The following is a 288,358-nucleotide window of genomic DNA, read 5'->3' as shown; positions in this document are numbered from 1 at the left end:
CATGTACCTCTCCTTTGAATGCTGAAAAAATACTTAAAGAATTGGTTTGAAAGAGCACTGAATCATTTGTCTGTCTGAGGCATCTGCAGTTTCGGGAGGTATCACAGACAAGAGGTGGTGCAGGAGCTCAGGCATTAGGTGACTGTCAACAGGTATAGATAGATGGGGCTCAAGGGCAGTTGAGATTCAAGAGCCCAAGATACGTTTCATAAAGCTGAGTACCTAACTGCTGGCCCTGGGGCTCAGGAGTCTTTCCCAGGCTTAAAGGTACAGGCACTATTGCAGCACCATCTTCCTTGAGAGAAGCATTGGAGACTCGCAGAAGGAATCTCAAAGGTCATCCAGTATGTACACTCCTTCTGATACTTGATAAATGTGAGTTGTCACCTCACCCAGTTTGTCATAAGTTGAACAAATGACTGTATTTTGGAGTGGTATTAAATGACCGATGATCACTGGGGACATTTAGACAGGTCGGAGAATTAGAAAAGGCCTGAGTATGTTCAGCTTTTCTGCCCAAAACCCTCTCATGTCTCTACTATCAAAGAAAACAACCCAGTTTAGAGCTTTAGATTCTTCTCAAGCTTTTTAATACACAAGCTAAGCCCCACATCTGAAGAAAGCATAACCAAAAACCAAACCAGTTGCTATCAAGTCAATTTCTATCCGCAACCAATCATGGGGATGAGGCAGGACCAGGAAGCATTGCCCTCTGTAGCACGTGGGGTTGCCATGAGTTGGAGGGGACTTGATGGTAGCTAACAGCAACAACAGGAGTGTTAATGCTGAGAAAACCCTGATCTTGGAAAGACCTCAGTTTCCTCATCTGTAAAATGAGGGAGTCAGATACCTCACACCATGCACAAAAACTAACTCCAAGTGGATCAAAGACCTAAACATAAAGACTAAAACGATAAAGATCATGGAAGAAAAAATTGGGACAACCCTAGGAGCCCTAATACAAGGTATAAACAGAATACAAAACATTACCAAAAATGATGAAGAGAAACCCGATAACTGGGAGCTCCTAAAAATCAAACACCTATGCTCATCTAAAGACTTCACCAAAAGAGTAAAAAGACCACCTACAGATTGGGAAAGAATTTTCAGCTATGACATCTCCGACCAGCGCCTGATCTCTAAAATCTACATGATTCTGTCAAAACTCAACCACAAAAAGACAAACAACCCAATCAAGAAGTGGGCAAAGGATATGAACACACATTTCTCTAAAGAAGATATTCAGGCAGCCAACAGATACATGAGAAAATGCTCTCGATCATTAGCCATTAGAGAAATGCAAATTAAAACTACGATGAGATTCCATCTCACACCAGCAAGGCTGGCATTAATCCAAAAAACACAAAATAATAAATGTTGGAGAGGCTGCGGAGAGATTGGAACTCTCATACACTGCTGGTGGGAATGTAAAATGGTACAACCACTTTGGAAATCTATCTGGCGTTATCTTAAACAGTTAGAAATAGAACTACCATACAACCCAGAAATCCCACTCCTAGGAATATACCCTAGAGATACAAGAGCCTTCATACAAACAGATATATGCACACCCATGTTTATTGCAGCTCTGTTTACAATAGCAAAAAGTTGGAAGCAACCAAGGTGTCCATCAACGGATGAATGGGTAAATAAATTGTGGTATATTCACACAATGGAATACTACGCATCGATAAAGAACAGTGACGAATCTCTGAAACATTTCATAACATGGAGGAACCTGGAAGGCATTATGCTGAGCGAAATTAGTCAGAGGCAAAAGGACAAATATTGTATAAGACCACTATTATAAGATCTTGAGAAATAGTAAACCTGAGAAGAACACATACTTTTGTGGTTACGAGGGGGGGAGGGAGGGAGGGTGGGAGAGGGTTTTTTATTGATCAATCAGTAGATAAGAACTGCTTTAGGTGAAGGGAAAGACAACACTCAATACATGGAAGGTCAGCTCAATTGGACTGGACCAAAAGCAAAGAAGTTTCCGGGATAAAATGAATGCTTCAAAGGTCAGCGGAGCAAGCGCGGGGGTCTGGGGAGCATGGTTTGCGGGGACTTCTAAGTCAATTGGCAAAATAATTCTATTATGAAATCATTCTGCATCCCACTTTGAAATGTGGCGTCTGGGGTCTTAAATGCTAACAAGCAGCCATCTAAGATGCAGCAATTGGTCTCAACCCACCTGGAGCAAAGGAAAATGAAGAACACCAAGCCCACATGACAACTAAGAGCCCAAGAGACAGAAAGGGCCACATGAACCAGAGACCTACATCATCCTGAGACCAGAAGAACTAGTTGGTGCCCGGCCACAATCGATGACTGCCCTGACAGGGAGCTCAGCAGAGGACCCCTGAGGGAGCAGGAGATCAGTGGGATGCAGACCCCAAATTCTCATAACAAGACCAAACTTAATGGTCTGACTGAGACTGGAGGAATCCCGGCGGCCATGCTCCCCAGACCTTCAGTTGACACAGGACAGGAACCATCCCCGAAGACAACTCATCAGAAATGAAAGGGACTGGTCAGCGGGTGGGAGAGAGATGCTGATGAAGAGTGAGCTAATTATATCAGGTGGACACTTGAGATTGTGTTGGCAACTCTTGCCTGGAGGGGGGATGGGAGGATAGAGAGAGAGGGAAGCCGGCAAAATGGTCAAGAAAGGAGAGACTGAAAGGGCTGACTCAAGACGGGGAGAGTAAGTGGGAGTAGGGAGTGAGATGTATGTAAACTTATATGTGACAGACTGATTGGATTTGTAAACGTTCACTTGAAGCTTAATAAAAGTTATTATAAAAAAAAAAAAAAAAAATGAGGGAGTCAGGCCACATGACCCCAGAGGTTTGCTCCAGTTCTTACGGCCAGGGATGCTATTATTGGTGTCTTTTTGGTCCAAGAGTTGGATTGCTTTTCTCCATTTAAATTTTAATCACTTCTTTGGTCTAACCATGCCCTTGGATTTTTAATAATCTAATTGTTCTCTCAAAATCTTCAGGGTCTTTTATAATTCAATGCCATTAAACCAGGGAATAACATGACGTTTTCTAAAGAAACACTCAGTTTGTTGTAAATGCAAACCAGTCCCAAATTGCTTCAATGCATATGTAATATACACAGAACAATTTCACTTCTGCTCAGGCTTTCCATTCTTAGTGAATTTCCTGGGGCGGCATGGGGGAGGAGAGGAAGGAGAGTGGAGGGTCATCTCTACGTTGGCAATGGAAGGAAAAAATTAGCTACATCTGTAGCCACTGAAATTTTTACAGCTAGAATTTATTCATGCATGGTTTGGGTAATTAAAAAAAAACTTTAAAAAAGCACGCTATTCTCTGAACTTTTTCCAAAGACGTACTTTGAAAATTCCTCTCCTGTTTATTTTTTTTTCCCTAAATACATCTGGGTTTCACTGCAAGTTTCTGATTTGATTCATTGTTTGGCCCCTACCACAACTCACACTATTTTATGCATGTTTGTGGTGAGTGTATATATAACAAAAAATTTGCCATTTCAACATTTTTTACATGTACAATTCAGTGGCTTTAATTACTGCCAGCATGTTGTACAAACATCACCATTTTAAAAAAATACTTATAAGCACCAAAATCAGGGGCAACCTAACACATGTCAGTCCACTGAAGGTAGGGGCCAAGGTCGGGTCCCCAGCCCTTGGGCCAGGCACTCAGTGCTCTCTAGGCAGAGCTGGCCCAGTGGGTGTGGGACACATGGTCCCTTTAGCACTCCATTCCCAGGAGTGACATCCTGCTCTGGGCTACAGTTCTACCCACGAGGGGCACCTCAGACTGAGGGGTAGCATCTGAACTGTCTTCAGCCAGGCCTGGGATGGCCGCCTTCTAGGGTAATGTAATTAAGCTATTAAGCAATAATGATGGAAACTATGCTTGTTAGAGGATAATTGTCCACTCAGGATGGTTTTAGCGGCAAGGCCCACACAGAGAGCCTTAAGTCTCCCAGGAAGGAGATTAATTCATGATAAATACACTCGCTGGGGCCTTCCTGGCTTTAGAAATTAAAAAAAAAAAAAAAAGTCCTTATTATGGAGAAAGATACGATGGGGAGGGGAAAGAGGACTTTTGAACAATTTCAGATGGGATGCCTTCAGGCTAATGGGCTCTGCTGGACTGTTCCACCGCCAGTCAATGGCCCATTAATCTGACCACTTTTACAGTCAAAGCAGAAGATACTCCGAAGAAGGTTCTCCTACTATGAAAAATATCTAAGTGTGTGTTCAACCTGGAGAGGCTGGATGCAGGGTTGAGGGGGGCAGGGAATTAGCCTGCTCTAATTACATTCGTCAGTTTGAATGATTTCTCTTTTATTTGTACTTTCTTGAGAGTGCTCAGGGAAAAAAAAAAAAAACAGCCAAAGATCTTTCCCTCTGATTCAACAAGCTTACTGACTCTTCTGTGCAAATTGCGTATCAAAGCATGTGCTGTTAGCCTCCTAGGGTGTGTGTGATATGCGTGTGTGATTCCCCCTCATGGGCCTGCACTGGGGTACGTGATTCAGCTGGTTCACACTTCCAGGGAGATTTCTTAGGCAGGATGTGACTATCAAACAGAGACAAATACACAAAGCTTGTGGATCTTTTCTCCCACACAAAGCCTAAAATTCTCCACAGTGTCATAGCTCTACCATGGCTGCCAATATAACACTCTACTGTACAGAACACAGGTAGTTCAAGGAGCTTTAGGTATATAAAGCAAGGAATTGAGCTGGAACACCTCAGGGAAGATTCCTCCCATTTCTCTTTTCCCCTTTATATTGACACTACGTTGGGGCACCTGTGATGTGACGAACCAAAATTACTCCAGCTGGTGTTACCAGTACCAGAGTCGTGTCGACTCCAACTCATGGTACCCTCACCTGTGTCAGAGTAAAACTGTGGTCCATAGGATCTTCAATAACCTGATTTTTCAGAAGTAGATCACCAGGCCTTTCTTCCAAGGTGCCTCTGGGTGCACTTGAACCTCCAACCTTTTGGTTAAGAGTCAAGAATGGTAACCATTTGTACTACCCAGGGCCACAGGTGCAGTCCCTTCCAATTACCTCTAAATATCTCTTGGATCCATCCACTTCTTTCCACCTTCATAGCCATCACCTTGGACCAAGATATTGTAATTTCTCATCCAAGTTATTGCAATAGCCTTGAAACCTGCCCCTTATAATCTATCCTTCATGTTGCAGTCAGAGTAATCTTAAACATACATACCTGATCATGACTCCCATGCCCTTAACGGAAAACCAAACCAAACACACTGCCATTGACTTGATTCTTACTCATAGAGACCCTATAGGACAGAGTAGAACTGCCCCCACAGTGTTTCCAAGACTGCCACTCTTTCTCCCACAGAGCGGCTGGTGGGTTCAAACCACTGACCTTTTGGTTAGTAACCGGGTGCTTTAACAACTGTTCCACCAGGGCTCCTCCCTTTAACAGGATGGAAAGAAACCAGGAAGCTCAAAGAGACCTGAAGCTAAAAATTCATCAATTCTAGTGGAGGACGGAAGTCAATCAAAGCAGCTGGCGGGGGGGGGGGGGGGGGAGGGTAGGGAGCATTATGAAAATAAAACTTTAGCTTCTAAACAATCATGTGAAGCTTGTAGAAGTCTGTCAGCCTGAAGCTGTGAACGCTTGTATTTCAATGGGGTGGAACCCATTGCCATCGAGTCAATTCTGATAAAAAGTGACCATATAGAACAGAGTAGGACTGTCCCATATGGTTTCTAAGGCTATAATCTTGACAGAAGCAGACTGCCAAATCTTTCTCCCACATAGGACCTGATGGGTTCAAACTGCCAGGCCTTTTGGTTAGCAGCCAAGCTCTTAACCACTGTGCCACCAGGGCTCCTTTCAAGGGGCAGAGGAGAGTGGAAGCTTACTCCTTCCCAAACTGGAATCTTCCAGACAAGGCTATCCCAGTCCTTGGGTGTTTCCCCTTATCACTCATCAGGGCTTTTTCAACCAAAAGAAATAAACCAACAGGACAAGTATCAAACACTGGTCTTTAATCAGACTCTGGTTTCTGCTTTCGGGCTTGTCATAATATCTACAAGCTGCATAACTGCAAAAACTAAACCAAACTCATTGCCATTAAGTCAATTCTGACTCGTAGAGACCCTACAGGACAGACAGAGTAGAACTGCCCCATATGGTTCTGAAGAGTGCCTGGTGGAGCTGCTGACCATTTGGTTAGCAGCCATAGGGAGAGACCTCTGTTTCCATGGATTCTTAGAGGCAGGTTTACCCAGCCCCTTTTATGCTAATATTGAGTAGGGTTTCAAACTGATTGGTTCCAGTTTGAACCTCTGCTGAAAATTTGCATTTCTAACAAGTTTCCTGCTGAGAATTTGCGTTTCCACCCCAGATATACCAAATCAGAATCTACATTTTAACAAGATCCCCAGGTAATTCTTATGTATAACTTCCTGGGAACTGGTTAGAAAGACAAATTCTCAGCAGAGGTTTGAACAGGAATGAACCGGTTCGAAGCCCTGTGGCCCTAATATTCCCCAGTACATTTTCTCCTTTTCAAAATGGGTGACTGAGAGCTTGACAGAGCTAACGCCATGATGAACCTATAAGTTCTGCTCCTTCCTCTGGCTGCCTCCTCCTTTGCATACCTTTCTTAATGACTTTGTTGTGATCTGAAGCAAATAACTTTATTCTTTGTTTTGATCTGATGCTAATAATTTTGTTTTGTTGGACCACTTGTGACTTACGATCCCCCACAGGGAAATCAGAGCCCAGATGTCTGACATGTATATCTTTAGCCTGATAAGGACATGTATCTCTTTAGTCTGATAAAAGTCTCTTGTCATTATCTTGTAATGAATAACTCCTCCTGCCATGCCATCAGTGGGCTGCAAAGACACTTCTAACCTTCATAAAAATCATATATAAGCTCTAATGTAAAAGAAAGCCATTTGGGACTCCATAGTCTGCATTACTGTTGGATCTCTGGTGGTGGGCAACTCCTAAATAAACTCTTCTCACTCTTTCTAACTCAGAGTACGTTCAACTGTTCCAGGGCATGGACCCTAATTGGGCAAAAGCCCTGATATCAAGCTATACCAGTTTCAGGCATTTTGTTCGATAGAAGACATCATTTTTCAATTCCTATCAGCATGTAAATTCTATTTTGACTCTGTGGTCAACTGCTCCAAAGGTACAACTCAAAAATAATTAATGGAATTTTCATTCCAGTGTGACCCTTAAGACTGAGGGCTTGATAAGACCCTAAGCTGAAGACTGGGCTGGGGTCTCAGGAAAGATGCCCTTTTGTTCTTCCACTCCTATCCGAACCAGGAAAGACCAGGTCTTCCTAAGGTAACAGTCACTAAAACTCAAAGCACAGAGGCATGAATCAGAGGATGTCAGTATTGCCAGAAGTTCTTTAGAAATTATTAATGCTAACCCCTTTCTTTGACAAGTCAGGAAATCGGGACCTCTGTGGCAGAGACTGGAGGGTTCTGATGCAGATTCAACACAGGCTTTCAACATTAGCTCCTAACCTAGGAGGAGCAGAGGAACATGTTTTCTACCTGCTCTTACTTTTCCTTCTTTATTTTTATTTTTTCACCCTGTCCCAAAGTAAAATGCATACTCTGATAAAGTAAAAGTAAAGAGATTTAGTAAAGGTTCAAAATGATTTGAACTTGGGACCCTACCGATCTCCCAAAGTGCAAATTGAACACTCCAAGGTGGTAGGGTTACAAAGACATATTTATATGCTTAAAGCAGGGACTAACAATGCAAAACTTCTGATTGGTGCTCAGTGATGTAAGGTGGAGGGATAACTCAAAGCAAGGAATAGGAATTGGTTCCAAGTATATATGTGAGCTTGTTAGCTTGGTTATTTCACATAATTACAGAAGTTCATGACTGAAGCGAGGACTTACAGAGGGTCATAAAACAATCACGAGACATTCTTTTTTGAGAACGCTTTGCCAAGATAGCATCCTTAGCAAACACTCCTTAAGAGTTGCTTATGCACAGAGACTACATTAGTCTGAGACCAGAAGAACTAGATGGTGCCCGGCTACAACCGATGACTGTCCTGACAGGGAACACAACAGAGAATCCCTGAGGGAGCAGGAGAGCAGTGGGATACAGACCTCAAATTCTTGTAAAAAGACCAGACTTAATGGTCTGACTGAGATTAGAATGGCCCCTGAGGTTATGGTCCCCAGACGTTCTGTTAGCCCAAGACAGGAACCATTCCCAAAGCCAACAACTCTTCAGACAGGGATTAGACTGGACTATGGGATAGACAATGATACTGGTGAAGAATGAGCTTTTTGGATCAAGTAGACACATGAGACTATGTTGGCATCTCCTGTCTGAAGTTGGAATGAGAGGACAGAGGGGGTCAGAAGCTGGCTGAAAGGACATGAAAAGAATGGAGGGAAGGAGTGTGCTCTCTCATTAGGGGGAGAGCAATTAGGAGTATATAGAAAGGTATATATAAATTTTTGTATGAGAGGCCAACTTGATTGGTAAACTTTCACTTAAAGCACAATAAAAATTTAAAAAAGAGTTGCTTGTGCAGATTTCTGATAAGGGGCTTATATCAAGACCTTCCCTTTAGAAACATTGTTTCCACACCCTTAGCTTAACTACAGAGAAAAACATTTTCTCAGTTGCAAGATTAAGTCTGCTCAAGGTTAACAGTTGCTAGAAAGACAGCAGAAGCTTAAAATGAAGTCTGAACTCTGACCCAGGCCAGCAGTTTCACTTTAGTCAAACACCTTGATTTTGGAACTCTCATTTAACTATTTTCCTCTCCCTGATGCCATCACCCCTCAACTACCCAGAAGTCTCCACCATGGTGTCTCTTTTCTATCTACCATCTCTAAGTGCTTCCTTATACCTGAAATTTTTCCTTTCCTTTCATCTCCCATTCCTCTCTCTGCTATTGGTTGTTTACTCCGGATGATCTGCTGAATACAATGGACTCTCTCTCCCAGAAAAAATGCGTGTGCACACACAAGTTTGCATATAATTTTAGGGAGCCCATAGACCTAGAGGGTTCATGATTCCCCTATCCTAATTAAGGAACACTTACCTTTTCCCTTTCTCTCACTAAGCAATCATGGGGGAGCCAGAAAAAAAAAAAAAAACCCCACTGCCCTCAAGTGGATTCCGACTCATAGCGACCGCATAGGGTTTCTGAGGCTGTAAATCTCTATGGAAGCAGACTGCACTGTCTTTCTCCTGTGGAGCAGATGATAATTTCAAACCACCCACCATTCGGCTAGCAGTTGATTGTTTTAACTACTGCACTACCAGAGTGCCAATTCATGGAGGAAAGTGGTCATAGAATTTAAATTTGGCACTGAATGAGATTGCCCAACCTGGGTTGCCCAAAAGCAGAGGCTGAGACAAATGCTTACATGTGAGTTCTTTACTGGGAAGTGTGATCCCAGGGAGAAGGAGTGATGGATGGGGGTGGAGGGTGAGTGATGGGGGGAGGTGTGAAGTAAGGAAGGATTCTTGAAGGAGTTGACCAACATGAAGGGTGAGGCACTAACTTCCCTGAACTTCTCAATGTCATAAACCTGAGAACCGGAGGCATCTTGAAGAACCCCAGATTGAGGTGGTATCAATAAAAAAGCTTTAGGGTGGGTGTTGAGTGAGGGTAGTGGGTGTTCAGTGGTAGAATTCTCATCTTCCATGAAGGAGGCTGGGCTCAATTCACAATGGTCCTATCCCATTGTGCATGAGGTCACCATGACTGGGGTCTGACACTACGGCAGCTAACAAAAACAAGGTTGGGTGTTGAAACACACAAGTGTGTGTCTTAGGTGAGGAACAGCTCATTCTGCCTGCCTGAAGCTGATCTGAACTCAGGCATGGCTAAGAGGATCTGAAGTAGTGCTTAAGAGGAATCTGAGACAGGGATCTTAGAAACTGTCTATTTCCTCATTTATCTGATAAACCAACTCACACTTATCTGTCACGGACTGATAAAAATTCTGGTTGCCAAGAAGCTTCTTGAACTTAAAGGGTTTAAAGTTATACCCTGAAAAAAATTTTTAAATATTCAAAAATACAGAATTAGTTTAATATACTAGTGATTCTCAAAGTACGACCCCAACCAGCAGCATTAGCAGCACCTGGGAGCTTATTAGAAATGCAAATTCTTGGGCCCCCACCTCAAGCCTATTGAATCAGAAACAGCTGGGGTCCAGTCATCTATTTTAACAAGCCCTCCAGATGACTCAGGCTACAACATGAGAACCACTGTACTAAGGTATATAAAAAAAACTATACACACATATGTTTATTTCATAATATTTATTTCATAGACTACTGTGCAACAATTATAACTGGTGTTATAGATGAATATTTAATGACAGAGAAAGGTGTGCCCAGTACATATTGGAGTTTCTATAAATATTGGTTAAATGAATAATAATAGCTAACATTTATTTAGTGCTTGGAGTCTCTGGATGGGACAAGTCATTCACAAGCTCACTGGTAATCAAAAGGTTGACAGTTTGAGTTTACCCAAAGGTGCCTTGGAATAAAAGCCTGGTGATTTACTTCTAAAAAAATAAGCTTTTGAAAATCCCACAGAGTCACCATGAGTCAGATAGACTTCATGTCAACTGGTTTTATTTACTTAGTGCTTATTATATTCCAGGCTCTCTTTGAAAGCTTGACATATATTCATTTATTTATCCTCAAACCAACGTTCTGGGGTAGGAACTAATATTATCCCAACTTCCTATAGATGAGAAAACTGCACCAAGAGGCTAAGAGCCATGCTCAAAGTAGAATCAGGACTCTGAGTCAGAGTCCACGCTCTTAACCATTATGGATGGATGGACGGATGGACAGGTGGACGGATATTGATCTTCCTTGGCAACTTATTGTATAGTTTTCTCTGTAAAGCCACATTACACTGAGCATTTTGTGCCACAGATATTTTGTGAATACACAGAACTCTGCAATCACTAGGACTTAACTTCTAGCACAGAAGCAGCTCTTTGGAAATCAGTAGTTTCCTTCCATGTTAGGTGACCCTTGTTTCCCAGGTACCAGTTAGGAACTGATTTTGTTCTGGAGCTGTAAGAATTCCTGTGTAAGAGAAGCATTTTACTATCAGAGAACAATGGCTTTTTTACGGCATAACCATCCCATTAGATAAGCTTGAGGGGCAGATCAGCAGTTTCAGCTCTTGTTTTAATAATGGTAATATGTTAACGGCAGTATATTAATAAGGGCATGACTCAGTCTGGGGCAGCCTGTTCTGGTTCCTTCTATTCTTTCTCCCCCACCCCCTTCCCCCATTCCTCCCTTCCTTTCTTCCTTCCTTCTTAGTTCTTTCTGAAGATGATTCCTGGAAGAAAAAATGAATTAGAGTTCAGATAATGTGATTACTCTCAATACGAATGCCTTTTACTTTGGCAAAGTGCATTATACAGTACTTTGAAAGTACTACTTTCCTGTGTATTATCCCATTTGAGCCTAATAAAAATCCCATGAAAGAAAACAAAATATATCATTATTTTGCAGATTAGAAGACTGGAGTTGCCATTGTATACCTTCCACCCAAATTACACTGCTAATTTGTTTAGAGACAAAACTATTCTTTCTTTCAATTCATTCAACAAACATTCATTCATTCAACTGTTCATTCAACAGTTCCAGGCGCTGTTCTATGTGTGGGATAAGTAAAAGACAAAGATTTCTGAGGCTGAGGAGTTCACGCTCCAGCAGGGAAGACATGATAAAAGTGATAAATAAGGAAAACACATCATATGTTTGAAGATGATAAGTGACATGGAAAATGAAGCTCAGAGTAAGAGGGGCTGTGAGCATGTTACAGGGATAAATGGATAGTCAGGGAAGGCCTCATTGAGATGGTGAGTTTTGAGCAAAGGCTAGAAAGTGAATGAGGAGGGGAATGTAGCCATGTTCCTGTCTGGGGGAAGAGAGTTCCAGGCAGACAAAGCAGTTGTGATCAGAACCCTGATCTCCTGATACCTGGTCTAGAGACTTTGGCTTATGATCCTCACCTGTCAGAATCTGCAAAGGGGAGGGAAATTGGAACAGATGGACCTTGCACATAAAATCTACTACAAAGACTAATCCAGGCATCCTAGCTGTAATAAAGGAAACACACTCTATGGAAACACCTATGATTCAGTGTAAATGTTTAACAACCATCACTCCAGAAAGAAAACTTCAAAACCCTGTAATGTGCATCAGTTTCTGTGGTGTAAATACTTTTATTATGGCTGATGTCAAGCTTCAAAATGACATTTCTAAATATGGAGTTGGGGCCAGCCAACTGCTGATTCTCAGCTCATCTTAGGGAAAAGCCCCCAAATTACTCTCATTGTTCTGAAATTTCTCATCACTCTTCCTTTCCTTAACACTTCTTTATTCTGAAGTAGAGCTGTCTTTTCCCTACTTTCTCATCCCAGCACCAAAAGTCAAATCAAAAATATGGCTTTTCCTTCCTACTCTACAGGAAATTTTCTGGAGAAAGACCTGAGTAGAGGAAGAAAAATCCAGGGGAGAAAGAGCAGCAAAACAACCAAGGAACCAAGAGGCAAATCCTAAAGTGAGCGGAAAAAGAAAACTAGCCCCCAACACACAGTTCACCAGGGTGAAATACTAAGGAGTTAGAGGCCTAATGAGCTACAGACTTTCTCCCCCTAAAAACAATAAACATTGAAGAAAATGTACTTGAAAGCAAATGTGCTTTTTAATAGAAGAAATGGTGTGAATTTAACCAAAACACAAATTTTAGCACAGTTGTGCCTTCTGAGCTCGTTTGACCAAAAAAAAAAAAAAAAATTTTTTTTTTTGAAAGACGTAGGAGGTGAGATTAGGAAAGGCCTAAGCCTAAAACTAGGTTTACAGATCTGTCTTAACCATGGCTTTTCATTTTAACAAAGGCTATACTACATGAAGCCACCTGCTTCTCTTGGTTTCTTCAGCAAAAATAACCAGGACAAAGAATAAGATTAAAGGTCTAAATAAAACAGGCCAGAGGATTTTAAACAACTCCTACTCCCCTAACCCCCTGGCAAAGAAGTCTGGGTATGATTAACAAAGTGCCAGGTAGGGGAAGATCAGACATGCAGACCAGAGTGCTTTGCCATTTAACTCATGGGTGGGGTTGGGAAGACACTCTGGAATGCCCACATCCTTTAGGCTAAAAAAAAAAAAAATTTTTTTAGGCTAGACTGTCTCAATTCATTTAGTGGAATGATCCCTTTGAATCTCATTCATCTTTGTATCCAGTGGGCAACACTGAATTGAATCTATTTTGGAAGGCTATTGTGGGATATACCCATTAGAAGCATTTTTAAGTTGTCGTTTCTGGAATTCTTTTCCAATTTGGTTCAAACAACTAAATCTGTCCAACTCTCCAGATGCCATACATAAAACGTTCATTCCCTGTGCACTTGGTGGAGGAGAGAGATGAGGAAAACCCCTCAAATATTCTAGAAGTTTTCTTCCAAAAGTGCGCCAATTTTTTTTTCCCCCTGTGTGAAACATTGTCTACCTAACTACTTCACTGGGTTCCTGTAAAGACTGAGCTTTAAATAAAATCTAAAGCACTTTGAATCAACAAGGTTTCAATAAGTACAGTATTATTTGCTATGGGGTGGCTACGAGTCAGAACAACTTGATGGCAACCAACAGCAACAACATTATAATGGATATTCATTGTTTTGTTTTTTAAGAAATGCATTATTCACTGAACTCTGAAGATGATTTAAATGAAGGCAGCTGTTATTTTATAGACCATGCTTCCCTGGCCACAGTGACTGGTCTAGAGATGGCTCATGATCCAAGCAGGAACAATCATGGCAGCTCACTCCCTGAGCCATAATGGAAAGAGTTTACATTTTTGAGGCACCGTATTTCAGAAAGGTCTTTAAAAATAAAAGAAGTCTCAGGGGCACGGGATGTTCTATTTAGAACCAGCCAGATTTGAGTTCCAGTACATTTTATACATTTGTATAAGTACATATTATACATTTGTATAAGATACTTCTCGTAGACAACTTAAGTTCCTCTTGGCCTTACTTCTTATCCAGCTGCAGTGACCAGTTCCACGCAGGGTTCAAGGAGCTCATGAAGGTATGACTTGACAGCACCTCCTCTCCATAAGCTTCTCATCGATCACACTGGGGCTTCTCCGACCAGGAAGCATGGGCTCAGGCAGAAGCAACTCAGAAGTGCTGGGGAATTAATACCCCAAGGGGCACGACTATGAGGGAAAAAGCTAACGAGTAAATTCTTCCTCCTTTTTTTTCTCCAGGTGTATGGTTTTGAGAGGTATTTCCTAAGTCATCTCAGAGGGTCCTGTAGGATAGAGCACCCAGTCACCCCTAGCAATAGCCATTTCACAGCTCTGTGACCTTGGGCAAGTTAGTGAACTTCTCTGAGCCTGTGTTAACTCCTTCCAAAAAAAAAAAAAATGGGCATACTATTATTTACCTTGAAGGGCAACTTTAAGACACCTTGATGCATGGCTAAGTATCATGAATATCAGCTATAATCCTTTATAACTCATTTGCCACCAATTACCCAATACATTCTTTAATCCAATTCCTCCTTATAATCAATTGAAATCCCTAACAGTTCGTCTTTATTATACATAGTTACTTCAAATTCTTAATGATGATTATCATTCACACTTTGTCTTTCTCTTGGCTAAAAACAATTCCATTTTTGTCTTCCCTCAAAGCTCTCACTTCCCAACACTTGCATGATCATGTTGAGTGAAAATTCTGCAAATTCCTCACATTCTTCTAAGAATGTGAGACAATGTTTGGTGGGAGAACAGAAAAAGCTACAGACAGACTCAGGAATCCTGGGTTCCTGGCCCAATTTGCCAATGTCTGCCTCAGTGACATTGGGTAAGATCAACTACCTTTCAGTTTGATGTCCTTAAATGTAAAATGAGAGGGCCAGCTAGGCCATTTCCAAAGCCCCTTCTTTCTAGCTTATAATTTCTAAAGCTAAATGTTGTAAATTCATGAGGTAATCTCAGGTTGTTGTTTAAACCTTGATATGACCATTTCCCTGCTCATTCCCATCTTCCCCACTCACTCATCTCTAAACCTTAAGACCAAAAAACCAAACCTGCTGCCATCAAGTCAATTCCAACTCATAGCGACCCTACAGGACACCGTAGAACTGCCACATAGGGTTTCCAAGGAGCAGGTGGTGGATTCAAACTGCCCACCTATAGGTTAGCAGCCTTAATGCTTAACTACTGCGCCACCAGGTCTCCTAAGACGCCACGCCAAAACCATATCTAAAAGAATGCGTACAGTGATTACCATGAATTCTTGAAAAATGATATGGATGAAAACTGTTTGATAATATGAAAACATATATATCAAAACTTATACATAGTATGATCTCAGTTTTATAAAAAGAAAAGTACGTGAATGCATAGAAAAATGTTCCGTAGCTTATACACTAAAATGATAGCGATGGTGAGATTATGAATGACTTCTTTTAGGAGGATATTGGTTGATGTATTTTCTAAGTTTCCAATTATAAGTATGTATTGTTTTTGTAATAAAGTTTAAATTGGATTATGAGCTGAACCAGCTCTGCCCATAGCCCAGGCAGGCAGCCTCTGACATTGTGACTTGGGCCTCTTGCATCCCCAAACATCTCTGGGTAGCAGCTCCCATGTAGCCTTTGCCCACTCGGCCTCAAATTCCTACCACTCATCTCCTCAGTGTTGAGCAACAAACAAGGCAATGTCTCCAGGAGGTTCCTGTTAAATGCCCACGTGTACTCTTGGAGGAAAGCAGGAGTCCTGACAGCCTTGTCTGGCCCCCTCCCTTTGGCACATAGAAGCAGATGCACTTCTCAGATTCATTCATTCTCACCTTGGATGGCAGCTACAGGTGACTCTTCAATGGCCTGAAGATGCTGAGAGCAACTTGGGGGTCACGAACCAGAGAGGGTAGAGTTGTGTACCAATTACCCACTGCCATCGGATTGATTTCAACTCATAGCAACCCTACAGGACAGAGCAGAACTGCCCCATAGGGTTTCCAAGGAGCAGCTGGTGGATTCTAACTGCCAACCTTTTGTTTAGCAGCTGTAGCTCCTAACTACTGTGCCACCAGGGTTATAATTGATACCATGGTGATGAGTATGATCACAAAGGAAAAAATTATACCATACATCCCAGTTTGTCCAGGATTTACACCTGTTGCCCCAGCATAACTATGAATAAGCAACCTGTTTAATCTCATAAGTGTTCCAGTTTGGACAATAAACCATATAATCTCCCTACCAGTGACCAAACTCTGGAGACTATCTGACAAAGAACGAGGAGACAGGAAAGGGACATCAAAAGCAGTGGCATCACTAGGTGGGTACAGAGAGTGTAGACTGCACTAGGTGAAACTATCAGAAGGGATGTGACCGAAATGATTGTCTACACAGTTATTGTGCAATGTTTCAGCAGAAATTTATTATTTTTTATAAAAATATCCCTGCAGCTATAACCACAACATAAAAATTTCATAAACCCAGCTGTCTTAGTAATCTAGTGCTGCTATAACAGAAATGCCACAAGTGGATGGCTTTAACAAAGAGAAGTTTATTTTCTCACAGTCTAGTAAGTTACAAGTCCAAATTCAGGGCATTGGCTCCAGGGGAAGGCTTTTTCTCTCTGTCGGCTCCAGAGGAAGGTCCTTGTCCTCAAGAGATTGCCCCAGGACACAATCCAATTCTGTAGGTTGAGTCCTGCCTCACTAACACAACTGCCAACCATCCTCCCTCACCAACATTGTAGAGGCAGGATTTACAACATATAGGAAAATGTCTCAACACCTGGAATCATGGCCCAGCTCTATTGACACACACATTTTTGGGGGGACATAATTCAATCTATGACACCAGCTTACACGTATCAGTATATCTACAAGGCTAAAATTCTATGCTAATGTACTTTTTGAACCTTCTAATGTGCTCTGGAAACCCTAGTGGCTTAGTTGTTAAGAGCTATGGCTGCTAACCAAAAGGTCAGCAATTCGAATCCACCAGGCACTCCTTAGAAACCGTATAGGGCAGTTCCACTTTGTCCTAGTAGGGTGGCTATGAGTTGGAATCAACTCAACGGCAAAGGGTTTGGATTTTTTGGTTTAATGAGCTCCAGTCAGAGCTGTCATTATCACCCAGTTACAATGACACTTTGAATCATGTGGTTTCTTTTGCACCTGCTATAAGCACGTGCTGTTGTTTTTGTTGCTGCCAGTGTTTTTTATACTTGCTGATTTTGTCATATTTTCTGGTGCTTCTGCTACAATATTGTGGTAATTAAAATGGAGGGGAGTAACACCATGAGTTATCACACTGGGTGACACCAACCCTAGCGACACCACTGATCAAGAGGTGGGAGGACACCAGGGAGAGGCGCATCTTAAATAATGCAGGAAATACTCCCCTAATTAAATGTATAAATTCCATGCAGTCAAATAAAAAACCAAAAATTCTTATTGGAACTTGATCAATTAAACTAAAGCCATCTTAAATAAACATGAGACAAGCCATGAAAATTTTCTAATAGAAGCAAAAGGAACGAGAAATAACCTTATCATATTTTAAATAGATTATAAAGCTACAGTAATTAAAGAGTTTGGCAATCATGAATGGGTTGACAGAAACATCAGTGAAATAAAATAAAAAGTATAAAGATAGAACCAAACATATATGGGAGTTAGAGGAGGCATTTCTAATGGATGAAGTTAAAATGTAATAATCATTAAATGAAGTTGGGACAGCTGGCCAACCACCTGGAAGAAAAATAGGCTAGATTTCTATACATTACTCCAATTTCCGATGAATACAAATAAGACATTAAAAAAGAAACTATAAACACACTAGAAGAAAGAATGGATGCTTTTTTTCAAATAATCCTCAAGCTAGTGATGGGCGTAAGGAGTCCTTTATAATCATGACATAAAACCCCAAAACCTATTGAATAAAAAGTTGATAAATTTACCTCAAAAAAAAAAAATACTATTATGAGTTTGGCAGAAAGAACATTAATAAAGGCAAAAGGCACATAGCAACATGGAAAATATTTACAACATGTTTAATAGACTAAATCACAACCAAACCAATTGCCGCCAAGTCACTTTCAACTCACAGCAACCCTATGAGTTTTCCAAGGAACAGCTGGTGGATTCCAACTGCCAACTTTTTTGTTTGTTTTTTGGTTACCAGCCGTAGCGTTTAACCACCATGCCACAAGGGCTCCAGTAATAGACTAAGGGTTATTTTTCTATTCCTTGAGCTCTTATGAATCAATCAATAAAAAATCACCAACCTATTTTTTAAGTGAATGAAAGATATGAAAAGAGAAAGAAAAATTACTACTAGACATAAGAAGATGATTAACTTCATTCACAAATTTAATCACTTCCACCCCATATTGGCAAAAATTTTTTAATTTGATAATGTCTAGTGTTATATTGCAACTTGATGCTTGGATTTTTTTTTTTCTTCCGTTCTTTCAGCTTAAGATATGCTGTGCGTTTTCTTTCCTTTTGGTTTTCTATCTCTAGGTCTTTGCATAGTTCATTATAATACTTTGTCTTCTTGAGCTGCCCTTTGAAATCTTCTGTTCAGCTCTTTGACTTCATTATTCCTTCCTTTTGCTTTAGCTGCTCTATGTTCAAGAGCAAGTTTCAGAGTCTCTTCTGACATCCATTTTGATCTTTTCTTTCTTTCCTGTCTTTTAAATGACCTCTTATTTTCTTCATTTATCATGTCCTTGATATCATTGCACAGCTTGTCTGGTCTTTGGTCTTTAGCGTTCAATGTGTCAAATCTATTCTTGAGGTGGTCTCTAAATTCAGGTGAGATACACTCAGGGTCTTACTTTGGCTCTCGTGGACTTATTTTAATTTTCTTCAAGTTCATCTTGAACTTGCACTTGAGCAATTGATGATCTGTTCCACAGTTGGCCCTAGGCCTTGGTCTGACTGATAATATTGAGATTTCCATTGTCTCTTTCCACGGATGTAGTCAATTTGATTTCTGTGTTTTCTATCTGGTGAGGTCCATGTGTATAGTCACTGTTTATGTTGTTGAAAAAAGGTATTTGCAGTGAAGAAGCCACAGGTCTTGAAAAGTTCTATCATGCGATCTCCAGTGTCATTTCTATCACCAAGGCCTTATTTTCCAACTATAAATCCTTCTTTGTTTCCAACTTTCTCATTCCAATCAGCAGTAATTATCAATGCATCTTGATAGCATGTTTGATCAATTTGAGACTGCAGAAGTTGGTAAAAATCTTCCATTTCTTCATCCATATTGGCCAAATTGGTTGGTGGGTAAATTTGCATAATAGTCATATTAACTGCCCTCATTGTAGGCATATGGATATTATCCTGTCACTGACAGTGTTATATTTCAGAATAGATCTTCAGATGTTCTTTTTGACAATAAATGCAATGCCATTCTTCAACAAGTTGTCAAATCTGTTCTTGAGATGGTCTCTAAATTCAGGTGAGATACACTCAAGGTCTTACTTTGGCTCATTTGTCATTCCCAACATAGTAGACCGTATGATTGTCTGATTCAAAATGGCCAATACCAGTCCATTTCAGCTCACTAATGCCTAGGATATCGATCTTTATGTGTTCCATTTCATTTTTCTAGATTCATACTTTAAGGACTAAGATGTGCCTGACCCAAGCCATGGTGTTTTCAATCTCCTCATAGGTATGTGAAAGCTGGACAGTGAACAAGGAAGATCGAAGAAGAATTGATGCCTTTGAATTATGGTGTTGTTGAAGAACATTGAATATATCATGGACTGCCAGATGAACAAGCAAATCTGTCTTAGAAGAAGAACAGCCAGAATGCTCATTACAGGCAAGGATGGTGAGACTTCATCTCACATGCTTTGGGCATATTATCAGGAGGAACTAGTCCCTAGAGAAAGATATACTGCTTAGTAAAGTAGGAGGTCAGTAAAAAAGAGGAAGATCCTCAATGAGATGGATTGACACAGTGGTTGCAACAGTGGGCTCAAGCATAATAATGATTGTGAGGATGGTGCAGGACCAGGCAATGTTTCATTCCATTGTATATAGGGTCACTATGAATCAGAACTGACTCGATGGCACCTAACAACAACAGTGTTATAGATGTTATGGAAAATAGACACACTCCATTCTCATAAGCTGGGTTAGAATGTAATTGTTTTGGTAGTCAAATTGACAATATCTGTCAAAGTTAAGACTAAACATACACTTTAACACACTTTTAGGAATTTATATATAAACATGCATAAATATTCAGACATTTCTAACAGAATATTAAAATGAAAATTTTGGCAGAGAAAACAAAATTCAATTAGATACTGTCTTCCAAAATGGGATACTAAACAAGACATGACAGTTTTCAAAGTTAAATGGCTGATAACCAGTCAAATGACTCATAAGTCCCCCATGCACATTGAAAGTTTAAAACTGAACCAACTAAACAAAAAAGCCTGCTGCCGTCAAGTCAATTCCAACTCAGAGCTACATTATAGGTCAGAGTAAAGCTCCCCATAGGGTTTCCAAGGAGTGGCTGGTGTACCTGAACTGCAGACCTTTTGGTTAGCATTCAAACAGTTAACCACTGTACCATCAGGGCCCTGAAAGGAATAAAAGAAGTTTAAAATTGGAAGATTCATTTGAAGGGTTTCGGGAAAGAGCCTTTGTTATACAGAATCTCGTCTTCCACTAAGGGCTGAGATGGACAGCACTTGCTTCTCACTTCAAGCCTAGCAACCACTCAGAGGACTCAAAACATATCCTCTGCAGCTGGGGGATACAATGGACTGGTTTCTGGCACCCTTCACCTACTTATGCAAAACTTAAAGTCAACCATCCCATTTAAGGTAAGAATCCATTGAGAAAACTTTCCTACACAACTACAGAGGAAACTCACATCAGCCCCTTGTATTAATCAGTCTAGTCTTTCATTCATAAATGAAAGGACCTTCAAAGATGCTAGATCTTTTAGGAAAATCAGCAATGTGAAATGGTAGGACACAGATAAACAAAAACAACTGAATCCCGAAAGAAACAGAAGATTCAAGGAGTAGAATTTTTTTTTTTTAAATCTAAATTGGTATTCTCTGAGAGATTCAAGAATATTGGATTTATAAAATAACAGTTATGAAAGAAGAACATCAGAAAAAAAGAAACTACATAAAAATTTAAAATATGACTATCAAAATGGAATTATGTAACTGAGGGTTGGAATAGTAACATAGGTATGGACAAGCCTGAACATCAAAAACAGATCACTACTAGGCAGATGTTGAACTTCCTGGACTGTTTTTTTCTGTCTTTTCAACTTTCTTCTCAAACTTCCTATTTGTCTTTTGTTTTGATGTTCTGTGAAATTTCCTTGGCTTTATATCACATTTCACAGTAGGAATTCAAAAAAGAGATAACAGAAATTGGCATGAGGAAGTAAAAAGGTAGACAAACATTATATAAAAATTTTCTGAGCTAAAGACCTAGGTCTTTAGAGTGTCTTAGTTTCCTAGTGCTGCTGTAACACAAATACCACGAGCAGGTGGCCTTAAAGAACAGAAATTTATGTTCTCACAGTTCTGGAGGCTAAAAGTCCAAATCAGGGTTTTGGATGAGTAGATTGTCCCAGGTGTTCCTTGGTTCCTTAGCTTGTAGATAGATAGCCCTCATGTGACATCTGTCTTCCCCCTGTGTGTGCATAGCTCTGTGTCAATTTTCAGAGGGTGAATTTTCAGCTGGTAAGGTACTAATTTTTTTTTTTTTTAAGGTACTACAGGGACTTCTTTGCCACTTAGTGAGCCATGGCTGTACCCTCTCCAACAAGATCTGGATCTCAGTGCTGATAATGGGAGGCGGCAGGGGGCAAGGCAGCTCTTCCTGGGATGCTCTGTCTCACCTCTAGGGGTTGTAGCTGCTCCTTATATCTACTATTTCTATATTCTTTAAAGCTCGTTTCTTCTTACTAGATAATCTCTCATCACTCCAATCGTAATAGTTAATAGTTCTTTACATTAAACTTTGCCTGTTCAAATTACTGTGTGGTTTCTTTCTCCTAATTGGACCCAGACTGATATACTAGACTTCTGAATCAGACAAGTATCAATGATGTGTGAGGGCAAAATAAAAGCATTTTCAGAAATTTAGCAATGCAGAAAATTCTTCTATATATCATTTCCAGTAATTATTTGACAACAGTCTTCAGAAAAACAAAGGAATGTAAGAAAGAATAGTACATGGGTTCTGAAAAAAAAAGCAACTAATACAAGAATCCAATGAAAAACAATTTTAGGATGACAACTTCTCAGTTGACTTAGCAAATTAAAACAAGAGTTCAGAGGTCTCTGTGAAGAAGGTCTTTGAGAAAAGGATGTTTTCATTTATGATTAAGAACCTCTAAGCTCTTAAAGACATGTTCCTTCAGTCAACAAGAAAAAAGAAAATCAGAAACTCGAAGAAAAACAAAAACAAAACCTGTACAAAAAGTCAATTAGGATACAATGCAAATTAAATTGTGAAAAAAAAATTTTTTGACCAATTATCACATTGTATGAAGAAATACTTCACTCAAATTTAAACATTCTCCTGTGTGTCACATAGGACAACATTTTGTTCTCTGAAGCTTCAGCCTCAAACCATGCTACTTGCTTCTAATGGAAATAATAGTCGCTTTTTTTATGAGTCAGAATCGACTCGATGGCAGTGGGTTTGGTTTTTTTTTTTTAATATTATAATTATGTGTTTTTTTTTTATTGCCTTTCAACATTTAGAATCTACCTACAGACAAAACAAAGCTTGACTGAATTACACATCAGAATATAAATGCAACTGGCAAATGCAAATTTTGACAATGTAAAAGTAATGTAATGACTGACAAAAGCTAGGAGGGAGCAAGGGTGATGGAAGTGGAGGAAAGCCTGGGTATTCTAAGTTCCTCATTTTACACAGTGGGAATTAATAAAAGCTGTTCAAAGTTGATGACTCAAGAAATGAATTATACCCCCCTTCCTACTGGCCCCTCTGTTGCTGCTGCAACTGTAGCATCCTTGGCTCAGGCTTGCCACAGCACTGGGCTAACACTGCCCCTCCCCTCCCACCACTTGACAGCTGCTGAACAGAGGGAAGTGAGTCTGTACCACTTCCCGTCCAACACCACTGCCTCTCTGTCGAAGGACTGTGAATGCTCCCACACTGCTGGACCAATACCAGCAGGCAGACAGTACCTGCTCAGCCTGCCCTCAGTCACCTTGTCAAACCAATGTACAGTGAAGTGGGCTCACCCTGCCTGCTGCTGACCTGTGTACCCGGACAAGGAGCTGAGAGCTATTGTACCCACAGATGAGCAAGTAGCAAAGCATGCCTGGCCCACTCACCCTGAAATATCAAAAGAAAACAAAGAAGCAGGACAAAGCAAACACACCATCAATAAATACAGAAAATAGTATCTTAATGTCTCAGAGACAGCAGACAATATCAAAACATATTAAAAACAAGAAGGAAACCATGGCCCCAGAAGTGGCCAAAATAAAAAGAATGAACTTCCAGTAGAAGAAAAGACAGTGGAACTACCCGATACGGAAATCAAAAGGCTAATAATTAGGGCTTTCCAGGAGATTAGGAAAGAGATCAAGGAAAACAAACAAAACCAAAGAAAAAATAGACAAAATCATGGAAAATACAATGAAAACAGCCAAAACCAAGACTAAAACGAACAAATCAATAGGAGAATTCAGGAAAAGAATATAAGAACAAAACTTCAAAATAAATAAACAATTGGAAATCAGATAAAAACAGTACCTAAAATCCAAAAGATAAACAACAAAATTTCAGAAATGGATAACTCAATAGAAGGTTTTAGGAGGCAATTTGAAACAAAGGAAGACAGAATCAGTGAGATTGAACACAAATCCATGGGCACCACTTTGAGGAAAAATCAGACAAAACAATGAAGAAGCATGAAAAAAAAAAAAAAAAAACCCTAAAAATTATGTGGGACACAATCAAGAGCAAAAATTTGCGAGCGATTGGAGTTCCACAACAGAGAGAGAAAATGGAAAACTCAGAAAATATTGTTGTAGGTTTGCTGTCAGAAAACTTCCCAAGTATCACGAAACAAGAAAAGGTGACCATCCAAGTAGCTCAATGAGCCCCAGAAAGGATAGACCCCAAAAGAAAGTCACCAAGACATATCATAATCGCACTTGTCGATACCAAAGACATAGAATCCTAAGAGCAGCTCGAGAAAATGAAAAGTCACTTACAAAGGGGAAACAAAAAGACTACGCTCTGATTACTTGGCAGAAACTTTGCAGGCAAAAAGGCAAAGTGATGACATATATAAAACCTTGAAAGAAAAAAACTGCCAACGAAGGATAATATATCCTGTAAAACTCTCAAATACAAAGGTGAAATTAGGACATTTCCAGATAAACAAAAATTAAGGGAACATTACAAGAAACATTAAAGGGAATCCTTCGGTTAGAAAATCAACAACATCAGACAACAACTGGACTCTAGCATGCAGGACAACATCAGCCAGATACCAACCTAGGTAAAGAGCTCTCAGTAATAAAACAAACCTAAAAGACTTACAACAGGGAAACAGGGATGTCAATCTGTAAATGAGGACAAAGCCAAAACAAAAAAGGAGAAATAAACAGTGTAGATATCGAACTTTCAAATGAAGAAGAAGTCAAGGAGATATCAAATAATAAAAGACTGGTTCAAATTTAGGAAAATAAGAGTAAATTTCAATGTAAACAAAAAGAAAGCTAACAAACCTTCTCATCAGAATAAAAAAGAAAAAAAAAACCATAATGACTCAGTAAACACAAAATCTATAAAAATGAAAGAAAAGAACAAACACCAGAAGAAAAACTAAATAACTGGGAGCTCCTAAAAATCAAACACCTATGCCCATCCAAAGACTTCACCCAAAGAGTAAAAAGATTACCTACAGACTGGGATAAACGTTTTAGCTATGACATTTCCGATCAGCATCTCATCTCTAAAATCTACGTGATACTGCAAAAACTCAACTACAAAAAGACAAATAACCCAATTAAAAAATGGGCAAAGCATATGAACAAGCACTTCACTAGAGAAGACATTCAGGTAGCTAAGAGATATATGAGGAAATGCTCACGATCATTAGCCATTAGAGAAATGCAAATCAAAACTACAACGAGATTCCATCTCACTCCAACAAGGCTGGCATTAAGCCAAAAAACACAAAATAATAAATGTTGGAGAGGTTGTGGAGAGACTGAAACACTCATACACTGCTGGTGGGAATGTCAAATGGTACAACCACTATGGAAATCAATTTGGCACTTCTTTGAAAAGCTAGAAATAGAACTACCATATGATCCAGCAATCCTACTCCTTGGAATATACCGTAGAGAAATAAGAGCCTTTACACGAACAGATATATGCACACCCATGTTCATTGCAGCACTGTTTACAATAGCAAAAAGATGGAAGCAACAAAGGTGCCCATCAATGGATAAATGGATAAATAAATTATGGTATATTCATACAGTGGAATGCTACTCATCGATAAAGAACAATGATGAATCTGTGAAACATTTCATAACATGGAGGAATCTGGAAGGCATTACGCTGAGTGAAGTTAATCAGTTGCAAAAGGACAAGTATTGTATGAGACCATTATTATAAGAACTCAAGAAATAGTTTAAACAGAGAAGAAAATATTCTTTGATGGTTACGAGAACGGAGAGGGAGGGAGGGAGAGGGGTATTCACTAATTATATAGTAGACAAAAGCTATTTTAGGTGAAGGGAAAGACAACACACAATACAGGAGAGGGTCAGCACAACTGGACTAAACCAAAAGCAAAGAAGTTTTCTGAATAAACTGAATGCTTCAAAGGTCAGCATAGCAGGGGGTTGTTTGGGGACCATGGCTTCAAGGGACATCTGGATCAACTGGCATAATAAAATCCATTAAGAAAACATTCTGCATCCCACTTTGGAAAGTAGTGTCTGGGGTCTTAAACACTAGCAAGTAGCCATCTAAGATGCATCGATTGATGTCAATCCACCTGGAGCAAAGGAAAATGAAGAACACCAAAGATACAAGGTAATTACGAGCCCAAGAGACAGAAAAGGCCACATAAAACAGAGACTACATCAGCCTGAGACCAGAAGAACTAGGTGGTACCCGGCTATGACCGATGACTGCCCTGACAGGGAACACAGCAGAAAACCCCTGAGGGAGTAGAAGAGCAGTGGGATGCAGACCTCAAATTCTTGTAAAAAAAAAAAAAAAAAAACTAGACTTAATGGTCTGACTGAGACTAGAAGGACCCCAGAGGTCATGGTGCCCAGACCTTGTGTTAGCCCAAGACAGGAACCATTCCCAAAACCAACTCTTCAGACAGGGATTGGACTGGACTATGGGATAGAAAATGATACTGGTGAGGAGTGAGCTTCTTGGATCAAGTAGATACATGAGACTATGTGGGCAGCTCCTATCTAGAGAGGTGATGAGAGGGCAGAGGGTTTCAGAAACTGGCCGAATGGATACAAAAATAGAGAGTGGAAAGAAGGAGTATGCTGTCTCATTAGGGGGAGAACAACTAGGAGTATATAGCAAGGTGTATATAAATTCTTGTATGAGAGACTGAATTGATTTGTAAATTTTCACTTAAAGCACAATAAAAAATTTTTTTAATTTATATATATATAAATAAAAGGAGGGAGGGGTCAGCTGTGCCAAAATACAATGTTGGTGGATTTTTTTAAATTAGAGAAACTCTTTGTTTACATTATTATTTCAATAAACCCAAAACTGGTATATTGAATATACCATGGACTGTCAAAAGAATGAGCAAATCTATCTTGGAAGAAGTACAACCAAAACGCTTCTTAGAAGCAAAGATAGTGAGACTACATCTCACATATTTTGGACATGTTATTAGGAGAGATCAGTCCCTGGAGAAGGACATTATGCTTGGTAAAGTAGAGGATCAGCAAAAAAGTGGAAGACCTCAATGAGATGGACTGACACAGTGGCTACAACAATGGGCTCGAGCATAACAATGATTGTGAGGATGGTGCAGGACCAAGCAATGTATCATTCTGTTGTACATACGGTCGCTATGAGTTGGAACTGACTGGATGGCACCTAACAACAACAATAATAAAAGGTGTAATAAAAGTAAAGGTGGCTCTTTCCACTCAAAAAAAAAAGAAAATCTACAAACGAAACTCAGCCCAAGAGAGTAAGCAGAACAATGAAAACGTCAGCACAACAACAACAAAAAAAAAAGCACAATAGTGCGACAGCAATAAATTCATACCTATCGATAACCATACTGAATGTAAACAGCTTAAATTCTCCTGTAAGGAGACAGAGAGTAGCTGAAAGGGTAAAAAAAAAAAAAAAAATGACCCATTGGCTTAGTCATCTAGCGCTGCCTAAACAGAAATACCACAAGTGGATGGCTTCAACAAAGAGAAATTTATTTTCTCACAGTCTAGTAGGCTAAAAGTCCAAATTCAGTGCACCAGCTCCAGGGGAAGGCTTTCTCTCTCTGTCAGCTCTGGAGGAAGGTCCTTGTCTTCAATCTCCCCCCGGCTGAGGAGCTTCTCTGGCACAGGGACCCCTGAGTCCAAAGGACTCACTCTGCTCCTGGTGCTGCTTTCTTCGTGGTATGAGGTCCCCCACTCTCTGCTTGTTTCCCTTTCCTTTTATCTCTTGAGAGATAAAAAGTGGTGCAGGCCACGCCCCAGGAAACTCCCTTTACCTCAGATTAGGGAGGTGACCTAAGTAAGGGTGGTGTTACAATCCCACTCTAATCCTCCCAAGATAAAATTACAATCACAAAATGGAGGACAACTGTACAATACTGGGAATCATGGCCTAACCAAGTTGATATACACATTTCGAAGGGGACATAATTCAATCCATGACACCCATTAATATGCAGTATATAGGAGACATACTTTGGTGCAAAGACACAAATATATTAAAAATCAAAGAATGGAAAAAATATATCAAACACATAGTAACCAAAAAAGGGCAAGAGTGGCAATATTAATCTCAGATACAATAGACCATAAGGCAAAATCAACCATGAAAGCTAAGAAGGACATTATATAATAATTAAAGGAACAATCCACCAAGAAGACATAACCTTAATAAATATCTATTCACCCAACAACAGGGCTCCAAAATACATTAAAGAAATTCTAACAAAGGAAAGAGACTTTCAATTTTCAATGTACACATTTCTATACTGTTTACAAATGGTTAATACAATCGGCTGCTAACAAAAAGGATGGAGGTTCAAGTCCACCCAGAGGTACCTTGAAAGAAAGGTTTGGTGATCTATTTCTGAAAAATCAAACATTGAAAACTCTATGGAGCACAGGTCTATTCTGACACACATGGAGTCACCAGGAGTCAGGATCAACTCAACAGCAACTGGTTATATTCTTTGCATTTTTCAGCATGAAATATGTATTATATGGAGTCCCTGGGTAGCACAAATGGTTATGCACTCTATTACTAACTGAAAGGTTGAGAGTGAGAACCCAACCAGAGGCACCTCAGAAGGCAGGCCGGGCAGTCTTCTTCTGAAGGGTCACAGTCTTGAAAACCCTATGGAGCAGTTCTACTCTGCACATATGGGGTCACCATGCGTCAGAATCAACTAGACAGGAACTAACAAAAACAACATATGTTTTTAAGTTTTTAATAAAATTTTTTGTTCTAGAAATAAATATTTGATGAATTCCCCCCCCTCCAAAAAAGATGGGATGCTTAATATGAAGAATTCTTAAACCATGATTGGAGAGTAGCTATAAGATATAAAGAATACTCTGAAGGGCACCCTAGGGCTGAGGGAGAGTACCAAGAAAGGAAAAAATTTTGAAGGGGGCTGAGGCTGAAGTTCAGACTACAATGGAGAAGGTAGAGATGGCAGAGAAGTTTGCCAGGTTGCCTAGGCCAGAGATGATCCACAGTACCGGCCAAGCAGAAAGCAACCCTTTAGAGAGCAGGCAAGGCAGGCTAGTTGGAGGGCACACAGAGGTAGTCAGAGTACCACTGAGAATGGCAGGCCTGAAGTCCATGTTGGGAGGGCCGTGGAAAGGGAGGTGGTCACCAAGCTGGGCCAGTGCTACAAGGTTGCCCAGCATGTACTGGGCCCATGGCTAGGACAAACCACCATCAGATATTCTCACATCCACACCACTCATCAACTGTGCAGCAACCAGGACCACTCAGAAGCCCCTTCTTCCTGCAGTGTCCCTCCAGCATTCTCTATTGAGAAAGCTTAACAGTGTGCTCATTGTAAAGGAGATATGAGTAAAGGAATTCTATCCATTATCACAGAGCAGATATTCAGGGGTGAGTTTGGAGCTGTGAGGCGATAAAATGATAACCATCGTAATGACCTTGACAGAAGCAAGTCAGATTGGAAAAGATGCAACAGTGGTGATTGGAGTGCTGATGCCTGCAAGCAGCCCTGCTCATCTTCCAGCTGAGGAGCCCGCCCATTAGTATGATTCGGAAGACCCTCTGTGTGAGGATTTTGAACTTCAAATCATAGATTTCCTACAATCGCAGGGCAGCCTGCAGAGCCAAACTGCTTCCCACCTCCTGGGCCTCTGGCAGTATTATTTCTATATATAAAACTCAATTGACAACTCAGTATGGCAATTGCAAGAAACTTGATCAGGAGCCTTGCTATGACGCTGCCTCTGATGCAGCCATAGCTGCGGGGTCACAATAGCTACCTCCTCCAATTCTCTCTCTGCAATCTGCTCACTTCAGGGATGTTTCTCTTAAGCTGTCCTAAAACACATACCATTGGGTTGTTTTCAAATGAATCTTCAGTTATTAGGTCTTTAATTACAATCTTTCCATATAGCTGATAGCCTGTAATTCCTCTGAGAAGCATCTGTTTATAGTCACAGATTTACCAACTGTGTCATTTCTTCCACCTACCCCCCTCACTCTTGAGTAGGGTGACTATGTAATTTATCGTCCAGACAGAACACTTAGGAGAGTGCAATGGGGAGCTAAAAATAATTAACAGGCATCGATCAATCAGCAACAAGCATTAACCGGGACTATCCGAGCAAACAAAACATATGGTCATTACACTCATAAATCTGTAGAACTTCTTCTATGAGGCTAGCTTGGGGTACAAAAAAGGAAATTACTTTTGAAAAAAAAAAACTTTTGAAGCTTGCCCAATTCTTCATTATTTGACTGGCAAACACACAGAGGACAGATATGAGTAAAAATCTGGGAAGACAAATACAGCCAAATTTAAACGGTTATTCAGATCATTATAATGTATACCTTCTCTTATCCCACATGTAGGCAAGGAGATTAACATTTGAATTCCTCTGCTTTTCCAATCAGTGTAAGAAACCCTCCCCTCTCCAGGCACAAGGCAGAAAAGCCTCTCACTGGGGTGTCATGATTATTACCATTCTCTGCTGTCCTTTAAATTTTTTAACTAGTTCCAGATCCATATAGAACAAACCAAGATGAATATTTTTATCAAATAAAATACAGTGGCAGCTGCTAATTTTTGGGTCAGGATGCTTCCAGTGTGCATGAATCAGAATTGAGTGAGCAAAATAAAATAGCAAGCAATTCCATCTGAATTTAGAAAGAATAATCCCTGAGACCTCAAAGTGTGGGTGAGTTCGAGGCTTGTCTCAGCTTCCTGACCCTAGGAGGTCTTGAGAATTTGCTCATCTTTAGCTCTCCCAAGTGCAGTGACTGTGCTTGCACTGTATGTCCCCAAAATCCATTCTGGCTGGAGTCTAGGCTGGCCCCCTACAGAGAAGCTTGTTACCTAAAGTCAATAGAGCAGACAGCTTATGCTAAGGAGGCCTGGGCCCACCTGGAAGTCCTTTTCACTCTTCAGAGTTATATATCTTTAGGGCCCCGGGGAAAGCTGTGGTCCATGGGTCCAGTTAGACACTCCCTGTTGTTTTGAGCTACCATTGGTTGAGTCAATCCCAGCTCATGAACAATGGAATGAAGCATTGCCCAGTTCTGCACCATCCTCATGAGCAGTTTCAAATCAGACCATTGTGACCTATAGGGTTTTTATTGGTTGATTTTCAGAAGTAGACTGCCAGGCCTTTCTTCCTAGTTCATCTTAGTCTGGAAGTTCTGCTGAAATCTGTTTAGCATCATAGCAACATGCAAGCCTTCACTGACAGACAGGTGGTGATTGCACACGAGATGTATTGGCCAGGTCTCTGGTAATGGAAGGCAAGAATGCTACCATTGAACCACCACTGCCCCCAGAAACTCCTTAGCTCTTCCTAAATTCCTTTCAATCTTATAATGACTCTATTGAGTCATAGGGGAAGGAAGTAGAGGAGTGTGGAATACCCTATCCTGTTTGTTTGTTTTGTTACTCCAAATCTCCAGATTTGGAATATTCACATCAAGGAAGTTATCAGCTATTGTCTGGATGACGCTTACTGCCGGCAAGCTTAAAACTTGTGGGGGTTTTTCAGAATGAATTCCTTATTCTACTACCTCTTCCTATTCTCTTTCTTGAATGGTAACACCAAAAATCACTTCGCTCCCAAGGGATCGTTTTGGTTGTGGATACTTGAAGGATCCTGTCTGCTGTCTGTGAAGCATACCCTATTGAGTGGCTATTAAATCACAAGGATCTGTCTAGGGAGATGCCTTACCACAAGCTAAAGGCTTTGTGCACCTCAAATACTCTATTACAGCTTGTAGAAAAGCCTACGATCTCTTCCATCAAGGAAACCATGACTCCACCAGGAAGTCATGGCAGTTGGTTGGCATTTGATAAAACAAACAATGACTTGCTCCCAGAGCAACCTTCTCCTAAATGGAAATCTAAGGAATGAAGCATTTAGAATTTAAAAGTGTTACAAGAGACATCCATGGACCACTAGTCCTCCGAGATGCTCTCACTGTCATATAAGCCAAAAGCCAAACCCGTTGTCATCGAGTCGATTCCGAATCACAGCAACCCTACAAGACAGAGTAGACCTGTCCCATAGGGTTTCCACAGAGCATCTGGTGGGTTCCAACTGCTGACCTTTTGGTTAGCAGATGAACACTTAACCACTGTGCCACCAGGGCTCCAAAAACAAACCCATAGCCATCAAGTTGATTCCTACTCATAGCAAGCCTATCACAACTATATATTAAATACTCTGAGAAAACCTATAACTAAATCTGTTTGTGCTTAACACAGAATTTCCCAAACTTATTGTACCACTGAATTCTAATGTTCATATCCCCTATTAACATCAAGGAAGACAGTTTCAGTAGTGTTTTAAGAAAAAAAAGAGGTATGAGAAGCATTTTCCTTGATGACTAGGAGTAGCACAATACCATCTTTGTGGGAATCAGAAATAGGTAACCTGCTAGAAGAATCCATTTTAAATATACATTCCTTCCTCGGGCTGACACAGTCCCACACCAGGGCAGACAGCCTTGCCAACGAATCTGACTGGATTTCAGCCTCCACTTGCACCTGCTTGGTCAAGCACCTTTGTGCAGTGTACAACCTTCACCACTGTGCATGGAGGCTCTGCTTGGCCCCATACCAACCCGTCACGCATTCCCTCGTTGTCCTTCCCATCACCAAAAACATGGAGACAAGGAGAGCCCATCCCATTGCAACCTTAACCTCTGTCAGGGTTGCAATGGTTTTATCAAAATGCCTTAAGACAAACATAAAGGAAAATCCAGGCTTGCTCTGGGACTGGTATGAATAATTTTTTGCGTCTGCTTCTCAATATCCAAGATAGATGACGTTTAGTTAACAGCTCTTCACAACACCACTCCTCCCATCAATCCTTCCCTTTTCTCAGGCATGCGTTCTTCACAGCAACTAAGAAGCTCATTCTCTTTGTGCCACACATTTCCAAGCCTCCATAGCACAGAATCACAGTAATAGCCCCAGACGGGGGTCTTTGCCTGGGCCCTGGGGTCTGCACACATCATCAGCAGTGTCTTTCTTAATGCGTGATATGTGCTGCTTGTGGGTGGCTACAAATCTTTCTCCAGCTGCTCACCCCTCTGCCACGGGTAACTCGGAAGTTCAGAAGGGCTGGCCCCATAAATCACAGGGAGGAAGAGGGCTAGAGGATAAGAAGGAGACCGTGTGGCATATGGAGTTTGTCCAAAACCACCCTGATGCCTGCTAGTTATAGGCGTGGAGCTCTCGCCTCTTAATTTGCCCTTCTCTTACAGTTAGTGTTTGTTCCAGGAGGTTTTCCTCTTACTAGAACATCTGGTACTAGAGTTTCACACCCTGGGGTTTCCTGGAAACACTCTCAGGGAGGAGTTTGAACCTCCACTATTGGAACGGGCCAGGGCCTGACTTCTTGTGAGCTGCAATCTCAGCCCACATTCACATTCTCTCCCTCGCTTCCTTTGCAAAACATGGTTGCAATCAGTCCCACTGTTTTCCAATGTGCGTCACTGGCACCAAGCCCAGAGTCGGCCACGCCGGCCTTGTCCCGCCAGGAACCAAGATAGCGCAGTCCTGACACAAAGCCCTCCCACCACGTCTCTGGGTATGTCCCATCCTGCGGCCATGCCCGGCTTGCAGGATGAGGTCAGAGTGTACAGAGCAGGGAAGTGGGGGCTGGGTATGCACCTGGCTCTCACCTTCTCTGCCCCACACCAGAGCCCTGTTTCACTGTTATCCGCAAGCCTTACCCAGAAGGCTAATGTGACAAGGTGAAAAGGCCCCTGTTGTTGTTGTTAGATGCCACCGAGTTGATTTCCAACTCACAGCAACTCCATGTGACAGAGTAGGCCCTGGTGGCACAGTGGTTAAGAGCTTGGCTGCTAACCAAGAAGTTGGCAGTTGGAATCCACCAGCCACTCCTTCGAAACCCTACGGGGCAGTTCTACTCTGTCCTATAGAGTCACTATAAGTCAGACTCGACAGCAATGGGTTTGGTTTTGGTTTTAATCTTTGCCAGACCAGATTCCACATCTTTCTCCCTGAGCCGCTGGGTGGGTTCAAACTGCCAACCTTTTGATTAGCAGCTAGGCACTTAACCATTCCATCACTAGGGCTCCTAAAAAGGCTCAAGGGTCCCTAATTCCTATGGGGGAGACACAGGACTGCTTTGAGCTTTGAAAGACACGTATCAAATGAAGAATGTTAATTGGGCAGCTCTGGAAAGGTCCCCATCTACCTCTGATTTTAATAAGGAGAACAGGCCATGAGCTCCTCCAAACTAGAGATTTTCTTTTTCTCATAACTCCCCTCTGCCCACACCCCACCCCAGAAAAGTAGGCAATGCAAGCTCCCCACCTTCCCAAACCGGCCTGCTGCTTTTAACCTGCCATCAAGACCCAGCTGACGCTCTAAAGCTCTGATCCACAGACGCCACCTGGGGTTTGAATGAAGGGCGTGAGATCATTCCCGTGGCTCCCTGAGACCAAACTCTCACCCCTTATTACTGTCAAGGCAAATGCCGTGTTGAGAAATAATATATTTCTCTGGGTGAATATGATTCCCCAGTAATATTTTGCCATCAAGTAGTGCTTCTTACTTTGTTTTTATACCACTGCGGGACCGTCCTCTCCCACCCTGGAGAAGATAAACCCCCAGCTGGACGAACACCTCTGTACCTACCAACAGGAGAGAGAGGAGAGGCTACAGACTTCAGGAAGTCCTCGGAAGCTCAGCCCTGCCGTGGTGCTGCCAAGGTCTCCAGGGTTGTTATAAGCTGCCCCCTCTGCCCTCCAGACCCTCTAGCTCTAACAGGAGGAAGACTCAGGTGTTTCTGAGTCTTAGTGTGGGTTTCCTTGCAAGCAGGCCCTGAGACAAGAATTTGTAGCTGTTATTTGCCCTCCAGCCGGCTTCAACTCATGGTGACCCTGTGTACAACAGGACAAAATGCTGCCTGGTCCCCCTTCGCCCTCATGATCAATGGCGTGCTCGAGTCCATTGCTGCCTTCCGGTCTAGGGGGCCTATCTTCCAGCACTATATAGAACAGTATTCTGTTATGGTCCCCAGAATTTTCACTGACTGATTTTTAGAAGTAAATCACCAGACCTTTCTTCCTAATCTGTCTTAGTCTGGATGCTTTGCTGAAACCTGCCTACAATGGGTACAAATGTCTATTTGAAGGTGACCAGAGCTCACAGTGACAGAGCTAGAAATTGAATGGGCATAAATGAGCGACTTACCACTGTGTACAACTGGAGTTCAGCTGCACGGGAGCACCTGAGAGACCATGTGGAACGCACCACAGAATTGGTCTCTACAGGGTGAGAAAGCTGGGGAGTTTACCCACTACTGTGGATTGAATTATGTCCCCCAAAATATATGTTATATATCCCAACTCCTTTGGGTTGTAATATAATATAATGTGGGAATGGGTGTTCTTTGTTATGTTAATAAGGCAGTATTACTGTAGAGTGTATCTTAAATCAATCTCTTTTGAGATATAAAAAGAGCAGCAAGCAGAGATGAGGGAAGACAGATGCCACACCACACAAAGGTCTCCAAGGAACGGAGAAATAGAAGCTATGACCTTCCCCCAGGCCCCTCACCAAGAGAAAGCCTTCTCCTAGAGCCAGCGCCCTTAATTCAGACTTCTAGCCTCCTAAACTGTGAGAAAATAAATTTCTGTTTGTTAAAGCCACCCACTTATAGTATTACTGTTACAGCAGCACTAGGTGACTGAGACTCCCACCATCTCCTGTCCCTTATGGCTGAAGGTTGTTCCTGGGCATTACCAGCACTTCCAGCCTGTCTCCGGGAAGTTCTGCCGAAGAATGTTCTCAGGCAGAGAGCCCCACGAAGCTGTCAGGCCTGTACAGGAACTGTCTGTGGCCTGAGAGGATGTGAGTGGATCCCCGACAACTCCTGCTACCTCAGGCTTTCCATGGGAAAAGCATTTTAGAACATTTTTCTTTCAGATTTTTCTTCACTTCCTAGAAATGTCTTTCAACAACACTTAAATAGATGTTGCTTACATAAATCAGTCTATTGTTTCTTTGAAACAAAGATTCATGGACATAAAACAAAGCCTTCCCCACCAGCGGCCTGAGTTTCAGCTCTCCCTGGAATCTTAATCCAGGGTGCAGAAAGCTTGGGGTAGAGACTGTGGCTGTTTAGGGAGGAGGTCAAATCTCCCAGTTTTCCATGGAGACAAAGCAGAAAAAGAGATAAAGTAGCCTGCTTTGCAATGCTTTGAAGTTCAGATTAAAAGCACTGCAGGGAGTCACACACCCTTTCCCTCTCCTCCCTCCTCCCTCCATATCACCTCCAAGTACTTTTGGAAAGTGAGCTTGGGAACTGGTGAGGTCAACTGGATCCTAATGAGAAAAAAATCTCTCAAGTGCCTCTCCTCACATCCATCTGGACACACTGTCCACAAGCCCTCGGCAGAAACAGGCTTGCTTTGAACAACAGAACCATATCAGGGAAAGTTTTCCTGGAATTCAGCCATGGAAAAATTCACCCTGCTACCATTTGATACCTTGGTCCACGGAGCTCCCCACCTCTCCTGACCACTCTGTAACCCGTATTAGGGTCTTTGAATAATATCCAGTTTCAACTAAATGCAGCATTGGTCTTTGCCAATGAAGAGGAATTTTCCACAGGCGTTGCTGCCTCTGTTACATTCTCAAAGTGACAGGTAATTCTGCATGGGAGGTTCCAAGAAAGAAAGAAAAGTCTCCTTATTCCTGGGCTATAGCTCAAGGGTCAACTCTAGATCAAAGGGATGGGAGCAGTTCAAGGGTTTTTCTGTAACCTATAGCTTTAGAAAGGAGGCCTGGTGATTCAGTGGTTAAACACTCAGCTGCTAACCAAAAGGTTGGTCGTTTGAACCCACCAGCCTCTCCTCGGGAGAAAGAGCTGACAATCTGCTTCCATAAAGATTCCAGACCAAATCAAACCAAACCCACTGCCGCTGAGTTGGTTCCAACTCATAGCAACCGTATAATACAGAGTAGAACTACCTGCTAGGGTTTCCAAGGAGTGGCTGGTGGATTTGAACTGCCAACCTTTTGGTTAGCGACTGAGCTCTTTAACCACTGCACCACTAGGAAACCCTAGGTGGCTGTTCTACTCTGTCCTATAGGATCATTATGATTTGGAATCAATTCAGTGGCAATAGGTTTGTTTTTGCTTGGAATCTTTATGGAAGCAGACTGCCACATCTTTCTCCCACAGAGAGGCTGATGGATTCAAACCACCAACCTTTCGGTTAGCAGCCTGACAGCAACTTTTTTTTTAATAGCTTTAAAATACAAATTACTCCTAATCAGCTCACTCAGATGATGGCAAGAGAGTGAACAACTAGGAAGCGAAGAGTTCTGCATTCTAGTCAGTTCTTTCAGAAATTTTGTGGCCTTGGATGAATCATTTGACTTACCTAGATCTACAAAATGAAGGGCTAGTCGGGGATGGAAAATAGGGTCAGTCCCTAGAACAGGAATGCCTAGAATAGACCCTCAGCGACTAAAACAGTGCCCTAGCCCCTAGAACAGTGCCTGGCATATAGTGTTGCTGCTGTTAGTTGCCACAGAGTTGGTTCCCAAATTATGGCAACCCCAGTGCACAACAGGGTAAGACCTTTTTGATCCACAGGGTTTTTACTGGCTGATTTTCTGAAGTAGTCTTTCTTCCTAGTTTATCCCATTCTGGAAGCTCTGCTGAAACCTGTTCAGCATCATGGCAACATGCAAGCCTCCACTGACAGACGGATGGTGATTGCACTTGAGGTGCATTGGCCGGGAATCAAACCTGGGTCTCCCACATGGAAAGTGAGAATTTTACCACTGAACCACCAATGCCCCCAATGGCATGCCATAGGCACCTGGTATTTGATGACTGAATGAATAAATAAACGAATATGGTAAAGATGTCACTGCTCCTGATGCCTGCGCCCATGGCAGGCATTGCTGATCAACTATAATTGTTTTTCATACTGAAACTGGATTCAGGACGAGAATTCTTTTCAGCATAACTCTCCAGACAGCCACAACTAATCTATCAGAGCACACATGTGAAAAGAAATTTATTTGCCAAACCCAGGCAAGCTCTAGGAATTTTTCACATTCAATTTTTGTAGTAAAGGAAATACTAAAAGGTAGACTATTTACCATCAGAGAAGATAAATATAAACATGACTGAGCACTTTTACCTATGTAAGAATCTGGATTTTTATCACCCTAACTCAGGCAAGAAATGCATTTTATCAGTGAAGACCCCCTAAGATCAGGCCTATTGGAGCCCTATAGGCAAATCCACATTTCTAGGTTCCTGTGGAAGCCATTTAATTTCCCACTCCCAAAGAGTTAGAAGAAAACCAGCTCAGAGGCACACCCCAGTCATTAGACACCTCTAGAAGGGGCCAGTGTCTGGGCACTGGTGCATCATCTGGGGGTCATGTTCTCCTACTGAGTTGACATAGGTGAAATCAGGTTAAAATGAATATCAAGACAGCAATGAAAGGAAAAAGAAGTCACAGAAAGGCAACAGAGCGAGATGGAGAGAGTAGATTTTCAGTACCGTTTTCTCAGATCCCCTGGCCAAGCTGCCTGGGAATACTTGGTAGTGCTAATCCCTGACCCTTTTGTGGGATCCTGAAGACTTTGTCTCAAGGCACAAATATTAAAACTCACCGATAGGTTTTTGGAACATCATTAAAAGAACCTAAGTGAGTGAATTTGCTGTTCTTCACACTTGAACACAGTGCTGCTGGCCATCTTGGGGAAAGCTGAAGATTTGCACTCTGCTGCATGGTGTTTATCAGGTAATCCACGGCCACGGCCAACTCTGCCACCATCTGTTGCCATCAGCACCATTTCCTGGCCTGGTTATACACCTGAAGTCTATGCTTTGTTAATTTTCTGCTTTTCTGTAAGATGAGAACAAATGAAGTGATTCACTTTCCCACTACATATGCAAACTATTGAGACACAGATGTCCCCCTTTAGTCAAAAAGTCCATTTTCAACAGTGTTCATCTACTGTTCATTGTTTCTTAAGGTCTGAACCTTGAAATAAATCTTCTAGAAATCTCTGGACATGACAAAAAATGGACACAGTTTACATTCTCAGCAATTGGCTTTGTTGTTATGTGCTGTCGAGTCGGCTTCCACTCATAGCAACTTTATACATAGGAGAACCAAATTTTCCTGGTCCTGCACCATCCTCACAACAGTAGGTATCTTTGAGCCCACTCTTGCAGCCACTGTGTCAATCCGTCTCATTGGGGGTCTCCCTCTTTTTCACGGAACCTCTATTTTACCAAGCATAACATCCTTCTCCAGGGATTGATCCCCCCTGATAACATGTCCAAAGTAAGTGACACAAAGTCTCACCATCCTCTCTTCTAAGGAGCATTCTGGCTGTACTTCTTCCAGGGAAGATTTGTTCATTCTTCTGGCAGTCCATGGTATATTCAATATTCTCCAACACCATAATTCAAATCCATCAATTCTTCTTTGGTCATCCTTTTTCATTGCCCAGCTTTTGCATGCATATGAGGTAATTGAAAATACCATGGCTTAGGTTAGGTGCCCCTTAGTCATCAAAGTAACATCTTCGCTTTTTAAGATTTTAAAGAGGTTTTTTGCAGATTTGCCCAATGCAATACATCATTTGATTTCTTGACTGCTGCTTCCATGGGATTGATTTTTGATCCAAGTAAGATGAAATCCTTCCTTATGGGTCCAGTTGTAAGGATTTGAAAAAAACAACAGCCTTTATTTGTCCCAATAATTGCCAGGAGACCTTAACTGCTACTCATGCTGGTTTCAATTAAATCCCCCCAGCAGTGAATTAGCAAATTAGTGAATTTAACAAGAGCCCAGGGATCTGAGAATCAGAGTTGTTGTGGAAGAAGGGTAGAGGGCCTCAGTTAATGGCTCCCCTACTGCTGAGAGACCACACCCTCGAGAACTTTTCTGCTGGGAAAACAGACCAAATGTAATTCTTGGTGCCCTATCAGCTTAGCATGGTATCATGCTTTTTTTTTTTTTTTTTTTTTGACTAATACAAAGTTTCTTCAGAAAAGGAAATACAGGAGACAAAATGCTAACTCGCACACCCTATTTAAGATCGTCTTAACAAAAGAAAACTATTTCTTAGCACCATTTTGACTACAAAGTTGTCCCTGTCTGTGGCAGAGAGAGCTTACTGTCCACTAAAGATTTTACTCCCTACATAGTAGAGTTATTCTTGGGAAGTGGCTGACCAGCTGGGGACTACTCATTGCTTTAACAATCAGAGAATTTATCATAAATGCAGAGGGTCATCAATTAATGCTCACTCAGTTCAAGAAATTGCTCCTTATTATGGATTGAATCATGTCCCCAAAAAGTCATGTTGAAGTCCTAGCCCCTGTACCTGAAATATGACCTTGTTTGGAAATACGAGTTTCCTTTTGTTATGTTAATTAAGCCATGCTAGAGTAGGGTAGGCCCTAAACCTAATCTCTTCTGAGTAGTGTCTTATAAAAACAGAATAGACACAGGCACACACACTGGGGAAGAGGCCATGCGACAATCCGTCTATAAGCCAAGGACTGCAAAGGAAGCAAGGAAAGCCCAGGGCTACCAACAAGGAAAGACCCTCCCCTAGAGCCGATGCCCTGATTTGGACTTCTAACTTCCAAAACTCTGAGACTATAAATTTCTGTTCTTTAAAGCCACCACCACTGGCAATTTTTTTTGTTACAGCAACGGTAGGAAACTAAGACATTCCTTTTGCAAAGGGGAACTTACATGACTAATTCCAAAGCCATGTGAGTGGAATGGATGTGGTTAAAAAGCAGCAGTGCCTTCCCTACTTACTTGCTCCTCCCTGATTTACTGGCTGGGTATTGATGGCAGAACATGTTGGAAGCCATGTGTTAAAGACAACAGAGGAGCTGTCAGCCTGGATCCCTGAATGACTACAGGAAGTAGAGCCATCCCACTTTCGGCCAACCAGGAACTCATGCATTGGACTGTCACGTGAGGAAGAAATATATATTTTGTTAAGATAGTCTTAACAAATATATAAATATAAAAAATATAAACTTATAAATATAAATCACTGGGGTTTGTTGTTACAGCAGCTACATTAACTAACCCACTGTCCTCGAATAGGAAAGTGTGAGACCAATCTTTACTCTCATGGTAAACACCAGCACACCTCCACCCCACCTTCCAACCAGCAAGCTGTAAACAGCCCCAGCACTCATGATTATCTTCCATGATCCCTTTGATCCATATTTGTTTTTGCTTTGGGAGTGTATTATCTCTATAACTGACCACCCAAATAAGCAGGGTCAGCCCACTGGAGGAGTGGGGGCATCATTAATTTGGGTTTGTATAGCCTCTGTTTATAAGACTGCCAACTTGCCAAACACCTTTGCCTTTCTCCTTAGCACACATTATATGAATTTAACCTTTTCAAGTATACCTACATTCAGTTCTCCAGGCTACGAGTAATAGTGTCTGATACTTTCTGAGTGGCCTGAATGTGTTATCTCAAACACAATTTCCCACATGGTCAAAAAATATATCTCCAAGGCAGACTTACTTTGGACTCTTAACCATCCCCTCTTCCACCCTCCACCCTAATTTCAAGATCATAATTTTGTGCTGAGTTCTTTGGAGGCAGAAGCCCCATTGGTGCATCATACTGTGCAAATCCATGCAAGGGAAGCCCTTCCTTACTAGGCAGTAGCACCAAGCTGCCTAGAAGCTCTGCTGAGCTGTGATAGTGTAAGAGTCCCATAAAGAAAGTGGTGTGCTGAAGTCCATTCATACATCTTCAGAGAGCTGATTGTGCACGCCTCTTCACAACTCTGCATTCAGTAATATCAAATATCAAGTTAATCAAAAAACCAAACCCATTGCTATCCAGTCAATTCTGACTCATAGTGACCCTGTAAGACAGAGTAGAACCACCCATGGGGTTTCCAAAGAGTAGCTGGTAGATTCAAACTGCTGACCTTTTGGTTGATAGCCAAGCTCTTTAACCACTGTGCCACTAGGGCTCTGATATCACATTGGGAGTTTGAAATTGGCCATGGTAAAAGTATTTACACCATGGAAATTGGCACACACCACAAATCAGGGCTTTTTTTGTTGCTGTTATTCCAGAGAACTGATTGTTAAAATATTTACCAGCACACCACTGTGTGAAGAAGAAGGCTGCGGAACTGCCCAGCAAACAGGAATCAGTGGAATGAGTTCTGCCTGGTTGCCTCTTTCCTTCTCAAAGGGGACATACCATAACACAAATCTCCAGGGCAGCGACAATGCCCTATTGGGTATACTCAATGACAGTTTTCAGGACCTTTGTTCTGAGTTTGATGAGGAAGGAAACCAAGAGACAGTGACCTTCCATGTTAAGCGATGGATGAACCACTAAACTGCTACAGACAAGCGAGCTTCAAGGGTTGGCTGCATCATTTTGGATGCCACAAAATGGATCCTACCTCAGTAATCATATTCTAGTGACTTGCTCTGCTATTCACCTGGGCACCTTGGCCAGGTCTTTTGAGGTAAGAGGAAGAAAGAAGAAGGCTAAATTCACTGATAGGACATCAAGTACTGCGCTAGGCATTTTACACAGGTAAATGCAGTCGACTCTTCACATGGTGCTCTTCATAGGTATTATTGTACCCATTTTTCAAATGAGAAAAATGAAGCTAAAGGAGGTCAGAAGAATCACTAGCCTAAGGTCATGTGGTAGTAAGAAGTCCATATATGGACATGGGTATGCCTGACTCCAATGTCCACACTATTTACATCACACCATATTGCCAGTAAGTTTTGCCTTTCTTACCTGTGGAACCATGATAAAAGAACCAGCTACCCCTGCCTCATGTGAAATTAATGACAAATCTTTAGTTTTTTTTAATAATGGCTTTATGGAGATATAATCCACATACCATAAAATTTACCCTTTAAGGGTATAATCCAGTGATTTTTAGTACATTCACAGAGTTGTGGAACTATCACCACTATCTAATTCCAGAAAATTTTCATCACCCTAAAAAGAAAACTCAAACCCATGAGCAGTCACTCCCCATTTCCCCACACCCTCCAGTCCCCAGCCCTAAAAAAAAAAAAAAAAAAAAAAATTTTTTTTTTTTTTTAGGGAACCACTAATTTTTGGCGTAGTGATTAAGAACTATGGCCGCTAACCAAAAGGTCAGCAGTTCAAATCTACCAGGTGCTCCTTGGATACATTATGGTCCAGTTCTATTCTGTCCTATGCGGTCACTATGAGTTGGAATCGACTCGACAACAATGGGTTTGGTTTTTATCTATGGCTTTACTTATCCTGGACATTTCATATAAGTAGAATCAGACATGTGTCCTTTTGTGTCTGGCTCCTTTCACTTACCATAATATTAACAAGTCTATTGTAAAGTTCATGAAGTTCTACAGATGAAATCCACTAAGTCTAAAGGAAACATAGTCAGTTTTTATTTAAATACCAGTAAGCAACAAAAGCCAATGAACATAAAGTATAGTATCAATGTGTTTTTTATTCAATTCTACAACATTTATTGGGTACCTATGATATGTCAGAAAATAAACAAAATCCCTGCTCTCACAGAGATTATGTTATAGTGAGGAAAAACAGAAAAAAACAAAATAAACAAATAAGCGACACAGTCTATTAAAACCAGTTGCCGTGGAGCTGACTCCAGCTTATGATGACCCCACATATAGCTGAGAAGGACCGTGCCCCACAGGGCTTTCAGCAGCTAATTTTTTGGAAGTAGACCATCAGGCCTTTCCTCTAAGGCACCTGTAGGTGGATCCTTTAAACCCCCAACCTTTCAGTTAGCAGCTGTCATGGATTGAATTGTGTCCCCCCAAAATATGTGTCAACTTGGCTAGGCCCAGTATTGTGTGATTGTCCACCATTACGTCATCTGAAGTGATTTTCCTATGTGTTGTAAATCCTACCTCTGAGTCGGAACTGACTGGCACCTAACAACAACAACAGCAACAATGATGTTAATGAGGTGGGATTAGTGGCAGTTATGTTAATGAGGGAGCCCTGGTGGCCCAGTGGTTAAGTGAAACGGCTGCTAACCAAAAGGTCAGCAGTTGGAATTCACCAGCCGCTCCTTGGAAACCCTAGGGGGCAGTTCTACTCTGTCCCCTAGGGTCCATACGGATCAGAATTGACTCTATGGCAACGGGTTTTGGGGGTTTTTTTTGGTATGTTACTGAGGCAGGACCCAATCTACAAGATTAGGTGGTGTCTTAAGCCAATCTCTTTTGAGACATAAAAGAAAGAAGCAAGCAGAGAGATGGGGAACCTTGTACCACCAAGAAAATAGTGCTAGAAGGAAAGTGAGTCCTTTGGATCTGGGATTCCTGCACAGAGAAACTCCTAGACCAAGGGAAGATTAATGACAGGGACCTTCCTCCAGAGCCAACAGAGAAAGAAGGCCTTTGCCTGAAGCTGGCACCCTGAATTTGGACTTCTAGCCTACTAGACTGTGAGAGAATAAACTTCTGTCTGTTAAAGCTTATAGTAGCACTAGATGACTAAGGCAGCAGCCAAGTGCAGTAACTGTTTGCATCACCCAGGGACTCCTACTTAGTATACTGGAAAATTCCATTTACTCGGGGAGAAGAAAATAGAGCAGATTTGAGGGATCGTAAGTTCTGGAGGAAGCCTTCTACATGGACTCCATAATATCTCTCTTTCTTGCAATCAACCTCTCTGTCTCTCTCTCTCTCACTACATGCCTGATTGTGGCCAGGATTCTAGCCTGCTAATGCTCTCTGTGTTTTCAGATGCTTGGTAGCAGGAGCCTCCCTAAATCCCTATGCCATCACCCACCTCTGAAGGTGAGTGGGCATCTTTCCTACCATGGGTAATAGACCAGCAGGCCTAAACTTTCTCTGTCACTCTGTGATAGGTGTCTCTTTCTCCAGACCAGGCTCCCTTCCTGTCTGAAATCCTGAACTGAGAAGAAGAGGGGGAAGACATTCTTCCTCCTCCCTTCCCAAATCTTATCTCTTCCACCTAGTGCTGTGTTGAAAATGTGATCACCCCCAGCCCAGGGCAGAAGTACCCTGCTCCATCCTGTGTGCCCCTGTCCCACCTCCACAGCCTCACCCACACTTAACACCCGTTAATCAAGGGTTTGCAGGATTTCTTGCCAAACATTTCAAGGCATAATATTTGGCTTGGTCTGAAGCTTCCTGGAGCCTGGTGAGCTTTCCCCTAACTTCCACGTCGTGCCATTACACAAACAAATTACCGTGTACTTCAGCTTTCCTGTTGCTGCTATTTCTAAAACACGAACACCTTCCCCCCTTTCTTTTAATCCAGAATTTATTCTTCTAACTAGAAACATTTCAACTTTTCCTCACAGGTAACCTCACTGTTTCAAACACCAACAAGCATTATTAGGCCATAAAAATTCATTCCTATCTCATAGAAATCCCAGTTTGCTTCCACCAAAGCTGTGTATATAACTTATCATGGTTTTTTAATAGCTTTTTCTTAATTATGAAAGTACTTACTACATGTCATGACAGAGAAAATAAAAAGCACAGATTAGAAAAGGTAAAATCACCCTCTTTGGTAGGTAGCCTCTAAGATGGTCCCCTGGTATTCATGCCCTTGTGTAGTTCCTCCCCTTGACAGTGAACTGGACCTGGTGACTCATTTCTAGTGAATAGAGAATGGCAAAAGTCATGGGATGCCTGTCACTTCTGAGATTAGAAAAGAGTTAACAGCAGGTCTGGGGCTGCTAGCCTTACTTAAAAAGGCCACCTTGCAAGGTTGGCTTTGACTGGCATCTAGGAACTTAGGTTTGGGGAGCATTCCTACTGCTCTGAGAACTGAAAAAAGGTCTCACTGTGCCTAAACTCTTTGTATCAAAAATATGGCATATGGTGAACACCTGTTTTCCTTCTAGAAGGGTAGAATTCAGAGTGACTATATGATCAGCACTCAATAAAAACCCTGGGCACTGAGTCTATAATAAGCTTCCCTGGGAGACCACAATTCACAGGTGTTGCTATAATTCATTGTTAGGGAATTAAGCGTGTCCTGTGTGACTCCATGGGAGAAGACTGTTGGAAGCTTGTATTCGGTTTCCTACAACTTCGCCTTATGCACCTTTTGCTTTTACTGATTTTGCTTTGAATCTCTTCACTGCAATAAATCATAGCTATGAATATGGTTATATGCTGAGTCCTGTGAATCCTCCTAGCAAATCATTGAACCTGGGAACTTCAACACATTAGGCTACAAAAAGACTGTAACTTTCATTTCTCCCTCCCTCTTCCGGTCTCTTTCTCTTTCTCTCTCTTAGCCCTCACTTTAAGGGAAGCAAACTGCCATGTTGGTAGTAGCCCTATGGAGAGACCCCCTTGGCAAAGAACTAATGTCTCCAGTCAATAACCAACAGTGGCCTGACCCTTGCTAGCAGCCACATAAGTGAGCTTAGAAGTAGATCCTCCCTGGGTTGTTAATTTTATGCATCAACTTGGCTAGGCTATGGTACCTAGTTGTTTGATCAAACACTAGTCTAGATGTTGCTATGAGATATTTACATGCAATTAGCATTTAAATCATTTGGCCTTAAGTAAAGCAAATTACCATCTATAATGTGGGTGGGCCTTATCCAATCAGTTGAAGGCCTTAAAAGCAAAACTGGGGATTTCCCAAGGGAGAATTCTGCCCCCACACTACAAATAGACATCCTGCCAAAATTCTTCTTCCTCCCCTGCTGCCTGACCTACCAATTTGGGAACTTTGGAATACAAGATTGCCAGAATTTCCGGCCTATTATCTGACCTACAGATTTGGACTTGCTCACCCTCAAAATTGCATGAGAGAATTCTTTTTATATTTTATATCTTACTGATTCTGTTTCTGCAAAAAGTCCTAAGACATTTCCCCAGTTGAGCCTTGAGGTGACCAAGGCCCAGTCACCACCTTGATTCTGCCCAAGGAACCTAACTAAATCTCATCCAGGTTCTTGACCCACAAAAACTGTGAGATAATAAATATTGATTGTTTTAAGTTGCTAAGTTTTGGGGTAATTTGTTACACAGCAATAAATAACTAATATACCCTCTGTCTAGAGGTAATTATTGTTTATATTTTAGGACATATCTTTTTAGGGATTTTCTATACCCATATGTGGTGTAGAATTAAGTGTTCTAGTTGAAACTGAATTCCAATTTTTTTTTAAACACTGTGGTAAAAAGCAAAAGTATAAGGTAGAGTTACAATATTTCCTTTTGTCACTGTGAGCAGGTTTTGCATTCCAGAATGTTGTTGTTGTTAGGCGCTATAGAGTGAACTTATAGCAACTCATAGTGACATGACGTATAACAGAATGAAATGTTGCTCAGTCCTGCACCACGCTCACATTCATGTCTACGTTTGAGCCCATCGTTGCGACCACTCTGTCAATCCAGTACGGTAGCTAGTATTTTTCTTCAGGTCAAATCATCCCTTTGTTCTGGGAAAGGGGCAGCGGAGCAGGAGGAAGGGTCTCTTTTGTGGCCTTTTGATCATGCAAACACAGCATAAAGATCTCATTGTGAAATGAGGAAGTCCCAGACACCAAGTTAAATCTCTAGCATAATTAGGTAAATGTTGTCGCCCTTGGTGCTTCCTTTCAGGGAATCTGTTTTCCCCTCTCTGGGGTCTCATTGGGACTGGTGGCAAGGATCCTGGTAGGGGAGATAGGCCTAACGACACTATTGTGAGGGAGTGATAAGCTAGTCCTTGCAAAATGGCAACGAGTTGGAAGATAGGGAGGGAAACAGCCAGCAGAGGACACAGTGGGTGAGACTGGCCCAAACGTAAGTTTTCTGGGAGCAAGCATGTCTATATCCAATGTTAAGTTTTGTTTTTTGGCTTTGCAATTCTCATGTATCATACACAAGCACTCAGGAAAGTTGTATTAAATATCACAGCTTAGTCTTACCTGTTTTTGGTGAGTTAAGGGGACTGATAGCTGTCCATGTTTGTGCAAAGTAACATGAGGAGAGAAGTATTAGCCTGGAGCTGGAGAAGTTGGTAGCTTCAAATGGGCAAGAGATCACTTGCAGGGGCAAAAAGTACCAGGTGATGAGAGACAGCCCAGATGGATGTGTGGGTTTTGTAGACATTCCTTAGGGATTCTCAGGGACATTGCAGGAGGAGAATCCTCTAGAAGAGAAGACTTGTTGCAGTCAAGCTAGATGGGTGTTAGAGCCTCAGGACATGAGCATTAAAGGCAGTGTATCCCCTCGTGGTTAGAAGAAACTGGAAAATCAGATTGCATACATTTATTTATTTTTTTATAACTAATTGCAGTCATGGGGAACACACCATGCAAGTCATGGGGAACACACCATGCAAGGCCTTAATTCACTTAGCAACATATTGTGTCATTAAAATTTGTGTCATTAAAAATTGTTCTACCATGTAATTTATAAACCCAGTGCCGTCGAGTTGATTCCGACTCATAGCGACCCTATAGGACAGAGTAATTTATAAAAAAAATTTTTTTTTTTTTAATTTATAGAGGTGCCTAAATAGTCCATCAAACGAGAAAACCTTAATTTATTTTACCAATTTCCTATTTTTGGATATGAACATCATTTTCAAATTTTCACCACTCTTATAAACAGTGCTGCAATGAACATCCTTACAGCTAAATCTCTGTCTAAAACCATAATGGCATCTTTAGAATGCAATACAGGAATGGAATTGTAGACCAAAGGACATGTACATTTTATGAGCGTTTGATGCATTTTGTCAAATTGCTTTCCAGAAAGTTATACAAATTCATACGTCTTCTAACAGGAACTGAAGGTGTACTTTGACCCACCACTTAGCCAAAACCAGGTAATTACCTTTTTTTCATCTTTACATGATACACATGCATGTTCTTATACTTGTATGAATACACTACGAGAGAGATATGGTTGATAATTAGTTTTTTGTCAGGTTCTTATGTGTAGCCCAAGTACAAGCAATGAATGTCATTCTAAACAGTCCTTAGAACTAACGAAGCAGGCAAGCAAGAAAGACATGTAACTGGAAACAGAAAGTCACACAGTGCCCATCTCAGTTGCTATTTCTGAGGTAGAGTATGAGCAGGTTATGTTGGCTACAAAAGCCCATTTAGCTTGCGTGCAACATTCACAACTCGTTGACACCCAGTAAAAAGAAGTTTTCTTTCGCCAAAAAGAGAAGGCTAAAAGTGGATGAGGCATATATAAGTTTTAGAAAACTAAGAAAAGGAATGAAAATGCTTACCTAGCCAGGTGAGGTGATTGCTGCTACCAGTAAGCAGAGAAACACTTGTTAAAACAGAGTTTTTGTGACAAAAGAAGCAGAACGGAAAATGCTCCATTTTAATATCCTCTTCCATGTCAGATTGTGTTCCGTGTGCTTTTGTCATGTTCAGTCTCTGTGAAAACTTACCTAATATGCAGCTTTGGGAGAAAAAGAGCATGGTCCCGGATAGGAAACAGTGTCAGAACTGGTAGATTCTATCATTTCCTCATTTACTGACGATCCCCATTCCTTGTAGAGGAAATGGAGACCATACTCAAATATAAAAGGTCACTAATTTGAGAATTAATTTGAGAAATTTTAAATAACAAGTCATATCTGTGAAAATGCATTGAATGAATGTTAACTGTCTTGTTGGAGCAGAGGAGAGGAGAGGAGGGGCGACCAAGAATGAGGGACTGTCACTGGCTGCACTCTCAGGAGCTTCCTACGTAGCAGCAGGGTCAGCACACACACAGCCAACACCACCACCACCTCAGAGTGAAGAAGTGTGAGAAACCACGCTGAGCAGGAGCAGAGAGGGAGTGATAGAATCACCAGAGGAATAAAGGCAGACTCAGGGAAGAGATGGCATTTGACCCCACCCTGGAGAGAAGCAAAAGGCTGCAGAAGGTGGAGAGTAGGCACGGAGAAGGGGCTCTGACAGACTGAGTAAACAGCCAGAGTCAAGCAACCGAGTGCATAAATGGAGGCACAAGCTATAGACCAGGCCACATAGAGGGAATAATGAGGGCTAGGTTGAAAAGAAGGTTGTTGTTGTCGTTAGTTGCCCATCGAGTTGATTCCAACTCTTAGCAGCCCACGTGTACAGAGTAGAACTGTTCCATAGGGTTTTCAAGGCTGTGACCTTTCAGAAGCAGATGGCCAGGCCTGTTTCCTGAGGTGCCTCTGGGTGGGTTCAAATGAGAAATGTGAGAAACTCTGAAGAATCAGGTGATCAATGTACATTTTTAACCACCATATTACAAGAGAAACACACTTTGAATAAAAAGGTCAAGCAATCCCCACCAATATCAGTTAGACAGTTCTAAGACAGTAGAAAAGAAAATCTGGTGGAATATATACCAAACTATAAAATAGTTACCACAGGGGGGAGGTGCTTTTGAGGCTTGCATGTTGCTATGATGCTGAACAGGTTTCAGTGGAATTTCCAGACTAAGACAGACCAAGAAAAAAAGGCCTAGCGATATATTTCCAAAAAGCAGCCAGTGAAAACCATATGGATCACAGCGCTCTGATCCACAACTGATAATGGGGATAGCTCAGGACAGCCAGTGTTTCCTTCTTTTGTGCGCAGCGACTCCACAAATCAGGGGCCGACTTGATGCAGCTAACAAGGAGAAGAAGGGGGAACTTTTACATTCTGCATCATATATTCTGAAATGTTTGGATTTTTTTACATCAAATATTTATTACTTTTAAGCAGAAAAAGGTAAAGACTAAAACGGGAACAAGATATAAACTAACAAGTACAGTACCTGACCTTCCTAAGATGATATACCACTCTGTGGATATATGGATTAAAAGAAATCTTGAAAAGATGCCAAAACGCTACAAGTGTTTGATTCAGAAATTTATAGGAATATTTACTTCCTTCTTTCTTTGTATTTTGTCCTTAATGTTTTGTTTTAATCTTTTAAATTGAATAAATATGATTTTATCCAAAAATAAGGTCATTGGCATTAAAGTCTAAGAAAAAACAACAACAAAAAAAAGAATAAAGGCCTCCTATTGTCTGGTGTCTTGGTTATCTAGTGCTGCCATAACAGAAATACTGCAAGTGGGTGGCTTTAACAAACAGATATTTATTTTCTAAGAGTTTAGGGTGCTAGAAGTCCAAATTCAGGGTGCCAGGTCCAGGGGAAGGCTTTCTCTCTGTCAGCTCTGGGGGAATGTCCTTGTCATCAATCTTCCCCTGGTCTAGGAGCTTCTCAGCTCAGGGACCCTGGGTCCAAAGGACACAATCCACTCCTGGCTCTTATTGCTTGGTGGTAATGAGGTCCCTCTCCTCTGTGCTCCAATCTCTTTTTTATAACTCAAAAGAGATTAACGCAAAACATAACCTAAAAAAAAAAAACACACACACACAACCTAATCCTGTAGATTGTGTCCTGCCTCATTAACATAACAGTCTCTAATCCTGCCTTATTAACATCATAGAGATTTGGATTTACAAAACATAGGATAAATACATCAGATCACAAAATGGAGGGCGACCACATAATACTAGGAATCATGGCTTAGCCAAGTTGACGCACATTTTTGGAGGAAACAATGCAATCCATAACATCTGGTTGTTCTTTTCTCCACCAAAGTAGACAGTCCCAAATGGACAATTACAAAGCAGAAGTTCACCTTTGATGCTCTTAATACCTTTCCACTGCTTAGAGCTCTTAAATCATTCCAAAAGGACCCAAGCAAGGCAAAAGGGCTATCCATGTAACACAAGCACATTCCAGATGTTATCTGTCACTCTAACAAAGTTCATCCTAAAATTGCATGACCTCGAACCATGCAGGACAGGAAAAAAAAAGTCTCTGTCTTTCATTCTCTCACTCACAATTCTACTCTGCTGCTTCTTTCCCTACACTATGCTGAATTATTTCACTCCTACTCCCCTAAAAAATGAGCTAATTTTGTACCAAAGACTATATTCTCTGCAGTGTTTAATTTTTTCCTGACTGGCAAATTGAGCACACACAGATGCGTAAATGTCTTTGTTTCTTCAATCACACTTAATTCTTCTTATTACACCTAATTTTCTTCCCAAAGAAAACTGTGCTTAACTAGAGGTGGTAGCCACATTTTAACCACTTTTTGGATTTGTTTTTATGGGAGATTGTACAAATCTTTCCCAAAGTACCCCGCCTCCCTAGGAGAAGCCCTCGCACACTAGACAGACAAGGTTAACACAGGTAGCGTTGGCAAGGCGAGGCAAAGCCCTTGGGTTAAGAGATCTTGCCCAAAAACAGAGGAGGGTGCCCTGTGGCACAGGCTCAGGATGAAGCTTATCTGGTCCTTGTTGTTGCTATAAATTGTTTGTTAAGTGTTACATGGGTAGACATCCTTCTAAGGTACATTTCTGGGGGAAGAATATGTGCATTTCAACATTTTGTGTCACCTCCTGTAATGCCTTGAGAAGGGAAAAACGTCACTTCTGCGATATTCTTGCCAAAATGAATAACCTGAATTTAATCATGAGGAAGCACCAGACAAAGCCAAACTGAGGGACATTCTACAAAACGACTAGCTAGTACTCTTCAAAGCCACCAGCCATCTGTCAGTTTGTCATACTGTGGTGGCCTGCATTTTGCTATGATGCTAGAAGCTACACCACTGATATTTCAAACACCAGCAGGGTCACCCATGGTGGACTGGTTCCAGTGAGCTTCTAGACTAAGACAGACTAGGGAGAAAGGCTTGACAATCTACTTCTGAAAATGAGCCAATGTAAACCCTATGAATCACGATAGAATGTTGTCCAATATAGCTCTGGAAGATGAATCCCCTAGGTTGGAAGGCATTCAAAATGCACAGTGGCCACAACAATGGACTCAACCATACCAGTGAACATGAAGATGGCACAGGACCAGGCCATAAGTCAGAGTCGGCTAAATGGAGACTAACAACAACACTTCTTCAAAAATGTCAAGGTTATAAAAGACAAAGGAAAATGGAAGAGCTGTCCCTGGTTAAAGGGGGTTGAGGAGATAAGATATAAACACAGTGTGAGATCCCGAATTGGATCCTGGACCAGAAAAATGACATTAGCAGAACATTTGGAGAAATTGAGTGAAGTCTGTTGACTAATTAATATCTACAACAGCATATCATTTAGTATCATATCAATGTTAATTTCCTGGTTTTGATCACTGTACTGTGGTTGCTATTTGGAGAAGCTCAGTGCATGAATATAAGGAATTCTTTGTACTACTCTTGAAACTTTTTCGTAACTCTGAAATTATTTCAAGATAAAAAGTTTTTAAAAATGATCAATAATATAAATGTCCATTACTTGAGAGATGACTGTTTTTTCCTCCTTTTCCATTCCGCTCTATCCTTCTTCAAGGTACCACCTCTGTCCCCTGGTTTGTCAAGGCTGCATGTGTTCTCCCAAGAAGGATCCCCATCATGGAACAATCCTCACCCTCTTGTTCTTCAGAAGGAATATATGCCAAATTCCATTCCTTCAGGAACTTGTCAGGCAGATTGGATTTAATCTGATAAACCAATCTGAGTTGGGGTATTATTAGCAGTTAGTAATTGCTCTGGACTGGTCATTTGAAGGAAACCCTGGTGGTGTAGTGGTTAAGTGCTACAGCCGCTCACCAAGAGGTCAGTAGTTTGAATCCACCAGGTGCTCCTTGGAAACTCTATGGGGCAGTTCTACTCTGTCCTACAGGGTCACTGTGAGTCGGAAACAACTTGGCGGCAGTGGGTGGTTTGGTTAGGTCATTTGAAATAGCTTTGCCTTTCAGGCAAAGATGACAGAGAAACTTGTGAGAATTTCACACATTTTGCAGAGCCAAAGGAGTGATATTTGAACAAGGGATAAGTGATATCCTGTTCAAACCACACAAAAGGCCACAAAAATCAGAATTTTGAAGTACAGCCTGAGGCAGAAGTGCTCACACTGGGTTATAAATCAGAAATACCTGGGAGATTTAAAAACTTCTGATTCCTGAGCTCCCCTCTAGGCCTACTGAATAGAAGCTCCTTGAGTGGGGCTCAGGGATCATCTGTCTTTATAAAATTCTCCTGGAGAACTAATGTGCTCAGCCTAAAGAGAAAAGGCTGCAATCTGCAGGAACAGGACAGCCCAAGAATTCCCCAGGACAGAACAGACTCCAAGACAGGAAGCAAAAAAAAAAAAAAAAACCATGAAAGACTGGCCACATGAAAGAGATTCCACGACCATGTTTAGAGGGCCACTATAGTATGACTCTAGAGCCCTGGTGGCACAGTGGTTAAGAGCTCAGAATGTTAACCAAAAGGCAGGCAGCTGCTCCTTGGAAACTCTACGGGGCAGTTCTGTTCTGTCCTATAGTGTCGCTATGAGTCAGAATCAACTCAATGGCAACAGGTTTGGTTTTTTCAGTAGTGTGACCCAGTCCTGTGGGAGTACAAGATGCCACTCACACTGAAACCTCATAAAAGTCTGGGGAGAGGGTTTCTGGGCCCATTTTATAGATGAAAAAACTAAGACTCTGGATTTGAGTAACTTGCTCAAAGTCTCTAAGTAAAGCTTCCAAGAATGGATGAAAAAGACAATCTTTGGGGGTCTTTTTCCTGCCCTCCAAGGGCTGTGGAAAACAATATAGGATGTGGGCTGCTCTCTTCTTTTCCAGGGACACTGCCCCACAATCTTTTCAAATCTTACTGGCACCAGTGACTCCAGTGGAACTTTTGTCTTTAGAACTCTCTAGACCAATGTGGGATCCAGTATTTATGCCCAGGTAAGCCTCTCTAAGAATTCCTCATCATGTTGAATTTTGGTGACAGCACAGGGTGAACTTATGGGATCTGCACCTCAACAAACCTCCAACTGGCCAGTCTCCTTCTTACGGTGTCCCCAGTCTTCGCACTAGGCGTCAAGGAAGGGAAAGTATCCCTTTTCCCCATGGTGAGAGACGAGCCCCTCACTACCCACATGGCCTGAGCACTAGAAAGACCCCTTTCCCTTGCCTGCCCTATCCCTTTTCCATATAGCCTGGTGGGAGGGCAGTGGGTGGTAGCAGGCCTGGTCCTGCTGCTTCTTGGTAAGCCTGGCACAGAGTGTGTGGCCCGAATCTTGGCAGCACATTGGTGGCTCTCTTCACTGTATGACAGGACTTGACAATTAGCTTCTTGTTTCAGATGTGGGCCTTGGCCACCACTCAAGACAACAGAACAAGTCCCACCATATTATAAATGAATGGATAAGTAAATGAATAAATGGACTTTGGCATCAGACAAACCTGGGCTCAAGTCCTGGCTCCTCCATTTACTCACTATGTAAGTCTCTTAACTTTTTAACTATAAATTGCGTTCCCTCTGTTTTCACTCCTAGAAAACCTAGAGCCAAATTTATGGCTATCTCTAACAATTCTACCAGTGTGGTGTGCATTTCTGGGAGGCTTATTACCCCTTCCTGCTTTTCCTTTACTTTAATCTGTCAATCAAGTTTTTATTGTTTTCTTTTTGGATTGTAAGCTCTCTTGTTAACTAAAATCCCTCAAAGAGCAGCAGGGAGCAAAATAATTAAACGTAGCTTCTCTGTGATTGTGTTTCCTCATCTAGAAAATGATAAGAATTTATACTTCAGGGTATCATAGGAAACCCTGGTAGTACAGTGGTTAAGTGCACAGCTGCTAACCAAAAGGTAGGCAGTTTGAATCCACCAGGTGCTCCATGGAAACCGTATGGGGCAGTTCTACTCTGTCCTATAGGGTCGCTATGAGTTGGAATTGACTTGACGGCAATGGGTTTAGTTTTTTTTTTTGGTATCATGGGAAGATAATTTAAGTCAGGCCTAAGGAACATGCCCAGCAGAGTGCCTGGAGCAGGGCAGGGGCTCCCCACCAACTGGGTCCTTCCCCATTTTCCTTGCCTCCTTCTCCACCAAGCCTAAGGACCTCAAGACCCAGATAGCATTTCACAGAGAAAGGTTTCTCGTTGATCACTTTTGTCCAGAATGGATCATTAGAGCATGGGCTTGTTGGACAAGATTGAGCAGGTGTTCTATATAAGACAGGCACGTAGTAGGGAAGGGGGGATTAATGCTTGCCCTGTAGACCCAGGTGAGCCCCCTGTGGGTGCATGCTTTCCCAGCCTCCCCATTTCATCATGCCATCATGCCACAAAGTCATAACAAGTCTCTCTTCCTCCTGTTTATTGGTGGAGGTCCCCACCCTGTTTTCAATACTAGTTCACATTTTTGGCATCAGCCTGTGAGTCAAAAAAGCCAAACTTGTTGCCTTCAAGTCAATTCCTATTCATGGCAACCCCAGATGCTTGAGAGTAGAACTGCTCTTCACAGGCCATGATCTTATGTAAGCAGATTGCCAGACCTTTCTTCAGGGGTGCCACTGGGTACTTTAGAACCACCAACCTTCTGGTTAGCAGCCAAGCACAAACCGTTTGCACAACGCAAGCACCTACACTAGCTAACACTTTTGGTCATCAGCCTATGGGTTGTTGTTAGTTGCCATTGAGTGGGTTCTGACTCATGGTAACCCCACATGTGCAAAGTAGAACTGCTCCATAGGATTTTCAAGGCTGTGACCTATCAGACGCAAATCACCAGGCTTGTCTTTCAAGGCATCTCTGGTGGGTTCAAACCACCAATCTTTTGGCTATAAGGCTCCAGTTCACAACGTAGAAGGTTCTAGAATTCTTGAAACTGGCCCTCATGTTCTTTCTGATAATGACATGAAGGGAGATGGTGGGGAAGAATTTCTGCTTGATTTTGCTTTTAGGCAAACTGGGGCAGTGCTGATAGGAGAGATGGGCAGAAGAGAGTGGAGAAGGTGAGGTGCCAGCTTTGGTGCAGTGCACACAGCATGATTTGGGAGTTGGAAGGTTCCTCTGAGTTCATCTTCTCATAAAATCTCACAAAGCTTTGGAATGAAAACACTCCTCTCTGTCCACAGCTCTGCACTAACAGGCATTACCCTAAAACATATTGGCCCAGACATCACCCGTGGTCATCCACAAGCCCCTTCCATCACACCCAGCCATGTCGGTCACCCTAGTTTCAGGAAAAGCCTGAATAAACAGATGAATCAAGCCCCATATTGATGGAAAAACTTTATAGGTTTTTGTTTCCAACTCATTAAGCTTGTTTTGGTGGGGAGGGTTGGGATAAATTTCCCTTTCATCCAGAATGCAGTTGAAATCTTTTCCTTTGTGGTATGATCCTCTGCCTTTTGCAATGCTAGAAACTAAGAGGGGGTGTCAGTGAGACAGGCAGCAAGAGACAGTCAAGGCCCCCAAAGATGCCATACAGTGAGCAGGAATTTTCCCATACGTCATCGAGGCCAGTCTGGGCTTTATGGTAGAAAAACAACCTACACTTTTAAAGAATTATCACTTAATCATGTCAGCATATCGGAGGCTTTATAAACATGTAAGGTCACTTCTGGGTGAGCCTAAACTATCTCTAGTGGAAAGTGAGCCAAAACTCGTGTTAACCCTGAGGACTGGTGGTACAGCAGAAAGCCTTATAGGAACACACTTGATGTAAATGACAGGAGAATTCTTAGGCAGCTCTTGGCTATAACATCAATGGGGGTCCTGGTAACATTATAAAACTTAAGACCAATCTCAAATGTCTTGTGGAGTCAGCAGAATCCCAGATGAGAATTATAGGCCATCATTCAAAGCCCAACTGGGCTGCAGTTTGTTATTGCCATTAGCCATGGGGAGCCTAACAGCTGAGGTTTTTTTAAAATCACATTCACCTAGGCCTTCTAGTTTGCACATAATTTTTTAGCACTTGACATTTACGAAACCAGTAGGCAGCTCACCATTCTCATGGGCTCCGCTTTCAAGTCTGGGAAACTTAAAAACCAGAAGAGCTAGCCACTTTCTGGGCTTATACTATAGCCTCTGAATCCTGGCTCTATGCTTGGAGTATGGGAATTTCTTGAGCCCTTGGAGAAATCTGAGAGCAATGAAAATAATCAAAGGGCAAGCATGAGAGTCAGGAGAGACATTCTGCAAGAGAGATGTTGACTCCTGATGATGGAGCAGAGACTGGCAATGTGTAAGTGCTAAAGAAATGAGGAAGAATGTCCTGTGTAAGGGCTGTGAGGCCCAAGCAGGTGACTGATGGAGCTAAAGAGCTCTTTAAGAAAGGGACAGGCAAACACTTCTCTGGAGTGGTTGAGGCTCAGATCACCTAGAGTCTGAAAACTGTGCATATCACCTTTTCAAGAGTCTCATAAGTCCATGGCTAAAATCAGTAGTAGAATTTCGCCTTCCATGTGGGAGACCCAAGTTTGATTCTGGCCAATGTACCTCAAACAAAGCCATCAACTGTCCATCAGTTGCAATGATGATGAACAGGTTTCAGTGGAGCTTCCAGACCAAGACAGACTAGGAGGAAAAGCCTGGCAATCTACTTCCAAAAAATCAGCCAATGAAAACCCTGTGGATCACAAGGGTTCAATCCACAGCCAATTATGGAGATGGCACAGGCCTGGGCAACATTTCGTTCAGTTATGCATGAGGTTGCCATTCGTCAGGGGCTGCTGACTCAGTGGCAGCTAACAACAACCACCACAATGATTTTAGCCTATGATTCTCTGCCCAAGAAAGGAAGTAAACAAAGAAAAACTTTTTTAAAAGTCCCCTCAAAGAGATGCTTCCCATGTCCAGTGGTTGGCAGATCAGATGAGAAAGCTACGGATGAAGAGGAAGCAATGAAAGCAACTGACCACACTCAAATTTGTCTGAGGGCAGAGCCACTGAGAAAAGGGGTACTCCTACAAATTTTCCAGGCTCCACAGTTCAGAAGAGGGACCTGGGCATATCCCATTGTCTTAGTTTCCTAGTGCTGCCGTAACAGAAATACCGTAAGTAGTGGCTTTAATAACTAGAAATTAATTTTCTCACAGTTCTGGCTGGAGTCTCAAAGTCTAAATCAGGGTTTCGGAGGTGCTGATTCCTTCTGTGGGCCTCTCTTCTGGTTTCTGGTGACTGCCAGCAATCCTTGGCGTTTCTTTGCTTGTAATGATCCTTGTGTGGCGTCTGTCTTCCCCCGTGTGTTTATCTGTGCCTATTTTGCTCTTTTTATAAGACACCACTTAGAAGCGATTAGGTTTAGGACCCACCCTACTCTAACATGACCTCATTAATATAACAAAAGAAAATCTCTATTTCTAAAATAGGGTCATATTTACAGGTACAAGGAGTAGGACTTCAACACATATTGGGGGAGGGGGTGGGGAAGGGGACACAATTCAATCCATAACATCCCTGAAGAGATTTCTGGCATGTCTGCCCTTGCTGGAAGAGCCTTGAGAAAACAGTTTCGCTGAGGCCCAAACCTATTCTTGGTGGGTCACTCAAGAAAGAAGTGGCCCTGGTGACGGTGGTCATCTAGGACAGCTTTGTTTGCAAAGACCTGTGTTTGCATCACATCACCAAAGAAAAAGAACAGGCACAAGGTGGAGCAAAGCTCAGTGGATTCAGATGAAGCTCCAACACTCTCCTCAAATTCATGATGTGGGGGCATAGCACTGCCTGAATTAGATCTCTTCTGACACAGCACACGACTTAATCAGAGCCAGCCTACTCCAAGCTCACCACATGTCTTCTGTTATTGGGTCAGACATGGTCCACAGGTAAAGCTCCTCCTTCTTCCTGCAAATTGCCAAGGCATGTTGGCCCAAGTCTGCCATGAGCACCCACAGGAAAGTACCAGAGAATAGCAATAGTGACTGAAAAAGTATTATGACAAATTAAAAATACTCCTATGCCAGTGTTCTTTATTGTTTTCCTATGATGCCTTATAATTTTTTTTTAAATGTTTTAGGTAGAAAATATCATTCTTTTCAGGAAGTGAGTGTTCCATTGAAATAAAAAGATGGAGTAAATAGATTGTTACTTTAAAAGAAGAATGTTATACAATAATATTTATAGTCTAAAAGGGATTTTAAATATTTATAATTTCTGATATATACATAGTCCCAAAATGTCTGAAATGAATAAACTGATTTTACTACTTGTTCTCCACGGCCAAGTCTGGAAAAAAAATAAGTTTAAATAATGAATATAAATGTTTGAAAAATCAATTTTATGACTCCACTAGACTAAATTTCGTAAATGATTAGAGTTACTTAACGATTCTCATGAGTGTGGAGTTTAGTAACTACACAGTGTTATTGCTTCTTAGATTTCTATCCGAGGGCTTTAACAGCATTAGAGAGTTGAGAAGCTGTGGTTTTCTAATGCTGTTAGAGCGAGGGAGTCAGTAGACACATAAATGGGTGGATTGTTACTGATAATGATAGTGATATTTTTAATTTTCTATATTCTTTATAAGTTTTTAGTTCTTGTCCTTTTCCAATAGCTGTTTTCTTTCCCTAACATTAAAAGAAAACAAGTTCTCTTTCAACTGCACTAAATGATAAATGTAAACAAGGAAGCCAAGCCGTTCAGGTTATCCAAGGTAAAATCAACAGCCACTTTACCTCATGTGGCAGACACTTGACTGCCTACTAGGCAGTCGTTCTTGTTTCTTGGCTTATTGAGTCTTAATATCATTCAGGCAGGTACCAGCTTAGAAACGGGAGTCTTCTACACCCAGGAAATGAGTTTTGATTGGTCTAAACCAGAGTGATAACCCTATAAATCTTGGATAGAGATTGGTTTGGAGGTGAGGATATAAACTTGTTCTGGCCAAAGAGACGTAAAGAATTCTCTTGGGAAGGTTCTGAGGAGGATTTTTCTCCTGGTAAGAGAAGGAGAGAAAAGAGAGAGAGAGGGAAAATATAAGAGAGGGAGGGAGGGAAAGAAAAAGGGAGAGGGACAGAAGAAGAAAGGGAGGGGGAGGGAGAGAGAGACAGAGAGAGCGGAGAGGGAATCCTCCCCCTTTCCTTCCTGCTTGGAGCCCTGTTGGGTAGAATGGAACCTTGGAGCTATGATGGCCATCTTGTGACCTTGATAAAAAGACCAAAAGAATCAAATGACCACCAACCCAGTATGTCATGCTGCTGAACAAACCCTGAAGCCGTGGCACACAATTCCTTGTTAAGCAGAAATTGTCTTTTGTTTTAGCCACTCTTGTGTTGACTGGTGATTTTCAGACTAATGCAGCCCCCCCGCTCCACCCTGACTTTCTGCTTTCCCATAGGCTTTGAAATGACATCCTCATGTCTTGCCTTCAGGTAGTGCCACCGTGTGCCCTACATAGACAAGAGAATCAGGGCTGGCAAAACTAGAAAGAATCCTCACTCCATGTCTGCAGCTGCATATAGTTGTTTTTAAAATATATTCTTCTTCAGCTACAATTTTATTGTTTTGCTATTTCTGTTCACTATTACACACATGTACACTATTATAGAAAGTTTAATCTCCTTTAATGCAGAATCAACAAAACCTGTCTGCTACAAAATGCCTTACACGTTCCTGCCGTGGGGAAGAGGAAGCAAGGTGGGTATTTTTAAGCGCTCCCTGCTTTTGAGTGTGAAGACATTTTCCTGCTGAGGGCTACTGACAGGACTACTTAGAAGGCCTTCCCACAGAGTTACTTCCTTATCGCTCTATCAACACCCTTCTGCAGGGAAGGTATCAGCTCTGGGTAAAAACTGCCAGCTTGATGCATCCCTAGGGTTTTGCTATTTAGTTATTTTATAACTGTGTTAGACTGGCACCTAACTTTCAGGTGAGTGTCAGCTTCTGTCTCCAACCCTCAGGAGGTCAAGTTTGCCTCAGGGACTCCTTGGAATCAGCCACAGTCCCAACCCTCAAGGAGTTTTATAATCTATCTAGGGAAAAACATCTACAATAAAGCCAGCATGTGCAATGTACCCTGTGTGGTGTAAACACACCATCTCATTTATACACCTACACCCATATAACTAAGCTCACTCTGTCTTGGGTCAAACACACAGCACAAGCGCCTGGGAAAAGGGTCTGTCTATGGAAAATAGCACCTATGGCAATTAGTTTTAAATTGCTGATTGATCTCTCACAACTGGCAATGGAAACTGTCATGGCCAGTGCTGGGAAGGTCACCAAATCCAGAATGATAAGCACAAGGCCTTCTGGCCACTTGGTAAATTTGTGTAATTCCAGAGCAAGACCAAGGGGTCTGATATCATCATGGTGTTCTCAGGTAGCTCCAGGGGAACAGCAAGGATTCATTCCAAGCAAAATGGATGACACGCGTCTAGGAAATGGAGGGTGCAGGGAGCGGTGCCTGGAGAGATTGTTGGAGCGGAGGAGGGAGGGGTTTTTCATGGGAGTCCCTCAGAGAAGTCCATGGGCATGGATAACAATAGGAAGAAGCTCCTGCTGGTTTGAAGACACCTATCCTCTAAAATTCTGAAGTGGGAGCATGGAGGTTCAGTGGGAAAATTCTCACCTTCAATAAGGGAGACCCCGGTTTAACTCCCTGCCAATGCACCTCATGTGCAGCCATCACCCATCTCTCGGTGGCTTGTGTTGCTATGAAGCTGAATAGGTTTCAGCAGAGCTTCCAGACTGACAGACTAGGAAGAAAGGCCTGGTGATCTACTTCACAAAATCAGCCAATGAAAACCCTGTGGATAACAATAGTCCGATTCTGTTGTACATGGGGTGCCCCATAAGTTGGGGACCCACTCAACGGCAACAAACAACAACAACAAAGTTTTGAAAAGCCATATTTCTGAGCAGTTCCCCCCGCCCCATGATATGTGAGGTCCAGGACACCTGTGCTCAAATCCATCAGGGTATTTGTTAAAAATGCAAATTCCTAGACCCCTCCCCTGAGCCACCAAATCAGAACTCAGAAGGCTGATCCTGGAATCGCCCCATTAATGAGGCATCTTGGTAAACCTCATGCAGGCTAAACGGAGAACCACTGCCCCAGACAAACATTTATTGGCCCAGACAAACATTTTTTCTTTCAATAAGCATTTATTATACATCTCTATGTGCTAGGCCCAGTGCTGGGAGATGAATAAGACAAGCTATCTTCATTACATGAGCAACGAGAGCGAGAATCATAAATACATCTATTTCTGGAATATCCTGTATTTCAAGGTCACCCAAGTAGCTAAGAAAAAGTATTCTACTAATCATGGCTTAATTGACAGAAGGAAGAACTGGGAACCTTGTGGAATTGGATTTGAACACTGAGAAGTCTGCAGAAGTAACTCTGGAGGGCTATTCTGAGCTTCATTAAAAGATGACCCCACTGCAAAGAATTTTGTCTTTTTCTCTCTCTCTCTTTCTCCCCTACAAAAGTGTGAAAAACAAGAAATATCAAAGAAATGCATTTGGGAAAATAAGACTGTTTTAAAAAGTTATTTGTAGAAATTGACCCCAAAAATAATAATAATAAAAGAAATTCCGACACTATGTCCACCCCTGTATTCTAAATCCCTACCCACTTTCCTTTTGACTTCTTCCACCAAAGCAATTGTGTGAGGTAAGACAGAGCCAGCCTCATTGTAAACAGTCTGGTGTCAGTCCCGGATAACATTCCAGCAAACAAGAAGCATTCAGGCAGGCACAAATGAATCCCATGAGGTAGCCTTCACAGTTGGGAACGAGTCTGGCTAATCTAGTAAAAAGAAATATCTAACCCAAAACATATGCATTTAGATATAACTCCATAAAGCCAAAGCTAATTAATCCTCCTGCTCATATAAAATGGCAAAGGAATTAACAGTATTACCATCTCTCAGAAAGTCTTTTAATTGCATTGCAATTCTTTCCAAACAGCAGGCATTGGCTCCACACCATACACCAACATAAGTTTGCCCTTCACACTACGCATTTGGCCCTCAGCCTCACAATGGTGCTTTGTTGGAGCCTGGGACACAGCCCCCCACAAATGGCTCTGAAACCAGCAAAGTAAGTACTGTTCACCTTTGTAAGAGACCAACCACTGCATACTGAAAGTCTCCAAAGCCCTTCCTAGTACCTTCTGACATTCGCTTCCCTGGGAAGTTATTTTTATTTGTTTGTCATGCTAGGAAATGAATTGATTTGGATTAAAATTGTGGGCTGTGAGCACTTTGCTTTCCATTTGGGAAAGGTCATTCAGTACATTCTTGATTCAGAATCAACTAGAGTTTCCTTTTGATTAGAAGGACGGAAAAGAAAAGCACAGGAAAGTAGGATTTCCCTTTGAGCATAAATTCTAGCACAAAATCCTGAGCACCTGGATGGTAAAGCTGGTGAGATGCTCAGTCCGCTGGCACTGAGGCTAGAGAGGGGCCCCAGGAAGCACCACCTCAACTCAGTCAAAGCCTTCAGGATCTTACTGGAATGTGAGTTCTGAAGGCATTCTCTTTCTAGTCTAACCTGACCAGCACACTAGGTTTTCCAACTTCCACAGCTGGGAGCTTCCTAGTGGTTCCCAACTCCCACATACAGGGTTGTTCTGCCAAAGGACTAGAAGCCAAACCTTTCTGGGAGGCCCCAGCTGCAGAAGCTCTGACTCATGATCACATCAGCTCTGTGAGTTGCCTCATTTGTTGATAGAATAAACAGTTATTGAGCACTTGCTGTATGTAAGGTAGTGCTATTCTAGGAGCTCTGGGAGATATGGATGAAGCAAACAAAGATTCTGTTCTCAGGGAACTTAGAGTTGAGGGAGGAGTGGAGGATAAGGACATATGAGTAAACGCATATCTCTAGGTTGGAGGTAAGAGCAGTACTAATGACACCCAAGATTTCCAAGTTGTTCATTATATTTGGAAGTATTGTCAACAGCATGACATTTCTGGGCTTCTTTCTGGAACATAGAGTTGGTTAAAAACCCCTCGAGGCTTTTGGATCCCAAGTTCTGCATTGATGATTCTGTTTGGAAATATACAGGGCTAAAGTTCATGAAACTTGAATATCCTGTTGCTCCTTTACTCCAGAACACCACCGTGGAATTTAACTGGAGGGAGAGATTAGACTAAATTCCACCGTCTTCCTCAAATCCGTCTCCCCTACTCTTATTCCCAGGTCCTGGATCCAGACTATTTCATATCATAAATTAAAAGAGGAAATCACATGAAAATGAAATGTTGTCAATGTAAATCAGTCAACGTGACTGTGTTCACAGTGTTCAATTTAGTCTATACGAGTGGTAACCCCTACAGCTCCGCAGTGCATAACCAGACACACATCCCTGAATATATCTACCTGATTCTCACACCATTGTTGGTCATTCTTTCCGTATATTAGGCCATACAGAGTTGGTGAAGCTTCCAATAGCTTGGAGAATCCTTGGTCTGAGGGAAGCAAGACAGAAGAAATAGCTCCAGGATCCACTTAAATGTCCAGACATGAGTTGCCCCATATGGCTGAAACAGAGGTGTCTTCAGGGGCTGGAGCTTCAGAACCAGGCCAGTTAAGATTTTCTCAGATTACCTTGAGTTAAATTATTTCAATTACTCCATTCTTTTGAAAATTCTCCCTTGATCTTCTTATCTAGCTCCCCTTTGTTTCTCACTACTTCATACCACACTCTTATTTTGTTTTCTGATAATGCTTATTATAACTTCTGCATACTGTGAGCATTCATTTGAGTTTTTTTTCTCTCTTCTAGATGGCATGGTGATGGCATGCACCATGTCTGTCTTGTTCACTGCTGTATTCTCAGCCCAGAACTGTTCCTGATATGTGGTAGGTACTCAAGTATTTTTCTAATAAATGAACGACTGACAGGAACAAAGGATGTATACTGTAAGGGTCTAGTTTCCCTTCATTAGACATGGGCTCAGCAGAAAGGGAAAATTATGAGCACAAATAGCCATATGATTATATAAATCTTCACATGTACCTGGAATTTTGTATCGAGAACTCTGCTTTAAACCTTTAATCCTCCATCATATAATTGAAGGATTAGACTGAATCACCTTTGAGATCCCTTTCAGCTCTTTTTCAGCCTGGCGTATGATGTGGCTGGGAGAGACTAGTCCATTTTCCTGCTCTGGACTCTTCTTTAAACCAGAATTAGGGCTAGTACTGCCATCAATAGGAGAGAGGGATGGCTTGTTTCTAAGATGACTGAAAACAGATCAACATGGGCATTACTTCTGAGAAGATTCTGTGTCTTGGTAGGACTAGCTGTGGCTTAGACACACACATTATCATCTCCTTATGTAATGCATGAAAAGCAGGATGTGGTCCAACCTAAGTCTGTGTCTTTGGAGATGTCTGACTACAAATGAGCTCAGAATAGATTGCCTAAGGCATTTCTCCCAGTAATTGCCCTTGGGCATGTCATTGTTCATAGACCACAGATGACACAAAGAACTTTTACCTCCACCTGTCCCCTGAACATACTACCTCTCTCCGTTCATATAGTGGATATTTCCGCTTTGAGCCCCTCAGAATGCATTTCCCTTACCTCTGGGAAAAGAATTTTAATTTTTACTCAGGTACCCACCTCTACCATGTGCTTTTGGAAAAACAACTCCCACCCAGTTCCATAGGTAGACCTTAACTGGCTGATACTAGAGACCCCTTGAATGCCCTGAGAGTGGCGGGAGTCACTCCTGGTTATGTCACCCTGCAGTGCCAGTGAGAAGAGGCAGGTGTCTTTCCTGGTGAGTTACTCTAGCTCCAGTCCTGACAGCTAGATGACTGTGCGGAGATTCAAAGCAAATGTCCAGACTTCTGTCCTGGGAACCAGGAAATACACCTTGGATGGTCAGTTTGGTAGGAAGTCCGGGATCTGGTCTCAAAGTCAGTGAGTGGGATCAGGCAACAGCTATTCTTTGAAAGGAACCAACCAAATAAAACTCTCACAAAATCTGAAAGAATCAGCCAAAAGGTAATGAAACTAGAATACAAAAGGAAGGCAATGAACCGTTCCTGGCCATACGCCATCTCCACAACTCTATTAGCTGCCCCAGCTTTATACTCCCATTGCCTTCACTTTTCCTGTCACAGAGTTTATCGTGGTTTATTGTAAATGCAAATCTTTTCTTTCATCCCTTCAGTTCCTAAGGATTGTGAAACCATGACAGACGCTTCTCTTTCCCTCTTCCTTCACAAGTAATCCATTAGTAAATCCTGATGGCTTTATTTTAAATATCTATCTCAAATACAACCATTTCTCACTAACTTACCACTACCATCCTACTGCAACCCACCATCATTTCTTGCCTGAATTAATGTAATATTCTCTTAAATAGTGTTTCTGAATTCACTCCTAACACTCTTTATTCTCCGTAAAGCAGCTGAGTAATTATTTTAAAACTTAGGTCAGATCCTGTTACTTCTCTTCTCAAAGTCCTCAAATGAGTGTTTAACTCTGAAAATAAAATCTGAAGTCCTCACTATAGTTTAATAAGACTATTTGTCCCAACCTCACTCTCCTCTTCATTCTTTCTCCTTCAGTCTTACTGGCCATTTTGCTTTGAGCCTAGAATGGTCTTCCCCCAACTGTTTACAGGGTTTGCTCCCTCACTTTATTCAGATCTTTGTTCAAATGCTACCTCCTCTGAGAGGAGACCCTTGCTCAGTTTGTCTAAAAGAGGTAATTTCATGCCTTTCTGTCCTCTTACTAGCTTCATTTTTCTTCAAAGTGCTTATCATATTTTTGTTCATTATCTGTCTTCTACCATTAGAATGTATGTCCCATGAGGACAGGGACCAATGTCAAACTCTGCCTTTTCCCAATAATAGTTGAAGTGTCAAAGAGAAAGATGGTCTGGGTCCACAGGGCCAGTAAAAGATGAGTTCTGCTCCTACCTTTGCCTTCTCAAATTTGGCCAAGTCATTGAACCTCTTATGTTTTTTCCTCTCTGAAAAAAAAAAAAAAAAAAAAAAATTTTTTTTTTTTAAAGCACATGTGATAAAATCTATTTTTCAAAGTGAAAAGATAGCTAGATAAAGCTCTATCTTCCTGGCTTCATTATTGAAAGTCTGGCATGGCATCTATTATTATATCATCCATCCGAAAGAGCTAATGAATTATGAAAATATGCTTTGAAGCTAAGAATAGTTTTATTTTGACCCTTTACTTATATATATGTACTACAAACTGACAGACACGTGGTGCAGATATATATATATATATTCACCCTTTGTATGTTTTCTCCTGTGAAATACCTGTCCATGCCTTTTGCCCATTCTTTTAAATTTTTTATCTGTCTCTTTGATATTGATATATAGTTCTCTATTTGCAATGTCTTTTTTATGGTTTTCAGTTTTGAAGGATTTTTTTAATGTAAAATCCTAGTTCAGTAATTAGTTATATCCAACTACATAAATAATAACAATAATAATTTTTTTTTTTTACATGCTCATTATAAAATCAGTAAATGGCAGTGCTAGGATGAGGGAGATCTTTCAGTTTTGGGAGGTGGGTAGGGGATTGCTTAAGATTTTTCCCAGCGTGGACGTCCAAATCACTGCAGGAATCAAACTTTCTTGCCCACCAACTATATGTGGGCTTCCTTTTCTGTTCCGATGTCGTGCCATTGTCTTCCGGATCCTATTGTTTCTATTGAGAAGTCAGCTTTAAGTCTTATTGTTGTTCCTTTAGAGGTAATGTATCTTTTCCTATGACTACTTGCCATAGGATGAATTGCTTTTGTGTGGTCTTTCTCACTATGGTCCTGGTTGGATGGGACTGTGCAAATAAGTAATTGTGCCCACCAAGGGGATTGGTCATTTTTGCCACCCCACCATGCTTAAAGTGGAGCCAATTCCAGAGCAAAGAGAGGATCTCACCATCACCAAGGAAGAATGACCAAGAGTGGGCCACATCCCTTGGACCCAGAATCTCTATGCTGAGAAGTTCCTGCATCCAGAAGTCTGAGAGAGAGCTGTAACCCTGAAGATGGTGAGAAGTGGTGGAAGAGACATGGCAGCAGGAGAGACCAGCAGAAGATGGCACAGTGGGCTTCCCAGCCCATGGAATAAGAAAGTTAAGTGCCTTTGGGCAGGAGACTTGCTGTAGGAATACAGTGCCCCCAGCACCTGGTTGGCCCATGGAGCTAGAGCTGAGCATCTTTGGGCCAAAGCTAACTGGTGAAGAGGGGTGTCACTTGGCACTTATCAGCAGAGCTAAAAGAGCTTTGTAATACTTGCCCAAGCAGGGCAGAGGCTCGAGGAGGTGGAGAGGCCAGAGAGAGGCATGCCTGCGAGCACAGCTGAGAAGAGGATGTCCTGATGGAATAACTAACTGTATCCTGAGTGTTCCTGAACCTGAATTGTATCCCTAATAAACCCCATAATCATGAGTATGGTCTGTGAGTTCTGGGTGGCCATTGTAATTAATTATCGAACCCAGCAGAGAAGTAGAGAGTGCCAGGGGAAGGACAATTGGTGTCAGAATTGGTAAAGATGGCGAAGAGAGGAGGCATGTCTGACCTCCATCTCATAGGAATCAGCCTTGGGCTGTTGATCTTGATTCTCCTCCCTTGTGAAGTTAGAGGAGGTCAGGTGCCACCACCATGCTGCTTTTACACTACTTTTCAGATTTTTCTCTTTGTCTTTGGTTTTCAGCAGTTTTATTACAATGTTTCTAGGCATAGTTTTCATTGTATTTATCTTGCTTAGGGTTCACAGTGAATTTTTGTATCTGTGGCTTGATGCCTTCGTCATTTTTGGAAGATTTTTAACCACTCTCTCTACAAATATTCTTTTGCCCCATTCCCTCTCCTTGTCTTATTGAACTCAAATTACACATTATGCCTATTTACCATGTCCCACATGTCTCTTATACTCTTTTCTCTATTTTCCATTCTTTTTTCTCCATGCATTCAGTAGTCAATATTTAGTACTATTGACCTATTGTCTAGCTCTCTAATCCTCTCTTTAGCTGTGTCTTATTTGCTGTTAAATTCACTACTCAGTTCTTAGTTTCAGTTGTAGTATTTCTTTTATTTCCAGAATTTCCGTTTGATGCTTTTTTTTAATAGAGCCTTATTCTTAGTGAAAGTCTCTGTTTTTTAAAGCTATTTCCTTGAACAATTAATCACAGTTACCATGTAATAGTCATATGTGATAATTCCCATGTCATTTTCACTTCTAGGTCTGTTTTTCTATAGTCAGTGTTTTTTCTCTTGGTATGATTGATTTTTTTTTATTGAATGCCAAATATTGTTCATGAAAAGTTATAGAGGATCTGGATTATATTCCTCCCAAGAAGATACACCCTATTTTCTGCCAGGAAATATACAGGCACATCAGCTCGATTCAATCAGGATCTAATCTTGCTCAAAATTTTTTTCAGTGTTTGTAGTCTTGATTTATTTCTGGTTCACCCCACTCCGAGGGTGTACTCTCCCAAGGACCCCAACTGAGAGTTTAGGATGTTTACTAGGGTTTGTCTTTGATGGGCGCTGAATTCAAATTTTTGTCTCCACAGCACTGTCTAAGAGTTCTTTCTGTTTTCAGCAGGTTTCTGGTTGCCTTTTTAGCCTCTTATCTTACAGATCTTAATCAGTGAGTGCCTCAAGAAGAAAACCAGTATAGTTTCAGGTCCATTTCTCTTCAGAATCTCAGATGCTTAACTCCTGGTTGCCTCACAAATATAAACTCCAAATTTTTGTCTCTCCAGCTTCATGGGATTGCCTCAGTTGTCTTCTCTGCCTCTGAGAAGCCAACCTTCTGCCCATATTCTCAGCATCCTGCCCCATGCCTAAACTCACAAAATGTCCAAGAAAGAAGTAGCATGCAAAAATGAGCTTATTTCAGTGATCCTTTCTTCCTACCAGAGCCCTGGTGGCTCAGTGGTTAAGAGCTCAGCTGCTAACCAAAAGTCAGCAGTTCAAACCTACCAGCTGCTCCTTGGAAACCCTATGGGGCAGTTCTACACTGTTCTATAGGGCCGCTATGAGTCAGAGTCAACTCGATGCCAACAGGTTTGGTTTTTTTTTTTTTTTTTTTGGTTTTTTCCTTCCTACTAGAATGTGGCTCTTCAAATTGTAGCAGGCTTGGCAGCTCTCTCATGCTTTCAATTTTTTTTTTCTTTTTTAGTGTTTTATCCATGTTTTCTAGGTGTTCCTGGCAGAGGAAATGATCTCCTACAAGTGATAGTTTACCTTATAACCAGAAACCACACCATTTCGTATTAGTTAAACTCCATTATTACCATTTGCCGGGGTGGGGATGGGGATTGCTTCTACCACACGTGCATGGAACTATCAATTTAAAAAACAAAAATTTAGGACACAACATTTTCAGAAAAACAATCATTTTTTTCCAATAAAATAATTTCTTGAGGAACATGGGCTGACTGGATATAAAATAACTGTCTCTGAAAATGCCTTTCATGTAGACCCCAGGTAAATTCTTCACTGGTGGCAATGGCTTTTCTTTCAATGAAAAGTTCTTCTGAAAGGTTACTTTTTTTCATATTTTCTCCTTCAGGAGGAAAATTTTAAAAATTTCACTTAGTCTACACATGTGGTAGGGGCATATTGGAGGATTGCTATGCAAGAAACAAGTTATAATCTGAGAAAATTGCATCAGAACAACTCATATCTATGGAACAAGTCCTCTGCACCAAAACCTCTATTGAAAATCACATCTTTTTTCCTCCAAAGAATTTATGTGGGGTTGATTTTACTGTTCTTATTTTTAGTTAATAGCTTCATTTTTGTTTTTCTCAAAAGACAGCATCCAGTCTCTAACGTTGGGAGAAATATCTCCACTTTCACATAAGCACTCTGCCATTTGTATTTTTTTGCTTTTGAAATTTCTTGATCCTTTTTAAAACATATCAAGGTGCAATGCCTCTTAAAGCTGGGAACAGCATAGCCATCCAACCTCATGAACCTCCTTTCTAGGCTTCTGAACTTGAAGATGTTAAGTAAGAATGAGAGATAAGGACTGTCATCAGCACAGGATAAAGGAGCAGGCTTCTATGCCCACAGGAAGAGGAACACAGGGACCTTTTTACCTCATTCTCACAACTCATTTTCTCCCTGTGACTTTGCCTAAGCTTCCTTCACATGCTCTACTAGAGGAACTGGACCCTCGCGATATAGACAGAAGCTACTGTACAGTAGTATAAGCTTTTTCATTTACTAATAAAGTAATTGTATTGGCCTATTAATACTCATTGAGCCACAGGGCACCAAAGAGAGAAAACCAACCTCCCAGATAGGAATCCTGACTGGATATCTGTTAAATAGTGTGGAAGCTGTGAAATGATGTGCATTCTGGTACCCTAAGGACTACCCCCATCTCATCCAGGGATAGTCTACTGTGGCACTGCCTGCTCCCATTCCCTTCAAGGCTAAAACTCTAATGATTAAACAGAAAATACCCATTCCCAACTTACTCCCCTTTCAACAAGCACTTAGAAACAATGCTTTAGAGCTGAGGAGCCCTAAAGTGATCAATTAGCCCAAAAAAGGCTGAGTGACTTGCCCAAGGCCACCCAGTAGGTTAGGGGCAGAGTCTAGGCTAGAAGCAGTCAAGCTTTCTGGTGAAGCATTCTTTCCTGTGAACCATGTAATCACTCACTTATTCAAAAACAGATGCAGGAGCCAGAGAAATCCATTTACTCCACAAAGTTTATTAAGCGCCCACTGTGTTTCAGGGAGTCCTGTGTGGTGCAAATGGTTAACGTGCTCAGCTGCTAACCAAAAGGTTGGAAGTTTGAGTCCACCCAGATCCACCTTAAAAGAAAGGCCTGGTGAACTACTTCCAAAAAAATCAGCCATTGAAAACCCTAGAACCCTGGGAATATGGCCCCGGGCACCCTTTTAACTCAGTAATGAAGTCACTCCTGAGGTTCACTCTTCAGTCAAAGATTAGACAGGCACATAAAACAAAACAAGACTAAATGGGCACACCAGCCCAGGGGCAAGGAGAAGAAGGCAGGAGGGCACAGAAAAGCTAGTAATGGGGAACATAAGGTTGAGAAGGCAAAAGTATTGACATGTCATGAGGTTGGCAACCAATGTCATAAAACAATGTGTATACTAATTGTTTAATGAGAAGCTAGTTTGCTCTGTAAACCTTCATCTAAAGTACAGTTAAAAAAAATTCTAAAACAAAACAGAAATGAAGAAAACCCTAGAGAACACAGTTCTATTCTGATACACATGGAGTTACCATGAGTTGGAATCGACCTAGCAACCACTTGTTTTTTGTTTATTTTTTTATTTTTACTGTGTATCAGGCTCTGCTAGAGGCTGGGAATACAGTGGAGAACACAAATGGAGCTACATTACAAATAAATAACCTATTGAACAACAGAATTGCAGATGGCTATAAGTGCTATGAAGGAAATAAAACAGAATAACGTAATAAGAAAAGAAGGAATGGGGCCTTACTATTTAGTGATCAGGGAAACTCTCCATAGGGAGGTGGCATTTGATCTGAGATGTGAGTGACAAGAAAGAGCCAGCCACGAAAATAACTGGGAGTCAAAGTGTTCCAGGCAGAAGATACCAAGTGCAAAGGCCTAAAGCAGGAAAGAAGGCCAGCACCAGGGGAGAAGAATGCATGAGGTGGGAGGGGCAGGAGATTATCAGGCAGGTAAGCAGAAGTCAATAATGTCAAGTCTCGTAGGCTACTGAAAGGAATTTTCATGTTACTCTAGGTAAGAGATAGAGGGACTCATTCTCTCTACCTGCTCCCTGTTCCCAATAGCATATACGTGTGGTCGTGGCCTGAATTTATTCCTCAGTGTTCATTAATTAAAAGATAACTCCAATGTAGTAGAACATTGTCACCAGGTAATAGCTTCCAACCATGATAGAAATGCATTTTTTCCAATCCAAATCAATTGATCCTCGTGGCAACACTCAAGGGCACTGTGATTAATGCAGATTTAGTCAGTTTATCTGATGGACATTGGTGCGGAGCTGTGACAGTGCCCTGTGGACCCCGACATGCTGACTGATATACACAATAGAACTATTGTGTGGCTGAAGCCAAATGAGGGCTGGGCCAGTTCATCCCAAAGGCACTCAACTGTTATCAGTAAGCTGCCTCCTGACTGGCTCAAGTCACAGCGGCTGTTTATTAATTTTGCCAATGAATAAAATTTATTCACATTCCTTAGATCCAATTGGTTGGCCCAGATCCCATATCGCATAACTAATACCACATGGCTTTGGAATATTTCTGAACTGACATGTGGCAGACAGAGAGATTCTAAATGAGTTCATCACCACTGGGGCTCTGACAAAAAAAAAAAAAAAGATCAAATTAATGCAGAACAATGAGTCGGTTAAACAACAGCCAGCTGCTGTCTTCGTGCCCCAGCACACTGTCATCCATCCCTACAAATTGTGTCCACTCGGTTATGACAAAGAGGTTCTGAAATACCCCACTGTGTGTAAGAACAGAAAATCTAACTCCAGCACCTTGGCCACCTTCCATTTTGGCTGATTATATCCTGTGTGTCAAGAATTTGCTCTGCCTTAGGGCTTCAGGAATACAACCAGATAGTGTCTCAATCGATGTCTTACCCCGGAAGAATCTTTACTCATAGTAGTATTAATGAGAGAAGTTTTGTGACACAACCACAGACACACGCACAACCAGAGCCCAATATGTTTTTCTCATATACTTGACAATTTTATACCTACCATTAGAAAGGTATGAGCATATTAAATAAAACAATACTCAACTGGGAGAAGGAAATGTGTAATTCGGTTCACTGTTGGGCATTCATGGCAGAGGTTTAATGGTTTTTTGCATCACAAGGGAGCTAGCTCATTATGAGTGAAGTTTTGCCTGGAGTGCAGCACAAATTGGGGACTGGTCCCATTTCCTGGGCTTTGGGGAGAGGGTGGGGAAACAGGGGCTGTAATGCTGTAGAAACCATCATGCAGCTGGAGCCAAAACCAAATTGAGGAGCTAGAGGTGGCCCAGCCAGCTGCTGTTTTAAAGTCCTGAGTGGCTCGTTAAAGAAAACTGAAAAAATACACACAAGCATATATTATTAGTTGCCATCGAGTCAGCTCAAACTCATGGTGACCTTATGTACAACAGAATGAAACATGGTCCAGTCCTGTGCGGTCTTCATAATCATTGGTATGTTTGAGCCTGTTGTGATGGTTATTATATACATACCCACATATATGGAAACCCCGGTGGTATAGTGGTTAAGAGTTCGGCTGCTAACCAAAAGGTTGGCAGTTCAAATCCACCAAGCGCTCCTTAGAAACCCTGTGGGGGCAGTTCTACTCTATCCTATAGGGTCACTACAAGTCAGAATTGACTCAACGGCAACAGGTTTGGTTTTGGTTTTACATATATACATGTATTTTTTTTTATGTATATATATATACGTGTATGTTTGTATTCAACATGTGACAGCCCCTCCCCAGTACCCCCACACCCCTGTATCCAACAAGTTGACCTTTTGTGTCCTCTCCTGGGTCTTTTTTCCCCTCCAAGAAGAGTTTTGACAAAGCCAAATTTCCTTAGGTTGTGTGAGCTTGGAAATATTGATTTTATCACCAACACAACTATGATAGCTTTGACATGGGTTCTGATTTGGAGTTCAGAAAATATGGCACACACATAGCCCTGGAAGCTCATTTTAGTTGAATTTTATTGGCAAAGAAAGGTTGACAAGGAGTTGACAAGTTGTATGATTCACATTCTCCTCCTTAGTGCCCCAACCCTGCCCCACAAGAAATGACCTAGGTTATTACAGTCAAGGGCTTTATTTGTAGGATCCTGACACCCCAGCCAGGTAATATTTAAAATACCTAAGCCTTCTTTATCACCATAACGATTTCTCATCCTATTTGTGTAATAACAAGATAAAATACTGCAATGCTTTAATCATATGCCTGAAAAGGTGTTTAAAAAAAAACAAAATAACCCAGTGCCATCAAGTCAATTCTGACTCATAGTGACCCTATAGGACAGAGTAGAACTCCCCCATAGAGTTTCCAAGGAGCGCCTGGCAGATTCGAACTGCCGACCCTTTGGTTAGCAACCGTAGCACTTAACCACTACGCCAAAAGGTGTTAGTAATGATTAATTTCTGTTATGGCTTGGGGTTTTAGAGTCTTCTCTCTCTCTCTCACTCTTTTTTATAACATCCAGTTCATCTAACTCCCTCAAGTTCTGAGAATAACTCCAAGGAAAAAAGGGAGTTAGGGAACCTGGAAAGGGAGGCTTTCTCCTGTGCAGGAGAGATTTTCCTGTTCAAACTAGAGCCAGAAGAGAAACACGATTCCCTAGCTCTTGGCCAGACACGAGCCTTAGAAATCTTAGGGAATGTTACTTGATAAAGAGAAACCTACAGGGAAAATTGCTGTCAACAGAAAAAAATTCCCTACGCATCTTAGCAAGTGAGTGCAACAAATCTAAAGCACAAACGGGCACTAAAAGTTCAATAAGTTTGCAGGCTTCGCGGGGAAACAGAAATACAGACAGGAGAAGGGAGCTCGTGGCCTTGTGGAGGCTTCTGGGATAGGTATTTGAAGACAGGGGTGAACAGCCGGGAGCGTATGATGACAGATACGCACGATCCCAGGTTCAACACAATATTTTCGTGGAAATGCAAATTTTCCTGGATTTCAAGGAGAAGCCAAACTGCTTTATCCTACTTGTTAGGTAAGTGACGCTGAGCAGCTCTTGCGCTCTGAATTTCACAAAGCACTCAGGGATAGAAAGTACTAACTACAGTAGGTAATTATCTGTTACAGAACGTGGTTAATGAGTATGTTTGGAAGATGTTAACTATCACGCTTACAGGGAAGATTATAAGGGCTTTTGGGGGAGGGTCCTTCCAGGCCACGTGACTGTAATGTGGTCTGAGGAGCTGCTCTTAATGCAAATGCTTGTTGTCATAGTGACAGGATAGCACCCCGCCTGTTTGCCAGCACCACACAAAAGCCCCCTATTTAGGTACAATAAGCTTTTAGCTCAAGATAGACTTTATAAACAACCAAATATGGAAAGTAATATCCCATATGATCTTATCTATGAATTGCTCTGTAAAGACCTAAACTTCCGTAAGTGAATGTAATCCTAGCAAATGTTTGGAACATGACGGAAGAAACTGAGGGGCCCCCAAGAATCTGCGTTCTTCCCAGTGCACACACATACACTCCCATTTTCTGAAATTCAACAGTTATTGCTTACAGCACCATCCTTGCACGAAGACACGTCGTCATTGGGTTTTTGCTCAATTCTTCTATTTCATTCATAATAAAGGAGACAGTATTTTAAGTATTTTGCAATGCCTTAGAGATAAGTGCTTACCCGGGGTGAGAAATGATTTATGGGGGTCAAGCAATAAAGAATAGGAATTTCATTTATTTTATTGCCTGTTTACCTCCTGGGGGAAAAGACAGCTGGTAAATCATTCTAGTGAGTTAGTGAACTGGGGGGCCTTTGTCTGCTGGGCTGTAGAAGAAATCACGGGAGGGAAGAGGATCCGGGGGGCTTCCTTTCACCCACTCCCTTCTGAGCAGGGTAGCTTCTGAGCATTGCGAAGAAAAAAGCTGCTAATTCTTCCCTTTAGAAACTTCAGGCGGAAAAAAAAGATCTCTGAGCCTCTTTCCATTGTTCCAGGGCCTTTTAGTCCTCTTAATCTCTAAATACTTCCTTATGCAGAACCTGAATACCTCTTGCTTTCCCTCCTTCCCCAGTGAACACTACTTGTAATTGTTTCACATCTACTCAGGTGGAATCTTTACCTGGACGCAAGCACGGACGTTTATAGTACTTGTCTCGGTTCAAACACTGGATTTCTTTGGGATTTCTGGTCAGTTCCTAAAGGAACCTCTATGAATCTCTATTTCCTTCCCCTTAAAACAGGAAGACCAGCACTTGTGCTCAACCAATCAACTGACAAGACACAGGCATTTCTTTGCTCTCTTGTATGGAGCTGATTAAAACTTAGCTCAATCATTTCCTGACACCTTAGAGATCAGCACTGACACAAATGATGTCATTATTTTAACGATTAAATAGGTAAGGACAAAACTTTGTATTTTTTTAACTACTTTGTCCCAACATAGTCTATAAATACCCAATATCTCCCTTGCCCCTGTGCTGTGATGTGGGCCTAGAACTAAAATAATAAGGAAAAATGTCACTGAATAAAAGCGTGTACTCTCCTGCCTATCTATCTTTCCATTCTTCTGATACAGGCTCCCAAATGGATCACCTGCCAGCGGCAACTTGCCCACAGGTGTGTGTGTATGTGTGTATTTAATGAGTCTACATGTGCCTTCAAAAATTTTTAACTTGTTGCCAACATATTTTACACAGAAAATTTCAGAGGAAAGTCTGGATTTCAGGCTTTTCTTTAAAAATGTCAAGATCTAACAATTGTCTATATGGCCACAAGTGAAGATGTATGGCTACCCACTTCAATGGGGCTGTCACTCTCCATTTTTGCCCAGTCTTCACCAGCCCCTACTGTATTACACCCAACCACTTAACTCCCTTACATTACTTGCCTGGCCCCTTCTTTTTACAACTATTCCTTTCTTCCAACTTGGGATAAGCTTTTACACCCAGTTGAAATCAACTTTTCAAACAGAATCCTCTTTTTCTTTTGCTGTAAAATTTGGGGCTGTATATTCTTGACTCGACGGCAGTGGGTTTTATATTCTCAAGGGGATGTGTCCTAACGGGAATTTAATAATTAGCACTCTCTGCTCCTAACAAATGGACAGGTTTCATAGGCAGTCTTCAATAAACAGAGTTAGTATGAGCAGGCATGTCCTCTCTTTAAAGTCCTCTTTGACCCTCTGTCTACCCACAGGCTGGGTCCTTTTCTGAGGTTGAGAGTCCATATCTCAGCAGCCGAGAGGGAAAAAGACCTTGAGTCAATCAAATCACCTCAGAGCATGCCCTAAGCCTGCCCACCTCTTTTCTTCCTGGATGTGTTAAAGGGCACACGGCTCCTGAAGGGAGAGCACTAGGCCTGCAGAACTCTGGGGAAACCAAGGAGTTGTGAAAACCAATGTTGGAAGGGTATTCCTCAAGAAACACTCATTGAGTGATGAAAGATGAGCAGTAAGCCCTCATGGGCAGAATACAAAGAGCCAAGCAAGAGGATTTCTACTCCTAATATTAAAGAAAAAAAAAAAGTTGCTGTCAAGTGGATTTTGACTCATGGTGACCTCATGTGTGTTGGAGTAGAACTGTGCTCCCACAGGGTTTCGAATGGCTACGATCTTTGGGAAGTAGATCACCAGGCCTTCCCCCTCTCCCCAAAGTGTCTGTGGGTAGATTCAAATGGCCAATCTTTTGGTTAGTAGCTGAGCTTTTACCATGTGTGCCACCCAAGGACTCCGTTCTTAATATTAATAGATGATATTTGTCACCTATCGTAGCCCAGACACTTACAAGCACTGCTGGCGATTAACAGTAACAAGCACTTGTGGTGATTAATTTCATTTACTCCTGTGGTGACTTAAAGGTGGCTGTGAATTATTTGCCACCGCTGCTCTTGAATCTGAGCTGGTCCTATGACTTGTAGCAGAAATGATGCTATGTAGCTGCCAATACTGAACCTTAAGAACCTGTAGTTCGTGCTTGGAAGACTACCTCTTGGGACCCAGCTACCACGCTGTAAAAAGACCAAGCCATATGGAGAGACCATGTGGAGGAGAACCAAGGCACTCCAGTCAACAATCCTAGATGAGCTTCCATCCAACCACCAGCACCACCTTCTAGCCATGTGAGCAACAGAGTGCACCATCTTGGATGTCCCAGGCCCAACCAGGGAATATAACTTAAGTCCATATGACCTAAGATGCTTCTGCCTGAGATTATTAACCTGAAGCAAGTGAAGAATCAGGAACAGTCTAGAATTTGTTCTGAGGCCACCAGCAAGGACCTCCAGTGTCCGGCAAGGTGGTAGCAATCTTGCTGGCTGTGGAATCCTGCGTGTAAGCATGGGGATGGCAGTGACTTCCTCACCGGGCTGTCTCTAGGGCATGACTTTGACTGTGATCCATCGATATGTTACAATAAATTTCTTTTCTGCTTGAGTTATCCAGAATTGAATATCTTGTTTGCATCCAAGGAGCCAACTAAATACAGACTCCATTCTTGGATGCCTGGACTTGGTCTCAGAGAGAACCAAGAATTTTAGAGTTGGAGTTTTATTCCTAGAACTTTAGAGCAAGAAAGTACATTTGAATCCATCAATAGTCTCTTCCCTCACAGACCAGAAAATGAGGCCCAATAAATGTCCCTGAAAGATACCATGGCACGAGAGAGATTTTTGACCATAGCAGTTAAGAGCCCAATTCTTTGAAGGCAGGTATTTTGATTTGGGACCCCTACTTGGGCTTGTGTGACTTTGGGAAAGTCTCTAAGCCCCCCTTTACCATTTATATAAAGTTGTGAGATTAAGTCAGATAATCTACATAAAAGTATACAGCACAGTAGCCATTAGGATACTGTGAGCTCTAAATAAGAGAAGACCCAACTAACAGTATCTTAAAAAAAAATAATAATAAAGAATTTATTATCTCAGAGAACAAGAAGTTCAGAATTTGGGCGATTCCAAGAGACTCTGTATCAAGGAGGAAAGCCTCCCTCAGAAACCCCCTTACATCTCATTGACCAGGATTGCACCACATTCCCTTGCTTAAGCCAACCCCTCGCAACAGGAATCCAGGGAGCATGATTGGCTTAGGCCAAGATGTAGCTCCTGGCACTTGGTATGGTCACCTTCCTGGAACACACTGAAGGGGACCAACCAGACATCTGGGCTCTGCCAACAAGAATGAGGGGTTGGCGTGGAATGACTGCTGGGTAGGCAAGCAACAATGTGGACCACAGTTGCCTGTTACATAAAAGGTGCTGAATGAATGCTAATTATTTTTATGGCGGTACACTGTTCTTTCCACTATACAATCGCACCCCCTTTTTTTGGTTTAAGGCTACTTATTCTCAAAATGTAAAATTACCTAGGGGTATAATTAACACCAAGGAGCCCTGGTGGTGCAGTGGGTAAAGCACTTGACTGCCAACTGAGAGACTGGTGGTTTGAAAACCACCAGTAGCTCCTCAGGAGAAATATGTAGCAGTTGGCTTCCCCAGAGATTTACAGCCTTGGAAACCCTGTGGGGTCGCAATGAGTCAGAATGAACACAAGAGCAGTGAGTTTGGTTTTTTCAGTTATAAGTAACACCAGGGCTTCCAACTGGTTCATTCCACTGAGAATTTATATTTCCACCCCAGATATACTGGATCAGAATCTACATTTTAGCAAGATTCCCAGGTGATTCTTATGTATAATAAATTTTGAGAGCCACTGCTCTACTAGAGGTTCTCAGAACTGGTCCCTAACCAGCAGCGTTAGCATCTCCTGGGGAGTTGTTAGAAATGCACATTCTCAACAGGGATTTGAACCAGAGAATGAATTGTTCAAAGCCCAACAACACTGTCTTAGCAATCACTTTCACTTTACTATCTAAGGAAATTTTGTGAAGGGGAAATGTTGCCGTGGAGCTAGGGGAATAGATGGAAGAATAAAGAAAGTCAAGGAAAAAAAGGCAAAAAGAAGGGCCTTGTAGACCAGAAGGCACACTTCACAGACATCGCAATTTTGCCTAGGGCTGCTCCAAGCTCAGCTTTAAAGAATGAATTTTACATTTGCACTTCTCCTCATGAAATCCAAATTCCCACTTGAACTCAGAGACTCTGAAGCAAAGAGAAAGTCAGAAAACAAATCCTGGTAGAGCCTCTTCTAACAGCTGTGCCTCTTATTGCACATTACTGAGGGCAGAGGCCTTGTCTTAACTGTTTAGTCTACCTCAGTCAGCACAGAAAACACTCCTGGGGGACCAATGAAGTCAGGCGATCAGGGTGAGAAATGGCCAGTCAGGACTTTCCCAGGTTCCGTGACGAATGCCAGTTCTGATCCTCAATGAACACCTTTCATCTTTCTTTCAGATGGTTGCCAGGAGTCTTCCCTGAGCTTCCATCTCCTCACAGATGTGGATCAGAGCACCTCAGCTTCACCCAGTACGGAGCATCAGCCCTGGAGACAGCCCACGCAAACCCAGGGGCACTGAGGCCGGCTTTCCCCACTTGGCCTGCCAAAATTCCCCGTTGTGTCAAATGATATTTGCTGTTACTTCTGAAAGGGTACCAGCCAAAGCCACTATTCATGAAAAACACAGTGACAAAGGTGAAAATGCATTCCACCTGCAGGTTGGCAGAAGGAGATGAAGACCAATTTTTGGATAAAATCTGTCCCAAAACTGCATGAAAGAATCCAGACCCTTAGCCACAGCCTTTCTCCTGGTTATCTCAGGAAGAGGCAAACAAGGCTACAGAGGGAACAGACCTGGGTGCAAATATCGATTCCTTTGCTTACTGACTATGTGGCCTTGAGCAGACAATATAACCTTTCTGAGGCTCCACTCCCTCATCTACATACTTCAGGACTGTTGCAAGAATTAAATGAGATGATGTCTGTAAGGAGCCCAGCTCAGAACCGAGGATGGAGTCGGTACAAACAAAACATCATTCGTACCACTGTGTGCCGTGAGAGTCAAGTTGGTTAGACTGGGCTACCCAGAATTCACATCCCAGTGCCACACAGAGCCAGCTGGAAACGCGCCTGTCTAATGCTGCCTTTCTCAGCTTTGACACTGTTAACCAGTTGGGCTGCATAATTCTTTGCTGTGGGGTCTGTAGGCTATGTAGCAATACCCCTACCCTCTACTACTAGACACCAGCAGCACCCTCCCCCTAGCTGTAATAACCAACAATGTCTCCAGGCATTGCCCAACGGCCCTTAACCAAAACAAAATCAAACCCATTGCTGTCGAGTCAATCTGATTCATAGCGACCCTATCGGACAGAGTAGAATTGTCCCATAGTGTTTCCAAGGAGTGGCTGGTGGATTTGAACTGCCAGCCTTTTGGTTAGCAGCTGTATCTCTTAACCACCACACTACCAGGGCTCCTTGGAAGGCAAAATTGATTGAGAACCATTGGTCTGATGAAATGCTTGTACTGAGTCTCCTACGCAGGGTTACAAGTCTATCCATAGTGTCTGCTTAAAAACCACCTGCCCAGTGAAGAATATTAATTTTGTATATTTTATAGGCAGTGCATTCCAAGGGAAGAGAAGGAACTGGGGAAATCATTTGATGACATTGTAACATTTCTGCTTATTTAAAGGCTGCTTCAACTCCCTGCTAATACATGTGATTATTTGTTTCTACTTGATAAAATGGTAGGGTTTTTTAAGCCTCAGTGCACAGCCCAGATGTTGGCAGGAACCCCATGCCCTGGTTAAACATTGTGTCACTTCAGTTAGTAGCCTCCACGAGGACCAACAAAAATACACAAAAGCATTCTTTCCAAAGGTATTTCTCACTTGCTAGTTCAACATAGGAGCCCTGGTGGTGCAGTGGTTGAGTGTTTGGCTGCTAATCAAAAGGTCAGCAGTTCAAACCCACCAGCTGCTCCTTGGAAACCTTATGGGCAGTTCTACTCTGTCCTATAGGGTTGCTATGAGTCAGAATCAACTCAACAGCAATGGGTTTGGTTTTACGGTTTAGTTCAACGTAACGGGGAATTGTTCCCACCAAAGAGCCTGCATCTGCAGGGGGTCTCTTTAAAAAGAAAGCAGCTTCAAAGGATAAAAGAGTGAGTGAAAGAATGGATGGGGTCTCTCCTTTTCATGTCAGACTCAGCTGACCTCGTTTGACCCAGGCTTACTAAGTTTATTGGCTCTGTCCTAACCATCACCCACTTCCATTCAAAGGAAAGGCGGGGGGAGGCATGATGGAGACACACACCTGGCCAGGAATGTGGTTTCTTGGGCCCCCAGGCAGGCTCACCACAGCTCCCTTGAATTGCCTTCTCCAGGAAGATCCTAGAAGAGCCCGCTGATCTGCCACATTGAGCGCCTCAGGATTGTGCAGAGTGGGTCTTCCCAGATGCAGGGAATGTCGTTGTTAGTTGTTACTGAGTCTGTTCCCACTCATGGTGACCCCATGTGTTATGGTGTAGAACTGCTCCAAAGGGTTTTCTTAGCTATAATCTTAACAGAGGAGCCCTGGTGGCACCCAAAACCAAAACCAGTGCCGTTGAGTAGATTCCAACTCATAGTGACCCTATAGGACAGCATAGAACTGCCCCATAGAGTTTCCAAGGAGTGCCTGGCAGATTCAAACTGCCGACCCTTTGGTTAGCAGCCGTACCACTTAACCATTACACCACCAGAGTTTCCCCTGGTGGCACAGTGGTTATCAAATCCTTGGAAGCCCTATGGGTCAGTTCTGCTCTGCTCTGTAGGGTCACTATGAGTCAGAATCAACTGGACAGCATATGACAACAACAATCTTAACAGAAGCAGGTCACCAGGCCTTTTCTTCTGCAGTGCTGCTGGGTACGTTTGAACAAGCAACATTTAGGTTAGCAGCTGAATGAAAACCATTTGTGCCACCTAGGGACTCCTTAATGAGTCAAGAGAGGCGCCCCCATCAGCCACATGGAGATAGTGTAAGAATGCCCTGAACTCTGTCTTAGACCCGGAATTTCCTGGAAAGGAAGAAAAAAGGATGAGAAAGAAACAGGAGGGAAGGAAACAGACAAGGGAAGGAAGGCCCAAAAGGAGAGGAGGTTACTGAGTACTTATGTACATCACAGAAACCCTGGTGACATGGTAATTAAGAGCTACAGCTCCAATCAAAAGCTCGGCAGTTGCAATCTCCTCGGAAACCCTGTGGGGCAGCTCTCCTCTGCCCTTTAGAGTCACTATGAGTCGGAATCGACTCGATGGCAACGGATTTGGTTTTTTGGATGTACCTCACAGTAAAAAAAAAAAAAAAAATTTTTTTTTCCTCACAGTGAGTCTTTCCTTCAGATGCTACTTCCTTTGTTTGTCACCCCAACCTGAGGAGAGAGAGGCGATTACTTCCAGTTTTACCAACAAGCAAACTCAGAGAAGTCTGGCCGGCTGAGACTAGAAGCCAGGCCGTCCCACTGCAAAGCCCATGTTCTCTGCACCTCCAGGGCTGTCCATCCTGGCTACACAGCAGAAACATCTGAGAAGCTTTAGAAAAATACCACTGCCCAGAACCCAACCTCGACCAATTAAATTGGGATCCTGGCAGGGAGCTGGGCACGTTATTTCTATAAAATCTCCCTGGGTGTTTTCAGCAGATATTCAGGGTCAAGACCAACCCATGTGAGGAAGAGGTGGAGTGGACAGAAGGATGGATGCAGTGAGTCAGACACTGAGAGCTGAGCTATACTGCAGGTGGTCTCTTCACCCTATGAGCCCCACCCCAATCCACAAGCACTAAGGGAGGTTGGGCAGCTTTAATATGTGCTAAATAAAGTGTTCAGGGAAGATGAGTCCACAAACCCAACGGGCTGTATGATACATTCCAGTAGGAACTGCGTCTGGATGATGGGTTTTTTCTTGCAGTCTGCACTGCTGTCTCCCTTTATTACTGTAGGCCAGTGGCTCTCAACCAGGGGCAATTTTGCTCCTTGGTGGGCATTTGGCAAAGCCTAGAGATATTTTTTGGTTGTCACAGCTGGGAAGGGGGGTACTGCTACTGGCATCTAGTGGGTAGAGGCCAGGGATGCTGCTAACCATCCTATAATGTACAGGACAACTTCCACAGCAAAGACTTATCTTGCCCCAAATGTCACTAGTGTCAAGGCTGAGCAACCCTACTATAAAGAAACAAGAGTCTCCACTAGGTAGACCCAAAGCCTGGAATACATACACCCCTTCTCCAGGTCAGAGTCTGCCCCTGACTAGGCATAGTAGGTTCAGAGGATCTCAGACTCTTAGAGCAGGAAGAGGCTTCAGAGACAATCTAGTCCATCCCAGACCCAGTAGAGTTCTTAGCGGAGTCCCTGGGTAGTGCAAATGATTAAGCACTTGACTACTAGCCAAAGGTTTTTAGTTCAAACCCACCTAGAGGAGTCTTGGAAGAAAGACCTGGTGATCTGTTTCCAAAAGGTCACAGCCTTGAAACTCATATGGAGCACACAGTTCTAGTCTGCACACATGAGGTTGCCATGTGGCAACTAACAACAACAGAGTTCTTAGGACAATCTTAGAACAAAGCTACAAAACATTTACCAAACCATGCTAACGCTCTGCTTGCTTGACTGCCCTCCCAGGTAGAACCCACGTGGCAAGTTAACTGAAAGTGGCATTCTTTGCTGCAAATTCTTTTTTTTTTTTATTGAGCTTCAAGTGAACGTTTACAAATCAAGTCAAACTGTCTCATGTAAGTTTATATACACCTTACTCCATACTCCCACTTGCTCTCCCCCTAATGAGTCAGCCCTTCCAGTCTCTCCTTTCGTGACAAATTTGCCACTTTGCTGCAAATTCTTACTTACTGATTTAGCAAATATTTGTTGGGTGCCCTGTATGTTCAGGACATGGTGCCTAATTTCCTTGCCGAAACTATTAACCACCCTGAGACAGTTCTTTCAGTGTACTTTAAACCCAATCTAAGATCCGGGCAAGACACACAGGCTCAGGCCCAGCAAAATCACCCCCAGCTGCTAGTTTTAGGGTGGTTTTATTGTTTTCTGGCTCATTGGGTAACTTGGCAAAGTGGGATCAGGCCTGGAAAGAACCGAAGGAGACCCATCCTAGAGTGACTCCCTGGGCCGCACAGGGGCGAGGCTCTGCTCAGCTTTAAGCCCAAAGACTGGTGCCCAGCCTTGCTGCCAGCCTGAAGCCACTGTCTTTCCCTAGGACCAGCTTCTGCTTCCAGCTTCTGCTCATGCAGGCTCATCTCACAGGTGGCCCACGCCAGCCCCAGCCACCCAGCATGCATAGGCCTCCCCCGCCTCCTCTCTGCGCTGCTGCTCTGTTATTGACAAGAATAAGCACATCGTTGTAACTTGCCACAGAAATGGAAATGGCTCAGGGGGAGAAATTGGGAACGTTTTGTGCTCCAGGGTCACAAAAGATTTAAAAGTCATTCTCCCTACTGGAGATCTCATTTACAATGGGCAAGAGCAACAACAAAATAAAAACCTGCAGAATGGATTGTGCAGTAAAGGGAAATGCTGCAGAGGCAAGACAAGTGGAGGCGAAGAAGGATTGAGGCCTGAGGGGCTGGGGGTGCTGGGGGCTGCAGGATGCCGGGGGAGCAGGCGCGAAGGTGCGGCTCTCCCGTCCAGCCTATCTCCCAGCAATGCCCCTGGTACCTGAGGGTCACTCCTCTCCATACGAAGGAACACTGTTCCCCACCTCTCTGGCCACCCCACAAAACTCCTGGACATGTCTGTGACCAGAGAAATTGTCCCTGGTAGAAGGGCAAGAGTGGGCCAAAGCCACCTAGCGTAGTGGGGCCTGTAATCAAAGTAGAAGCTACCTATATGTCACCTGACTCTAATTCTTCCAGACTTTGCCTAAAAGCTATTTCTGCAGGGAAGCCTCCATTAGCCCCCAAATTTATTCATTCACTCAACAAATATTTACTGAATGAATAGTATTTGTTGGATGGTATCTTAATTATCTAATGCTGCTATAATAAATCCCACAAGCGGGTGGCTTTAAAGAGCAGAAATCTATTTTCTTACCATTTAGGAGGCTAGGCCTCGAAATGCAGGAAGTCTCTCTCCGTCCACTCTGGGGAAGATACTTGTCTCAGTTTCTGTAGCTGGGTATTCCTCAGTTCCTTGGTGTCTTCCTGTGGCACTGTCTTCTCCCATTAGTGCTTACTCCTGTGTCTAATCTGCCCTTTTTATACTCTGGAAGTGATTAGGCTTAGGACACACCTTACACTAATATGGCCTCACCAACATAACAAATCAAACCCTATTCTCAGACAGGATTATATCCACAGATATAGGGGTTAGGATTCCAACATATTTTGGGGACACAAATCAATCCATAACAGATGGCCCCCGAGGGTTAGATGCCCCTTCTTCTTAACTTCTTGTGTACTTATTATTGTCTCTTCCCACCCCCACCGACTCCCCGCCCTCCCAGAATATGACCTACATGAGAGCAGGTGCCAGATCTCTCATGTCAACTGCTGTATCCCCCAAGTCTCACACACTGTCAGCATCTCTTATGTGCCAGTATATATTAAATGAATGAATGAGCAAACTGTCTAGGCCAGTGCCATTTGATAGAAATAGAATGCTAGCCACAAAAGAAAGCCACATATATGATTATAAATTTTCTAGAAGCCACATTTTAAAAAGAAAAAGAAAAGGGGGAAGTTAATTTTAATATTTTATTTAGCCCAATATATCCAAATATTATCATTTCAATATTTAATCAACATTAAAAAAATTTACTAAAGAGGTATTTGACATTTTTTTTAATTATACTAAGTGTTAAAAACCTGGTGTATGTTATACACTTACCCAACCCCAACCCAGTGCTGTTGAGTCAATTCCGACTCATAGCGACCCTATAGGACAGAGTAGAACTGCCCCCATAGAGTTTCCAAGGAGTGCCTGGAGGATTCGAACTGCTGACCCTCTGGTTAGCAGCCGTAGCACTTAACCACTACGCCACCAGGGTTTCCTAAAAAATAGCAGGTATTAATTTGGATTAACTATGTTTTTTTGTTTCTAGTGCTTAATAGCCACATGTGGCTACCAGCAAAGTCTAGGCCCCCATAGGTCCTCGCCAGTGTGTTTATTTTTTGATAAAGTTGGAGAGAAATTATGCTATGCTATATATATATATATATATATATATATATATATATACCAAGAGACAGTATAGCTCAAGGGTTGGCAAACTTTTCCTTAAAGGATCAGATAGCAAATATTTACAGCATGCCGGCCATATAATTTCTGCCACAACTGTTCAACTCTGCTATTGTAACTCAAAAGTATTCATAGACAGTACATATATGAATGAGCATGACTGTGTTCCAGTAAAACTTTATTTACAACAGGAAGCATGTCCACAAGCCATAATTTGCTGATTTCTGTTCTAGATCATTGTTTAACCTCATTCTTTGATTTGATTTCAATTACTATGCTTTTTGTTTTTAAATTTTCTATGTGTTTCTTTTTTAAATCTTCCTGTTCTTTTTCATAAGGTCTTGTTTTGCTTTTTATGGGTTCTATTTTTCCCTTTATTTCTTTGAACTTTTTAAACATACTTATTTTTAAGTCCATTTCCCATAACTCTATTATCGTGATTCCTCTAGAGTACTGTCTACTCTTGGTTTAAAGCAACTGCTGACTATCTCTCATGGGATGGACTTCCCCAGTGCTTTGTGATTTTTGTCTTTGAGCTCATCTTTAGCAGAAAGTATCTCCTGCAGGGTTCTACATGCCCCTGGGTGTGGTGGCATTGTTATGGAAAGGTTTTGTGGTGACTCTGCTTAGGTTTTCCACACCAGATGGGTGCTACAAGATTTCTGACCTCGTGCTTGCGCGTAATTCAGGCTCAGAATTCCAATTCCTTGCATCTGAATGTTTCCTCCCATGTCTCTAGGCAAGTGACACCCCTTTCTCTGCTGCGTTCTCGGGTCAAAGCAGGGAGCTTTCTTAGTTATAATAGGAAGAACTCTTTCCCAACTCCTGGCTCTTTGCAAGTAGCTCAGTTCCAGTTTAACTCTACCCACGGGGCCTGTGAGCTCAACTCCTGCCCTGTACGAGCATCAAAACCCTAGTCCTGAAGTTGTGTATCTAGTCCTGGCATCCTATGGATAACATGACATCCACCCCCTCTTCCCACTTTATGTTCCCTTTACTTATGGCACTTGCAGAATTTTTACTTGAAAACTCAGCCAAGTGTTTAACTTTTTCTATATTTTTTTTGGTATTCCTACACATTAGAATAAGGAGAAAGAGGCTTCCTTGAGCAGCTCAAATTGCCATCTCACCTGAAGTTCCTATCCTCTCTATTAGAGCAAGAGCAATGGTAAATACTGAGTTTGCACATATCTTGTAAAGACAGACTAGACAAATAGATGTGCAGAGAGACAGGTAAAAGCTAGAATTTTCTGAGGGCGGACTTAACAGGAAGTTGAAGCTTCTGGCACCACAGAACCCCCCTTCATCTGGGGATTGGGATTTGACTCCTAATCATTCAGGTGCTAACTTATAATACCTGATTGAATGTAGGGAGTTATTAGGCCACTGAATGTTTTTTACCAGTAATTATGTTAGTCTCTTCTTCACTTCTCTTCTCAGTCAAATTTCTGCATGCCTTTCAGTAAGCCTTACTCAGATTGTGACTTTTATGTGTTTTTTTTTTTAGGTATTTGGTCAAAGCAATCAAGGTTTCCACAAATCCAAGTGGTGACTCAAGCCTTCTGTAATTAACCCTCAACCCAGCAGCCCAAGGCAAAGCCTGCAACGAGCTTCCTGCTGCTTACCGGGAGAGCCAAGCAACATTCCCTAAGACCAGCATGCCCTTTTTGAATTGCAACATGTAAGATTTGCAAAGGGGCTAATGTGTTCATATGTGGAGAAAAGTAAACTGTCCATACAAAGGACCACGTTCGAGAATGAGCCTATGATCCGCCACCTAGAACCAAACACATACCCGGAGGGGACAACACCTTTTGATAATAATTCCCTTTCCTGTGGTATTTTCCAGGTACTATTGGCAACTTTCTACAACAGATAGATTTGGAGCCTTCTGCCCTAGGTGACTTTAATTCAATACTCTCCCCAACTGAAAAACTTGGCCCTACAATCTCCACACTCCATCTACTTCTACATGGAAAGAAGGGCCACCTTGAGGGGTCTCAGCTGGTGAGAGTCGCATCCTTGCGTTTATGTCATGGAGGACAGATGCAAGGAATTTAACCTGAGTCTACGGTCTTCTAGGAGTGAAACTCAGATCTCTGTATTCCAAATCTCAGATGAAATGAGGGTTAGCATACACAGTGATGAATTACACTAAGAATGGCAAATTCTTGGTGCTTGTGGCCCTCCTCACCCCATTAATCACAACACCCACTGGAGTCTGAGCCCAGGTGTGGCCTCAGAAGTTTACTCAGCCCCAGGCTCCAGGCAGCTACTACCAATCAATTTCCCATCTTTTGCTAGATGCATATCAATCGGGTATGCAAAACTAAGGAAAATAGAAGATACAGCTACTGCTAGCAATTGCCCACATGAAGGATATATTTCTACTTAGAGACGGTAGGCTTTGGAATGAGACAGACCAGGGTCTAATTCTACCTCTAGTCCTTTCTGTACAACTGTAGGCAAATTATGGAGTTTTCTGAACCTCAGTGTCCTCATAGTATAAGGTAGATAATAAAAAATGCCCACTTCGTAAGGTTACTGTGAGGATTAAATAAAATAACATATGCCAAGACCATGGCACAGTATGGGCACTGTGCTCATTAAATTATTATTATTACTTAAAAAAAAATAAGATAGGCAACTAACCAGCTCTAAAGTTATATACCTATATTATGGCTAAAGCCCAAACTGTAGCTCAGTGTTTTCAAATTGGGCTTCTCAGAGCCTTTATGATGCCAGGAAAACCCTCAGAGTGACCTTCAGCAGAACCAACTAGCAGGCAGCTGAGCTACGCCACACCTCACCCTACTGCAGACCAACTCTGCTTTACACAGGGGCTCGGGCTGCCTAAGCATCCATTCGAGGGAAGGAAAAAGAGTTTCTTGGCTTAAAAAGAGTTTGAAGTCTGAAAACTATTACTCAACCCACATAATGTCACTTTGACCAGATCATTTTAAGGTCTAAACCAAACTTTCCAATATTTTTATCACAAAACTAGTACAATTAAGGAGTAGTAACTATTAGCTTGTCAAGATGACTGATATTCTCAGTCTTACAGTGTCGTACCCCCTGCTTCAACACACCCAGTGACTGGGCCCCCCATTCCACCTCATCAAAAAGCAGCCTGTTCTTGAAGGTACCAAACCTCTTTGAGCCTCAGTTTCTTCATCTGTAAAAATGAGGTAATAATACCTACCTTGGAAACCTTGGCGGTGTAGTGGTTAAGAGTTTGACTGCTAACCAAAAGGTCAGCAGTTCAAATCTACCAGTTGCTCCTTGGAAACCTTGTGGGGCAGTTCTACCCTGTCCTATAGGGTTGCTATGAGTACCAAGCGACTCGAAGGCAATGTTTTTTTTTTTAATACCTACCTTACACGAATGTTGTGAAATATAATTGAAATAATATAAGCAACAGTGTTTGACCCAAGGTAGGTACTCAATAAATGATTCCCTGTTGTTAGTGTTAGCTGCCCTAGAGTCAGCCCCATGCCAAAAGCTGCCCAATCTGAATGCACTAAACAGCCAATGATAGTCGATATTTTCTCTTCAAGTAAGAGTGAGCTATCAATGGGATCATAGGAAATCAAGCCCAAACCATTCTCAAACCACATTCCATACCAGTGGCCTTTTTGTTATTGTTAGCTGCCATCCAATTGGCCCTAGCTCAGGGCAACACCATCACAACAGGACGAGACCATTGAGATTCATAGGGTTCACACTGACTGATTTTCAGAAGTAGATCTCCAGGCCTTTCTTCCTAGTCCATTTTAGTCTGGAGGCTCTGCTGAAATCTGTCCAGCATCATAGCCCCACTCAACTGATGGAAGGGCGGTAACTGTGCATGAGATACATTGGCTGGAATCCAATCCAGGTCTCCCACATGGGAGATGAGAATTCTATCACACCAGTGCCCCCACAAATAGTGCTTTAAGGAAACTGATGTCAGTGTCTTATTAATGTTGTTACAGCCTCATTAAAAATGTCTTCTTTAAGCTTCCTAGACACATCCAACTACTTTGAGGGACTGAGTTGCTGACAAAAATGTGAAAGTCTGACAATATGACACATTGATGAGCTAGAAGAACTACTGTATACCCTGCTATTGGGAGTGTCAATTGGAACAGCCAGTTTCAAAAACAACTAACTTGGCATTATCTGGTAGAGCCGAAGACGTATATGCACTACAGCTCTGTAATTCTGCTCCCGCTAGCACACACATTAGACAAACCTTGCACAAGTGCAAGGAAGCTTTTAAAAGAATATTCATAGTGTCATAGTGATAATGTTTCAATACCAAAAAACTGAAAACAACTCAAATTCCATCAGCAGTAAAATGGATACATAATTTGTGGTGTTTGCAAAGAATGGAATACCATACAGCAGTGAAAATGAGTGAACTATTCCTGGCTGACCTTAGGAACAGCATGTCGCATTAAAAGATACAAATAGCGGAAGAATTCATAGAACATAATTCCATTTATTCAAAGTTAGAAAATATGCAAAAATAAAAATAATACATTATAGGTGGCAAAACTATAAACAAAAAATTCATGGTAGTGGTTACTTCCATATGTGTGGGGCAGGGGAGGGGAAGGGAACATGAGGTAGATAGAATCAGATTAGGGACTGGGATACCCATAATCTCTGGCCTTCTCTTTGTTAGCTGGGTCATGGGTGTTTATTTCATTGCATTTCTTTATGCTTTTCAGATGGGTATAGGTATTCTTTTGTGTTGAGAGTTCACGGAATTGATAAACACCAAACTCAGGTTAGTTGTTATGTCTAGGATAGAGGGGTAGGGGATTAAGGTGGGTTATACAGTCATCATCAACAGTATTTATAATGTATATATTTGTTTTTTAAAAAATCTGACACAAGGATGGCAAATTTTAATGAAGCTGGAAAGTGGACACAGGGATATTTATACGGATATTCTCTGTAATTTTCTTTTTTATTTGAAATATTTCATAATAAAAATTTTAAAAAATAACTAGAATTTCTTGGGATCTATTGGGTCTCAATTACATGCCTGCAGCCCCTGAGAACCCCAACTTGATTTGGGGGGATACAGACCAAGTTAGCCTCATAATTCACCCAGGGCCTCGAACCAGTTCGCTCTGGTTTGAACCCTGCCGAGGATTTGCATTTCCACCCCAGATACGCTGAATCAGAATCTACATTTTGACAAGATCCCCAAGAGACTCTTAAGTATAATAAATTTTGAGAACCACGAACCACTAGTGGTTCTCAGAATTGGTCCCTAACCAGCAGCATTAGCATCGCTGGGAACTTGTTAGAAATGCAAATTCTCAGCAAGGGTTCGAACCAGACCATACTGATTAGAAGCCCTGGATTCGCCTAATGCTTTCTTCATTATGTAAAATTCAAGGAACTTTCTCCATATGCTTTCCCCCAACACTGATGGCAAATTGTGTTTTATTTGAAGGAGGCTGTTTTAGGATTAATACGTTCTTCACAGTTGAAAGCCAGTTCTGAACCTTTGAAGTGACATTTATTGTGGTCTCAGAAAAGGTCCAGCAGAGGTGAAGAGTGACAAGCTGAGAGTGATAAATCAAATGCAGCTCTGTTTTAATTTAAGAGCAAACTATCATCGAGTCAGCATGGCTCAGCCATCAGGCAGTTCTGGCAGCTTGTGAGTTCTTATGTAAATGGTAAACAGAACGTTGAATGGTGACAATTTCTTCAACTGCTAGAATGAGCTGTCAGCTTCTGTTCTCTGCTTCAACTTGACACCTTAAGCTGCTGGTTAGAGGAGAGTCATGTTAACAAAAACATTTCAGGACTAATCATAAAGTCTTTCGTAGAAATGATACTACTTGAACAGTGTGTTACACAACACACCTTGTCTGCTTCATCGCCTCAGGCATTGAACTGAGGGCCGAAATAGTCTACTGCTGTGCTGTCCAACATGGCAGCCACTGGCCGCATGTGGCCATTGAGCACGTGAAATCTGAAACCTGGCTAGTGTGAATTGAGACGTTCTGCATGTGTAACAGAGCCCTGGAGGTTCAGTGGTTAAGAGCTCGCCTGCTCATCAAAAGGTCACCAGTTCGAAGCCACCAGCCATTCCTTGGAAGCCCTATGGGGCAGTTTCACTCTGTCCTATAGGGTCATTATGAGCAGGAATTGACTCAACTGCAATGGGCCTGGTACGGTATGTATAAAATAATTCCCACCAGAATTCAAAGACTTAGTACAAAATCTTGAAAATATACTAATAATTTTTATATTGATTTTTTAATGTCAAAATGATATTTGGGATATATAGGACTAAAGTGAATAATCATTAAGATTAATTTCACCTGCTTCTTTTTACCTTTTTTCAAAGAAGTTACTAGAAAATTTAAAATTACATGTGTCATGGATTGAACTGTGTCCGCCAAAAATGTGTCAACTTGGTTAGGTCCTGATTCCCAGTATTGTATGATTGTCTACCATTTTGTCATCTGATGTGATTTCCCTATATATTGTAAATCCTATCACTATTATGTAATGAGATGGATTGGTGGCAGTTATATTGATGAGATCCACAAAATTAGATAGTGTCTTAAGCCAGTCTCTTTTGAGATATAAAAGAGACGCTAGCAGAGAGACATGGGGACCTCATACCACCAAGAAAGCAGTGCCAGGAGCAGAGCACATCCTTTGGACTTGAGGTTCCTGCACTGATGCCCCCACACCAAAGGAACACCGATGCATCACAACAACTTTCCTCCAGAGCTGACAGAGAGGGAATGCCTTCGCCTGGAGCTGGTGCCCCGAATTCAGACTTCTAGCCTACTGGACTGTGAGAGAAGAAACTTCTCTTTGTTAAAGACATCCACTTGTGGCATTTCTGTTGTAGCAGAACTAGATAACTAAGACAACATATATGATTCATTTATGGCTCCCATGACATTTCTATTAGACAGTGCTAGTCTGAAAAGCAAGGGAAGGAACTGACAAAGCCACATTTTTCTGGCTTTTTCTCTTCACTCAGGCTCTGGGACAAGGCCGCCTACAATCAGGAGCTATCACTGACTTTACTGCTTTTTCCTTGGATAGACAGCAGCAATAGTCCTCAAATCTCAGTGAACATAAGAACTACCTGGGAGCTTATTAAAAACTCAGGCTCTTGAGTTCATTCCTGAGATAGGCTGATTCTATTGATCTGGGAATTTGCTTTTTTAACAAGCGCTTGAGGCATTCATGGACTGGATTTTGAGATACCCTGGACTAAAAGAAACATAATGATCTAGACTCCTGCTGGCCCCTCAACAGCCCAAGTTGAGGGCCATGAACTGGAACCCTAACCCTGCCACTCCAGCAAGGTAGTCAAGCTAATTTGACAGTGAGCGCCCCTTTTTGGTGAAGCCTTTTTGAGCATGCAACCCTCCAGGTGCTCCTTGGAAACTCTATGGGGCAGTTCTACTCTGTCCTATAGCGTCGCTTTGAGTGGGAATCGACTTGACGGCACTGGGTTTGGTTTTGGTTTTGTTTTAACCCTCCACGCATATTTGTTGATAAGTTATATGTAAAACTATAAGTCATATACTAAATATTAGTAAAGTTCATTTTTTACATAAAAACAAATATAGGTAAGAAGTTACGCTATTTTCTTTCTGGATCCCAATGGATCATCTTTAGCCCCTTTCTGTGGAGACCTTTAACCAAACAACAAATGATACTATTTCGTATTTCCTTGCCTTTGCACGTGCTATACCCGTTCCACCTTCTCTTTGCTTAGAAACCAAAAAGCCAAGCCAGTTGCCGTGGAGTCGATTCTGATTCATGACGGCCCCACGTGCGGCAGAGCAGATAGCCTTCACAGGGTTTTCAAGGCTGGACCTTTGGAAACCAGATCATTAGGATTTGCTTAGAAAAGGCCTCAGGATTCAGCTCCTAAGTCTCGTCTGTGCAGCTCTTCCGTCCCCCTCCACCCCGGCGAGGTGGAGTTGATCACAACACCTCTTTGAGTTCCCTCTATTGATTTACCACACTGCACTGCAAATGTTTGTGTAACCTGCCAGCTCGGGGGCGGGGGGGGGGTGGCGCTCAGCTGGTGCTTTATTTACCTCTGTTTCACCTGTGTCTTTCATACAGTTCCTGATACCTAATTTGTATTTTTTTTTTTTTTCATATTTGTTAAACGCAGCAATGGAGCCCTGGTGGCACAGTGGTTATGCATTCAGCTGCTAACCCAAAGGTCATCGGTTCAAACCCACCAGCAGCTCTGAGGGAGAAAGATGTGGCAGTCTGCTTCCGTAAAGATTACTGTTTTGGAAACCCTATGGGGCAGTTCTACTCTGTACTATAGGGTTGCTACAAGTCAGAATCAACTCAACAGCACACAACAACAACCAGCCAGCAAGTGAAGGAATGGAAGTGGAATTAGTGAGTATTTTAAGAAAGTCATCTCCTTTCTCTGTGGAAGCAGAATCACCCACATAAATGAGTGCAAAAAGCCATCTAAAGACATGCTGAGTTTTAAGTTGAGGTTTACGAAAACATGCATAAATCACACCCGAGCTAAGGAGGATGCAAACAAAGTGAACTGCCTTAAGCAACTAATTATACAAAGAGCGAGGGAGGATTTTTTTCATTTCTTTTTTCTTTTACCCCTGTTTTCAAATTGTTTAATTGCCTGAAGGTCAAGATCCTCCTGGCAAAGGCATAATGGATGGTTTGTGAGAGGTCTCAGTGCGTCTTTGTAGGGCAGGGCAAAGACAGATGGGGAACAGGAATGCTTTTAAGAGCATTACAATTCGTTATCTAAACCCAGGTCTTCGCTGCACAAGATGAAGGAATCACCTGGGCTAAGCTCCAGAAACATTGCAGTTAAAATTATTCCTTTTGGAAACATAGACCTGGCTCGGGGTATGTAACAGCAAGGGTTCTCCCTCTACAAAGTCCACGCAGCCTCTTTTCTTAGGAGTTTGTGTTGGCTGCTCCCTAACATCTATTTCATTGTCTCTGTCCCTGGACTAGCCCCTCGAATGAGTTATAACTGGCCGGCCCCACCACCCCAGATGGCAGCGTTCACTGGGTGCTCTCGTACATTTGCTGGGGCCCAGGCTGATTAGAGAAGTGCTTTGTTGCTCCCCTGTTTACACAAAAGCTCTCCCTCTCAGCAGGAACTTGAAAGAAAGGAGGTTGTACATAATTGGTTTATCTTCTTAGATCCACTTAAAAGGACTGACCCTGTGATATATTGGAAAGTAAAGTACAAGTCTGTTTATGAATCACTTTTCAAGGTGATTAGCAAGCAGAGGGTTTCCACGTCACTCCCCTAAGAGCTGGTTGCCAGATTTAGCAAATAAAAATATATGATGCCCATCTAAATTTACATTTCAGATGCACAATGAATAATTTCTTAGCATAAGTGTGCCCCATGCAATATTTGAGACATGCTTAAAAAAACCAAACCAAACCCATTGCCTTCAAGTCGATTCTGACTCATAGCAACCCTATAGGACAGAATAAAACTGCCCCATAAAGTTTCCAAGGAGTACCTGGTAGATTTGAACTGCCAACCTTTTAGTTACCAGCCATAGCACTTACCCACTAGGCCACCAGGGTTTCTGGGACATGCTTAAAAAATTGTTTTGTATCTGAAATACAAATTTAACTGGGTATTCTGCATTTCATCTGCAAACCCTTCCTAAGAGGGAAAGGCTCTGAACAACCCTCACAGAGAATCTGTCTTTTTAAGAAATGTTTTCTCATCAGTTCAGAAGTGTGTATTAACATAAACAAAGGCCTGGGAGCTCAGATAGCTGAGTTCCATTTCAGATCATTTGTGCATCAGTTTCTCATCCCAAATATTTGTTGAGCATCTACTATGTGCCAGGTACTGGATTAATTGCTGGGGAAATAACGGTGCTGGAGACTCACGTCATCCCTGCTGTCTTGAAACTTAGCATGTATTGCTTGACCCTTAACCTCTCTGTACCTCATTTTGTCACCCAGAGACTAAAGTGGTTGATCACTTTGGGACTATGTTTCCCAAAGTGTGTTCTATGCTGACGGAGATTACATCAAAGAAGGTGTCTGTGATCAAAAATATAAGAAATGCTGAGTTACACTTAACGGCATTTTACCGTAAACCTTCTCAACATTTTCATGTGTTAATAATCACTGTTATCTCTAAGTAGTGACTTCCTCAGAACTATCCCTTTAAGGACCCACTCTGGGTGGACTAGCCTTCTGTGGAACACACTTTGGGAAACACTGCCCTAAAATGATGCCTAAAATCCTTATAACTCTGGCATTCTGTGATTCTGTAGTTGCCTTCTTTCCTTTCTCAGACTAAAATCTCCTTCATCCCTAAAGATCCAGCCCAAATGTTACCTCTTCTGGGATGCCTTCCTTCCTGCTCCCCTATCATCACTCCCCCACCCAGCACACACGCCCCCCAGGGCAGGAAAACATCTGCCCAGTTCACTCACCTACTTCCCAGCACTAGACTTGGCCCTTATAATGAGTGACGTCAATCTATTTTTTAATGAATGAATAACTGAATTAACACATACTCCGGACAGAGCTGCCCCATCCTCTACCTTCCTATAGCAACTTTTTCGGCATGATATAATTTCTTTAATATCTAACTCCTATTTGTACTAGAAAGATTCCTGGTGGTGTGGTGGTTAAGCACTCAGCTGCTAACCCAAAAGTCAGCGGTTCAAACCCACCGGCTGCACCACAGGAGAAAGTTTGGCAGTCTGCTTCTGTAAAGATTACAGCCTTGAGAACCCGATGGGGCAGTTCTACTCTGTCCTATAGGGTCGCTATGTGTCGGAATCAACTCAACAGCAATGAGGAACGGGGAAATTTATACAGGGAATATTCGGAGGACAGCAAAGAACGCTGTTAGTTTTTCCATTCCCGGTAAATAACTACAGTACCTGGCACATGATTTGCACTCAATAAACAATAAGAAAGCACAGCATTGATTGCATGATACTGTACACCAGGCACTCACAGGAACTATTCCATTTAATCTATGCAATGATCTCTTGAAGGGTGTTGTGTGGGATACCGTGGATTGTCTTGCTCGTATTCTATGCTGGGAATCTGAAAGCTGTGTTTCCCAGATTCGTCTGAGGCTAGAATTTTACGTGTAAGGTTTTACCAGTTATAAGCATCTGCATAAATTCGGGAAGGTGGAAGTGAGGCTGAGGCCACATCCTTGCCCCTCTGGAGGTTCCGTTCCATTCCATGACAAGCCAGGGTATTGAGATGAGGTTTTTCTGTGACAGCATTGCAGTCTTTCTCCAGTTTCCTGGGCACTTGAGGCAGAAGCAGTGACAACACAACTTCTCAATTCAGCCTCCTGCTTCCAGGATAGCCACTTCTGTTGTGTTCTTCCTTCTTAATTTATTGTGATTTTGGAGAAAACTTACATAGGAAATTAGGTTCTCATTTAACAATTTCTATACATATTATTCAGTGACATTGGTTACATTTTTTCACAATGTGTCAGCATTCTCATTTCCATTCTTGTTGTTCTGTTTCTGTTAATCAGGCTTCCCTTTCCCCCCTTACCTTCTCATCTTTGATCTAGGGTAAATGTCGACCATCAGGTCTCATTTAGATGATTGTTTAGAGGAGCACAGTGTTGTGTGTTCTCCAACTGAACAGTTGCCATGGTGACTGCAGAGGTAACCGCTCTTCTGGTGGGTCAGTTCTGTGACCAGCTGTTGCTGAGTCCATTCTGACTCATGGCAACCCCACGTGTGTCCTAGTAGAACTGTGCTGCATAGGGTTTTCAACAGCTGTTTTTTCAGAAGTGGATCAACAGGCTTTTCTTCTGAGGAGCCTCTGGGTGGACCTGATCCTCCAGTGTTTAGGTTTAGCAGCCAAGAGCGTTATCCATTTGCACTACCCAGGGTCTCATGATCTGTGTTAGGGAATCATTTATTGGGAGAGGCCTCTTTGGGAACGGGGCACTGTCATAGTACAAAGCAAAAGCAGGGGGAACAGAAAACCTAGCTGTGCTTGCTCACAAACGCGAAAAAAAATGTGGAAAGCACTGCAGAGTCTTAATAAAAGCGCTACGCAAAGTATCCTTCATGATTACTGTTCATCGGTGTAAACGCCTTATGCAGCTCTTCTGTGTGGAAGCTAGCGAGACACGATGATAAAGTTCTAAGACGACGCTAGATTCCTGGCGCCTCCTATTAGAAAGCGGCATTTTTCTTTTCAGGGTTACGTCCCACCATTTTTCTTATTCATTCCTGATGCAATATCAAGCTGCGAACTTTTGTGAGGCTGCTGGAATAATTCACGCAACCGATCTTCTTTAACAAACTAATCATCTTTCCCCTTCAGGAAGTACAAAATATGGAACACTGGTGATGATTATGAAAAATAACAGTATTTACACGAACCTACTAGGCTCCATGTTATATTCAGTACAGCTAAGGAAACCTTAAAAAAAAAAAAAAAAAAAGAAACCTTACCTGTGTTTAATGATCTTTCCAGCTAACACTCTCGCTGAGACAGGCAGGGCCCTCCCGTAGTAATCATTTTAGGACAGAAGTTCTCAAACGTTTTGTTCTCAGAACCCCTTTACACTCAAAAAATTGTTAAGGACCCCAAAGAGTTTTTGTTTAGATGAGTTGTAATTATCAATATGTATATTAGAAATCGAAACTTGAAAAAATTAAAATATTTATATGTTAATCTTGTAAAAAAGAAAGTAAACCCATTACACGTTAATATTTTTATAAAACACAATTATATTTTCCAAAACAAAAAAATTAGGGAGAAGACTGGTATTGTTTAAATTTTTGCAAATTTCCTAATGTCTAGTTTCATAGAAGATAGCTGGATTCTCATATCTGTGTCCGTATTCGACCTGTTTTGATATTCACATGTCCTGTAGTATCTAGGAGACACCAGTGTACACTCACGAGAAAAGAGAAAAAGGAAAATAATTTATGACCGTTACTATTACAAGGAGCTCTGGTGGCACAATGGTTAAGCACTCAGCTGAGTAAAGAAACAAAAGTTTGACAGTTCAAACCCGCTGAGTGGCTTTGTGGGAGAAAGACCTGGCAATCTGCTTCCACAAAGATTACAGCCGAGAAAACCCTATGGGGCAGTTCCACTCAGTCACATGGGGTCACTATGAGTAGAAATTGATTTGATGGCACCCAACAACATCATTATTATTTTTAATGCATCATAAGACAATACTTTGTTGTGGAATACAACAACAGGGTAGTTTAAAAAAAAAAAAAAAAAAAAAAACCACAGTCATCAAGTAAATTCTGACTCATAGAGGCCCTGTAGGACAGAGTAGAACTGCCCCATACGATTTCCAAGGCTGAAAGACTGCCACATCTTTCTCCCATGGAACGGCTGGTTGGTTCAAACCGCTGACCCTTTGGTTAGCAGCCAAACACTAACCTCAAGGTATAAATGTACCCCTTCTCCAGAACCTCGTGTGCACCATCCCCTTAACCTTCAACAGCTTGTGCCTCTGGATCAACATCTACCAGACTGTGTTCCCAAGAATACTCACATTGGGCCCCGTTTTGGGGAGGCTGCTGCACAGAGAACACCCCCCGTTTTGTCTCTGGCTTGATGCCTTCTCTCTCTGCTGCTTTCACACACAGTGCACTTGGGGAGTCTGGCTGGAAGCAGGCATTGTTCTCCTCTGAACTACACAAGAATAATTCAACTATCTGAAAGGTAACTTGTATATTGATCCCAAAACATTACCAGAGAGTAGCTTTTTCATTGATTATTTGATAATGGGTCATTTCACTTCTATCTCCTCCTGACTTCTCTAACTCAGACAAAAAACCAGGTGACGCTGAGCATGTAATTCATCTCCGTGGAAAGCACTGTGCCTGCCAATTCACATTAGCTCAAAAGTGACCTTGCAGATCTCCAACTCGTTCAGAACAATACATCCCAGAAATGGCTCTTCCAACCTGCCTTATTCTTGTTTAATATTTGGGCAAGAAACGAAAGGAGCATTTAGTCTGAAGCAAATTGCATCTCATATTTTCTTGGAATGAATCAAAAGCGAATCTAAAACATCTTTCGATGGAGTGAGCCCCCATTGACAAGAGCACTTGTAATAGTTCCCATTGTGTGTTCGTAGCCAATTTACAACTACAGCAACTGAATTAATAACGATTACCTGAGACTCACAAGGACCCAAAACCAGGGACTTCATTCTGGGGCTGCTGGCCTGATATTTATACATTTATTGAGATAATTGGGTGACTGACAGGCTTGGGCTGAGCTGGCAATAAAGTCAATCTGTGTGCACAGGCGCAAACCATTGTCCCAGACTGGGTTACTAGAGCAACTTCTGAGGCCACAGAGATGTGTGACCAGGAGAAATGGGGGTGAAAAGACCTTTGAAGAGAAAACTAAGAAACTGAGTCTTATGATTGCTTTGTTTGGTTAAAGGACAACTGTTTAAATATCATTTTTTGTTTTTTTAACCAAACTGTCAACAAAGAGAAGAGGACATGGAATTCAGGCCGTTTGCTTTCCTGGATTCTGGATTTTCCCCCATTTCAAAAAATGTTTGAGTGTTACCAGGCACCAGGCAGTCAGCATGTATACAGACTTAAAAGAGGTTCGGGGTAAGGAATGGGCAGTGTGAAAGGCAGAGAAAGAAAGGCAGGCAGGGGAGAGACAAGAAATCGATCAGCAAGAAAACACTGAAAATTTTATGATAAGAGACCATTTTGGACCCATGACCTCATTAGCACTTACAAACATTTAATCATTATTTCCCCTAAAATTAGTCAGCCTGCTGCCTCTACCTGAAAAACAGGAAAATCATAGTCACAGAGGTAATTTAGCTATCAACGAACCCTGGTGGTACAATGGTTAAGTGCTGGGTTGCTAACCGAAAGGTCAGTAGTTCAAACCCACCAGAGGTTCTGCGGGAGAAAAGATCTGGTGATCTGTTGCCATAAAGATTACAACCTAAGAAACCATCTGGAGCAGTTCTTCTCTGTCCTATAGGGTTGCTATGAGTCAGAATTGACTCGACAGCATACAACAATAACAGTAATTTAGTTATAAGTGTCAACCACCCTGTTGGAGCCTGTACTGGTCAAGATATGCCAGGTTCTGCTGCAGTAACAAAGAGCCCCAAAATCTGAATGACTGAAAACCACTACAGTTTATCTCTCATTCATACTAAATGTACATCACTGGTTGGCAGGGTATTCTGCTTATCACAGTCAATCAAAGACCCATGCTAATAGAGCAGCCAGTCACCATTTTGAAGGTAAAAGGACAGCTCTGAAAAATCTTGTTTAGTAATTAAATGTTCTGACTTAGAAGCATCAGTTCCACTAACAAGTCATTGCCCAGAATTAATCATACGGCCCCACCCAATCTCAAGGGGGCCAAGAACTCCAATTTTTCTTCAAAAGGAGGGAAGAATCAGGAATATTTGACAAAGCACTAAGGACCACCACAGAGCCCATGCTTAAGATAAGCCTGGCTTTGAATCCCTTCTCTGCTTCTCACTAATCATGTGAACTTGAACATGTTACTTAACTCCTGGGGCCTCAGATTCCTTATCTGAAAAATGGAATTAATACAATTATTCACCAAGTTGCTATGAAGAGTGAGATAATAAATGTAAAGTACCTAGCACATATTAGGTGCTCAGTAAATGATACGGTTTTACCTTTTACCACATGTATTAGTTTTGTAAGGCTGCAACAACAAATACATTTCTGTTCTTATAAACCACCCATTTTGTGGTATCTTGTTGTGGCTAGGAATCTAACACAAAGGCTGATGCGATTATTCCATAGGTTAAAGGATTGTTCAAAGAACCGTAAGTTAATTCAGATATACTGTTTTATTCATATTCTTGATTATACTTAGCATCTTCCTTAAAAAAAAAAAATTCTTCCTAGCAGCAGACAATTAAACACCAGATAAGTTCTTGGATGTATAAGAAAGAGCAAAAGAATAGAGGCAGATCGAGACATAGAGAATGTGATCAACTGATATATTCTCAATGAGTGAATGTCAAATTCATCATCACTTATTGAAGAAAACTCAAATTGATGCTCTTCCCAAAGCAGTCAACAGCATCCCCCTCATAAATGAAGCTCATTATTCCAACTTTGTCAGCCCTTTAACACAAGATAAGTATGCCAGACTCTATATATTGAGCCTCATTGCACTGCTGCCTTTTTACAAAGCAAGAAAGAAAGCTTCAGGAACAGAGCATTTTAGGAAGTGTCACAGGGTGGAGGCAGGGGAGGGAATTCACACCTATCTTTGGGGGCAAGGGAAGACCCCATAGATAGAGCAGTGGGCTCCATCAGGCCTGACAGGTACTACTGCAATGTGATGGGACCAATAAATTGTAGAGAGAATTTAGTACCTATTATTTTCATACTCATGTAAAGGAAATTTTAAAAATTCCGTATCTGTGAATTTCCAGGTAAAGACCAAGTGGTTTGCACTAACCTCAAGATGTCACAGCTAATGCTCGGTCAAACAAAACAAATTTCTCTCCAGATGAAGACAACATTTAATATAATTCTCTCTGTGTGTTTTAAAATGTATAACCGATTAGCAGTCATCCAGCCATAAACTAATGGAACTTACTGGTTCTCCTTCCTGATTTCTCAGAAATATTTGGAAATTAATGGGATGTGATTTATTAGACTAAGCCCTTAAGCTATTTCCCAGTCTGTTCCTTTCTCACATGACAAAGTGGGTGCAGCTAACAATCTCTGTGATCACAGAGTACGATCACTATCGCTGAGTGGAGGCTGCCGTGGTAACAGCTGTATGCCAGGGGAAGTTAGTGGGACACCCAGTGCCTTGCCAGTCAACAACCCTCAGATCACACACTTCTACTGCATCTCCTTAGCTGTCCTTGTGAAGAAAGACTCGGCCTCACCACAGCTGGTGAGTGGTCTACAGCATCTTCTCACAGTGGGAATCAGAAACACATGAGCACTGAGAACTTGTGGAGGAAGTCGAGGAAAATCCAAAACTCCAATGCTCTACAACAATTACATAACAGTCACCAAAGTTATCAATTTGTTAACAGTGACCTTCAAGTCAACTGGAACAGAGGAGCTTCACTGTACCAGCTGAGGGTCAAGTAACCTGATGGGGAAGCCCTTTGGCTTTTTGACTCTCGAGGTGCCTTGATTCAGAAAAGATGGAAGAAGCTCTTCTATTTGGGTTCTGAGAAGACTTGTAGCTCCCAAGAGGCCTTCTTTACACATTGGTATTTTTCTGAGCTAGGCCTTCCTTACACCTTGGTATTTTTCTGAGCTAGGTCATGGAGGCCATGGTGGAAACAGGCTCTAAAGATGACCACCATACATGTACCTGTGTGCCCATTATCAGACCAAATCTGTTAGCTCCCTGTAGGCAGGAACTCAAACTACTAAGTGGTTTTGTATAGAAGCCATAGCACCTGTACCATAGATATACAAAAAATGCTTTTTTCAAACTGGTGATACATATAGTCTTTAATATTATTGTGGCCTTCCCAGTAAGTACCAAAATATGTCAGCTCACACTTCTAACTAGCATAGTTTTTCACTGTTCTGCAGAGTGCCAGGGATTCATGGAGGGGTCCGAGGGCTGCTGCAGAGAGGAAGGAGGGAAAGAGAAGCTGGAGCATCTACCACCCCTACAGCCAGAGCTTCTGCTCTATCTGTTTAATAAACTGGGGCCATGGTTTTTCACCTGAAAAAGGGTCTGGTTCTTTAGAATACTAGAAAACCACAGTTCTAGGAGGTACCCAGATTATCAGAAAAATAAAATCAGTATTTAGTATGCCTCACCAAAGAGAAGCAGCTACGTGTATGGACATATGCTGGGTTTCCCGGGTAAAGAATTTTCCTTTCTCATCACTGGATATTAGTTACCAGCACCTCAGCATTGTAGGAATAACCAACAACCCTGGTTGTCTCAGCAGCCTGGAGGGGCTGTTACTCTATTTACCTTAAAATAATAATAATAATAAAAGCCATGTGAATAAAGAAATGAACAAAGTGAGTAAGAATACAGCACAAATATGCCACCGTGGAAATACCATCTTGTTTCCTTGCTTCGTGGGAATTTACCCAGTCTTCTTTATATAAATGGTCCAAACCAGCTATTAAAAAGTTCACACAGACCGAAGGAAGCTTGGGAGACAAAAAAAGCTGGGCAGAGGCTGTGTCTGCCATCAGAAGGCCAGTGGTGACCTATCAGTCCACAGTTGTGCCAAGTCTACTAAAAGGGAGAAACTAGACCCCTGAGCTGCTTCATCCATAGTCAATTTTGGATGCCTCTCCTGATAAAACAGCAGTCAGACACTCTGGAACCAAAGATACAACCAAGAAAAAAGGCTGGGAGAAGATCTCTGTTTACAGGACTGTGGTCCCAAAAGGACCCTTCAGCAAAGTCTTTGACTCCAAATGCATCAGTCCTGCTGTCCCTGCAGCATACTCAGCCACTTGTACACTGAAAGGAAAAGGACCTGTGTTATTTTGAGGTGCACCCATTTAGCAATAAAATGGTACAAATGGGGGAGAAGCAGGAAGCTCTTCCCAGAAGAATTCAAGGTCATGTCTGCCTCTGAGGCCCGCTAACCTATGCTGTTTCCTGGGGACCAGACAAGGGTAGGAGGTCTTGCTAGCCAAGGAGAGGAATGGGACCTGGAGTTCATGGCGGATGGAGAAAGAGATCCCGGGCTTTGGCAATGGGGCCTCAGAACTCTCAGCCTGCTATTGACTCCTGGTTCAGAGCAGCCCTTCCATGCAAAAACTCTAAGCCTTCCTCTTTGAATAGCCTGGGCTTTCTCCCTGCCTTACCTTTACCCAAGTTCTCTGCCTTTCATCCCTAACGATGCACCACTGCTGAGCTACTTTCAAAGCAAGCCACTGCTTCTGAGGCCATAGCCCAAGACCCACATGCCCAAGTGGGGCTTCTCTGAAGACACCAGAGAATGGCAGTTTAAATGACTTTTTCTCCAAGTAGTGAGTCCAGGAGAAGCTCCAGGCTGTTTTAGGGGTACAGTTCCCACAGCGTCCCTCTATACCACAGACCTGTCTACCTGGTAGAAAAGAAGAGAGCTGTGTGTGTAGAATGTCCACTGCTGAGGTGCTTTCTCTGACCCTCAAAGATCTCAATCCGTCTTACTTCCAACCTGACCTAGCGTAAGAGACTGTGAGGCCATGAACTGGTCCTTTCTTTCTTTCCCCAAATAAGGTGGATTCTTTCACACCGGTGTTACCAGTGCTGCTCCCCATTGTTAGGTTTGAAATAGAGGTTCGGTTTTGCTCTGGTTTTTTATTATCATACCTGCAGAAGACTTGTGGGACATTTTATAAACCCTGTAAAATTAAATGGAATTTACAGAAACTCATCAGCTCATAAGATCTTAGGTTATGTAATTTTTGTATGAGAGCCCATAAAAGGGGATCTGAAAAATGTATCTCTCGTGACCACATGGTTTCTCACAGTGAGAGTTTCCTACAGCCAGGGGTTAACAGATGACTACATGGCTAACTAAAGGAGGTGGCCTTGTAGGAAACCAGGACATCTTACTCCTAGCCAATTTTCTTAGTCCCCCAACCTTAGTCCAGTGGGGAAAAAGTTCCAGTTCTTATTTCTCTCTCTTCTTGCCTACAAGATGCTCAGCTGTCTGGAATTCATCTGTGAAGAGTCCCACAGGAATTTGGCAGGCACATCAGAGCAAGGGGACTTGTTTGGGGTGATTAGAATGGAAACTTATGGCACTAATATTCCAATACCTCCAATCCACAAGAGAAATTTGCAGTTCTTGGGAGCTGAGCCACCATTTAGCTTATTAGGAAGAAAAGAAATAAGGCTCAGTCACAGGAATTTGGCTCACCTCAGTACAAGGAACTTTGAAGGCCGAAAGCATACCTAGTATATACACAAAAGAGAGAAGATGGAGCCATCAAGGTAGAACCAGGTAAGGAGAAAGAAAGTGAAAGATGGTGACTGATGTATGGTCCTCTGGCTATGAATTCCCATCCCAATCAAACCTGTCATGGAGACACTGGAGATCATACCCCCTGAGCAGAGCTCACATGCTACATCTCTACTATGCTGTTTCTAGAACAGTCTGGTCTATGGACAAACTCATCTTCCCTTAAAACTGAATGGGTAGGAGAGTGACTGTTATGGATCGAATTGTGTCCCCAAAAAGGTATTTTGAAGCCCTAACCCTGTACTTGTGTAAACAAATAATTTCTTCTGTAAGGATCAATGCAAAGCTAGTTCCTATGAGGCAGAGGTTAAAGATGTCCCAAACGTCCAGCTTTTCCAAGCTGCAGTGCCACTCCATCACCTCTACCATCAACTACTCCCTCTTCCCCCAGCACTCTCCCTCTCATCTTTGGGTTCCCTAATTCACTGCAACATCTCACAGAACTCACAAACTTATAAAGGAAATGGTTCACATGTCGTAGAGGCTGGCAAGTCCCAAAATCATGGGTCAGTAGTAGGCGTCTCCCAACCCACGTGGCTGCAGAAGCTGACCAACCCAAACCAGCAATTCAGACCATGGGCTGCTGGCTTACAAGGCTGCAGAAGCCAGCGAATCAAGTCACAGGACAGGATAGGCTGCTGGCCCAAGGGGCTGTGAAGGCCAATGAATCCCAGAATCTGCAGGTCACACAGCAGGCCGCTGGGGAGGTTGACTGGTCATGAACTGGATGAGGGATCCCGATGCAGAGAGAGAGAGCCCAGCCAAGACACACACATATATTTTAGATGCAGGCCACACCCCAGGGAAGGGTGTAACTTTAGTAAAGGTGGGGTTTGAGTCATGCCCTCCTACAAGCCCGCAACCCAAGACACTCCTTACACCAATCCTGCCTCATCAACACGTAGGGGTCAGGATCCACAACACATAAAATGGAGGGAAACCACCCAATACCAGGTACCATAGCCCAGCCAAGTTGACATGTAACCCCAACCATCACAGGTTCATATACCTTATTTGCATAGTCCCATTCAATCATTGTGTGTGAGTCACAAAGGCCATGGCTAGAAGGGCCATATTAAGTAATTCATTGCACCGCATTATTCCTCTCCTGGGAATAGGAGTTTCTTTTGGTATGTTAATGAGGTCATACTGGTATAGGTCCTAAACCTGACCCTTTCTCAGTGGTATCTTATTAAAAGGGAAGACACACACACACACACAGAGGGTAGACAGACGCCATGTGACAAGTGAGGCAGGTGCATCTATAAGCCTAGGAATGCCAAGGATTGCTGGCAGCTACTAGAAGCTGAGACAAAAAAGGACTTTTCTTCTAGAGTTGACACCCTGGATTTGATCTTCTAGCCTCCTGAAAACCCAAAAACCCGCTGCTGTCAAGTCGATTCCCCATCATAGAGACCCAGTAGGGTTTCCACGGCTGTAAATCTCTATGGAAGCAGACTGCCACATCTCTTCCGAGGAGCCGCTGGTGGTTTCAAACTGCCAACCTTTTGGTTAGCAGTTGATCTCTTTTAACCACTGCACCACCAGGGTTCCTTGTCTAGCCTCCTGAATGAAATATGAGGAAATAAAATTCTGTTCTTTAAAGTCACTCACTTTGTGGTATTTTTGTTAGGGCAGCCCTCAGTAACTAAGATAGTAACCTAGAGGAAAAGTTCAGCGGGAACTTCACCTGTGGACTCCAAAAGCCCATGTTAAATTATTCTTAGTTTGGACTCCTTGAAAGCATGTTCTAGGCAAGGACTAAGGGCTAATGCTGTACTTGGGAAGTCCAACCCCAGGACAGTGAAAGTGAGGGAAGAGGAAAGTGAGTCAGAGAAGGATGAGAAGCCAATGCAAGCTGATGCTTTGCTGTGCTGTCCACTGCTTCCCAACAAGTCACAAAGAGGTACAGCCATTTATCTCCCCATGGACGCACTTGCTTGGCCACTTAAGACATCTCTGGACAGGATATGCAGAAAAAGATATTTACCTCAGGACTGTCATCAAAGGGAAGAATGGAAAGGGAATTTATCTGCTGATGTCCAGTTTCATGGTTAAAATGTACCCCACTGGGATTAACTTCCTTGTATTTCTGAGTTGCATCAAATGACCCATTACCCCTTAACCCTGAGGAAGCCAGATCCTGCACCTTGTGGTATGATGCTTCATTTGAGTTCAGAAGTGGAGGGAGGAGGCAGAGACTCTGGGAACAGCCTCAGGCATCAGAACCACATCAGACCCTTGCCAGAGTCAATCACTACTGCAACAGCTGAGATGGATAGAGCAGCTAAGTCCAGGATGCCAATGAGGCCAAGAGAACGAGGAGTACCTGAGATGTGTCAGATAAAATGACATAATATTTAGTTAACAACAACCATCTCCACTTGCTCCTAATTTTCAACATAGCTGTCTTCAGTTTTGAAGCCATCACTGGAATTGACAAAATCTAAAGGTTAGGTAGGGATCCTAATGCAAAGCAAGTGGCCCCCTGCCTCTCTGCCTCTGTGAGTTTCTGGAATGGGAAGGACTCCTAATACTTGGTTCCAACTGCTCCCTGAGACAGGCTTCCCACTCCACATGCAAGCGTATTATTGACCAGATTAAATCATGTTTGTTTGGTCCTATCTTAGTTACCTAGTGCTGCTGTAACACGAATACCATGAGTGGGTAGGTTTAAAGAACAGAAATTTTTATTTTCTCACAGTCCCAGAGACTGAAATACCAAATCAGCTGTGTAGATTCCTTCTCTGTAGGTAGTTCCAGGCTTTCCTTGGTTCCTTGGCTTATAGACAATCCTCACATATTGTCCATCTGCTCTTTTTGTAACTCAGAAGTGATTAGATTTAGAACCCACCCTTCTCAGGTATGATCTAAATAACTTAAAAAAGAAAGCCCTAATTCCAAACAGGACTACATCCACAGATATAGGAGTTAAAATTCCAACACATATTTGGTTGGTGGGGGTGGTGGGAGAGGAACACAATCTCTACTAGGCTCTGTTTCTAGAACAGTCTGGTCCATGGACAAACTCATCTTCCCTTAAAACTGTAGTGTGTAGGAGAGTAACTGTTATGCACTGAATTAATCTACAACAAGACCATCGCGCAATTGTGGGACTCCTCTCTAGTTCTTGGTTCGATGATGCATATCAAGAAGCCAAAAAGAGCTATGCATCCCATTTTCCATGCATTGAGGCAGTACAGCATTAGATTGAGAGTTTTCAGTTGGGCTGTGGAGTCAGACCGCCCAATGCTGTACCTGGGTCCACCACTTACCTTTGATATAACCTCTCTGTCACTGTTCTAGAGAGGGCTGTTTCCTCTATTAAAAGATGAGCCCAGCCAGGCAGGATCCAGCTGGCACCGTCTCACAGGTAAAACGAGCATAAAATCAGCACTTCCTCATAAAGCTATTGTGAGGACAAAACGAGATAATCCCTGTAAAGCGCTTAAACAGCGCCTGATACAGTGAGCATGAAATATTTCCTATCATTATTAATCAATGGGAATTCTCTTATGATTATGATGTCATTTTTTGTCCCAGCTGCCAAGAGTTGGGACATAATCGTGACTGTATTTGAGCTCATATTTAAGGAACTTATTTGTTCTTTTTTTTATTATTATTTGTTCCTCCTGTTGTCCTGCTCGAGTGTATTTCTATTGTCATGTGCATGTCCTTTATAATATACCCTCCATCTTTTACCTTTCTCTTCATGCTTTCTTCTCTATCAAGCCCCATTCCATTCCAACTTTTTAGATGACAACCTGGCTGCTGGCCTTCTATCTATGGAGCACCCAGAACCCATCTATATAGAGTAGGTGCCTGGTGATCAGGTTCCTCACCACAGGGCTGGATTCTGAAAGGCTGACAGCTGATCCTTCAATGTTTTGTGTCTGGTGAGGGATGCTCCCACTATTAAATGATAAGCCCAGCCAGGCAGGATCCAGCTGTCACTCTCTGGAGTGCTGGGAGCAGCACGGTGCTGAGGAAGGGGGAGGCAGTAAGAGAGCCCTTAAACATAGATTAATCACTCATCAGATCCTGGAAACCCCCCAGAGGCCAGCATCCCCATCCTGTTATCATCCCTGAGCCGCTCAGTACCAGACAAAACCCTTCTGGAGATGAGGAAGGCACCCCACTCCATTCTCACCCCTTGAGAGCTGTGAGTTTTGTTTCCTAGAACAGTGAATCTCCCAAGTAACGGACAGTTATTAGTTGAGAAACACAGGAAAAAAACAGAATTGGTTTCCCTGAGGCTCCCAAAGCTACAGACTCCCACATACCCTCTTTGTATCCCCAAAGGTCACACTCACCTGCATGACTCCTTTACAGACAGCACAGGGTTCCCACAGCTTGGGGGAGGGATCAGAGTGGTCGCTTGCCAGAGATGGCCTCTCTCCCCACATGGCCTTTCAGACTGTCAAAAGAAATGTGTGAAGTTCTGGGGAGGGGGAGAGGAGAGAAAGGAATAGAGCTCGAAGCTGCCGCTGAAGCCACTTACCCTGCGATACTGCTGTAACTCCTCATCCCAGCCTCACTCAAGATCTGACCACCCCTGATGGCAGGAAAGTTTCTCAGCAGCTGAAGGAAAAATTGCAGCAGGTTCTCCTGCCACCTCGATGGGAGAGAACCTCCTTCCTCTTAGGAGCTTCAGTGGCACCCTCAGGCCCTTGTGCCCCAGGGCCCTCACAGCCTAGGGACAGCCATCACAATCACCACGTGGCTCAGGCCATGGGCACAGGATGGGTCATGAGCCCTGAGAAGGTGGAGACAACCCAGAACCCTCCTTGTCTATGTCGGGAATCCCAGATGAATGAGGGAAACATGGGCTGGCCTCACAATCCTGGGAAACCATTTAATCCAAAACAAAACAAGCAAGAATTTAGATATTGTTTGCTATTGGTAACATCAGAACAATTCCATCCATTTGTTTAGGCCCTACTAACCAGTCGTTGGCAAGAGGCCCTGGTGGTGCAAACAGTTAAGCACTTGGCTGCTAACTGAAAGTTGAGCAGTTTGAACCTACCCTGCAACTCCGTGGGAAAAAGACCTGGCGATCTGTTCCCTTAAAAGATTAAAGATTAAAGCCTAGAAAACCCTATGAGCCAGTTCTACTCTGTCACATGGGGTCATTATGATTCGGAATCGACTCGAGAGCACACAACAACAACAACCAGTTGTTGTCCAGTTGATTCAAACTCCTGTTGACCCCATTTGTGTCAGAGTAGAACTGTGCTCCACAGAATTTTCAGTGGTTGACTTTTCAGCAGATCGTCAAACCTTTCTTCCGAGGTGCCTCTGGGTAGACTCGAACCTCCAACTTTTTGGTTACCGGCTGAAAGCATTAACCACTTGCACCACCCAGGGACTCCCAACCCACTGTCATCGAGTCAGTTCCAACTCATAGGAACCCTATATGACAGAGCACAAGTGCCCCATAGAGTTTCAAGGAGTGCCTGGTGGATCTGAACGGCTCCTAACCACTATGCCACCAGGGTTTCCCCAGGGACTGCAGACCCCCACTAAACCCAATATAGTTATAATCACAGCCCCTGAATGTCAAGATAGAACATTTGTTTTATATAAGCCTATTTAATTTCTGAATCTGAGCCCCCATTTTCAAGCAAACTTGACAATCTTATAAAAAAATGCAGTCAAATTAAGTGATTTCCTTGTTACATTCATCTTCCTGGTTACATTCAAGGTCATGCCCTCCCCTCTTCTTTCTTATTTGCAGATCTGAGGGATCTAAGTTTGAGGTGGATGGGAGCTTTTGTATTTTCCTGGCATCGGGAAGAGAGACACATGGGTAGTGGGCATTTCTACACTGGTATCCAGCCTATCCTGGGACATCCTCAGCATCTGCTGAGATGAGCCCAGGGCCTCCACAGACTCGTGCACACCAAGTCCCTCTCCCCGTCTCCCTGCCCTCTCAGCCCCTGCCTCGCCCTTCTCAGGGGGCACAAGAACTTTTGGCTACTCTCTTTGCACTAAGATGGGGTGCCATGACCCCATGAGGCTGCCCTCAGACCTCTCTGGCTGGACACCCCAGTCATCTGGGACTTCTCCATCTCGGTGGGGCTGGGCGGCCCACATGGTCTCCAAGAAGTTTGTGATCTCTTTAGGATACACTTGGCAGCAAAACACTGGGGTTACCCAGACTTACCTGGAGTTTCTGTCAACAATCCCCCAACCTGGGGCTGGGCTCTGATAGTATGATCCTTTCTCTAAAATACTCCTTGACATCAAATTCAATTTATTGCCTCTGCTAACTCAAAAAGCAAGACAAAAGAAAGTTTTCCCCAGTCAACAAAAGATTTTTATTTTCTCTCTTGTGGCAGGAAAGACTGACCTTAAACTATCATTCATTCTTTCCAACCCTACTGTTTATGGAGCCAACCTTACGCTCCTTCAGGCTTTTTTACTTTTAGAATTCAAATAGTAATAATAATACTTTTTAAATAGCAGGAACTTGCCACACCATTCACATGACCCATTTATGGAGCCTCCCTGGTCCATAAATGGGTGCTGAGCTAGAACGAGCAAAGAAAGGAAATGCCATGCTTTTCAAATAAGTAGACTTTCAGAACCCAAAGGAAGTAAAAATGCCTTACCCCAAACCAGTGCTAAACAGGCATTTGTTCAACAAAAACACAAGTGGCTTCTGCGTCAGAGGCTGTGGCTCTCCAATAGTTGTCCCAAAGGGAAACACCTTCTAATAAAAGTACCTTCAGATTGCCATTTTTTGATCATTTTTCCTCTCCTTTCCTTGTTCTGCATTTTCCTCAGTCTCTTTCATTTTAAATATCACGATATGCTCCAAACATGAAGGGGACGTGTCAAAAGGGCATAGGATTTGCTTAAAGAAACTCCCCTTGGCCAAATTTGGGACAATTTGAGCATCAAAATGAATAATGACGGTAATGGATAATACATTGTATTTAAAAAGAATTCCCCCTTGTGAGTTCTCTATAAAAAAAACAAAAGGGAAAGAAAATTGAGAGATAAGAAAAGGAGTGAATAAGGATCACAGGAATATTTATCAGTCCATAAAATATGAAACCCAGAAAAACATAGACTGTTTTTTCTGAGACACACATGCATACATAAAGAATGATATTTTATTTCATTTTTACTTCTAATTTTGTTTTAATTTTTCCATTATTACACAAATTAGGATTTTTAACATTGATGCAATATAGTCTAAATCCATATTTCCATAACTGTCCCAATAATGTCCTTTAAAGCTTGTCCCCAGCACCACCACCACCTCCCCCCCCACCCCCCGCCCCATATCCAGCATCCAATCAAGGGTCACACATTGTATTTAGTCTCCTTTCATCCGGGATAGTTTCATCTAGGGCTTTTTTGTCTCCTGTGACATTGACCTTTAGAAGAATCCAGGTCAGTTGCTTTTCAGAACATCACTGGATTTGGATTTGCTTGGTCGTTTCTTCTTGTTAAACATTTTGGCAAGAATTCCACCCAGGTGGTGCTGCGTCCTCATGCCTTACTGGAGAGTCACCTGATATCAATCTGTCCATTCCTGATGATGTTAAGTTTGATCACTGAGTTAAGGTGGTCTCCTCCAGATTTCTCCATTATAGAAGTACCTTTTTCAATTTGTATTTAATGAGTTAAGGAGCCCTAGTAGTGCAACAGTTAACCACTTGGCTGCTAACTGAAAGGTTGGCAGTCTAAACCCACCCGGAAGCTCCACAGGAGAAAGGTCTACTGATCTCCCCCCATGAAGATTACAGCCAAGAAAATCCTGTGGGGCAGTTCTACTCTGTCACAAGGGGTTGCTATGACTCGGAATTGACTTGATGGTACTTAACAACATCAACAATTAATGTTATTTGTTGGTGTAGTGGTTAAGTGCTATGCAAAAAGGCCAGAGTTCGAATCCACCAGCCACTCCTTGGAAACCGGATGCGGCAGTTCCACTTTCTCCTATAGGGTCACTATGAGTCAGAATTGGCTCGATGGCAATGGGTTTAATGGGTTTTATGAGATGATACTTTGAGTATCTTCCCCAGAAGACCTTCACCCAATGGTTTTAATATCCAATTATAATTCTTGCCAGAATTAAGTATTACGATCATGGTTGCAAAATGGTGGTTTTGTACTTTCATCATTCCTCTATATTAACTGGCATTCTTCTACAAAGAAGGGCTTTCCCTTCTCCCCTCTTTCATTTGTTATAAATGTAGACCTTTTGATTCTTTTTTAATTCAATGTACTATCGTCCACTACTGATATTATTATTCATTTTGATGTTCAAATTGTCCCAAATTTGGCCAGGGGATCCCCTTTAAGCAAATCATGTGTGCTTTTGACATGATCCCTTCACATTTTGAACACATAGTGATGGTATTTAAAATGAAAAAAAAGAAAGAGAGGGAAATGCAGAAGAAGGAAGAAGCACCAGAAAGGACTAGACAACAGTGACAATTCTTTTCAACTGAAACAGAAATCTTGTCTTTAACCAAAACCTTCCATTGTCCATTACAAGGTTTCAGGTACGTTCATGAGCCAGAGGGACGGTCTGACAACAGCCCACATGCATGAGAAATCACTTGGGAAAAACTCAAATTTTGTCCCTTGATAGGTTTCAAAAATATTAAGGTATACCTAGCAAATAGTCTATTTTCAGAAGAGTGTAGAAAACTAGGATTCATCCTAATGGGACGGGGACTCAGGTGTAGCAGATTGGTCCTTGGTTTTTAAAGAGGAGTAGAGATTCTCAAGATGAAAGTGTAGGGGCTATGATATGAATCCATTTCCAGCCAGCCCCAAATTCCAGTCAACTAAGAGGAATGCAGACTCTGTGACACATGGAAGCCCAGGCCATACAGCTCTGAGACCACTCTACCAGATCATATTACAAAAGTAAGAGAGCTGCTCTTGCTTTTAGCAACAGAGCGCCAAGTGCCCTTGGCCCTCTGGGACATGGAGGAATCCACAGCAGGATCTGCTTTGGCTGGGGAATCAGCACACAGTGACTGAGGCACTTGGCAGAACTGCTCAGCCACTGGAAACGCCTGGTGAAACCAAGCAGACACCACAGGTGTCGACTTAATCATCAGTACCTGGGGACTGACCTCCAGAAATACTTGAAGTGGGAGAGGGGATGGACTATTTGGATAAATCCGAATGAACAACAGAGGCAAGAGCCAGAGTAATTTGGCTCTTGTAATTTGAATCATTTTGGGTTACAAAAACAAATAGTGCTTTACCTGGGAGTTAAACATAGAAGTTATAATTACCCTGACTTAATAAGGAAACAAAGGCTCAAGGTCAACTAGCTAGTACCAAGCGGTATTCACAGGGCTTGAGCTCCTAGTCCAATGTTCTTCCCATCAAACAGAAGGGAAATAAACAAATATGGGGAATCATAGGAGAATGGAAAAAGAGGAGAACAAATAACCAGAGGAAGAAACATGGGAATAAAAATGACCTTGAAATAGTAACAGAATGGTCTGCACATAATAGCCAAACTGAGGCCACCTGGACTGAGGAAGAAATTCCCTGGAAGCCAAAGTCCCCCAGGTTAGCACCATTAAAGGGATGAGAGAGGTCAGGAATATGGCTGTTATGGATTGAATTGTGTCCCGCCCCCCTAAAATGTGACCTGTACCTGTAAATATGACCCTGTTTTGGAACAGGGGTTTTCTTTTATTTTATTAATGAGGTAATCTCAGAGTAGGGTGGGTCCTAAACCTAATCACTTCTAAAACCAGAAAACCTGTTGCTGTCGTGTCAATTCTGACTTATAACGTAGAACTGCCCCATAAGATTTCCAAGGAGCAGCTGGTAAATTCAAACTGCTGACCTTCTGGTTAGCAACCGAGCTCTTAATCACTGTGCCACCAGGGCTCCAATCACTTCTAAGTGGTGTTTTATACAAAGAGCAGAATAGACATGGTTAAACACATGGGGGAAGACAGACGCCACGTGAGGATCCGCTACAAGCAAAGGCAGTCACCAGAAACCAGGAGAGAGGCCCACAGAAGGAATCAGCACCGCCAAGACCCTGATTTGGACTCAGAGCCTCCAGAACTGTGAGAAAATACATTCTGGTCTTTAAAGCCACCACTTGTGGTATTTGTTTTACAGCAGCACTAGGGAACTAAGATAATGCCTTAGCAGTTCCGCCTCAAACGGCCAACAAACATGGTCTGCTTTGAAATTGAATGGGAAGAATAAAAAGGAAGCTGAACCTCAACAAAATTGGAAATGGTCACAGGGAGAACGGAAGCAGAGGCAGAAGGCAAGAAGCCAGGGAGCGGCGAAAAGGAGTCAATGCTTGGCCTTGAGTATCTTTCATTCATTTGTTGGTCGATATCCCCCCATTCAAAAGTATCTGTAATAGATTAAGATGCCTTCATGGCAACTCTTCAACAAAAACACAAGATCAAACCTTGATGAGAATGGCAACCAGTCCTCAAAAGAAGTCTTTGCTTTTCTGTTTTAAATTCCTAAACATTATTTATTTTAAATTAAAAAAAACAAAAATACACCTTCCTTCCAAGGCAAAGTTGGCTTATATGAATTGTCTATAGCCTCCGCCTACTGATCACATTGTGAACTACAATAAGAATGCACTGGGAAAGCTGAAAAAATTAAATGACCCAGTGATAATAATAATTATGTCGTTTCATACTTGTATAGTGCTGCACGTTCCCCGAAGTGCTTTCACACACTGCGTGTTTCTCATCTAACCTGACAACAACCCTGTAGAACAGGCAGAGTGCCTTCTACCACCAAACCGTCACACTGACATCGGTTTGGGGCCTATTGATCAAAATCAGAGAAACCGAAAAATCTAGGGGCTGGAAGTGTGAGCTTTGGAGTCAGGCAGACGTGTGTTTGAAGGCTGGTGCTGCTGTGCGTGCTGTTATGATTTTGAACCAAGTTGCTTAAACTCTCTAAGCCTCCATTTTCAAATCTGTAAAATGGGGTTGATAGTGTATGTTTCATAAAGATGCAATAAGGGCTAAATGAATATTTATACTGGCTCAAGCACTGTGCCTGGTGTGAGGTAAGGCCTTTTAAAATGTTACCGTTGTTGCTGCTGCTACATCACTAATGGCGTCATTGAGGACTGGGTTTTCACTTTTTTAGAAACCATTTATGATTTCTGAATCCCTGGGTGGTATAAACAGTTAATGCATTCAACTGCTAACTGAAAGGTTGGAAGTTTGAGTCCACCCAGAGGCTCCCCAGAAGAAAGGCCTGGAGATCTACTTTAAAAAAATTAGCCATTGAAAACCCTATGGAGCACAGCTCTACTCTGACACACCTGGGGTTGCCATGAGTTAGAATCGACTCGATGGCAACTGGTTCTGAACCTGCAGGGAGGCAATTCTTCCTTATGTCTGTCAACAAAACATGTTACTGTCGTTACTTAAACCTTTTTTCTCTTGTTCAGTTTTCCAATTATCTTTCTATTTTTGGCCTGATTTATTATGACCTTTCTAAAAGAGAAAAACCTCGGTGTTACAAGAATCTTCTCCTTCCACCCCTGAACTTTGATCTCTAAAGCTCAGAGCCATGTGCAAAACCACAAGGGCGCCTGTGCTGATGCTCCCTCAGTTCAGATGCTTGTCTGTCTGCCTGCCTCAGGCACCAAGATTGCTCAGCACAACCAGAGAAGCATATCAGGCAAGGCCTTTGCTCAGAACAAATTCTCTTCCTCAAAGACTACATCCCCTGGTGGATAAAGAAGAGCCAGTGGTCACAGGGAGTGGCAGAAAAATCAGCTGGGGGTCTTTATAACTCTAAATTAGATGTATTAATCTGAGCAAGCTTAAGAAGCACACGCCTGTGCCTGTACACACACACACATAGAGGTGCAGAGCAAATTATAGGCTTATCAGCTCTGCTTGGAGATGGAGGGAAGCAATTCCTGAAGTTGGTATCAAAATTAGCTCCACCACCTGGGCTTAGCAGATGTCAAGAGGAAGAGCAAACAGCTTGTTCTGGAGCAAACACCTTTGACACAATCAGGAGTCACCCAGGCAGCCCTGCACAACAGGTGCTTGCCTCTGTCTCCGCGTCATGGAAGAGTCAAGAGTCTGTCAGGTCCCTTCGGGTTCTTATGAGATAATGAGTAGGGAGGAAGTAAGGAGAGAGAGGAGGAATTGTAGAAACTCCTTTTCCCATATGCCTCCTTCCTGTCACTCCACTGGAGAAGAAAATACCACCCTTGACACCTCCAGGTACAGAGACCTGGAAATCTTTTACTATGCAGTAAAAAAAGTCCTTTCCAAAATTCCTGCTCTGGGATGCGAGATATGGGCTCTACAAGCAAACCCATACAGCATCTTTGCAGTGAGGTTAGGGAACTCGTGCTCCAGTTCCTAAAAGGGTGAGAGAAGACTCCACCACAGTCTCTGTTCCTTCAAAGCTCACTACACAAGCCCTTGCCAAGGGCAAACAGAACAGTAACAAACCAAGGACCCACTCTGCAGGTTCCACCTCCAGAAGCCAGGGACACTTGAAAATCAGAGGCCTGTTTTATTGTGTTTCACATCTCATTTGCACCAGGATTGCACTCAACAAATGTCTGTTAGATTGAACTGAAGGGCTCTACACACATGTATTGAAAAACCCTAAGTGGCGCCACCCCCAAGGGTTAGGTGATGGTGAAGAAAGGAAGCGGGACCAAGAAGTTACAGCTCCTGCTGGGAGATGAGCACTCACTGACCCGCTTCCAAGCGCCTGGTACTCTGGTAGGCACTGGACTCATGTTTAGCCTTTACTTCTCACAGTGACCCTACGAGGAAAGTACTAGAATCCCTGCTTGACAGATGCAAAAATTGGGGCTCCAAAAGTTAAGGTCACTTACAAAAGGCCACACGGCTTGCAGGGCAGAGCTAGGATTTGAAAGCAAAGCCTGGCCACCTGGAGGTGGTGATCCTAACATGCAGCAAATGTCCCTACTAGTGGGAACTGTCACCTTAAAAAGTAGTACACGCAATCAGGGACAAGCCTGGCTAAGGCAGTATCTAATAGGCAAGCTGTGCACCTGGAACAAAGGCCTGGTGATCTACTTCCAAAAAATCAACCATTGAAAACCCTATGGTGTACAGTTCCACTGTGACACATACATGGGGCCACCATAAGTCAGTGTCAACTTGATGGCAACTGGTTCTGGTGGTCTCACTAATTGCAAGGAATGACTGATACACTGCTCCTTCTGGTGGCAAGTAAACTTTCAGACTGAGCATGAGCTGAAAAGCACCTCCTGTAATGCAGAGGCCAAAGCTTCCCAAATAAAAAATTGTGAGCGGCATTGTCACAAGTTACAACACAGTAAGAAAGGAAATCACCAAGTAAGTCTTGGAAGTCCCTGGGTGGTACAAATGGTTAATGTGCTTGACTGCTAACTGAAAGGTTGGAGGTTCAAGTCCACTCAGATGCCCCTCAGAAGAAGGGCCTGGAGATCTGCTTCCCAAAAACCGGCTATTGAAAACCCTGTGGAACACAGTTCTACTCTGACACACGTGGGGTTACCATGAGTTGAAGTTGACTCAACGACAACTGGAACTGGAAAGCCAAGTCTTGCCGGGCCAGACAGGGTTTGCATCCTGGCTCTGCCTCTCCTGGTTGATCTTGGGGAATGTCAATCTCTCTAATCCTCAGTTTTCTCATCCTTAAAATAGGCACAATCATATCCCACTTCTACCGGGAAATTAAGGGGATTAAGGTAACATATGTAAAACACTTGACCCTCTTACGCATTCAGTAGGTAGGAGCTTTTATCACTGTTCCCGGGTAACCTCATCAATGGCCCCTGGTTGCAGCAGCTTGAGTGTGGTTTCTGTTCCACCACTTCACTCAGCTCATGATGCAAGATCCTCCACTGCTTTGAGGCTAATAGCCCTCACAGTGTGCCTTCTGTGTTATTCTGGCTTTTGGGCTTCATTAATTGTTTCAGAAATCCGTTAGGTACAGCCCTCCTGAGACACCTACTGTGCCCCAGAATAGCTTACGATTCTTCATATTAAAAATGAGCATCCTCACCTCTTCTTACCCCAAGCCTCCTGGGACATGTTCAAAACAATAATCAAAGCAGCATAAACAGATGACACAAGTCATGAATAAAAGCAGACTGTCCCTAATCCCATTCCTCTTGAGCTTATTAAGTGACTTTCAGTTTCACTTTAAATAAATCTTTTTTTCTAGGGGATGGAGACCAAGAAGGAGTTTAAACCAAAAACCAAACCCATCGTCATCAAGTCAATTCCAACTCATAGCGACCCTATAGGACAGGGTAGAACTGCCCCACAGAGCTTCCAAGGAGCACCTGGTGGATCTGAACTGCTGACCTTTTGGTTAGCAGCAGTAGCTCTTAACCACTACACGACCAGCGTTTCCAGAAGGTGTTTAGCATCCTAAAACCACTCTGCTAGAGCTCTGGCTCTTCCTTCTCATTCTTCTTAGATCTCCTTCCTGTTCATCCTCACCCTCCTCTCTCGCCACGGCCTCCCCCTTCCCCTTTCTTGCTCTCCTGATGATGATGATGATGATGAGAACCACAACGACAACTGATAACATCAATTGTGCACTTAGACAGGCAGTAGTGGTTCAGTACGGAGCTCTGGCGGTACATTAGTTAAGCACTTGGCCGCTAGGTAGAAGGTCAGCAGCTCAAACTCACCAGCCGCTCTGTGGGAGAAAGACGTGGCAGTCTGCTTCTGTAAAGATTTCAGCCTCAGAAACCCTGTGGGGCAGTTCTACTCTGTCCTTTAGGGTCACCAAGAGTTGGAACCGACTCAACGGCAATGGGTTTGGGTTTTTTGTAGTGGTTCAGTAGTGGTTCAGTGGTACAATTATCTTCTTCCACGCAGGAGAACCAAACCTGTTGCTGTTGAGCCTATTCTGACTCATAGTGACCCTATAGGTTTCCAAGGAGCGGCTGGTGAATAACCTTTTGTTTACAGCCAAGCTCTTAACCACTGCTCCACCAGGGCTTCCCACACAAGAGAGGCAGGTTCAATTCCTGGCCAGTTCACCTTACGCACAGCCACCGCCCATCTGTCAGTAAAGGTTTGCGTGTTGCTATTATGCTAAACAGGTTTCAGCAGAGCTTCCAGACTAAGACACACTAGGAAGAAAGGCCTGGTGTCCTGTATCTGAAGATCTACCAGTGAAAACCCTATGGATCACAATGGTCCAATTCACAACCAATTAAGGGGATGGCACAGGACTGAGCAGTGTTTTGTTCCATCGCATATGGGGTCACCGTGAATCTGGCCAACTTGGTGGCAGCTAACAACAACATTGAACATTTACTATATGCCTGGCATTGTTATGAGAAATTTACATCTACTAAGCCATTTCCTTCTGACAACACATCTATGAAATACCTATTACTGTTATCCCTATTTTTCAGATGAGGTGACTTGAGCCACCAATATGTTTTAGTAACTTGTCCAAAATCACAGAGCTAGCAGATGGTGAAGTCAGTACCCAAACCCACCACACGACCCACCACACATTAAAGGTCTTAGAGCCCTCCATAAGCCCTCCTTCTCCCTCACTCCACTCATCCAACTCCTCACCAGGTCCTAACTTTCTGTCCCCTGAATATCCCCTGAATTCATCCCTTCTTGTCTGCATTGGCCCTGCTTTAGCTCAGGCTCTCATCACCTCCCTCCTGGATTTTCACTTCAACCGCCTCCTCACCCACCGCCACTAACATTTCCTCCCCCATACCACCCTCCACATGGCCACATTCATTCATTCATTCAACAAAGTATTACTAACCAGCTATTATGTACCAGGAACTATACTAGATTCTGGAATTGCCAAAATGGATACATTAGACCCTGACCCCAAGGAGCTTACAGTATCGGGGAAGTCAGACACGTAAACCAAAAATAATAGTGACATGGAGGAATGTCAAGACATGCGATATAAACTCAGAGGAAGGACTACTAGATTCTGCCTAGCAAGGTGGATCAATTAATACTAATTTGGGCTGCAAACCACTATAGTGGTTTAAACAAAATTGATGCTTATTTTTTTTACAGACCCAGAAGTCTGAAGGTGAGTGGTTGCAGGGGTTGATTCAGGGTTCCAATGATATCAGGGACTCTTCTGCAATTCTGTTGGCCTTTCTTTCATGGTCACAAGATGGCTGCTGCATCTCCAGCCATCGTGTCTGTGTTCAAGGCAGGAAGAGGGGAAAAGCAAAAGGGCTGAAGAAACTCATGTGTTCTATGTGTGTCTGTGTTTGATCAAGAGAGTTTTTACTTTCCCGGAAGCCTCCCTATAGGTGTCTACTTAGGTTTCATGACCCAGGTCTAGGATACATGACCTCCCTTAGCTACAAGAAAGGCTGAAAAAGTGTTTGACTTTTCAGCCTCATAGTGGGAGGCAGCAAGGGAGACAAGTCAGGTGTGGCTTTCCGGTAGCCAGACCACATGTGGTCCAGAAGATTTCAGAGAAATTTGATGTTTAAGCTGACTCTTGAACAAAGAATAGCAATTTTCTGGGTAGAAAACCTGAGTGGGTGTTGCAGGCAAAGAGAACAGCATGTGAAGCACTAAACCATAAAGAAAATTGTGCCTTTGAGGACCCAACAATTACATCACCTCTCTGCTCCAATTCCTTAAGATCTTCATCCCCTACAGGCCACCATGCCAACTACTTAACCTGGCACATGAAGGCCTTCAGGATCAGACCCTACCTGCCTTCCCAGCTGTATCCACAACCGCCTCCTCTACACCCAGCCATCCTACCATCTTTCTAGGCACCCAACTCCATCAGTTACATGCCTTAGCACCATGGATCTCCTCCACTATCTGCCTGCTGAAACCTCCTCATCTTTAAAGCTCTGCTTAAATGTCACACCTCTACCAAGCCATCCCTTAGGCTCCTGGGGATGTCTATCAACCATACACTCCACGCTCCCATAGAACTCTGTAACTACCTGTATTGGATGGAGCGGTGGCCCCAAAAGAGATATGTCCATATCCTAACCCACAGAACCTATAAATGAGACCTTATTTGGAAAAAAGGTCTTTGCAGATATAATTAAGGATATTGAGATGAGATCATCCTGGATTACCCAGATGAACCCTAAATTTCATAAGAAGTGTCTTTATAAGAGAAAACAGGGACATGGCAGGGAAGGCCATGTGAAGAAGGAGGCAGAGATTGAGGTGGCCACAAGCCAAGGAATGCCTGGAGCTGCGAGAAGCTGGAAAAGGCAAGGAATGGATTGTCTCCTACAGCCTTCAGAGAGAGCATAGCCCAACCAACACCTTGATTTCAGACTTCCGGCCTCCAGAACGGTGAGAGAATAACTATCTGTTATTTTAAGCCACCAAATTACCCAGTTGGTAGTAATTTGTCTAGGCAGCCATAGAAAATTAGTACACTATCTCTATCACATTGTAATATACATTTACACACTTGTCTCCCCTGGTAGAGGATAAAAAAATCTTTGGAGTCAGCAAGACTAGGTTAAATTCCCAGCATTCGTGCTTAGTGTGTGATGTTGGGCAACCTGCATAACCTCCTTGGCCTCCATTTCCTCATCCGTGCAATGGTACCTCCAAAACCATTTTATTCTCCACAAGATTTACCCAGAGTGGAGTACGAAATGAGGCAAGTGACCTAAGTCCCTTACCTCTTTTTTTAAATTAATTTTTATTGTGCTTTAAGTGAAAGTTTACAAATCAAGTCAGTCTCTCATACAAAAATGTATATATACCTTACTATACAATCCTAATTGCTTTCCCCCTCATGAGACAGCACACTCTTTTCCTCCACATTCTCTCCTCGTGTCCATCCAGGCAGCTTCTGGCCCCCTCTGCCCTCTCTTCTCCCCTCCAGATAGGAGATGCCAACATAGTCTCATGTGCCTACTTAATCCAAGAATCTCGTTCTTCACCAGTATCATTTTCCATCCCATATTCCAGTCCAATCCCTGTCTGAAGAGTTGGCTTTGGGAATGGTTCCTGTCTTGGGCTAACAGAAGGCCTGGGGACCATGGCCTCCGGGGTTCTTCTAGTCCCATTCTGACCATTAAATCTGGTCTTTTTATGAGACTTTGGGGTCTGCATCCCATTGCTCTCCTGCTCCCTCAGGGGTTCTCTGTTGTGTTCCCTGTCAGGGGAGTCATCGGTTGTAGCCAGGCACCATCTAGTTCTTCTGGTTTCAGGATGATGTAGTCTCTGGTGTATGTGGTCCTTTCTGTCTCTTAGGCTCATAATTACCTTGTGTCTTTGGTGTTCTTCATTCTTCCTTACTCCAGGTGGGTTGAGACCAATTGATGCATCTTAGGTCATCCCTTCCTAGCATTTAAGGCTCTAGATGCTACTCTCCAAAGTAGTCCCTTATCTCTTACTCTCAGTCCTGCCATGCTCCACAGTTCTAAAAGGACCCTCTTTTCCTCTCCATCCTGTTGGCTAGAACTTCACCTGTGTCTTATCCTTCTATTTGCTGAGGTAGGCTTTTCCCTCCTCTTTTCCTTGGACTCATAATGACATAATAACTACTGGGGAATATCATCTATAAAAGAGTATTTAAAAAATACATTGGTTTATGATTATCCCCACAAGAATCCAAATAGATGCATGTTTTCCTAAAGTAAGTGCCAGCATATCTGTTCTCACTGACTTTTATGACATAATTGGAGACATGGCTCCTTGAGAGGGGGATGGTTCCAACACAAAAGGCAATAATGCAAAGAGAAGAGATGGGGGGGTCCCCCAGTAAAAAGAATGAGGACTGTGAGAAATGCTGGATTCCCCTAAGCTACGAGCACCCAGAGGCTTTGTGAGAAAAAAAGAGGCTGGTGGTAAAGACCCAGTAATCAACAGTAATGAGGTTTTCGGTGAGCTCTCACTTCTCAAGTAAACGGAGATCCAACAACTATGGAGAGAAAGAAGGAAGAAGGGAAGGAGAAAACAAGTCATAACGTACCTTAACCATAGTCCCCTCTGCTTCAGCGTTCACCAAGTCATGTGTGTTTTGGCTGGGATGAGACAGACATTTAGACCAAGACGGAAACATACCTAGCCTTATTCCATCATTCTACTCCTGTACCTCCAGCTCCACCCTCTCCTCCCACTCAGCAACCCCTCAACCAGCATTCCCTTATTTGCCTGTAACATTCACTTCAGACCTTAGCTTAGACATGGTGTCCTTCTGGAAGCCTTCCCTGACCTGTGTCAAGTGGCCCTCCCACTCTGTGGCTGCTTGTCATAATTTTCTACTTATCTGTATCCCCCACGAGCTCCCTGAGTTTTGTGGGGGCACCATCATGTCTCCAGTGCTCTCTGTTGCATCCCCAGCCCCAGATCTATTGCCTGTAGGTGTTGTAGGTACTTTGCTAGAACACATGCAATAAACACTTGTTGAATGAATAAAAATTGCAGATCCTCCATAAACATATTTGTAGCATCCTCATATTTCCAGCAAGTACCTTTATTCCTAGCCAAAAACCAAGCAAGCGAGCAAACAAAAAACACTCTGGAAGTGAAGCCAAGAAATAATAGGTTTAACCTGGATCTGAACCAGTACCAAGGTTCTCTCTCATGTTCAGATCTGTAGATAATCCTAAAATTGGAACCCAAATCCAAAAAAGTAAGAATGACAAATCAATAAATTAGGCTGGGAAATGGAGCCCAGGGTACCTAAACTGTTTTTAAGTAAGGGCCCAGTTTTCCTGCCACAGACACCCCTCAGACACATGCTGCCCTGTGAGAGTATCCACCATATTAGGGCTGTGCTTGTTCACTGAGAGGGAGGGAGGAAGACTGACCCTTATTGAGTGCCCAACACATGCCAGATACTTCCATATGTCATCCCATTTTTCTCACAGCATACCTTTGAGGTAAATGATAATGCTATATGTGGGCACATGCTAAAGGCTACAATATACTGTGGTAACTAATAAGCCCCAGGGGCTAAACACAGTAAACACTTATATCTCCCTCGCACAGTATGTTGTGGGTTGGGCAGTTCTCCTAGACAGCTTTCGTCCAAGCAGTGACTCTGGGATCTGAGCACCCTGGCGTACCTCCGCCATCTCCAAGTCCTTTTTTTCCAGCCATAGAGATCTCTCCACTGCCTTTGAGGGCAAGAACATCTCTATTCCAACTTGTTGCTTATTTTTTCCTTGGTCCTTGGATGTTTGGTGGTGCCTTCAGCTTTTGTCTGCTGAGGTCTTTTCCCCCTCCAATTGGTCCTCTTGGACAGAATTCAAGACAATCCCATTGGCTTTATCCTTCATTGGTTCATGTCTGCTCCATGACAGACAATCACACATTCTTAGCTCTGAAGATTGGGGAAATGCTGGCCACCCAGCATACCCACCTCTCCTCTGTTCTGCCATCAAAGCAGCCATCTGTCACCCGCTGGATTTTCCAGGAAGGAGTCAGTCACTAGTTGCTACAGATTGCATTGTGTCCCCAACACTATGTGTTGGAATCCTAACCCTTGTGCCTGTGGATATAATTCTGTTTGGAGACAGGGTTTCCTTGTTATGTTAATTACACCTTAGCCAGAGTTGTGAATAACTCCTGAAGATTTGTTGTGATCTGCCAAATATTTTTTTCGCCAAATATTCCCTTTCAACCCTGAAATGTCTAAGACATCAAATTATACTTTCTCTCATTTGGCTTACTCCATCCTCACCCCATCAAGTCCAGTTTGGCCGCCCCTCCATCTACAACACTTGGAGGAAGGGAATTGCTTTAGTCATGGTATATAAAACATTCTCCATCCCAAATCCTGCTACTCACCTGACCGGCCACCTGGTGAGTTCCCTCCCAGGTTTATTTGGAATGCTGTGAACTTAACTCCCTCTGCCATCTCCATAAAGGCATTTAAAATGTAATCTTATTAGAATGGCTGAGAAACCATCTGAATTCATCAAATGGACTCTCAGGGAATTAGAGACAGCAAACCTAAACTCTTAAGGGTTTCCACTTCATTCTGCTCTGCAATTTAACAATGTTTGTAAAATTTTACTTTAGGCCTAGCTATTGCAACTGCAGAAAGCTATGGTTGCGGGTGTGCCAATATCACTAAGATGTGCCTCTTTGCTTTGATCACTATCAGGATAATTTAAGTTTAGGACACCAAACACTCAAACACTTCAAATAAAGAAAAAAAGACTACGGCTGTCATTAAAATGGTTATAACTGAATCTGCCTTTTGTTTGTGGATCCCACATTGAAATCAAAGCTGTGTTCAATCTGGTAATTCAAATAGTGGTGCGTGGAGGTTTCTTCTGCCAAGGGCAAGAATGCAACAATTCATGGAGTTTTCTTTGCCATCACCCATGCTTCTAAAGATTGACTTTGGGATGAATTTTGTGCTCATTTTCCCCTCCGCAGCTTACATACACAGTCATTTGGCACACTATCAGATTTAACGGCGCAAGCTAGACTGAAAATCTTAGCCTAATAAGTTCTGCTCTCCACTAATTCTATATATGTCATCTGAAACAAGATACGACCTTGCTGTATCTTGGTTTCCTCATCTATAAAGGGCAGATGCTAAGACAGTAAAGAACTATCTAGCATAGTCAAAAAATTAGATGATGGGGATTCTGCCATCAAGAAATAGAGAAAATAAAGAATGAAGATTTTTATTTTTTCCCCTGAAGTCAAACAGGCACTAAGGCACCAACTCCAACTGATCAAATTATTGAGACTGGTTCATAAACCAAAATGCTGAGAAACAACAAAATACTAGGGGATGTCCAACAGGGCAATCCATACCAGTCTTTTGCACAGATCATCTTCCTAAGCACGGCTGAGACAGATAGGGTTAACTGTGCTGGCAGAACAAAAAAGCTGTTGAGACATTACCATCTAAAAGTTGGGTAAGCAGGAACCCACCCTGTCAACATGAAATAAAGCTGAAATGACCCATGAATTACTGTCTCCTTTCGTAGTGTTTTTCTAGTCCCTTCTCCCTTTACAGGCTCCCACATGCAAAGAAGAAAAAAGTGTGACCGCTGTTTAACCTTCCTTAGCCCTCAGAAGATGGTGACGTAGTGCCAAAGATCAATGCACTTGCGCTATATCCCATAATAAGTGATGCCAAGGACCACTGAGAGGACTCCATCTTGAATATCAGCGGGTTCCATCTTGGATTCCAGATGCACAGGCAACCTAATTAACATGCACCGCCATTCTGAGAAGTACCCGCCCCTTGAAAGAACCCCACTAAATATTCATTATTCTGTTGTCTCCACCAAACCCATATAAGCCCTAGCCTTGCTTCCCTTTTCGAGTCAGTCTTTTGGAGAGGCTTAGATCCTCGCTGACTCCTTTTGCTTGACTCAAGCAAAATAAAGCTTGCTGAAGATAAAGTTTGTCTTTTACGTGTATTCTTACTTTGGAAAAGACAAGGACCCTTTGTGTCAGATTGGCAATTGGTAACAGGGCTACTCCAGCAATCAAATCACAGATCAGAAGGATTCTGCAGGGATAATAACTTGGGACACCGTGGACACAAGGAAGTTGGGAGACACCAGCACCTCTGCACTCTCCATAGATCTCTTCCCTTCAGAAACAGACCAGAAATCACCCTTTGACTCCTTCTATCTCCCTCTTGCCAATTCAGTCCCCACCACTACGTCAGGAGCTGATTGACCTTTCTACTGATAATCTTTGTGGTCTTTGTTTTTATTTGTTTGTCATGGATTGAATTATGTTCCCTCAAAAATGTGTGTATCAACTTAGTTAGGCCATGATTCCCAGTATTGTGTGATTGTCTTCCATTTTGTGATTGTAATTTTCTTTTGAAAGGATTAGGATGGGATTGTAAATCCACCCTTACTCAGGTCACCTCTCTGATCCACTGAAAAGGGAGTTTCCCTGGGGTGTCCCTGCACCACCTTTTATCTCTCAAGAGATAAAAGGAAAAGGAAGCAAGCAGAGAGTTGGGAACCTCATACCACCAAGTAAGCAGTGCTGGGAGCAGAGCGTGTCCTTTGGACCTGAGGTTCCTGTGCTGAGATGCTCCCAAACCAAGGGAAGACTGATGACAAGGACCTTCCTCCAGAGCCGACAGAGAGAGAAAGCCTTCCCCTGGAGCTGACGCCCTGAATTTGGACTTGTAGACTACTAGACAGTAAGAGAATTAATTTCTCTTTGTTAAAGCCATCCACTTGTGGTATTTCTGTTATAGCAGCACTAGATGACTAAGACATTGCTATAATAATAATAAAAGTTAATGTTTATTGAGTTTCTATGTCTTAGCACCCTTCTCCCTATTGGTTCACCTCACCCATTTCATCCTCACAGCAGCCTCGTAATGTTCTTATCCTGCTGCCTCCTCCAAACCAGTTCCCACTGAGTCAGCTCCAACGCATGGCAACCCCTCCTGTGTCAGAGTAAACTGTGCTCCACAGGGTTTTCAGTGGCTGATTGTTCAGAAGTAGATCACCAGGCCTTTCTTCTGAGGAGCCTCTGGGTAGACTCGAATCTCCAACCTTTCAGTTAGCAGTAGAGCATGTTAACCGTATGTACCATCCAGGAACGCCCTCCTGCCTCACAGGGCTGCTCTAAAGACAAAGGGAGAATGTATATAAAGTACTTAGACTAGTACTAGTCTGAAACATAAATTTAATGTTAGCTGTTACTATTGTTATTAAAATGTAGCCTGCCTACATACAAAACCCTCTCTCTGTAATCAGCGTATACCCTGTATTTAGACCCTGGTGTCTGATAGCTTTGGGCATGAGCTGAAGCTTACCATCAAATCCCTGGAACTTTTCTAGGATAAGGACTGGGGGGAGGCAAGGAGTGAAATCAAGACTCCCTTAAAGTCAAGTTTTCAACTTTGAGTTAAAGAAAGCATATTGAATGTGTTCTTCTCCTCTCCCTCCTGAGATCCCACTTAAAATGATAATAAAAAAAATAATAGAGGAATTATAAAAAGGTATAATCCTAAAACAATGAAGAGGACAGGAGAAGGATCACCAGGGAATAACAGTATTCTGAGTGGGATAGAAGTCTTACACAAGAGTATATACTGAGTTCATTTATATTAAATTCTAGAACAGACAAAACTAATTTATGGTGAACAAAATCAGAACAGGATTGCCTGGGGATGGGGTCCAGGAGGGAGGGCAGGAATTGGGTAAGATTAGGAGGAAATTTTCTAGGGTGATGGTAATGTTCTATATCTTGATCAGGGTTTGGGTTGCCATGTATACAGATGCATGCACTTGTCCAAACTCAGCAAATGTACTCTTAAGACTTCTGCATGTTACCGTAAAAAAAATTTACCTCAAAAGTAAAATTGTAAACAAAGATAGGACTCTGTTTAATGATATGTTTGTTGAAATATTTAGGGAGTGGTATACTGATGTCTGCAACTTAGGTCGAAAAGTATACAAAAAAGAACTGATGGACGGGATAGATGGGTATGTGATAAAATGTTAATGATAGAATCAAGGTGGTGGGTATTCAGGTAATCACTGTAAAATGTGACCATTCTAATAAAATGTTGGCGATGAACCCTGTGTAGCAGATAGGGAAGGCTGATTGGCTCTGCATCTGAATAGCAGGAAGCTATATTGCCCAGACTCTCCTACCCAAGCCAAACCAAACCCAGTGCCATTGAGTCAATTCCGACTCATAGTGCGACCCTATAGGACAGAGTAGAACCGCCCCATAGAGTTTCCAAGGAGCGCCTGGGAGATTCGAACTGCCGACGCTTTGGTTAGCAGCCGTAGCACTTAAACACTACGCCACCAGGGTTTCCAGACTCTCCTACAGTTAAGGTTTAAGACATAACTTAGGTTCCTCTACTCACGCACTCTCACATGAGACCCAAATTCAAAACCAACTTGAATGGAGAGGTTGATTGCTGAAAGGACTTGTCCTGGTGCAGGCATATTCAGCTTTTGGGAGATGAGCAATAAAGAAAGTCGTCAAAGAGGAAAAAAGCTTAAGATAAACTTGTTTTTAAAAAATACTCCTTTTCTGGCATAACTAGGAAATATCAAGAAACATCCAGAACATGGAGAAAGCCACCAACTAACACCTTACCTTTTTTAGGCTTATTTTGGGAGAATTCTGTTGTCAAGGTGACAGACTGAGCACATGCTGCAAACTCCCTCCCCAAATTTGTAGAAGCTATAAAATGATATAAACGTAATTAGTAAATATTTACCGATGCTTGAAAACAAGAGTTTTTATTTGTCAAGACACTGAAGAAACTGCAAAGGAAGAAAAGCAAATTGAAAACTACCACGCAGTGATTTTCAACCAGCAGCATCAGCAGCACTTGGGAACTTGTTAGAAATACAGGGTACTGAGCCCCCACCCAAACCTACTGAATCAGAAATAGTGGGAATCGTGGGAATATATCGATTCACAAATTTGAATTTATCAAATAAAAAGTAAATGTTCTTTTCAATCACTGGGGACATTTACAAATATTCACCAGGCACTTGACAATAAAGGGGCTGTTAAAGAAAATTCATTGTTGCATTTGGTTAGAACCTGCCAGAGCCACGTTTTACTTTACTTGCACAGCTAGCATGCCCCAGTCTGAAGTGCCTGCACAGTTTAGGTGGTAATGGAACTTACCAACACAATTTATCAACATGAGTAAGCAGTATAGTCTACAGAGTCGACAGATTAAACCAACAATACTGCATTTTAAATATTTTGATATAAATACTGCATTCATCAGATAAACAGGGACTTTGTACTTGGCACTGAATGAAATCCCAAGAATTTTGTATTGAGTAGCTCAGGAAGTACCTGCTCCGAACTCAGAACTCATAAATTCGTAACGAACAGGAGAGAACGCTCACATAAATGTAAATGTAAATACAACCTTTCCCCACCTGTTTTGACTCTCGGTTTCCTGTGTTTCTGAGATCCATGGAATGTAAATATTCCTCAATTCTTTCTCATTTTCTAAGAGGGCAATATCCAGTCCAGTATTGTAATTTGAAAATTGAAACTACTTCCTTTAATAAAATCCTTTCTTTCCAAAGCTTAAATCTTAGCATTCTTGCTGATAACCTCATTTTAATTCTAAACCAAGGCTAATAAGTTTGTTAGGGTTTTTTAGTTTAGAATTTTTTTCCTCTTAAGTCTTCACAAATTCTAGAAAATTGGTGTCATATACATCATGTTTGCTGACCAAAATGTAATATTAGGAAGCAATACTTTAAAAATCCACCATTATAAAAAAAAAATATGAAAACATACTCCAAAATAACTCTTAGCTTAAAGGAAATCAAAATGGAAATCACATACCATTTTTATAAATTGGTGACAAATGTCCCCTAGCAGGAGCATGTACAAATGAACTGTGGCATAGTCACATCTCAAATGAATGAATAAAAGCTGCACTATGAATTTTAAAACTAATATTGAGCAAATTAACCACTATATGTTGTTTATGGACACATGCATATGTATTAATTGTATAGCATGAGATTAAAGATAAAGACCAACTTCAGCCCAGCAGCTATCTCTGGAGTGGGAGGGAAATGGGATCAAGGAAGGGCACACGAGACACTTCAACTGAACCTGTTTTCTTCTATTTATGAAATTTCAAGCAAATATGACAAAATGTTAATATTTGATAACCAAGTGGGGGGTACACAGGTTTTTTTTCTATTACTTTTTGTGCTTTTCTATATACTTATAATACTCATGATTTCTAAAAAATTAAGAACTGAAAGACAAGAATGTTCCTATATAACCAAATCTGTGAAATGCAGACAAAGAAGTTAGGAAGCAAATTTACAGCCTGAAATTAATTTATTAGAAAACAAGAAGAACTAAAAAATGAATGAATTAAATTTAAGGACAATACTTCGGCAAAAGCAACAAAATAAATCCAAAGAAAGTAAAAGGAAACAAGAAAAATAATAAAAACATAAATGAGTTAAACATAAAACACGACAAAAAAGTGCTGATCAAGTTGCCCAACGTAGTTTAAAATTGTTAGAAAAAAACAACACACTAGACCAGTGGCTCCCAAACTTTTGGTCTCAAGACTCCTTTACACTCTTAAAAGGTTTTATGTTTCTGATTTGTACCAGTATTCAACGTATTAAAAATTAAAACCAAGAAAATTTTAAATACTCCTTTATTAGTTTTAAAATAACAAACAGGTTTCCATAAAATAAACTTTATTTTCCAAAACATACAAACTAAAAAATCTAGTGAGAAGAGTGGCATTGTCTTACATGTTGTCATATCTCTTTTAAAAAAAAAAAAAATCTCTTTAATATCTGGCTTAATAGAGGACAACTGCTTCTGCAGTCTGTTCTGCTATGTCGTTTTGATTGAATTACATGAAGAAATTTTGTACGTAGACCAAGAGGCAGTTGTTCTAACAGAACAAGGGAATACTGTGTGGTTTAAAGTCAGGAAAGGTGTGCGTCAGGGTTGTATCCTTTCACCGTACCTATTCGATCTGTATGTTGAGCAAATAATCCAAGAAGCTGGACTATATGAAGAATGGTACATCAGGTTTGGAGGAAGACTCATTAACAACCTGCGTTATGCAGATGACACAACCTTGCTTGCTAAAAGAGGACTTGAAGCACTTACTGATGAAGATCAAAGACCATAGCACTCAGTATGGATTACACCTCAACATAAAGAAAACAAAAATCCTCACAACTGGACCAATAAGCAACATCATGATAAATGCAGAAAATACTGAAGTTGTCAAGGATTTCATTTTATTTGGATCCACAATCAATAGTCATGGAAGCAGCAGTGAGGAAATCAAATGATGCATTGCACTGGGCAAATCTGCTGCAAAAGACCTCTTTCAAGTGTTAAAAAGCAAAGATGTCACTTTAAGGACTAAGGTGTGCTTGACCCAAGCCATGATGTTTTCAATCACCTCATACGCATGTGAAAGCAGGACTATGAATAAGGAAGACCGAAGAATAACTGACACCTTTGGATGACTGTGCTGATGAAGAATACTGAATATACAAAAAAAAAAAGAACAAATCTGTCTGGGAAGAAGAACACCCAGAATGCTCCTTAGAAGAATGTCGAGACTTCATCTTATGTGCTTTGGACATGTTATCAGGAAGGACCAGTCCCTGGAGAAGGACATCATGCTTGGTAAAGCAGAGGGTCAGCAAAAAAAGGAAGACCCACAACAAGATGGTTTGACACACTGGCTGTAACAATGGGCTCAAGCATAACGATGATTGTAAGGATGGTGCAGGACCAGGCATTGCCTCATTCTGTGGTACACAGGGTCTCTATGAGTTGGAAACGACTTGAAGCACCTAACACAAAACATATGAAGAAAATTTGGCCTCACACGTGTTCGGAAAAAATAGTTGTTCTTTCTTATAACTGTGAATAATTATTTGATACCAAAGCAAAACCCAACAAGTGGTCATTTCTTAAAGATGAACTGTAATGTGGAATCCGAGACCATACCAAAGAACATTTTGTACTGTCACATTAAAATCCATTAGTTTATCTTGGACTTTAAATGGATCTTTTAGCTACGCATGGTTTTGTTACATCGTGCATTGATCATTTGGAAAATACTTATTCACTGAGTTGTGCAGATCTTTGAAATGTTGACACATTTTATTATACATATCCAAAAATCAGTCATTAGTACCACCACCCATCTCATCAGAAAGGGCATCCTTAAGTGTATCTGACACTGCTTTTACTTGGAGTGAGTATAATAACTACTCATACAGTTTGGTGCCACTACTTTTATTCTAGCTGAGGCACCAGCCACTTTTATCCACGATTGTTTTTGCACCATCAGTGGTGATGTCAACACAGTGAAAAAGGAAAATAGAATCTTAGTATTATGAAAATAGTTTGGCCATTGCTGACTCCTGGAAAAGGTCTCAGTAAACCTCCACCTCACGGGTTTGTGGACCACACTTTTGCGAACCACTGAGGCAGACAATCCCTTGGAAAGCGAGATCAGGAGAAAATCAAAGTAGGCCCTTTAACCTCAGGGACACTTGAGAGAACTATAATTTTTAAGATTATAAGACAATGCTATATATAGGAGGGGATGAACAAAGGAATCCAGTCAGACAGCTTAGGCTGGATTCCCGTTCCCCTAAAGTAGCTGTGAGACCTTGGACAAGCGAATTATCCTCCCTGTGCCTCAAAAGAACTCACTCAATGAATTCGGGTGAGGGTTAAATAAGTTAATGTAACTAAAGTGCCTTAAAAATGCCTGGCATGTAATAAGTGGTGTGATAAGTTAGTTGCCCTAGAAAACTCTGCCAATGAATCTGTAATGATCCAATTTTCTAGGAAAACGTGACAAAACTGGATTAAGATAGAAAACCTGTCAGTTCACAGAACAATCTGAAGTCATGTTTTCCCAGTCATGGCCTTCAATCATGCTTCGCGGTGTCCTCCTCCTCTCTTAAGCACATCCTGAGCAGATCCCTCGGCTCTCCTATCACTTCACTCTCCTACTCTCCTATTACCACTTAAAAGTCCAGTCCGGCCTAGTTTAATAACCCATCTCCCACCTCCCCCAAACCTAGGCTTGGCTAGTGGCTTAGTAGTAGCAACAAAGAGTCTGTTTTGTAATCTCTCCCTGGTCCTCCCTTCTCTGGGAACCCATTGAATGGAGTCAAGGGACAAGCATCTCTTGAACTGAGGGTGCGGCTACAGTCCTCTTCTGGTGGTCGCTGCTTTTCCCATATGTGCCCCCTAAGGCAGATCCCATGAGTGACAAGTGTCCAGATGCAGTCTCTGTCCTGGGACACAAGACACGAGAAAAGTCTGACCCTGGCTCAAACTGTCTGTGGGTAACACAGGTATCACCCACAGCTGTATACCCTGTAGTCTCTTACTGATGGGGCAGAACACTTGGAAAGACTTTATACAACGTCACTAGCTTCCAGGAAACGTACTGGTTTGCCACACCAAACCGAAGGACACAGCTTGGGTAAAATCATCCCTCACTCATTCCTACCATGTCTCTCCATTCTTTTGGGGAATCAATAAGTTTGCTGCTCAACTACTGATGTCATTCTCCCCTTCCTGTAGACTTGCCCTAATCTGAGTTTTTCTTAATGCCTCCCACTCAACAGGCTGCCGCAAGGGCAAGAGGAGTCACTGAAGACTGGTAACACAGGACTTCCTCTCTTCTGATGCCCCTTCCTCTCCCAGGGATCTGCTTTGTAGTACATGGGAAATGGTGGACAGGTGGGGAACAGTTGGGACTAGCAGGCCAGTTTGGCCTTTCATCATTCCGTAATAAACTGGCAATATTTAACCTCGAAGGGAGTGGACCTAAGGGCTCATGGAGTTATCTGCGTAATTTGAAAAATCAGTGAATGGAAGTGTGATAAGATTTTCTGATTTGATTCTGGAGGAGGTAGAACAAATTAATACAAGAGGAACACAGTTTTAAATACAATAATTTGATATAATAACCATTAACAATTATAACAGCTCCAAACTGAACAGGCAATGTTGGGAACTTCCTGCCACTTTGGAGGCAAAGAGGTGAATGAATGTTTGGCTGGAGTGCTGATGGAGGGGATACAAACTGGTGGACTGAGCCAAGCCCTCAGAGACTTTTGCAATTCAAACATACAGAAAGGTTCAAAGAATAGTACAATTACACAATTCTCTTGAGGAACCTAGCTGTGAAGCGAGAAGGGTAGCCAAGTGGTCATTAAGGTGGAAAGAGATTTGTTTGCTTTCTTCAAATGGCATACATGAGCATCTTTACAGGAAAAGGCAAAGCAGAAAGGAGACGGGGAGTAGCCGATATACAGGATTGGGCCATTAGATCAATTTCCCAACTAAAGCAGTCAGGCAAGGCCTTGACTAGCTTGAATTCCCAAGCCATCACCAACTGCCATTGACAGCCTCTTCAATTTACCTCTGTATACCTTAAAAATACTATTTTGGGTATGTGCTGTGAGGCAAAAAGATTGGGAAGCGATGCTTTAAATAATCTGTAAGCTATAAAAATTCATCCATTCATTCATTTAAATATTTGAATGCACATTGTCAGGTACTTTCTCAGGGCTGGGGGCAGAGCAAAGAACAAGAGGTGATTCCTGCCCTCATGGAGCTTACCTTCTGGGAGGGGACAGAGGGAAACCAAGTATAAAGAGTCCTTGGAAACTCTATGGGGCGGTTCTACTCTGTCCTATAGGGTCGCTATGAGTCGGAATCAACTCGACGGCACTGGGTCTGGGTTAAGTACTATAGGCAAAATAAAGCAGGGTAGCTGGATAGAGAAGGCGGGGCGGGGGGGGGGAGCTGATGGTCACAAAACATCTTGTGAGAAAGGTTACATTTAGGCAGATTTCAAGATGGTGAGGGAGCAAGCCAAGGCTGGTATCTGAGAAAGAGTGCAAAGGGCCTAAGCAAAAGCATGGCCAGAGTGTTCAAGAGACAGCAAAGAGGCCACAGTGTGGCCTAAAAGGTATTTTAATACTCAAAACCACAAGATGTTTGTCAATGGTTATTTAGTATCTGAAAAAACTTGGTGTTTTCACCCAATTGTTTAAAAAAAAATTTTTTTCTTCAACAAGAAAGCTAATACATGTGAATTGTATAAACATAGTATCTGACAAAACAAAACTTAAAAGTTATTTTTAAAAACAGTAATAGTAAAAATAGAGCTTCTCTCCCTGAAGTGGGGGTGTTAAGTGTGAAAACCTAAATGCTTGCCCACGTCCTTTCTCTAACCCACAGCCCCAACAGGCAGTTTAAATTGTACAGAACCACAGACCTTGAGCTTCAGGTGGAAAAGGTATATAATCAATAATACCTATCTTATCTTGTTTGATGGTCTGCAATCAATAACTCTGTTCTACTTCAAATTCTTCTTGGACACGTTGAGACTGGAGGGACCCCCAAATCTACTCCCTGGAAACAACTTTTGAACCTTGAGCCAAAACTATCCCATAAAGTCATCTTGAAACTAAGCAAGAATTTAGCTCAATAAATGTCTGCCTTGAGCACTGAATCCTATTTAAGAATTACCTATATGAGACTGAAAAGACAACCGTTAACTCTAAAGCACAGCTGAGAATTTTAAGGGGCAAAGAGTACATGTTACCAGTGGTGAAACCATATGGGTGAAGAGTGCGAATGGTGGCATGAAGTTAAGTATGTAATCACTGTCAATGAACTGTACATGTAAAAATTGCTTAAAGGGTATATGTTTTGTTGTGTGTATTTTTACCAAAAACAAAAATTGTGTTCTAAGTTATTCTGAACTGTATTGCTAATGAAATCTGTAAGAGCTCAATAAAAATTCGAACAAGTCAACTTTGAATAATAAGCATCTCTTTATTTGGTGACGTCATTACAAAAACAGATTACATTAGCAACAAAAAAAAAAAGTGTTTTCTTGAGTTGAAGTGAGGGGCAGTTACTCCCCAAAATGTTAAGTAAAACAGTGTACAACATCAGTATTAAAATGTTAAATTTTACATTGTCTTTACCACTTTTGATCTTCTGAACAATTTTATTGAGCAAAATAAGATAAAAGATTACATGTTTATCTTCAGGAATGTAAAGGTCTAATTATTCAAACAATTTTTATTATAAAACTAAACTCTGAAGGTGTCTACAGAGTTGGCTTTTTAATTTTTTTTATTATTTTTTATTTTTCTCTCTTTAAATCAGTAGTCTAACAAGGATTAGAAAAGACAAAAACTCTGTTCAGTGTTTCTGACAAAGTAGAAAGGGTGAAAACATAAATAAGGCTTTAATTTGGCAAAATATAATACAATGCCTTCTGTATCCTTGAATGAACAGTTCCCAATTACTTCACTCTGTAAAAGATCAGAAAAAAATACATTCATTTTAAAATAAAGCCACAAAAGACAATCTGAAGACTCTGTCAAACACCAAAAGCACATATTCCATGTGGTCTAACAAGGCCCTTTTTCAACTAGGCTCAAAGCAATTAATACTAACGGTAATCAAAAACACAAGAAAAATCTCAAGATTCAGAAGAAAGAGGCTGGATTTTTAAAAAGTGAGCCCAAATGCCAACCAAACTCAGACTAATGTAGAGATTGTTTTAATATTATCAGAAAATATTTAAAAGAACGACATCGGGTATCTGTATTTTCTAGTCCTATTCAAGAGACTGTGAAGTTAAGGTGCGTAGCACGGAAGACGGGACTGAAATTTATAACTTCCTACCCAGGAACAAATAATTTAAGTTTCAGACATGGATTTTCTGAGGACATATGAAGCTTTCCAAGTTAGATAAAATGACTAAAGAAATTAAACTTCAGAAGCAATTACAGACTTAACTGAATATAAAGTGTGAATTTTGATTGGATCCTTGTTTGGAAAAAAATAGTAAAAAGGGTATTTTTGGTACAATTGGGGAATTCTGAATATCAAGTGATACTATACAACTATTACCTTGCTTTGAATGTGACACTACTACTATGGATTTATAAGAGAACGCTGTATCATAATGTATGAAACTTATACTTTCAAACAATTTGACATTAATAAAATATGGATAGACATTTCTAGAAAGAGACAAAGCAACTAAGGCAAGCTGTTCACAGTTGTTGAATCTAGGTAAAAGGTTTATGGGTACTGCACTATTCTTTCAACTTTTTGTATGTGTGAAATTTTTCCAAATAAAAACTTGAGAGGAAAATTAAAAGCTATCACCAACTGTCATATTATCTAATTAAAGCAAGACTAACAGATGATCAGAAAGTCTACACAGCCCACTGGTACATTAATTAATGTAGTTCTATTAAATACATTACAGAAACTAAAACCTGAACTGTCTGATAGACAAGTGCGAAGTATGCAAATAAAAGCTAGTTTATATATGGGATCCGAACTCTTGCACTTTACCACCACTACTTGCCCATGGATCAAAAGAACTTTTTTCTTTCAGAAACAAAAGACACCTGTGTCATATAAAAAGGAGTAGGGAGAACACATACATATAACACACATTCCCAAAACTTTACCTCAAACTTTTTTGAACATTTTAATGTTTTTTTAGGTAAAAGTTTACAAAGCACATGAGCTTTCCATTCAACAATTTATACATGGCTTGTTTCTTGACGTTGGTTGCAAACCCCTGAATGAGTCAGCATACCCCCACTTCCTCCCTTGGTTTCCCCTGTCCATTCGCCCAGCTTTCCTACTCCTATTGTCCTGAACTTTGCTCTTGGGCAAATGCTGCCCTTTAGGCTTCATATAGTTGATTGCTCTGAGGTGTACATTCCTCACTGGTGTTACTGTTTATTTTATAGGCCTTTTATATGGTTATAAGGTGATCTCCAGGAGTGATTTCACCTTGAAGGGTGTCTAAGGACCATAGTCTCAGGGATTCCACTAGTCTACCAGACCAGTAAGTTTGGTCTTATTTATGAGCTTGACTTTTGTTCTGTTTCTCTCCCAGTCTGTCCATGACCTACTATTATGGTCCCAGTCAGAGTGGTCAGTAGTGGTAGGCAGGCACTATCTAGTTCTTCCGGTCTCAGGCTAGTGGACACCATGGTTCATGTAGTCCATTAGTCCTTTATTTCTTTGATATTTTTTATTCTTCTTTGCTCCAGGCAGGAAGAGACCAATTGTTGTATCTTAGGCGGCCACTTGCAAGCTTTTAAGACCCCAGTTGCTACTCACTCAAGGTAGGATATAGAACACTGTCTATATGAATTATGATACGCCAATTGACTCAGATGTCCCCCGAAACTATGGTCCCTAGCCCTACCTTAACCTCAATTATTTCTGGGTATCATAAGCCTCACCAATTTACTATTGACCAACCAGATACCAACTTTTAAAAAAAAAAGTCAGAATTGACTGAAGAAATTATGATGCTAGCAGCAAGAGATTAGACAGAATGAAGGAAAAAAGAAGTGACAAAAGGGATGAGAGCAGAGTACCTGGATTAGGAAGAAGAAAACCAATGATTTAGAGTGCAGGCTCCAGAACCATAACTAGAGGTGTGATCTTGGGCAAGTTATATAACCTTTTTGGTCTGTCCGTTCCTTATAAAATAGGAATAACAACAATAATATCTACCCAATTTACAGGGTTATTGTGAAGATTAAATAAATCAGCACATGTTAGAAGCACACTCATGCTCAGAGGCATACTTGTTAAGTGTCAGTGATTAAAATCATCCTTCTCCCTCTAGAGGACTCCTTAAACTTGTTCCCCATTTAAGGGAACCTGGGGTAATGAAATTTTCTGATATGGTCAGAAATATACCTAAAAGCCAGGCAAATGTGAGACATATAAGGGAAACTAGATACCTGGGAACAAAAGGTACACTAGAAAATATTAGCGTTGCTAATCCGAAGCCACAAAAATCATCTTAATTCTTCTTTAAAAAAAAAAAAAAAGGATGGCAGTTCTTTTTTTTTTTTTTTAAGAGGCAGAGTGGGCAAATAAAGGATGGAAAGACAACTTCCAAAAGAAAGGTTAAGGTTTGTTACATATTAGGGATAGGGGCTAAACACACAACTCTACAGCTCACAGAAGTTCTAAGAACTGAGTTAGAAAAATTACTGTATAAACCCACTGCTGTCGAGTCGATTCCGACTCACAGCGACCCTAAAAAGTTACTGTACAGCACCTCTCATTTTTACCTAAAAAAAATAGCTTTTCCCTTATTGAAGATGAACAGCATTATCTTAAACAATTCATATGTACTTGTATATATTAAAAAGCTGGAAATTAGTTTCTTGGGATCAAATGATATTAGCCTATTACCTAAAATTCTGATGATTAAAAAATTTATATTTCCAACTTAATCATCCAGTAGTATGATTAAGAATATGGTAAGAAAATATGAGTTAGCCTTAGGAAGCACATAGTGAGAAAAAATAAGGGCTGAGGATAAAAATCTGAGGGTAACATATATTTAAAGGGCATAAAGAACCAGGAGAACTAAAGGATATGTGAGGAGGGGTTATCACTATCAACGCTGCATAGGGCCAAAGAAGTTTTCTAAAGTTCTCAAATGTCTGTGGACTTCTTTCACACAATCACCCTGTCATTCATAATATGTTATACTACTACTAAGTCTCAACCACCTTTTGGCTTGCAAAATTCAGACTTCTTTCATCATTTGACAAAAGAATGCTAAAAATCACTCAGGGGAGCTGCCTACCGGCCAACAGTTCAGTTTAGCTGTGTTGCCAAGGTATATGTATTTATCTTAACAAATTACTACATTTTTTAAAAACTAAGAGATTAAAGTGTCATAACCAATGATTGGTATAAGTTTCAAACTTAACACGGCAAATGTGGGAACAATAAGGCAAGCCAAAAATGGTTCACGAGATTAAAGCAAGTAGACCATGTGTTTGGCAAGAAAAAGTAAATACTAAAGAACACCTTGGAAATGATGGAGAGATACTAATGATGATATCTAAAGGCAAGGGGTAATAGGTGATCTTACAGAAATGAAACCCTTCCTTATAACACAAAGGCCTACTGACTGACTTCAGCATATTCAACTTTCCTAAGTTTTTTTCAGAATCTCATTGTACGCAAAAGAAAGGCCTGTATTAGACCTAGCAATTAGGAAATCACTACTGACCTTAGCAAAAAGGGTTTCAGTGGAAAAGCAGGAAGGGAAGCCATTCTACAGTGGATGGAGGAGTTAATAAGAAGTAGACACTGTGAGAATAGTTTCTTATTTTAAGAATCTTTGTTAAACAGTGAAGTAAAAAATTAAGATGGTGTTACAGATTGAACTGTGTCTCCCAAAAACTTATGCTGTAAATCCTAACCTCTATGCCTATAGTTATAATCCCATTTGTGAATGGACTGTCTTTTTTATTTTAATGAGGTGGGATCAGGATAGCATTCGTCTCGAGTCAATCTCTCTTGAGATATGAAAGAGATTAAAAAAGCAAGATGCCAAGCCACCGAAGATTGCCCAGGAGCAGGAACTCAGAGACAAAGGCCTTCCTCCAAAGCCAACAGAGAGAGAAAGCTTTTCCCGAGAGCCAGCATCCTGAATTTGAACTTCTAGCCTCCTAAACTGTGAGAAAACAAATGTGTTTGTTAAAGCCATCCATTTGTGGTATTTCTGTTACAGCAGCACTAGATAACTAAGACAGAATTTATGGGTCTAGGAGTCAAGGGGTGAAAATGGGAGTGGCACCACTCACTATTATCCCTGCTGACCCACACGCAAATTTTTGCTTCCTGTCCCTACAACCCTATGCTCTGCAGGTCTAGATGTTTTAGTTTCAAAGGAAGGAACGCTCCCACCTGGAGACATAACATTGATTCTACTGAACTGGAAGGTAAGAATGCTACCTGGCCACTTTAGGCTCCTCATGCCTCTGGATCAACAGGCAAAGAAGGGAGTTCTCATGTTGGCTGGTATAACTGATCCTGATTACCAAGAGGAAATTGGACTGCCATTACGTAATGGAGGTAAAGAAAAGTATGTCGGAGTACAGGAGATCCCGTAGGGCGTCTCAGTACTACCACGCCCTGTGATTAAAGTCAGTGGAAAACTACAGCAACCTAATTCCAGCATGACTACTAATGGCCAGACGCTTCAGGAATGAAGGCTTAGGTCACCCCACCAGGCAAAGAACCACAACAAGCTGAGGTACTTGCTGAAGGCAAAGGGTAGTTCTAAATACCAGCTAAAACCACATGAACAATTGCAAAAACAAGGACTGTAACTGCTTTATGTCTTCCTTCTTTTGTTATATGTGTGTGTGTATACAGCAAACATCTTTTTCTTCCCTCCCTTATTCCACTACTTATTATAAAAATGTAAATGGGACTAGTGCATTTTTTGGTTGTACACGTCAGTTGTATCATGCTAGGTGCAAGTACAGCTTTGTAAATGTCTTTATTTAGAGATTATGTATCATTTAAGGAGATGTGTACAGGCACCAAGTTGAAAAGGGATACACTGTGACGGTTAAGGTTATGTGTCAACTTGGCTAGGCCATGATCCTTAGTGGTTTGGCAGCTACTATGTAATCAGTTCTCCATTTTGTGATCTGATGTGAGCAGCCAATCAGCTGAAAGGGGAATTCTCTTGGGGGTGTGGCCTGCATTCAACATATACGGATGTTCTGGCAAAGCTCGTTCTCTCTCGATCCTGCATCCAACTCCTCACCCTCTGACCTCTGGTTCTTGGGACATGAGCCAGTAGCCCCGCCACCTTAACTGCAGATTTGGAGATTCACCAGCTTTCGCAACCCTGTAAGCCAACAGCCTTTTGCCTGACCTCCTGATTTTGGGTTTGTCAGTCCCTTGCAAGCACATGCGTCAGCAGAAACCTCCGGCACAACGCCCGACCCACAGATTTGGGACCTGTCACCCTCCACAACTGCGTGAGCCATTTCCTCAAAATAAATCTCTCTATATACATTTGTATATATGCTTCACTAGAGAACCCAGCCTAAATCAGGTGGTAGCCTGAAGGAAATACAATATCAAAATATGACATCTGCACATTTTCAAGGCTGAAGAAAAGGGTGTGGAGAGAATAGGGTTGAAGTCACAGGAAAAAGTGACAAAAAGCATTTTCTGTATCCCTGTTAAGTAGGAAGCAAGATCATTTGCTAATTTGGGGAAGTAAGACGGTACAGCAAAAGTTTGAAATAGTAACTAGGCAACTGGAGAGGCGAGCTGACTAAGGATAAAAAACTGAGATTAGATGTAATTATTTTTGCTGACACGTTAGAAAATTAGCTGTGCTTGTTTGGAAATTCTTCTTAGAGGAATCTGACCTGAAATGGCATTTTAAAAGGAGAGCATTATGAAAAGGCAGGCCAGAGTAAAATCATTCTATGAACGTGAGACAAGATGTCCCTGTAACACCAAAATGGAGGTCCATCCCAAATTTCAGGGATATTTTATTGATCCCTAAGGTTCTTGTATAGCCATCACAGTCTTAACGCACGGGTTCTGAATTTAACAGTATGATAGTTAAGGCTGTGTGTCAACTTGGCTGGGCCATGATTCTCAGTGGTTTGGCAGTTACGATGTAGTTTGGCAGTCATATGATGTTATGATCACTTCCATGATGAGATCTGATATAACACGATCACCTCCATATGGGATCTGCTGGGTGCAGCCAATCAGTGGAAAGGGAGTTTTCTTGGGCATGTGGCCTGCATAGAATGTAAGTAGACATTCTGGCAAGACTCATCAGCTTTTGCTCACTCTGGATCCTGCAGCTGGCTCCTGTTCGTCTGACCTCCAATTCTTTAAAGATGAGCTAGCAGCTCACCCTCTGTCTTGCCTGACGATCTTGGGATTCATCGATCTTTGTAGCCTGTGAGCAAGTGCCCTGCTCTCTGACCGGCTGATCTTGGGTTCACCAGACCCTGTGGCTACGTGAAATCAGAAGCCTGGCCCACGGACTTGGGACAGTCCAGACTATACAACCACGTGAGCCATTTCCTTGATATAAATCTCTCTATATATACATTTATATATTTTACGGTTTTGCTTCTCTAGAGAACCTAGCCTAAGACACACAGTTCAGTGATAAGCTGTCTCCTTGGGTTCCACAAGTCACTAGTCTCCAAAATGATATGGTTATTTTAAAAAAAAACTTCAAAAGAAGACTATCTGAACTACTCGGTGCATATTAGAATACACTATCACAGACAATGTGACATAATGTGCTCATAAAGCAGGGATAGTCCAAGTAATAACAGCAAAAAAAAAACTGCATTTACCAACTGGAATACAAATCGTTTTCAAATGCCAACAATCACAATGTAACCAATAAAAGCTTATTATATCATGATGGGTTACTGATCCTCAATTAAAATTCTCACTTAAGAGTTAAAGAACGGATTTCTTGGAATATCTACAAAGGCAAACTTAGGTAAAAATCAGCTTCCAATGTAACGAAATTGTGATGTTCAGTTCAGCAATCTTACCTCAGTATAAGGTTAAAAAAAAAACCCATTGCCGGAGAGTCAATTCCGACTCACAGAGATTCTATAGGACAGAGGAGAACTGCCCCATAGGGCTTCCAAGGAGTGGCTGGTGAATTCAAACTGCCAACCCTTGGTTAGCAGCCCAACTCTTAACCACTGCACCACCAGGGCCCCCAGTATAAAGGCTAGGGTCACTTTATTTTACTAAATCATTAAAAAAAAAGTTTATCCTGATCTTAGTTCAATAAAATAACAAAGCAGTTACAGACACTAGGGTGACGAACAAAACCCAGGTATCCAAGATATAAGGAAGTCTGCTTTATAAACAGGTCAAAAGTGGCAAAAGATAAAGGGATTTATTTTTTCCCTCCAAGCCTAAAGACCTTCAACATAGGCACAAGATGAAAATAAAACTCTAAGAAAGCTAAAGCTGCCATCTAGAGGTTCTGAGAGAGATACAGGGGGAATATTTCCTCTGGGGCAATGAGAGTTCCCTGAGTTTATGATAAAACACAAATTACACATACACACACTAGGTCAATTACCCATAAACGACACCAACACCTCAGTGATTCTTACCTACTATCTGGTAGTGTTCTTACTCCTTCGTGAGCTGTTGATTTACTTTCTGAAGTAACTGCTGTAAATGTGTTACAGTCTGATTTAGACTTACAGACATTGTCTCCTTCTCAGAAGACTGTCAAAAAGAAGACAGGAGTGATGAAAAACTCCAAACATGAGGAAAAGGCATTTCAACCAAAACCAGAAAATCTTAGACTGTTGTTTTAAATATGAATACAAAAAATTTGAAAAATGGCATGGAAATCAACAACAAAAATAACCACATAGAGAAAGAGTGTTTATTTACTAGTGGTGAAAACTAGATGGAACCAAAGAAAGCTGTTATAAATGTAGTCACTAAGCCACAAAAGGAAAAAAAAAACTAGAATCTATGAATATCAGAAATAAATCTTATTTGTTCTTGCAGAAAAAATTGACCCAGCATCAGAGTAGAGCACATTCATAACAAAAATAGTAAAATAGTTAACATTTATTTTTAGCAAGCTCTTATCAACTGGCAGGCACTATTTTAAGTGCTACCCACTATTCTAAGTGTTTTATATATTTACTCATTTATTTCTTTAAACAACCCGACAAGATAGGTACTATTATCATTGCCTTTTACAGATGGGGCAACTAAGGTACAGCAAGGCTAAGGAATATGCCCAAAGTCGCTCAACTACTAAATGGTAGGGCCCAGATTCAAATGTAGTCTAGCTCCAAAATCTATACTTGTCATCAGTATACCATGCTGCTTCTCAACACAAACCTTAAAATTAGCTATCATCTCACTGAGCTAAAGTAAAAACCAAATACTTTTTTGCAGCACAAAAAGAAAAAAAAACACTGCATTTCAGAGGTAGATTATTTCAAGGAAAGGATTACCTTCAGTACAACTGACAGCAGCACATTACAAAGGCATTTTTCTAGTCAGAACCTTGTATATTTTTATTCTTCCCATTTTTTGGACGGTAGTTAGTCCCATAGATTTTGGGTTAAAGAAAATACATACCGATTCTGAGGAACCATCACTATTCTCAATAACAGTAGTATCTCCAGCAGCTTTTACAATTTTTGACTGGATAAGATCCAATGATTGTTGGGCCTACAAGAAAAAAAATATGATAGCTACTCAATAAAGAATTGATAAATATATGATGAAAAAAATCAGTGATTTTGTTACACCGTACAAGACTAAAACTCTTCCTAAAATACAACGTAAAGCCAACCTATTCAGAGCTTTTTCTCCAAAATGAAAATAGCTTTTTTACTCCAGATTATAACGTGGACCAGAAACCACATGTGGCCCACAAACTAATATATTTATTCCAAGGCTCCCAAAGAAAAGATTTGCTGACCCCTGGTCTAGATCCCTTCTCAGTACATGTATGTGCTTGTAGAAACTGGCAAAAAATATTTACATAAATAGGCTTTTACAAGCCTGTGGGCAGCCATCTAGGATGTTCCACTGGTCTCGCCCCTTCAGGAGCAAGGGAGAATGAAGAAAACTAAACATACAAGGGAAAGATTAGTCCAGTGGACTAATGGACCACAATTACCATGGCCTCCACCAAACTGAGTCTAGTACAGCTAGATGGTGCCCGGCTGCCACCAGTGATTGCTCCGATAGGTATCACAAAAGAAGGGTCCCAGACAGAGCTGGAAAAGAATGTGCAATGAAACTCTAACTCACAAAAAAAAGAAAACCAGACTTGCTGGTCTGACAGAGGCTGCAGAAGACCAAGAGTATGGCTCCCAGACACCCTTTCAGGTCAGCAGTGAAGTCACTCCTGAGGTTCACCCTTCAGCCAAAGATTAGACAGGCCCATAAAACAAAACAAGACTAATGGGGCACACCAGCCCTAGGGCAAAGACTAGAAGGCAGGAGGGGGCAGGAAAGCTGGTAATAGGGAACCCGGTGTCAAGAAGGGAGAGTGGTGACATGTCATGGGGTTGTTAACCAATGTTTGTTCTGTAAACCTTCATCTAAAGTAAAAAAAAAAACAAAACAGAAAAGTAGGCTTTTACATACGTGCTGTTCTATAACTTGTTTTACAAAATACTGTTAATTCTGTTCATGCCAATAAATAGGTGCATTTCAAATGGAGGGTTGTACAGCATTTCTACTATACAGACATCTTATTTAAACTGTCATCTATTGTTGCCATTTTTAGCCATCATAAATAACATGGCATATCCACACCTTTGAGCACCTGTTTATTATCCTTAAAGTACTTTTTCAGAAACCAAAGTATAAGGCCAAAATTGCATATGTTATATTTTGATCCAGGGGAAGAAATTAAAATCATGTATCAAAGTAAATTAGATTGCTCGGTCTGTGTATCATTTATCTAAATTTGTGCTCTAAAACAAACTTCCTAAATTCACATTTTATCTAGTGGTAACAATGACACCAAAATAATGTGAAACAACTCTGGCCTCCTACACCTTCGCGTAACAATGTCCTACATCAGGAAACTTTCAGGAGCTTGATGCAGGAGTCTGGATTATTGGCAGGACTGTGGAGAACACCACACATCCAAAGTGGTGTAGTTGGCTGCCATCTTTCAGTAGGGTACTGCTGCCTGTTTCCTACTTAAGTCAAAAGCCGATATGCAAGAGAATTGGTTGCTACACAATGCGTACACTGCCATTGTTGCCATCCACCATGATTGAACCACTCTGACCCAGTTTGAAGCCCTGCCTTGTTTCTGTAGGCCACGGCTGAACCGTTGAGAACTGGTTCGATGCCCTACTCTAAAGGAGATTTGATATAATCCTACGTGAATTATACTATGAAAAAAAACCCAAAGCAGAATTACAAATATAAACTTAATGCAACGAATAAGAAATGCAAACCTAAAATTAGCTCGTTTATATATGAAATTGTGAAAAACGTGTGCACAAATTAAAAAATTCCTGAAACATCAAAGGTCAATATGCATCTTTTAATTTTATCCACAAAGATCAACCAAAATGTACTTTGTAAATGACTACGCAGGCAAATCCCAGTTAAAAAAAAACAAAAAACGATATAACCAAATTTTTTTTTAAAGAAGAGTAACTCCAATTAAACTTAGTTTTACAACATACTTTATAAAATAATTATATAAATGTGATGAAATGATGAAGTGAATTACGCTTGGAAAACAGCCAAAATAGTTTAATTCCAAAAAAGTAACTATATAACAAACTGAGCTTAAATTTATAAGCATGTTAACATAATGATGCAAAACAACAGATCCAGAATTAGCAGCCTGCTTGAAGACTCAAATACACCTCAAGGTTCAGGTATGATATTTAGCACCACACTATTACATCTTCTGGACAACCGTGTCTTACCTTATGCAAGTCACCAGCTACCTTCTGTCTTTCACTTTGTTCACTTCTAAGTTTTGTGAGTGTTTCATTTAACTGTGCCTTCAACTATAAAAATAAAAGCAACACCACAATTACTATTCACCTTTCTATGATTATGCTGACATCTCTAGGACTGAAAAACCAAATGAGAAAGAATGGGGCTGCTGAGAGTTATTATGCACAATGGATTAGCCAATATGCTGCACCAGATGTACAGAAAAGCTAAGCAGTGGAAACTCCCATCTGTAAAGCTAAACGTAAGAAAACCCATAGAAATGAACTAGAATTTAGAGTGGGAAACTGCATATGCAAAAACCAAAACCAGCAAATTCCAGTAAAGTGCCTTAGAAAAGTATTATTCACTATTCATAAAGGAGCTCATTTTTAAATTCTTCCAAATTAAAATCGGAAGTTTTACCAACTTGTTTTTAAAGGCTTTCTTGATCTACAGTTTAAAGAGTCAATTACCAATATTTTAAAAGATACTGAACAGGAGACCACAAATTCAGTAAAATGAAAACTTAACAAATTTAAATGTTGCTCATCCTTTAAGACTTCACTGAAGAAAGTAGTGCAAGACCACATTTTACAGCTGGCCTAAACTATATCAACCAGAAATGTCTTTGGATATACTTCTCAATAACCAACTCGTTAAAACACTTATAAAGTTCTATAAAACTCTAGTGCCAACACAATCCCTTTTCTTTGACAGCTGTTCTGATTAAATGTGAAAAAGGGAAATGGACTATATTGACAAGAATTACTTTCCTACTAAAGCTATCAAGTTCATTGTTTTTATCTGCATATAAAAAAAACTTCCCGCCCGTAGGCATAATTTTCCAAACAGTTCTGGAGACCCCAAAAAAGGGAACTGTAAGATACTGACATTTCATGTTGGAGGCAGAATTAGTGGAGGGCATTCCATTTGGAAATTTTATTTTGCGAACTCTATTCAAATATCCAAATTATTCAGTGTTTGCTTCCTTACTTAAACTCTTGAATATAATGCTCTACACATCAGAGAGGTTATTCGTTTTGGCCCATGAACACATAAAGTGTACACAGGTGAATAAAATTATCTTAAAATGTGGTAACAGTTACCCTGAGCAAGCAAAACAACCAAAAAAGATTCCAAACTCAAGGCATCATGATAAAAAAAAGCAAATGCCACTCAAAATGGTCTTCTGACAGAAATTAAGAGGCAAAAATACAAAGAGAACAGCAGGCTGAATGCAGATGTAACTATAATCCCGTGGATTTGATGCCACTGTTGGAATCAGCCACTGAGTGTCAAAGTTAAAAGTAAAATCTTCAGCAAAGGTAGTTAGAAATGATTTCTTAAAAACATGTATAAAACTGGTCTTGTGTTGCAAAGAGAATGAGTTCAATTAAGTCAAAGGTAAATAAGACAAACAGAGGGGGATAGATACATATGCTGTGTGTGCCCTACCCTGAAAATTCATTTCCATAAAATCACTGCCATAAACACAGAAAACCAAGCACAAATGAATGAATCAAGAAGTTTTCTTTTGGTACATGTAGCAATGCTAATGGGAAAATTCCAAACTAGGAAGGGTTAACTTGGGGGTAAGGAGAAAACTTATTTTCTGTAGCTTCCCTTGAGTTTATTCGGCTTCTTTTAAAAAGAACGAATTCTGTGCTATAATTTTAAGTCACAGGAAGGCGTAACGATTGTTCCTTGAAACAGAACAAGATAGTCATATCTAACAACTAAGCCTGTCACGATCAGTTTAAGTTTTTAGAAAACATAAGGATTGGAATGTTGTTGTTAGTTGCCATCGAGTTGATTGCAATTCATGGTGACTCCATGTGTACAAAGTAGAACTGTTCCATAGGGTTTTCAAGGCTGTGACCTTGCAGAAGCAGATCACCAGGCCTGTTTTTCAAGGTCCTCTGGGTGAGCTCAAACTGCCAATCTTTCAGCTAGTAGTAGTTGAACGCTTAACCGCCTGCGCCACCCAGGGACTCCTACTAACTGGAAAACAGAGTACTATGCCTTTATAAGACATTTAGCTAATTTGAGTATCTCAAAGTCTACAGTTTTAGTTATTATGCTCTAAATAATATGTTGATGATAAAAGAATTCCATAACCTTTTTATTATCTGGAATCTTTAAAAAAAAAAAAAAAAAGTTAAAATATGAAACTGGACTGGATTATTGCCCTTGAATGAAGAATATATATCTTCAATCTTCAAGAATCTTCTCCCAGGTTAGAAATAAAAGATCCAGTTAACTATGACAGTCTGAGAGCGTATCTTCACAACTCAGCCAATCTTTATCTGTATCATTTCTCTGTTTCACTGAAAATAATGCTGTTTGAAAAAGTAGGCTTAACAAAACATGGAAAATTTTTTGAAAAAGAGTTGAAAGCCAAACATGCCATTGTTAGGAGCTAAGAAAAGGAGGGTCATCTTAGGAGTCAAGAAAAGAAAGATCATCTTAGGAGCCATCAGAATATGAAGATTATCTTAAACTTGCAAAAATGCCAAGCTAAAGATGTTAGCAAGGAGAAAAAGTTTCGGTGTTTCTCCACATGTCAACGCAAGTGTTTTCAGAGCCTACTTGATACCCAGTGGAGAACAAGCTTCTTACCAAATTTAGCTCTTCATTCTGTCTTACTGCTTCAGAATATGAATCATCAAGTTTTTTCTGCAATTCAGTCAACAGATCTTTCAGCTGCAATGAAGTTTAGAGTTTAAGATTGATCTCCTGTGATATCCCATGTTTTGTATGCTACCCGGAAGCTTCGCCACAAATAATTATATTGAAATATTTTATCACTGTTATAAATGTAATTTGAATTGAGAAGACTGAAAAAAATTCCGTTATATGTACCTCTCTGACTTCTGTAACATAGGTAGATCGTTCAATTTCTGCCTTCTCCAGTTCCATTTCCAAATGCTCTCGTTCTCTTCTCAGCTAGCAATGCAACAAAGAAGGAAAAGTTAACTAACATATACATTTAAGATTTCATGATGCTTCTCCACAATGGAAAGTTATCACACAAATACAAGGCTGTATCATTTCAAACACTATCCAAGATACATTCTTAATAGCTTAACAACTACATTAGCAGATAAATCTTAACACAAAGATCTTAGGACATCCCTTAATGCTAGGTTATAAGCCAAATAATCAAATAACATACATTTTCAATATCTTTATTTTCTCTTCTTAATTGCTCTAGCTCTTGTTCCGAAGACGTAAAGGACGACTGCATCTAAAACGTGAAAGAATTTCACGACCAAGTAAACAACCCAGGGTACAGACAGATGTTTTCATCTTGTAGAACTCTGAGTTAATTGGACACGTCACAGATTTTGAAATACACCCTATTTAAAGTCATACTGAATTTTAGAACACTTTTAAAAAGAATCACATTTCACTTGATTTAAATTATACTCAAAACCTACTCCATTTCCATGATATTAAGTCCAACAAAAAGTGCTTAATTTTTCATTAACAATTAATGCCCAGATGCAGAACACACAGTACCATCAGCAACCTCAAATTCTGCACAGTCTGGGCCAGGAAAATAAGTGAGAAACAGACGGCACCCTTTTTCCACACCACAGAAAATAGGAGAAAAATTAAAGCTCTCCAATAACTTTCAGGTTCCAACAACAGCAGAATGACTTAACTTTTTTTTCAATACTGCATCATGTGTAGCGCATCAACTGTTTTAAAAGCAGAATTCTTTACCTTATGTTACCACATAATATTTCAATAATTTTCAAAGCATTTTACATACTATACTACTACCCTTTAATCATACTCTAAACCAATGGTTCTCGAACCTGAGTGGGCATCAGAATCACCCGGTGGGCTTGTTAAACACGAACTGCTGGACCCCACCCCATAGTTTTAGATCCAGTACATCTGGGGTGGGGCCAAAGAGTCTGCATTTCTAACAAGCTCCCAGGTGGTGCTGAGGCTCCCGGTCCACGTGCTCCAAGCTCTTCATCCCAAATACCTGTTTAATAGTCTTCTGTGATTCATCGACCTTGACTTTCCATTTATTTTCTTCTTGCTCTACACTTCTCTGTAGCTTCTGCAAAATTCCTTCCTACAGACAAAAATAGACTTGTTTTGAAAAACTCATACATTAATGCCAAGATAAAACTATTTAGACCATTAAGGAGTAAGTTAATGATTTAAAAATAAGACCAAAATGCATATTAAAATCATTTCCTACTGTTTCTGCAAGGACGGATTTATATTTTTCACACTCTAGCTGTAACAATGTGTGCATTTCATCAGCTTCTTTCAACCTGTGCTCTAGAACCTGCAAAGAATGAAATAAAGAAAAATTCTCCATTTAATTTTACCAGGAAGTTTTGTACTTCAAATTTGTTTCAGTATTTAATGGCATATTATGATAAATGGTTTCAAACTGTTTTATAATGAAACACTACATTTCAACTTCCTAAGTGGCAATGAAGTTCAATGGCCTTTGCATTTGGTTTTTTGCTAATTAAACTCTTTCAGATCTGCTTACCATAAAATATATTGCCCGATTTTATAATACGTTAAGTTTGTCAATCTTTAGCTGGATGGTAAAATCAAGCAGACTCACATGTGAAATAAGATCATAATGCCTATGCTATACAAATGGTAGAGGAGATTTTATTCAAGTTACTTGAAAAGAAAAGAAAAGAAAAAAAAAAACCCCAAATTTCAGCAACCAGCTAAAAATCCATAGTTTCTGAATCCAAATGATGTAGTTTGGGATGTTTCAACAAGCCAATCGGTTTCTACGTACCCATCTTAACTGGTCTTTACTTCTTAAACTTAGGCTAAACAGGGAGTAGTGGATAATTAAATACTCAGTTTTAGAAATGATTAAGATACAGAGTTAAACGGTGAATTCAAATGCAAGGAAGACTTACATTATTTCCACCAAATTTTTCACAAGATGAAATATGCCTTCTTACACCTTATCAAAAAATCATTATTCTACTCACAATATATCCTGCATCTTTTCCAACCTTAAAAAGAAATTGATTTGCTTCTTTTTTTCCACGTTTGGTTAAAATACAGACCCTTCACTTCTTGAACTAACCTTAACCTCCTCTGAACCTGAAGTTTCAGCCACACATTCTTTAGCCTTCTTTTCAAATCCACGCAACCATTCACTATAACTCTGGCAGGGGGGAAAAAAGTCAAAATAATCAATTTCCAAAAATATTTAAATAAAATAGGTGAAAATTACATGTTGTCTAATACAGCAAAAGCAGCCAAGCTCAGATTATACGTAGGTCAGGCAATTAAATTTATTTAAAAAGCCACACACCACCCCTATTGCTAACTAAGAGGAACCAGAGCTTCTGAGAGAAATGACCAATTCCAGGTTTGTGGCAGGAAATGTATACAATAAATCAGAAGTATCTTGTCATACCACGAAGCAAACAAGCAATGGAAGTTTAGCAGGGTTGTGTCAAAAGGATTCCATAGCAAGCTAAATAAGCTCCAAATGACCAAAGAGACAAGCAGACATTATGTATCTCTTGATGGAAGTGTACAACACTGCTTATAAAGTAGTGTTGCCCCCACACCAAACGAAAAACCAAGCCAGCTGCAGTCAAGTTGACTCTAATGGCAACCCTATGTGTTGCACAGCGTAACTGCAATTCATAGGGTTTTCAATGGCTGTGACCTTTGAAAGTAGATCACCAGGCCTTTCTTCCACGGCACCTCTGGGTGGACTCAAGCCTCTAAGCTTTGATTAGTAGCCAAGTGCTTAACCATCTGTGTCACCCAGGGACTCCTGCCCCCACCCTATCCATGCCAAGATATTGAGCTTGAATATGATCTAGCTTCTATATCCAACTTCCAATTTACAGGATACACAAAGGACAGAGAAACATCCTGATGCCACAGGTATGCAGTCAGCTAAATTCAGACCCTGGGAAACTACATAGGAAACCCTGGGTCAAATATAAGCCGAGGAATGAGTTAGGGGTCGAGGGGTGGGTAATAAAGGCAGAGCAAGAAAGATCTAAGAGATATCTTAAACCAGTCACAACATATTAGCTATACTTGGGTCCTAATTAAACTGCTATAATTATTATTTAATTAAAATAAAATAGACAATTTATATGATAACTGTGGAAATGCGAGCATCAATTAGCTATCAGAAATTATTAAAGATATATTTTTTTAATTTAATAATTTTTTTTTAAAGCAATCTTTATCTTTTAGAAATACATACTGAAATTATTTACAGATGAAACCTTCTGATGTCTAATTTGTTTCAAAATAATCTGGGATGTTCAGAGTGGGAGGTAAAACAAGATTGTTTGTGTACTGATGCATGCCACGTATTGATAATTACTGGAGTGGGATATCAGGTATGTTGGGCTCATTATGCTAGTCTCTTTACTTTTGAATATGTATAATAATTTTCCATTTAACAAAAAAAAGGCCTATGCCACCACTTAAGGAAACTCACATGGCAGGCTCACAAGCTTTTCCCACCCTCAAACTTATACTGTATTAATTCTCTGATCCAAGATTACTTTTCTCTCCTACTTAAAACACATAACCTCAGGTAAAACCAGTTGTTCTACACTGTCTTAAGAATTTTGCTTGAATAAGTTAATAGATGATATTGTTCCTAAAACTAAGGAGCAATTTCTTACAATTAAGTTCTATTTTGAATAAAGCTATTGAGAACACTGATTTTACTAACCACTAAGAAATATTTCCTTCCTAAACAGGATTTTTATAATCCTCCAAATAATCTCATATGTAAATTTTATAGAATAAAACAGAAGAATTAATCAGTTGAATAAATAGAAATTAGTTTAGAATCAAGTGACTAACTACTTGGCAGTACCCTAAGTTAATAATAGATTAAGGAGTCAGTGCACTATCAAAACCAAGTGCAGAGTGCAAATGCTGCTTATTCACAACTTCCTTGAATAATGATAAAGATGTCACGTAAAAAAATAAACACATAAATTAGTCTTACCAAATTAGAAGGGACAGAAACCTTCGGAAATAACTTTTTCAGAACTTCTTTAGCCTCCAACTCCACAGCTTCCAAATGTTGTTGTCTTTCCTAAAGCAGATGATGAACCAAATCAAATCCAAGTTACAAGATTATAGAATTTAAAGGAAAAAAAAAAAAAAAAGCTATGATCTTTTAAGCTTCAAGAAATGAAAGTCATAGGATTTAAAATATTCATTTCAATACTGACAAATGTTAATATTTCCCATTTCAATGTGTCAAAATGAGTCCACATGAAAAAATCTGCAAAATCTCTAAAGCATCCTGAATAATAATGTCATATTAATCATGCTAAGAAATTATCTGATAATATGGGCATTTTCCTTGGCATTAGACAAGTGCTTTACACCTCCAGGAACAAATCATTAAGAAACTAAAACACTTCCTATAGTAAAAGTTAAGCTACATATATTAAAATATATGTATCTGCGCAACACAGCTGAGGCTTATTGGCGGGCAAATGTCTACACAAAATGCATCACTGAGGGACCGTAATTCCATGGGCATTAAAATGGCAATTTCCAAATATTCGGCTTGAAGGTCATGTGAAGCCGTTTATGCTAAACAAGGCAAAAAGGACCAAAATTCGATGGCTGGCCCATATGGGAGAAAGAGGAAGGAGAGCAGATAAACCTATGGTATAATACTTCACTAATGCCAAGCATAATTTTGACACTTGGGTATGGACTCCCTCAGCTATAAATTCAAAGGCATTAGTACAGATGTACATATGTCTAAATTTGATAATTTAAAATCCAAACCTAGTGGATATCAGTAAATAAATTCAAAACCATGGTTTGTCAAAATTAGGGTAATGATTTGATCACACACAAAAATCCCAACTAATATCCAAACTATCTCTACATGATAAAGAAGAACACAAAAACGCACACCTAAACCAAACCAAGAATATCATCTCAAAACAACACTTGTCAAGTTCACAGGTGACAAAAATGCAAGCAAGCTAGTACAATCTCAAGCCTATCATTCCCCTTTTAGATGTGATCTCTGAAATTGATTACTGATATAAGATGCATACACTTCAATTTAAGCAAATCCAATCACATGAAAATCTAAATTTACAAAAAGATTATATTCTATATAGAGCTGTCACTTTATTAAGAACTAGCAGCAAGATTTTTTTAAGTGGAAGAGTTAATGGAGTATTTTTAGTAATTCAATAAAGTCCACTATTTTCTGGGAATACACCTACTATATAAAACAAGATACATTCATTCAAAACAATACTTAGCTGCTAGTTCCAAGACAACTAATAGGTCATTTTTATCATTTGACCACAGAAGTGGTGCTGCAAGCTTTAAGCAAAATCAGTAAGGAAAAGAGACGCTGTGGAACAGGAGCTTTTTGAACATGACCCAAGAGGAAAACTATACAACTTGTAATCAGGAGCCACAACAATGAAGATTTACTTTTATACCATTCAAATAACCTTTGCTGTCAAGTTTTCATTTGACACAGTAGTTTGATTATGTGCAGCAATTTCCATTCCATTTTAACTCCTGGGTAATACTGGTAACTGCTTCATTAAAATCTCCTTACTATCTTTAAGTATATGTAAAAAGTATCTTTCAATGTGACCTCAAGCTCTTCAACAATACTTACTACTTTAAAAATAATCCTGAAAAAGCAGTATATCATTCTTTGTTACATTCTAACAAGATTACTTATTTCTATCATCTAAAGATGTTTTACATAGCTCCTTCTCCTTACAGCACAACCCGAGGAACTGGGCCTATCACCAGCACTCCACACATATGGTATCTGAGGGCTGGCTAAATTCCGTTGAAATAGAAAGACTGAATTCTATTCTTTGGAGATGATTAGCTATGCAAGAAGCCAACAAGCAGCTCAGTGATGAGTTTTGAAATGTGGTTAAATTCTAGCTTTCTTCTGGAATCATAGTATGTAAGAATGCCTACGGAAGGTGGCATATGGCTTCTTGCAGGAATGGTCCAGTATTAAATGAAGGATTAGCACCTACTAGATATATATAACCTCACTACAAAACGAAAGCTAAAAGGTAGCTCTTAACAGTGAAAATCAAAGGTGTGGCAACAATCAGAAACCTCTCATTGCTAACAGACTTGACTATGCAGCTGCAGCCACTCACAACAAAACCACAGCGTCCTACTTGGCCGAGATCTTCCTGTTGCCTGGCCTAGATTTCTCTGGTTCCAGTATCTATCAGTGTTCACTAATTTGGGTTTTAGTGAAAATTAGGGCCAAGTGAATAGATACATAAATCCATTACACTAAAAGAACTGTAACTACAAACGTATGCTGGATAGAAGATTTTTCATAAAAAGTATATCCTGCTAAAAAAGTCCTTCAACTGTCACTAAGACTTGTATTTAAAATTAAATAGGTCACTGTGGCTCATCAAGTACTTTTAAAATGCTGGCCTAAATCACACAGCTTCTTAACTCATCTGTAAAACTCAACTCTCCTGTTCCACACATATTCTTGGTAGGAATTTTCAAAGTACAGTGAAACCTGTGAGAGCTGGAACTCAACGGGGACTGCCTGGTTTTTCTGGGTCTCACAAGTTTTCCGCCTTTGACAGGGTACAGTCTTAGCACTTTTCTATCACCATTAGTGTAAAATATTTGAGTTTTCCTTCTCTGACAGGTTTCCACTGTACTTGACTGAAAGCTTTCATTTCTCTCAATTTTTAAAAAGAACTTCTTCTCAACTATAACTCATTAGAAATCTTCATATCCATGGAATAACTTGAGCCCAGGGAGCGTACCCTTTGTCGTTTTGGAGACAGAGGGATATATAGCACTTTACATATTTGGGTCAAGAGGCTTATCCCTTGATATTAAAATTTCATACTAAATATAATACATGTGGTCACTGATGTCTAGCTGCTTCAAAACCTAAAGTTCAATTCCACCTCATATGGAAAACCACCCCCAATAACACACCCGGCATTGATCCCTTTCCTGTATTTACGACTTTTATCATTTTCTACCTTGTCCAGGTCATCTTGGTATACTCCAAAGAACCTACGACAGTTTGTTGTACATTGTAGGTATATCCTAGGTATTCAAATGTGTTTAATAATAGTTATTTTTTTAGTTCAGGGTTTTCATCAAAGTTCCTTCTTAACCAACCTAACAGGCACACACTGTCTGACAAGAGCTTACATGGCTAGCACAGAAGGTCTCCTCAGACTCCTCAGCTTAAAGTAGTACTCACCAAAGTTTAAACAATTAGGTAATCAACAACAAATCAGCATGCCCACAACTAAAGCTGCCAGGAGAAGACGAGAAAAAGTAGAGATGACAGAGATGATAAATGTGGATAAGGAAATTTTATATTTAAATTGCAGTAAAATTAAATGCTTTAGGCTGATTTTAAGACAGGCTGCAGATTTTCTCTATTCAAATGACTATTTCTAGGAGTTAGCATTACAACCTTGGAAGTCTTGTTCACTTTGTCCTGCAGCATTTTTTCAGTTGATGCCAATGCTTCCATTGCTTCCCAGTTTTTCTCCCGAAGGTCCTAATCATTTTTAGAAAGAATGATTTCAGTTTATCTATTATTGAAAGATTTTTGCTTTTTACTTCATCAGTATTTTGCACTGCATTTAAATGCTGGTTACTGCAAAATTATTTCAGTGTGAGAATATGTATATCAGCAAAAAATAAAAAGCAATGTTTAGAAGTTTGAATGAGGAAATAAAGATGCCCACTTTCCATGTATTAATATACACAATATGCCAGCTTTAAGGTAATTACTGCACACATGTAACAAAGAAGAAAGCATTCAAAAGTAAACAGGCAAATCAAGATTACAAGTAAGATTTAAGGTACATTGAACAGTAGAGGATTAAAAACAAAGTACTCAAGTATTGCAAAAAGCTTTATACATGATTTTTAGACAAGGCTCAATGTCACTCACGGGACTTTCCCCTATAGCATGACTTTTTTTTTTCTCTCTGAATACGTTTTAATAAGGTTAACACATTTCAAATCTACCTAGCAACAACATAGTAACTCACTGTGCTTCTACATCTTTCTTGGCATGGTCAAACGTGTATACCATAAAGCAACCTGACACAAACTGTATTAGCTAATTGATCGAGGCAAACAGGGAAGCTTGACAGCTATAAAACATATTCGCTTGAAGGAGAAACAGAAGCCATTGGAAACTAAGGTCTGAAAGATCTAGATTTTAACAGCATTTCATAAGCAAATATAAACACATATCAATCTCCTAAATTTCAGTCTTTCTTAGAAATTCAAACAGATAAAAACTATAAAATAAAAAGCCAATAATCACCATGTACTAGATGCTTACTCATGTGCCAAACACTGTAGTTGACACTTCACTTAAGGTCTCATTAATCCTCCTAACAACCCTATGAAGTATTTATTCCTATTTTATAGATGGGGAAACCACAGCTCAGATAGGTTAAGAAATCTGGCCAACTGTACACAGCAAATAAAGTGACCAAACTAGAATGGATTGGCACTGCAATCTGCAGGCCTCTAAGGTCTTGGTTCTTTTCACCACACTTTAACGCCTTCAGCACTGCTGCTGCATTACACTGGCATGACCATGCACTCTTTATTTCACAAGCCCGATTAAAAAACACACATTAGATGTTAGCAGTGTATTGGCAAGTTCACGTCTAGTTTTGTGAAAAGGCAGGCCTGTTAGTAATGTTACGCAAGCACACACAAAGGGCAATTCACATACCTAATTTTGACAAACTCAGGGGTGCAGGAAAATGCCAACTTGTTAAATTAATGAATACAAACTTTGAAAAATTTAACTTACGTTAGAAAAATACTTATCTATTTACCATCAATAACCCTTTAGATTTCAAAAACATTTTAGCCTTATTCAAGTCTTAGCAATTACACTTTTGTATACAAAAGCTCCTCTACAAAGAATGCTTGCATCTACTTATAGGTGTCACCTTCTGTTCAGAAAGAATGTATAAGAAATTCACCTAAATTCATAAATGTCTATTCAGTAAAGGGATTTATATTTCTAAAAGCACTATCCCTTCCTAGTCTAATATAAATATATTCAGGTTCTGAGGCCTCTGACACACTTTAACTAAGCCACCTCTCAGTTAAAAAGGAGAGGTTCTAGAAGGCTTTGAAAAGATTTAATTACTGAGATGCTGGGTCTGAATACTGGCATCACTATTAGTTTACAAAAAGGCTAGTCCAAATCAGTGTAAGAGGAAATATCTTTGATTTTAAAATACTGAGCTGAAAAAGATTATTTTCCCAAATATAAAGTTTAATAGAAAGTCTTTCAATTGTATTTTTAGTTTAAAAAAAAAAAAGACCTAAAGCTGCAGTAATCATACCTTCCATATTTAAAATAATATTCACAAACAAGTGTAAGAATTGGTCTTTACACTTATTCACTGAAAAGTAGCTCTCCAATAAAATGATTACCCCAAGTAACCTCCCCAACAAAGAGCTACACACAGAAAACAATAGCATTTTCCCACAAAGATTAACAAATCTAAAGTAAAAGTAGCTTTCAAAAATAAGTAATAATCCTGAACCATGACATTTCAAAGTTAAAGTAGTAAAAATAAAAGCTTCATTCTGGTAAGTGCTTACATTGTTTTTCTTCCTCTGGTGTTCGACAGCATCCTTCAAAGAGTCTAACTCACTCTGGAGATCAATTATTTCTCTCTCTCTTTCTGAAATTCTAAACCAAAACATGAATACATACAGCAAGATTTTCAGGCAAACAGTGACTACAACTTAAATACTCACATATCAACATTTGTTACTGCGAAATAAAAACATCAAGTGGATGACACTTAGAAAGCCCATCCTATGAATTCTTGTTTTTATAAAAGGCTTTTTAAATCCTTTTACACACAATAATGCTGAAGTTTGTGCAAGAGAGAAAAGAACACCATTCCCTAAGGAACAGTATGAACACATGAACTGCTGTACCTGGGGCAACTGCAGTAGCTATTTTCAGAGTAAAGAACATTTTTTTTTCCCCAAAAGGCAATGAAATCATTTATGACGTTAAGTGGCTGACCCACAACGAAAGTCTAATATTAAAGTGAGCCAGGTGTTCTATTCTCATAGCAGTCTCAAAGTTCACGTTTTCTGGTCCAGTCTAATGAGTTAGCTATTTCCCAGAAATGCAGAAAGCAACAGCAAGAATTTCCAATTCAATCCTATTATAGCTGGGAGAGGCTTAGGCAGAAGGTTAAATTACAAACAGCTCTTCTCTAAGTATATGGTTCTATATAAGGGGTTGACAAAATATGGCCCCGGCTCAGCCCCATGGCCTGTTTTTGTATGGCCCTCGAGCTAAGAACTGTTTTTATATTTTTAAAGAGCTGGGGGTGGGGAACGAATATGCGAAAGAAACCCATGTGGCTGAAAAGCCTGAAATATTTACTAGCAGGGTCTTTACAGAAAAAGTTGGCCAACCCCTGCTCTCTACAAACTCAAGACTCAATTTAACAGTAAGTAATTCTAACCTAGTAAATAAATCACCAACTTTGTAAACAAGTCAAGGTGATAGCATACTTAGATTACTTCTATCACCTAATATATCTAATTTAGTTGACATTTAACATACTGCCTTATCTGAAATGACCATAAATGTAGGCTCTTAGGAGGAAAACAGAGCCTGACAATTTAAAAAACAGATATATGGTAAAATATATTTTTTTAAAATTGCTTCCTAAAAAGAGAGTAATCATAAAGATTTTGAGTTTAAAAAAAATACAAAAGCTAAACCAAAATTTGTTATCATTCAATTCCATAGTGAGATCAGGAGAGAAAACTCAGTAGGGTAACTGAGATAGTTTAAGATAACTCAGAAAAGCTTTCAAAGTAGTTTAATGGTTTCTGAATACTTGGGGGTAGGGGTGGGGGGAGTCAAGCATCTTCGTCAGCAAAATATTAAAAAAAAATCCAAATACACAAAAAAGTACTTTAACTCAGGCAGAGGCACAGCTAAACTCTACTGACCTTCACTCAGGTCAGTATACCCAAATAGAGCTGTGAAAGTGAGGTGACCGTTTGTAGTCATGTTAAATTGCTTACCTGAGAACTGTATTTTTATATAGCACATAAAAACAGTTACCACTTCCCAAACTGTGAATCAAACTTGTTACTTACACTTTTAACAGTTCTTCATGAGAAGGAAAAGAAGACACCTATCAAAAGAGTTAAATGTAATTTCAAAACAAAGCTTTCTAGGAAACTTCAAAAAATTGTAACTGCTTTTGAGATGTTAGCACCAAAAGTGAAAATACCATAGAGTCCATATGCTAGCTAGTCACTTTAATCAAGTGATTTTAATAAAAACGTGTACAAACTTATAAACTATACTGAACGTTAAGTCTAACCTTCATTGTCACCACACGCTTACAAACTTCATCAACATTTGTCAATTTCGTACTATGTGCAAAGCACTGAGTTGACACCTTGAATTTTCATTACTGTACAACTCATTTGACTACATGAAAAATGTTAAGTTTCTAAAAGTTAAAAAAATACAATAATATCAAAAGCAGGAAAAATTCATTACCTCATGTATGACAAAAGTTAAATTTGTATAATATATAAAGGGAGGCAGCTCTTCACATATGGCATTTCTCCTTAATGCCTTCATGAGTAGAATCTCCCAAACAAAACTGTTACATAAGCTGATTCTTTTGTCCCTCAAAATACCTTCTAATTTATACATGTGTTCATAAAATAATTTAAAGGATATTTTGGTAACATCTTAAACAAAAAAGACTTTTCATTTTTACCAGGGTTATTTTAAATAGTGTTAAGCTATTACAACTCTACACATTGTTTACTTTTTCTCTAATTATTGATGTTTTGTTTGGGAAAAGCAGAGGTCTGGAGTACACAGATGTCTAAAGACCTCTACAGGACTTTAACTGGCTTGCTAAGAAAAGCGTTCTAGAGGATCAGGAAACACACACAAATACAAAACAGATCTGGACTAAAGATAATATTATTTGTTCATATGTTATAAACTGTAGATTATTTCACCTTGGATATGGCACAGTAAATTGCTTTTTTTTAGGAAATTAGACAAACATTTATAATAAAACAGCACACTATATTCTCAATGCAAAGGCAAAAATGGCAAGAACAGTTATCAACAGTACTGGTGATACAACGTATCGCCACATAAATAAAAGGCAAGACATCTAATAGTACCTACCTGTTGGTAACTCTGATGCTTAAGCTGTTCAATTTGGGATTTAAACAACTTGTTTTCATCTTGTACCTCCTATTTAAACAAAAATTAAATATGAATACCTGAATAGAGATTTTATTTTTCATGTAGACTTCTGAAACACGAGACAAACTATGAAAATTCAAAAATAATAATTTTAAAGAGCATAATAAGTCCTATAATATAGCAAAACATATTATGGAAATTGGAGTAATTCAATTATTTAGTACTAGCCTTGGAATGTGCATGTGTCAATGGAACAAAATAGGATTCAGAAACAGACCCAAATACCTATAAGAAGTTAGCATGGGTGACTTTTCAAATCAGTACAGCAGTTTCTCAACCTTGACACTAGTGGCATTTGGGGCTGCATATTTCCTTTTTCTGGGGGGCTACCCTGTGTACTGTAGGATATGTAGCCACATCCTTGGCCTCTACCCACAAGATTTCAGTAGCGACTCTCCACCAGTTGTGATAACCAAGAATGTCTCCAGATTTGCCAACTGTCCCATGGGGAACAGAACTACTACAGTAAGGGAGTGAGGGAATACTTAATAATGTGGCTAGCCATTTCCCACCCTGCCCCGCAAAGGCTAGAATGCTATCATCGCAACCTACTCTGAAATAAATTACATATGAATCAAAAAAATGTAAACAAAAAATTGTAAATGTATTAGAAGAAAACATGAAAAATAATATTTTTATGATCATAGAATGGGAGACATCTTTCTTCCCAAGGCTTAAAATTTGGGAAATTACTCATATTTGAGTATACAGAAGGTTTGAACCTCCAAATGAGGGGAAAAAACACAAATGATGTTAAAGAAAAAACTGAGGAAAACAAATTTCTTCACACAGTAACAAAGGGCTAATCTTTCCTATTATGTAAAAGAGAAGTTATAAATTAGTTTAAAAAAGGGAAGACAAAGAAAAATTGGGGGGATGAAAGGGCAATTCATATAAAATGGCTTACAAATTTGAAGAAAGCTTAATTTCTCTCAAATGTAAAGTAAAACAATCCTACCATCTATCCAATGTTTTCCTCCTTGTCAGTAATGGAGAAGATGAAGGAAAAATGGTCCTTTGTTGGGAGTGTAAATTGGTAACAACATTTTTGGAGGGTGATTTAGCATTATCTAACAAAATTTAAAATAAACCCACTTCAGAAGGAGAGAGATTGTGACAAATTCAACCCTTGGAGCATGAAACGTGAGCAAGACTGGTCTGAGACAAGGTAGGTGTCTTTGAATCAATGTTCTTTAAGTACTTTCAATATTAACTACATAAAGGTGAGGAGGTACTGTTTTATTTAAAATTATTTCTCTTTCTTTAAAACAACTGCATAAACCTTTGAGCCAGAAATTTCACTTGTAGGAATCTATAATACAGCTACGCTTATGAAAGTATTCAAAATATATGTGCAGCTTTTTTTAAACAGGAAAACAATTCTGAACAACATAGGTATTCGCCAACAGAGGATTGGTATATAAATGATACAATAATACAGTAAAATAACATGAAGTCATGTGCTTATATGGAAAAAACCAAACCCACTGCCATCGAGTCGATTCCGACTCATAGCGACCCTATAGGACAGAGTAGAACTGCCCAATAGAGTTTCCAAGGAGCGCCTGGCGGATTCAAACTGCCGACCACTTGGTTAGCAGCCGTAGCACTTAACCACTATGCTACCAGGGTTTCCAGTTATATGGAAAGATCTCAAAAAAAAAAAAAAAAAAATCGTTATTTGCGAGGGGAGGCAAACAAAATTCAAAAGTGTGTATAGCAAGATATAAAAAACCAAAACCAGATCCATTGCCATCAAGTCGATTCTGACTCATAGCAACCCTATAGGACAGAGTAAAACGGCGCCATAAGGTTTCAAGGAGCGCCTGGTGGATTTGAACTGCTGACCTTTTGGTTAGCACCCGTAGCTCTTAACCGCGGCACCACCAGGGTTTCCAGTTAAATACAGTGTGCTTAAAAAATACTAAATATTTGTATGTTGTTATTGTGTGCCGCTAAGTTGATTCCAACTCATAGCGACCCTACAGGACAGAGGAGAACTGCCCTATAGGGCTTCCGAGGAGCAGCTAGTGGTTTCAAACGGTCGACCTCTCGGTTAGCAGCCCAAGCTTTTAACCACTTCGCCACCAGGCCCCCAATATTTATATAACACATACACATATGCATTTATGTGTGGGCATATTCTCAAAAGATACACAAACATTTGACAGTAATTTATCTCTGAGGAATGAAACCCAGTATCTGGGTGGGAGGAAGGCTCACTATGTATTCCATTTCTTTTTGTAGTAGTTAAATCCTAAAGATACAAAGCTAATAATTCATGCATCATGAATTTTAACTAATCATATTCACCTGTAACAGCTTTGTTTTGTTAGAAAGATCACTCTCCGTCTCTTTTAACACAGCTTCTACTTTCTTCATTTCATTTTCCTTTTCTTTCAATCTAGAATTTTTTAAGAGACCTTATATTTAGTTATGTACATAAAAAAGGGCAAGCAGACTCCAATAATACCCCTAAGAAAAAAAGATGGAATAACAAAATGTCTACCAGCTCTTTCCCTCCATGATATACCAACTTATAAATGTGTTTCAAAAGACAACTATTTCCACGATCACTCAGCTCCAAGTACATCCTAAAACTGCTTCATACTTAACATTTCTTACACAAGTGTGGCTTTAGCTAGGAGGAAAATCTAAAATAATGGCTAAGAACAAGACTATATTTCATCAACTCACTATAAAAAAATCACTTAAAAAGAAATGAGTTATTGCTCCCAAGAATCTTAGCCATAATAAGTTGACTCCAAAAATTACAATATGCCCAGCTTTTGTGCTGAAGAGTGGCTATATACAATTTAATCTGGCTCTCCCTTTCACAATCTAAATATGTCTTACTATATCTGGTCCAAGTAAATCCAAATTGCCCTTGGCATCCTAGGTAACAAGCCTCTAGGATAACATGAACACTGTAAAAAATGATCTGTTTAACTATCTGTTTCCTCAGGACTCCATCTTATCCATATCCCCAGTGCCAAGAACAGTTCCAGAGAGAGGTACATCACAGACTCTCAAACATTTGTTGAGTTGAACATTATTTCATCTTAAATCTAGAAGAATTTCAAGATGCTTATAGGTCTACATGAAAAATGACAAAAGAGCACACATGCAGGATAGAATTAAAGAATGAAAAGGGAAAGAATGTGACATAGAAAGGAGCCTAAAATTACATACTTCAATGACCTATATTCCTACTAAAAATAGAGCACAAAGCTGGCTCTAAGCTTTCTATAAGCAAATGGAAAAAACACCTTGGCAATTACACAGTGCTCACAAAATAAACAATTAGTTGTACAAAAACAGAGAACTCTCTCTTGTCTTCATTAAGATACTGACAGTTTCAAAGGGCCACTTTCTAACCCAAACATCAATAAAGACAAGTGGCATCGTATCAAAGCAAAATCTCATAAAAGTAACTCTGAAGTGGGCTAGTAAGATGAGGTCCAGAGACCCTGCTCACCACTGTATGCTAATCTAGTTTAAGAAGACAGACTTCCCTCAGACCATGATAAAGACACTTTCCAGAATGAATATCTACAAACAAAAGCTGATACCTTGATTAGATTCAATATTTTTACTATTTAACAACAGGATAACTAAGATAACAACAAATATTATTTTTCCAGTAAGCAAGTTACTCTTATAGAAGGATTCAATATTCATGATAAAGACCATGACTAAGATTATCTTCTGGTTAATTCAGAGATGTTCATTTTATTCTTTCAACTATTTTAAAAAATAATTTCAATTTGAAATACATCAACCTCTCTTTAACAGTAACTGTTAAAGACGAAAAACTTAAATAAAACCGGTCTACATATGCAGAAAGCAATTTGAGGAAATGGGTTTGATGAGTTTAGAAAGGATCATCTTCAGGTATTTGAAAGCATCTAAAGGGCCTCTGTTTTATTATACCAAACAAAGACACAGTCTGTAAACTATAATTCCTACTTAAAAAAAAGCTAATGACTTTGAACAAATCCATCATAATATTCAAGGCATATTCTGAAGAGTAATGCAAGTTTCTGCTTAAAATGCTGGCTAAAAATATACTTACACAGTCTCAAGTTCTTTAAGTCGTGACGCAGAACATGCCTAAGAAACAGATTCACATATTTAATTCTACAACAAAAGGACAAGGTACAACATGTATACAGTATCACCTACCAAGAAAATAAATATAAAATAAAAAGCATAATAAACAATTATCTAAAGTAAATTATATTTGTAATATTTGTAACAGAAAGAATGAACTTTCTCTATTAAACTTAATCTATGATATTTATTTCTCAAAGGATTGCAGGTTAACAGCAATTTAACACGGTTAAGGTAGAGCTTAAGAATCCATCGAAAAAATAAGGCTAAGGAAATACTTTTAGGTTCAGGTTGACAATTCAGGCAGTAAGTTTAACTAGATGGGGCTAACACTTAAATTGTTTTAATAGCAACAACAACAAAAGATCTACGGTTCAACAAAGGTTTATGGCACGTAAACTCAGAACAGATTCACTTCTCACTTTCTGGTAAAGATTTCTTACTCCTTATGCCAATATATTTAGTAATTTGTATTATACCTCTTTCAAGTTATGTTGTGCTGCCTCCTGAACGTGCGCTTTTAAGGATTTATTTTCTTCTTGAAGATCCTTAAAAACAGTAGGTGTAAATTTAACTGATATTGAAATATCGAAAAGGTTTTTTTTTTTTTACTTTTCTTTTAGCTTCTCACCTGTAACCATTTCCCTCTATTTGCTAGGTCCTGCTCCTTCTCTTCTAAAACAGCCTTCATAGTATTCATCTGTTCCTCCTTTCCTTTTAATCTGATAATTAGTAAGAAAAATAAATGAAAATGTTACATGTCCATAAAAAGCAAAAATACCAGAGACTGAAAAAGCATATTTTTAGTACTCACAGCCCAAACTGATTAAAATCAGCTGTCATTCAATATTATTTCAATGGTGTTATCCTTCACTAAAAATTGTTTCAAGTACAAAAGGCATACAAGGTTTACAGAACTAATCAAATTAAGTACAGGATGACTAAAGAAAACAGTTCTATATATCATTAAACAGCCAGACACTGAATAAATTACACCCTGTTAAAGTCCATACCAGAAACCCTGGGTGGTGCAGTAGGTAAGAGCTATGGCTGCTAACCAAAAGGTCAGCAATTCAAATTCATCAGGTGCTCCTTGGAAACCCTATGGGGCAGTTCTACTCTGTCCTATAGGATTGCTATTAGTCGGAATCGATCTGACAGCAATGGGTTTTCATTTTTTCAAAATCAATACTAGTTTATTACAACTGGTTTTTGCTGTTGAATATATACATAATTTCACAATGGGTATTAGAATGGACAAACAGCAACATTTAAGGTCACAGATTATAAATCATGAAAAATAATATTTCTTCCCCCAAAAACTTTTAGGTTAAATCCTGATGAAAAATTATTAAGATTTCTGAGATATAATTTGATATTATCTAAAATATTACTTGAAGTCAAATAAGAAGAAGTTACGAATTTTCATTATAACTGTACTTAACTTGTAAAAAGGAGGTATTATTAAAGAAAAGTGAAAAATGGTACTTACAAGTTCTGAAGCTCCTGGACTTGAGAAGCGATAGATAACTAAAATAAAAAGAACAGAAAAACCAATTCATAATTCTTTCACAATTTACCTTATTAAATTCTACAACGCTTCTTTAAAATGTGTACACTTCAAATTACGAAGGTCCTAACTGAATTATTCATACTAAAGTGAGATGTGTTTTGATTTCACCTTCCCTTCATTCCAATGACAGTAAATGTAATAAAAATATAAGGAGGGGGAGAGCTGCAAGGAGAATTATAAATACTAAATCTAAATAATGTGATACTTCAAAATTTGTTAAAATTGGAATATTAACTTTCCACATATCTAGTACACATCAGACCTCTTTTCCATCCCAGTCTTCAAGGCCAACTACTCTTTAATAAAAAACTCTTTAATAGTACGCTTTAAATATACTGGCCTTCTTTAAATCTCCTATTCTTATACACAGTCCAGTAATACTTTCTCTCTTCCCAGGTTTACTCCTTCATACCCCCTTCAGACCTTGGCTTAGATGTCAGTTTCTCAGGACCAGCCTTTCCTAAACTCTCAATCTATATTAGACGACTACTTTATCTTTTCATCATATTGTTTTGTTCAACACATTATCTCCGACCACTAACATAATACTTGACAAGTAGGAGGAACTCAATAAATATTGCTGAGTCAATCTGTTGGATAACTGAATGAACCATCTCTTTCATGCAACCTCACCAGTTTTTCAATGAAACCTTTCCAGATTAAATTCACCAAAACCCATCTATTTCCAGCAATCACATCTACCTCTGAAATCCCCCAATGAAACTCATACTCTGTTCTACAGGCAGAGGATGATGAATTCATAGACTATAATAAAAACATTTTGGTCCATGCAAGTTAAAGAAAACACAGAGGTGAAAAAAAAAAAAAGATTTGAATTATCAGCATGTTTTGTTTTTTAAGTTGGCAAACTAAAAGGAATCACTATAAGGAATCGTTAATATGGAAAACTTTCCAGAAAAGAACCTTTTATAGTTAAAATTAAAAGATACAGGGATTAAAATATCAATGAAACTTTCTCCAATCAGGCAAGGAACAACAAAAAAAAAAAAGCACATGACCCAATAAATATACTTGCAGCACGCTCTTAAAAGTGCTTCCTCCCCACCCCAGGTTACAAGAAAAAAACTAAATAGCCCATAAATAACACATACACTAACAAATCTGTCATGCTATGGCTCTGGGATTTTTTACCTGTTGAGCCTTTTCAAGCTGGATATTTCCTATTTCTTCTTTTAGAGCCTCTATTTCCTGTTTCAAATCCTTGACAATGACAAAACAGACAAGATTGGACAATGGAAACACAGAAATTGACACAAAGTGCAATGTATAGACAAACACATGAAAATAAATGGTATGAACCAAAAAGCTGATAAACAAAAAACAAAACAGTTTTCTCTGTTCCAATACCTGAACAGTTTTTTCCTTATTAGCAACTTTGAGAAGTTCAGCTTCCAGAAGTTCTTCCACAGACTTGATTTTTCCATCTTTCTCATGGATCCTTAGGTAAAGAAATGCAGTATTAACTTCAGCAGAAATCACCAAGCTTCCCCAACTAAGATATAAAAACAGCACCAAACCATGAGCAGGTTCTCCAAATCAACCCTTTCCATTTTAGACAGAACAGAAACATATCTTTGCAGACACGGGGTGGGGGGTGGGCATACTTCAAGCTCCTCCTATTGAGGAATTAAAGAGTACAATTTACATCAATAACTACCGGATGGTTGAAACCTATGCATACACAAGAAGCTGGGAAGCTGCTTCGGGAGTACATAGGGAACATAAGATTTGTACCCTGAAGAACACCGGGGAAAATCAAATTCCACTCAGCAATACTAGCTTCTAGGGCTCTATGCCTGGGGCAGAACTTGAAAGTAACTATTGCCTAAAGCTTGTAGAAGCCTTAACAGGATATATAAGGAATTGATCTCTGTCCAATATAACCTATTAATAGTTTTCACTGCAGAAAGTAGGGAGTTAATTAACAATTCAAGGCTATAAACTAAAAATAAATGGAATTATGGAAATAGGATTTGAAGGTTAAACTAACATGTCAGCTATCCCAATTGTACCAAAAAAAAAAAAAAAAGATTTAAGAGCACTAATAGACCAAAAGAGAAAGACCAGGTTATAATAATGTTATTACTTACACTTTCTTAAGTTCTTCAACTAGAGATGCAAAGGAAACCTGGAAATAGGAAGGCATCCTACTTAGTAGTTTGCTAGAAATATAAATGGTCAGAAACATAAAAGTATGTTACCCTTAAATCTTCCATTACACCAAAATCCAAATGGGAAAAATAAACCTGTGAATTAACTCTTTCTAGATATTTTAAAGCCATAATGATGAAAATAGCATTCTGAAAGCAAGCAGTTTTAAGGTTACTTGTATTAAGTGTAGGCCAAATGAAAAACCATTAGATATATTGAGTTAGTACTTTCAACCAGGTAAAAGAGAAAAGAAAACTAGAAAATTGCCTAATTTCAGGTAGCTTCTTTTACTATTACTTACAGGGTCGTTATGAGTCGGAATCAACTCCACGGCAACACGTTTGGTTTTTATTTTTATTTAGTAGTCTTACGGAAACTGTGGTCGCATAGTGGTTAAGAGCTATGACTACTAACCAAAAGGTCGGCAGTTCGAATCTACCACGCGCTCCTTGGAAACCCTATGGGGCAGTTCTACTCTGTCCTATAGGGATGCTATGAGTCGGAATCAACTCAACAGCAACAGGTTTGGTTTTGGTTTATAGTCTTAGATTTAAACACTCAAAACCTTTTTACAGGCAGTGCCAGTGTTAAAAACGAGATCCATTCCTGAATCTTGTTTTTAAATCAAATTTGTATGTAAGTTGGAACAGGTACGTATGGTTCTTATTAAGAGTCAGTGAGCCAAATGTTTCTTAGTATATAGTATATGTTTTACCTTTCCATGCATATAAAACACTTAAAGAACACTTCTAAACTGCACAATGTTTTCATGAGCGTCACAAAGTAGTCCATGCTTTCCTTATTGTGAACCACTGTATGTTTTTAACTCAAATTTTTAACATAATAAACTTTATGGCAATCCATTCTTAAGTACGAGTTGTCCCTAAATCAGACACCCGTAACCCGGGGAGACTGACTGTATAGCCGTAGTAAGGATGACAATGTATTTAGAGTACTCTACATCATGCCTGGCGTACAGTCAACATTCAGTAAATTGTAGCCTTATTACTAATATTGAAGTCACTAATCATTCACAGATTAAAACTGTAATTGACAAATTCCACCTTGGAATCTGGTGATTAACAGGCTTGGTATGTTTGTATGTAATAGGTTTCTCATTGTTTATTACAAAAAGAGACTGGTTGTAGGATCTACTGTATACATTACCTGATCATTTTGCTTAGCCTTTAAGTCTTGAACTTCCTTTGTCAGAGATGAGTTCTCTGTTCTTAATGCCTTTTTCAAAGAAACATAAGCACAAAATACTTCTGTTTTTTCTTGAAGGAACAACAGCTAGCTTCTCAAAATATAGTAACTTTTTTTTTTTTTTGCTTCTTTTCCTCTGGAAGACTCAGAAATCTGACTTCTTTATATGTCTACAAGTCAATAACTTCTATTGCCAGCCAAATGGATTTTTAATTCAATTATCCCTATAAGTATCTCTAATATCTCCCACAATCTCAAAAAGATAAAGTCTATACTACTGTCAATTAAGCCATTTTCCTTCCTATATCCAAATACCTCTTTTAACTTATTTCTTCTAGCCTATCTTAACCAAGTTAAGACTAATGGTAATCAAAATAGAACTACAGTACTTCCTTTCTTCTGGCCTCTAAAATCGTTTCCTGAACTTCTTATGAAGTCTGCTGGTTATCACTGCAGCACAGGTGGCGGTGGAGAAGCATATATTACAAAGTGTAACAGTAATATCAGCCTCTTTAAGGCAGTAGATGCTACAATCAACTATGCATTTCTGTATTTCAAATAAAACCTTAAATTCAGTAAAAAAAGATGTTATATAAATTTATAAAATATACGTAATTAATATCAAGTTTAAAAGCTATGGGAAATCCCTTATACAAGTTACAACCAACCCCCTTTATGCTCACTAAATTATCCACAAGGAAAATAAATCTACAAAATGCCTTACCTTTAATTCATCCTCTTTAGTAGCCACCTGAATAAGTCCAGTTTCAAGTAATGCTTCTACAGTCTTTAACTTCTCATCTTTTTCTTGAATGCTGAAATGATAAATTTAAAACATTTATCAACTATTTTTCAAGACAATATTTTAAACTCTTAAATATTCTTAAATTCTTAAATATTTTATTGGAGTCAACTCCTTTGTCCATCATTCCTAATAAACTTTTGATTCTAGAAAAGTTCTTCAGGGTCTTTGATCACAGTGTAGGGGTATATCCTCTTCGTTAATATGCAGTACGTGCTGAACCAATGCATGTCTATATGTAAGCCTCAACACATAAATCACTGCTACACATGGCACCTACGAACTATAACATAATCTCAAATGAATCAATAGCATACTACTCTCTTCCAATACGAAGTACAAAGTGAATTTTAAGAATCTAGATTAATGTAGTTAATTATTCCATGATCTCAAATTTGGTAGAAATGAGTCATTAAAATATAAACGGAAAATTTTAACTCTTACCATTTTTCCATTTGTTCCACAACATCTTTATTAGGCTAAAAAAAAAAAAAAAAAAAATCACCAAAAAAGTTTACTTTTATCCAGTTTTCATAAGGTAAACCTATTTTAGAAATAATATTCCATGAAAATTGTTTAAGGTTTTAATTAGATGCAAATTTGAGGAAGATGGTCTATATTTGAAGACTGCTAATAATTACAGAATTGTTCACTTCACGAAAAACAAGAAGACAGAAGAGGACCATCTACACAAGACACAGAAAGAGATGAACTATAAAATGAGCTAGCAAAATCAATTACTGTCCTATGGGTAATTTTTTAAATTACTATCAAAGAAAATCTTAAGGATAAGAGAGAACTTGCCCTACTTCTTTTACATTAATTCAATTCTTCAAATACAAAAAAAATTCAACACTCTCTCCTAATTTTGCTAATCTCTTAAATTTTTCCAATTTGATTATAGTGATTTTCTAGTACCAAACACAAGTCCTCTGATTCCACTTCTTATATATTTCTAAAATTAACTTCTCTTCAGTGTGTAAGTTTAAGCTTTATTTGTACTCATTACTCATATCACAATACCCTAATTCTTCTCCCTGCCTCTAGTTCACAAGCATTGTTTTATCACGGGCACAGAAAGAACTTTCCAAACGGGGAAAAAAAATTCCTTACTATCAGAAGGGAGACAGGAGCTATCAAAACAACATTAAATCAGGTTTATACCATATTTTACACAAATAATGCATGCCTTCCACTTTATTTGCCAACCCCCGCCAATGAGGTATTTTTGTAAGCATGCTAATTTTTTCACAGTAACATGTAAAAAAACTGACACAGATCCACTTATGAAAACACCTGGGGGGGCGGTGGTATCTTTCAGGGGGTGGGATCAGTTGGCAAACAAACATAGAAGGTACCCGTTATTTGCATAAAATGGAAAATTGTGACAAATTGTGGGAAAAGTTCTAAATTTTCCATCACAATGTTTTGTTCATTTTTACTTTCTATGAATGCCACCTAATAGAAAGACTTAACACTATTCTATCCAAGTTATCTTCTCCAAAGCTGTATTATACCTTTAGTCCTACCGGCTTTTCCCCACATAAACTCAAAACAATTCATTGCCGGAGTGACCTTCCTAAAATGCTAAACACTCATTCCCCCTTGTAAAACCCTTCAGTTGAAAGTTCACCCATATGCTTGATCAAGTTCATGATTAATCCCATTGCTTCAAGTCGATTCTGACTCATAGTGACCCTACAGGACAGAGGAGAACTGCCCCACAGGGTTTCCAAGGCTGTAATCTTTACGGAATCAGACTGCCACACATCTTTCTCCTACGGAGCGGCTGGTGGGTTCGAACCACTGACCTTTTGGTTAGGAGCTGCGTGCTTAATCACTGCGCTACCAGGGCTCCCTGAGCTCATGATTAAACCAACCAAAAAACCAAACCCGCTGCCGTCAAGTCGATTCCAACTCATAGCAACCCTATAAGGGAAAGCTCACGCTTAACCCGAAAAAACCCAGGGCCATTAAGTCGATTCCGACTCATAGCTATCCTACAGAACAGAGCAGAACTGCCCCGCAGAGTTTCCAAGGAGCACCTGGCAGATTCGAACTGCCGACCCTTTGGTTAGCAGCCGTAGCACTTAACCACTATGATGCCACTAGGGTTTCCAAGTTCATGATTAGGCCCTACCAAATCTTCCTCTATCCCATGCCCCATATTTTGTAGTTGTCCAATATCATACTAATGCTAATTCTCTGAATATGACAATTTTGCTACACACTGCCATGACTTTGACGACTGTACTCCCCTTAACTGACAAATTCATGGTCATTTTTCAAAATCTAGCTTAGTTGTCCTTCTCTGTGGTTTCTCTCCACCCTCACACTCTTTCAGATAGAATTCATGATCTCTTCCTCTAGACCTAAATACACAGTTTGAGAATTTTATTCATCACACTTTTCTATTTTACATCTCTCCACACTAAACCTTATTCCAGAGGGCAGGAACCAAGTTTCATTCATCTCTGTAGCCTCAGCATGTGCCTGCATATACTCAATAAATATCTGATGAACTGAATTTCCTTTAGCAAGCTTACAGTTTAAACAAGTACTTTTTCGTCATCACCTCATTGAATATTCAGGTGCACAAAACTGACCCAGCTTTAACAACTACTTAACATTTTTACTTTACCTTACATTTTAATTGGTCTAAAATGTCCAATCCTCGTTTCCTTTCTGGGTGATTTTCAAAGCTACGTCTTATACATATTATACAATCAATTCTTCTGCAATATAATCAGACAGCAGGGCAAAGAGAAGAAACTTCCTATTCTTGAAGTTTTCAACTTAATCGTCTTGACCACTGAACCTTAAAAATCTACTGGAGTAAGAAAAATAATGCTACTCCTTTGACAAAAGTCAGGATGCTCAAAAAAGTAGAACACCTCAGAATCCCTCCCCTACCAAAAAAAAAAAAAAAAAGTTTTACTTTATTCTGAGCAACTGAGATCTTGGTAATTGATTCATTTGCTTTATCTGACCATTCACAGCCTACATCCAAACGGAGCCTTCCCTTCTTTAGTGCATAAGCAGGTTGCCTTACCTGATATCTATCGGTTTTCTGCTTCCTACACCTGAAGAAACAACAACTTGGCACCATTACTGGTTTCTGCTTCAATAAGCTCAATCTTTCCCTCCAGGGTAAAAACAAAAATCCATGGGGCAAAGGACTGAATGTTTTACATAACTAAACTGTTCATCTCTCAACTGTCACTTGGAATTCTGACTGCTGGGTAGGAAGGGGTTAAAGAAAAGCAGAAATGAAAGAAATTAAAATTACACTAATCTTTACTTCTTCTTTCACTACAATAACAATAAAAATGACCAAAGAAAAGCCAAAGATATGGTTCTTTGGTCTGTCAAGATGAAAGAAATAAGTAACAACTATAGCCAAAAACACGTAACCTGAGTCAGATGCTTTCCGGACAATTAAAAAAAGGGGGGCTTTCAGAACCAGAAGAAAATTCTAAGAATCATCCAATGGCAGATCTTAAATCGGTATTACAAAATAATGGCCTTCCCCTTTTACAAAATTATTCTCTTGAATAAATCACCTATGAAATTTTGTTCTGTAAAACGTATTAACTTTTTTCTTAACAAAATTCCATCATATGCTGAAAATTGTTACTTTACTGGACTATCTAAAATACACAGAAACATTACAGTAGATAAAACCCTGACTTGATAACACAGCATTTTTTTAATATTTAATTTTTTAAATATTAACTCTGATACGTGATAGGAAATTTCATATTAGATATTAGGATATAATATGATGCTCTAAGAACTGCCACAGAAAATGTTAAATTGACAAGCTTACTGATGTCTATTGATGGGGAAGACCATTTTTAGTAAAGAACAGAAGTTAAATGATTGATTTTTTAGATTGAGGTTTTCTGTTTAAACCTACGCAAGAGTTACCAGAACTATTAATACTGGAATTCTAGGACAGATTCAGAAGTTCCAAGGCATTTAACACCATGAAGTTAATTTTAGGAAGTTTAAAACTTTATTTAATGAAATAGAAGTACATTTTAAAATCTCCGGTAACCAACACACAAAAACTACCTTCTGTTTTTTCAGGGAAGAATTAACACAATGAAAAAATATAAATTGTGAAGTATATAATTTTTCTTCCCTGACATGAAGCTAATGCTAATATATTCATAAGCAACTCCCGCCCCCCCCACAAAAAAAAATGTAATAGGATGCATAGAAAGAATATATTCGAACTATTTTGATACATTTTGCTCTCAGGACAGAAGTACTTGCTTAGACTTTTGTAGACTTACCTTTTCCTGTTAAGGTAGCATGATGTCTTAAAAAACAGAATGGGGTTGAAACCTATACCAGTACTTAAAAGCAGAGTGATGCCGGTCAAAACTGCTTGATGTTTCAGAGACCTCTCTTTCACATGTAGATTATACTTAGATCACAGGGTTGTTAGATTTAAAAATGAACCTTAGGTAAAACGCTTGGCTTGATCTTTGCATATTGCAGACATCTAAACCTTAATTTCTCTTTCTCAGAGTATTTATTTTTTCCATCTCATCTGAGCCTCCTACCCGCATCACCCTTCTGTCTGTATTTATACCAACCCATCAAAACTATAGCAGCCTGACTGGGCATGGTTCCATATACTAGAACCTAGGTGGTGTCTATTCTCTGGCTATTCCTCAGTGTTTCCTTCATACTATTCTCCTATATAACTCCTCAAATTCCAGTTTTTAGAAGTATAAAAATTCTTGATACTAGATGACACATTAGAACAGAAGCTGCATGTTTCTTTAATACTGTTTTAAGTTTTTGGAACATACTTTTTTAGAAGAGATGTTAGTTATTGTAAGTCATAGACCTCCTTTAGCAGACACATGCATTCTTTTTCTTTTATCGTTTTTATTATTCCTTATTATATATTGGCTATTTCTACCCCATAATTCATGAAAACCTTACCTGTTCAGAAACAAGAGTTTGTAGCTTCTGAACTTCTAATTTCAATGATTTGTTTTGGTCATTCAAAATCTGGAAGAAAGAATCTCAGCTTACCATTTTATAATAAAAAAGGCTAAAAAGCACTAATTAAATTTTTTTTTTTTAAATCAAACCCATTTTTGCTTTAAGTACTCATAAAGTACTCATATATACTCAGGTGAATGATATACTGACATAAGAACGCAAATCTTATTGCCTGCAGAAATGCACTCTTACGATTGTTAACACTTTATAATACAGAACCAGAGATTTGCACTGCAGCAACAAGGGAGGCAGACACAACCGTCACAAATACAAACTGAAAAATGCAGAGTGAAGTTGGGATAAAATAAATTTCAAAAGTCTATTAAAAGAACAGGTTAAGGTAATCTAGGCAAAGTCTACAATAAAATTCATTGTTTGTATAAGCCCCCAAATAAGCTTTAGTAGCACTGTTTCAGAATGATTTCATAAAAAAAGTAGTATATCTAAATTCACTTGAGCAGAAAATTATACAAGGTTTTTTTAAGAAGGCTATCGCACATCAAAATAAGTATACAAGTTTAATCACATACCTTAAATTCTTCCATTTTGTTTGAAATTTCACACTGTAGCTGCTCTTCAAGCAATCTTATTTTATCATCCTTAAGATGAATACTATATGAAAGAACACCAACAATCAAAATACATCTACAAAGTTTACACCAATTATGCATACAACTGTCCTCACAATTGTTGCTATGTTTGAGCCCATTGTTGAGCGGCTCATCTTCCAGCACTGTATCAGACAACGTTCCGCTGCTATCCACAAGGCTCACTGGCCAATTTTTTTCAGAAGTAGATCACCACATCCTTCTTCCTAGTCTGTCTTAAGTATGGTATTTGAAATATCGGTGGCAAAGCTTCCAACATCACAGCAACACAGAAGCCACCAGAGTACAACAAAATGACAGACTAGTGGGTAACAATTACACTTGAACATAAATCCTATGAATGGCACTATGTGTAGCACTGTAATCACCTTTTTTGTATCTTCTCCAGTTCATGTGCAGCAGCAGCCTGTATTTGGAATCAGATGAAAATTACATCATTTCTCAGGAAGCACTCAAACTTATCCTTTCATTTATCTTTATAAACTAAAAAGTTGTATTTTCATACATTTGCAGTAAATATAAAGTTATAGCAATAATGTATTTTTCTGTTAATACTTTTTGCTGTCTCATGTTTTTTATTTGTCACTAATCAACTTTTACCCTAATAAAAGTTATAACCTTTTTGGATTAAATAACATAAAGCTAAAACAAGTCACATCAGGATTGTTCTAACTGACCCCTTCAGTACTCCAGGGGCAATCAATTCACCGGACTGAACATCTAATTTCAACATGGAATTTTAACATCTTGGTGGGTTGAGAGACATGGTCAAACAGAACACGCTTGCAACAACACGCTATGCAGAAAACACAAGTAACCATTATATTTACCATCTACATTAATAAAATTAGTGATCATAATAAAATTGATTAGAAATAAGTATATGCAAATTGAAATTCTGAAGTAAATGCTCAAAGGCAATAAAAACCTACCTGTTCATTCGTCAGGGCCTGTAATTTTTGCACTTCAGCTTTTAAGAAAGAATTCACATTCTGCACACTCTGGCAGAAGAAGAAAAAATAGTATTAGAAATATTTAGTACAATTGCCTTTGAAGATTGCAAAGTATTCCTTCTAACCTAAGATTTAAGCAAAGATCTCAAATTACAATTTCTTAGTTAAATTAGAAAGAAACCATTGATTCCTGTTATTTAACATATTTCTCCATCAAATTACTGTGATTTAGATCATGTAAGAAAAGCTCTGTAAACTTTTCTTCTTACAGGGCTAACAAGGATTTTGTATTCTAGAAAAGATATAAGACAATTTCAGGTAAGTTTTAGAGTATTTTCCATTCTTCATTGTCATACTGATTACAAAATTTTCAGTCCTGCAAAATATTTTTGCCATTTATCAGAATAACCATACCTTAAGTTCCTCCTCTTTGCTTGTTAAATGATCATGCTCATTTGCTAAAGAGTCTTCAGTCTGTTTTATCTGCTTATCCTTTTCTGCAATCCTTTAACAAGAAATAGTTTCGTTCAATAAACATTTAGAAATCAAGTCAAAAATCAAAGGATTAAAAGCTTTAAACAGGGTCATCTTTACTTAGGTAGGAGCCCTGGTGGCGCAGTGGTTAAGCGCTAAGGCTGCTAAACAAAAGTTCAGCAGTTCAAATTCACCAGCCGCTGCTTGGAAACCCTATCAGGCAGTTCTACTCTGTCCTACAGGGTTACTGTAAGTCAGAATCAACTCTATGGCAACAAGTTTGGGTTTTTTGCTGTTTACTTAGTCTCTCAAGGCTGTACCTTCCACTCCTATAGCACTTTGTTTATTAATAACTGACATACGCGTTACCACAACTCCTTAAAATACATATCCCTATTTTAAAACTCGAAGTTACAGAGGTTAAGTACGGGTAGTCCCTGACTTACGACATATTCAAGTTACAACAAACTGCACTTAAGATCATCTGTTTTGGGTTTTCTGTTTTTTTTGGGGGGGGGTACATCTTAAAATTTAGTCATATGTACTACACACAATGTTGCAGCATGTAATTTGATGTTATCATTCTCAGATGTTCACTTGCAGATGTTCAACGTTATGACTTACTGTTCAAAACACTGCCATATAGCAGGTGATTAAAATTTTTTTTAAAAAGGGTATTTGGTTTGTGTCAGAACCTACTTATGACGGAGTCGTCGGAACAGAACCCTGTCATAAGTTGGGGACTGCCTGTAATTTGTTTAAGCTCGTGGGGCTAGCAATGTCAAAACCAGATTTCAGGTCTTAGGAACTTGAGTGCTCCATTATCTATACAAAATTACACAACACAAAAAAATGCACAACTTTGTTTTGGGTATACCACCATATAGCTAGGTACAGAGAAGCTGCAACTACTTATTAGACATAAAAACTTATTTCCACTACTCTCAAATCACAATTATTTCTTCCATATAATTGCTAAATCCCAAATGAAAGGAAGTTTGCCCACCTCTTTTTAAGATGATATAAAAACACAGAATGTCTAATGTTTACATACCCAAATCACTGAGAGAAAAAGAGCAAAAGTTGCTACAAGTCTAGTTCAGAGTACTTTCTGAGGAAGTCAGAGAATAAAGTTAATCATAAGTGACCTAGCGGATAACTAAGCAATTAGTTGTGACTAAGCGATTATAACAAATGTGGAAAGGCAGGCTTACACTTTATGTAATTCTTCTAGAACTGAAGCGGAGGTCTAAGGAAGAAAAACAGTTATCAACATAAAAGCATTTGAGATGAAGTTTAAAAGTTGTACAATAATCATCACAACAGTTAAAAATTAAGAGAAATTAAGGTATATAGAGTGGTTAAGCAGTATCTGGCACATGGTGAGTATTCAATAAATAGTAGCTATTATACTGAAAGTAAGTTTGATCACCAACAGCCAGTATGAGAGAGCTACATATCACAAGACATTTCAAATACAACTTGATAGACCTTGAAACTATATAACAGACAAGCGACAAATAGGAAAAACAGCCATAAAGTTCATTTTTCATCCCTGCACTTCTTTTCCTCTGCAAACAACTTTCAGTAATAATATAATCCACTTCATGGTTAAGATAACAGTTGTTTGGTAATACCCACATTCATCTTTACTTTTTAAGAGGTACTTACTTATGACATTCTTTTAGTATTTAATTTTAGATACATTTTCCAAAGTTATCTCTCAGTTGATAATTTAAGATTTCAATCCAATCTAAATCAATCATTTACACATAGACACACTCACCCACTCACCTTTCCCTATATTAAATAATTCTTTCCCAACTAATTTTAGACTAAAGTTTCTACAAAGAAAGCAATTAAGGGGCGGAAGGGAGTTTGCACACTCAAAGCTTTGGGAGTTTGAACTTGCCTGAACCTTAAAAACAAGTTTTTTAATGTTAAAACCACTTTCTACACAGAGAAGTCAGATTTCTAGTTTAACCCAACACTGCCATAATTTCTAGATTTTTAACACTGAAGAACTGAAATTGAAATTCACAGTACTTATATTATGGCAGGAAACCCTGGTGGCATAGTGGTTAAATGCTACGGCTGCTAACCAAAGGCTGGCAGTTCGAGTCTGCCAGGCACTCCTTGGAAACTCTATGGGGCAGTTCTACTCTGTCCTCTAGGGTCGCTATGAGTTGGAATCGACTCAACACCACTGGGTTTGGTTTGTTTTCTTGGTATATTATGGCAATAAGTACCTGAGGTTTTTATCTTTTTCTTATTATTTATATTCCAAAATATATATAAAATATTACAAAACAATGTTGCTAATGATTTACAGGTCTAATAATAACCACCTGCAAAACTCTGGAATATTTCTCATTCACTAAACTGAAGCATAAATTTTAAATTAATCCCTTTTTCAAACACAATCTGAAAGCTATGGTTAACTAACTGCTATCCCCCCAGGGTATGTAAGGTTTTCCCCACGGCTAGTCGAAACATCTGGAGACCTTGGTGGCATAGTGGTTAAGAGCTACAGCTGCTAACCAAAAAGATGTCAGCAGTTTGAATCCACCAGTTTGTCCTTGGAAACCGTATGGGGCAGTTCTACTCTGTCCTATAGAGTCACTATGAGTCGACATCAACTCGACAGCAATGGGTTAGTCAGCATCTAGAAACCAATATTCTAAACACTGTTTGGCCAATTCCTCCCATTATGTGACAGGACTGTGGACATTTTTTTCCCCCATGGTAAAACCTCTCTAATCCACTTACCAACTGGTCATATTTGGATTTCTTTCTTGATGTAATTAGCACTGTACATAATAAACTGAGTGTTTAGCACTTGGAATCACTGTTGATTCACTGGACTAGTCTCCCAGCTGCCAGTCCAGTGCTTTGCGTTCAGATGTTTGTTCAAATGGTTAGGAAGCTATTGTTAATGCTAAGCAATAAGAAAATACCATTACCTGGGCTGCTATCTGAGAATGGAATTGCTGAATTTGAGCTTTCAAAGCTTCATTCTGCTCCAAAATATCCTTTCATAAATAGCAACCAAAAAGGAGAGGAAAACAGTGTGCTATTAATAAATATACAATGTATTAGAACACAGTGAGTTACTAGCATATCTTTAGAAAGGCATTATTTTAAACAATGACCACACATTTTATTCTGAGTTAATTTCAAGGTAGAAGTTAAGAATGTCTTGTGCTGTTTCTAATCTAATACAAGAAGCACAAGACAGTAGGTAATTACATCTTCAAACATACCATATTGTGACAATTCTCACGTCTTGAGAACTGCTCAAAGGTTAAGGTATAATTATTCTTCACCACTTTAGAATTAGGTAAGGTAGATATACTATCTTTTCTACACACAGGCATCCAATCACTGCCTCTTTATTTTTTTAAAAGAGAAAAACAGATACCTGAACTTGCATTTGTAAAGATTCTTCTTTGTTCACCCTTTTTTGCTCCGATTCCATTAATTGCATTAGTCTTTGCTCCAACTGCTGTTTTGATACCAAGGTATCTGTAAGCTTACTGTGCAGGCTCTGTACTTCATTTTCTTTGGCCACAAATTTACTCTGTAAATCTGTAACAAACATTACATTTTACAAATGTCTTTTCCTTCATCTGGCTACTCTGACTCATCTTTAGTTTAAGCATTATCTCCTCTAGAAAACTTTCCATGAATCTCTCCCCTGCTTCCTGCTCCTGTGTGCTCCCCTCAAGGCCTATGCTCACCTTTATCATAGCACCTGCCTGAGAGCAAACTTTGTGAAGTCAAAGATTGCCTTTTCTCTAACTTCAGAACTGTGCTCAAGGCTTGATACACAGTACATACTCAATAAATGTATTAACTGAATAGTTTATGGATGGTTAAAAACTGTTATATAATTTCTTGGCAGTAGTCTTTATTTTACAAAAAAAAATTTAATAAGTTATTTAGCAAATTCGTTGTGAATTTCATGTACTCTCTTGCCTAGAGAATGGCGAAAGATGCTAAAGAAATCTATTTGAAGGGTAACAAACGTCCTCATTTAAGATGAAGTAGTAAAATTTTTGTCTGCAATAAAAATTTAAAAACAAAAAACTTTTCTGTCTGCTTCTCTTCTTAGAAACAACCCAAAAACTACAAGAAAAATGAGAAACACAATCTTTGATATAATCAGAAAATAAATATAATCCCAAATCACAATAAATGAAGACAATGTGAACGGCAGAAAAATCATTAACTTGGCAGAGAAGAGGAATGGGGAAAGTTTTCCAGAAATCAGGAAAGGCTCAGGAAATGGAAATACCTGACCTAATTTGAGATTTCAAAGCCTCACTCTGCTTCAAAATATCCTTTCATAAACAGCAACCAAAAAGGAGAGGAAAAAAGCGTGTTATTAATACAAGATGTATTAGAACACAGTGAGTTATGCCATGAGAAAACACCCCCCCCAACATAAACAAGTCCAAATCTGAAATAAATGAAGGAATGTGTGTATGTGTTCTAAGAAATGTAAAATGTTACAATGATAAAAGGATGATAATTAACAGAACAGCACTCAAGAAAGAGCTCATGAAAATTAAACATGTAATGGTCATATCTGAGATTAGAACAGAGAGCATCATATTTCTTACCAGCAACACTAAAAGTTAAAACATTGAATTGATGCCTTCAAAATTCTGTGAGGATATTATTTCCAACCTAGAACTCTATATCCAGTCAAGCTACCAATCAAGTATAAAAGGTAGGATGATAAAGGTATTTTCAGAACACAAAGCTTCAACAAATGTACTTCAGGACATACTTTCATGAGACCACTACTATAAAAACTCATAAAAGGGTTACACACAAAAAGAAACAATCTTTGATGGTTATGAGGGAGGGGAGGGGCAGAGAGGGAAAAACACTAAACAGACAACAGATAAATGGTAACTTTGGTGAAGGGTAAGACAGTGCACAATACTGGGGCAGTCAGCACAACTTGTACAAAGCAAGGTCATGGAAGCTCCATAAATACCAAACTCCCTGAGGGACCGAATTACTGGGCTGAGGGCTGTGGGGACCATGGTCTAGGGGAACATCTAGCTCAACTGGCCTAACACAGTTTATAAAGAAAATGTTCTACACTCTACTTTGGTAAGTAACATCTGGGGTCTTAAGCCTGTGAGCAGCCATCTAAGATACTCCAATGGTCTCACCCCTTTGGGAGCAAGGGACAATGAAGAAAACTAAAGACACGAGGGAAGAAGTACTGCCTCCACAGGCTGAGTCCAGTACAACCAGATGGTGCCTGACTACTCATTCTTCTCCAGACAGAGCTGGAGAAAAATGTTGCATTACTCATTCTTCTCCAGACAGAGCTGGAAAAAAATGTAGAACAAAATTCTAACTCACAAAAAAAGGCCAGACTTACTGGCCTGACAGAGACTGGAGAAACCCTAAGAGTATGGCCCCCCAGACACCCCTTCAGCTCAGTAATGAAGTCACTCCTAAGGTTCACCGTTCATTCAAAGATTACACAGACTCATAAAACAAAATGAGACTAAATGGGCTTACCAGCCCAGGGCCAAGGACTTAAAGGCAGGAGGGGACAGGAAAGCTGGTAATAGGGAACCCAAGGTCGAGAAGGGGAGTGTTATATCATGGGGTTGTTAATCAATGTCATAAAATAATGCGTACTGTTCAATGAGAGGCCAGTTTGTTCTGTAAACCTTCGTCTGAAGTACAACTTAAAAAAAAAAAGGTAAATACATGTTATTTATTAATGTAAAAAAAAAAAGATATACTCCCATGAAGTGGCTGAAAAGATATACTCTACTAAATGGGTGGAAAGGCAGCAAGATGACAGTGATATGGGATTTGGAAACAGGGAAGAGACATAAAAAAACGTCTCAGGAAGACAGCTATGGAGCTAACCTAGAAAGGAAAGCAATGAGTACTAGAGCAGTAGTAGGCTGGAGGACTCCACAAGGGATATTACCAGGAAAAGCCAGAACTTATAGATTCTCTAATACCTAATACGTTGAGAGGCTGTGAGGCAGAAAGGAAAGGACAGTTTAATCACAGATAAAATTTTAAAACAAAAAATCAAGCAAGTGAAAAAAAAAGAAGTAATTGGTTTCAGGAAACAAAGAGTAGTTTAAGAAGAACTGCAATTTTAATATATATCTTGGCTCAGCACTCAGTTATGCAGTCATAGTGATATAAAAATTGACTATTGATATAATAGAAAAACACACATAACCATATCACGAGAATGAGGGGAAGATGGGAGAAATGTCATAACAGTGTTAAGCCCTCATATTTTGTAGTAATAAGTTAACAGATGCTTAGTCACTGATCGAGATAGTAGTATAAATAGAAATTGTATGCTTATTTAGAAGTATGAAAGAAAATACTAAAAGCACTAGGTGACAGTTCACAGTGACTACTTCTAGTGAGAGTAAAATGGGAGATTACTCTTTATAGTTAGAAGTCTTAGCAAGATTTATGTGTGTTTCACTGATGTAAATATAAAACATTAACTTGAAAGTAAACTATTGTATCTTAACATAAATGCCAACTTTGAATGTGAAAAAAAAGGCCTTCAAATATCTTGGGTATATTTAGATATGGAACCAGAGGAAAATTCCTGGAGGGAATCAGAGGAACCAAAGGGGTCAAAAGAGCCAAAATACAGTTCTGTATTTTACTAGCTCGCCCCCTCTCTCGTGGGAGGAAAGGGGTAGTAGAGATGTAAATGATACATAAGATACAAGCTCCATTATCTCCCAGGTAGATCCATCAAATTAAGAATAGATAAGTAGTACAAGTGAGCATTTTAAATAAGCAGCTTTAAGCAAACTTCTTAGGGTGATAATGCCCCTCACTGTTCTTCTCCTCACAATATAGGAAATGAATCCTTTCTTAAAAACAGAAAAATAAAATGAAGAGTTAATCAAGGAACCAAAAGGAATAACTACACAAAGCAAATACACACAGCTAGGCTCTCATTACCCTATTAAATATTATTATTTTGCCCATAACCTAATGCTTTGGATAAAGCCAGTAGGTAGCTTATTTTTAAAGCCCTGGCAAATGTCAGAGAAATAAATATACCATGAAAGTATAAAAGATATTTTTATTAAGAGCTATTTTTATTTTATAACCAAAATGCCCAATTATACTCTATGATACAGAGGAAACCCTGATGGCATAGTGGTTAAGAGCTATGGCTGCTAACCAGAAGTTCAAATCCACCAGGCATTTCTCGGAAACCCTATGGGGCGGTTCTACTTTGTCCTACAGGGTCGCTTATGAGTCAGAATCAACTAGACAGCAACGGGTTTGGTTTTTTGGTTTTCACAATGTAGACGCAAGGAAATTTTACCTAGAACTATATACAAAATGTATGTGAATACCTCTTCCCTTTACCTTGCTGTGCTGCCTCATGTTCTGCCGTTCTCTTCCTGATATAACTCTGGACTTCTTCCCACCTTCTCTCAGCTTCTTGTAGTTGAACCTTGACATTTAAAAAGAAATGATGAACAAAAGAAAATGATTCACCTTTTTTTTTTTAAAGTAAGGCACCCTCTATACTGTTATGTCATAAAACTCTTTACTGTAACTAGTCTCCTACATTTTAATAAGCTAAGCAGATACACTCAGTCTGAAAGCCATTTATTTATCAAGCACAGACATCCAACCCTCCAATATACAGGATTTACTAGCTGGAGATAATTTCAAAAACCCAATTTTTGTGCTGTTGGATCAAGGTAGCTACTATGTCTATGATCTGATCCACTGAGCTATGACCTGTTCTCCATTAATCTTCCTTCAGCTGATAAGCATTCCAAGACTGGAAGGTGTGTTTGTTGCTAAGTCTCAGTAAATGCCTAAAATTCATATTATAAGGTACATGGATTTATAGCACGGCACTCCCATTATGACTATTATCTTTTATGTCATTTATCTACTTATCCATATCTGTAGAGAACAGATTTCCATATCTAGAAATTACAGCTCTAAACCCACCACCAAGACCAATATTATATATATGATATCCATGAAAACTTCAAGAACAAAAGTTACTCATACTATTTTCCACACTCAATTATTCTCAAAGCCCATTCAACCCCTACTACTCTGCAACTGGTATCAAGATGTAACTGTTTATCAATGGTCTACGTTGGAATCTGTCTAACACAGTGAGGTTGCATTTAACTTCTACAAATTGAACTATATTTCTCAACTGGACTTACTAAGAAATTCCAAGTTATGACTGATAAAAGAGAAGCTAAAGATAATTTCTGTACATGATTTCTGCCTTACACATGCAGACCCTGACCCCCGTATGTAAGACAAAATTCTACAGATTATTTTTTTTTTATACTTGTCCATCAGCTGATTCTTTTTGTATCTTCAGTTTTTAACTTCAAGTTTAAGCCTATACTCAATTGTTTCATAACGGCATAGGCTTCCATAAAGGCAGAGCACTTAGACTACAGGTACCAATAAGCCTCAAACTACATTTCTCAAACCTATATACACATTTAGATCAAAGAAGTGAATATCTGCATTATTCATGAAACAAATAAAGGCAAGAATAAATCACCTTCAACTGAGTAACTGCTTGCTCTGCATTCTTCTTTTGGGCTTCCTCTTGTTGTAGCTTTCCTGTTTTCTCAGTCAGCTCATTCACCAACCTGGCATAATCCTGGCGCAGTTTATTTAGTTCAGCAGACTGCCTGAAAACAGTAACTGGATTAAGAACGTTCCCTTATTACAAACACATCTAAGGAATGGATAAGCTAAACATATTTTATGTGAATTTTTCTGAGCTACTAATTTCATTTACAAAAAAATATATCCCAGCTAACTGAAAATGGAACAGTAATAATTTACCACTAATAATGAAGTTTGCTAACTGTAATTCCTGAATAATCTGATTCTGGTGACAATTATACAAATTCTAAAACTACTAGAAAATATCAAGAAAAATGGATTATTACAGTTCATGAGCATGATCTCAAACTGGCTGTCTGAAAAACCTATTAAAATCAACCGGTCAGGTTTCTTACTTACTCTGTGTGAGCATACTAGTCTCTCTAGGGCACTGTTTCTCAAAGTTTGGCCCCAGAGCCACCCACATCACTATTATAAGGAATCTGTCTTAATATGCATTCCTGGGGTCTACCTCAGAGTCATTAAATCATAACCTTTTAAGAACAGAAATCAGGATTTTTTTTTTTTTAGCTATCTTGCCAGGTAAATAAATATTATTCATTTCAGAACAAAGACGTTTGAGAACTACTCAAGGGGATAGTATAAAACTTGTAAATTCAGTCTCATATAAATTTACAGACTGTTCCACTGGTGTTGCTAGTACTCATCATACAGAAATTTAGCTGAAGAAGTTCTTTACATAGCAAAAGAGAACTGGTTTTGAAAACCAACTCATTTCAGAAACGGAAGTCTAGAGGAGGTAGTCCAAGATGGCAGAGTAGTCAGAAGCCTTACAACAACCCTCTTACAACAAAACCGGAGAACAAGCGAATCGGATGTAGATGACAACTTGGGAACCCTGAGCATCAAAGGCAAGGCTGAATAATCAGAGAAAGTGCCAAGTGAAAGGAGAGACTACACAAAAAAAAGCCGATACAAAGCAAAAATTAAGGGATTTGTAGAAACCAGACCAGCCTCACAAGAAATATCAAAGGGAGTCCTTTGGCACAGAACCAAAAACATCAAACAACAACCTGAAATTAGGACAAAGAAGAGCATCAGCCAAATACCAACCCAGATAAAGAATTTTCAAAAATAAAACAAGGCTAAAAGGTAGAAACAAGAAACCAGAGACATCAACCCATAAATGATGACAAAGTCAAAACAAGTAGAGGGAATAAATGGGGTAGTTATACATCTTTCGTATGGAGAGGAAGTCAAGGTGATATCGAGAAATAAAAAACTGCTTTGAAATTAGGAAGATAAAGGTAGATTGCAAGGTAACCACAAAGAAAGTCAATAAACCTACTCAACAAAATAAAGAATAAAAACATAAAGACTCAGTAAACGCAAAACCAACAACAACGGAAGAAATTTTAAAAAATCCACAAACGAAAGGAACTCAACACAGAAAATTAAGCGGAACTGAAAAACCATCAACACCACAAAAAAAAAACCACAAAACAGTAGTAAACTCATGCCTATCAGTAATCATACTGAATATAAATTGCTGAAATGCACCAGTAAAGAGACAGAGTGGCAGAATGGATTAAAAAAAACACGGCCCGTCATTACACTGTGTACAAGAGACACACCTTAGACACAAAAGCATAAATAAACTCAAAGATGGGAAAAAATACATCAAGCAAACAATAAACAAAAAAAGAGCAAGAATGACAATGTTAATCTCAGATAAAATACGCTTTTAGGCAAAATCTACCATAAAATTACACATAAAAATTAAAGGATCAATTCACTAAGAGGACAGAACTATAATAAATATATACACAACTAGAGACCATCTCAAGAATAGATTTGGCATGTTAAACACTAATGACCGAAGACCAGACGAGTTGTGGAGCGACATCAAAGACATCATACATGAAGAAAGCAAAAGGTCATTAAAAAGACAGGAAAGAAAGAAAAGGCCAAAATGGATGTCAGAGAAACTCTAAAACTTGCTCTTTAACGTACAGTAGCTGATGAAGTAAAAGAGTCGAACAGAAGACTTCAAACGGCAGCTCGAACAAAGTGAAATATTATAATGACATGTACAAAGACCTGGAGATGGAAAATCAAAAGAAAAGAACACACTCTGCATTTCTCAAGCTGAAAGAACTGAAGGAAAAATTCAAGCCTAGAGTTACAATATTGAATGATTCTAGGGGGCAAATATTAAACAACTCAGGAGGCATCAAAAGATGGAAGGAATATATAGAATCACCACACCAAAAAGAACTGGTCAACGTTCAACCATTTCAGGAGGTACCATATGTGCAGGAACCAATGGTACTGAAGGAAGAAGTCCAAGCTGCACTGAAGGCACTGACGAAACTCAAGGCTCCAGGAATTGACGGAATATCAATTGAGATGTTTCAACAAATGGATAAACCACTGAAAATACTCACTTGTCCGTATCAAGAAATATGGAAGACAGCTACCTGGCCAACCGACTGGAAGAGATCCCTATTTATGCCTATTCCCAAGAAAGGTGATCCCACCGAATGCAGAAATCATTGAACATTACTATTAATATCATCAAAAACCAAAAACCAAACCCAGTGCCATCGAGTCAATTCCAACTCATAGCAACCCTATAGGACAGAGTAGAACTGCCCCATAGAGTTTCCAAGGAGCGCCTGGCAGATCTGAACTGCCAACCCTTTGGTTAGCAGCCGTAGCACTTAACCACTACGCCACCAGGGTTTCCTATTAATATCACACCTAAGTAAAATTTTGCTGAAGATCATTCAAAAGCAGCTGCAGCAGGAACTGCAAGAAATTCAAGCTGGATTCAGAAGAGGACACGGAACCTGGGATATCACTGCTGATGTCAGATGGATCCTAGCTGAAAGCAGAGAATACCAGAAAGATGTTTACCTGTGTTTTACTGGCTATGCAAACGCATTTGACTGTGTGGATCATACCAACTATGGATAACACTGCAAAGAATGGGAACTCTAGAACGTTTATTTGTGCCGAAAAACCTGTACATAGATCAAGAGGCAGTTGTTCAAAGAGAACAAGGGGATACTGTGTGGTTTAAAATCAAGACAGGTGTACGTCAGGGTTGTATCCTTTCACCATACCTATTCAATCTGTATGCTGAACAAATAATCAAAGAAGCTGGACTACATGAAGAAGAATGAGACATCAGGATTGGGGGAAGGCTCGTTAACAACCTGCATTATGCAGGTGACACAACTTTGATTGCTGAATGTAAAGAGGGCTTGAAGCACTTACTAATGAAGATCAAAGACCACAGCCTTCAGTATGGATTACACTTAAACATAAAGAGAACAAACATCCCCACAACTGGACCAATAAGTAACATCATGATAAATGGAGAAAACACTGAAGCTGTCACGGATTTCATTTTACTTGGATCCACAGTCAACACCCATGGAAACAGCAGTCAAGAAATCAAAAGATGCACTATATCAGGCAAATCTCCTGCAAAAGACCTCTTTTAAAGTGTTGAAAAGCAAAGATGTCACCCTGAAGATTAAAGTGCACCTGACCCAAGCCATGGTGTTTTCAATGGCCTCCTATGCATGTGAAAGCTGGACAATGAATAAGGAAGATGGAAGAAGAACTGACGCCTTTGAATTGTGATGTTGGTGAAGAACATTGAATATATCACGGACTGCCAAAAGAACAAAGAGATCTGTCTTGGAAGAAGTAAAACCAGAGCACTCCTTAGAAGCAAGGATGGTGAGACTATGTCTCACATACTTTGGACATGTTGTCAGGAGGGATCAGTCCCTGGAGAAGAACATCCTGCTTGGTAAGGTAGAGGGTTAGAGGGTCAACAGAAAAGAGGAAGGCCCTCAATGAGATGGACTGACACAGTGGCTACAACAAGGGGCTTAAGCATAACAACAATTCTGAGGTGTAGGACCAGGCAGTGTTTCGTTCTGTTGTACACAGGGCCGCTATGAGTCGGAACCAACTTGATGGCACCTAACAACAATAACAATGACAGGGTTCCAAAATACATAAACTCTAACAGCACTGAAAGGAGAAATAGTTCTACAATAGTAGGAGCCTTCAACACACTATTTTCAGTGAAAGACACAACTTGAAAGAAACTGGACAAAGACACAGGAGCGCTAAATGCCACAATCGACCAATTAACTCAACCTCACAGACATAGCACAACACTCCAACAGCAGCAAAGTACACTTTTTTCTTTTGTGAAAACGTCAATACTAACCAAAGCAATTTATAGATATAATGTAATCCCAATCCAAATTCCAACAATATTTTTTAACAAGATGGAAAAACTCATCACCAACTTTGGAAGGAAAGGAAAAGAGGCCCCAGTAAGTAAAGCATTACTGAAGCATAAGAACAAAGTAGAAGCCTCACAGTACATGATCTCAGAACCTACTATACAGCCATGATAGTCAAAACAGCCTGGTACTAGTACAAGGACAAACGCATAGACCAATGAAACAGAATTCAGAACCCACACGTAAATCCAGCCACCTACAGATAGCTGCCCTTCGACAAACGGCCAAAGTCCATTAAATGGGGAAAAGACAGTCTCTTTGACAAATGGTGCTGGCAAAACTGGATATCTATCTGTAGAAAAACAAAACAGAACCCATTCCTCAGAGCATACACAAAAACTAACTCAAAATGGGTCAAAGACCTAAATATAAAACCTAAAACTATAAAAGATCATAAGAAGAAAAAATAGGGACAACGAACGATAGGGCCCCTAACGTATGGCAAGAATAAAATACCAAACATAACTTAAAATGCATAAACAGCAGAAGATGAACTAGATAAATGGGACCTCCTAAAAATTAAACACTTGCGCTCATCAAAAGACAGTTCCAAAAGAATAAAAAGAACCTGTAGGCTGGGAAAGATTTTTGACTATGACATACCCAATAAGGGTCTAATCTCTAAAATTTACAGAAAACTTCAACACCTCAACTACAAAAAAATGAACAATCCAATTATAAAATGGGCAAAGGAAATGAACTCCACCAAAGAAGACACTCAGGTGCCTAACAAACACATGAAGAAATGCTCGTGATCATTAGCCATTAGAAATATGCAAATTGAAACTAAAATGATGTACCATCTCACCCTGACAATGGCGCTAATCAAAAAAATAGAAAATAAATGTTGGTGAGGTTGTGGGGAGGCTGGAACTCTTATAACTGCTGTTGGGAATGTAAAATGGTACTACTATGGAAAATGGTAAGGCACTTCCTTAAAAAGCCAGAGATAGTAATACCATATGATCCAGCAATCCCCTTCCTAGATATATACCCTAAAGAATAGACATGTGCACACCCCTGTTCATTGCAGCGATTATTCACAATAGCAAAAAGATGGAAACAACCTAAGTGCGCATCAATGGATGAATAGATAAACTGTGGTACATACACACAACAGAATACCACACAATGATAAAGAATAATGACGAATCCATGAAACATCTCACAGCATGGGTGAATCCGGAGGACACTATGCTGAGTGAAATAAGCCAAACACAAAAGGACAAATATTGTATGAAACCATTATTTTTTAAAAAAGAAAAGGTTTACATGCAAGAAGGAAAAAGAAATTCTTTGACAGGTCACCAGGGATGAGAGGGAGAGGGAGGGAAAACTACTAACCAGATAGAAGACACATGTTCATATTGGTTAAGGGAAAGGCGATACATAATATGGGGGAAGTCAGCACAACAGGACCAAAGCAAAGGAAGAAATTGAGAGCAATGCAAGGATAAAGGACAACTATGGTAACTACTGTAAGAGAGACAATTCTGCAATAGTAGTATTAACAATTTATGTAAGGATACACATGTAGATAGGTATGTTAAAGAGGTGCAGGAGGGTGCAAGGGAGCAACACCTACCTGTAGATTAGGTTAGGTTGTGGGAATTTCAACATAAATAATTGTAGTTGCTGCATGCATACTGATATAGGCAATAGTGCACACAAGGGCCCAGCCACAGAAAGTTCCTAGATATAACCAAATAACTCACTGGACAAAGTTCCTAAGCCTTCAAAGGGTAAGGATTATAGGCTCAGAGGACATCTACATCAATTAGGACAACATAGTTCAGAAAGAGTGTTTTATATTCTACTTTGGTGAGTTGGGTCTGGGGTCTTAAAAGCTTGCAAGTAGCCATCTAAGATACAACTATTGGTCTCTTCCCATACAGAGCAAAAGAGAGTAAAGAAAACCAAAGACTCAAGGGAGCAATTAGACCAAAGAACTAACGGACCACATGAACCACAGCCTACACAAACCCAAGACAGAACAAGATGGTGCCCAGCTTTCACAACCAATCACTCTGACTGGGATCACAACAGAGGATTCTGGACAGAGCAGGAGAGAAATGCAGAACAAAAAAATCAAATTCACAAAAAAAAAAAAACTTACTGGTCTGACAGACTGGAGGAACCCCAAGACTATGGCCCTATGATACCCTTCTGACCTGGAAATGAAGCCATTCCCAAAGACTACTTTCCAACCAAACAACAGACACCCCATAATAGAAACAGTAACATCTGAGAGGAACCTGCTCCTTAGAACAATTAATTATATGAGATGGGATGGTCAACATTTGCCCAAAAGTAAAGATGAGAAGGCAGGAAGGGGCAGAAAAATCCAGATAAAGGATATGGGGAACGCCGGATGGAAATGGAGAGAATGCTGACACACTGTAGGGAACACAACCAATGTCACTGAATACTTTATGTACAAACTACTGAATGAAACCTGATTTGCTCTGTAAACTTTCACCTAAAGCACAAAAAAGGAACAAAAGTCCAACCAATTACTATTAAATACCATTTGATGATTCAAGAAAATACTCTGCCATTCAAATGAAAAAACATTTGGAAACATACTTGCTTTCCAGCTGGCTGGTAGTGTTGCTGACAGCATCTCTCAGTATGCCATTTTCCTGCTTCAAATGAGCTATCTCTGCCTCCATCTTCTCACGAACTTGCTGAAACTAAAATTATTTTACACAGGTAAGATTTAGAAAACAGTGATTGTCAGGACTAACTTTCAAGAGAAACTCCTAGGATGAGAACACAAAAAGCACCAACAAAATGAAGTTTGGACCATACTTCTCAAATAAAAACTTAAATTTAAAAAAAAACTGTATTTTGTTAGTGATGAATGCAAAGGAAATATATGTCACAGTATTTAAGAGCAAAAGTAGATGCGAGCTGTTATTATATTCGAAATACAAAATTAACACATGCAGAGACAATGTTCAAAACTAAAAGACGATTTAGAATTTCCCTCCTACCCAATACACCTAAAGAAAATTTTCAGTAATGCCAAGTTTAAAAACTGAAAATAGGCTCAATACTAGTGCACAAAGTGAGCCATAATCAAATACATGGCAATTTCATTACACAAAAATCTGCTTGTTAATATACTCTGATCTTTATTTTTTTCAGAATTACAGTCAAAAAGATAAAGAATGCCAAATCTTATTTCCACATAAGGATATTTCTTTCTCTAATATATGAAATAATCTTACTTATAAATCTTAGTAAACCTATCCAATTAAGAGAAATTAAGGTATATGTTTCTGTTTTGCAACAAATTTATATGGAATCTATCATCCCGGCCTTTACATGCAATCAAATAAAAAATTAAAGTTACTCAAACATCTTTCATCACCAATAAAAGATTATCTCTAGAAGCAGACTTGACTAACTTTCAAATGAATAGTAAATAGGCATTATGGGGAAGAAAAAAATTACTTGAGGCTAAGAAAATCAGTTCTTCAATAACCTGAATAATGGAAGAGAGACTATTCCACGTAGCTGGGGGTTGAGATGATGGAGGACTGGGCTAAATAAAAGCACAGAAACAGTGGATGGGAGTACCTGGAGTAAGCAGCAACATGACAGGGTAAGAACCTGACAACAGGGTCACTTACTTCTTTTCTGCCATTTGTGGCAATTTGAGTGGAAAATCCGAGACTTTCAAAGCAGTGAAGAATAATTTAAAAGTTTTAACAGACTAGCAATATGACCAAAACAATATTTTATAAAAAATTAATCTGGTAGCAATTACAGGCCAGAGTGGAAATAAGAGACCTATTTAAGAAGGCTGTCTAATTATTTTTGTATGAGATAATAAACTAAGGTGATTTATGAGAATTGGATGCAAGGCTAACTAGAAATACTCTAAGATTTCAGAACAAACTGGGCAAGGAAGAGAGAAGAGAAAGGTTTTATTCAAGCGTATGGATAATAATGCCTCAAAATACTGGAAAATAAAAACAAGCTAACTGTCAGAGTCTGATTGCAGACATATGTTAGATTTGAGGTGATGATTAAAAAAAACTATTTGAGGTGATAGGGCTTCCAAATTGAAGTATTAGCCAGCAGATGGAAATAATCATTTCAAGAAGTCATTAGTCCAGAAAGTTCAATTTAGAGGGATGTAACCTTAGGAGCCCTAGTGGCACAATGGTTTAAAGCACTCAGTTGCTAACCGTAAGCTCAGTGGTTTAAATTCACCAGCCACACTATGGGAGAAAGATGTGGCAGTCAGATCCAATACAGATTACAGCCTAGGAAACCTATCGGGCAGTTCTACCCTGTCCTATAGGGTCACTATGAGTCAGAATCAACTTGACGGCAAAGAACATCATCATCATCATAAGCCCACATCGCAGCAGACCCAAACCAAGTTCTTAAATAACCTCTTCATTAGTAATAAAGACGTAATTTTGATATCTTAAAAACAATAAAAAAAATCATCAGTCCAGATCTAACCAGAATCATGAGACATGGGAAAAAACAGTAAGAATTGTACCTTATGAAATGTTGATAGAAGACAGATGCAAAAGAGTAAGAATTAACAAAAAAGACAGATCAACTAAGCCAAAATCCTGGGTGCCATCCTTCATTATCTCACTCCTCTATTGCCAAGCCCTACCTAACTCTTTTGTTTCACACAAACATCACATTGTCAGTATCTGATTTCAGGCCCTTGTTCTATCTGACTTGGATTCCTGAAAAAACTTTCCAACTATCCCTTGTTCTACTCTCCACACTGCTGCCAGAATAATCATTAAAAATACTAATATAATCACACTGCTACATTATTTAAACTCTTTTACTGGCTCTATATTCTTTTTTTTTTTTATATACTCTTTAAATATATAAGATCCTTTACACATGGCCCCTATTTACCACTCTAGGTCTTTTCTCAATAATCAGACCAGCCTTAACCCCCAAATACCGTTAACTCTCACTGTACTTCTCATAAAATGTTATCACTGGACAACCTGTATTGGAAACATCTGGGGTACACTCATTAAAAAGCTCAATCCTGGGCCCCAAACTAGACTCACATAACCATCATCTCTTAAGGAAAGCACCCCCATTAACTGTTACACTCAATGGTATTTAGAATCCCTGCTCCATGCCACATGCACATTCCTTCACTCAACAATGCCCAACTGTTTCAGAAAGACTCAATTTGGGTATCACCTCTATCAAGCCTTCCCTATCAATCCTTTTCTTCTCCACCTCCCATCTCCATAGCTCCAGAGCACCCAAGGTTTACCTCTATTGTAATGGTGTATTTACTTGTCTGCTTCTACCTCCCCACATCATCCCCATCTAGAAAAATTGCTTACTACTAAGGACAGACACTGAGTTTAATGAGTCACTGTACCCCAGTGGTCTAGCACGTGGCCTTAAGAAGCTTAAAATTTACTGTTTAAACAACTGCAAACATTTCATTTTGTTTTCAAAGAATGAAAACATACCTTCATCTGCATCTGCTGAGTCTCTTGATAACTGACATGCATTTTGTTTTGAAATACATTATGTTCCTTTTCTAATGTTCCAATCCGATCTTTCATCCTTGCTATAAGCACATTGCTTCTTTCTTTCTCTGTCATCATTTCCTAGAAGAGTAAAACAGAAATTATGAAAAACTTATCATAAAAATCAGTATGATAAGCTTATAACAATGAGAAACCATTTTTAATTTCAGTGAAATGACTGTGATTCTGAAACAATAAATACTTGCAAGGTCAAAGGGATTTAAAAAATCACAGTCTCCTGCATCTCAGTTGTTCTTTGCACCAATTCCCTTCATATGTGCTTTGCCACTCTGTTTATTCTTATTTAAAATGCACATTCTGGTCTAAAAGTTAACATCTGTTAACCTATAATAAATCTTACACTCTCACTTGATTACAAGAAAGGGGAAGAGTTAATTCTCTATTACTCCCAGGTACCAGTTCCCTTACAGGATATAGAAAAAGTGGAGGAGGGGAGGGGGGTGCCTCCTAGGAGAAGAGATATGTAGTACAATGGACCTTTGGAATAAGGAAAAGTAAAAATCAGAAGGCAAGGCTTTTATCATCTTCCCTAATCAAATCTTCCAGGAGTGATTTCATTTCATGTTGCACTATGAACTACTAGAACAAATACTAATTATCAAAGTGCAAGAAAGCCAAGCAAGTCATTTTAAAGTTATCTGCAGGCCATGTTTCCTGCTCCAAGAACTGTTTGACAAAATCTAGTATTTTTGTGTAATTTGTGGTTGCCCTTAAGAGTTGGTTCATTTATATTTGCAAACTGTTTTACTGACGCATGTTGTTGTTGTTGGGTGCTGCTGAGTAGATTTCGACCCATAGTAAACCCATATGACCAAGTAGAACTGCCCCATAGGGTTTTCTTAGCTGTAACCTTTACAGAAGCAGATCACCTGGTCTTTCTCCCACGAAGGTGCTGAGTAGATTCAAAACCTCCACCCTTTCTTTAGCATTGGAGCACTTAACCGTTTGCATCACCAGGGTTCAAAGTACATCTTTAATGTACAGCTCAGTACCCACTGCCAAGGGGTCGATTCTGATTCACAGCCTCCTCTAGGACAGAGAAGAATTGTCCCATACGGTTTCCAAGGCTATAATCTTTACAGAAGCAGGCTGTCACTTCTTTGTCTTGCAGAGTGCCTGGTAGTTTGTACCACTGGCCTTGTGGTTAGCAGCCAAATGCTTAACCACTGCACCACAGGGCTCCTTCAGAAAACTAGTCATAAAATTATACTTGTTTCTAATACTAAGGAAAAAAGCTTACTTTATTAACAATTTGAATCTTAATTTGACTAAGTTTTCCCACTGGTTTTTTTCTTCAAATCCACTTAAAAGATTTATATTCAAACAAGGCCATTCACTCTTCTAATGACATCAAGTAGCTAGCTGAATGATTCATAAATAAGCTTCATTTACTCTAGTGTATTTAATCCCAAAAAGAAGAAACAAGCACTTCAGTAGGAGACCACATTTTCTATAGAGTTTTGATCCTGTTTTCTCATTTATGTAATGTTTTAAAGGTCTTTTTCTATTTCTCAGAATATAATTTCTGAGATTTGATGATTTTCACTGATTAAATATTATAAATATTTATCACAAGAACCTTCATTAATTACCTACGTTAAGAGCCTCACATTTATCCTATAAACTGAATTTAAATAAGATTTTACCAAGTTTTGTGTTTCTATAGAGAACAATTCTATGTCAGATTTAATTAAAACAGACTCAAAATGACCAAATATTTTGCTATTCTGAAACTATTTCTAAGTACTGTTATTTTAAATTCATAACTCAAATTGTAGGGGATAATATCATGAAAGACTGAGATTAAAAAATTCTATAAGGAAATAACTTCTTTGCTGAGCGTAAATTTGTTATATAAATAAATCAGGAATTATGGACAATTTCTAAAATTAATGTGCTTCTTATACAGCAAGTATATCCCTCAAATATAAGAATATCTTCACCTGGGTTAATTGCTTACACCGATCCTTTGTAGCAGCAGCATCTTCCTTCATAGCAGCAAGTAACTTCTCTTTTTCTTGAAGTTGATGTACAAGTACAGTTAATTCTCCTTTACTAGACTACAATTGAGAAGTCAATATAGAATTAGTTAGCATGAGTTAACGAAAACGAAGTGTCTAATATCAAGTGTTTTGGGGCCAATGCAGAGTTCTCTTACACAGAAAGTAGAATAACTGCCAAATACTGGTCAGTAAAATATCATTCAAAAAAGTCACTGTATTGCTATGTATCCACTGCTACTTTCAGGGTATATATCAGTCAAGAAACAGATTTTTACAAATAATTACAGAACTTCCAGTTTTAAACCCAGAGTAAGGTAACAATTTCCTCCTCCTCCTAGAAGATGAAAAGGAAAAACTACTATGAAACCAAAATACAAATGATCTTCAATGAAACAGTCATCCGTAATCCCCAAGCATACTATCAGGAAAGACTACCAAAAGCAGTGAAGATCAAACACAGGTACTTGACAACCTTGACACAATATATACCCAAAGGCTACAGAGGTGCCATGAGTATGTAGTTCTCCAAAGTTAACGGAGGCACATCCTAAAAAGCAAAACCAACAATCCCCCATATGACATCAGGGAACAAGTAGAAGGACTACAGGTAGGAACGTTCTTAGAAGGTGGTCTCACGAAACAGAAGTAAGAATGAAAAAATCACACCAGCTTCAAAATGAGCAGCTGTCCACTGAGGCAGAGAGATGACCCGAGAGGAACGTTCCTCACTGAAAGAAGTATAGGTCAAAAAGAAAGAAAACAGGATCTATGCATGACAGAAGAAAAAAGGAAAGTAATTAGGAGAAAAAAAAAACGGTAGGTGAAGACCAATCACCAGATAAAAGCTGTCAAAAAGCAGATAAAAATTATGATGAAAAACATCACCATGATTTTTAAAAATTTAATATAGTAGTCATCTCTGGAAAACAAGAACAAAGAACAGACACACAGGAAAGAGCTCAGAGAAGAAGAAAGACCACAGAATGAGGTGAAACACGAGCTGGCAAAACCCAAAGTGGAAGTAAAAGTAACAGCATTCCAGGAATATAATCCAATCAGAAGCAGGAAAAAAAAAAGACATGCTGCTGAAAACACAGTAAAGGCCACAGAATCTAGGACTGATAAAAGTAAATGAAAAGTGAAAATAAAAAGATTTTTGGTTTTTTTGTTTGTTTTTTAGAGAAGAACTAGAATATGGAAGATAAAGACTGGCAATGGAGATCCAACATATGCTTAACTGAGATCCCTAAAAGAACGGAAATTTTATGTAACACTTCCCAAAAATAAAAGTTGATTTAATCTAATGATTGAAAAGACATGCTATATCTAAGGGGAAAGTGATGGAAGAGTCAATGGTCAGCTATATTACAGTAAAATTACTGACCTTCAAAGAAAGTGAATCCTATCATGTTAGTACAGTAGTGCGGACACTAGAAAAATCCACTAAATAATAAGCCTTGATTGATTGTCCAAACGATGTTTCTATGTGAGGGTATGGTTTGAAAAAAATACATAAAAGAGGGCAATACTCAGGCTGGCCTCAGACCTCTACTCAGCAATATGAAATGAATGTAGAAAACGGTAAAGCAATATAATCAAAATTCTTAAGAAAATAAAACCCAGGAACATTATACCCTACTAAAACACCATTCAAGTGTAAAGACAACAAAGAAGCATTTTAACTTGCCAAGAATTTAGGGAATATAGTTTTCATCAGTTCTTCTTGAAGAAATTCCAGGAAACAAAACTTCACATGACCAAGAGATGAATAAATCAGCTATGGCAAAGAGCTAGTATTGAGCTTTGAACCCATTAAACTGTAGGACTAAGATTCAATCAAACATGGAAATTATAGTCACAGAATAGACTTTAATATTACAACTATCTGGTGACCAAAAATGTTTTAAGTAATAAAAGTTGAGAGGGTAAGGCAGAAAAGAAATTAGGTATGCACACTTCCTCAAGTTATATAACGTGGGGTCAAAATAGTTAACTTAAAGTTGAAAAATCACATAATTCAGGCAAGTACATTTAAATGTCAACAATAAAAAATAAAATCAATTAAGTAATCAAATTAATTTTAACATTTTCTTACTAATAATTATATCGACAATTAACATTTTTGAGCAGCTACCCTATGCAAGGAACTCTAAGCAACTAATGTATATCACTTAATTTGATCCTCAAAACCTGATTATCATCCCCATTTTAGAGATGGGGACAGAGGGGGAATACAGGCACTGAGATTAAGTAATTTATCTAAGGCCACAAAGCTCAAAGTGGCAGAGCCCAAGATCTGAATCCAGGAAACCTAACTTCTAGGGCTCAGGATCTAAACCTACGTTCTACAAAACATAAAACCTAAGTGTCTTCTAGATTAAATACAAGGGTGCGCACATGCACGCACACACACAAATATAACATCTCCCCAGCCCTGCAATCCCTTTTAGTTTTTACCCTGTATTTCCCTTCTCATTTAAAGTAAATCAGTCAAGAGTCCTTGACATCTCAATAGCTTGTCACTGTTGACCTCCCTCACCCCAGAAGTCTATCTACTGTAAGCTTCTGTGATTCCATACTACTCTTTCCTAATTATCTCCCTCTTCTGCTCCTCTTTAGTATCCTCTGTAGCAACTTTTCCTGCCCTTTTAATGTTGGTGTTTCTCAGGGTTCGTTCTTGAGCCTTCTTATCACTCCCCATATCCTTCCTGGTCTAATATATATCCTTCATATGTACTGGTGATAGTGTATTACTTTCATAAATCACTCCCATTGTATCCTTTCTTCAACTCCAGAAAAATATACATTCAACTGTGAAATTACAATTTCCGCTTTAACAGCTTCCTAACTTTTTTTTTTTTTTTTTACAATCCTCCACTCTCTCTTCTTCCACAAAGTGTTCACAAATATCATGATCACACAATCTATTTAGTTACTCAGAGGCAAAAAGCAGCAGTTATCCTAGACTCTTCTTTAGGCACCACATCTGACTGGTCCCCAAGTCCTCTAACTCCTCTATCTCTGTCCTCTGCCTAGGCCAGTGCTGCTGCTTTTATTGTCCCCCTTTCTCTGAATTGATCTTTATTCAAAAAAACCAAACCCATTGCCATCTAGTCAATTCCAACTCATAGCAACCCTATGGGGCAAAGCAGAACTGCCCCATAGGGTTTCCAAGGAGGGGCTGGTGAATTCGAACTGCTGACTTTTCGGTTAGCAGCGGAGCTCTTAACCACTGTACCACCAGGGCCTCCTGGCATCTAATAAAAGGTATGATGACCAAGACTCAGTTTGTATGGCAAGTAAAGGGGAGAACAAAACTTCTCTAGTCTTTCAAGGATATAGGGTACCTACAAGGTCAATGGGTCCCTGCAGATGAGAACAGACCCACCCAGAAGTCAAAAAATATTTTAATCCAGAGGCAAATGGCTCAAGGGCAGAGAAAAAAAAAAAAATGCCAACAGTTTTAAAACACTTGCTCTATTTCAAAACACTATCTTTAACAACTCCCAACCTCCTCCTTGGCCAGCTTAAAATAAAGGGGAATTTGATTTACCACTCAGTCTGTAGAGCGCAAAGCTGTCTCAGACAATAAAATGACTACTCTTGCCCCCATAAGCCATCAGCAACATCCTTACTCAGGAGAGTGACACTTAAAGCATTTTTATTTGAAAATGCAATTTAATTTTAAACAGCTAGGTAGTAACTTCAGCTTAGGGCTTTTACCTGCTGGGTGCTTTTCCCAATCCCCACAAATAACTAAGGACCTTTCTTAGACATATACTCATCTGATTATAATATAAAGCAAATGAAAGAACAAGTTTATCGAGAATTTCAAGGAATTTCCTTGCAACAGAATAATCTGACATTTTATCCAAAGTCACAGTTACCACATTTATTCTACTGACTACCCTCTAGCACTGTGTTTCCTCTGGGCCATTACAAGTACCACATGGAGACTGTCCAACAAGCATATTACATTGTAAAATGCCATAGGCTTGTAAAACATACTGTTACTAGATACTTGGAAGTATGAATAGACTTCAGTAAATACGAGTGCCTATTTTTTTTTAATGTGTGTCAGCCATTCAGAAGACCATAATGAGCAAAAACAGACACAATACCTTCATTTATCCTCATGAAGCTTACAGTCTAGTCAGAGAAACATTAAAATTACAGTCATTCTTTTGGTTTCCTTGGGGATTGGTTCCAGGACTCCTCTCTGACTACCACCCCTGCCCTTGAGGATACCAAAATCCCCAGATGCTCTAGACCCTTATATAAAATGGCACAGAATTTGCATATAACCTATGCACATTCTCCCATATACTTTAAACAAAGTCTGGATTACTTCTAATACCTAATACAATGTAAATGTAAATTAGGTAAAATGTTAATATCTAATACAATCTAAATAATTGTTTCCTCAAAATTGAGGACTTGTTCTGGAAGGTAATCTTTCTCTTCTATGAGTTTCTTGAGCTCTTCTGGGAACACTGATGGCTGCCCTGGCATCAGTCGATTCTCCCTCGATCCTGAAATCCTGAGACTGCTGCGCTTTACACAGCTAGCCAGCCACCCCTTACTAGCCTTAAACGCTTTCCTCTAGCTCTCCTCAAGCCATTTACACTTGGCCTTAGAGGGATTGCTTTGACCACTTTACTGTTTTTTAGGAACTATTTTTTCGCAGAAACAAAGGGTGCACACAACACAAGCAGCAAACAAATGAGACGTGAGGTGAAAAATGCTCACACAAGCAGTGCTGGAGAGAGACCGAGGATCCGTGAAACAGCGGGAGTTTATAGCAGGGTATGCCTACACAACACTTAACTCGCATGGATTCAATGTAGTGCTTGGCGCATGGCAAATTCAAGTTCTGCTGTTTGGAACTTTTCTCTCCTAAATATTTTCAATTCAGAACCCATGAATATGGAGGACCAACAGTATATACTTATTTCTGTTTATTAAATAATGATAAATGGTATTTTAAAAAAGTACAGCTAGCTATAAGAGAGAGTATCAGGGAGAACAATTTAGCCTGAGAGGAAGTGATATTTAAGCAGAGACTTGAAGGAGGAGTTAGCCAGGGAAAGAATTTGGGGGGCAAAGGGAGGTAAGGAAAAACAGGACAGTCCAGGCAGAAGAGTGAGCTTGCTATGCTAGAGGAACCAGAGAAGATCTACTGTGTATGAAATGTAGTGAGGAAATGGGGAACATGTCATAAGATGAGGCTGTAGGGAGAGGTAGGTATAAGGCCTGCTAAGATATTTGGATTATGTTCTAAGTGCAAAGGGAAAGGTACCAAAAGGTTTTTAAAGCAGTAAGTAACATAACCTGATTTATTTATTAAAGGTCACCCCTGCAATTGTGTGGAAAAACAGATTAGAGGGCTAAGAGGAAAATCAGAACAATTAGGAGACCTCTGCCGGAGCTCAAGTGGCCTGAAGTAGGGTGATTTTTTTATCTTAAGAACGAATGGAAAATAGACAGTGGTGATGGCTGTACAATACTGTGAATATAATTAGTGCCACTGAACTGTATACTTAATGTTAAAATGACAAATTGTTACATGTTTTACCACCATAAAACAAAAATGTAAAAAAGAACAACAAATGGAAGCCATTGAAGGTTTTAAAGCAGAGCACTGGTTAGATGTGTGTGTTGAGCCATGTTTTAAGAATGAGGACAGTTAAGCCGGTTATCTGATATTGAATATCAGATACCACATCAGCTTATCTTACATAAACAAGACTTGAAAACCGGTCATCTTTCCCAGCTTGACACAGTGCACATCACAGTATAGTGAGCAGATCTATGAGAATATAGATATTAAGTCCATGGGGGTTTTGATTTGTTTTATATAAATTTTCATCAGCCATGTAAAATAGCATTCTCTCACACCCCAATCATTTTAGAAGGGTAATACCACACAAACACACACAATAAACAATAAAAAAAACATTGCCAAGGATTTTGAATGGTGCTATCTTTAGCAGGAAGAAAAAAAAAATCCACATATGCCATCCAGAAATCACCTGGCCCTCATTTCAACACTTTCAGCCAGGTACAAAGCAAGGTACGAACAAAGCAAGGTCCAACTTAAGGCAAGTATGAAATGACTTAAAAGTCACATAAATCACCTTACTAAAGAAACTGACTTTTGTCAAAGTATCAAATGATTCAACAGGCATCTAAGCAAACTGAATAAATGTACTGATTAGTATGCATATGTGAAATAATTTCTGAAGACATTCTAGAACTTTGAGATGTTACTGTGTTTTGGGATGTGAAGGATGGGAGTATAAACTAATTCATTGTCCTAGCAGCAGTCTTGTTTGGTGAACTTCTAATCACTGCTCCCAAATATGCCCAAAAATCAAAAGAATACTTACCTTCTTTAAAGCATCCTGTATCACACCAGACTTCTCCTTTAGCAGGTCTACAACACAAAGGGCTTCATCTTCAGAAAACATCATGGTCTTCAAGGACAGAAGAAAATCTTTAAATTTCACTTCAGCATTTTCTTTAAAAAAAAAAGAAAAAGGAGTTGGCATTTAAAAGACACAGGTAATAACCTCAGCAAAGGTAAGCATCACGAGTTCCTGGCCCAGAAAATCAATAATCAAAAGAAAAAACGGATTTACATTTCAGGTCAAACAACAAAAAAAAAATGCTCCAGCTGAGAGGAAAAGAAGTATCTTTATCATCTCTAATATAATGAGATTAATTTATATTAAAAGTTTAATTTTTAACCAAAAGTTTACAAACTTACATAACACTAAAATGTCAGAATGCCCTCACTTTAAAACAAATCGTTTAAATGTGTCTAATATATACTACCTGCACTAGATATGTTCACAAATATTCTCAATTAACTTTAACAATCCTGAGACATATAAACCAAATTTTACAGAAAAGAAAATAAGCTCTAAGACAATTATAAGAAGGAAATCGGATTCTACAAAGATCAAATATATACAAGCAATCCTGACATTAGAAAAAAACCTATGCATCAAACACCTCTCTCATTCACCCCAATTCTGCCAGGGCTCTATATTAAGCACCCAAGTTCACTTTTTTAAAGGAATTACCACCCATAAGACTACAGCCCAAAAGGTGCAGTGCTTTTATTACTTCAGCTACATTAGAATCTTAAAAAAGTCAGTTGTGAATTAGCCCAGAAACCTAACAGGAGACAGAAGTGGAAGAGAACAGAGCGACACACAGCAAAATAGCTGTGGAACTTGGATTAGTCAAATTCCCGTGTCTAGGTCCACAAAATTGAGAAGGCTGAACTAGGAGGCTACCAATAAACCTCTTACTACAAGTCTTTTGCAATACCTTGTTTCTCTAAGAATAGGTACTTAATTCCATCAGAACTCAAAAATGTTTTTTACAATATAACAAACTGTACCATTTCACATATTACCTTTGTCAGTTTCAGTCTTCAGTTTTTTACTCCCAGTTTTCTGGATCCCTTCTACCTGTTCAGGTTTATTCAGATCAACCACTTCTCTCTTATCCACCACAGGATTTGAATCAGCATTATCCATCAAAGGAATATAAGTAGTTGCGTGAATAAGGGGCTCATCTACTGCAATTTAAGTTCAACAAAATCATAATCATTCAAAGCTCTTAAAACCAGTATTAAACAACATAAAAATATGCTTAAAGATAAATGGAGTTATTTTCAAAATCTCCAATACCTGCTCAATTTGACTTTAAATTTTTATTTTATCACTTAACAAGTCAAACCAACTTTTCTAATTACACCGTATCAGTTTAGTATTTTTCTTTTACAATAAATCATTTAAGTTATCTAAAATATCTAGCATATCACTTCTAACAGTATCTAAAAATTTCTTATACATTCTTTAGATTTTTAGTTCTCATTTTTTCTCCTGTTTTTCGTAAGAATCCATTCACGTCTAATTAGTACTCAAAGAAAATGTAATTTTTATTTTCTGTTGATATTTTACTGAATTCTTATCGTGACTGATAGTTTTTAATTGAGCTCCTCTGACTTGCTAGGTACACAATCACAGTCATTGTTCTCTGCAGATATTCTCATTTCTAATAGTGATGCCTCTAATTTTCATGATACTTCTTACTTCCACAACAGTATTAAAAGTGAAAAAATGAAACATCCTTAGTTTCTAATTTTAATAAGAAAAACTCTACCAGTTTAAACATTAAGTGTGATGTCTGTTGATTAGAGGTGTACACGTCCATACTCAAATAGAAATGTCTCTATGTTCCTTTAAAAAAAAAATTTCCGCATACATAATTCTTTTATTTGAAAACAATATATTTAATTTTATCAGATTATTTTCAGCATCTATTGGGGTAATATTTTTCTCACATTTTATTGCTTCACTATGTCATTTTTGGAGCCCTGGTGGTGCTGTAGTTAAGAACTCAGCTGGCTAACCAAGAGGTCCACATTTCAATTCTACCAGCTGCTCCTCAGAAACCCTACGGGGCAGTTCTCCTCAGTCTTACAGGGTCGCTGTTGAGTTAGAATCGACTCAACAGTAACGGATTTGGTTCATATCATAATTTCAATGGGAATAACAGAATTGGGGAGTGAGGGTAATGCTAGATCTAGCTAATGTCCTCTAGCATAATCTGCAAGTGATATTTAGTAAACAAGGAATCCAGTCTTTTAAAAGTACAGACATCACAGGAATTTTTTCTTCTGTAGAGATTATATACTAATTACATTATTCTTTACAAAGCTAAGAGTATTTACAAATGTGTTGTCCTTTTAAATTTAGATACGCTTCTTCATCACAAAACCACACGGCTAAAGAGAATCCAATCCAGGACTTTATTAGTATTATACTTGTTGAATTACATATAACACTGAGAATTAAAGAGCATGTTAGGCCTCTGTGATCTTTGTCCTAGTATACTTCTCTAGAATTAAGGACAGTATTAAATACGTATCTACACATTTCACCGTTTTCTGTCTTTTGTTTCTTTGATGAGACTTTCTTCTTTCCCGATCCACTTTCTTGTTTAGTCTCTTGATGGAGGGGTAATAATTCTTGCTTTTTTGAAGGTGCCACAAGAGCTTCCACCTTTTTATCCTGGTCATCTTTATTAAAAATAAATAAATAAATCATCATCACAGCAAACAATGAGCACACCAGAAAAACATGCAATTATTAATGAATAATTTCCAGAATTTTAAAACTGATATCCTACTTTCTCACTTTCATGGATTGAATTATGTCCCCCAAAAATATCTGTCGACCTAGCTAGGCCAGTATTGTGTGATTTATCCACCATTTTATCATTTGATGTGATTTTCCTATGTGTTATAAATCCTACCTCTATAATGTTGATGTGATGGGATTAGCTGCAGTTATGCTGATGAGGGGGGATTCAAACTAAAGAATTGAGTTGTTTCTTCAGCCAATCTCTTTTGAGGTACAAAAGAGAAACAAGCAGAGAGACATGGGGACCTCATACCACCAAGAAAGAAGCACCGGACACCAGGGTCTCTGCACTGATAAGCTATTCCACCAGGTAAAGCCTGATGACAAGCACCTTTCCCCAGAGCCAACAGAAGAAAGTTAACCTTCCCCTGCAGCTAGCACCCTGATTTTGGACTTCCAGCCTCCTGGACTGTGAAAGAATAAATTTCTCTTTGTTAAAGCCATCCACTTGTGATTTTTCCGTAGGGTCGCTATGAGTCAGAATCGACTTGACAGCACTGGGTTTGGTTTGGCTTGGTTTACCAGCACAAGATAACTAAGACATTCACCACCAGTAACTTATCATTCCAGTTTTCTCCACTATACCTGCTTTTTAGCTTCAAGACTTCCAGTGCTTGCCCCTTTATATTCCCTTCCTCAGCCACTCCCAGCCACCCTTAGCCTATAGAATGGTTGAGTCTCTACCATCTTAAAAACTAAAACCCTTCCTACCACTGTAATCCCCGCCTCCCAAACCCAGTTCCTCCTTATCCGATACTGAACAAAATAATAGTCTGTACTTCCTTATCTACCAATCATTTCTCAACAAATTGCAACTTGATTTCCATCTCTTCCATATCATGACTGGGTTTAACTCAGGCCTCTAGTTCCACAAAAGCCATACTTTAAAAATCCTTATTTGACTAAGCTTTAGCATTTCATAATGTTGGTCTCTAACTCCTTAAAACTCTCTCCTCTCAGCTCCCATGATTCTTTTCTTATATTCTAAATATTCTTTTGTAGTCTCCTTTGTGAAATACTTCTACTGCTGCATCCTGAGTTGTGCTCTATATACATGGCCCCACAAGCACCTGAAACAAACTAAAATCATTCTCCTTTCCATATACATTCACTCTCTCCCTAATATTCCTTATCTTCATGTTACCAACCAGCAAACTTTCTGTAAAAGGCCAGGCAGTAAGTATTTTAGACTTCCCAGGTCACAACTATCCAACTCTGCTTTTACAGTGCTAAAGTCAGCCACGAACAATATAAAACCAAGTGAATGTGGCTATATTCAATACAAATTTATAGACACTGAAGTTTGAATTTCATGTAATTTCCACACATCTCAAAATACTATTCTACTTTTGATTTTTTTTCCCCCAACCATTTAAAATGTAAAAGTCTTTCTTAGCTCATAGGCTAGGAAAAAAGAAAAAAAACCAAACCCACTGCATTGAGTCAATTCCAACTCACAGCGACCCTATAGGACAGAGTGGAACTACCCCATAGGGTTTCCAAGGTGTGTCTGGGGGGTTTGACTGCTGACCTTTTGGTTAGCAGGAAAGAGCCAGAATTTGGCTCGTAAATTGCAGCCTACCAATCCTGACCTAATTTAGAACTTGGGAAATCTGCTTTGTTTCTGCCTTCTAGTTTGTCTGCCACTGTTGTTGTTAGCTGCCATGGAGTAGATTCCCCCATGTGTGTCTGAGTAGAACTACGCTCCAGAGGGTTTTCCAGGCTGTGACCTTTTAAAAGCAGATCACCAGGCCTGTCTTCTGAGGAGCCTCTGGATGGGCTCAAGCCACCAACCTTTTGGCTAGTAGTTGAGGGTTTAACTATTTGCTCCACACAGGGACTTTTATCTGTCATGCCTCTAACCAATAAGATCAGTCACATCACTTGTGCTCTGTAGACCTATCTAATCTACTTTCTATTTCTTTTGTCACCACTAGAGTTCAGACCTCCATCTTAACTTTGGAATATTACAATAACCACTTAATTAGCCTGGCTATAACAAACACTGCCCTGTGAAATCTGTCAGCCCAAGTTTTAACAAAAAAAAAAAAAAAAAAACTTTCTAAAATGTAAATCTGATTACACAACTAATCTGCTTAAAAATTTTCACCAGTGGTAATCTATAAAATCCTAGCTCCTTAACACCATACACAAAGACCGTCATGATCTAGCCACTGCCTATCATTTCAGCTTTGTTTCCTACCGCTCCTGGTTCGACATTTCATGGTTCAACAACACACTGCACTCTTGTACCTCTGTAACTTTATACTTTAAACATGGTGTCTACCAGTGGAAGGAAACCCCACAATTTGCTTGGTGAAGTAATTTATTCTTGAAGACCTAGCTTAGGCACTGCGTCCTCTGTAAAGCATTTCCTGAGACTTGGCTTCTACATTTTTTTCTACACTTTGTACATCTCTTACATAAATTTCATTCGTTTACATGCCCTACCCTACTAAAACGGGGTGCTTACTCAATTTTCCTAATGCCATACTTTGATCACTGTTGACCAACAAGTATTGAAAACCCAATGTAACACCCCAAGAGTTAAGATACACAAATAATTTATTGGTACACACAAGTCCTTTCATACATTGCAAACTGTCTGCAGTTCCACACATCATCTCATCACATCCTTTCTGTTGTACCTGTTAACCCCTCTACCTTGAATAACCTACCCTGCCCCTCCCATCCACACACACACAAAAATAGTTTGTACTTATTCAACCTTTAAAATTAATGTGAGGCACTCCTACACTTCTTTAGGCATACCTAAATTATACTAAACTTTTGATTTATAATGACTTTTTTTCCCACAAATAACATGCCCATGTAAATAATGCCTCCACATGTGACACGCATAGCACGGTTATGAAATAACACAGGAAGGGGTTGCATACTTGGCAGAAATGTATAAAGTGCACGTCTGCGTAAAAATATGGTATTTATGTTTGTGTCTACGCAGTAAACATACAATTGTGAAAATGCACTATTCACCTCTGTACTCCTAGTACCTACTAATGATACCTGGCACAAAACCCTCGTATAATAAAATGTTTGCAAAATGATTCAATCAGGAAGTCTGTTGGTTCTTCAAAAAGTTAGACAGAATTACCATATGATTTAGCAATTCCCAAAGAACTGAAAACAGGAACTCAAGCAGACAAGTGTGCACCAATGTTCACAGCAGCATTGAGTGAGTCAAAAGATGGAAACAAGCCAAGTGTCCCTCAACAGGTGAATGGATGAACAAAATGTGGTACAACCAAGCAATGTTTCATATTATTCAGTCATAAAAAGGAATAGAGTTCTAATACATGCCATTAACATGGATGAACCTTGAAAACATGCTAAATGAAAGATGCCAGACACTAAAGTACAAATATTGTATGATCCCACTTACATGAAATGTCTAGAACAGGCAAATGTATAAAGACAGAAAGTAGATTAGCGGTTACCAGGGGCTGGGGAGGAAGGAGGAATGAGGATTTGTTGCTTCATGGCTACAGAGTTTCTACTTGGGGTGATGAAGAAGTTTTGGAAATAGTGGTAATAGTTGTACATCATTGTGAGTGTAATTCATGCCACTGAATTATACACTTAAAAATGGTTAAAATGACAAAGTTTATGTTATATATATTTTACGATAATTTTTTAAATAGGGAAAGAAATGAATTAAGGGCAAGAAACAGTATCTGATTTCTCTTTTCATCTTTAACATCTATTACATTGATTAGAAAGTGTTGGCTGAAGCAACTAAAAGTTCTTAATTGCTGATATTTATACAGCCGTAACGGTTTTAGAAAAACAGCTCAAAGGTAGATTTTACATACTTCCATTAAAGGTTTTTTTCATATTTATAGTATGAGGTTGTTTTAAATGCTGTTTTTAATGATCGATACTACTTATTTCTATCAGCAGCTAATGTTAATGCAAGCAAACACTTAAGTGTAGTGATCTTGGTTTCAGACTCAGTACTTAGTATTTTATGTTCATAGCTAACTATGTTTCTGGATTTCAAAGCTCTAAAGTCATTAAAACAAATAAAATCATGTGATAAAGTTGAAAAGATTACAATACCGCTTCCATTTTTCGACTTCTTCTGCCCTGGTTTCTTCTTTGAGGCAGCTGCTTCAGATGGAGGAGTTGGCTGTTTAGTAACTGGGACCGGTTCTACTTTTTTGCCAGGAATCTTGGATACATCACTTTCTTTGGTGACCTGCTCTTCAAGTACAGGTTTGTGTTTCTTTTCCTTCTTCTTTCTTTCCCTAACACTACTTGATGATTCAACCACATTCAAAGGAACAGGTACAACTTGCTCATCTTCTACAGCCAAGGCATCGGATAATTTAAAGTCCCGGGGTACACTCTCAGAATCAGATTCATGGAGATTCCCATTCTGGATGTCTTTCTTTTTATTTTTCTTCTTTTCTGCCTTCTTCTTATCTGTTTTTGTAGGAATAAGCTTTTGTTCTCTTTTCTGTTTTGCAAGAACTTCATCATATAATGTTTCTTTCATGAAAAGCCAGAAGAATAGGAAAATTGCTGCAATAACTATTGAAGGAATAAGGACAATGAAATATGTTGACTCATAAAACTCCATGGTGCTTTTTTGTTAATGTGATCCTACAAAACCTAAATGGGTGAAAGGAAGGGAAAAAAAAAACTGTTTTAGTCTTTAAAAATTAAACTCCTTTCTCTTTCAATTGGTATTTTTATCTAACCTGAACTACAAATCCAAGCAGCTTAGTTGTTTAAACCACATACTTGATTATTTTGCCAAACACAGCTTGAAATATACTATGAAAGGAAAATGTGTAGTAACTAAAAAGAGTGTTTGTAACACATCCTTCTAATTTTAAAGTATGTGAAAGGATCCTGATGAGAAGGAAAAAAGCTAAAGGTACCTAGTTTTTCCCCCCAAAATTCACTTTTTATACTTTAGTATTTAGCTTTTTTTCCCCTTATTACACAATGCTGATACCCGTATCTGTTGCCATCAAGTCGATTCAGGCTCATAGCAATCCTATACGACAGAGTAGAACTGCCCCATAGGGTTTCCAAGGAGCAGGTGGTGGATTCAAACTGCCGACTTTTTGGTTAACAGCCAAGCTCTTAAGCACTGCACTGATAAATACTACTATACATAGTAATTTTGATACAGCTACATTTACACACTACAATACCTCAAAAAATTAAGAATACTGATTTTTGAGAGCAGCAATTTTTTCAATAATTAAACACACATCTCAATTTGTTTTCTGGTTTGTAATTCTATAGATTACTAATTTTTGTCACTCCAACAATAAATGACAACTCATAACCATGGAGATATTTACATTATTAATTTCTCTCAAAATAGCTGTTAGTTCCTGTTGAGTCAGCTCCAACTCACGGCAACCGCACATGTGCAGAGCGGAACTGCTTTGTATGGTTTTCAAGGCCACGACCTTTCAGAAGTAGGGCTCCAGATCTGTCTCCTAATGAGCCTTTAGATGGATTTGAACGACCATCCTTTCGGCTAGTACTTGAACAACGGTTTGCACCAGTCATACAGTGTTCACAACTTCTCTGGAAATATAGAGGTATTATGAACTATTACCAACACACTAACTATTCGTTGAGTACCACACTCTTAAAGGAAAAAAGATAGTTCTCATTCCTTCATTTAGAGATTTAAAGCCCATTCACAAACTGCTAAGAACTTTATTCCAGTGGCTAAGAAGTCTCATGATATAGTGAAAAACACCAAGGATAGAGAAATATAAAAAAGTCAAAATCAAAATATTACAACATGAGATTTGGCGTTGATTTTTTTCTCCATTTTTTCTTTTTTTTTTTCAAGGCACCCCTTACTGGATGAAACAAGTCATGGTACAAAATCAAGGTTGGCCATCCCTGTCCTTCCCAAATGCTAAGAGAGGCTTTGCTTCAGTATTTCGATTAATCCAATAGCTACAGAAAATAAACATATGATCTGAGTACCCAGATCTACCGTGAATATAGGTATTGTATCCCTCATTTGAAGGACAGCTTAGCTAAACTTAAACTTCAAAATAAAAATGATTCTGTTGTTTCTTCCTATAAACACGTACAAGTCACATATTAAGTAGCTTGTATTCTCACAAGTCATCCTAAATCTGTTGTGGAAAACGGCAAAGGACGTAATGCAGATATAATTAAACCCCAGAATATGCTTAGAAAGTCAATTTTTGTACTTTTAATGTGCAAATAAATCTGAAAGTTTTTAAAGGTTTTAAGCTATTGGTCTGAATAGTCTTAAAAACAGGAAATGATTAAATAAACCAAATTCCACCTGAATGGAGGAATCATCATTCTAAGATTTTGCACCTTAGAAAAATCTGTTTTTAAATCTGATAAAACAATAAAATCTTACTGAATGTAAGACTTTACCAGAACCTGATAACCAGAAGGTTGGCAAGTTCAAATCTACCAGCTGCTCCTTGTAAACCCTATGGGGCAGTTCTACTCTGTCCTATAAGGTCGCTATGTGTTGGAATCAACTCGATGGCCATGGGTCTGGGTTTATGAGCACACATTTTACCACAGAACAAAATAAAATTATTCAGACTTATCTGTGTTAACAACTGCCAAGACAGACCTAGGGATCTTACTGATAACATGATAAACTTGAGCTTATTAAACTTTGTCTCTCAACTAATTTATATCCAATTTAAAAATGCATACTTGATTCGAGTTATGTGACCAATGAATCAAATCTGAAAATTGCCAGAAATGAAACCTGAGAACGAACGTGTGCATCAGGCACACCATCCATTAACCATGTGACTGAAACTGCATTTTAACACTTCACACCTGCATTTAACACTTTTTTTTTTTTTTTTTTTTAATAATGTTATACAACCCTGACCTTACCAACAAGCTAAAAAGGGGAAAGGAATCATGAGCTAACAAAATACTAAAAGAAACTTTATACGGAATTTTTCTTTCTGGTAATTCATGTTAACATGAACTGCCCAAGTTTTAAAAAAATGAGGCATATTTTACTCTGCCTGCATGAGGGTTACTGGTCTTTCAAGGAACCTTCTGAAGTGCAGAGACCATCCCTTTTTTAACAGGGCATTCCTAAGCTACAAAGCAACCTCTTCAACTTGGCTGGGGGTCTGGGGTAAGAAAAAGGAAAAAAAACAATGAGTTTGAACTCTTGGGATTTTGTTTGGGGGGTGGGGAGGAGAGGCCGAAGCACTTAGCAGCAGCTATAGAAGCTGAAACATCGGATCAAGTCAAAGCCAGAAGGGCCCTGATGAGCCACAAGTGACAGCCATGTGCAAGCCTAGGTCTTAGAAAAGCAGAATATGTAATTGAGCAAAGCAAATCTGCCTGTGTGTAGACAGGAAAAAAAGGAAGTGTTCAAGGAGAAGAGAGGTCATGAAACCACAAGAATTTTGAGACATAATTCTTCAAAGGCTCTACTGATTTTCTAGTTCTCTTTTCCAGGTCCCATGGAAGCCTGGAGAAATCAAGACTTCTGTTCTTAGATTCTTTTCACACAATTCAATTCCCCTCCCCTCCCCTGAGTGTGTCTGTGTCCCTCCCTCTCCCTCTTCCCCTCCCCCTTCCCCTCTCTTCTCCCCCTCCCTCTCTATAACCGTAACAAGAACACCAATATATATTAAGAATCAAGAAAACCTTGCCACCTTTTTAACGCAATAATCCTGACTCTTTATCCTAAGAAACGTTATTTGGAAGAGAAAGCATTCATAAAGACGTTCACTTACATATAATATGAAAAACTAGAAGAGAACTAAAACATCCAACATTAGAATAAGTAAAATTCACAAATATGAACTCCATAAAACATTGAGGTCAAAATCATAATTGTATTTGTAGGATCAAAATATTTTCTGAGGAATATACAGAGTTGTGCCAGAATCACAGATGTAGTATCACCTGCCTTAATTTTTAAATTTGTTAGTTTAAGAGAAATTCAGAAAATATTCAATTCTTCATTTTTTTTTTAAACTGGCAAAATAAGCAGGTACTTAAAGTTACAATGTCAATTAATACACCTCTGTTTCACATTATACCCATGGGGCATCAGTTACCTGTTAATTAGGTCTTGTAGAGTTGATTTCCGACTCAAAGCAACCCCCCGTGACAGTCAAGCTGCCCCATAGAGTATTCTTGGCTGTAATTTTATGACAGCAGATTGCCAGGTCTCTCTCCCATGGAGCCACTGAGGAGGTTTGAATCACCAACCTTTCAGTTAGCAGCCAAGTGCTTAACCACTGGACCATCAAAAAAGAGGAAAAAGGGACTGGGGATGAAACTGAGGAGAATGTAGTGGAGGACAAACTCTTAAAAAAAAAAAAAGGGAGGAAAATTAAAACAATGTTAATTTAACTCTAGGTGATAGGACCCAGTCAATAAAATGTTCTAAGTCCACAGTATGCAATTCATAAATATTTGCTGCACATGAAGACACAGAGGCTCAGGTTTTGAGATGATTTCGCAAATAAAAAGTTTTACCTTCAAACAAAGAACTAAATGAATGAAGGGCAGAATGGATAGATGAAAAGAGCAAGTACAAAGGTCCTGCGAAAGGAACCTATTAGAGGAAGAGAGGTATAAGGACAATGCGGTTCAAGTAAAACAAAGAAGAATAAAAAGCAGAAGATGAAAACAGATAATATGAAGGAGGAGGGGGGCAACAAACCATGTAGTTTCTCACAGGCAACTGGAAGGACTTTGGGTTGTACTCTGAAAAATGTGGGAAGCCAGTGAAGAGAGTTCAGGGTAGAGAAGAGATGTAATGTGATTCGATTTCACAAGAATTACTGACTGCTATGTAGAGAATCATTTAGGTAAAATGTGAAAGCAGGGAAAACTGATTGGTGGCAATCGAAATAATCCAAGCCAAGAGATGACAAGAGCTTCGAACAAGTTGTTAACAGGTGAGGTGATGAGTAGTCAACATCGGATACATTACAAAAAAAACAAAACCAAACCCGGTGCCATCGAGTAGATTGACTCACAGCAACCCTGTAAGACAGAGTAGAACTGCCCCATAGAGTTTCCAAGAAGCACCTGGTGGATTCAAACTGCTGACCTTTTGGTTAGAAGCTGTAGCGCTTAAGCAGTGTGCCACCAGGATTTCCGATATATTACGAAGGTAGCGCCAAAATGATACACTGATAGATTGAATGTGGGATGAGAGAACAAGCAAAGCCACAGACAACTCCAAAGACTTCAGGTTAAACCAAAAACAGGTGGACCCGAGACTAGAAGAACTAGATGGTGCCTGGCTACCACTACCTACAGTTCTGATCAGGGACAAGATAAACAGATTCTGACAGAGTGAAAGATGTTAAACAGAACTCAAATTCTTAAACAGTCCAGACTTACTGGACTGGTTGAGACTACAGGACTCCCCAGACTACTGCCCCGAGATACTCTTTAAACTCTGAACCGAGACTACTTCCTGAGGTCACCTTTTCAGCTAAATAAATGATTGGCTCATAAAATAAAGAACATCACCCAGGAATATTGTGCTCCTTTAAATAAAAAAAAAAAAAAAATCATCTATACAAGACCAAATGGTCAACACTTACTCTAGAACAAAGATGAGAAGGCCAAGGGGGCCAGGAAACTAGACTACTAGAAACAGAACTACCAGAACAGAAATAATGAGAATGCTGACAGACTGAAAAACGTACTCAATGTCACTGAACAATTTGTGTAGAAAAAACTGTTAAGTAGGAACTTAATTTGCTGTGCTAACTTTCACCGAAGACACAATATTAAAAAAAAAAAAAAAAGCAGAGATAGCGAGCAGACAGCTAAACAAAACAAAGTTTGGTCTGGTGAAAAGTGCAGGCCTGAAACAAAACTGGGAGAGTACAGCACATAGATTATATTTAAAGCTATAAGACTGGATAAAGGGTCAGCAGTTTGAATCTGCCAGGCACTCCTTGGAAACTCTATGGGGCAGATCTACTCTGCCCTGTAGGGTCGCTATGAGTCGGAATCAACTCGACGGCACTGGGGTTTGTTTTAAGACTGGATAAAATCAAAGGAATGGGTATAAATAGAACCCAAGTCCCAGGAATGAGCCCTTGGACAATTCAGCATTAATAGGCCAGAAAAATGAAGTAGAACTTGAAAGCAAAGGAGACTGAGAAGTACAAAGAAAATTAGGAGTATTTAGTCCTGGATGCTAAATGAATAAAGTGTATCAAGGAGGAGAAACTGATCAACTACGTCAAATTCTGTTGGCAGGTTAAAAAAAAGATGACAAGAAATTGATGAATTTAGCACACAGAGATTACTTGGTGACTTTGACAAAAGCAGTAAAGTGATCAAAGCTTGAATGAAATGAATTCAAGAGTGGGAACTCCAACAGGTCTAGGCAACTCTTTTGAGAGTTCTCGTGAAAGATGCAGAGAAATGGGATGAGAGTTGGAGGGGAATATGAGGTTGCGAATACAGTTTTTAAAAATGGGAGAAATTACAGCACGTTTATATGCTGACAAAAATGATCTGGTAGAAAGACAAAGATATGGAAAAGAGTGAGGGGCAATGTTTTCAAATAGCAAGATAGGACAGAATTTAGTACACAAGTAGAGAGGATAGTCTTAGGTGGAAGCACGGACAGTTGATCTATAAAAAACAGAGTATACAGGCACAGGTACAGGTAAGGAAGTAGACATGGTGTAGAAATTTGTGAAAATGCTCTTCCTAATATTTTCTTAAAGAAACTGAAGCAAAATAATTAGCTCAGAGTAAGGGTGAAGAGTTCGAGGTCCTATGAAACACATATTGTTGAATTATCTTTTATAAATTGTGTTCATTTTGGTTCTCCACCTAAATTTAAAAATCTAAATGCAGAAAATGTGAATGCATACCACAGCATGTTTAGAAGGGTTGTACAAAAAGATCTGCTGACTTTAAACAAATTTATGATCTACCTGAAAAGGTAAGCATGTGGTATCTATAAACCAGAACATAAAAACCTAACCTGGGTATCATTGCAATCCTGCTCTTCCAGCTCAAGTACCATGGGTATAGCTAGTTGTTGTTCTCCTATGAATATGTATATGAAGAATAAGTGCTCTAGGATTTTAGAATTCTGAGACAGTCTAGTAATTATAGGGAATCAGTAATATACTGGAGTATGATAAAGGTAAAAGAAGAGACAATAATGGAACACAAAATCTAAAATCCAAATCAATACAAAAACTTAGTTTATTGTAAAGTTATTTCAAATCAGTAACAGAAAGGTTGGATTAAACCCACCCATTACCACTAAGTCAATTCCAACTCATAGCACCCCTATAGGACAGTAGAACTGCCCCACAGGGTTTCCAAGGAGCACCTGGTGGATTAGAACTGCCAACCTTCTGGTTAGCAGCCGTAGCACTTAACCACTACACCACCAGGGTTTCCAGAAAGGTTGGATTACTCAGCTCAAATGCAAGACAACCAGATGGATTATTGCTTTAAATATAAGAAAAAATACAAAGTACTTGAAGAAAACACAGGAAATAGCTGGGTTCATTTTATTTCTGTATGTTTAAATGTTTACAAGTATATTACATCTGCAACAATTTTTAAAGACAAACTTGATTCTACAAATAAGAACAAGAAACAATCCAATGAGGAAAATAGGCAAAACATTAACCATGTCCTGAAACTGCCATCAAAATATAAAACTCACCTAAATTTCTATTCTCCTAGTCATCGACTCGATGGCACTGGGTTGGTGGGTTTAGTCAGTCACTATGCCACAAGTATAATGGGTCCAGAGACCACAACCATAATTATAAAATTATCTTTTAAAATCAGAGGAAAAGATAGGAGAAGCTACCAAAAGACAAAATAATCCAGTAAACCAAACACTGAGTTCCCTGACATGGGAACTCCATTTACAAGTTTCTAAAATTAGCTTTATAGACTACACTGAAACATCTCAAAGCTGTGTTGCAATTTCTCCTTTTAAACTGCAACAGATAGTTTTTTCTATGACTCACACCTTATTAACACACCCCTTAAATTATTTCAGCAATGCGCAATCTAAAGTACTGCTACCTCAATCTGAAAGAAATCCAATTAATGCCAAAGAAGAGTAATTAAATTTAACTTTTCCATTAGGTATCATGTCACAACACATGAGATTTCTATTTTTTAATCCAACAGTTTCCTGGGGTTTTTTTCCGCCCCTTTAACTCTTTTGTTACTACTAGATTAAGGTACATCAGCCATTTTTTATGTCCCTGGACCTCAGAGGTAAGGCATTATTCCAGTTCTAATACATTTAGCTTCAAGTTGGGTCTCTTTTGAAATGCATGAAGCTCAGCAGACCAGAGTTAGAGCCTCACTGTTGTGCGGGTTGAGCATTCTATTAGGTGATGCTTCCTGGATGTGTTAGTTTTGTAAAGTTTTGTAAACTTTTGCCTTTTTTTACTTTATTTCTGTGAGGTAGGGCTTGTAAGCATAATTATGGCTTTCTTGTGTGGAAGTTAGTGAACCCTGATGGGTTTGGGTTTTTGGCTATGTCACATTTGGAAAACCAGAGGTTCTCTTGTAATCTAATGGAAAGGAGTCCACAATAAATTACCTACCTAGCTCTCATTAGTATAGTGTCATTCCACAGATCGGTGGTAGTATAGTGCCACTCCCCTCATTGGTGGCTTGTATTACCAGATCATATATCTCAAAATCCGTAAATCATATCAAAAATTACCAAATTGGTCTTTGAATCAGCATGCCTTCCACTAGTAAAAACACACAGCACCAAAAAAAAATTTTTTGTAATAAAAATGTGGTAATGAAAGCGTACAGAAGAATAAGATAAATTGGTTTTAACAGCTTCTCCAAGAAGCTAAAAAGGATCTGTGCAGCTGGTAGTTGCTGAAAGTTACACCCCATCTTTTAGATTTCTTCTTACCCACACCACAAACCCTGACTAGCCCATTTTCTCAGGAAAAGGCGTTGTGCATTTAAAACACCTTGATAGGAGATAATCTGGGTAAAAGTTTATTCTGTAAAGGAACTGAACCTAGCAAAATTAGATGAACTGGAAGTTTTAATATCAAAGAAATTAACAATGCTTTTTAAATATTTCAGATAAAGTCAGTTTCCAAACACAAAAGAACATAAATCATCAAAAGAGTTCAAAAATTAACATTAGGACATGAAATTCACACCTATAATGTAACTTTAAAGCAGCTATACCATATACAGAACCCTGGTGGTGCAGTTATGTGACAGTGGTGGTGAAGTGATACAGCTGCTAACCAAAAAGTCAGCAGTTCAAATCTACCAGCCGCTCTTTGGAAACCCTATGGGGCAGTTCTACTCTGTCTTCTAGGGTCCCTATGGGTCAGAATTAACTCGACAGCAACAGGTTTGGTTTTTAGTTTTAGTATACCATATACAGAAGGCTTTCTCCCCCTAAATCTATAGTCTTCATCTACATTTACTTTTCACAAGATTTCTTGGGTTGGAAAGGTCATCTAATTCAACAGCTGTTAGGTGCTGTCAAGTCAATTCTGACTCGTAACAACCCCCATGTGACAGAGTAAAACTGCCCTATAGGGTTTTCTAGGCTGTAATCTTTACCGAAGCTGTGTCCTTCCCCTGGGGAGATGCTGAGTAGGTTTGAACCACCAACCCCTTCAGTCAGCAGTTGAGCATTCAACCATTGTGCACGCCTTCTAATCCAACTAGCCACCCAAATACTGAACCCAGCTGAATGGTCAGTCGGCCTGTGCTTAAAAATCAGGGATGAGCACCTCCTATACGTCCTATTTATCTCTTTATGTTACCTCAAAGTCCTATCACAAGAAAAGTCCTAATAACTATGCCTGCTCTCAATTAAGTTTACCAGCAAACATAAAACCTACCTCAAAACCTGTCATTTATAAAAACCTGGTATCCCTTAGGAAAGTTTTGGCTCAGGTGGTAAAGTTGAATGTAACAGGTTAAAAAAAAACATTGAAATTACCAAAAAAAGAGAATTTTATTCTTGCCCATCCCCAGAGAAGGCATAATGCCTAAAAACATCATTTTACAAAACTAAACATAAATGACAAAACAAGAATACATGTCAAATTGTTGTCAGGCTCTAAGGGACCTACCGAAAAAACTTCACTTACGAAAAAAATTTTTTTAATCTGCCCAAGAATGGCAATATAAATGGAACAGAAGTAGCCCCAAATACATATGGAAAATTTAGTATATAATCAAAGTGCCATCTTCAAATCAATGTGCAAAAAAATAATTAAGTAGTATTGTCACAAATAATGACCCCTGGTGACAGAGTATTTAAAAGTGCTCAGCTGCTAACCAATTCTAAAAGTAAGGCAGGCAGTCCGAACCCACTAGCCTCTTCATGGGAGAAAGATGTGGCAGTCTGCTTCCATAAAGAATACAGCCTTGGAAACCGTATGGGGCAGTTCTCTGCCCTACAGGGTCCCTATGACTCAGGAACAACTAGACAACAACTGGTTATTGTCACAAATAACACAGCCACTTAAGGGAAAAACTAAAACCCCTACCTCAATTATACATATGGATCAAAGTTTCAAAGGTTAAAAATTCAACCATGAAAGACCTGGAAGATAAGACATTGACACTGTCGTGTGTCCGTGTGTCCATACATTTTCAAAGTAATTATGTTTTGTAAAGACTCTCCTTTGTCTGTGAAACCCAGAAGCCCTAAAAGACTGGAAGGTCTAACTAGAAAATATAAAAATTTTTATATACGGCAAAAATAAATGACTAAGCTCAAAAGACCTATGACAAACTAAAAAATACATTTTAAGAACATTACAAGGTCTGGCTGTCTTAAAAATATCACTTCAAAATTTTACAAGATTAACTCAAGAGAGAAATGGTTAAAGGACATGTTTAGAAGGTCTCAAAGGAAAAAAGATATCCCATAAGTACAGTTTAATATAACCTCAGTGACATTAAAGAAAAGTACATTAAAGCAATATGCTATTACTTTCACTTAGTTTAGAGTGGGCAAGGAGGTATGAGAGGGATTACAAAGAGGCATGAGGAAACCTTTGGAGATGTTGCATATGATCACTATATCTTGATTATGCTGATGGTTTCACTGCTACACTCATGTAAAAACTTATTGCACTTTAAATATGTACAGCTTATTGTATGTCAATTAAACCTCAATCAAACTGTGTAAAAAAGTAAATAAAGGCCATCTAAGAAACAACTAATGGTCTGTACTCATCTGGAGCAAAAAATAAAGAAGGAAATCAAAGTCTCGAAGAGAAACTAGTCTACAGGGCTAATAGCCCAAATTAACCATGGCCTCATCTATTCTGAGACCAGAAAAACTAGACGGTGCCCGGCTATGACGACCAACTGTTTTGACCAGGGAGACACAGATAGTCCCGGAGAGAATGGGAGGAAAAAGTAGAACAAAACTCAAATTTCTAAAAAAGTCCAGACTCACTGGACCAGTACAGACTAGAGGAACCCCTGAGACTATCACCCCAAAAAAACCAAAGATCAAACCCATTGCTGTCAAGTCAATCCCGACTCACAGCGACCCTATACCGCTGAGATATCCTTTAAACTTGGAACTGAAGCCACTCCAGAGGGAGGTCGTCTTTCAGCCAAATAACAGGTTGACTCGTAAAATAAACAATATCACTCCTGATATTATTACCCTAAAGCAAAGATGAGAAGGTAACGGGTGGGGGGAGGGGTAGAGAAGCTAGATTAATGTAAACAGAATAACCAGAATGGCAACAATAAGAATGCTGACACATTGTGAAAATGTAACCAATGTCAGTGAACAGTATGTAAAGAAATTGTTAAATGGGAACAACTGCTGTGTAAACTTTCACCAAAAACAATATTATAAATAAGTAAATAAAACACATACAAATACACACCTCTTTTCACAAGCTGACAAAGATTTACAAGAGTGAGCCAGGGAGTGTGAAACTCAGTACTCATAGTGTTAAACTACTGCAATCTCCTTGAGAGAAAAAATTGGCACAATTTTAACCAAAGTGTAAAAATAGTGCATACCTTTTGACCCCCAACAAGACAGACCGACACAGTGGGAGCAACAACGGGCTCAAACGTAACAATGATTGTGATGGTGCAGACCTGGCAGCAGTTCGTTCTGTTATACACAGGGCCACTATAACTCGAAAGTGACTCAAGGGCACCTAATGACATAACAACAAGCTTTTGACAGAAAAATCCCTTTTCTGGGATTTTTTTCTAAAAATACTATCACACAAATGCAAAAGATACATATAAAAGGGTGTTCACCAATAACAATGTAATCTTATAAAACCTTATAACCGACATTAGGGAAATGGCTAAAAAGTTTACAGTACATTTTTACAATATGGGAGGGCATTCAAAATATATTTTAAGCAAAACAAAACATATAAAAAGCAAACTGTAGCACAATATTAAGAGAAAATTCCCTTTCATGTGAATGGGTCTTGCTTATATGCTTAGAAAACTCCTGGAAGAATGCTCAGAAACCCACTAATTATGGGATGACTTCTTTCCTGCTAACTTTCAGAATGTTTACATTTTTCCACATAAACACATATTAGTTTTATAAGTATAATTTAAAATTGCATTTATTTTTAATTATAAATTAAATCATGATTTTTTTTTTAACTAATTTGGGGAATTCATTTCTAGCAATATGAACTAAAGCTCTTCCAATTAAAACATAGCAAGAATTGTTTTAAAACAGGTGAGTCTTCTGGAAATTGAGCGAAACAGTGTGTGCTGGGGGGAAGAATGAAGTAGAAATCGAAAGTGTTAATGCCCACTTAGGGCTAAGACAGGAGACCTGCAAGTTGGGAAAGCAGAAATGAGACAGGTCTGTAAAACACTTTCTAAGGAGTCCAGTGTCAGCAAAGGTAGACGAAGGGAAAAAATCCCCACACTGACATATGGAGAAGAGAAAGCTTGTCTGACTTTTCTACCTCCCGCAAACCAGGTAAAAAGTCTCCACCAAGATTTTACAACAATGGGCTCTGAAATTTTCATCTATAGTATCTGCCAGTCCAGAACACATACAACCCCTCCTCAAACCTTACCAAATATATTAACATAAAAATGTCTTCAAGCCATGAAAGCCCTGGGGCTCTTAAGATGGAAATAAAATTCTTCTGGAAAAAAAAATCCTTTTTTTCCTTCTGGTCTGCACAATACAGTATTTGCAGATACACTTCTGCAGGAGGTTAACGTATAATCAAAAATCATAATAAAGAATGAAGAAGAGTTAGTAGATAAGAGAGTAAAACCAAAAATTCTGCTGCCGTCAATTCTAACTCATAAAAAAACTCATAGCCACCCTATAAAAGTAAAATTGCTCCACAGGGTTTCCAAGGAGCACCTGGTGGATTCAAGCTGCCAACCTCTGGGTTAGCAGCCGTAGCTCTGAACCACTGCGCCACCAGGGCTCCTAAACAGGGAGTATATCCCCCAAAACTCCAAATAACAAAATATTGTGAAAGACAATAAAAACTAGTTTTTTTCAGCCCTTAGAGTTGTAAAAGGAAATCAGATACAAAAAAAAAAAAGAATAAAACCATCATATAAAAGACCAGAGATACTAGGAAAACTCAAACTTTGTAAATCGTGAGTATACACACACAAAATTTAAAAACTAAATGGACTGATAATTATACACAGCTGAAGAATTATCAAACCGGAAGATAAAGCTGGTAAAAACTGACAATGCAGCATAAAATGATACTCAGGGAAATATGAAAGAAAAACTGACAGACCAAAAAAACAAAAATCAAACCCGGTGCTGTTGCGTTGATTCCGACGCCTACTCATAGCAACCCTTTAGGACAGACTAGAACTGCCCACGGGGTTTCCAAGGAGCAGCTGATAGATTCCAACTGCAGACCTTTTGGTCAGCAGCCTGAGCTCTTAACCACTGCACTACCAGGGCTCCAACATAAAGGATAGAATAAAAAAAGCCCAGTAAGTCAAATGGGAATTCAAGGAGAGAAGAGAATAAAGAAAGGTAGTATTTGATGAGATAATAGCTGAGACTTTTCAAAAACTGTTGAAATGCATGAATCCTCCAATTCAGGAAGGACAACAAAACCTGGACAGAATAAACAGAACCGTATCTAAATATATTTGTAGTACAACTGTATTACCATTCAAAAGACAAACCCAGTATCTAGTTGCCCTCAAATCAATTCCAACTCATTCATGGAAAGGGAGGGTCTTAAAAAGTAAACACAAAAAATTATCTCTAAAGGAATACAATTACTTATATTTTACTCAGCAAAGAAGCCCTAGAGAATAATGGAATAAAGTCTCCATTGAAACAATATCTATTAACAGAATTCCAGGCTCAGCTAAACACTAGAATATTCAGTTTTCAGAAGTAATAAACAAAATGCCAATTATGTATAACAAAACTGATTTTTAATTTCAGCAAATACTTTAAAATACTTTATCTAAAGCTTTATAGTATAAAACATATTAACATAAAGCCTTTTTCCTAATAAACTTTTTGAAGAAGCCAGAAAAATTTGCTAGCAAAGCATTTTCTCTCTGGCCCCTCAATTACAGTATTTCAGAGCCATATAAAACTAGAAAACTTTCAGCATTCCGCAGTCAAGGATACCAATTAAATATTGAAAGCCTGATTACTTTTTGTAAAACCTTAGGAACAATTCTGCAGTCTACATTTCAATGTCTATACTTTTATAGTTTACATTTCTATATTTCAATATTCGTTTTAAAGTCATTCCACAAGCAAATTCCCACCCCGCCATATAAGAGAAAGCAGAAGTCAACACAAACACATAACTGCTAAATAAACAGCATGATCTCACACATATTCTAATGGCAAGCACATAAGAATCAAAGAACCAAGATAGTTCTCCTGCCCTGTTTATGTATTCTAATTTACACAATTTTTCTTGCTGTTGGGTGCCATTGAGCACATCCTGACTCATAGCTACGCTGTGTGGCAAAGTAGGACTGCTCCACAGGGTTTCCTAGGCTGTAATCTTTACAGAAGCAGATAGCCCACCTTTCGGTTAGCAGGCAAGCACTTAACTGTGGTGCCACTAGGGTTCCTTTTTATTGGAACATTACTTCTTTTAAGAAATTGATCATTAATCCATGACGGAGTAAAAGAAAAAGAATCATAAATAACTAAAAATTTTTTAAATTCTGATCCATTAAAATTAAGAAATACTTGCTTTCAAATTTAAAAAAATATTTAAGGTAAACTGAATACAAGCTTATCAACAAAACCTTAAAATGTGATCTTTCTCTAAAGTAAGACCTAGAGAGCTACGATTTTAAAAAAACATTCGCTTAAGTTTTTTTTTTTTAATTTACTTATTATACAAGGTTTAGTTTATATGAGTAAAAGTTTAGCACGCCAAATGAGTGACTCTCACCAACCTAAACATTCTTTTCCACCTACTATCTTCAGGCATAGGAAACCCTGGTTGTGTAGTGGTTAAGTGCTACGGCTGCTAACCAAAGGGTTGGCAGTTCAAATCCGCCAGGCGCTCCTTGGAAACTCTGTGGGGCAGTTCTACTCTGTCCTGTAGGGTCGCTATGAGTTGGAATCGACTTGACGGCACTGGGTTTTTTGGGGGGTTATCTTCAGGTATGGAAATTCCTGCAGCACAGTAGTTAAGAGCTACGGCTGCTTACCAAAAGGTCGGCAGTTCAAATCCATCAGGCGCTCCTCAGAAACCCTATAGGGCAGTTCTGCTCTGTCTGATAGGGCCTCTATGAGTCAGAATCAACTCAAGGGCAACAGGTTTGGGTTTGTTTTTTTTTTAACTTCAGGCACAGCCTAGTACCCAACCCATAGCAATCAAATATTTGCTGACTAAAGGGCATGTGGAATAAATCAAAGAAAAAAAAAGTTTACTTCTCTGAATATAATTATTTTTATATAAGTAGCCTTTTGAATACTTCCCCCTGGATTTTTTATGATTTCAAAATAAACCTTCATAAATATAGTATATCTGTGTTCAGTAATATGCTGCAACACAAAATTGAGAACATTTTATCATGATAGAGCTGCACTTTAATGTTTCAAAGATGAAAAGGAATATACAGCAGAAAAAAATTACAAATTACCATGAATTGGAAATACAGTATAACTTTTGTTAAAGATGTTTAAATCTGTAACGACAAGGAAAAAAACTGTTTATCAGAAAAATACCTCCATTCTTTTACTATCATTCCAGTACTAAACAAACAAAAACTAATCTTGCCCAAGGCAACCTTAGGAAACTGACTTCCAGAAAAAATCTTTGGGATTTTCTCCAAAGGAAGACTCATATTCTTAAAGTTGGTGTATATATTACCTAGTGTTGTGGATTGAACTGTCCCCCAAAAATGTGTGTTGTAAATCCTGACCCCTATAACCACTATAGGGGCCAGGATATAACCACTATAGGGTCAGGATTTACAACACACTTTCATATTCTTAAAGTTGGTATATATATTACCTTGCGTTGTGGATTGAACTGTCCCCCAAAAATGTGTGTGGTTACAGGGGTCAGGATTTACAACACACATTTCTGGGGGACAATTCTATTCATAATACTAGGTAATATATACACCAACTTTAAGAATATGAAAGTTCTGTTGGTAGTGGTCATGGAAACCCTGGTGGCGTAGTGGTTAAGTGCTATGGCTGCTAACCAAAAGGTCAGCAGTTCAAATCCACGAGGTGCTCCTTGGAAACTCTATGGGGCAGTTCTACTCTGTCCTATAGGGTTGCTATGAGTTGGAATTCACTCGAAGGCAATGGGATAGTGGTTATAATCCCATCTGGGAATGGGCTTTCTTTGTTGCGCTGATGAGACAGTATTAGTGTAGTGTGTCTTACACTAATCTCTTTCGAGATATAAAAGAGCAGATTGCAAGCAAAGCAAGCAAGCAGAGTTGGGGAAAACACACCACCACATGAGTTCTCCAAAGAACTAAGAAACAAGGTGCAAAGAAATAAGCACCTTCCCCCAGAGCAGAGAGAGAAAGCTTTCCCCTAAAGCTAGAGCCCTGAATTCTAACTTCTAGCCTCCTGAATTATGAGAAAAGGAACAGTGGTGGCACAGTGCTTAAGTGCTCGGCTGCCAACAGAAAAGTCAGTGGTTGAAACCCACTAGTAGCTCTGCAGGAAAAAGATGGGGCAGTCCACTTCTGTACAGATTACACCCTTGGAAACCCTATGGGGCAGTTCTACTGTCCTACAGGGGGGTGCTATGACTTGGAATCGATTCAACAGCAACAGGTTGGGTTTGGTTATAGGGTTGCTACTTAGTCGGAATCATCTTGACAACAACAGATCTTTGTCACTGTTGATAGGTGCCATCAAATCAGTTGGAACTCACTGCAACCCGAAGCACATGAGAAGGAAACACTGCCTGGTCCTGTGCCATCCCCACAATCATTGCTACATTTGAACTCATTGTTGCAGGCACTGTGTCAGTCTGTCTTAAGGGTCTTCCTCTTTTTCACTGACCCTCTAACTTTACCAAGCATGATGTCCTTCTCCAGGGACTGGGCCCTCCTGATAACATGTCTGCAGTGTGATAGATCACTATTACATGGCCTTTTCTAGCCATGGTCTTGTTACTCCCACCAAAATATTGGGTGGGACTATGCAAATCAGGTTCTCGTGGACCACCAAGGAGACTGGACAGCTTGCTAATTAATACAAATAAGGTGCACGGCACCCTTGTGGGGTGTAGGGGGGATCTATCCAAATAAGATGCACAGAATCCTAACAAATGGATAGGTCAGTTTTACCATCCTGCTAGGCTTAAAATAAGCCACCTCAGAGGCCAAAAGGGAGAACCTGACTACCACCAAGGAGAAGAGATGGGAGTTGAGTGCATCCTTTGGACCTGGGGTCCCTACACCGAAACCTCCTAGACCCAGGAGACAGAGTTGTAACACCAGAGACAGCAAGACAGTGAGAGGCAACAGCAGGAGACAGTGCAGTGACCTTCCCAGCCCACGGAGCAAAAAAGCTGAGTGCCCTTGGCACGTGGTGGAGCTAGGCCCACCTACCCAAGCAGCGGGAGAGCTGAGAGCCTTTGGGCAAAGGATTACTGGCGTAGCAAGGCACCTTTCCGGCACTTACGGGTAGAGTTAAAGAGCTTTGTAACACTTGTCCGAACAGGGCAAAGGCCAGGCCAACAGACCAAGTACAAGAGAGGCTGTCCTAATTTAAGAACTGTATCCTGAATTTTAAACTGTTACTTCCCTAATAAGCTGTTACGTCCCTAATAAATCCCATAACTGTGAATACAGCCTGTGAGTTCTGTATAGCCATTGCAGTGAATTATCGAACCCAGCAGAGAAAGATACCGTGGGAGGGATGGCTAGTGTCAGAATTGGTAAAAAGGTCCTAGAGGAGGTACATCTGACCCCCACCTCACAGGACTCAGCCTTGGCTGGGCTGTTGATCTTGATTCTCTTTCCTCCCGCACTGGAAGTTGGAGGAGGATCAGCCGCTCCCACTACACCATTTTTTGCAATGTCCAAAGTAAGCTAGATGAAGTCTCACTATCTTCACTTCTAAGGAACATTCTGACTGTACTTCTTCGGAGACAGATTTGTTCGTTCTTCTGGAAGTCTACAATATATTCAATATTCTTCGCCAACACCATATTTTAAATACATCAATTCTTCAGTCTCCCTTATTCATTGTCCACCCTTCATATGCATGTGAGGTGACTGAAAATACCATGGTTTGGGTCAGGTGCACCTTATTCCTCAAGGTGACATTTTGCTCTTTAACACTTTAAAGAGTTCTTTTGCAGCAGATATGCCCAATGAATTACGTCTGTTTTTTTTATTGCTGCTACCATGGGTGTTGATTGTGGATCCCAGTAAAATTAAATTCTTGATAAAATTCTACTTATTTGTGTATCTGTACGCACGGCTTGTACCACACGTTTGTCAGTTTATCATACTGTGGTGGCTTACAGGTTGCTGTGATGCTGGAAGCTATGCCACTGCTATTTCAAATACCAGTAGGATCACCACCCAGGTTTCAGCAGAGTTTCCAGACTAAGAAGGAGCTGGTGGTCTACTTCTGAAAAAACTGACCAGTAAAAACCTTATAAATAGCAGCAAACATTGACTGATACAGTGCTGGAAGATGAGCCCTTCAGGTTGGAAGGCACTCAAAATACAACTGGGGAAGAGTTGCCTCCTCAAAGTAGAGTCGATCTTGATGCGGATGGCATCCAACCTTCAGGACCTTCATTGGCTGATGTGGCACAACTCAGAATGAGAAGAAACAGCTGTAAACATCCATTAGTAATCAGAACATGTAATGTACAAAGTATGAATCAAGGAAAATTGGAAGTTGTCAAAAATGAAATGGAACGCATTAAGAATCAATATCCCCTTTCCCCCTGGACACCCTTATAGCTCAGTAATGAAGTCACTCCCAAGGTTCACCCTTTGGCCAAAGATAAAACAGTCCCATAAAACAAAAAAAGGTTAAATGGGCACACCAGCCCAGGAGCAATGACGAGAAGGCAGGGGGGAACAGGAAAGCTGGTAACAGGGAACCCAAGGTTGAGGAGGGAGAGTGTTGACATCTCATGGGGTTGACAAACTATCACAAAACAATATGTGCATTGTTCAATGAGAAACTAGTTTGCTCTGTAAATCTACATCTAAAGTACAATTTAAAAAAAGAATCAATACCTAGACGTTAGTGAGCTAAAGTGGACTGGTACTAACAATTTTTAATCAGACAATTACATGGTCTACTATGCAGGGAATGATAAATGAAGAGGAATGGCATCACATTCATCATCAAAAAGAACATTTCATGATTTATCCTGAAGTACAACACTGTCAGTGACAGGATAGTATCTATACGCCTACAAGGAAGACCACGTATACAGCTATTATTCAAATTTATGCACCAACTATTAATGCCAAAGATGAAGATTTTTACCAACTTTTGTATTCTAAAATTGATCAAACATGCAATCATGATGCAGTGATAATTACTGGGGACTGGAATGCAAAAGCTGGACATGAAGAAGGACCGAAGGATCGACAGTTGGAAAATATTCCCTTGGTGACAGAAATGATGTCGGAGGCCACATGATAGGATTCTGCAAGATCAACAACTTATTTATTGTGAATACCTTTTTTCAACAACAGAAACAACAACTATATATGTGGACCTCGCCAGATGCAGTACAGAGCAATCAAACATACTACATCTATAGAAAGAAAAGATGGAGAAGCTCAATATCATTAGCCAGAACAAGGCAAGGGTTTGGGTGTTTTGTTTTTTTTTTTAAAGGAATAAACTTAACCAGAGTAGTAGAAGACTTATATACTGACAACTATAATACATTGATGAAAGAAATTAAAGGAGGCCTAAATAAATGGAAAGACATCCCATGTTCATGAATTGGAAGAATTAAGATGGCAATACTACCTGATGCAATCTATAGATTCAATGCAATCCCTATCAAAATTCCAAGTCTTTTTTGCAGAAGTAGAAAAGCTGATCCTCAAATTCAGAAGGACTTGCAAGGCCCGAGAATAGCCAAAATAATCTTGGAAAAGAACAAAGTAGGGGAACTCACACTTCCCCATTTCAAAAGGTACTATAAAACTACGATAATCAAAACAGTAGTATTAGTGTAAGGATGTACAGACCAAGGGAATCTAACAGAGTTTAGAAATGAATCCGGACATATCTATGGCCAGGCCAACTGATTTTTGACACAGGTGCCAAGTCCACTTAATGGAGAAAGAATAGTGTCTTCAATAAATGGTGCTGGGACCACAGGATACCCCCACGTAAAAAAGGCTGAAGTGTGACTCATACCTCACACCATATACAAAAATTAACTCAAAATGGATTGCTGACCTAAATATAAGAATGAAAACAAATCTATTAGGATAAAAACATCAGGGTAAAACTTCAAGACCTTGTTTTTTATAATGGACTTTTAGGTATAACTCCAAAAGCACAAGCAACAAAAAACAGATATAATGAACTTTATCAAAATTTTTTTAAAATTCTGCATCACAGAACTTTATCAAGAAAGTGAAGAGATCAGGGGACGTCTAGGTCAACTGGCATAACAAATTGTATGAGAAAACATTCTGCATCTCACTTTGGTGAGTGGCACTTGGGGTCTTAAGAGCTAGCAAGCAGCCATCTAAGAAGCATTGGTCTCAATCCACCTGGAGCAACAGAGAATGAAGAACACCAAAGACACGAGGAAAATATGAGCCCAAGAGACAGAAAGCGCCCCATAAAACCAGAGACTCCATCAGTCTGAAACCAGAACTAGATGGTGCCTGGCTACCACCAATGACTGCCCTTACGAGGAACACAACAGAAAACCCCTGTCGGAGCAGGAGATAAGTGGGATGCAGACCTCAAATTCTAGTAAAAAGACCAGACTTAAAAGTCTAAGACTAGAGAGACTACAGAGGTCATGGCTCCCAGACTCTGTTAGCCCAAAACTAAAACCATTCCCAAAGCCAACTCTTCAAAGATTATACTGTATTTTAAGACATAAAATAATACAGGTGAGGAGTATGCTTCTTAGCTCAACCAGACACATCAGACTGTGGGCAGCTCGTCTCTGGAGGCGAGATAAGAAGGCAGAGGGGGACAGGAGCTGGTTGAATGGACACGAGAAATACAGGGTGGAAAGAAAGAGTGTGCTGTCACATTGTAGGGGGAGCACCTAGGGTCACATAACAATGTGAGTATAAGTTTTTATGTGAGAAACTGACTTGAATGGTAAACTTTCACTTAAAGCACAATTTAAAAAAAAAGAAACTGAAGAGACAATCTACAAAATGGGAGAAAAAATTATGGAACTATGTACCTGATAAAGGTTTAAAAAAAAAAAAAAAAAACCAATGCCACTGAGTCAATTCCAACTCACAACACTTCCCCATTAGGGTTTCCAAGGCTGTAAACTTTACGGAGGCAGACTGCAACACATCTTTCTACTGCAGAGCAGCTGGTGGGTTTGAACTGCCAACCTTTCAGTTAGTAGCTGAGTGTTTAACTATTATACCACCCGGGCTCCTTCTTAAGGGTTTAATATCCAGAATAAATAAAGACCTTCAACAACTCAACAAAAAGAAACAATTAAAAAACGGGCAAAAAGGGAGTTCTTTCGTTAGAAAATCAATAATATCAGGTATCGACCCAAGATTAGAACACTGGGCAGAGCAACCAGAAGTCAACCCAGACAGGGAAATCGAAATAAAAAAAAAGCAAGATTTAAAATAAAAAAAAGGCCCACACAGGGTAACGGCGATGTTATTATATAAAAGAAGACAACATTAAAATAATAAAGAGGGACTAAGAAATGTAATCATACACCTTCCATATGGAGAGGAAGATACGGCGATACAAAGAAATAAAAGTTAGTTATAAATTTAGAAAAACAGGGGTAAATAATGAGGTAACCACAAAGGGGACAAACTATCCTACTCATCAAAATAAAATACAAGGGAAAAATACAGACTCAGCAGAAACAAAATCAACAACAACGAATATGAGGAAAGGACAACATATAAAGAAAATCTACCCAGCACATAAAATCAAGTGGGAAAAAGAAGCTGTCAACACACAAAAAAAGACATCAAAATGACAGCACTAAATTCATACCTATCCATAATTACCCTAAATGTAAATGGACTAAATGTACCAATAAAGAGACAGAGAATGGCAGAATGGATCAAAAAACAAGCTCTGTCTATATGCTGCCTAAAAGAGACACACCTTAGACTTAGAGACACAAACTAAAACTCAAAGGATGGAAAAAATATATCGAGCAAACAACAATCAAAACAAGAGCAGGAGTGGCAATATTAATTTCTGACAATACAGACTTTAAAGTTAAATCCATCAGAAAGGAGAAGGAAGAACACTATAGAATGATTAAAGGGACAACACATCAAGAAGATATAACCTTATTCAATATTTACGCACCCAGTGAAAGGGCTACAAGATACATAAAACAAACTCTAACAATATTGAAAAGTGAGATAGACAGCATCACAATTACAGTAGGAAACTTCAAAACACCACCTTCAGTGAAGGACAGAAAATCCAGAAAGAAGCTCAATAAAGACATGGAAGATCTAAAAGCCACAATCAACCAACTTGACCTCGTAGACATATACAGAACACTCCACCCAACAGCAACCAACTATACTTCCTTTTCTAATGCACATAGAACATTCTCTAGAATAGACCAAATATTAGGTCATAAAGCAAGCCTCAGCAGAATCCAAAACACTGAAATATTACAAAACATCTTCTCTGACCATAAGGCCATAAAGAATCAATAACAGAAAAAGCAGGAAAAAGAAGTCAAACACTTGGAAACTGAACAATACCGTGCTCAAAAAAGACTGGATTATAGAAGACATTAAGGATGGAATAAAGAAATTCATAAAATCCAATGAGAACGAAAACACTTCCTATCAGAATCTTTGGGACATAGCAAAAGCGGTGCTCAGAGGCCAATTTATATCAATAAATGCACACATCCAAAAAGAAGGGCCAAAATCAAAGAATTATCCCTACAACTTGAATAGAAAGAGAGCAACAAAAGAAACCCACAAGCACCAGAAGAAAATAAATAATAAAAATTATAGCTGAACTCAATGAAACAGAAAACAGAAAAACAATTAAAAGAATTAACAAGTTCAAAAGCTGGTTTTTTTAAAAACTCAAAAAAACTGATAAACCACCACTGGCCAGACTGACAAAATACAAACAGGAGAGGAAGCAAATAACCCGAATAAGAAATAAGATGGGAGATATTACAACAGACCCAACTGAAATTAAAAGATCAGATTACTATGAAAAACTATACTCAAATTTGAAAACATAGAAGAAACAGATGAATTTCTAGAAACACACTACCTACCTAAACTAACACAATCAGAGGCAGAACAACTAAATAGACCCATAACAAAAGAAAAGATAATCAAAAAACTCCCAACAAAAAAAAGCCCTGGTCCAGGCGGCTTCACTGCAGAGTTCTACCAAACTTTCAGAGAAGAGTTAACACCACTACTACTAAAGGTATTTCAGAGCATAGAAAAGGATGGAATACTACCAAATTCATTCTATGAAGCCACCATACTCCTGATACCAAAACCAGGTAAAGACACAAGAAAATCATAGACCTATATCCCTCATAAATGTAGATTCAAAAACCCTCAACAAAATTCTAGCCAATAGAATTCAACAACATATCAAAAAATAATTCACCATGACCAAGAGGGATTCATACCAGGTATGCAGGGATGGTTCAACATTAGAAAAACAATTCATGTAATCCATCACATAAATAAAAGAATCACATGATTTTATCAATTGATGCAGAAAAGGCATTTGACAAAGTTCAACACCCATTCGTAATAAAAACTCTCAGCAAAATAGGAACAGAAGGAAAATTCCTCAACATAATAAAGGGCATTTATACAAAGCCAACAGCCAATATCACCCTAAATGGAGGGAGCCTGAAAACATTCCCACTGAGATCGGGAACCAGACAAGGATGCCCTTTATCACCACTCTTATTCAACAGTGTGCTGGAAGTCCTAGCCAGAGCAAGGGCATCCAGATTGGCAAGGAAGAAGTAAAAGTATCTCTATTTGCAGATGACATGATCTTATACACAGAAAACGCTAAGGAATCTTCCAGAAAACTACTTAAACTAATAGAAGAGTTCAGCAGAGTATCAGGATACAAGATAAACACAAAAAAAATCAGTGGGATTCCTCTACACCAACAAAAAGAACATTGAAAAGGAAATCACCAAATCAATGCCATTTACAGTAGCCCCCCAAAACATAAAATACTTAGGAATAAATCTTACCGAAGATGTAAAACACTTATACAAAGAAAACTACAATACACTTCTGCAAGAAACCAAAAGAGACTTACATAAGTTGAAGAACATATCCTGCTCGTGGATAGGAAGACTTAACATTATAAAAATGTCTATTCTACCAAAAGCAATCTATACATTTAATGCAATTCTGATACAAATCCCAACGACATTCTTCAATGAGATGGAGAAACAAATCAACTTCATATGGAAGGGAAAGAGGCCCCAGATAAACAAGGCATTACTGAAAAAGAAGAACAAAGTAGGAGGCCTTACTTTACCTGATTTTAGAACCTATTATACTGCCACAGTAGTGAAAACAGCCTGGTACTGGTACAACAACAGATACATGGACCAATGGAACAGAACTGAGAATCCAGACATAAATCCATCCACATATGACCAGTTGATATTTGACAATGGCCCCAAAACAGTTAAATGGGGGAAAGACAGTCTTTTTAACAAATGGTGCTGGCATAACTGGATATCCATCTGCAAAAAAATGAAACAAGACCCATACCTCACTCCATGCACAAAAACTAACTCAAAATGGATCAAAAACCTAATACAAAATCTAAAACGATAAAGATCATCGAAGAAAAAATAGGGACAATGTTAGGAGCCCTAAGACATGGCATAAACAGTATAGGAAACATTATAAAGAATGCAGAAGGAAAACTAGATAACTGGGAGCTCCTAAAAATCAAACACTTATGCTCATCCAAAGACTTCACCAAAAGAGTAAAAAGACTATCTACAGACTGGGAAAAAGTTTTTAGCTATGACATTTCTGATCAGCGCCTAATCTCTAAAATCTACATGATACTGCAAAAACACAACTACGAACAGACAAATAACCCAATTAAAAAATGGGCAAAAGATATGAATAGACACTTCACTAAAGAAGACATTCAGGTAGCTAACAGATACATGAGGAAATGTTCACAATCATTAGCCATTAGAGAAATGCAGATCAAAACTACAATGAGATTTCATCTCACTCCAACAAGGCTGACATTAACCCAAAAAACACAAAACAATAAATGTTCGAGAGGCTGTGGAGAGATTGGAACACTTCTACACTGCTGGTGGGAATGTCAAATGGTACAACCACTTTGGAAATTGCTTTGGCGCTTCCTTAAAAAGTTAGAAATAGAACTACCATACGATCCAGTAATCCCACTCCTTGGAATATATCCTAGAGAAATAAGAGCCTTTACACAAGCAGATATATGCACACCCATGTTTACTGCACCACTGTTTACAATCGCAAAAACATGGAAGCAACCAAGGTGCCCATCAAAGGATGAATGGATAAATTATGGTATATTCACACAATGGAATACTATGCATAGAAAAAGAAGTGAGGAATCTGTAAACATTTCATAACATGGAGGAACCTGGAAGGCATTATGCTGAGTGAAATGAGTCAGTTGCAAAAGGACAAATATTGTATAAGACCACTATTATTAAGAACTTGAGAAATAGTTTAAACTGAGAAGAAAACATTCTTTTGTGGTTACGAGAGGGGGGAGGGAGGGAGGGTGGGAGAGGGGTATTTGCTAATTAGATAGTAGATAAGAACTACTTTAGGTGAAGGGACAGACAGCACACAACACAAGGGAGGTCAGCACAATTGGACTAAACCGAGAGCAAAGAAGTTTCCTGAATAAACTGAATGCTTCGAAGGCCAGCGTAGCAGGGGCAGGGGTCTGGGGACCATGGTTTCAGGGGATATCTAAGTCAATTGGCATAATAAAATCTATTAAGAAAACATTCTGCATCCCACTTTGAAGAGTGGCGTCTGGGGCCTTAAATGCTAGCAAGCAGCCATCCAAGATGCATCAATTGGTCTCGACCCACCTGGATCAAAGGAGCATGAAGAGCACCAAGGACACAAGGTGATTATGAGCCCAAGAGACAGAAAGGGCCACATGAACCACCAACTACATCATCCTGAGACCAGAAGAACTAGATGGTGCCCGGCTACAACCGATGACTGCCCTGACAGGGAACACAACAGAGAACCCCTGAGGGAGCACGAGAGCAGTGGGATGCAGACCCCAAATTCTCATAAGACCAGACTTAATCATCTGACTGAGACTGGAAGGACCCCGGTGACCCCCAGACCTTCTGTTGCCCCAGGACAGGAACCATTCCGGAAGCCAACTCATCAGACATGGATTGGACTGAACAATGGGTTGGAGAGGGATGCTGGTGAGGAATGAGCTTCTTGGATCAGGTGGACACTTGAGGCTATGTTGGTATCTCCTGCCTGGAGGGGAGATGAGAGGGTGGAGGGAGTTAGAAGCTGGCGAAAAGGACACGAAAAGAGAGTGTGGAAGGAGAGAGCAGGCTGTCTCATTAGGGGGAGAGTAACTGGGAGTGTGTAGCAAGGTGTATATGGGTTTTTGTGTGAGAGACTGACTTGATTTGTAAACTTTCACTTAAAGCACAATAAAAATTATTAAAAAAAAAAAAAGAGCAAAGGACCTGAGTAGACATTTCTCCAAAGAAGATATACAAATGGCCAATAATCACATGAATAGATTCTCAATGTCATTAGTGATCGCTGTGTGCCATCAAGTCTATTCCAATTCATAACAACCCTACAGGACAGAGTAGAACTGCCCCATAGAGTTTCTTAGACTGAAACTTTTATGCAAGCAGACCACCAGGTCTTTTTTCCTGGTAGCAGCTGGTGGATTCTAACCTGGATTCTAACCACTGACTTCGGTTAGCAGCCAAGTGCACTTAAAACCACTGTGGTACCAGGACTCCTTCACTAGCCATTAAAAAAAATTAGGTACATGCAAATCAAAGCCACAATGAAATACCACCTCACACCCACTAGGATGGTCACCATCAGGAAAATCACTGGCAAATAGCAGGTGTTGTCAGGGACATGGAGAAACAGGAAGCCCTCATTCATTGCTGGTGGGAATGTAAAATGGTGCAGCCACTGTGGAAAACATTTTGGTAGCTCTTCAAAAAGTTAAACGTAGAATTACCATATGACCCAGCAATTCCATTCCTAAGTATATACCCAAAGAACGGAAAGCAGGGATTCAAACAGGTATGTGTTCACCAATGTTCACAGCAGCATTATTCACAACAGCCTGAAGGTGGAAACAACCCAAGTGCCCATCAACAGATAAATGAATAAACAAAATGTGGTATTATCCTTCCAATAGAGTATTATTCAGCATAAAAAGAAATGAGGTTCTGATACATGCTGCAATATGGATGAACCTTGAAAAAATTATGCTCAGTAAAATAAGATGCAAAAAGACAAATACTGTATGATCCCACTTACGTGAAATGTCTAGAATAGACAAATGCATAGACATAAAATTTTATTAGTGGTTACCAGGGACTGAGGGGAAAGGCGAGGAGGGAGTTTGTCTGGGGTGATGAAAAACTTCTGGAAATACAGCACTGATGGTTACACAACATGAATTTAATGCCACTAAATTATGCACAAGAGATCATATATTTCACTAGGTATAACACAATGAAATTACTGTGTTTTAAAGTCATCTGGCAGAGTTTCATTCTAGTGTCCACCAAGTAAATAACGTAAGTTCATTTGTTTCATTTTACTTTCAATTTTTAGTGATTTCTGTTTTATAATTATATAAGTAGGAGCTGCTGTTAGTTGCTGAGTTGGCCCCTTAACTCATGGCAACCCCATTGTGTTAGAACTGCTCCATAATGTTTTCCTGGCTGTAATCTTTACCAAAGCAGCTTGCCAGGCCTTTCTTCTGTAGAGCCACTAGGTGGGTTCAAACTGCGAACCCTTTGGTTAGAAGCCAATCGTAAACCACTTGTGCCACCCAAGCTCCTTGTAAAATATTTACAGGGCTCAACAGCAACGGGTTTGGGTTTCTTTTTTTTTTTTTTAAGTCAGGTCTAAGGGAAGAGATAAATTGAAAGATGTACAGATTCTACCCCTGTGCTCTCTCTGCCCTACACCTCTCCCTCCACGTAACTATTGTTTTCTTAATTTTATTCAATACCCTTCCACTTTTAATATTAGCATATATATATTCTCATCCCCCCCCCTTTGACGCAAGACTGCATACTATATAAACACTTTTCTCCACCTTGCTTTTTCTTTTACTGTTTCTAGAACAGACCTAGCTTGTGACTGAAGGCCCAACTAGCCAGGTAGAAGCAGCTGAAAAAATAATTATTTAGCAGCGGGGTAGCTGAGTACTCAGGGAGAAAGGTAAAAATCCCCCACTCAAAATGAGCCTAACAACCCAACAATACAAAACATAGGAAGAAATTTAATGCTTAGGAAAAAAAAAAAAATCAATAAAAACATGAATTCACACTACATGGTATTAGTTTTATGATACAGTCTGAGAAATATTTTTAAACTTGAGTAAGGTGAAGATATCACAAACACAAGGGAGAATCTTTTTTTAAGTAGTGAAAAGGTTATACAACAAAAACAAGGAGAACTGAAACACATATGTAGACACGAAACATTAGAAGTCTAAGAACTGAAAATGTAGATACTGCCATATATGCTCAATAAAAAAAAAAAAGCTCAATAGATGGAATAAAATCTAGACTGGATACAGTATAAGAAAGAATTAAATTGCCCGGTAATACTGAATTCACCTAGTATGAGACACAGAAAAATAAAGAGTAAAAAAATTAAAACCGTGATTAAGAGACACAGAGAATAAGTTGACAGACTTCACCATATGGCTACAGAATAAGAAAAAATAATAGAAACAATATTTAAAGAGCTGAGAATTTTCCAAAACTGAAAATCCGATTCCTCAGGTTATAAGTATACTCCGAGTACCTGCTGTATATACAGAAGTTCATCCACACCTACAGAACACCTCCGTGAAACTGCAAAATACCAAGCACGAAGAGCTGCTACTTCAAGGAAAAACACAACAAATGTCTGTAATAACTTCAGAAACCACACGCAAGTCCAAGCTTCACTTAGAAATGTTTACAGATCTCTTACAATGGAGGGTGTGGAAAAGCAGCAACTTCAAAGCTTAATGAATAACTCTACCCACACTTTTTATTTTACCATTCTTATATAATTATTTTCTTACGATTCTAAAAGGAAGGTGTGGACAATGCATAAAATAACTCAAAAAACTACCTCAAGGCATCTAGTAAATTCACACATCTTAATCCTTAAAAAAAAAAAAATACTGAAATGTTAAGCAGTGAAATTTTGCAGATAATAGTAGCATAAAAGGGAAGAAACAAAACTCAATCCTAGGGAAAGAATTGTAAAAGGCAAAACAAGACTTTTGTAAGACAACATGCAAGCGTATCTTTATAACCTTGAGGAAGGAAAGTATTTCTTAAACAAGACACAAAGTAGAAATCAAAGAAAAATACTGATAAATTCAGCTACATTAAAACTTTAAATTTTTATAAATAAAGGCGCCATAAGAAAGTGACAAGACAAGCCGCGAAGTGAGAGAAGACATTTGTGACACATAATCAGCAAAGGGTTAGTATTCAGAACCTATAAAGCACTCCTACCAATCAAAAACAAAGTAACAACCCAAAAGAAGAGAACAGCCATTCCACAGAAAAAGAAACAAAGATGGCCTGCAAACATTTGAAAACATGTTCTCTCCACTTTGGTGAGTGGTGTCTGGGGTCTTATGGCAAGCAGCCATCTAATATACATCATTTGTCTCAACCCACCTGGAGCAAAGGAGAATGAAGAACACCAAAGACACAAGGTAATTATGAGCCCAAGAGACAGAAAGGGCCACATAAACCAGAGGCTACATCAACCTGAGACCAGAAATAATAGATGCTGCCCGGCTACAACTGATGACTGCCATGACAGGAAATACAACAGAGAATCCCTGATGGAGCAAGAGAACAGTGGGATGCAGACCTCAAATTCTCATAAAAAGACCAGACTTAACGGTCTGACTGAGACTAGAGGGACCCCAGAGGTCACGGTCCCCGGACCTTGTGTTAGCAAAAGACTGGAACCATTCCCAAAGCCAACTCTTCAGACAGGGATTGGACTGGACTATAAAGAGAGAAAATGATACTTGCAAGGAAGGAGTTTGTCTTGGCTCAACTAGACACATGACACTATGTGGGCAGCTCCTGCCTGGAGGCGAGATGAGAAGGCAGAGGGGGACAGGAGCTGGCTGAATGGACACAGGGAATACAGGGTAGAGAGGAGGAGTGTGCTGTCTCATTACAGGGAGACCAAGGAGGAGTACACAGCAAGATGTATGTAAGGTTTTGTATGAGAGACTGACTTGATTTATAAACTTTCACTTAAAGCACAATTAAAAAAAAAAAAAAAAAAAGGTGTTCTCTCTCAGTAATCAAAGAAATGCAAAACCTGTATCAATTTATACCCAGTAAGCTAACTTTAGTTTTTGCCAATATTGCATATCGGCAAGAACACGCAGCCATCACAACACACACATATACACACTGGAAAACAAAGGGGCACTATCTAGTAAAGGTGAAAATGTACATAATCCAGCAATTCTACTCCTCTAAGAAATACAGTCAAACTCCACGTCTCAACTCATTAGTGGGCAGCAAAAATCAATAGGTTTTGACTAGCATTTTTATTTTTAATAAACCAGAACAGCATGGAGTAGCATCACATTTAAGGGTTTGGGAGTCAGTTCCTGGGTAGTATAAATAGTTAAGACACTTGGCTGCTAACCCAAAGGCTGACAGTTTGTGTCCTCCCAGAGTTGCCTGAGAAGAAAGGTCTAGCAATCTATTTCTAAAAAGTCAGCAACTGAAAATTCTATGAAGCGCAGTTCTGTTCTGACATACACAGGGTTGCCATAAATCAGAGCTGACTGGACGGCAACTGGTTTCATTCTTCATCACAACACTTTTTTGATTATGCACATGTATACCTGATCATGAACTGGGTCACAATGTAAAACGTCCACCTACTCCTCACTTACCAACTCATTATCCTACATTCTGCATTTATGACAACAGAAAAAATCTATCCTATTTTGTGCATTAACATATGTATGGCAGTAACAAACACTGAGGTGAAAGGTGAAGAATAATGCTGGGTGTGACGGTTAATCTAAGATACATGTCAACGTGGCTGGACCATAATTATCAGTGGTTTGGCAGTTATGAAATGATGAAATCTAAAGGTTATAATGATATAGTCATCCTCACATTTTTGTGATCTGATGTAGTCATCCTCCATTTTTGCATAACACCAATTTTCATGTAATGGCCTGGTCTTTGGAACCTAGCCATGCTGATAATGAGGAGTGGGTGTATTTCTTACTGAGTGCTAACAAAAAAGTCTGAAAAACACTACCCCAGAGAAACTTACTCAAATGTACCAATAAACCTATGCAAGGTCTTTATAGCAGCAATGTTTACAATGGCAAAAAAAAAAAAAAAAAACACCTGGCAACTCAAATGCCCATCAATAGGAAATAGATAAAACTGTAAAATACTCACACAATGAAATTTCATGCAGTAGTGAAAGTAAATGAATTAGAGCTATGTATAACATGGAAGAATATCCGGACCATAATGTTGAAGGGAAAAGTTGAAGTTGCAAATAAGCTCATACAAAAGGATCTTATTTATAGTGTTCAAAAACAACAGAAAAAAATTAAGGAATGTAAGTGGTGGTGTTGTGAACCGCTGAGTCAGTTCCAACTCACAGCAACCCTACTCCACTATGAGGATACAAACAGATGTGGCAAACTATAAGAAAAGCAAGGCAACAAAGATAGTGGCTACTTCTCAGCAAGTAGGAGTACATAAAGGAATAAGAACTTCACATAATGTTCTGGAACTGAGTATTAAGTACAGGGCTGTTCTTTATGTCTTTATTCTTTATCTTATATATACTACATATACATATAAATTTTTATATGTACTTAAATTTGTAAGTTTTTAAATACAGCTGACTGAAAGGTGTTTGGTACACAGATATACATTATATGATCTTTAAGCTGTACATACACATTCTATATTCTCTTGTACATCTCAATCACTTAACAAATATTTGTCTTACTTTTCAGCAAAACAACAAAAAGGAAGGAGTAAACAGACAAAAACTTCCCAGTTTCTTAAATGCATACAACTGCAATTATGAAGTGCTGAATACCTCTAGAAAGTTATACTTGGAGCAAATTTCCTCAAAAATAAAATTAAAACAGTTAGTTTTAAATAAGAAATTTATTTATTTTTACAAAAAATACCTAGAGTTTTCTTTTTTAATTTTATTGTGCTTTAGGTCAAAGTTTACAAAACAAGTAAGTTTCTCATTCAAAAAATTTACACACAAATTGTTTCATGACATTGGTCACAATCCCTGCAGTGTGTCGGCACTCACCTCCTTTCTAACCCCGGGTTCCCTGCTTCCATTCGTCCAATTTTCCTGTCCCTTCCTGCCTTCTTTGCCTTTGGGTAGGTGTTGCCCATTTGGTCTCATATACTTGACTGCTCTAAGAAGCACATTTTCTTGACTTAGCAACCCCGTACTAGCACAAAGCTGCCTTAAGATATCAGATAAAATAGTAATTAAGAATAATAAGTAAACCTTATCTTTATCAAAAGCGGTATGTTATTTTAAATGCTGCTAGAACTGCTTAATGAAGGCTATGTAAAACTGAAAGGATATGGAATATAATGACTCACCTATTCCTGCCAAGTACACAAGGTTAGTGGAATAGACAAGAACTCAAATTTGTTCATTTTACAACTAATTTATATTTATTATTTCTTTTCTCCCCCTACTTCCATCAGACAGATTAACTGAATGGGCTGTATTTTACATATAATTCCAAAGCTAATCTTTAAGTGTATATTTTATTTAAAAAGTGCTCCAAAAAATTCAAACTCAGAAATGCTTCCAATTTAAAACTAAATGCAATTTTTGGCCAAGGGGGGAGAGAGGGATATGGGAAGAGGGGATTAAGTCACTTTTTTCAAACTATCCAATTTAAACTTCAATTAGAACTGCAGTCGATATTCAGGTCAAACTGGAAGCCATTTAAGAAACAATTCCCCATTCATCAGCAATGGTGTACTAGCCATAAAAACTGTACCGCAAGAAATTATACCAGGAAATAAGAGCACCAAAAAATACCCAAAGCTTGAAAAACCTACAAAAATCATGACATTCAGCCAACCTCAGACATCCAGGTAATGAAAACTATGTAAAATAATCATAAAACACATTTCAAGTGAACATGAACTTCCCAATAAACTAGGCAAGCACAGGTCAGCAGCACATAAATGAATTCAACCTGTGTGTGGATATAAAGATTTAAGGTAATACCTCCAATGTTCAGCAATAGAGCGTTCAGAACACTGAGGTGCTTTCAATGTAAGGCTTAGCTCCTCCAAGTTTATTTCAAAGATAACCGAAACTAAACACAAGCCATCACTAAATTATTTGTGTACAGATTTCACTTAGAACACACTTAAATTACTGATCAACAGATTATCTGGTACTAAGCACAGAAGTATTTGGCTGAAATTTGTGTATTAAAGTTTCTGCTTTCTATTTCACTGTCCCAAGGGTAAACTTCAATCCCTTATTCTTAGAGTCTCATTTTATATGGCATTCCAAATATCACTCAATTAGCCATGGTAACAGAGTAGAAGGATGGCACAAATCACAAGTAAAGCAGAAAGATCAACGAGTCTCATTTTCAAACATCAGGAAATTCATTCATTCATCAAATGGAGAACTACAGAAGTATCACGAATACACTTCACGGTTATGAGCAAGACAAAGTTCCTGCCACAAAGTACTTACACACTTGTAGGTAAGACAGCAAACATAATATACATATGTTAGGTAGTGACTGATAAGTGCTATAAAGAAAAACAAGACTAAGACAAAAAAACAGAATATGTAGTTTAGGTAGGGTGATCAGGGATGACCCTTCTGAGATAACCGCTGAGATACGTCTGCAAGATTACACAGGATTAACTCATAATGCACACAGACAGGAATTCAGACTGAAAAAAATTCTTGAACTAAAAGCAGTCCGCCCACTCCTCTCTACGTAACTAAAAAATTTTATAACAGTTGGTTTTAAGTAGCTTTTACCGTTTTCTCCACTTGGAAAATTTCAATTTAAAGTCACTAACTTAGAGTCAACCCTCTACTCCAAAAAATAATATATTCATTGCCTTAATTTAGCTAACACCTTGTTGCTGTTAGTTATTGTCAATTCTGACAACACCTAACATCAATAACTGCACACGGACATTTCAGAAAGCATTCTCACAAACATCTCAGAATAAGAATACACTCTGGAATCAGATGTCTCAGTTCAAATTCAGGGTTCTCCTCGTATCTGCTCTTTGTCTTTGGATAAACTATTCAATCCGTCTCCCTAGTTTCCACCAAAACCGCTGCCGTTGAGTTGATTCTGACTCACAGCGACCCTAAAGGACAGGGGAGAACCACCCGGTAGGGTTTTCGAAGAGCACCCAGTGGATCTGAACTGCTGCCTTTATGGTTAGCAGCCGTAGCTCTTGGCCACTACACCACCAGGGTTTCCTAGTTTCCGCCAAATAGTACCTATCTCATAACGTTGCTAAGAAGATTAAACAAGATACTGATGGCAAAGAAGCACTCTAACGTCAGCTATCACTTACAAAGCATCTACTAAGATAACATAAGCAAGGTTATTGAATCTCAGGCAGGTTAACAGTTAAGGTCACACACATGCAGTCAATATGTTACTAACAGGCAAAACCAAATTCAAACCCCAAGTTTTTCTGATTCCCTAGCAGTCACACTCTTCCTACTATATAAGGTTACGTAATTTAAGAAGCGAGGAACAGAACTCGCACAAAACTTTAGAGCTAATAGGTCTATGACTTGCAGGACTCTAAGTGACTTCCAGGTATCATGCCAGACTATGCTGTTTCCTTAGTCACTTAACTGACTCATCTGTAATAAATAAATAATTGTCCCACATTTCCCAGTGAGAATGTAGCATAGCATCAGGTCTCTTGATAGACAATATAATTACTGAAAATCATGAATTCTGAAAACAGATACTCTTCAGGGTCAAAATAAACGTGAAAAAATGGCATTCTTGCCCAGGAACGGTAGGCAGCTATGTCCCTGTGGCCCCTATGAAACCTATTCAATGTGGAAGCTACCCTAAAGGACCTCACTGGATTAACTGTCATTCTTCCCCTTGCTAAAACACATAAACTGGTGTCTATGGAAAGTGAAAATGTTTCTGCCTAGCAATCTAATCTACTATATATCTGCTTATTTCTAGAAATCCATCAATATGAGAATAAAGCCAAAGCATTGTGATTCCTAGAAAAACTAAGTTAAATCCTTTGGAAGGTGCTGATGAAAAACTGGAAAAACTCAGGAGGATTCTACATTTAGAAGCTGTTCCCCAGTCTCTAAAAGAATGGCTTGAACCAGATTAGAATAGCTTTTCATTCCATTTTAAAGAAACCAATACTAGAAATCATAGATACTACTTTTAGGATATAATTTATGGAAGAAAGACCAGACTTCTACACACAAAAAAAAGAATGGTTCAAATCCGTAAACAAATAAATGTAAATTTAGATGTTTTAAGTTAAAATAAGCCATTTAAAGTGCACATATATTTTTAGTTCTTGCTTTAACCAAGTTTTTGAATTAACTAACCAACCAATGATCCTAATCACACGGGACAGGTAAGAGGGTTTACACCATACTCTAACGTGACTCCCTCCACCAAGGGATTCCCAAAGGTTCCCTGCCACTTCCTTCTGCTCTGACAGTTCCTAGGAGAGGAAAAGAGCACGCTAAAAACCACGTGAGTCCAAGATGCGGTATCCATCAAAGGAAGGAACTGCAGGGTAAGAGTTTAATTTATTCACTCAATAGATCTTTGCAGAGCACCTGCTATGTGCCAGGCACTGCCCGAAACCCTTGGGATCTATCAATAAGCAAAACAGACAAAAAGCCCTGCCCTCATTGAGGTTACATTATACCGTTGTGTTTGAGGGTGGGAAGCAGAAACAAACACAATAAACAAAGAAATTATATAGTATGTTGGAAAGTGACAAGTGCTATAAAGAAAACAGCAGGGTACAAGGATCCGACGCAGGGGAGTGCAGCTTTAAATAAGACAGTAATGCCTTTTTGAAAGTGGCATTTAAAGAGCAAAGATTCGAAGACATGGAAATCATTCATGTAGTAATCTCACAGAAAAAGTGATCCAAGGAGAGGAAACAGCAGTGTAAAGGCCCTAACTAAGACAGTCAGTGGGGCTGGCAGGAATTAAGTAAGGGGAAGTATAGTAGCTAAGGTAAGAGAAGTAACAGGACAGGAAGAACAACGACGAAGAAGAGTTTCCAGATTCTGCACGACCTTCTAGGCAATAAAGACTCTGGCTTTTTAGCTCTGCAGGATATGGGAAGTCAATGCAGAGTTTCGAGGAGAGAAGTGACATGATCTGGTTGCTGTGTTGAAAAGGGCTGTTGGGAGCTAGGGCAGAAGCAGGAAGACCAGTTAGGATGCTAACTGCAGAAAACTAGGCAAGAAGTAAGAATGGCTTGAACTAGGCTAGTGAGCAATAGAGGTGATAAAAGATTGGATTTTGGATGTTATTTTAAAGATAGAGCCAAGAATGCCAAGTGTGAATGAGGTAAGACAGGGACGACTCTGAAAATTTTGCCTGAGTATCAGATGGAAACTGCCATCAAAAGAAGTGAATTAGGCTGCAGCAGAGGCAAGTTTAAAGATGAATACACAAGTTCAGTTTGACTACTGCACATCCAAGTGAAGATTTCGCACAGATTGTCTAGAGTACAGAAGGGGAGTCAAGGCTGAAGATATAAATAAATACGGGAGTCATCAGCATATAGGTATTTAAAGCCCTGAGACTGGATGAAATCACCAAGGGAGTATAAAAAGAAAAGTGAACCAAGGACCGAGCACTTCAACTTTAGGAGTAAAGGACATAAAGAATGAACAAAGCTATCACCGAGGAGAGAAACGCAAAAAAAGCATCCTCCAAGGAGAGTGTAACGATTAAGTTATACTTAGTGTACAAATCACTTTGCTGAAACCAAATCTGCACATCTCTTAAACGCTGAAAATATATTTAAACACCAATTCAACAGCCTGGTACACAAACAGTTATAAACTGTTATTTTTCTAGATCTCAGATACAGAAGGTTAAGTTAATCAAACTACTTTGTTCATGGCACTAAGGCTTTCTGTTTATCTTGTTTATAAAAGAAAACAGTTTATGTTCTTATCTAAACCTATGTTTTCTCGGAGATTCGCACGTAAATTACATTTTTAACATACCCAAAAAATCATGTTCACACCAAAAGAAAGAGGAAGCCAGTGAAACTCCACTCTTTCAGAGTGATCATCAGTGTCATTTCTGGAGAAATAGTTACTTGCTTCTAGTCTCTAGGGATACTCTAGATTTATCTTCAAAGTTATTAAAACATGAACGGTACACAAAACAAGCAGCTCATAAGATGTTATCTCCTTAAGTATCTGAATATTCTTGTCAAGCATGATTCTTTCTGCACTTATTTATAATACATTAGGTCAGATTCCTAAGAAACCCCAAATCTTGCTGGAATCACTGAGTTTATTGACAAATCTACGTATTTACAAAGTACTCGGTGATCTTTTGGATTAAAGGTTGCTTTGCTATAAAGAGAAAACCCTGGTGGCGTAGCGGTTAACTGCTACGGCTCCTAACCAAAGGGCCGGCAGTTTGAATCCACCAGGCACTCCTTGGAAACTCTATGAGGCAGTTCTACTCTGCCCTATAAGGTTGCTATGAGTCAGAATCGACTCGACGGTACTGGGTTTGGTTTTTTTGGTTTTGCTATAAAGAAATCATAAGCCTGCAATTGAAAGTACTTCTGTATATTCCAAGTAAAATTCAAGGTAAAAACTTACCAACATTAACAATTAAGCCTCAAAAAAGCCTTCAAAAAAGGCCTTCTTTGGCCCTTTCTAAAAGCCACATTGCCTGATATTTAAAATGTAATTGTTAAATTTAGTTATCTGATTTCTCCACCAAAAGCAGATTACCGGTTACCCCGTTGTTGCCGTCAAGTCAATTCTAACTCACAGGGACCCTACAGGACAGAGCAGAACTGTCCCATAGGGTTTCCAAGGTTGAAATCTTCATGGCAGCCACACCTTTCCTCCACGAAGCAGCTATTTGGGTTCGAACCACTGACCTTTCAGTTAGCAGCTGAGTTATTATCCACTGCACCGCCAAGGCTCCTTCAAAAGCAGAATAAAGCCTATAAACTAAGAGAAGGCTTGGGGTGAGAGATTTTGAATGAAAAATATTCCATCATGCAAAGAGACTACTGACATTAAAGGAAGATATAGAAAAAACTAAATCGGGAACAAAATCGTAAAATAATGGCTCTTCATAATGCTGACCCTGAAGCATTAAGGGTGCAATAACACTCCGTATGCTTTACTTATAATATTGAAAGAGTTAATAGATTTAAGAAAGTTTCATTAGGCCTTGTTATATTTTAAATCTCAGTATGAATCTCAGAAAGGTAAAGTGGAGCCCTGGTGGAGTAGTGGTTAAGAGCTATGGCTGCTAATCAAAAGGTCAGCAGTTGGAATCCACCAGCCCTTTCCTTGGAAACCCTATGGTGAGTCGGAACCCACCCGATGGCACCTAACAAACATCATTATGACTGCTGACGCTGCAAAATTAGAAAGGACATGCCTAACGTTTTCTTAGAACCTACAAGACAATGAGCCCAGCTATTTCATGTTAGATACTTGAACTAAAGAAAAGGAAGCCTTGTTTATTAGGAAACATCAAGTATGTCTGCCTATCGCAAGACATGTCTATCCAAAATACAGATCAACTCAAGAGTAGTCCAGTGTTTTTCTTGGAAAGATCAACTCAGTCTATTCAGCAACTGCTTTAGCCAAAACTGGAGACACAGTTGCCCTTTGCCTGCTTGTGACTTAGCCAGAACGAGTTTAACCTAACTTACCAAAGCTTCAAACTCAATTTCTACACCATTTGGAGTGTTTTAATTCACCCCCAAAGTGTTTAATCTTTAGCTGTCTGCGTATGTTTAAATTTCTAAAAACTTTCCACAAAGCAGCTCCCAAAAAAAAAGAAAAAAGGCAACTTTAAACAGTGAACTTCAACTGTAGCCTATTAAGCAGTGCTTATTGGAATCAGTCTCTGATAAAGGCCTAATGCGTTTAGGAACTTAAGATTCCTCCTTCCTCCCCGCTCGTGCACTTCACGAAGGTGCAGCTGCACGAGGTTAAGCTCCCTCTCCGGTGTCTCCGGCTGCCCTCATCTCTGATGCTCCTTTCAAGACCAGCGTGCAGACCTGCACAGCCTACACCTGGTGCTTCATTACCGTCCGACGTTCCGAGACTGCCAGCTGGGCGCTCTGCTGAGATCCCCAACGCCAAACCCTCATTGTTGGAAGCTGAGAGGGGAAGGGGATCACTCAGGAAGACACACCCCTCAGGAAGAGGAAAGGATAACTTCGCCCGTCCCCAGTGCGGTCCACAGATCTCCCCAACTCTCCCCTCACAGGCTCTCCCAGCCCCGGCCGTCCCACCCCAAGCTACAGGGCGCTGGGAGGGGCTGCCAGAGGAAAAACGAGCGCCGAAGAGCCGGGTCCCTCGGCATCCGGACGGGGCGGCGAGGGCTGAAATTCCAGCAGGGCGTCAGTACGGCCCAGCTCCGGCCCAGGGACGCCGCTGGAGGCACGCTCCCCCGTCCGCCCGGCGAGAAGGCGGTAATCCTCCGTCCCTCGCGGGGGCCCTCAGACCCGGCTAAAAATAGGCGTCTCGCTCACCCCGGGCCCTCTCCGCCGACCTCGCCCTCGGAAGACGTCTCCCGGGGAGTCCTCGGCCGCGCTCAGAGGCGCCGCGCCGGAGCCGGGGTCGGTCCCCGCGGCCCGACGAGGCCGAGGCTGCCCTCAGGTCCCGCCCACCGCGGCGTCCCGTCGGAGCAGGAGCCCGGCGGCGCGGAAACCGAGGCCTACCCGGCGGGCGGCGTCCTGGCCCGGCGGGCGGCGTCCTGGCCCCGCGGCCGCGCCCCCGGCCCGCCCCGGAACCCTGCGGCCGGCACCGCCCTCCCCTCGCGCCCGGCGCCCGGGCCCAGCGCGGCCTGCTCGCCCTTACCCTGCGAAGCCGGCGCGGCGCGGTGCGGTGCGGCCCGGGAAGGAGACGAAGGCGCGACGGCCGCCGCCGGCACTGCAGCCCGGCCCGCCCGCTCCGAGGCGCCGCCGCCGCCGCAGCAGTCGCTCAGGTGCCGTCGCGCCGCCCGGCAGGAAACGGGCGGCTTCGGGGCGGGGCGGCCCCAGCACGTCCCAGCGTCTGGGCCGGCGGTGCCCGGAGACCGGCCCCTTAAAGGGACAGGCGCCCGTGCCCGCCGCCCGGCCGGATATCCCCCAGCGTCCGCCTGGTTCGGAATTCTGAGGGTTTCCTCCCGAGATAACGTCCCCCAGGTGGTCTGAGGTTGGACGCTCGGGGTTTGAGGCGCGGCGGTGTCCCATTCATTCATTAGCCGTGCTCTCTCTCTCTCTTCCCCCACAGCTGGTTTCGTCTTGCATTTTCCTCCAACTTAAGCACGACCTGGATCCCCACATTACCTTATGCTTAAGGTACTAGATTTCACCGTGCTCGTGCTGGCTTCCACTCCAGAAAGCACAGGAAAACGAAATCCTCTCTTCGTTCCTGTTTCCAGAGTTTCTCTTTTTGAGTTGTTACGGACAACACTAGCTACAAACGTAGAGAAAACTTAAAAAACTTAGACCCGAATAAATCCTGGGCCAATACTAAGAAGCCCCCAGAGGGGGCCATTCATGAAGCCACAGTAAATAACTAGAATCTGCAGCAGAAAGGAGAGATAGGCCGGGGTCCCTGTTTATTAGCTTGATATTTGCTAAAAGGATGGCAGGGGACCTTCCTGTTCCACCTGGAAATGAGACGTGTTGATTATCATTACTTACTGTTTATCGATCTCTCACTGAATGCCAGGCACTGCTCCAAATATACCCAAAAAGCTCCGCGCTCTCCTCAAAGGTTGTGAGAGCTCGAAATGATACAAATGTTTCCAGAGTGTGGACAGAGATACCTAAAATTAGGGGTTACCACCAATTTCCCCTTCAACTCGAAGAAAAAGGGAAACAGAAGCAATCTTTAAAAAAGGAAGAGCGAGAACCAACAGTGAATTTTCTTTTATGTAGGCTGGTTAAAAGTATACTATATACATTTGTATTCTAATTACTTCTGTCTTAGTTTTTTAGACCAATTACAAATGAAAACTGAACACTATGTAGTAGCCTGAGATGTTAAGAATTCTGCCAGTCTTCAGCCACTATGTTCTCCAAAGATGTATTCTGTCTTATTTTAGCTCCAGGAGTGTCCTCTTTTTCCTTTCTTAGTAGGATCACTCAGCCCCTCCCTCACTGGCTCCAGTACCCTCAAGTTAATCTAAACCACTGGCTGCCTATTGAGCCTGTGCCAGAAGGTCAGGCTTTGTTGAAGAGTGAAGCCATTAGTCTCCTAATGAAAAAAAAAAAAAAAAATTTTTTTTTAAAGGGGCAAAATGTATTTTTTCTGTAACGGAGTTTAAGCGTTCTTGATTAGGTTACAAACAACCACCTGCTTTCCTCAGGTTAATTCTAACATTTTACTGACTTCAGTAAAACCACAGTGACATTTTAGACACAGTAATACTTAGGCACATTTTTAATTAAGTAATAAGTGAGTTGAGGAACATGTTTTCCCTGAATATACTACTTCTATTGTCGGAGTGGAAACCCTGGTGGAGTAGTGGTTAAGTGCTACGGCTGCTAACCAAATGGCTGGCAGTTTGAATCTGCCAGGCGCTCCTTGGAAACTCTGTGGGGGCAGTTCTACTCTGTCCTGTAGGGTCGCTATGAGTCGGAACCAACTCGACGGCACTAGGTTTGGTTTTTTGGTTTATTGTCAGAGTTGGAAATCCTGGTGGCCTAGTGGTTAAGTGCTACAGCTGCTAACAAAGAGGTCCGCAGTTCAAATCCTCCAGGTGCTCCTTGCAAACTCCATGGGGCAGTTCTACTCTGTCCTATAGGGTCGCGATGAGTTGGAATCGGCTCAATGGCAGAGGGTTTCCTATTGTCAGAAAGCGCTTAGTTTTGTGTTCCACAGTTTGAAACAAAGAAGCATAAATGTATGGACTATTTCATCTTCTCTGGGTGATTGACTTTTTCCAAAGGTAAGTGGTTGAATGCTTCTTCATTCTTTCTAAGCTTTCTGTTTATTCACATCAAAACAAAAAAATTGCTAGCCATGTTATGCGTGGCAATCACTATTAGGAATTTAGATTTGAAATAGAGTATAATATAACTAACTATAACTAACACATGTAATTAACCTAGCATAGAGTTAACCTTGGCTTCTTACTACCTTCAGTGCCCCCGAAATCAGCAACAAACTTGCAAAAAAGAATTAGAGCACCCTCTTTTTGAGGTACCTCTAGTTGTAACAACTAAGAAATCAAGTTTCATTGAAGATGTAAAATGTTACACTGTTACCTAACCATGAATAGTACTTATCATTATTTTCTAATTTAACAAGAGCAATTTACTGGAGACTCCCTTCTGATTTATAACTTTAATATGTAACAATTCTCTTTTTTCTGAGTTTTGGAAGTTTTAAACACACATAACACGCATTTCTCCAGCAGATGGAGAGAAAGCTGGTTATTCCTGTTTTGTCTAAAGAAGGCTTCCCAGAAGCAGTGAGTTATGTAGAGATTTGAGTAATACGTGAGTAACAGATTATATCTCCTGACTCTACCAGATCAGAGATGGCAGCGATGAAACTATAACGGAAGCAATTAACAGAACTACAAATAAAGAAAAGATTCCAGGTCTACCTTCTCAACCCAAACAGTGAAGTGGGGAGGTGCATAGAAACTTCTCACCTATAGATCCAGAAGCAAATCAGCTAATCTAGCAAAGTATCTGGCACATAACAGTGCTTAATAGATGTCTGTATTCTGCTCCTTTAACATGGAGTCTTTTCAAGCAAGTGACATTCAAGTAAATGCTTTCATGACAGTTTAAAGATGACCACAAATTATTTACCACTCTTCCCATTGTGAGGTAGGATCTGTGTCCCCTCCTCTTGAATCTGGGAGGGATCTGTGACTGCAGTGACCAATAGAATATGGCAGAAGTTAACACTGTGCCAATTTCTGGCCCCAGGCCTTAAGAGACAAACAGTTTCTACTCCCTGTCTCTTGGAACCATTCATTTTAGAGCCCTGAGCTGCCTTGTAAAAAGACTACCTATGTTGCTCCATGGTCTTTACAGCCAGGTGGAGAGGCCCTGGGACTACCATGGAGAGGAAGAGGGGTCCGGCTGGTCCTAGCCTTCCAACCATCCCCACCAAGATGACAGATACATGAGTGAAGCCTTCTTGAACCCAGACCATCCATGCTGCCAGCTAAATATGCCGAAGTAACAATAGCACACAGAAGAATCACCTAGCCAACCCCTGTTTGAATTCTTGACCCCTCAGAATTGTGAGCATAATAATTGCTGTTTTTTTTAGATGATTTGTTACATAGTAATAAACAAATGAACAGCTTTCTTCCACTTCTAAATAGCTACTTGGAATCTTGGAGCCTTGTTTAGGCAGAAAGGGGTCTCTACTTTTTCCAGACAGTCCCAAGAGATCAGTGGAGACTTCCAAGGGATAGAAACTTGGGCAGGAGTGGGTGGAGAGGTGGAGCTATAGTATGTAGCATAAACTGAGATGATTAAAACCACCTTAATGTCGCTCATCTTCAAAGACTGTCCAATGAATCAGAAACTGGTGGATTCAGTGGGGAAAGAGACAGGAATCAGTAATTATTTACCTAAGCACTGTGCTGGGTGTTTAATATATATTAACTCATATAATCCTCAATAAAACCCTATATTAATAACGGGCTCACACAGAATAATCAGCTCAAGGATGCAGAGCTTGAACCCAGATCTGTTTAACTCCAGTTCCCATGCATATGCCACTGCACTATGTTGACTCCCAAGGTGTAAACCTTCAGGTATACAAACAATTAAAATGTGAATTTTCATTTGTATATAGGTTTCACCTATTCTTGACAGCCTTTGTCATTAACATAAATAATCTAGAAGACGTAACATTAAATTAAATCAATAATAATAAATTGGCTGTTAATCACCATCATGTAAACACTTCTAACTAAAAGAACACAATTGTGTATGTTCTTGTCCAAGTACATCTAGCGACTGGAAGAAACAAATTTGAACTTTCTTTGGTTCTTGATCCCATGATTTTATACATTTCATTCTAGGAATTAAATATATATATATTTAATAACGATCATATTTAATAATGATACGTACCTCAATTATGGATAGCATTGTGAAAAATGAGAATTCCAGAAAACTGTGCTCATGAGGAACCTTTACGTAGATCAAGAGGCACTTGTTCGGACAGAACAAGGGGATACCGATTGGTTTAAAGTCAGGAAAGGTGTGCGTCAGGGTTATATCACCATACCTATTCAATCTGTATGCTGAACAAATAATCAAAGAAGCTGGACTGTATGAAGAACAGGGCATCAGGATTGGAGGAAGACTCATCAACAACCTGCGTTATGAAGATGACACAACCTTGCTTGCTGAAAGTGAAGAGGACTTGAAGCACTTACTAATGAAGATCAAAGACCACAGCCTTCAGTATGGATTACACCTCAACATAAAGAAAACAAAAATACTCACAACTGGACCAATAAGCAACATCATGATAAACGGAGAAAAGATTGAAGTTGTCAAGGATTCCATTTTACTTGTATCCGCAATCAACACCCATGGAAGCGGCAGTCAAGAAATCAAACGTCGCATTGCATTGGGTAAATCTGCTGCAAAGGACCTCTTCAAAGTGTTGAAAAGCAAAGATGTCACCTTGAAAACCAAGGTGTGCCTGACCCTAAGCCATGGTATTTTCAATCACATCATATGCATGTGAAAGCTGGACAATGAATAAGGAAGACCAAAGAAGAATTGACGCCTTTGAATTGTGGTGTTGGCGAAGAATATTGAATATACCATGGACTGCCAAAAGAACGAACAAATCTGTCTTGGAAGAAGTACAACCAGAATGCTCCTTAGAAGCAAGGATGGTGAGACTGCATCTTATATACTTTGGACATGTTGTCAGGACGGGTCAGTCCCTGGAGTAGGACATCATGGTTGGCAGAGTAAAGGGTCAGGGGAAAAGAGGAAGACCCTCAACGAGGTGGATTGACACAGTGGCTGCAACAATGAGCTCAAGCATAACAATGATTGTAAGGATGGCACAAGACCGGGCAGTGTTTCGTTCTATTATGCGTAGGGTCACTATGAGTCGGAACTGACTTGAGGGCTCCTAACAACAGCAAGAGTTAGTGTAAGAATTAAATGACATAATACATTTAAAAATAATTTTAAACTGTAAAATAGTATATAACTATTACAGACTAACAATCTTATTCCAAAAACTAAAACCAAAACAAACTAGTTGCCATTGAGTTGATCCCAACTCATGGTGATCCCATGTGTGTTAGAGTAGAGCTGTGGTAGATAGGGCTGTTTTCTTTTTTTTCCTAAGTTTTATTTATTTTGTTGCTTACCATAGGGTTTTCAGTGGCTGATTTTTCAGAAGTGGATTTCCAGGCCTTTCTTCCATGGAGCCTCTAGGTGGACTGGCACTTCTAGGTAGATTTGAACTGCAAACATTTTGGTTAGTTTATTTTTAATTTTTTTTTGGTTAGTAGCAGACCATTTAACTGTTTGTTCCACCCTGGGACTCCTCAACAACCTTACTACAGGTTCTAAATATAAATATTTTAAAAGGCATTATTTAACCTATATTGTATCTAAATAATAACAACTACCATATTAGCTACTTTACATATACTGTACATAATTGCTAATCCTGACAACTGCTCTGTAAGATGTAATTATGCCCATTTTAAAGATGAGAAAGCAGACTTAGAAAATAAAGTATCTTGCCTAGATCAAAAAGCGAGTAAGTGGCAAAGCTGGGGCTGATACTCCAAACTCCAGGTTCCTTCCACTCTACTAGACTGCCCCCCACAGGGCAACAGGCTGGTTTGTAACCAGCTTGTATAAGCATAAAAACGGAGAACCAACATCTTTCCTCTCACTTCTAGGGCAAGCCACTCTTAGCCCCATGAAATTGGTATGAATCATTTTTTTTTTTTAATTTCACATGTAATTCAACATCCTTCCTCAACAGCTACTTCATTGCTTTAATGTTTAATATCCCTTGCTGTTAGGTAACTTTTCTATTGTTTTAACCTAAATCTTGGGCACATTTTTAATTGCATATTCATTGTAGAAAACTTGGCAAATATACAAAAACTAGAAGGAAGTAAATGAAAAAAATCACTTCTAGTCTCACATCCAGAGATAATCACTGGTGACATTTTTTATTTCAGTTTTTTTTTTAAGCTGCACATATTTTTTATTGTAATTATGACTGTAAATACCAAATGAAGTAATATATGCAAAAAATTTTATAATCTTCTATTTTTTAACATCTATCTTTTTATCTTTTCTGACTTTAAGATTAACTCATGAAGGTGGTAGAACTGTTATGTATTTAAAGAAGCCAAAGAGACAGAACAAAGAACTGTGATAAGTATTGTATTATTGTATTGCAAAAAAAGTTGAAAAAGATATTTTGGGAACAAATGGGGGATATTTGAATGAGGACTGGGTATCACAGATAATATTTAAGGATTGTTGTTAATTTTTTGGTTGTGATAATACATCTGGTTGCAGTATGTACTTATTTCAGAGAATACCCTTAGTTTTCAGAAACACCTGCTAAAGTATTTGGGAATAAAAAGTCATGATGTCTATAGCATACTTTCAAATAATTAAGCAATAATATATATTTAAAAAAAAAAACAAAACATTGCCGTCAAGTGTATTATGACTCATAGCGACCCTACAGGACTGAATAGAACTGCCCCATAGGGTTTCCTAGGCTATAATCTTTACGGAAGCAGACTGCCACATCTTTCTCCCGAGGAGCAGCTGGTGGGTTTGAACCGCTGACCTTTTGGTTAGCAGCTGAGCTCTTAACCACGGTGCCACCAGAACTTACAAAATATATATATATATAAATATATGTATAGATAAAGATAATATGGCAAAGTGTCAACAACTGCTGAGTCTCAGTGGTAGCTATACAGTTGTATGTTATACTGCTTTTCAACTTTTCTGTGTTTGAAAATCTTCACAATAAAATGTTGCCAAAAAAGACTAAAAAAATCACACAGCTATTTGCAGAAAACAAACAGCGTAAGGACAAAAAGTCAGTGTGGTTTTAAATGTCTTCTTTTATGATGGTCACATTTGTTTGTAAATACTTGAAGAGTTTATTAAAGTCAACCTTGCAGTCTTCTCATTTCTCAAACCCAACGACTTCTAGGTCTTATTTTCTAGTCCTCTCTCCATATTTGGGGTCCTCCCATAAACATTTTTCATGGTTCTCTTTTGCATTGTATTCCCCACTTTTACTAGTCAGAGTCCTAAGTAATGCTCAGGGTAAAATGAAAGATTAATTCATATTTCTTTGATCCTCTCATGACAAGTTCTATTTGTTTGATAGGTTAGCTCAGCTATTCAATAGGCCAAATTAAAGATATGGTCAGCATTCAGGCTGGTTAGTGTCACATAAAAAAAAAAAGTTTTCTTTCCTCACCACTGTCTACACGTATTTCATTCTGACCAGCCATGTTTTAGGGATTAGCCATAGCCTGAGGAATCAGGCAAGAGAATGTGGGTATTTCACCACTGCTGACCAAATAGCTCTGAAGAACATAACCTGCTAAGGGCAAATCGGCGGCAACAAATCAAGTTAGGAAGTATTAACAATATTTATGGCATCATGCTCAGAGTTTTGAATATAAAATGTGCTTTTAAAAATGTTATCCTCCAGAATGGTGCTCACCTTTCAAATCATACTTCCATTTGCTGGCTCGGCTCTTATTCAGCTCCTCCAGGATAACTCTTAGATCCCAGCCTGTCCTTTCCCAGTGTCTTTCCTCCTCATAGTATGACAGCCTGTAATGAACCTTCATTGGTTTTATTCCATTTACTTCTGACCATGTCCCCAATTTACCAATTTTCTTTTATCCAAGTCAACATTTTTTAAAAGTCACCTTTTGATACTTTCCATCCATTGTTTTGGATATTGTATATTTATGAGAAAAAGTAAATAGATTCTAAGCTCCATTACAAATCATTATTCCAACTGTGAAGAACTAATTTCTCTGGGTGCTGACTCTCGTGACACAGATGTCAGCCCTCTTGGCCTCCTTAGGGACCTCACTCCATCAGCACTGCGCTTTCTGTGTCTACACTCAGCCTCTCCCTCTCCATCGGCAATTAGTGCATTCAGGGCTCTGTCCACTTAAACGGAAATACAAAGTTCCTTCAAAGTTCAGACCACCTCCCATCTCCCTCATCCCCTTCAAAGTCAAATTTTTTGTTTGCTGGTTGATTGGTTGGTTAAGAGGCATAACTCACTTGACTGTGGACTCTCATTTCCCATTCAGTCCTCACGGTAGCGTCACTAGAGGGGTATGGGGATGTGGACACACCAGGTGACACTGTCAGAGGGGATGGCACCAAAATGACTGTCTATAAAATTTCTGTGCAGTGTTTCAGCAGAAATTTATTATTTTTTATAAAAATATCCTTTTAGTGAGTTAAAACATTTTTCATAAGCCCAGCTTACATGTATCAGTACACCTACAAGGCTGAAACTCCTGAGCTAATTTGCACTTTTGAACCTTTTAATGTGCTCTGGCCAGAGCTGTCATTTTTACCCAATTACAGCGATGCTTCACATCACGTGGTTTCTTCTGCACATGCTAGAAGCCCCTGCTGTTGCTTTCGTTGCTGCTGATGTTTTTATGGTCACTGATTTTGTCAAATTTTCTGATGTTTTAGCCACAATATTGTGGTAATTAGCATGGGAGGGGAGTAACCGCATGAGTCACCACATCAGGTGACACCAATCCTAGTGATGCCAATGGCTCCTTATTCACAGTAACCGGCCCTGGCACCCACAACTGGATTCGGAAACACCTCTCACCTCATACCAATGACCCCTCTGCTGCTAACTCCGATGGAGCTTTTCAGTCTTTACCTGGTAGTACCTCTCTGTCAACGTACCACACAGTTGTTTATGTCTCACTTCTTGAAATGCACTATTTCCTTGTCTTCAGTGATCTTACCCACATGGCTTTTCTGCCTCATCTCTAGGCTTTTCCTTCTCTCCAGCCTAAAAAGCTCCTTTTCAGTCTCTTAATGAGTTTATTTTCTCTGTCTCTCACATTTGTGTTGATGTTCCTCAGGGTTCCAGCCTCCCCCCTTTGATTTTCGCACTTCAGAGTCCCTGCCTGGCCTTCTATCAAAATCTGTATCCCAAAGCAAAATCAAGTTGCTGCACTTTGCACACCCTATCACTAAGGAAGAGGCAACATATATTTTGGAATTTTGGAGGCAGCTTGTATCACATTTGGGTCTGCTACATTAACCTATTTACTGAGTATTTGTTAGGCTGCTGATTTTGAGGGAGGCCCAGAGGAAGAAAGAGCTCTGTAGCAGGTCCAGGATTTGTGGGTCTTATTGCTAATTGAGCCTTGTGACCCAGCAGATCCAATGTTGCTAGAGGTATCTGTGGCAGATGAGAACACTGTGTAGAGCCTCTGGCGATCCCCAGAAAAAGAATCATAGTGCAGACATCTATGTTTTGGGAACAAAGGTATACTAAACGCTACCAGGGCCTAATAGAGATCAAGTGCCTCACCATGGGACCCCAAGTAACCTGAAGACCTGGACTGGCCTTTATGAACTGGATGTAGTCTGACCTATCAAGCTATAAATTTGACAATGGGGAGGATCTTTTTTATCAAAAAGGTGTGGTTTATATTAAATCTAGCTGAAGCACATTCTGAAGGCACAAATGGGTTAAATAAGCAGATGGCTCAGATTTTTCATGAGAACCTTTCCTGTTTCACTACCATCTCTGCTTCATTCATACCCTATGGCCTCATAAGAAATTCCACTTGACCAAGGAAGAAAAAAACTGAGCCAGGTTTAGAGGTTCATCTACACAATATGTAGGCACCAACTGAATGTAAACTGCTGTAGAATCACAATCATCAGGGTGGCCCTGAAGAACTATGAGGATGATAAATTTTCCCAGTGGGCAGAACTTCAAGCCATACATCTGGTTGTTCACTTTGCCTGGAAAGAGAGATGTCCGTATATTTATATCTGTCCAAATTCATGGTCTGGGACTTAGAAGGTACAATATAGGAGAGCTGATAACAAGGAGGTTTAGGAAAGAGGCATGTGGGTGTGCTCACTTAAAATGGACATGGAATATGACTTTACTCCTTTCCCCTGTGAATGCTCATCTCAGGGCATAGGATAGGAGTTCTCTGTTATCAGGTGGTATTAAGGATTAGATTGTATCCCCACAAAAGATTTGTTGATGTGCTAACCCCTGGTACCTGTGAACTTGACTTTATTTGGAAACATGGTCTTTGAAGATGCTTTCAGTTAACATAAAGTCATATTGGAGCAGAGTGGGTCCTAATCCCATCTAAGTGATGTTTTATAAAAAAGAAAAATAGAGAGACAGAGCAAGACAGGGAAAGGACAGCCACGTGATGGTGGAGGTAGACAAAGCTGCAAGCCAAGGACTGCCAAGAATTTCTGGGAGCCTCCAGAAGCCAGGAGAGAGGCATGAAACATTTTCTCTCAGAGCCCTCAGAAGGGATCAACACGGATGATACTCGGACTCCAGAGGCTGATAGCCTCCAGAGCTGTGGGACAATAATTTCTGTTTCTGTAAAGTTGCCCACTTTGTGGTATTTGTTATAGCAGCCCTAAGAAAATAATACAGGTGGGCAATATGAGTTACTACGTGTATGTCAGTCAACCTCTTTCGCCAGTCAACCTGCAGTTTGTTCAAAGGGCTCATGAACTTAGTGACCATAGTAGTGATGGAGGTTAAGCCTGGGTTCATATGAACTTCTCACCAAGGCTAATCTAGCTACCACCGCTCCTAAGTACTCAACCTGCCAACAGCAAAAGCCTGCACAGAACCCTGGTACAGCATCAAATCCTGGGGGGAATAGCAGCCATCAGATGGCATGTTGTTGTTGTTGTTGTTGTTAGGTGCCATCGAGTCGGTTCCAACTCAGAGCAGCCCTATGTGCAACAGAACGAAACACTGCCCAGTCCTGCGCCATCCTCACGATTGTTGTTATGCTTGAGCTCATTGTTGCAGCCACCGTGTCAATCCACCTTGTTGAGAGTCTTCCTCTTTTCCGCTGTCCCTGTACTCTGCCAAGCATGATGTCCTTCTCCAGGGACTGACCCGTCCTCACAACACGTCCAAAGTATGTAAGACTGAGTCTCGCCATCCTTGCCTCTAAGGAGCATTCTGGGTGCACTTCTTCCAAGACAGATTTGTTCGTTCTTTTGGCAGTCCATGGTATATTCAATATTCTTCACCAACACCACAATTCAAAGGTGTCAGCTCTTCTTCAGTCTTCCCTATTCGTGGTCCAGCTTTCACATGCATATGATGTGATTGAAAATACCATGGCTTGGGTCAGGCGCACCTTAGTCTTCAAGGTGACATCTTTGCTCTTCAACACTTTGAAGAGGTCCTTTGCAGCAGATTTGCCCAATGCAGAGAGTCTTTGGATTTCTTGACTGCTGCTTCCATGGGTGTTGATTGTGGATCTAAGTAAAGTGAAATCCTTGACAACTTCAGTCTTTTCTCCGTTTATCATGATGTTGCTCATTGGTCCAGTTGTGAGGATTTTTGTTTTCTTTATGTTGAGGTGCAATCCATACTGAAGGCTGTGGTCTTTGATCTTCATTAGTAAGTCCTTCAAGTCCTCTTCACTTTCAGCAAGCAAGGTTGTGTCATCTTCATAACGCAGGTTGTTGATGAGTCTTCCTCCAATCCTGACGCCCCGTTCTTCTTCATATAGTCCAGCTTCCTGTATTATTTGTTCAGCATACAGATTAAATAGGTATGGTGAAAAAATAAAACCCTGACGCACACCTTTCCTGACTTTAAACCAATCAGTATCCCCTTGTTCTGTCCAAACAATTGCGTCTTGATCAGAAAGGTTCCTCATGAGCACAATTAAGTATTCTGGAATTCTCATTCTTCGCAGTGTTATCCATAGTTTGTTAGGATCCACACAGTCAAATGCCTTTGCTAGTCAATAAAACACAGATAAACATCCTTCTGGTATTCTCTGCTTTCAGCCAGGATCCATCTGACATCAGCAATGATATCCCTGGTTCCACGTCCTCCTCTGAAATTGATCTGAATTTCTGGCAGTTCCCTGTCGATATACTGCTGCAGCCGTTTTTGAATGATCTTCCACAAAATTTTGCTTGTGTGTGATATTAATGATATTGTTCTATAATTTCCACATTCAGTTGGATCACCTTTCTTGGGAATAGGCATAAATATGGATCTCATCCAGTCAGTTGCCCAGGAAGCTGTTTTCCATATTCCTTGGCATAGACGAGTGAGCACCTCCAGTGCTGCATCTGTTTGTTGAAACATCTCAATTGATATTCCATCAATTCCTGGAGCCTTGTTTTTCCCCAGTGCCTTCAGAGTAGCTTGGACTTCTTCCTTCAGTACCATCGATTGGTTCCTGATCATATGCGACCTCTTGAAATGGTTGAATATCGACTAATCCTTTTTGGTATAATGACTCTGTGTATTCCTTCCATCTTCTTTTGATGCTTCCTGCGTCGTTTAATATTTTCCCCGTAGAATCCTTCACTATTGCAACTCGAGGCTTGAATTTTTTTTTCAGTTCTTTCAGCTTGAGAAACACCGAGCGTGTTCTTCCCTTTTGGTTTCCCATTTCCAGCTCTTTGCACATGTCATTATAATACGTTACTTTGTCTTCTCAAGAGGCCCTTTGAAATCTTCTGTTCAGTTCTTTTACTTCATCAATTCTTCCTCTTGCTTTAGCTGCTCAGTGCTCAAGAGCAAGTTTCAGAGTCTCCTCTGACATCCATCTTGGTCTTTTCTTTCTTTCCTGTCTTTTCAGTGACCTCTTGCTTTCTTCATGGATGATGTCCTTGTTGTCATTCCACAACTCGTCTGATCTTCAGTCACTAGTGTTCAGTGCATCAAATCTATTCTTGAGATGGTCTCTAAATTCAGGTGGGATATACTCAAGGTCATATTTGGCACGTTAATTATATTAAATTTCTCCCGTCATGGAGGGAGCAGTGATTGGTCCCCACTGAAATAGATACTCATTCTAGATATGGATTTGCTTTCCCTGCCTACAAAGCTTCTGCCAGCACCACCATTTGTAGACTTACTAAATGTCTATTCACTGGCATGGAATGCCACACAACATTGCTTCTCACAAAGGTGCTAATTTCACTTCAAAAACAGTGAGGCAATGGGCTAAGGCACAAAAGATTCACCGGAAGTAGCTGACATTATAGAATGGTTAGAATGTCTATCAGACCCAGTTTTAGAGCCAAATAAGACAATCCCTTGCAATACTAGGGTGCTGTTTTAGAAGGTGTGATATATGCTCCAAATCACCTGCCAATATGTTCAGCACTTTTTTTTTTTAACCCCACAGGTTAGGTATATAGGTGCAGAAGCCAAGGGGAAGAAGTGGGAGCACTTCTCATTATTATACCTAATTATTTGCTTACAAAAATTTTGCTTCTGATTCCCGCTACTTTGGCTTTGCAGTTTTAGAATTTTAGTTCCCAAGAGAAGGAAGCTGTATAATGATTATGACCCATGACTCTCAAAACCTAGGAAAAGCTCAATTTCTCTAGCATCTCATCAAAAATCACTCCTTAATGAGATATTGTTGATAAGAGACTTCGGGCTTCTAAGTATTGAAAATCAGTCTCATTTTCTATTGTGTCTTGGTGATGACATCAGTAATTGTCAGAAGATCTGCTTCCAGATGGACTTGGCTTACAGCACCAACCACTGAGTAGAACTCAAAAACAAAGATTAAGATTTGTTTCATTTCAGGTCAGAAACAACTAAAGTAAAACAATACCCTCTCACAAAACCTCCACTGGTACTATGGAGCAAATAGATTACTAGTCTTGTGTTATAGTCTTATGAATCAGTTCTTCTAGTTTTTCAAGGACAACAATAAAGAAGAGCAGAATTTACAGAAACAATGAACTATAGATTTAAATACTAACCAAGAAATGTTCATTATGCTTAGAAGCTCATGCCAGGGGTTGTCAGAGGTCGCCTTCTGTGAAATTGCTGGAAGAGAAAGGTGATTTCTACTCTCTGCTAACAGTGAAAGAAAGGTAATTTTTTTAAAACCACTTTTTTACTTCCTTGACTTTAAAATTCACTACTTTGTGACTTTATTTTCTTCTATAGAGTGCATTGGGACTGCTGTGGGAGATCTCAATTCCCATTGGTTCAGGAGCTTGAAAAGAACCCAAGATTACAGTAGCACAAAGGTCAACAGCAACAAACTCCTTTCAGCTTCTAGCCTGATGGCAGTAAAAGACATAATGTCAAGATTATTTTAAAAAATAAAATAAACATGAATGCTCTACTGAGAAGTTCCATAAATGCTTTTGTCAAAAGTCATTCAGCATTGAGAAAACAGAAGTAACAAATATCCCTGAAAGAAAAAAAAAATGTTTTGATTAAAAGGAGAGGTTCAAATCAATAGCTGAACCATTACAAAAAGATTCAGGATGATCCCTAAACTATTTTTCCCATTTTCTTTTCACAATTCTTTTGGTTAATCTTTTCGTATCAGTCAGAAGAGTCTATGCGAAGTGGCAAACGATTCTCAAACAAATCTAGAGCAAAGATCAAATCTAGGATAAAGCTATAAGCTCCTTTGTTAAGATCTCAGGGAGCTGTAGGGTGGTGTCTCATTGACCCTTGCAGACAGACGGAAAGCCTATTAAGGATTTTAAGAGTGAAACTTGCGTTCTTTCTCTGTTTAAACTGCAGGGCTTCTAAGAATCTTGAGGACATTGTCCCACATGTTATTACAATAAATATCTGAATAGACTTATAAGTAAAGAAAATGAATCAGTAGTCAAAAATCTCCACAAAATGGTGAAGCGTAAGACAACCATCTCCCACAATACTGGGGAAGCTAGCACAACTTGTACAAGGCAAGGTTATGGAATCTCCACAGATATATCCAAACTCCCTAAGGGACCAAACTACTGGGCTGAGTGCTGTGGGGACCATGGTCTCAGGGAACATCTAACTCAACTGGCGTAACATAGTTTATAAAGAAAATGTGCTACATTCTACTTTGGTGAGTAGCGTCTGGGCTCTTAAAAGCTTGTGACTGGCCACCTGACATACTTGATTGGTCTCACCCTGTCTGGAGCAAGGGAGAATGAAGAAAACCAAAGGCACAAGTGAAAGATTAGTCCAAAGGATTAATGGACTGCAACTACCAGAGCCTCAACCAGACTGAGTCCAGCACAATTAGATGGTGCCCAGCTACCATCACCGACTGTTCTGACAGAGGTCACAATAGAGGGTCCCGAACAGAGCTGGAGAAAAATATAGAACAAAATTCTAACAAAAAAAACAGGCCAGACTTACGGTTCTGACAGAGACTGAAGAAACCCCGAGAGTATGGCCCCCAGACACGCTTTTAGCTCAGTAATGAAGCTACTCCTGAGGTTCACCCTTCAGCCAAAGATTAGACAGGCCCATAAAACACAATGAGACTAAAGGGAAACACCAGCCCAGGGGCAAGGACAAGAAGGCAGTAGTGGACAGGAAAGCTGGTAATGGGGAACCCAAGGTCAAGAAGGGGAGAGTGTTGACATATTTTGGGGTTGGCAACCAATGTCACAAAACAATATGTATGTTAATTGCTTAATGAGAAACTAGTTTGCTGTGTAAACCTTCATTTAAAGTACAATTAAAAAAACAAAAGCTTAAAAAAAAAAATCTCTCTAAGAAGAAAAGCCCAGGCCAAAATGCCTTCACTGGCAAATTCTACCAAGTGCTTAAAGAGGTAACGCCAATCCTTCTCAAAATGTTCCAATAAATAGAAGGCAAGGAAACACTTCCTAACTCATCCCCTGAGGCCAACATTACCTTGAAAACAAAACCAGCCAAAGATACCACAAGAAAACAGACTAATATCCCCTATGAATATAGTTGCAATAATCCTCAATAAAATACTGGTGTAACAGATTGAATTCTGTCCGCCAAAAATATGTGTATCAATTTGGCTAGGCCATGATTCCCAGTATTATGTGATTATCTACCATTTTGTCATCTGATGTGATTTTTGTATGTGTTATAAATCCTATCTGTATGATGTTGATAAGGTGGAATAAGCAGCAGTTATGTTAATGAGGCAGGACTCAATCTATAAGATTGGGTTGTACCTTGAGCCAATCTCTTTTGAGATATAAGAGAGAGAAGAGAGCAGAGAGACATGGGGAACTCATACCACCAAGAAACAAGAGCCAGGAGAATAGCGCATCCTTTGGACCCAGGGTCGCTGTGCTGAGAAGCTCCTCGACCAGGGAAGATTGATGACAAGGACCTTCCCCCAGAGCCGACAGAGACAGGAAGCCTTCCTCTGGAGCTGACACCCTGAATTTGGCCTCGTAGCCTACTAGGCAGTGAGAGAATAAATTTCTCTTTGTTAAAGCCATCCACTTGTGGTATTTCTGTTATAGCAGTACTAGATAACTAAGACAACTGGCAAACCAAATCCAGAAGCATATTAAAATATTTATACACGATGACCAAGTAGGATTTATTCCAAGAATGCAAGTGTGGTTTAACATACAAAAATCAATCAATGTAGTACACCACATTAACAGAATGAAGAAGAAAAATACACACATGATTATTTCAATTGATGCAGAAAAAGCATTTGACAATATCTACCACACTTTCATGATAAAAGGACTCAGAAACCTAGGAATAGAAGGAAACTTTCCAGCATGATGAAGGGAATTTATGAAAAATTCATATCTAACATCATACTCAATGATGAAGGACTGAAATCTTTTCTCCTAAGATAAGGAAAAAGAAAAGGATGTCTGCTTCCTTCATTGCTATTCAGCATTGTACTGGAAGTTCTAACCAGAGCAATTAAGCAAGCAAAAGGAATAAAAGGTACCTATGATAGTTAAGATTGTGTGTCAACTTGGCTGGGCCAAGTTTTATATCTCAGTGTTTATATGTGATCGTTCCATGATGGGATCTGCTGTGAGTACCAATCCGTTGAAAGGGAGTTTCCTTGGTGTGTAGCCTGCATATGAATATAAGTGGATGTTTTGGCTTTTGCCTGCTCTGGATCCTGCAGCTGCCTCCTGTTCATCTGACCTCTGGTTCTTGGGACCTGAGCTAGCAGCTTACCTGCTGAACTTGGGATTTGTCGATCTTCACAGCCCGTGAGCAAGAGCCCTGCTCTCTGACCTGCTGATTTTGATTCACCAGCCCCTGTGGCTACGTGAATCAGGAGAAGCCTTGCAGTCTTGCCTGCCGATCTTGGGATTCATCAATCTTCACAGCCTGTGAGCAAGAGCCCTGCCCTCCAACCTGCTGATCTTGGTTCACCAGCCACTGCGGCTACATAAATCAGGAAAAGCCTCAATTCTGATCCATAGACCATGGATGTTCCCCCCTTTACAATTGCGTGGGCCATTTCCTTGATATAAATCTGTCATATGAAAATAGGAACAGTTTTCATATGACAAGATCTTATATAGAGAAAATGTTAATGAATCCACACAGACAAAAAGCTATTAGAACTAATATATGAATTTGGCAAAGTTGCAGGATACAAGAGTGACACACAAAAATCAGTTGTATTTCTAGCAACTAGTAATGAACGTTCGAAAAAATAATTAAGATAACAATTCCATTTATAATGCTGAAAGAAATTAAAGAAAATCTAAATAAATGTAAAGACATTCATGTTCGTGAATTGGAAAACTTAATATTGTTAAGATGGTAATACTCCCAAAGCAATCTCTAGATTTAATGCAATAGCTAAACAAATTCTAACAGCGTTGTTTTCCTTCAGAAATGGAAAAACAGATCCTCAAACTCATATGAAATTGCCAGGGACCCCAAATAGCCAAACAATCTTGAAAAAGAAGAAAAAGCTTGGAACACTCACACTTTCTAATTTTAAAACTTACTACAAAGCTACAGTAATCAAAACAATGTGGTACTGGCATAGACATATAGATCAATAGTATACAGTTGAGAGTCCATATAAATCCATGTATCTATGGCCAATTGATTTTTTACGGGGTGCCAAGATCATTCAATAGAGAAAGAATAGTCTCTTCAACAAATGGTGCTGGGACAACTGGATACCCATATACAAAAAAAAAAAAAAAAGAAGCTGGACCCTTACATTGCACCACATACTAAAATAAATTCCATATAGATCAAGGCCTAAATGTAAGAGCTAAAGCTATAAAACCCATTGCTGTCGAGTCGATTCCAACTCATAGTGACCCTACAGGACAGAGTAGAACTGTGCCATAGAGTTTCCAAGGAGAACCTGGTGGATTCAAACTGCTGACCTTTTGTTTAGTAGCCATAACTCTTAATCACTACACAACCAGGGTTTCCAAAGTTATGCAACTCTATTAAAAGAAAACAGAGGTAAATCTCAATGACCTTGGATATGACAATGGTTTCTTAAATATAATATCAAAAACATGAGCAAAAAAGAAAAAACAGATAAATTGGACTTTGTCAAAATTAAAAATTTTTATGCATCAGAGGACACTATCAAGAGAATGAAAAAACATCTCACAGAATGGGAGAAAATATTTGAAAATCATATATCTGATAAAGGTCTAGTATCCGTACATATAAAGAACTCTAACAACTCAACAACAAGAAGACAATCCAATTAAAAAATCAACAAAGGACTTGAATAGACATTTCTCCAAAGAAGATGTACAAATATCCAACAAGCACAAAAAAAGATGCTCTACGTCAGGGGAAGACAAATCAAAACCACAATGAGATACCACTTCACACCCACTAAGATGCCTTTAAACAGGAATATGGAAAATAACAGGTGTTGGTAAGGATGTGGAGAAATTGGAACCCTCCTACATCGCCAGTGGGAATGTAAAATGGGGCAGCTGTTGTGGAAAACAGTTTGGCAGTTCTCACAAAGTTAAACATAGAATTATGTGACCCAGCAATTCCACTTCTAGATATATATCCAAGGGAATTGAAAACAGATGTTCACACACACACAAAAAAAAACTTGTACACTAATGTTCATAGCAGCACTATTCACAATAGTCAGAAAATGAAAACAACCCAAATATCTATTAACAGACGAGTGAATAAACAAAATGTGGAGTATCCATACAATGGAATATTTTTTATTGTGATTTAGGTGAAAGTTTATAGAGCAAGTTAGTTTCTCTTTAAACAGTTAATATACAAATTGTTTTGTGACATTGGTTGCCACCCCTACAATGTGTCAACACTCCCCCCACCTTCTCCATCCCAGTTTCCCTGTTTCCATTCATACAGTTTTCCTGTCCTTCCTGCCTTCTCATTTTTGCTTTTGGGCTGATGTGCCCATCAGTCTCATATACATGACTGAACTATGAAGGATATCCCTCGTGTGTTATTTTTGGCCCTATAGACCTGTCATACAATGGAATATTGTTCACCCATAAAAAGTGGTGAAGTACTGATACATGGATGAACCTTGAAGTGGATGAAAACATTATGCCGAGTGAAGAAGCCAGACACAAAAGGCTGCATGATTCCACTTACCTGAAATACACAGAATAGGCAGATCTGCAGAGACAGAAAACAGACTAGTAGTTGTCAGGGGCTTGAGGGAGGAGGGGCTGGGAAGTGATTAATTAATGGGTAGGGGGTTTCCATTTAGAGTGGCGAAAAAGTTCTGGAACTGGTTAGTGGTAAGGGCTCCACAACATTGTGAAAATACTTAATACCATTGAATTGTACACTTTAAAATGGCTAAACTAGTAACATAATAAAAAGATACCTAAAAAAAGCATTATGCTAAGTTGAAGAAGCCAGACACAAAAAAAAGGATTCCATTTATATGACATTCTGGAAATGGCAAAACTATAGGGATAAAAAACTGATCACTGGTTTCCTGGGGCTGCAGATGGGCGGGGGGGGGCGGCGCGGGGAGGGGATTAATTACAAAAAACATGAGGGCAATGTACTATATTTTCATTTTAGTGATACTTACACAATTGTATATATTTGTCAAAACTCATCAACTGGTACGCCTAAAAATGACAAACTTTACTGTCTGTAAATTATATCTCAATAAACTTGAATTAAAAAAAATTAGGTCTCTGTTCACTACATCATGAACCTACATAATAAACACAAGTGTCTGATTAAAAAACAAACAAAAATGAAAAATTAAAAACAGTGATTACCACTACCCTTTTACCAGAGTGGCTAAAAGACTGACAATACTAAATGTTGGCAAAGACGTAGAGCAACTGAAAGAACTGCCTAATGTTGATACTGGGAGTGTAAATTGATACAAACGCTTTTGGAAACTCGCAGTAACTTAAAGCTAAGCATACTCATATTCTATGACCCAGAAATTTTACTCCTGTATATAAACCCAACAGAAAACAGCACACATCACCAAAAAGAATTCACAAGAAGGTTCATAGCAAAAGACTGGAGTCAACCCATATGTCCATCAATAGTAGAATGGATAAAACAATATTGTTGTGTATTCATATCAAGGAATAGGACACAGCAAAAAACAAACTTCTGCTACATGCAACATATTGAATACATCTCACAGATATAACACTGAAAAAAGTTAGATGCAACAGAGTATATATTGTATCGTTCCATTTATGTGAAGCTCAAGAACAGGTACAACTAACTTATGATGATACAGGCCAGAATAGTGGTTACCTTTTGGGGGTGGGGTACCACTGATTAGAAGAGGATATAAGGGAGCTTTTTTTCCAGTAAGCTGGGAATGTCCTCTATCTTGATCTAGGTGGTAGTTATACTGGTGCATACACACATAAAAACTGATTGGGCGGTATGGTTAAGACTAGTTTGTTTTGCTGTATGTAAGCTATACCTCAATTTGAAGAAAAATAAACAAAAAAAAACTTATCTTTTGGGCAGAGTGGAGGAAGTAAATAATATACAGATGAAACTAGATTGGCCATGTGTTAACAATTGTTGAAGCTGGCTCATGCGTATATGGAGGTTGCTTATATAGTCTCTGATTTTTAAATTTTTTCCATCAAAAAAATTTTTATGCATCCTTCTAGACCCATTTCAAAGCCACCTCTTCTTTGAAACTACAAGATTTTCTCTTTTCTTCCTTTGAACTTCCAACGCATTTTGTTTGATCAGTGATAGCTCTTTCAACCAGCCTCCGCTTAACTAATTCTCCAGACTAAGTAGCTGTCTGCATTCTCTCTTGATACCTACTTACTTTGTGTATGGAACACAAAACACTCATAACTACAGGCTACACTACACTCTAGTTCACCCAAGCACTTCTACACCCACAACTGAATGTGCTTACCCAGGGTCAGTTGTGTTTTCTCACATATACCGCATTAGATATATCTGTTATTGTATTTACATAATTTAATCAACTACTGAATGCAAAAAGAGCCCAGGTGGCACAATGGTTAAGTGCTTGTCTGTTAAATGAAAGGCTGGCATTTTGAACCCACCCAGTGGCTCCCTGGGAGAAAGACCTGGCAATCTGCTCCCATAAAGATTACAGCCTAGGAAACTCTATGGGGAAGTTCTGTCAAATAGAGTTGCTTTAAGTCAAAAATTGATTTGCAATCACCTAATAATAACAACAACTGAGTGCAAAAAAAGAGCTGTTTCTATTGAAACTACATTGATTGTTTTGGAAAGAGTTGATAAAGGCAAATACATGGAAAAACTAATGTGAAATTAAGTGTGCATAAAACTTTGTGAATGTGCTAAAAACTGCTAAATTGTACAGTTTTAAAGGGTAAATGTTTTTTTATTGTACTTTAGATGAAGATTTATAGAACAAACTAGCTTCTCATTAAACAATTAGCATGTGTATTGTTTTGTGACATTGGTTACCAACCCCACAACATGTCAACACTTTCCCTTCTCAACCTTGGGTTGCCTATTACCAGCATTCCTGTCCCCTCCTGCCCTCTAGTCCTTGCCCCTGGGCTGGTGTGCCCCTTTAGTCTCATTTTGTTTTATGAGCCTGTCTAATCTTTGGCTGAAGGGTGAACCTCAGGAATGACTTCATTCTGAGCTAAATGGGTGTCCAGGGTGTTTCTCCAGCCTCCGACAGAGCAGTAAGTCTGGTCTTTTTTTGTGAGTTAGAATTTTGTTCTACATTTTTCTCCAGTTCTGTCCAGGACCCTCTATTGTGATCCCCGTCAGAGCAGTTGGTGGTGCTAGCCAGGCAACATCTAGTTGTGCTGGACGCAGTCTGGTGGAAGCTGTGGTTGTTGTGGTCCATCAGTCCTTTGAGCTAATCTTTCCTAAACGGTAAATTTTATGGTATGTGAATTACATCTCAATAAAACTTATAAAAAACTAGGTGTGAGTAAGATAAGTGCAAAAGATCTCAAGGACTTAAAAGAATCTAGTAGACTTTTACAATTACTTGGCAAGTGTCTATGATTTCTCATTCCTCTCAAAAAATATGAAGGAAATCATAGATGATGCTTTGAGAGTGGTTTATGCAAAAAAGACAATGTAGAATACTACCAATATATGCAAAGAAATCTTAGCCATGCAAATATGGGAAAACAAATGCACATTGATAGGATTTTAGGCTAAAACAAAATGTTTAAAAGATAAATTTATTTTTTAAGGTTCCTTTCTTGAACCAAAGTATAGATAGATAGATAGACAAAGAGTTAGATATAGACGTATCCATTTCATACCCACTAGGATAGCTATAATGAGCCCTGGTGGCACAATGATTAAGTGCTCCACACCTAACTGAAAGGCAGCAGTTTGAACCCACAAGTAGCCATTGCCACTGAGTCGATTACAACTCATAGTGACCCTGTAGGACACAGTACAACTGCCTCATATGGTTTCCTGAGGAGTTACTAACAGGTTCAAACCACTGACCTTTCAAATAATATTCAAGCACTTAATCACTGTGCCACCAAGGCTCCTCCCGTAAAGGTTTCAGCCTAGGAAACACAATGAGGCAGTTCTACTCTGTCCCAAAGGTCTCTATCAGTCAGAATCAACTTGACAGCACACAACAGTAATGAGTTACAATCAATTCAATGGTACACAACAACAGGATAACTATAATAAAAAAAGAAAAAAAACCAGATAATAACAAATGTTAACAAGGATGTGGAGAAATTGATACATAATCACATACCATACAATTCACACATTTAAAGTGTTCGTCAATGTTTTTCAGTATATTCACAGAGTTGGGCAATTATTGCCACAATCAATTTTAGAATATTTTTATCAGTCTAAAAAGAAACCCTGTACCCATTAGCAGTCACTCCCTATCCCCTTTTTCTAGTCCCTGGAAACTACCAATTTTCTTTCTGCTTCTATTGATTTGCTTATTCTGGGCATTTCATATCTTATAACTGACATTAAGAATGTAAAAACATGCTAAACAACATTAGGCATCGGGGAAATGCAAATCAAAACCCCAGAGAAATACCACTTCACACTCATTAGGATGGTCATCATAAAAAACAAAAAACGTAAAATAAGGATGCAGCAAAATTGGAATTCTCATACATTGCTGGTGGGATCTGTCTGTCTGTCCACCCATCCATCCACAACTTGGTTCAAGAAAGCAACCTTAAAAAATACATATATATTTTTTATCATACAATGTGTCATCTTTTGTGACCGGCTTCTTTCACTTACTGTTTTCAAGGTTCATTTGTTATAACTTTAGTCAGCACTTTGTTTCTTTTTTTGGCTGAATTGGCTCCATTATATGAATTTATCACATTTTGTTTATCCATGCATCAGCTGATGGACATTTCGGGTGTTTCTACCTTTTAGCTTATGAATAATACTGTTATGAACATCTTTGTACAACTTTCTTCGTGAACATATGTTTTGATCTCTCTTGGATATATACCTAGGAGTGGAATTGCTGGGTAATATGGTAACTCTATGTTTAACCTCTGAAGGAACTGCCAGACTGTTGCTACAGCATCTTCGCCACTTTACATTCCCACCAGCTATGTATGACAATTCCAATTTTGCCACATCCTCACCAACACTTACTTTATGGTTTCTGTTTTTTATAATGGCCATCCTAGTGAGCATGAAGTGGTATCTCTTTGGGGTTTGGATTTGCATTTCCCTGATGCCTAATGATGTTGAACATCTTTTTGCATTCTTAATGTCAATTTGGTTACCTTCTTTGGAAATCCGTCTCTGTCTATGTTTAAATCAGGTTATTTGCCTTTTTATTATGGAGTTGTAAAAGTTCTTTATATATTCTAGATGCAAGTCCCTCATCAGATACATTATTTGAACCAAGGTGTCTGATGAACTGATAAATGCCAATCTCAGTAGTCAAGACAGAGTCTACTATGCTTTGTTTATGGTAACTACCATTTTCTAGATATTATTATAGTTCTTTGTGTACTTGATTTTTTAAAGATTCTTTACTACAGTGTGTATTTCTACCTTATGAGTCTTGAGGTAACTACCCAAAGGAAAACAGAGCACAATTACCAAAAAAGAAGAAATGGATGCAGGGCTGGCAAAAACTGGAGATGAGCACAGGAGCAGATGACTAAATAAACTTCATCTCACCGCCATAACAGAACTTAGGTTCTTCTCCTTAATTGGAATCAACTAGTGCGGCATAAGTGTGTGGGCATCTAACCTTCCTGGGCTTGTTACTGGAATAAGGTTCTTGCCTCTCACTGGTCAAGAATGAGCAGGTAAGTTACATAGTTTTCCACACGAACAAAGCTTTATTGAAGAGGCTTGCAAGCAAGCGGAGGTGAGGAGGTCCTAGAGCAACGCATACCCCCATCTCATAAAACAAAAGACAGGCCCGAGTTTTTTTTTAAAGTTCTTGGGTGGGGAAAAGATTCATGTTTATTCATAGAGACAGGCGGGGATATGTTAACTAAAGTGCCTGCACAGCAGCTTTCCAAGATGGCTTCTGTCCCGGAGGCCTCTGGGATTCATAGCAGGACTTATTGTGGGGTGTCACGCCTGCACAGTATCTCACTCCCTGGGTTCAATTCCCCTGCTAGGGCTGTAGCCCCTCACTGCCCCTGGTGGAAGGTCACACAGCAGTCACAGGTGGATGTTCTGCACATGTCCCTGGGCCTGGTTTTCTCCAGCTGTTTCTGAAAGGCAACTTTAAAGAAGTTTGTGGGCTATTTTTAGATACCCTGCCCCACTGTTTTGGGGAATGACTTTGTTTCTGTGCCCTGGCCCATTTCTTGTTACTTTCTTTACAGATTTGGGGATCCCTCTGTTCTGTCTTACTAAGTCTCTAGGTTCCACACCAACCCCCTCTTACCTCCCTGATAAAAAATAGTATAGCCTAATTTCTTGACTGCTGCTTCCATGGGTATTGATTGTGGATCCAAGTAAAATGAAATCCTTGACAACTTCGATCTTTTCTCCATTTATCATGATGTTGTTCATTGGTCCAGTTGTGAGGATTTTTGTTTTCTTTATCTTGAGGTGCAATCCATACTGAAGGCTGTGGTCTTTGATCTTCATTAATAAGTGCATCAAGTCCTCTTCACTTTCAGCAAGCAAGGTTGTGTCGTCTGCATAACGCAGGTTGTTGATGAGTCTTCCTCCAGTCCTGATGCTCCATTCTTCTTCATATAGTCCAGCTTCTAGGATTATTTGCTCAGCATACGGATTGAATAGGTATGCTGAAAGAATACAACCCCGATGCACACCTTTCCTGACTTTAAACCAGTCAGTATCCCCTTGTTCTGTCCAAACAACTGGCTCTTGATCTATGTAAAGATTCCTCATGAGCACAATTAAGTGTTCTGGAATTCCCATTCTTCGCAATGTTATCCATAATTTGTTGTGATCCACACAGTCGAATGTCAATAAAACACAGGTAAACATTCTGCTGGTATTCTCTGCTTTCAGCCAGGATCCATCTGACATCAGCAACGATACCCCTGGTTCCACGTTCTCTTCTGAAACCAGCCTGAATTTCTGGCAGTTCCCTGTCGATATACTGCTGCAGCCATTTTTGAATGCTCTTCAGCAACATTTTGCTTGTGTGTGATATTAATGATATTGTTCTATAATTTCCACATTCAGTTGGATCACCTTTCTTGGGAGTAGGCATAAATATGGATCTCTTCCAGTCACTGGCCAGGAAGCTGTCTTCCATATTTCTTGGCATAGACGAGTGAGCGCCTCCAGCGCTGCATCTGTTTGTTAAAACATCTCAACTGATATTCCATCAATTCCTGGAGCCTTGTTTTTTGCCAGTGCCTTCAGTGCAATTTGGACATCTTCCTTCAGTACCATTGGTTCCGGATCATATGCTACCTCTTGAAATGTTTGAACGTCAACTAGTTCTTTTTGGTATAATGACTCTGTGCATTCCATCTTCTTTTGATGCTTCCTGCGTCGTTTATACTGTCCCCATAGAATCCTTCACTTTTGTAACTCAAGACCTGAATTTTTCCTTCAGTTCTTTCAGTTTGAGAAACACCAAGTGTGTTCTTCCCTTTTGGTTTTCCATTTCCAGGTCTTAGCACATGTCATTATAATACTTCGCTTTGTCTTCTTGAGATGCCCTTTGAAATCTTCTGCTCAGTTCCTTTACTTTATCAATTCTTCCTTTTTCTTTGGCTGCTCGACGTTCGAGAGCAAGTTTCAGAGTCTCCTCTGACATCCATCTTGGTCTCTTCTTTCTTTCCTGTCTTTTCAATGACCTCTTGCTTTCTTCATGTATAATGTCCTTGATTTCATTCCACAACTCATCCAGTCTTCAGTCACCAGTATTCATCAGAATGAAAAGAGCAAAGCTTAGAATGAATAATTATACCACTTAAGATTAGTCAAATGTCTATCTATAATAGAATCAAGGCTAGTGTGTCATCAGGACTCTCTCAGCAGTTAAGTGACAGAAATCAAGCTCAGACCCTTTGAGCAAAGAAAGGAATATTTATTGTCCAAGGAGAGTTTGGCTCCAGGAACAGCAAGACCCAGAGGTTCAGGAATCTCTCTTGTTCCAGCTCATCTTCATCTTCCGCTGTGGGCTTCATCCTCTGGAAGGCCCTCTTTGGGAAGTTTGTACCAGAAGATTTCAGCATTCATTTTATAAGCTCAGCAACCCCAGGGGAAAGAGGTCCTCTCTTTCCCAATAGTTCCAGGAGAAGTCCAGGATTGATTTGAACCCAGTTGAGTCTGGGTCGCATGCTGGCCTCTGAACCAATCACTGTGGTTAGGAGGAAGTTCTATGTCAATTTCTGAGGCCTAAGTCACATGCCCACCCGTGAAGCCCATGGTAGGGTCAGTCCTCTACTGAGTCGTACAGTCTAAGAATAGAGGTGGTCCTTCAAAGGAAACCTGGAATAATGTTCCTAAAAGAAGAGGGAATAGCCAAGTGAAATAAGCTGGACACAAAAGGACAAATATTGTATGATCCCACTTATATGAAATATCTAGAATAGGCAAATGTATAGAGACAGAAAGTAGATTAGAGGTTACCAGGGAGTGGGGGAGGAGGTATGGGAAATTATTGTTTAAGGGGTACAGAGTTACTATTTGGGGTGGTGAAAAAGTTTTGGAAATAGTGAAGGTTTCACAACACTATGATGTAATTAATGTCACTGAATTACACACTTAAAGCTGGTTAAAGTGGCTAATTTTATGTTATATGTATTTTACCATAATAAAATTTAAAAAAGGAAGAGAAGGAGAAGGAATGGCTACCAGGTTTCCAAAAACTACAGATGAGCACCTCAGCAAGCCACTGCATAAAATGTGCCTCGCCTTTGTCCCAGAGCCTGGATGTTCCTTCTTTATTGGAGTCAGCTGGTGCAGTAAAAATGCACAAGAATCTGACCTGCCCAGGCTTAAATCCAGGCTCTGCCCCTAATTGTTGTACAGCCCTGGGCTAGTTTCCACACCTCAAGTTCCTCCTATGTAAACAGGGAGAGAATAAAACCTACCACAGAAGGTTATTGTAAACATTAAATGAAGTAAGATATGTGGGTTTTTTGGGTTATGTGAGCGAATAGAATGAGTATGATCCCTGACATGTGGTTGCTCACAAAGTGTCCTATCTTCCACTGTAGTGTTCTTTGCCTTGAAATGTTTGATTTTAAAGAAGGAGACTAGAGCTTGACTTCTTTCCTTCAATAAGTATATTGAGTACCAGCTATGGGCTTAGCTCTAGGTGACCCTGAGGGTAATACAAAGAAGAACTAAGACAAAACCTGTTTACACTGAAATGGTATGATGACCATGGCTGAGTTTCTTCTGAAAGCTGAAGGAAGCAGTAAAGTGTAGTAGAAGGAGCAATGGGAGTCTCTATGTCTCTAATAGCATTCCTCTTCTCAGCCCAGGTTGTGAACAATTGGAGAAATAAAACAAATTTGAAACAGATGGAGGGCAAAGTATCACCTTCAGAACTGACAAAGATGAATTGGAACTCAGGCAGGTGGGCCAGGGTAGGACCTTGCCCTCAGAGGCAAAGCCCCTGGAAAGGAGGTGGAGCTGAGGCAAGCCAGCCACAGCACATTATTTCACCTTCCCAGAGGCTGAGAGAGGCCAGGAGTACGGTGAATGGCAACAAGGAAAGGGGAAAAGATGTTCCCTCTAACACTGGGCTCTGCTATTCATCAGCTCTGCT

The 288,358-nt window shown here is 39.8% G+C and overlaps 1 protein-coding gene across 11 annotated transcripts; it reads right to left on the bottom strand.

Annotated features, from left to right (window-relative positions):
* Positions 1-140,913: 140,913 nt before the first annotated feature.
* Positions 140,914-259,684, bottom strand: KTN1 (kinectin 1). 11 transcript variants are annotated; one of them, XM_049899264.1, is made up of 45 exons: positions 259,546-259,684; positions 257,601-257,673; positions 218,548-219,102; positions 214,206-214,343; positions 212,673-212,837; positions 211,636-211,766; positions 205,187-205,303; positions 203,163-203,303; positions 200,266-200,372; positions 193,275-193,407; positions 192,095-192,182; positions 188,112-188,278; positions 187,654-187,722; positions 185,905-185,939; positions 184,631-184,721; positions 184,196-184,264; positions 183,632-183,669; positions 183,186-183,267; positions 182,593-182,661; positions 178,075-178,109; positions 177,553-177,643; positions 176,790-176,858; positions 175,562-175,599; positions 174,819-174,909; positions 174,603-174,671; positions 173,370-173,407; positions 172,509-172,599; positions 172,357-172,425; positions 171,840-171,877; positions 170,078-170,168; positions 167,684-167,752; positions 166,621-166,658; positions 165,088-165,178; positions 162,914-163,000; positions 159,434-159,523; positions 157,523-157,603; positions 156,656-156,745; positions 156,434-156,526; positions 155,609-155,680; positions 155,296-155,379; positions 155,053-155,136; positions 152,421-152,504; positions 150,091-150,183; positions 149,097-149,214; positions 140,914-141,419 (listed from the first exon to the last, which is right to left on the bottom strand). In XM_049899264.1, the coding sequence occupies exons 3-44, from the start codon at positions 219,068-219,070 to the stop codon at positions 149,116-149,118; spliced, it is 4,038 nt and encodes a 1,345-aa protein (XP_049755221.1). In that variant the 5' UTR covers positions 219,071-219,102; positions 257,601-257,673; positions 259,546-259,684; the 3' UTR covers positions 140,914-141,419; positions 149,097-149,115. The 11 variants fall into 11 exon arrangements, with proteins under 11 accessions (XP_049755221.1, XP_049755222.1, XP_049755217.1 ...); XM_049899265.1 differs by lacking the exons at positions 257,601-257,673; positions 259,546-259,684 and adding exons at positions 219,807-220,038; positions 259,218-259,403; XM_049899260.1 differs by lacking the exon at positions 257,601-257,673.
* Positions 259,685-288,358: the final 28,674 nt, after the last annotated feature.

This window comes from Elephas maximus, chromosome 10, assembly GCF_024166365.1.
Source record: "Elephas maximus indicus isolate mEleMax1 chromosome 10, mEleMax1 primary haplotype, whole genome shotgun sequence".
NCBI lineage: Eukaryota > Metazoa > Chordata > Mammalia > Proboscidea > Elephantidae > Elephas > Elephas maximus.
This window is presented reverse-complemented; position numbering and strand designations above follow the sequence as displayed.

Coding starts and splice junctions, on each gene's coding strand:
- KTN1 (XM_049899264.1), bottom strand. CDS start 219,070: ATGGAGTTTTATGAGTCAACATATTTCATTGTCCTTATTCCTTCAATA. Junction 183,670..184,195: donor AGGCCCTGACGAATGAACAG/GTAGGTTTTTAT, acceptor TTCCAAATACAG/GCTGCTGCTGCACATGAACT. Junction 182,662..183,185: donor ACAAAATGGAAGAATTTAAG/GTATGTGATTAA, acceptor TCTTTCTTCCAG/ATTTTGAATGACCAAAACAA.